Consider the following 288,358-nt stretch of genomic DNA (forward strand, 5'->3'; position numbering starts at 1 on the left):
GGAGGAGGGCGGTTGGTTACACAGGGGCTGTAGCGGCGGTCTGTGCTCCTGCTGCCTTTCCTGCAGCTCAACCATACGCTGGAGCATATTGGTTTGATCCTCCAGCAGCCTCAGCATTGAATCCTGCCTCCTCTCATCACACTGCCACCACCTTTCAGCTTCAGCCCTCTCTTCAGCCCGCCACTTACTCTCTTCAGCCCGCCACCTCTCCTCCCAGTCATTTTGTGCTTTCCTGCACTCTGACATTGTCTGCCTCCACGCATTCGTCTGTGCGCTGTCAGTGTGGGAGGACAGCATGAGCTCAGAGAACATTTCATCACGAGTGCATTTTTTTCGCCTTCTAATCTTTGCTAGCCTCTGGGAAGGAGAAGATCCTGTGATCCTTGAAACACATGCAGCTGGTGAAGAAAAAAAAGGGACAGTGGTATTTAAAAAGACACATTTTATAGAATAATGGTTACACTCTTTCACGGTAAACCTTGCTGTTAACACTACATACATAGCACATGTGCTTTCATTAAAAGGTCGCATTTTGCCTCCCCCCCAGCATGTGGCTAGCCCCTCACCCCCCCCCCGGCTAACAGCGGGGAACATTTCTGTTCAGCCACAGGCAAACAACCCAGCAGGAACAGGCATCTCTGAATGTCCCCTTAAGAAAAGCACCCTGTTTCAACCAGGTGACCATGAATGATATCACTTTCCTGAGGATAACAAAGAGAGAGAAAGAATGGATGTTTGAATGCCAGCAAACATACACTCAATGCTTTGTTCTACAATGATTCCTGAGTACGTGCTACTGGCCTGGAGTGGTAAAGTGTCCTACCATGGTGGATGGAATAAGGCTGTCCTCCCCAGAAACCTTTTGCAAAGGCTTTTGGAGTATATCTAGGAGAGCCACGAATGCCAGGACAAATTAATCATTAAACATGCTTGCTTTTAAACCATGTATAGTATTTTAAAAGGTACATTCACCAGAGGTCCCTTCTCCGCTTGGCGGGTCTGGGAGGCAGCCTTGGGTGGGTTCGGGGGGTACTGGCTCCAGGTCCAGGGTGAGAAACAGTTCCTGGCTGTCGGGAAAACCAGTTTCTCTGCTTGCTTGCTGTGAGCTATCTACAACCTCATCATCATCATCTTCCTCATCCCCAAAACCTGCTTCCGTGTTGCCTCCATCTCCATTGAAGGAGTCAAACAACACGGCTGGGGTAGTGGTGACTGAACCCCCTAAAATGGCATGCAGCTCATCATAGAAGCGGCATGTTTGGGGCTCGGACCCAGTGCGGCTGTTCACCTCTCTGGTTTTCTGGTAGGCTTGCCTCAGCTCCTTAAGTTTCACGTGGCACTGCTTCGGGTCCCTGTTATGGCCTCTGTCCTTCTTGCCCTGGGAGATTTTGACAAAGGTTTTGGCATTTCGAAAACTGGAACGAAGTTCTGATCGGACGGATTCCTCTCCCCATACAGCAATCAGATCCCGTACCTCCTGTTTGGTCCATGCTGGAGCTCTTTTGCGATTGTGGGACTCCATCATGGTCACCTGTGCTGATGAGCTCTGCATGGTCACCTGCAGCTTGCCACACTGGCCAAACAGGAAATTGAAATTCAAAAGTTTGCGCGCCTTTTCCTGTCTACCTGGCCAGTGCATCAGAGTTGAGAGTGCTGTCCAGAGCGGTCACAATGGAGCACTCTGGGATAGCTCCCGGAGGCCAATACCACCTAATTGCGTCCACAGTACCCAAAATTCAACCCAGCAAGGCTGATTTCAGCACTAATCCCCTTGTTGGGGGTGGAGTAAGGAAATCGATTTTAAGAGCCCTTTAAGTCGAAAAAAAGGGCTTCGTCGTGTGGACGGGTACAGGGTTAAATCGATTTAATGCTGCTAAATTTGACCTCAACTCCTAGTGTAGACCAGGGCTTACTTATAACATTCCTATTAGTGGAGGGGGAAATAATTTAGAAAAGCTTTGTTTTATTTTTACAACAGATTAGTATAGAATATAAATAATTTTTTTGGGGGTGGTGGTGAGGAGCAAAACATTAGGTCAAATTCTACTCTTAGTTACAGGGGTGTAAATCCAGGGTTACTATCTAAGGTCTTAAACTATCTAAGGTACTTCGATGGTCGCCATTACTACCATGTCCGAGCGCATCACAATATTCTGTGATGTAGGAAATAATGATCATCATCATTTTACAGACAGGGATCTGGGCACAGAGGCCTGGATCCACAAAGGGATTTAGACGACCTTGATAATCACTGGAATCCACAAAGACTGGGTTAGGTGCCTAAAATCCATATATAATGCATGGAGAGAGAGAGAGAGAGGGGTGCTTAAGAATGGGATCCAGCAAAAGCCTGCAAGCTGAGCAGGGAGCTGCCTAAGATAACTAATTGGAGATGCTAACACAAGGGGTAAATCCCAAATCCCAGCTCTCACAGAATTAGGGAGCCTAAATCTGAGCTGCAGGAAGCTGCCCATCTTTGCCTGTGAGCCACACCTAGGAACCCCTCTCCTGGAGTCATGGCTTAGGTACCTAAGCTATTCGTGTAAGAAAGGATGCGGGTGAGGCAATCATTCTTGTAACTTTTAGCCCAGAGGTTAGGGCACTCACCTAGGTTCAATTCCCTCCTCTGCCTGACAGAGAGAAATGATTTGAACAAGGGTCTCCCACTTCTCAGGAAAGTGCCCTGGGCTATGGAATATTTTGATGTAGGCCTTCATCAATCTCTCCTGTTGAAGTTGTTCCACTTTGGATAGATACTTAGTCCTGGGCAGAGTGAGAATGACTAACGCCTGATGGTTAGGGTACTCACTTGGGAGGGGTGGATGGTCCAGGGTCCAGTCCCCCTGCTCTAGTGCTCTTAATTATTTGCAGTGCCTAAATCTGGGACTTAAAAACTGAAACCCCTTTGGGGATCTGGGCCAGAGATACTAGGGCATAGATTCTCAAAGGTATTTAGGCACTTAACTCTCATTGATTTCAATGTCAGTTGCCTAGATATCTTTGAGGATCTGGACCTCAAGTGATGGGCCCAAGGCCACACAGAACAACTATGACAGAGCAAGGAACTAAAACCAGGTCCCTGGAGTCCCAAGGTAGTGGTCTAATAACTCAACTATCCTTCCTCTCTTAGTAGTTGGATCACTCCAGAATGACATTTGAAAGTTGTAAGACATGGTCCAATTGACTTTAGCTCAAAACCCAATGTAAATATTATTTTAGAGATGGCTGGACAAATCAACTTTTCCCCTATAGAAAATGTTTGATATTTTGATGAAAAACTGAAACCCAAAATGTTTTAGCCAGAATCCAAATTATTTTGATTCAGAAATGCTGCTGAGGTGCCTCATGATCTCCTTTTTACACTGCGCTTCCTGCTTAGACAACATCTTTTACAATGCATCATGGTGTACCCTTAAGGTGAAGAGAGGAAGTTTCATCATGAGAGCCCCTAATCATGATGCATCATGGGAGATTAAGTCTGACAGGGGAGCATGGCCCATGAGATGGGAATGGGAACATGAGGAAACTGAATTACAACTCTCGTGAAGCACCAAGTCAGGATATCCAAGTCTGAAATATTTTGGGTATTTGTTTAAATATGCATGTAGTTGAATAGTGGTTTTATTGACAACAAAATTGAAATTTATGACAGAAAGCAAATACTTTTTACAAAAAACTGTTTTGTTGAAAACCAATTTTCCATCAACATGCAGTTTGTCAACAAGCTGTATTATTTCTAATTCTGAGGTGGGAAGGAAAGTTAAGTGAATAACCGTAGTGTCCTTCATGGAAGAGAAGAGATAGGACTTAGATGTAGTGAATACAAAGGGGATTACTTATTCAATGTCCTGAATGCACACACATGCACACACAGAGACAGGACTCCTGTACTGCTCTCTTGCTCCCAGGCTAACTAAATATAGCCTCCCAAAGGCCTGGCCTGGACTCTCTGGTCTTGGAATGGATGGCTGATTACACTATAGTCATGCCAGCGAGCTTTTCATTGAATTCATAGTGGTTTGTGTCACTCAGTTATATCTAAATTACAGGAGTGATGAGAAGAAACATAGATATTCCATAAAATAATATAAAGAAAATAAAACCCAAACACCTGCGAGTGAAACCATGATTTCAGGATCACAGCCAAAATCCAAATGCTGCAGCTTGACTAAAATAATAATAAAATATCAGTCAGTAATTGAGTAATTGAGGACTGAATTCTGTTTACGTTACCTGCCCATGACTTGACTATTTCTCAGCAAATCAACTGTGATTAATTTGTACAAAGTTCAACGTTTGTCTTACCTATGATCCTGTACAATTCCACATTTTAGAAATTTAAGTTACACAAGAAGAATGATCCATGAAAAGGCTATTTGTCATACGGTAGCGAAGACTATTAGATTTAAATATGGACTGTAGCCCTTTCCTGGTTCCTACCCTTATGGCAGGTAGATGTATAGAAGCTGCAGCCCTAGAATTAAAGGGAAGAGACACTAATCACATACTTTTATATGTCTAAATTAGTGGACAGCATAATTTGTTTCATTCTGGGGTTAGAAATGCTCTTGAACATAGATAAAATCTTACTTCTACAAATGTACATTTGTAGTAGGGTTTATCTAAATAAGAAAGGTCTCACACAAAGTGCTTTTTACAACCAGTTTATGCACAATTCTGGGGTCTAGAAATTGCAGAAGTTCCGAGTTGATCAGTGGTCTTCACCCGAGAGCCCAAGTGCAGGCTGCAGGACTGTTCAGGGATCATTCACCCACCACTGAGTGCAGCCATCACTGGAGTGGAATACAGCTGTCTTCCTCAATGACGCTAAGTAACACTTTTCAGAATCAGTGTGAAGAACAACTTTCCAAACGAAACTGAAGTGGGTGTTTTAGTGAACCACGACGTAATCATGAGAAACAGTGTAAGAATTCCATAAACCTTTTAATCGTTACCCCAGCCAATTCCATTTGTCTACAGGATGAATGTGTTTTAAGGTTCAAGGTGACAAATGCAGAAGCCACCTCTGCTGCTTGGCCATAATGGATCAGACCCTGGGCTACAGTCAGGACAGCCCTTGGTGCAAAGTGGCACTCAAGCTAGTCACAGCAGAATCTCTGCAGTGTAGCGTGATCCTGGGGTGTTGTGGTGCGACCACAGGAGCTCTTAAAGCAGCCTCATACCTTCTGCCAGGGGTGGTGGTGTGGCTGGGAATTCCTATGCTATTCTCAGCTGTAGTAATGGCCTCTCCGGCTACTAAAAGAACAGGAGTACTTGTGGCACGTTACAGACTAACACATTTGCGGATACAGACTAACACGGCTGCTACTTTGAAACCTGTCTACGGCCACTGTCAGTCAGCACAAGTTGGAGCAAGCTTCAGGCTGCTCTAACTTGTATCTGGGAAGAGGCTCAGTGGAGGAATGGCCCCAGGATTGGGGGAGCATAAAGGTACTAGAATTGGAAAAGTTGCAGAGAAGGGCAACAAAAACGATTAGGGGTACAGAAGCTGTCATATGAGGAGAGATTAAAAAGACTGGGACTGTTCAGTGTAGGGATGAACTAGGGGAGGATACAATAGTGGTCTATACAATCATGACTGGTGTGGAGAAAGTGAATAAGAAAGTATTTACCCCTTCACAAAACACAAAAAGCAGGGGTCACCCGATGAAAGAAATAGGCAGCAGGTTTCAAACAAAAAAAACTAGGTACTTTGCACAATGCAGTCAGCCTTGCGAGGGGATGTTGTGAGGGCCAAAAGTATAACTGGGTTCAGGAAAGAATTAGATAAGTTCATGGAGGATTGGTCCATCAATGGCTATTAGCCAAGATGGTCACGGATGCAACCCCATGCTCTGAGTGTCCCTAAAATTCCAACAGCCAGATGCTAGAATGGGCAACCGAGGATGGATCTCACAAAATTGCCCTGTTCTCTTCATTCCCTCTGAAGCATCTGGCACTGGCCACTGTCAGAGGCAGGATATTGGGCTAGATGGACCACTGGTCTGGTCCAGTGTGGCCATTCGTATGTAGCTTAAGATCATCTTTGGATCCTCTTTGCAGCTGCACTGAGCACTTCCTGGGGGCAGTGGAGCATCTGTCCCAATATTTTACACCTTTCCAAGCTGACCCTGAAACTGCATGTTGAGACCCAGCTTAACGCCTCCTTCAGCAAATTGCAGCATGCCCATCATTAAACAGCTTTCCCATTAATTAGACCAGAAATCAGGCAACACAAAAAACAAAGGAGAATGACATTCAAAAAGAGAGAGGAGAACAAACAGGTGGTAGAAACATGACCTTTCTCCATGAGGTCAAATAGCTTTATTGTGATTAAACACTACAATACAGTATATATCCATAAAAAAACCTCTATAATGTATATAAATTATTCCTTCCATTCAGCAATTCTTTTTTTGTTTTTTTAAATTTCCATTACAGCTTTGGTACAATGTGATTTTATTATATATTTTTTTAAATACTTTTAGCTCCACAAACTCAACACAAAGTACAAAACTAATTCGAATCAGGGATATTACAATCTACACAGTGGTGTTCAGTGGTAGGAAAAAATCTTACCTCAGTGAATTCATGTCACTAGCTAAGCTATAAAGGCATACCTAGCAGACATGACAAAATATGCACCATTAACCAGCAAACATCTTTTTAATTTATTTTTTTTTTTTACAGAATTCCAGCAGCAATCGCTTGAGCACTGTCAGTACGTATGTCCCCAACTGATTATCCTGTTGTGCTCCTCTTCACTTGAAGGCCATGAGTTATTTGTCAAATAATGCACCGCTATCCTTGTATATCCACACTAAGCCGCAGTATCAGTACTTGACCTGCCACCCTGTACTGTTAATACTTGCACAGTTTGTCCTGCAGCTGGCAGCGATAACTGGAACGTTACTGGAGGGGCAGTGTGGGGCAATCAACCTTAAGTTGTTCTGTGGGGTGGGAGGTATGACATTACAGTAAACAGGCATTCCAGTGGCTGTAATTGTTCCTTGACCTGATTGATTCGGTAGCATGATTGGTTGTTGATATGATTGTTGTGGCAGTCCTTGAGAACCCTGCGTCATTGGCACCTAGAAGACAGTATATGAAAAACAAATTGGCAAATTAGATCCAAATGAATTAAAATATCCCCAGTGTATTCCGAATTGCCCGTTCCCTTTTATTTTGATTTGCATATCCAATGTATTTTACAGGGCATATCATAGCCATGGGTTGAGGAAGAAGCACTGGTCCACCAAGTTCATTTTGTACTGCTTATGCAGTATAAAATGAATGTAAAGCAGCTGGAAAATCTCTGCTGATGTAAAACTGGTGGTCCCCAGGAGTTTTACATCAGTGATGCAAGTTTGTTGCTTTAACTTATGCCAGGGCTGGCCAGCTGCAAATCACTTCTTCTTCTCCTCTGTTCCTGAGCAGAGCAGGAGAGTAGTGGAGAATCAAGCCCACAAGTCATTTTGTTTCTGTTGAGCCAAAATCTCATCTGTTGGGTTTTGTGTTTGCAAAACCAGGTGTGATTCTAAATGAACTTCTGTTCTCTTTGCACATGGACAAAAGGTTTTGGTGACATGTCTCATCCTTATATTAGGAAAAACAGGAGTATTATGAATCCTCTTTCTATTTTATCTAAGTTCAGGTGGGAGGCTAAAAGGAGGAAGGTTTTGTTCAATGAGGTTTTCACCCCTCACTTGCCCTGAATGGGTTAATGTAGACTAAGAAAGGGGCCAGTTAACCAGACAGGCCATAACTGAAGGGGATCAAGTGACTTAAGTCATCCCCTGACTGAATAATGAGGGCACCCAGCTGAGGAGGAATAAGCTGGACTGGGCTTATAAAAGCAGGAAGTTGGCTACAGAGTAGTCTGCAGTCACTTTCTGGGTGAAGTGTTTGGGGGCTACAGGGTCAAAGTAGCCTGCAGTTACTCCCTGGGAAGAGGGGGTTTGCGGGCTGGTAAACCCGGAGAAGTAGGGAAGCCAGAAGGTAAGGAAAGGCTCTGGGGAAAGGTAATAAGGACCAGAAATGAACAGACCTTGGCTGCTAATTAAAGGATCCCTGACCTGAAACCTGGAGTAGAGAGTGGGCCTGGGTTCCCCTACCAGCCACTGAAGAAGTGAATGGGAAGACTGCCTGAGCCTCTTTGTAGAGATGAGACTTTGATGCCCCAGAATGGGAGGACATATGTGACCTAAGTTCCCTCTAAGCTGCGTGGCGCAGATGCTCAGGGCTGCAGTGGGGAAGAGATGCCTCTCCCCAAACCTGGACCTGCCATGGTGCCCCTCCCCTGGCCACAACCCAACCCAGCCCTGCCGCAGCCAGGGGACAGGCACCCGTCCCCCAACCTAGCCTGGCCTGAACCTGCTGCGGCTGGGGGATGGGCATCCCTCTCCTGGCCCCTTCCTTGCCACGGCCGGGGGAAAGGCACCTGGGCCTGACCCAGCCTGGCCCTGCCATGGCTGGCGGACAGGGGCCCCTCCTCTAGCCCCAACCCAGCCTGGCCCTGCCGTGGCCAGGGAAGAGGCTCCTCTCCCCACCAGCCCAGGGGCTGCTACGGGGAGAGAGAGTTGCGGGGGTCCTCTCTTCCCATTGTAGCCCCGGGGAGCCCCACTGTACCCCAAACCCCTCATTCCCAGCTGGAGCCCTCAGTCCCCCGCACCTCAACCCTCTGCCCCAGCCCTGAGCCCCCTCCCACACTCCACATCTCGGCCACACATGGGTGGGAAAAATTAGAGGGAACATTGCATGCGACTCGGGCAGAGGGCTAAGCCATGAACACAGACCATCTTGCCTCGCTGTGAGCCAGGAAGAGAAGTCAGGGCGTGCGGTGAGAGGCAGAAAGGAGGTGTTGGACTGGGAATCACGAGGAGGAAGCGTACTAACTGTGAGCAGACCCCACGACAGGTTGATAAAAGGTTCCTATGTTAGCCCATTTCTATCACCACTGTATTGTGTAACTGTAATTTGAAGGGGTTAAAGATACTGGCTGAAATTTTCAAAGCTGCTGCACTATAACACTGAGGTTGATCAACCTACTAATATGCAGCATTGTCAGATCCTAGCTGGACCAAAATTTTTCAGGATCACTGCGTGCAAAGGATCCACTTATAGGCTACACTTATATTATCTCACACTTCTGTCTTTAACGCAAGCAAGGGGTCATTTACCCACAAACCTGGGGCTAAAGGACAGAAAAACAATTTCTACCAAACACTCATTCCGCCCCCCCCATCTCCTCCTCTCACCCGCATTTCCAGCAGACTTATCTTTACACTTTAGGCAATAGGAACAGACTATGGAAAAGACGAGAGGCCTCGCAACCACCATATATTTTAAAAGGAATTAATCTTCCTTTGGTTTTCTAGGAACTAGTGGAAAATAGAAGCATAGGCCCTCTCGTCACCACACAAGCTCTCGTGGTACTTCAAATCAATCTAGCTGAAGCTGGGAGTCAAGAAATCTGTTTAAAATCAAGTTATCGCCTTTCTTCTCAAAGTCTAACAATCATAATTCCGTATGGCTGTTCTGTCTACCAGTACACATAGCGTAAAGTCTGTTTGATTCTGGGACAGTGTCCCCTTATGATATGGCAGGAGCCTCCACAGACATAGGTGCTGGAATGAGGGGTGCTGTCGCAATCCCTGGCTTGAAGTGGATTTCATTATATACAGGGTTTACAGTTTGGTTCAGTGGTTCTCAGCACCCCTCCTATACAAAATGTTCCAGCATCCCTCTCCACAGAGGAGTAATTTAAAACTGGATTAGACAAAGGACTCATATGCATGGTAGGGAACAATCTTGCATTGGCCTAGGGACGAACAAAACAATTTCTCTCATATTCTCTCTCTCACTTTCTAATTCCAGCTCCTCAGGGAAGGAACCAAGTCTTCCTTTATATCCAATGCAGTGCTGATCAGTTCGACCATAATTAACATAATGATCACATCAACGCAGTCTAATGTAGAATGAAAACGGAAGTACAAGGAAGGTTAAAGACAGCATGTAGAGTGCACTAGATTTGAGCCAGACAAGTGCATAACGAGGCCTGAAGCCAGATAGAGGCAAAGAAATATTTTAAAAGACTAAATAAAGACAGCTCACCTCCATGACATGACACTATCATTTACTGTAAGTATATATTTTCAAAGAGAGAAATTCAGTATAGCTTGTAAGTACCTGATAAGACGACATGGCTGGATACTGAACCATCATGCCTTGCACCTGATTTCCCTGCTGATTATTCATCAGGTTCTGACTTTGGGAAGGTTGCTGCATTCCCATGAGTCCTTGGAACCCTTGTTGCTGATTAGTCAAGACAGGCTGATAACCTGGAAAAAACAATCATTTTCACTTGGCTATGAATCATTGTTCACGGAAGCAAAACTAAAGCCCTGTTTAAAAAAAACAGGTTATCCCATCACGTCCTGTGCAATCTCATCCCCTTTGAGAGAACCACTGCCAGACATAAAAATCTAAGTGAATATAACACTCAGGAACAGATGCAAATTGACAGTTCTGGAAGGTAAAGTACTGTATTTAGACATAGAACAGGGGCATCATGAGCAATGACAGTGTGAGTTTCCCTACACTGTCCAGCTAATGTTCTTCAATCCTGAGCCAGAGACATCCGTGAGGGACAGTTAGCTGAAACCACAGCATTTGACATAAGACCCTAAACAGACATAAGTTTTTAATGACTTTTGGCTACTTAGAGTTAAATCCTAGACCCACTGAATTCAATGGCAAAAATCCCGTCGACTTAAAGGGAGTCAGGATTTCATCTTTAGTATCTAATCACAAAGTCCTCGCTCAGGCAACATTTCCATTGAAGTTAATGGAAGTTTTTGCCTAAATAAGGACGGAGGTTTGTGCTCTTGTGCTGGCTCCTAAACAATGACTTACGGGTGAAAAGAAAAGGAGGATTTGTGGCACCTTAGAGACTAACAAATTTATCTGAGCATAGGCTTTCGTGAAGTGAGCTGTAGCTCACGAAAGCTTATGCTCAAATAAATTTGTTAGTCTCTAAGGTGCCACAAGTACTGCTTTTCTTTTGCAGAGACAGACTAACACGGCTGCTACTCTCAAACCTGTCATTAAAGGTGAAAGGCTCCTTGTAGTGTTATCTATTCCGTGAGCCATCAAATCTCTAACAAAGTGTGAAGATACTACCGGAAGTGAGAATGGGAAAATTTTTATCACTACACACACACACCTCTGCTTCCTTATGAGGTTTGTCATTATAAGGTTGCCTCTAATTTATGGCTAGTGCATGTTGATGCTCATATTTTGTCCTAGTGACTTATTCAGTGCCTAGGAAAGAGAATTTGCTAATAATTTCAAGCCAGGCACTATCTGGGGTTCTTCACTTTGCTCCAGTGTAAATAAAGCCAAGGTACAACTGACCAAGAACGGCAGCATAGAGAGAGAGGAAAAATGACTTCTGCTTTCAGTTACTATCAGCTTTGCATGCAAAGCTACCACAATGTGATAGGTTTGAAAATTTCGAATGGGGACTGCTCCTTTTGTAATGTGCTGTCCCTTTACGATGAAGTGCGTGGGGCTGAGGGCACTGTAGTGAGCAGCAGCTTACAGACCAGTTTGGCATGGGAAGGAGAGAAGGAAGAGAACCAGCTGTGGCGGTCTTAGGAGATAGCATGTGCCACTGTCAGTGGTTTCACTGGTACCATTTAAATAAAGGGACTGGGGAGTTTTATTGAAGACAGGGGGCCTGCCTGCAGTAAAGACAGAAATTGGAGGTGGGTGGACATGTTGCACAGAAACCAGGTGTGAAGAACATAGAAGGATTCCAGCCCTACAATATATCTTCAGCAAAGGTAAGTTGTAAATCTGAGCTTATTTTTCCTTAACAATACTTCTTCCTCTCTAGTTTTGTTGTTTAACATTCAGTTATGCATAGCACAGCACTCTCTACTTTGTGGTGGTCGTCTCTGAATAAGCATACTTCAGGCAAATAAGAGTTATTTTCATGTGACAATATAAGTGTCACATCTGCTCAATTTATATTCATGAATACAATGCATTTTTCATTATACTCCACAAATTGGAAATCATCATCTGGGCATTTCTTGATTATATAAAGAAATATAAAGTAACCAACAGCACTGTATATGCCACATCATCGTATGCTGATAGCTTTCCTCTGAAGGTTTTTATACAGGAGAAACGTATGGCACCTCTGACCAGAATTTTTGGCTTGCTGCCCAGGGAAAATGTTTTCCCAATAGATATGAGATCACCATTTCCAGTAAATCTAACTTGATGAAAAAGAATTAATTCCCTGGGTGACAAATTAATTTGGCTGGAATATAGCATCATATCTCTCTCAAATGCACTGGGATTATTAGACTCTAATTTGCTGCTTTTCCACACAAACCTGATGTCAGCATATTGCCCAGTCCTGTAAATTATCAACATCATAAATGTGAAACACTGAAACTGAGTTTGCTCAAGACATATGTGTGTGTGTTTCACATCCTCTTCTGCCCCTGCATATCCCTTATTTGGGGTGATGTCATCCATTAAAAAGCCAAGCATTACACATCTGGGATTTGAAGGACGGAGCTAAAACATGTGGAATCACTTAAAGGTGGGAGCAGAATTAATTCATTTTAATTCACCTGTTTTCCCCAAAGTACCATCATAATTCAAGTCTACTCTGCAGAGGCAGTCAACTGTGGATCATGATGACAGCTTATAGTAGGAGTAGGAAAGAGATTGCAGGAAGAGGACATCAGGTAGCAATATGACACACCTATACAGTAAGGCAACTGGTGCCTTAGATAACTGGGGTCAAACAAAGGAAAACCTTCTGTTATCCCTCAAAAATACTATGGATTACCACAGCTATATACAGCTGTAGTTACTCATGAACTATTCGTATGTGTTTTTACTTCTAGTTGTACAACTGATTTGGTCTATTTCCACTGACTGAATGAACTCAGTGGTAGGTAAGGACACTTGTTAAATCTTGACTTCAACTTACTGTGATGTGGAACCACTGTGAATCTATTCTTATGCAGAATATACGGGAATCATCCCACCGGAATTCTGTACCTCATAACCTCTGCCCTAGCAAAATCCATACATAAAATTCACCACTACATCAGCAGTAAAGTACACTTAGTAATAAGCATGGATTACCACTGCTTATGATAGGTAAGGGAATGCACAGAGGACGGTGATGGGGGGGGAGGAAGATGACGGACAGGGCAGAGATGAGATCCCCTGGATAGCACAGCTGATTCCTATTCTATACTCTGTAATTTTTACCATTATACCTACTCAATATTTAGATTAAGCAATTTCTCCTATTTAAGGGCACTTTTACATCTTCCAGCTGCCACTCTGAGTTGGGGGGCAGAGCTAAGTCATACTGCTTCACTGAGACACACAGTGGACCTGATTCTCATTTACACTAAGGTCTCTTTACACTGCTCTCATAGTGCAAAGGAGCTTCAAAGTGAGGAGGAATGTAATCTAGACAACTTTTTGGCCCCTTCTCATTCTTAGAATGGAGTACAGAAGACTTAATGTAAATGAGAATCAGGAGCAGTGTCTCCTGGAGCTTGGAGTGTGTGTACCGCTTCCTAGAATCCTTACAGAAGAACAGCACTGTCTAGCCTGCAGGCTCCTGTAGGTTATATGTAGGGGGGATGAGTCCTTCAGGATGGCTATTGCTCTCTCTTGTGGACATGCAGAGAGGCTGGCCACCATCTAACTCTAAATTAATACTGAGCTTATTGGTTGTTTTTATTAAACAGTTCATATCCTCTTGGCTATAACAATATTATGGATGGTTTCAGAGTAGCAGCTGTGTTAGTCTGTATCTGCAAAAGAAAAGGAGTACTTGTGGCACCTTAGAGACTAACACATTTATTTGAGCATAAGCTTTCGTGAGCTACAGCTCATTTCATCGAATACATCCGATGAAGTGAGCTGTGGCTCACGAAAGCTTATGCTCAAATAAATGTGTTAGTCTCTAAGGTGCCACAAGTACTCCTTTTCTTTTTGCGAATATTATAGATGTCACACAACACGCCATAATGCAGAACCCCAGTAGCTGGCGCCATTCTTTACCAAAATCAAACTCCTTATTTAGGACTCCAACTCAAAGGCATGCAATGTAACTCAATGGAAGCCGCTTGCTTTTGTCCAAGGGCAGAATTTGGCCTTTTCACATGTTAGATACATGCACAAACACAGGGAGCCCATACGTACTCAGATGTAACAAGCATAATGAAACTAGCAAAGTGAATAGTGATTGACAGCTGTACAGATGGATAAGGGACGTTAAACAAAGTAAGTTCCTTAATTCATAGCAAGATTCATGAGCAAGATGCAAACATTGTAGAAAATTAGATTTACCAGGCTAGATGGTTTGCTGCTTCAGCAAAAGAACTGGGGTTGGGGGGAGAATTTTCACACCCTTTGGCTATATATATTTTTCTACAGTAACACGTATTCAAATGACTTTTGTTTGAATGCTAGGATTTCACTGCATTATTGAATGTTTGACTAGGTACACAGAAAACGTAGCATTTTAATGGGTCTTATTCCCAGAGAAGACAACAACTAGAAGTCCAAAAATACCGCAGTTTTGGGGTAGTGCTGGTGATGAGAGGCAGTGGAAAAAAGATGCTTGCTTCACCAAGATTTATTTTGTTGCTCCTGGGATATTCTACATGGGCTTGATTTAAATCTCATTGACTTCCTTGGGAGTTGGATCAGATCCTATATCCTGCTCCCAGAATAAATGTGTATGACTGTGATCTAGCCCATTAAAAAATTTATTTGAAAAGGCTAAAGTGTGCTCTTGATATGCATGTACAACTTCCATTGATTCCAGCTGGAGCTGTTTGCATGGATTAAGGGAACAATATGGCATTTATGTGTTTTTCCTTTTGAAAACACATCTATTTTTCACTCTCTCTTGGCAGACCTTTTGTGTGTCAAGACATCAGGAACTGCTACACAGCATGAAACAAATGCAATACACCGCCATGGCAATTAGATACTCAGCTATGGATTTCAAATTTGGCAGAGAGAGATAGTATTTTTTATTACCATGAAAAAGACAATACACAAAGTCTTCATCTTAATTGAAGATGCTCAACCACAGAGATGCTTCTTCAGTATTTATACAAGCCTGGCATCAGGAAATGATTATTTTATACTATGGGGTGAAGACTTTGGACTGGGACTCAGAAGATCTGGGTTCTGGTCTCAGCCCTGTCAAAGATATCCTGTGTGACCTTGGGTAAATCATTTAATCTCACAGTGCTACAGTTCCTCATCTGTAAAATGGGAATTAAACTCTTCCCTAAATCCTAGGGGCACCGTGAGGATCCATTTACTAATGTATCTGTAGCACTCAGATACAGCATTGTGGTTATGAGCCCCACAGAAAAACCAACATATTGCAGGACAAACAATTTAATGTGGGAATCCTTAGCATCACACTCTCTCAAAATTATGGTGTTCGTGATTCTGAAATATTGGTCCCTTATCGTCTTTTTTTCTGTTTCCACTTCACACTCTCAGGCAAGGTGTCAAGGTGGGAATGCTGGGCCACCACATCACAAAGAGAATCTGCATCAAGCTTGAAAGCAACACTGCTGCTATGAAAAACCATTAAAACCTACCACTACTTTTGTGGCCTTGCGGCCTTAAAGGGCATTACACTGTACGTTGTTTTTTGTAAGTGTGGAATATGATCTTGCATTACAAGCACCAAAGAGAAAACACGGAGGATTCAAACTTAAATTGAGAATCAGATTTTCATTCTAATGGCAATAAAAATACATTTGTTCCAGGAAAACAAGATAGAAATAAAATACCTGAATTCATATGCTGACAGACAGCTAGTCTCTGTCTGACACATACAAGACATTCAGAAGTTCTGTGGAAGAGCCTAAGGGTATATATTAGTGTAACTTTGGGTCCATCAGCATGTACGTTACTCCAATCTGAGCCCCCTTCTACGCATTTACTTACATGTAAATGATACCCCCTTGCACATCACCTATGAATCTTTCCCATGTTCATCTTCAAGGAAACCATGTCCTTTGCAAAACTTACTAGGTAAGTTTCAGCTTGAATTCCCCCTCATGGATGTGTAAATGACACAAAAGTTTTGCATTTGTGGATTGGCACAACTTGCACAGCTGGGATGGTTCCCTCTCTTGTTCAGTGTTCACTGCTGTGGGTTGGTGTCTGCATCCCCTTACTGCACACTGGCCAGGTGGGCTATGGCATGAGGAAAGGGTGAAAATGGGATATTTCATTCTCTCTATAACAGAGCTTTATTTTATCACCTTCTCAGTGAGATCATGCAACTACATTATCCTAGCAAATCTTTTCTTTGGGGGGGGGGAGAACAGGGGGATGGAATATCAGAGATTACTATCCTACAGTACTATTTATTTTTGCATACAGCAGCAGTTTCAATCCTGCATTCCCTGTGGCCATGCTTTGGCGTGCGATTTATTTTTAGATGAAAATGAAAAAGACCACAGTGTTGTGAAAATGGGACCAGAAATTGACTGTACTGCCCGAAAAGTATCACATTACAGGGTAGAAGAGAGCGTATTCAAACTGGATGGGTTCCAGGAGATCAGTAAAGGACAAGAAATGGAACCATGCCTTTTGCAGCAGTAGTTTTTCTTCAGACTTGCTCTTTTGCTCATTAGCTTTCATACTACATAAAGTGTAATCCTTAAAAGCCTCTTTGCTGTCCCCTGAGAACATACATACGTGGGTTATTTTCTAATGGCAATACACATCAGATGAACCATCCCATTACAGCAAGCTCCAGGGCCTCTTTACTCCAATTATATCATCCTGCTCCATGCTATCTCTGCTACAAAGGAGGATTTTTAAAATCAGGGCAAACATGAGAGACATTGTTAAACAACCAGAGGAATGAACCGTGCATGGAATTTCAATGAATGCCTCAGAGGGAAAAGGAGCCTTGGTTTCCAGCCTAAATGGAAGAGGCTGTCATGCTGTTGAGGTAATTCTCTGAATCCTTATGGCCCATATCACCATGCTGACAGTCAGATAACGTAAACATCCCAGAGGGAGACAGACTACATGAATGTTTTAATTTCTTAATGAGGCTACAGAGCTTAAAAGATAAAATGCAGTGGTCTCACGCCTCTGCCAGCAACGTAAGCAAGTTTGGTGCTCAACTGGTCTTCGTGGACATCCTTTATGAGTAGCATGACCCTGTTTGGAAGGACTCTTTCCTTATTCCTAGATTCAGAATTCAGACAAAGGTCAGCAGGGTAGTTTTATAAGTATATCAACACACTGCTTAGGCCATGTCTACACTGCCACTTATGTGGACAAAACATATGTCACTCAGGGGTGTGAAACCGCCCCGAGCGACATAAGTTTCACCAGCAAAAGTGGTAGTGTGGACAGTGCTATGTCGGTGGGACAGATTCTTCCGCTGACATAGCTACTGCCGCTCACCGGGGATGGTTTAATTATGTTGATGGCAGAGCTTTCTCTCGTTAGCACATGGGGATCTTCATCCTAGTGGAGTTTTTGTTTTGTTTATTTTTCCTACTGAGTTCGAGAAGGGATCTGTTCATGGCCGAATGCTATTCAATATCTTTATCAATGATCTAGAAGAAAATATAAAATCATTGCTGGTAAAATTTGCAGATGATACCAAAATTGTGGAGTAGTAAATAATGACAGGTCAGTAATCCAGGCCAAGCTGGATCACTTGGGCTTGTCTGAACAACACGCATTTTAATACGACTAAATGCAAGGTCGTACCTCTAGGAACAAAGAATGTAAAGGTCACACTTACAAAAGACAGAGGACTGTATCCTGGAATACAAGGACACTGAAAAGGACGTAGGGGTCATGATAGATAACGGACAGAACATGAGCTGTCAGTGCAATGCTGTAGCTAAGAGAGCAAATGTAACCCTCGGGTGCATAAGCAGGAAAATATCAAGCTGGAGGTGGCATTACCTCTGTATATGGAATTAATAAGACCATTACTGGATTACTATGTCCAGTTCTGGTGCCCACACTTCAAAAAGGTTGTTGAAAAGCTGGAAAGGGAAAGAGCAACAAAAATGGTTTGAGGTCTGAAAAACGTGCCTTTTATACAGAGACAGACTGAAGGAGCACAAGCTACTTAGTTTATCCAAGAGAAGACTCAGATGTAGCTTGTATTAAAATGCATGTTGTTCAAATGAGCCTATTTTACCAAACATTCCAGCTTGGTCCGTATCACTCGCCTTTCTTTATCATTATGCAACTTGATTAAAGTCCATAGGTACCTACATGGGGAAGAGATTTCTGATAGTAGACAGCTCTTTAGTTTAGCAGACAAAGGTAAAAAGAGATCATCAGACTAGATGATCAGTCTCTTCAGGCCGTAAAATCTATGAAAATTGGGGTTGGCCATTTAGCACTTATTACATCCCTAAACTTCCGATGACAAGGATCATTGAGATGTGTGAGAGAGATTTCAGTGATAATAAACAACAATGCATCTACTTCCTAAATTGTCCTTCACTGGACAAAGACGAGAGGGGGAGCCACCAGGGACATTGTTGCAGCTCCCTGATCCCACACCGCCTAGCCCCACTGTAAAATGGAGCTTCTGAGGAGCACCCGATGGTGCTACAATCTTTCTTCCCTTGCTCCCTCCCTTCACCCTCTGTCACCATCATCTTGAAAATTCCCAGGTTTTGTTAGGCTGTTTTAAAAATTAAATAAAAAACAAACAACACAAAAGCTGACATGGGTAGTATCTAAGGGTAAGTGCGGCTGCAAATCTGCCCCCTAACAATGGAACCTTATAATTCTTGTACTGAGTTTGTAGTTACAGAAGGCCAAGGCCATGGCAGCACTATGACTCAATACTGCAGTCACCAACTTGAATAGAAATACAGTGTAAAGACCATCATGACACAAAACACATGACAAGACACAACAATGACTAATATACTTGTTACTATCTATCTACAGTAAACAGTTATCCCTGCGACAGGATGAAAATGCGCAAACGCATACAGAAGGGTTTGTATCCCTAAGAACTCTTCAATGCCACCTGGCAAAGGGGTCACTGTTCTGTAACGGTAGCCCTCTTACCGGCCTGACATTACACCCCACACACTGATGTCATAATACTGATCTATAAAGAATGCCATGGGAGATCTTAAATGAAAGCCAAGATCATGCTGGTCATTATTATCTCTGTGGAATGTATGTACAGATGATATTTAAAATGTTATGTCTATATACTGATAATATGTCCTTATAGTTTGTATCAAGGTGTTACCATGCAGCAGAGGTGAAAAACTAGTTTTGCCAGACAAGGGGATGTATATTCATCACCTATCTGCAGATTCAGTATTGTAAGCCAAAACAATGGAAGCCCTATTTACATACAAGTCAGCAGGGCGGATGGGAAGTCAAAAAGAAGGGAAGAACAGCAGGGGGAAAAGAGCTTTACCTAGAAGAGTTCTTCAAAGGTTTATTGGACTATAACTGGAGGATAGGGACAGCACCTTTTACCTTTCGCTGAGAGAGCAAAAAGAAGGTGCTTTTTGCAGCCATAAATGGTGGATCCCAGCCACGTGGGTTGATGATACTAGGAGATTGTTTTAGGTGAGAAACTATCTTAGACAAGGATTTTAGCTGTTAAAGTTAAGTTTAGACTCTGAGATGCACATTCTACTTTTTGTTTTATCTGTAATCATTTCTGTTTCCACTTATTAACCTTACTCACTATCACTTAAATCTTAATCTTTGATGATCAATTTAGGATTGTTTCACTATAAATATATCACATGCTGTGATGTTATAAAGGAGCTGATCCTGAGTTGCAGCAATCAAGCTGTGTGTATTCTCTTCCCTTGGTAATTTCTGTGAGTGTCCAGTGAGGGGGCTGGACACGCTACAAGGGGGCACTTTCAGAGGGGCTCATGGATAGGGGATATGCCTATTGTTAACCTGCAAAGGAAAGTGAGAGCTGGCAGAGGCCTGAGGAGCTTGGTTGGTTAGCTAACAAGCTGGTGATGTTAGGGAGCTGACAACCAATTAAGAACAAGCAAGTCTCTCTCTTGTTGAGGCAAGGGGTAGCAAGGGGTAACAGGTAATTGACAGTTCTGGGCACCCCAAGATGGCATCCCAAAGGGTAAATAAATCAGTGCACAGAAAATTCCTATTCATACTGTGTCTTCTAAGGAGATAACAGGTAGGAGAGTAAGACAGGAAGCCCTTTTCCTTCCCAGTTCTGGAGCATGGCAATTGTCAGCCTATAATAGAGATTTCCTTGATTCAGAGCTGTATTGCGTAGAGACCTGAAGAAAGAGGCAAGGTATCTAGTCCACACACAGTTCTAAAAAAGACTGATACACATGCAATTCTTACAAAGAAAAGCAATTTTCTTGTACACTGCTCCCACATATTATGTTCAGAGTGGTTTCACTCTTTCCAGAATTATGTAATAGACTTTGATGGCTTTTTGGAAACCTTTTTTCCCTTATGTAGTTGGTAATGAGCTTGGCAAGTTTCATCAAAATCTGACTGTAAAATTAAGCTAATTCTGATTTTAGACTCCCTCCAGAATGACTGTAGTTTGGAATGCTCCTACAGAAGCTGTACTAATTAATGTCTCCATGCTGATGTGGCATTTCCAGTATGTATCTGAAGCCTTAAACTACATCTTGTAGATTTGAACAGGAATTCAACAGGCCTTGTGAAAAATTTTGTAGTTTAATCTTAGATCTAAAATCCAGGGATGCCTTTCGGATTTGCTGAAAACCAGACCTGCTGCAGATGTTCAATCTGCTCCAAATGAATCTGCCTTCTCTGCCGTGTTAGACTGAATATTTGTATCCAACTGCACGGTGTCTCAGACAGTTTGTGGGTGTAAATTTTGACACTTCGTGAACTGGAAGGATAATTGTGTAGTGGTTTACTACCTTCTAAATATATTGGCATGTTGATATATATTTATTTATTTGGATTTCATATACACAATAAAAAAAGCCCATACTTGAGCCTGAGGTGTCTTGACAACAATTTTACAGATAATCCATGTAAAGATTCCACCCATCAGCATAACACACACAAAAATTAGCATATCAGTCAGCATATACAGCAGCAAAATAGATACCCAACTACTCCATCCTAAGACCCAGGCCCTCAGCCTTACCCAGAAGACCTATCAAATAGATAGCTTACAATAGTTATATTTTTTCACTAAAAGGTACCTTTTATCTTCAAAGGTGCTGCATCCCTGCAGTGAGGTTTGCAGGAGTCTGTGTGGGGATTCTGATAATTTTCTCTAACTCTGGACACTAATCATACCAGTAGTTTCAAATTGTGCAAGATAAAAACACTTTTTTAATTGATGGCCTTCTAGTTATTTTTACCAAATATACAAAATGTTGCAAATATTCCTCAAATGATCACAACAGCGGAGATTTTAACACTCCTCTGCATAGCTGGAGCTGCACAACTGCAGCTCTTTAAACTAGGACTCTGAAGATTATCATCAGTAGCATATTAGGATTCTGGTTCTTTTTAACTCCACTAAACATACCCAAGTTTCCTGAGCATGGTGTTATCCAATCAGCAACACATTTGTTTACAGACTCACAGAAAAAGGTCAGCACTCAGTTGTATTTAAGGAGCCTAGCATGTGATTGTGTGTATGTGAGTAAGAAATGTGGAAAGTAACATTTCGCATCACATGTGAAATTCATACCTTCCTTTCCACTTCCTGTGCAACCACAAAAAGAAAGACTCACTTGATTTTGTCTTTGATAAATAATCCTTTTGTCCATTCTAAATTCCAGCTGCAATAGACAAGGACTAGAAATAATTTAGGAGTTTCAAAAATGGTCACTCTCTCAGGGGAGAAAGATGTACTCTCGCTTTCTGAAGTGGTAACACGTTGTACCTTTAATAATGTACCAATCTTAAGATATTTCTCTTCACAAAGGGCACTAAACCAGTATTTAAACCCTTCTATCTCATCTGTATGGCAAACATGCAACATCCTGGGTACTAAGGAAAAGCTCTATGATTCACTGAAAGCTGCAAACAGACACATGGATTTGTCTACACCTTTGCAGAGTTGCTTTAAAACTCAGTGTCACCACTTCTAAATTACAAAAGCCAGGACAAAGCAGAGACATGATTAAGTGCTTTCATTATTTACTTAATAAAAACACATAGTAATATCTTTGAGACCAAGGTTTTAATTAAGGTAGGTTGGTATTTCAGCTTCCCCCCCCCAAGGAAACAGCAGATAAGGTCAAACAAAAAAGCATATGCGATGAAATTGCATGAAATATAGCTCTTAGGAGACCTGGCATTATTAACAAGAACACGAAGAAGGGCACAGTTGAGCAGTTTAAAGATAAATGACTGCACTCAGTTACCTTTTGCCATCAGACTGGAGAACCTCACTGAGCTGTTATTTGAAAGAATGTAAATGAATAGGCATTTAAAGGGGCTTGAATGGATGCAAATGTAAGGATTCAAGGCTGGGGAAGCATTTTTCTTCAGTTTAAAAAACGCAAGCCTATTCTTTTATTTCTATACAGAAAGGATTTTCAAATTACAGGAACAGCTTTAAGAATGACTTGCTATTAGAAAGTGGCTTGCTGCTGAAAAAATAACCTTGTTCCTCCTGCTGTGTAGTACTCTAATCGTAACTTTATCCTCCTTCAGAAAGTCTTTTATTTCATGTTTCAGGACACTTTGTTTTTGAGGGTTTTTTAAAAATTATTTATTATTTTCTCTGAAATTAAATTCTTGCTTCTAGAGAAGCACCTTTAATGGATAGAACATGTAACTCAAAGCTTCTGCATGATTCAGAAAAGAAACTTTCATTTTTAAGAACAAAACCCTTTCATCTAACTTCAGTAAAAATATATAGAGAACAGCCAGCTGCAAGCAAAAATAATTGCAACACAATAATGCAGGGTTTCATTACAGCAGTACCATTCCAGTAGAACAGCTGATCTAGGATCTTGGCACTTACCCAGAGCCCTGAGCCTGACATAAATGCATTAACCGAGATGAAGCATGTGCAGCTGTTTTCAGTAATCTGAAGCCCTTGAATTTTATTGGAGACAGACAGACAGACAGACACACGAGTCCCCAAGCCAGTGAGTGACACAGGTGATACACAGAGGGAAGAAAAGTATTTTATGCTGTTTAGCTAACTTACTCCACTGAGTCATATGGACAAGCCATGGCTTTGAGGAGTTGGACATTGGAAGAGTATGTCTTGGCTGGTGTAATGAGGTACAGGGTAAAAATTGCAAAAGATTTTTGTTTATATCAGAGTGAGGACCCTGATCCTGCAGGATATCCAGCCATGTGGCTCCCTACAGTCAAATGAACTCCACGTAGGCACAAGAGTCTGCCTGTAGGGGAAGGCCCCATCTTGTAAGGTGCTGAGCACTCTGGTCCCAGTAAAACTAATCCGTTAAACATGTGCTTAACTGTAATCATGTGCGGAGTCCTACTCGCATCAATGAGGGGCTGAAAATGTTCCAGAGAAGCAAAGTATGATCATTCTGCTCTTCATGTCCACAGGTCACTCACGGTGACAGTAATGAGAACAGCGCAGAGTCATGGAGAGCACAACACGTCCCTCTCAATTAAATTTTAATTTGCCATGGAAGAACTTTAAGCAGGGAAGCTCCGGCACACTGGAAGCAAAGCCTGGCAGCAGCCTCTCCTATTGCCCATAAGTTAAAACAGTGGCTGCAGCTTGCTGCTCTCCCTCTGGGCGGGGTCTTGATCAAGTGGATCTTCGTAATATAGCAGAAGCGCATCACCGATGATGGCCCTGATGATCCAATGCCCATTGAAGTCAACAGGACGATTCCCACCTGCTTCATTAGGCTTTGGCTCACGCCCCAAATTAAATGACATTGAAAGGTATGTATATTAGCAAGATGTTACACCTGATCTTTTGCAGTGTCCTGTTTGGAAGGGCTACAGAAAAGTAACACAAAGTGATGGAGGGTTCAGGGAAGATTTCGGATTTACAGAAAAGCAAAATATTTTTTGCAAAACCTAAGAGCTACAGTAATTGTTAAGAAACGTTACTGTGGAAAACAAATTTCACTGCTGTCATTTCATTTGTTGTCTCTCTCTCTCTCGAAAAAAATCAAACAAACCCACTTCAGTTGGCGATAAATTCATAATTTTTAATAGGAGTGCTAAAAGAGAAGGAGAATTTCTCTCTCCCCCCCCCACCTTTGGAAAACTGTTATTCACTATTGAAAACGGTGAATTTTCACCAATCACTGTGTTTGCAACTTTATCCCCTTTTACCATGTGAATACTTTTCAAGTGAAAAGGGTTTGCTGCCCTCAGCCCTGATCATCTTCAGCACTAGCACTACATAACAATATAGCGACAATTAAAAAAACCTCTTACCATAAATGGCACGTACCTGTGAAACTCTCGTGCACCATTAGTGTGTGTATATATAGATATATTCAATACAAGTATGTATTAAAACTGCCTGATGCTGTGGCTCAGGGGATAGTTTCTCTGATATCCATGTGACAGAACTTGATTCCATGGATCAGTGTTCGGCGGTCAATGGGATGCCAATGGGAATTTTACACAGGTAGGGAAAGTAGAATTGTGCCCTTAGTGACTACACAGGATAGATAACGTAATGATAGGCTTGTTGCTTTGCCCTTCTAAGTCACCTTTGCGTATGAAAGTGAAACGTGCTTTACACCCCAAGGGGGTGGGGTGGGGGGATATTTTTCTCTCTCTCCACACTATGTATAGGTCCTATATCCTGTTTTTTTCCAACCACAATTCTGCACCCACAATTATTTGTTCACACAATTAACATCACTTAGATGCCTAATCACCTGATAACTGTGTGCAATGAGCCAGTCGGACACCTAAGTGACATTAATTGTGCCACAAAATAATTGCAGCTGCAAAGCCTACAATACATACTGTATGTGCAAACAAGCTGTCAATGCATTGTTTTTATTGTTACTTACTATTTCCATTACAGTAGGCGACTTCCCTCCCCTCCCCTCCCCCGTCCCCAAGAAAGAGCAGGAAAGGTCAACAGAAAATCCATCATTTATTACATTATTTAATATTAGTATTATGATAGCATCTAGAAGCACCAAATGAGAATGGCGGCCCCACTGGGTTAGACATGGTACAAATACACAGTAAGAGACAGTGCTTACCCAAAAGACCTTAGAGTCTGAATGGACAAGACAGCCAGAGGCTGCAAGGGGGAACAGAGACTCACGAGGTGAAGTAACTTGGACAAGGTCAGACAGCAAGTCAGTGACAGAGCTGGGGATAGAATACAGATCCCTTGGATACTGGTTCAGTACTCTAGCCACTAGACCAGAGAGCAATTTTGCCTAATATAGTCTTGCTTTAAAAAACAATTATGTAGGCAGACTATCTCCTGTGGGGAGAATCACTTCAAGGCTGACAGGGGGCATCAACTCAATATGTTGCTTCCATTCTAAAAGCTATTCTGTTTCCAGAGTCCTTACTGAGTTCTCTGGACGAAGTTTTCAGCATGTTGGTAAAGTACCAGTCAGGGCAGAACTGTGTAAATCACTGCTAAGCAGTGTAAAATCTCTCCAAGGATACACACTTATAGGTTGAGCTTTGTTTCGCAGCCCAACTCTGTGGAGTTCCAAGAGACGGTTTTGTAAATGGGACACCAACTGTGCAGTAAATACCATTTGCTGCAAAGACCGTTGCTTCATGAAATTCTTTCTCCCCTGTGCTTCTGAATATATAAAGTGTGCAGGTTAAAATCCAGAGCAACAGAATAAAAAAGTGCTTTTTGAAGAAAAAGTAAGTGCACGGCAAATTATAGGCCAGATCCTTCAACTGGAGCCACACAGACATAGGGATCACATTAAAGTCAACAGGGCTCCAAATGAGCACAGGGGTCTCCCAGTGTGGATCTAATTGCAGAGTCTGGCCATTTATGTGTGTCTACACACACCCACACAAGATCTGACCCAAAGGATATTGAAGTCAGTGGGAGCCATCCTATTCACCTGCATGGGCTTTGGATCACTCTCGGAGGGCTCAAACCTGTAACATCATGATTACTCTGGCCCTGATCCAGCAAAGCACTTAAGCACATGCTCAATCCTAAGTATGTGAGTAGTTTCCTTGACTACAGTATGCTTAAATGCTCTGCATGCTTTACTGGATCTGGGCCATAATACTCAAGACTTCACTGGGTGAAGCTCTTCTAGTGCAAGATTCTGTTACTCTTCGGCATGCTAAGTAGTATCTTAGTCCATTAACCATCCCCAAGAAATCAACTGGACAACTTGCAGAGGAAGGCACTACTCAACAGAAATAAAGGTGACCCATATCAAATAGAATTATGTTCTATGAAATGTATTAATACAAATAATCTCAAGGCTTGTCTCTCACAAGTATGTTAAGCCACCTCTCATTCTCCCTTATGGAAAGCGGGTTGTGGGTGAGACAAAAAAAGGTGTCAGCCTATCACACTGAACTGTTAAAAACGTGAAATCTTCAAGACCTAGCATAAATCATTCATGAGAGGACTGTACAACTAATAAAACAATGTCCACCACAGTAGAGTCTAATCCAGGGGTGGTCAACCTGAGCCTGAGAAGGAGCCAGAATTTATCAATGTACAAGGCCAAAGAGTCACAGTAATATGTCAACAGCCCCCCATCTGCTCCCCGCTCCTAGCACCTCATGCCCACTGGCAGCCCCGCTGATCAGCACCTCCCCCTCCCTCCCCGCACCTCCTGATCAGCTGTTTCGTGGCATGCAGAAGGCTCTAAGGGGGAGGGGGAGGAGCGAGGGCACGGCAGGCTCAGGGGAGGGGGCGGGAAGGGGTGGGTGGGGGCAGGGCCTGTGGCAGAGCCAGGGGTTGAGCAGTGACACCCCCCGGCTCACTGGAAAGTTGGCGCCTGTAGCTCCAGCCCCAGAGTCGGTGCTTATACAGGAGCCGCATATTCACTTCTGAAGAGCCGCACGTGGCTCCGGAGCCACAGGTTGGCCACTCCTGGTCTAATCGTTTGGTCTTGGGTGGGGTGGGGGGAGGGGACAGAGGCTACACATGCTGCAAAGGAGCCATATGCTCATCCCTGGAGGCAAAGCTTCAATCCTCTTCCTTACTCAGCTCAGAACAGCTGATGGGGCTGCCAAAGGAACCATATTTATTTTTCACCTACAAAACCAATTGTCAGGACAGGACCCTTACCACCATATGTCCTTCAATCACGGGACAAAAGGCCTTGCAGATTTTTTTTTTTTTTGAAGCACAGAAAGTAAATTCTGTACATGAAGTCAGCTTGATATCATTGTGTATCTACAAACATATGGCCTGATGAGATTCTGCTATATTTATATTGAGTAGTATATTAAGAACATAATGGGTCACACCAATGGTTCATCTAGTCCAGTATCCTGTCTTCTGACAGTGGCCAGTGCCAGGTACCCCAGAGGGAATGAACAGAACAGGTAATCATCAAGTGATCCGTTCCATGTTGCTCATTCCCAGCTTCTGGCATTCTCAGCTTCTAGTACACACATATTCCCATTAACTTCAATGGGAGCTGCAGATATTTAGCACCTCTGAAAAACCACGGATCTAAATAAAAATGGCCTAATTATGGATTCAGGTGCTTAACTTTAGGCATACAAATTTGAGTATTTTGCCCATAGGACACGTTCCAACACCATATCGAAAACAGAACATTCTCATCTATACTTTGGCCAGACAGAATAACATAATAAAACACACGAAGGGAAAGCACAGCAATGTTCCCATTTAGTCTTTTATTTCTTCTTCAATTTTAAAATGAGTCTAGTGATGTTGGAAAAGTGATAGGATTAAGACCTGGAAACTGAAGCCCCTGTGTAGTCATAGAACAAAAGAACAAATACAGCAGTGTCAGCAGCATGCTGCAAGCTTTCCTCCAGAGCCACACAGATATGCTTGAGTCCTAAGCTAGAGAGAGACAGCCTTTAGAAGAGTGAGGATTCGGCAATCTCCATATCTGCTTATTGCTGAACCTCTCCACTGAGATTTTCAGTGGGACTGACAATGAGGACATGGGCACCTGCTGTCTCGGGAACTGGTCAGAGATCATCAACTCTCTTCATACAGGGCCTGGTCCAAACCCCAATGTAAGTCTTTTCACTGACTTCAAAAGACTTTGACTCAGGCCCATAGTCAGCAGATGTAAACATTTTCAGCCACTAACCTGGGCTAGATTTGAACTAGTCATCTCCATGTGAAAAGCTCCCTTCTTCCAGTACCAATCCCCAAGTTTCCACTGCATAATATATTAGCCATTTTGAAACTTGGTATAACAGGATCAGTTTTATGTTGCCAAAAGTAATCCTGTAACACTTGTCTTGGTGATTGTCCTGTGTACTACCATGATATGGACAAACTGTCAAATAAACTTCCTCGGACAAGCTCATGTTGTGAAATACTTAAAATCCAGGGGACCAATTCTGCCCTCTGTTGAACCTATGCAATCCCATTAAAGTCAATGGGAAATGCACAAGTGTAAATGAAGGCAGAAGTCATCCATATATGCAGAAACTAACATAAAAAATAGCATTTTAAATTGTACATACATCTTCTGAATGCTTGTGAATTTCAGTATTTGTTAAGGATTCGCTTTTCTATTGTATACCTACTGTGCATGACTGAAATCACTGGGTCTAAGTTAAAAGAAAAGGAGTACTTGTGGCACCTTAGAGACTAACCAATTTATTTGAGCATGAGCTTTCATGAGCTACAGCTCACTTCGTCGGATGCCACTCTTGGTTGCTACATACAATGTTTTGTAAAATCAGCTACATTAGCAAACAAGTAGTGGATTTTACAAGCCATGTGGCAGTTGGTATTTGCAGTATCTGGGAGCAGGATCAATGTCTGTAGCTATGAGAAATAGACAATAAGGACTAGGGCTGTATGAAATGTTCAACTCAAACAGCATAATACTCAAAATCAGTCCAGGCTTGCATTTACACTACATTTCTAAACCAGCAGTGAATTTTTTTTCCTTCTGTCCAACAAAAACTTTGGGTGAGTTTTTTCTCTGTCTGGGTATCTGCTACTCACTAGGGAATTTAGGCCTTGTCTACACCTGCAATGGAGGTGTGTTGGGTATGTATAGCTACACACTGCAGTGCAAGGCGGACTGCATACAAATTCTGGTGTGTAGCTACACGTGGCAGTGAAAGACACTGGCAGGGGAAGGCAATGGGGAAAGGCTCCAGCAGTGGGGAGGAAGCAGGACACTACTCTGCTAAAAATAGCAATGTAGATGTGGAAGGCACCGCTTGGGTGTACAGATAGCCCTGTAGGGTATACACCCTATGGTTCTTTACCCTACTCGAAGCAGTGCCTAACCATCTACATGGCTATTTATACCCACGCTAGCTGGGCATGCAGCAGCTGTACTCCACACACCCTAAGTGTAGACCTACCCTCAGAGTCTAATGTCTGGAGGATAGAGTGTTGGACTGGGACTCAGGATACATGGGTTGAATTCCCAGCTCTACTCCTGACCTGCTGTGTCACCTTGGGCATGTCACTTTAACCTCTCTGTGCCTCAGTTTCCACATTGGTAAAAGAGAGGTGATGATACTGTGCATCTTTGTACAGCACATTGAGATTGACACATGAAAAGCACTATATGGGCCTGATCCACAGTCCTGTGAAGTCAATGAAAAAACTACCACTGACTTCAGTGGGCACTGGATCAGGAACTATAAGAGTTAGGCATTGACATACACTTACTGGGTAAAGAAATATGCAGCAAGTCACATGGAATCCCCCAAGAGCGGTACAAATCCCCCTCTGGTTCTAGCAATACAGTGGATCCTATAAAAATAGGCACAGCTTGAACCTTGCCTTGCCTATGGGTGAAAAATGAGATCCAATCATAGGACCATGGTTCTTTTGAACCCAATCTTTGCACATTTCACAGCTTTCTAACAGTATATGAATCCATTTTGAAATGAACTTGGAAGCCTTTGTACAGGGTTAATAATGGTTATTGATTGCTTAAGACGTTTTCAATTAGAGATGGGCAAAATATCCACACCAGAAATATCCACACCAACACCCAAGCTACTGCCAGATCTTGGAGGAAGGAATATCAAGGAAACGGCAAAGTATAAATCCTAGTGTTTTTTTCTAGCAATGCCACCAGAATGAATGATTACCAAAGTAACTTCTCTTCACTGACTTGGGCTCCAATCCTGCTAAAAGATCTACATGTGATGCAGGCAGTCCCTTGCATCTGTGTGAAACCTCTCTACTCAAACTAAAACTGCCAAACATACCTACCCACGTGCCTCCATGTGAAATTTGCAACACACATTTCAAGAGCAAAACTGGATTTTCCTAGCCAACCTACTCAAAAGGTTTATGCGTTCAAAATTTGTGAAAAGAGAAATATAAAAACAAATATGTGGGAAAATATTAGCATAATATTTTTCAACAACTCATGCCCACCCCTAGTTTAAACATTAAAAATAAAACAATCATACAGAACAATTGTAATGCATACCTGTAAATTACTTCTAATGGCAAGGGACTCAATCTCAGATGTAAATTCTTCTTGCAGTACAGCTATTATACAATGGTGACAATTAGTGTAACTTTTTAAAATTAAGGACAGAGCAATGTGATCCACACATCTTGAAAAATATATCTGCAGCAAATAAATTATTTTCTAATTACAAAAGCTGACATTTTTATAGGCCTTGTTTTCACATTCTGGAATGAGCTATTGTGTCAATTAAAAAGAAAAGGACTTTTTTCATCATAGGAGAAGGGATGGCAAATTAAGTCACTGATATGTTAGGCAAGGCCATAAAATGGAGTCAATTTATTGGCTGCCCCATGCAGACCATATTTAGTGTTTGAACTTTCCAGAGAAAGGAGAACCCTACTTTGGGGTCCTAAATGGCCTGAGTAGAAGAAATAACATATAATGTAAATTTGCTTCTATCCTCAGCTTAGAATGACAGGACCTGCTACTTTCCTCCATCTTCTCCCCTGCTGAGAGCTTAACTCTGGTCCACGCATTCCTCTGCTGTGCAAATGTGCTCAGAGGGACACTAATGAAAGCACAGACTGTGGCAGCTCTGCAGCCAAGGAATTCAGTCACATCCATGGTCCACAGAACAGGGAGGGATGCAGAGTGGGCAAGGAGCAGGTTCAGAAGAATACTTGCTCCCCAACCCGTAGCGTGTGTCCACCTACACAGAGGGACACATCTCAATGGCTCTCCTCTCCCCACCTCTCTGCACCCTCACAGCAGGACCATTCTGCTACCGGCTCACTGCCCCAGCCTTGCATAGCAATTCTGTGGAGAAGAGTCACAACATACACAGTCCGTTACAATTCACTCCTTGCAGCTTCCCCTGTAGATTGTGCTGAAGTTTTGAGTGGGGGAGCACTTCACTGAGTACAGCTGCTCCCCAGCACCTGCTCCTATTTCATTTTGTCCATGCCATCAATCAGGCTGTATGTCTATTTTTGCAAAATGGACAAATTAGCTATGTGGAGTAGGGTGCATCCTGCATTATCCCTTTGTTCTACCCTTGCACCTTTGCTCTTCTCCTGACTGCACAGCAAAGGCCAAAAGGAAATGCACACACACCTCAGACTCTAAAGGAAAGTATTCCCAGCTGCATAAACTATTTAAGAGAATGAAAATGAACAAATTAAACCAAATTGCATGTATTTTCATAGCCAAATAATAATTTAAAAAAATTAATTACTGCTATAAAGCAACCACCATAAAAGCACCTTCTTTTCAGGACAAGGCAAAAGTTTCCACCTTAAAATTAAAATAAAAATATTATGGGCTGCCTAATTTCATTTGATAAACTAGGTTATGATGCATTACAGTTCACACAAATAAAAGTCCAGAAGAACATCAAGAATATGAAAAATGAAGATAATATATTGTTCTGGCAAATGATAAAAATGCTCACAGTGACAACTGTGATTTATTGAAGCAATTCAAATACACTTTGAAAGTATATTAGCTTCACCTCTGCCCACAAAGGGCGCATTTTAGCAGGGTAGGCCACTCCAATGATAAATTACATACCAAAACCAAGGGAAGGCAATTGGCACATCAGATATCCAAAGGCTCCAAATTACCGCAATAATGTGGTATTCATGATAATACCTCACATGCAATGGCATCCACAGCATGCAGACAAACATCAGTACCGTATTTTTGTTACTTTTTGGAAGATAATATTGTGATAGCAAGAGTGGCTGAGTCTCTGTACTTAAATTTGAAACTTACAAGGGTTTACAAATTGGCTGCGGAATGAAACTTGGCACAGAAAGTCACAGCCTAGAAGCTACATTTTTAAACCAAAGTGGGAAAAACAAGCCTGCTTGGTTTTAGATAATAAGAAGAGTAATACAGGCTATCAACTCTAGGCCAGCAGGCTTGAGTTCTCAGTTACTGTAACCGCTCATCTCCACATAAAAGTTTCAGTACTTTAACAATACGGGTATAGTAATACTGTTATAGCCCTCCCTAGTGTGGATGCTGTCATATCGGCTATATTTATAATTTTTAATTATTATAAATATAATTTTATATTTATAATATAATTTATAATTATATTTATAATTTATAATATATTTATAAGGCTATAGCTTATTTCTTTATGTGAAGGGGAATAAGATATGTCAGTAGAACAACATCCACACAAGGGGCTGTACCAGTGTAACTACATCAGTAAAAAAAAAAAAAAAAAACCCACACCCCTAACCAAAATACTTATACAAAATCTGAGTGTACACTTCTTTACACAGCTCTGGGAATAGAAAGTGGCCTTAAAATGGCCTTAGGGCTGATTTTACACTGCCAGAGCAGCAGAAGAGGGGCTTTGTGTAACTGAGAATCTGGCTCACAGTTATACTGAGATTATACATAGGTACAAATATAAACATTCACTTGGCCAAATTCTACTCCCCATTTCACTGGTATAAATCTAGAGTAATTCCACTGACTTCAGCAAAGTTAAACAGGATTTACACAGGCATAACTAAGGCCTGGTCTACATTTAAAACTTTTACTGGTATAACTATATGTCAGTTAGAGGTGTGCTTTTTTACTGAAATAATTATACAGGTAAACGTCCTAGTGTGAATGCAGTTATACTAGCATAAAGGTGATTTATATTGACATAATTATTCTTCTCATATGGAAATATCAGCATGGTATAAAATACCTTTATACTGATATCGATGCATCTACACTTGTGGGGGCGGGGGGGTTGCACTGCTTTAACTATATTGTCAAAGCAGTGCAACATTCTAGTGCTGGAACAGAATGTGTCTCTCCATCCTTAGGCCCTGATCCTACAACTGACAGCACATGGGTACAGTGCCTGTGGTGAGCCCACATTGGCTTCACCACCTGCGTGCAGCAGCCAGCCTGTGTGCTAAATATTGCCAGATTGGATCTTTACCTTACCATATCCATCTCTAGCTATTAGAGAGCCCTCCTTTCAGTGCCTTAGGAAACAGATCTGTGTTGTTAGGATACTGAAATTAAACACAGGTGGAAGAATCAATGACTCAGTCAAAGTAGTTATCTCTAGTTACAGACTGAGAGAAGTTTAGTACCCAGCACGCTGTAACCTTGTCCTCACCAAAAGATAAATCACATTTAGCAAGGAGTTCCAATATGGCAGGAATTCCCGGGCATTTGATTATTTGTGATTTTTAATTATCGCCTTACTGCAAATAGTATACTGGGAAATAGCAACTGATATCTGTCTACTTGGTTTTTACCTGATGTTCATAGAATATCTGAGGCCCTCATACCTGTGAAGAGATTTATTGAATTTGGTATTACAACTTCTAAATAAAATGATACTCTGTGAAAACTGGTAGTTTCTAGACTGCATACCAGAGGAGGACCTGTACAGTAGATACAGCCTCCTGAGGGTCCAAGTGAAAATAAACTGATAACTGGACTACTGAATTTGGGTAAAAAATCCATCAATATAAGAAATATTTAAAGTGAAACAGGGTGAAATACTTTCCCTAAAGGTGGCTGCTTAGAAAAGCTGGAAAAGTAGCAACACCTTGAACTGAAGATATGTTGAACTGAAACTCCCAGGGACAGATTCTCAGCTGGCAATAAATGGGCACAGAAAACAATCAGATCTTCTCAGTTGGTTGTTCTCTCAACGGGATGGGAGTTGCCAGCGGGTGTAGAATTGGGATAGTCATCATCCCCTGCAGCCCTGATGTAGGGAACAGGGACAACAGGGTGTCATTGCCAACTGGTGTAGAAATAGCCCTAGCATCAGTGATTTGCAACTGGCTATCATCTGGCGGCTAGGCACAGCTGACAATCTAGCCCTTTATTTCTGGTGGTATATTTTCTGATTCATGTACCTGCATTTAGTACCAGATAGCACCTTTAGTCCACATGCAAAACTCCTACTGGTGTCAATGACAGTCTTGCATCTGAGTTGCAGGCAATATGAGTCTGACTCGGCAATCCTAAAACTGAGAAGGTGGGGGAGGTAATATCTTTTATTGGACCAACTTCTGCTGGTGAGAGAGATGAGCTTTCGAGCTTACACAAAGTTCTGAAACATGAACTATTTCAGAGCTTTAATCTAGCAATTAGGGAAAAATACACCTTGCTTGAATAAAAATTCATACTTATACAGGTATTACACCACAGTGCTAACTGTCAATTGCATTTCTTTCCTGTGCCAAAGCACCATTTAGTCTTCAAAAGCACTTGCAGGAATTTAATTGATTATATGTTAAGTGTCATTCATAATAGTTTTTTCATGGCTAGCTAATGAAAATTATACAGATTCAACATTATTTTAAGCCCAATGTAGTGTAAAAGAATGTTTAACGTACTGTAATTATGATTTTTACAACATTTTACAGAACAGAGATACAAGAGTACAAGATATGAATGAAATTCTTCCAGCCAGAGAGAAGGGACCATTTGGGGTCCCTAAATGAAGGAAAATGCAGATGCACTCCTGGAGTCCAGCTGCTTGTTCTTTTCAGCCTTAGTATATGGTTTACACTGGTTTAGGATTACAAGGTCACCGTTGAGAGGAAAAGTAGTAAGAGTGTGTGACAGATATGGCAAGATCCTTGAAAGACCTTATGGTATTCAGTTTACTGTAGTATTATTGTGGTCTGGGATTGTATGTAACTTCTTTATGGGGAAGATGTGGCAAATATTGCAACCCGATGCAGTATTTTTGGGGTCCATTATTTTAAATGAATGGTTTATGTCTAACTTCGTTCTACTCCAGCAGGGAGGGTTACCACAGCTTCTTCAGGAACTAAAGACAGTGGGTAGTGATTAAGGCAAATCAACCAGGTTGTAAACTCCCCCACCCCCCTCCTCCTGGAGATACAAATCCAGGTATACAAATTCAAACTAGATTCTCCACAGACCAACACACAAAGAAAGACTTTTGGATAAATAGCCTGAGTTTAATCTGACTCAGGGCCTTCATTCGGATCCAGCAAACGCAGGGGACCTTCTATCCAAGGTGGGGGCCCCAATCCTTGAGGAAGGGTTGCAAGGACCCCCGAAAACTGATGGCTGGGTTAGCACCCATATAGGAACTTTTATGATTTTAATATGTTTTCTCTGTAATACTTTCACCTTAAGCATGTGCATGCTTGGTTAGAAAGAGCTCTATGGTAGCTTATAATGGTGAGTCACGACACTGTTCACAGCCTTTCAAGAGAAAGCAAAGTGCAAACACGGGCCTGTTCACGTGGTTTGGCTTGCTGGGAACATCACAGTTTAGGCAGGGGGCTGTGCTGCCTGGAGAAACCCTAGTCAGGAGGGAGAGCGAGCTGGATCTCCACCCAAGATAGGTGATGGCTGAAGAGTCGGGAGCTGACAATGGGTGCCCTCGAAGACAACTGAGGGGGAACACAGGTGCAGTTACCTTGAACTATGACAGCATGCTCTAGAGGATAGGACACTGGAGCAGAAGCCAGGAGAATCATAGAATATCAGGGTTGGCAGGGACCTCAGGAGGTCATCTAGTCCAACCCCCTGCTCAAAGCAGGACCAATCCCCAACTAAATCAGGACCAATCCGCAACTAAATCCTGAGTTCTATTCACATCTGTGCAAAGGCCACCTGCTGAGTGATTTAAGCACCGTGAGAAGAAGTGACTTGCCCACTGTTTCCCCTCCCACTCTGACTTTTGTGTAATCTCCTCCAGGCAGAGATTGTTTTTTGCCACGCATTTGCACAGTGCTTAACACAGTGATTCCCTAATCTTGGTTGAGGCCTGTAGACACCATGCAATACAGATAATAAATAAAATAAAAAAAAATGGACAGGTACATTAAAAAAAAAAAAAAGAAAGCTTAAGTTCTTCTTTACAGATTCAGTTCCCAAGGCCCAAAGCTACAGGCTTCCCGAAGCCTGAAGAGCAACTCTGGAAATAAAATCGACTCTCAAATTCCTGGACTGTTACACCACTTCTCCATAGTACACAATAATACCTCTTGCTTTCATATCTGTGATGTTCCTTAAATGAAAGCAAAATTCTTCCCATATTACATTATACTGACATGGCAAAAATTGAAAATGTAACGACTGTTTACAACTAGCAGACAAAAGCCTTTCCACAATCTCAGGATCAATCTCTGCACAAAGAAGGGTAATTTTGTTATCTGTTTTTTTAAAAGATTTTATAGTCCCATGTACTGACAAAAGCAAACTATCTGGGCAGGCATAACAGGGTGCAATTTTCCTCAGCTGTGCACTTTGTGAAAAATCTCAGCCAAAGTGTGCTGTGCATGCAAATCCAAATAAGTTTTCACTGGTGCACTCAACAGGCTACTCCTCAGGGAAGGACTATATCCTTATCACAGATTCTGCCTTCTACCTCCAGCTGTCTCGGCACTAAAGCTGTACTTCAACAGGTTGCAAGAATTATTTAATACATTTGGAACTGTATCCCCCTCCCCTTCTCCTTGTACTTGAAAATGGTTTATTTGTTTTCAGTCATATATTCATCTTTGGGAAGAGACAGCTCGATCCAAAGCCCATTGAAAAAAATCAATGGAAGCATACCCATTAGCTCTGGATCAGGTCCAAAGTACTCATGAAAAATTTCTATCTAGAAGGTGAAAAAAGGGATAAGCAACTTTCAGAAAAGGGATAAGCAACTGATGAAATGGGACTAGAATGGAAATGTCCTGCCACTTTACCTGCAGTAATGCTTAATGCTGCTCCTGTTATCCTGTCATCCCTGTTCAGGAAAGCATTCAGACCTGGATACAAATCCTACTGAAGATGGGCTCAATCACATACAATAACTCACATGCTTTCCTAAATAGAAATTGGCTTAAGCATGTGCTTATGTGCTTTTCTGGACCAGGGGCATAATGTACAAGACAGATGGACAGAAACTTTTTCCTGCCAAATGAAAGCACCTGAATTGAAATAATTATTTCAATAGCACTTGCCTATTTATTATCTCAGAGACTCTCTCATTGACTACCTTCCCTCCCATTCACAATCATACATCCTAACCATGGCAACTGCAACAATTGTTTCCATGGAAAAGACAAATTAGGGATGCCTGTAATGTGACTTCAACCCTGGAACTAAGGTGTTTTTAAAAGGTCACGATTCAGTGACCTATCACAGTTTTGTTCCGCTTTATCCATAGACAACGTGTTAAGTAACGTTAACACAATCCATTCTATGTAGCAAATTTGAAGGTGAGGCTGACACTCTTTCCTTAACTTATGCTTTTGTGCCTAGACAGTGCAGTACATACAGTACAGTTATCTTCTGAAGCAATTCATGTGCACCCTGATAGTGAATGTGAAATTATCCACAATTCCAGAACCACAGTCAGATCAAAGCAAATCATCTGAACATAGGGAATCAAATCATTATTAAGAATTTTATGGCTTGATTTACATCACAACCCAAATGTTAAATGTTGAATTCTCCCCTCCTGTGTGGCTCGGTGAATTTGGGAATCAAAACCTGCAGGCTGGTTCCTGGGGTTGGAAGTACAGCAACTCCTACAAATTAACATGGATCTTCACATTTAAAGGAGCTGAACATGGGTGTTCACCTGTATAAGTCAGAGCCTTTCTTATCTCTCCCAAATCTCTCTCAATCCTCAAAGCAGTCCTTTTCAACCCCAGCAAGTCCTGCAATCTCCTCCCATTCTCCCCCTTCAAGAAATCCAAGGTAAGAAAGTAGGATCCTAACACTTATTCTTTTCACAGCCCAATCGCACCCAGGACTACCAAACATTCATGAGACTGGGACAAAATTCCTGAGCAGTTCAAACCCAAGACTAAAGCCCAATGTGGCAGGATGGCTTGCACAGTGGGCTGGAGAGCCTGGGATAAGCCAACCTGATTACAGAATGGAGACCCACCTGAGGGGACTCAGGCAAATTCCCCATAAAGAGCAGAAGATGGCTACAGTAATGGGAATGAGAGTCAGGCTTAAGAGGTGAAAAAGCCCAGCTGGAGAAAGGGCTGGGTGAGACCCTGATGAAAGCAGGGAAAGCTCAGAGTAAGGAAAGCACTCCAGGCAGGGAGGACTGGGAGAGACCCTGATTAAGCAGGGAAGAGGCAAAGAGACCCCGAGGAGAACTTAAAAGGCTGTGTAGGACATGGCCAAGGTAAAGGAGCAGAACTAGCTGCTCAGTACAGAGCCCGGAGCCAGAATCCAGAGTAAAAGTTGGAACTGGGTTCCCCTACCAGCCCCAAGGAAGGGGGAATATGAGCTCATGAAAAGGGTTATTGAGCCCAACCAGGGGTTTAAAGGCTGAGCCAAAGACAGGTTGAAGAACCACCCCAGAGAGGGGGAAAGAAGTTTGTTTGTGTTCAACACATTTTGGGGACTTTCAGATTGGACAACTGTGAACCAGGAAGGGGTGGAGGGCTGAGTCACACTGGAAGAGGAACCACTGCAACACACTAGCCCAATGAGAGAGCTGCTACACCGTGCCTAGAGATGAATGATTCAGTTACACCAAGCTACACACCACAAATAAACAGTGTGTATAGTGGAAAGGCAAGCTCTCATTGCTGCGAACCTGTCACTGCTATAATAAAGAGCAAGGTCAAGTTAAAGAAAGGTCTCTTTATTTTCATTGAAAATGAAGTTGCACAAATTGCAAATACGCAAAGGTTTTGAGTTACTATGTTATATGCTATAAAACAACTGAATTATCCCTTGCTTTACCTTAGCACCTAATGATATAATTTTGGGAACAGTGTAATAGACAAGTTAATGCTGCTGTAAAGTGGATATCGGATAGAAGTTTTTATGACATCCACATGAATGCCAAGAGAGTTCAATGCCATTAGTGTTATTACAATGAATACCAAAGCACTCAGATACCACGATGAACCTGAATAGATAAGAGTTAGAATATAATGAGTAAGACCATTATTTTAAAGCATTAGCAGAGATTTGTTTTGCTCTGCCAGCCCCTTTCTGTGCCATTATCTGTCTCTCTCTTTAAACACGCCCAGTAGCTGCTCCCAAACTATCAAGATTTTAAAATCCTATGGGAAACACAAAAAGCAGAGCTTCTGCTAGATTCAGTACCACAGCAACTCAGTGCAGCCTGCTGGAAATGCTACAGAGAAATGCAACCAGTTTGCACACTTGAGAGTAAGTGCTTGTACTGCAATTTACTTAGTCTCCATCAAATGGATGGTGAGTTTGTTCCTGAACATGTACAGAGTTCTGGCTGATTAACTGCAACCTGTCTGGAAATAGCAGCATATGCCACTTGGTTAGTTAATTACAAGCAACTGTCTGAGGCAAACCATTAAACACACACACACACGTACACGTTTCCCCAATAAATCATCCTAGTCTATATTTACACAGTGGTCCATACTAAGGCATAAGTGAACTGCCTGCTGCATTTTAAACACCAAAGCACCCTTGCATTATGTATTAATCAGGACTGAGTAGAAGGAGCAGGCATGGATGATCGGACTAATTTTGTTTTCCTCGAGAGTTTAGACTGGTCAGACAACATGAGGAATAGAAAGGCTCAATCCCAGTATAGACTACTAACCTGAGTGCAAATCTGAACAAGGAATGAATGGATGAACAGAGAAGCTCTTGAGAGTCGTTTGATAAGTAAATATATTAAGTTCTATAAATAACTGAGTGCTTCTCTTTTGACTGTATTTTCTTTTTTAAAAGCAGTTGTTAGAAACATCAAGACTAAAAGAAAAAACCAGCATGCACACATTGTGCTTCCTTTATTTACTACTGTAAAGCAACTTGAATCACCTTTTGTAGCCATCTATTCCTGCAGTGGCTATTTCTAAATTACCGAAGACGACTTTGTGTGAATGAGAGACATTTATATTGCATGGGGACATTTCTACGAATTTAGTCCGTGACCCTGCAATCAGATCCACTATAGTAGATCACTGCACTCATACAGACCCCCATAGAAGTCAATGGAGGCTACAGCGCTATTTGTATTTTACAGTGCTTCATGAAGAAATTGAGTTCATAGTGTATTAAGGCTATATTTCTATACGGTACAGTGAGTGGTTCAAACAAAAACAAAACAACATTTTATTGTATTTTACTGAAGAACTTACTACTTAACGTGACCTTGACATGGAACACTCCATGAATAGTCAGCTGTGCAGTTTATGCACTTTACTGATATTCTTACTCAATAAATTTTTCCTAGAGACCGGCAGGCAGAGACACACATATCATACTTCTATTAAAGAAGCATGGTGTTGTGGTTAATGTATAGGACTGGGACTGAGAAAGTCTGGACTCTTCTCCTGACTCTGACAGAGACTATCTTTGTGATCGTGGGCAACTCACTTAATTTCTCCGTGCCTCAGTTTCCCCCATCTGTGAACGAGGGATGATAATAGGTATCCTACATTACCTCTAATGGTTTCAGAACTTTAGATGGAAAGTGCTACAGAAATGCAAAATACTAATTGTTGTTAAATCAGTGAAGATGATAGTTATTTCCACACAGAACATGTTTTATCTAAGAGGCAGTTCATAACGTCAATTCAGAAATCATATTTGGTACCCAGAAGTGAGGCTCACAGAGCAGCAATGTAATGGATGCAATATAAGCCACTCCCAACAGCATTCTCAACTGTTGCTCCACTGGTGTCTTACTGTCTGTTACTTCAGAGTTCCTGGGAGCGTGTCAGTAGGAATGAATTTACTGAGAGTTTACTGAGAATTACAATACTTACCTTTGTATCTCCAAATTCCTCTACAATTACTACCTAATTCAACACAAATTAATATAAGAATGAATGCTAAAGGGGTTATATTTCTTTTCATTAAGGACAAACACAGCAGTCCCTACTCAGGCAAAACTCTCTGCAATAAGAGCATTTTCCTCAGTAAGGATTGAAGCTAGGTTGTGCATGGTCAAGAGTTGCATGGTTCAGAACTAGAGATGATAAACTTTTTGTAAGGGCGTCTTATGCATCAATGATGAAGGGCAGACACTGATAGGAGGTGGCTTGCCCCTCCACTATTCAGGGAGGGCCAAGAGCCATTCTGGCCCTTGGCACTGTGGCTCCAATGAGCCACTGCAGTGACGCAAAATGATGGGATATAAGAACTCCTAACTCTCGCCTCCTCGGTCATCTCATGTGCACTTTCACCCCACTTGTCTACCCCTACCTTAGAACTTCCCATACCCTAGAACATCCCGTATACAAGGGGTTCCTGCACAGGTGGCACATAGGCCCTCTATGCTGGGAGTGTTTTTGGGAGATAATGAAATTACCTGCCTGTTTTAGCCAGTTAGGTTAAATTAGGCTGTGGTGCAAAAGGGTCACAGGGCAACTGTGAATCTGCATCTTACTAGGTAGCTCCCTCACCTGAGGACCACATGGACATGCCCACAGATGACACAGCAGTGAGGCACTGTGCTGATGGCGGTGGGGCGCCTCTGGATGAGGGGGCGCACGATCTGAAAGGAGTGGGAGATAGCGCAAGTGTCCTGGCCAGCATTTCCTCTATCAATAAAACAGGTTTCTTTCCTCAGAGGCTGTACATGAGTTATAGCTGAGGAAGCACAACGGCATATGCCTACGCAGTCATTGCAGTACAAGAGCAGAGCTCATTATTTTGTGATATACGACAGGCACCTTCTAAAACCCACTCCCACTCTTCACACACAACTCATATCCAAGTTCATACTTTTCCGGAACAAAGTACATCAGGCCAACTTCATTCGGCTTTCCAGTTCCCATATTACATCCTATGATTCAGCAGCACCAAATCACTCTAGTGTGCAAGGTAGCAGCGTTCATAATTATTTATGGCCCAACAAAAGGTTAAGTGAGAGAATAGTGTCACTGACATACTGTTAGACCCACATTTTTCACACTGCCTTGCTGATGAGGCTAAAGATTCAGGGTGTTTGGCTTGGTTTGGTTTGGTTTTTTAAACGAGGGATGGCACTGTACTTGATCCCTCACGGATCTATTAAAGCAGCAGCCTTTTTGGAGAGGCACATGGATTCTCACAATGTTTAACATCTCTCCCCACTTCTGCTCATGTTATGAGATGGCACCTGGCAACTTTTTCCAATTTGTTTTTATGCAGGTTCTTGTACAGGAAATTCAACAAACGTTTCCAACCTCCCAAATGCCTACAGTCCTAGTACCTGACAAAAGATAGCATTTAACAGCAAGGAAACCAAAGGTTCAACACTATTCAATGGATGCAGTTCTATTTTATCAGTGTGCCATTAACAAGCGCCCAGGGGACAGCGACGAACCATATAATCAATGGCTTTCGTAACACAGGCTGACAAAAAGAACCAAGATATATACTAAGCCTAAATATTAGCTTGTTCAGGATTGTTGGCTTTCTTTAAGTGAGGCCTCAGGCTCAGATATTTCCGAGAAACACTTTATTTTTAGGCAATTTGAGTCATTTAAAACTGGACTGGACACAGCACATATGAATGGAATATTCCTACACTGGAAGCACAAGGTGGATTTGTTTATCTAATAGGTCCTTTTTGTTACAGATCTACATGACTCAACTTTTAAAAAGGATTGTCCATATATGTGTACTGGTTGGGCTCAACCTCCTCAGCACTTTGTACGACTGAGGCTTTAGTTCACACTAAAAATTGCAACAAAATTCCAGCAATCACTCGTCCATTACCCCAATTAAAGTACATTCTTCATTATGGCTGTGGCTCACATTTGTGGTTGTAATAAAAAACAAATCTACAAATGCCAAGCAGCATGCGGTTCAAGCTATCACAAACACAGTAACCTTTCCAAAGGGGATTTTTAGGAGGGCCTGCATTGTAAGACCACAGACATGAATAATTCTGCAGGGCTCTAAGCATCCTCAACTCCCACTGAAGCCAACGGGAGATGAGGGTGCCCATTATCTTGCAGGAGGGGGCTCTAAATGGCCAAATGCAGAGATGGGAAAAGGGCAGCATGGACATTAAATGCAGATAAACCTAAGGGAAGATGAAGGATGGACTGAGGGAAATAATATCCATGGAGGAAAAACACTCTCCTTCTACCTTAAATAACTGAATATTTCATAGTATTGTTATTCACATAAGCCATAAATAACTAAGTAACACTTTTATGGGCTTCATTATTTTCTCCAATAACTTTAAAAAGTGAGGGTTACCAGATTTAAAGGGCTCCATGCCAGCTACAGTATTTATGCTATGAAATGTTAAATTTGTAAATGGTCTACTAATCCTTTGATTTTAATTACCTTGGTATTACCTAGATACCGGTAACAAATAAAAGCAGCTCGGAGTTGGTTTCCCCTAGGCCATCCTCCCCTCCTCCAGATTAAAAGCAGCAAACCAAATTGAAGTCTCCAGAAATAGACCTTGACGTTACAACTTGTTCCACATGGACAGACCTCTCTGCCTGTATGGAAGCCCACTAAACTCACTCAGTGAAGTTGTACAGGGGTGCAGGTTTCCAGCCCTGCAGGATGAGGAACAAGCTGCAGGATGAGGAACTTGCTCCCCAAGCTTAGCAGACAGGGCTCTAAGACTTTCCCTGAGAAGTTATATTTAGCCCAAGAGGTTGTTCAGGCTCAGTCTGCCTCACATTATGGGCGAGAGCCTCACTCCCATTCTTTTATGTGGGTAAAAGGGTCAGGTTGGTGTAAAGGGTCTCTAGAAGCCCCAGTTCTAGCTGGGGGAGAACTCTCCGGTGTAGGCATTGTGGAAGACAATTGCAGGTCTCTTTCAAAGGAGCCCATCGCGAGCCCTGGAGAAAGGAGTGTGTAGTGAATGGGGCTTAAGGCTAGGGATTGGAGGGACATATTGGGAGTGGGATGGCCGCACTGTGACCTACTGCAACTCCAGAGGGCTGAGGTAACTCAGACCACGCCCCAAAGAGTTGTCTAAGTTGATACAGGGGCCTCTCCAGCCCCCAGAGCAGCCAAAATTTGGGCATAAAGGGGCCTTAAAAGCAACCTTAGCCCCTTCTCCTACTGAGTTACAAATTCAGTGCTGTGTCTTTTAAAGGTGCATTACAAAATCTCACCCTATATATACTTACCAAGCCTAGCACAATAGGGACTTGATCTTGGTTGGGGCTTCTAGTCCTACAGTAATACAAATTAATAAATAATTGACTGACTTCTTCTTTCCCTTGTTGTTATTACTAAATGTTTATGTTCTGGTAGCACCCAAAGGCCCCAGTCAGAATTAGGACCCCATTGTGCTGGGCACTGCACAAAAATAGAAACGAGACATAGAAAAGAAAACCTCTGCCCTGAAAGGTTTCCGCTCTAAATCTACTCCCATATAGATCAGTTTGGGGCAGGTCATTTGGTTAGTGCAGTACCATACTAAAGATCCATTAGCCTTGGTTAGTGCAGGGCAGTGGTTCTGAACCTATTTACCATTGTGGACTGCATCTGCAGCTCTCTGTGTGTTATGTGGGCCACATCCACTATATATATACATACATATATGTATTTATATATACATACACATACACACACACACACACACACACTCACTACCTGTGTCATAAATATAAAGGGAAGGGTAAACCCCTTTAAAATGCCTCCTGGCCAGAGGAAAAATCCTCTCACCTGTAAAGAGTTAAGAAGCTAAAGGTAACCTCGCTGGCACCTGACCAAAATGACCAATGAGGAGACAAGATACTTTCAAAAGCTGGGAGGAGGGAGAGAAACAAAGGGTCTGTGTCTGTCGGTATGCTGCTTTTGCCGGGGATAGACCAAGAATGGAGTCTTAGAACTTTAGTAAGTAATCTAGTTAGGTATGTGTTAGATTATGATTTCTTTAAATGGCTGAGAAAAGAATTGTGCTGAATAGAATGACTATTTCTGTCTGTGTGTCTTTTTTGTAATTTAAGGTTTTGCCTAGAGGGATTCTCCATGTTTTGAATCTAATTACCCTGTAAGGTATCTACCATCCTGATTTTACAGAGGTGATTCCTTTACCTCTATTTACTTCTATTTCTATTAAAAGTCTTCTTGTAAGAAAACTGAATGCTTTTTCATTGTTCTCAGATCCAAGGGTTTGGGTCTGTGGTCACCTATGCGAATTGGTGAGAATTTTTACCAAACCTTTCCCAGGAAGTGGGGTGCAAGGGTTGGGAGGATTTTGGGGGGAAAGACGTGTCCAAACTACGTTTCCCAGTAAACCCAGTTAGAGTTTGGTGGTGGCAGTGGATATTCCAAGGACAAAGGATAAAATTAATTTGTACCTTGGGGAAGTTTTAACCTAAGCTGGTAAAAGTAAGCTTAGGAGGTTTTCATGCAGGTCCCCACATCTGTACCCTAGAGTTCAGAGTGGGGGAGGAACCTTGACAACCAGTATGGCCCCGAGGGTGCCACATGGGCCACAGCTGTATGCTAACTGGGCCACAAGTGGCCCACAGGCTGAGAACCACTGGTTTAGGGGATCTTCACCAGAGTCCACAGCCTGAAAATCCATTTTCCATAATTATAAATGCCACTGAAAATCCACCTGGGCTCCTACTAAATTCATACATCAGGACAATACTTGTACAGGAGAAAAGGCCACTTACATTCTTTCTTACAATCAGACAGTACTTATTCTAAACCATAAATATGAATTCACAGGTTTCAGAGTAACAGCCGTGTTAGTCTGTATTCGCAAAAAGAAAAGGAGGACTTGTGGCACCTTAGAGACTAACCAATTTATTTGAGGATAAGCTTTCACAGGAACTCTGTAGTAATAACAGGAACAATCAAGCCATTGTTAAAGATGGGCACTCAGACAGAAAATTCAACATTTACTTCTGTGGCCAGTAACAGTTGTTGCTACTAACCACTGTGAATTTCATCTAGCTCTTTTTCCAGGAATGGTATCTGCTTTAGAAAATGATGAGCAAACTGCAGAATGGAACAGACCCTGAAGAAGAGGTGAGGAACTATTTGGAGAGGTTTTCCTTCTGTTGCTAGGGAAACCATCTCCTTTGTTTGGGAATAATCAGAAAAGCTGCTTCATTCAGATACGCGTTCTCAGAATGTGTTATGTCATTTGAAACAAAGGGAAATTAAGACAATACTAAACAATATAACAGCATAATTCTAAGAAATGGCAGGTTAGCACTATGAAGATTCCCATCTCTCTCTTTTTTAGAGGAAGGCATAGTAAAAATGAAAAGATTGTTATTAGGAAATATTTCAATTGGATTTGGGATATGAAACATAGAATTCAAATTCATTTTTTAATCATTGTTACTGACAGATGGCAAATCAAAATGAAAATATCCTGGAATTTGTACAAGCAAGCACTGTTATTCTTGCATTCTGTGTAGGCAAAACTCCCACTGACTTCACTTGACTTTAGCAAAGCTTTTAACACTGTCTCCCACAGTATTCTTGTCAGCAAGTTAAGGAAGTATGGGCTGGATGAATGCACTATAAGGTGGGTAGAAAATTGGCTAGATTGTCGAGCTCAACGGGCAGTGATCAATGGCTCCATGTCCAGTTGGCAGCCAGTATCAAGTGGAGTGCCCCAAGGGTCGGTCCTGGGGCAGGTTTTGTTCAATAGCTTCATTAATGATCTGGAAGATGGTGTGGATTGCACCCTCAGCAAGTTTGCAGACGACACTAAACTGGGAGGAGTGGTAGATACGCTGGGGGGTAGGGATAGGATACAGAGGACCCTAGACAAATTGGAGGATTGGGCCAAAAGAAATCTGATGAGGTTCAACAAGGACAAGGGCAGAGTCCTGCACTTAGGGCGGAAGAATCCAATGCACCTCTACAGACTAGGGACTGAACGGCTAGGCAGCAGTTCTGCAGAAAAGGACCTAGGGGTTACAGTGAACGAGAAGCTGGATATGAGTCAACAGTGTGCCCTTGTAGCCAAGGCGGCCAATGGCATTTTGGGATGTATAAGTAGGGGCATTGCCAGCAGATCGAGGGACGTGATCGTTCCCCTCTATTCGACATTGGTGAGACCTCATCTGGAGTACTGTGTCCAGTTTTGGGCCCCACGCTACAAGAAAGATGTGGAAAAATTGGAGAGTCCAGCGGAGGGAAACAAAAATGATTAGGGGACCGAAACACATGACTTACGAGGAGAGGCTGAGGGAACTGGGATTGTTTAGTCTACAGAAGAGAAGAGTGAGGGGAGATTTGATAGCTGCTTTCAACTACCTGAAAGGTGGTTCCAAAGAGGATGGATCTAGACTATTCTCAGTGGTAGCGGATGACAGGACAAGGAGAAATGGTCTCAATTTGCAGTGGGGGAGGTTTAGGTTAGATATTAGGAAAAATTTTTTCACTAGGAGGGTGGTGAAACACTGGAATGTGTTACCTAGGGAGGTGGTGGAATCTCCTTCCTTAGAAGTTTTTAAGGTCAGGCTTGACAAAGCCCTGTCTGGGATGATTTAATTGGGGATTGGCCCTGCTTTGAGCAGGGGGTTGGACTAGATGACCTCCTGAGGTCCCTTCCAACCCTGATATTCTATGATTCACTTGAACACCATTTTCTTCTGTTGAAGTCAATGGGAGTTTTGCTTGCATCAGGATTGTGGGATTGGCCCCTGAGATATTGGCTCAATTACATAGGAGATCTCTCTTATGTGTCTGTGCTAAAATACTGAATACACGGAGGACCCTTTGGTCCAGTCACCGAGGACCCTTTGGTCCAGTCACCAGTGCACCTTCTTCTACTCAGTACCCAAATCAAAACAATTCTTCTATTTTACAATTTGCATTGATCAACATTTTAGGAGTTTAAGCAAATATCGCACATGTGAGGCAAAAGTCTCCTCTCCTATCTGCATTGCTGATCTCTATTGTACACTTAAACAAACACAAACTTGTTAAATGTGAACAATGTGTTTATTACTGTACCAGACACAAAAACCCTAACTAAACTGGCTGTTCCCCCCCCCCCTTAAAATTTCCCACCACTGGGAGTGCTAATGGAGGCAAGGCACCAGTTGTTGGCATTCCAACAAAAGCACTGTCTAGACCTGCTGTGAGCAGGATTAGAGGATGTGGTGACTGAGATGCCAACAGCCACTCTGTACGGGCACTCCCACCATTGGAGTTACACTGGTGATAGCAATGGTGGGAAGTTTTAGGGGGAAAGGCTAGTGTAGAAATAAATATGCTAACAGTCCTTGCCTCAAAGAGCTTCATATATAAACCTTTCAATTGCTCAGTGCTTAAAAATTCCATTGGCAGCAATGGGAGCATTGTGCACTGAGTGAGTTATGAATTTGCAGTAGGGATTATGTAGTGTCCCTCATGGCAGAGAGGAGACAGGATTCAAATGCAATGAAAACAAACAAGACTCTTCATGCCAGCTGTTGAATGCCATCAGGTGTCTCTCCAGATCCAGCACTCATGGAGTGGACAACACTGAAGAGCCTATCTACACTGCATGTTGTTCTTAGCTGGCTGTTCCTCCCTAGATTTGTTCATGCACAGTAACTGATACGGGATTAACACATGCATATTGATTAGAGAATCAATATATTACTGTGAAATTCCTGACATTTCATCAGAAACTTTCAGAATGACTGCCATTTTAACTACTGCTGGTAGGACTTGAAAACCCCACACAAACTGCACTTGACCTGCCTATGGCTCTTTCAGCATTCAGAGTGTAGGTGTATTCTTCCCTCGTTCCTAGCTTCCTCTTTGTGTAGAAAATGAATAATTAAGCTAGTCTGTTCAATGAGAAGCAATCATCTTTCAATAAAAATGTGGCTCTTACCCCTGAATTTTCCAAGTGAAATGTGCAGCAGCGAGTTTAGCAGCAGGACTACCTTTGATCTTAACCAAAATCACATGATTAAATCTCCGTATTATTTAACATTGAATGTGCTGAGTGCTTGTGTGGTATGACTGAGTTCTTAAACTTAGAAGGATGACATGATTTCATGAGGGATACTGGAAGCTAAGAACATCTAAATTCTAGTCCTAGCTTTCCCATTGACTTGATAAGAGGTCTTGAGAGTTCATTATTGTACTCTCTCCATCAGGGTCTCCACCTGTAAACAGGAATAACACTTACCTACTGTTCCTCACCAGAGCATTGTGAGCATTGGTCAGTAAATATTTATAAAGTGCTCTGAAGTGGTAGAGTGCTATGCCAGTGCAAGTGTAATACAGTCTTACGGCACCATATTTTAGTGTCATATAACGATGCAATTCTGATGTCCATCTTCCTTCTTTCAAGCCTTCATGAAAATAAGAAATATACCTCACAAGGCTCTCTGAGGGCTAAATTTATCAAACCCTGTTTCCCACTGACTGTTTTGATTATCAAACATAAATGGACACCAGAAGTACAATTCTGTTTCATTAGTGCAGTGAATAATTACCAGTAAGGAATTACTTTTTCTTTGGATGAGCTATTTAAAAATAAATAAAAGTTGTTTACTGCTTGTATAAGTACAAAGAACGTCCTGTAAAATACAGATGGAATAACATAAACAAATCTGTCATGGACCATGAAATCTTGCTCGTCAGGCTGCTAATGAAGGTAGAAAGCTGCAATCCTTCTTTGGAAGGTTCTGTAATGACCCTGATGGCAAACCAAACCATTTTATTTTTTAAGACTGACACTTTACAAAAAAGAAAAAGAAAAGTTTATAGTGGAAGATGTTTTAAGTAGACAATAAGGAGTAAAGGAAATCTGAAGATAAAAACCCTTCAATTATGTTGACACCTGACTGAATTTTAGCTTAGATTAAGCATTATTTCATTGACAGTTTGACTCAATTATTCTGTTTAAACACATTTATAGCTCCATTAAGGTACATCTTGTCTTGCTTAAAACCAGCTTCAGAGAAACATTAAAGAGGCAAAACCCTTTTTTTCTTACTGGAGACTGTAAATGCTAACAGAAATATTACCTCTCCTTTGAGACAAACATTTGCTGTTGACAGAATATCCATGCATACCTATCATAAAAGGAACCACTGCATCCATGTCATTTTCAAATATACATCTGCTTCCCATAATTATATTCTTTTGACAGAGCTATTGTATTCAGTCAATTGTTCTGCTTTTCAGGAAAAAGCAGTGATGATTAAAAAAAAAGAAAGATAACATGTTGGAGCAATGCAGGGAGATTTGAATAGGCGACTTTATGCAAATTGAAAGGAGTTATAATGGCAACGTTTACTGGGTCTCAAATGCCTATGAAATCCTAAAATCTGTACATTCAAACAGAATTACAGAACAAAAATCCAATTACATCCAACCCCATGTTAATTAATCTCTGTGGGCTTGCTGCATTTCTGAAAAGTTTTGGAAGCAAGGTATTCCAACCAAACACAATAGTGCTTAGGCTTTGATTTGCTCAATAGATAGTCTTCATTACTGAGCTCAAGAAGGTACTCTAGGATTTAGTTACTGTCAGTGCTTAATTTGTAATGAAAGAGGTACTGGGGATCAAGCAATTAGGTGTCAGGGCTCAAGCAAGTTTTTTACATTCATAACTGATGCAGCAAGCCTAGAAGTGCTGGGGCTATGAACTGCCAAGCAAAGAGGTGCTGGGGCTCAGCCCTGGCAAGTCCTGGGGCAAATTAAGCCCTGGTTGCTGTTTATATCAGAACTTGCCAGTGAGGAGGGCACATGATCAGTCAGACTAACTGCCATGGTTAAACTATAGCCCAGACAAAGTGATGTATATAAAGTGATCCGGCAAAGCTCCATCACACATTGCTAATGTCTAGAGCAGGTCTGATATATTACACGTATAGTGTACAGTGAGGCAGAGAAAGTAAATGGTTTGTCCACCTCAGATTCTTCTTCATCTGTGAATGGGCATAATAATACTTACCTACCTCAAAGTGGTGTTTCTGAGGCTTCATCAGCTCATATTTGTGAAGCACTTTAAAAACGAAATATACTCTCTGTGCTAAGCATTATCATTTTGAAAATAAATACACCAACACACTGATATAAATCATTCCATTGCTGATTTCATCAACTGTGGTAAAAAAACAAATGTTCATCACTGAATACATTTCCATTTTATCATTCAAGGACAAGAACGAGGCTTAAAAGCTTTCAAACTACTACTACCGAGATACCGATGTCAACGAATACAACTCTTGCTGATAATGGCTGAGATACAACACTATAATACTGCTATATGAGAATAGAGAAATATCATTTCACTCAGTCAAGAAACCAGGTGTTCCATGGTACAAAAAGAGATATATCTATTTGCTTGAAATGGCCAGTATTTTTTATATTGAAATATTAGCGAGATGAGACAAAATCAAAGAGTGGTAAATGTCCATTGACCAGAGAGAAACTAAACTCCACAGTTTAAGGAATACAGCGATATATTTGGGAAGGTCTACAAATTACAGGAATTCCTTGTCACAACACAGACCCTTACAACGTTCACTTGAGCCCAGACCTGTACAGATTTTATATCTCGATTTTCAAAGAAAAGGAAGGCAATGTTCTTTACTATAAAGCTCAAAGATGAACATATCAAGAGAGTACTCCTACATATAATTATTATTTGTTGAGTAAAGTCATTTGAAAATATTCTAATGATCCATTTAAAAATGTACCGTGCATGTACTGTGTACTAGCCAATGGCTTGACCCTGCTCTCATTAAATTAATGGCAACACTTCCATTGACTTCTAGGATCTTAGCATTTTGCAGGACTGGGCCCAAGAGCTGGTGCGGCGGGAATGCAATGAAGAAGAACAACAAATTATTTATTTACATGAAGCAAAATTAAGCATTTCAAAGGCTACACCACTGCTCTGTAGTAAGCAACAGTGTTAAGGCTGTGTCTTTGTAGTTTCATTCTGAATTTAAATTAATATACTGTAAACGACAAAAGGTTTCTTTGGAAAACCCTCTGTGAAGCTGCCTTTTGCAAGAAATGAGTCACTTATCTTCTCATACTAGGCAGCACTCTAAAATCTATCTATCCATCCATCAAGAGTTCTCACCCCTCTCGCCAAATGATTTACTGCTGTTAGATCCTAATCTAATTTCAGGTGAGCTCATCTTTTTTTCTGCCCTGGAGCATTTTAACTTCATATTGCTCTCTTTTCACACAACCATCAGTGAATACAGAGTCCCTTAACCATTAAGGATGCTGTACTGACATTTTACTTTAGCCATTTGCTGTAAAAAAGTCATTATTATTGCTCCACTCATAAAGAGACCTTTTCAAAGAAAAACAAAAACAAATTGCTGGAATTAGATCAAACCTTACCCTCTGCAGCCCAAAGTGGGAAAACAACAGACCTCAACACCTTGCTGGAGCTATGAAAGCTTCCAAAACCCTCCTGGGCAGGCAAACTTTCTTATTTTAATAAACATTCTTTGAGCTTGAGGCTCCCAACATATCCCTGGTCACATTCGTTATTCTACTGGTAGGCACACAACTCGGACTCCCATATGCCTCTCTTTATTGCAGCAGTTTTCTCTCACCAGCAGCAAATAGTGCTAAATCTTCAGGGAAGATGTTTCAGGAGTAATCTTTTCATCTGCCTCATTCATGTCTGCCTCCTTTGTTCACCCTCACACAGTCTTCTTCTGCACTCTCTGCAGCCATCATTACTATCTGTAGGTCTCTCTTAAAATTTCCATACTGAGCCATGGCTGCCTCACATTCTGCTCAAATGCTAACCTCAATCTTGGTCCTTAATTCTATATTTGAAGGTAATTTCCTGCAACACTGCATAAAGCTTGAAATATTTGCCTTTTGATTGGAACACGTACTTAGCCAACCCAAAGTAGCATAGCTCAGAAGGGTACTTGGTGTTAAGTGGTCATGTGTATGTTCCTGCAGTAGCTGAATGGACATCCAAAGGAGTTTTTTCCCCTGAGAGTTTGAATGTCTAGTGAATAGCCTGCGGTAAATTTGTAACATAAGCACTGTGCTTTATTATATTTCATGAAATATAATTTATATCCATCAATCAAACTCTGGAAGATTAGTGACTTTCCAAATGCTATGTGAAGTGAAAGAACATGAAAAAATAGAATAATCAATCCTTACCCATTTATTCACTGGCTGCAAGTATAAAGAAAATATAATCTAAATATATAGTTAATGCCCAAGAAAAGTTTCTGTCTCTCCATACTTACTTTCTCAGAGGCATTTTCAGACATTTCAAAGCATAAGTCGATAGCAAGATGGATATCCATATTGCTTCAGGTAATGGAAGAAAATGCATCACTGCAGATAATTAGATTTACCTTTATAAATACGAGTGAAAATTTGAGGGCATGAGTCAGTTCAGTTACAAAAATCAAGGAAAAAAATGATAGGACCCAAGTGTCCTCCCTGCTTCTTCAAGCAGAGAGGAAGCAGGTAAGATGGATCACCCTGGAGTTCTGGAAGGTGGGGGTAAGAGAGCACTGACTTCACAGCATCCTCCTCTCTACCTCACCCCACTGAAGTCCCTCTGTGAGCTCAGTCTCTTTAGGTTCTGGCTGCATAAGGGGCTGTAGGAGGCGCTCTCTGTGGAACTCTCTCTTACAAAGGCAGAGGAAAACCTTTTGGGTATCTGTCCTTCAGTAAATTCTTCTTCACGTAGCAGTTGTTGTGATGGCCCAGGATTCATTCCCAATAGAGCACAACTCCAACAGGAGTGATGGTGTCTCAGCAGCAGCCTGTAGGGGATGACCCTGTGCATGGGACTTTGGGTTCCCCTCCCTGTGAATCTGAAGGGTCAGCAAGATTGGGAGGTTGCCACCCATGCCTTGTTCCCTAATCACTCTCACTTAAAGAGAAGGTCTGTAGGAAACTGCAAGATTTTCTTTGTGGAGTTTCCTGGCACCCCTATTCCCCTCATGCAAATATCTCTATGAGAGGGTTCAATCTGGCCCATAGTTAGGACCCATTCAAAAGAGTTGATTATGAAGCAAGTCTTAGGACCTGGGCAATTGGTAAAAATTTAAAACAATCATTAAAGAAATACTAAACTCTCATCACAGAATGTGGACATGATATAATAATTATTTTTCCAATGAAGCTGTCAATAATTGAAAGGAGGAATTTTAAAGATATTGACAATTTTTCCAACTCAAGAGATTTTTCTTGTAATAACCAAATTCCTTGGCAGACATAGGTGAAAAATGATATGAAAAACACATGAGCAAAAATACAACTGATTTCCCTATGAAGTCTGTACCCAAACACAATGGTTACTACACTATGGTATATAATTAAACCTGGTATTCAGATAGTCTCTCTGAAGATCAGATAGTTGACTTTTCTGTGAAAAATTTGCTGAAGCATTTCAGAATGTGTCCCATGTGTACTTTAATTACCATAATTTTCACATTACTGATCTACCATTTAACTGATAGAGTAAATATGGTTTTATAACAACACAGTCAACCAAAATAGTATCATACAATTCAATCTGCATTTAGGTTCTAAAATCTACTGTATATGGATAATAAATATGGTACCATACTGTAAGATAAGATATATTAGAAGAGATAGATGGCCTTTATGGAATATTACATCTCTCTGAGAATTGTAGTCTCCCAAAGCTATGAAATCTGAAAGTAAGCACCCCACCAGTCATAATGACCAAAACCAGCACCTGTTTTATTAGAACACAGGACAGCTTTAAAAGAAGAACCATTGATCATTCAAATCAATCATAACTGTGTATTGCTATGGCTTTTTTTCTCTGAAGCCTAATAAAGTGCGAGAAACCTGTCAGCGGTCACCTTAAAGAGACTGGGAGTGGGCTGGATGACCCCATAGATCTTTCCCATCTCTCATCTCTATGCTATTGACTTTTATCTTAAAGGACTTGTGGATCAAAGCCTTGGCAGAGAAGCTGATTTTCCATTAAAAAAAACCAACAAAAAAAAACAAACCACCACAAAATTCACAGGAATTTCTATCAAACCATTTGCATTTCTGGAGCTAGAGAGTAATAGACAGACAGCAAGCTTTATCCTACATGACACAATTATGATTGTGTACCCTGTGGTGAAACAATCCCTCCGACCAAAGTTAATACTTGTCTGAGACACAGTATGGGGGAGGTTTGCACTGCAAAAACAGACAATCAATGATTTTTACAGAAGCTTTGTTTATTCATTAGGAACACAAAGAACCTTGCACCAGCACAAATAAAATCAAACAACATCAGTCTCACTCTGTCTCCCCCCATCCTTAATATGGTTTAATTAGGAGTGGCATGACACAGTAGGAAAAGAGACCGGTTCACTGTGAGACCTGCTACTCACTCTCTTACAGTGTAACGGCCCCCCTTCCAACTGCCCATCGCTGCAGGTAGCTAACATCCAAGTGGGTGCCACACAGACTCTAGAGTACCTCATTGTCTGCTGTTTTCATGAACACTAACCTCGAAAGGAGGAAAATAGTGGACTATTACCAAGCTAAAGACTGCCTTTTATCTGGCTCACTCCATATCACAGATACAGTTTCAGCTTTGCAGAGCAGAATGCCCCCTAAATGTTTCCATTACTGGTTTCTTGTTTTAAAAATGTTTAGGGGTCACATATGATTAAGGAATTAAAATGTCACTCTTGGCTTTCCAATGAAGTATGAATGATCACAGTAATTTGCTACTTGTCTTACTTCTTATCCAAAATGTAACATATTAATGCAGTAAGAACCACGCTGTGTGACGCATGGTAGATGACAGCACTGAAGTGTGCTTTCCTTTCTTGTAGGGTACGGCTTTCCAAGCAAAATTGTTTTTTGACTGTTTCAACTTACTGAAATGGCCAATTTTCAATGCTAGCTTTTCAAGCCCAAAATTAAAGTACGATCAATAGGTTCATCAGTAAATGCAACACGAACTGCTGAAGAAATGAGTAACAGATGCAAATACCTGCTTGCTGTGCAGTCTGGGGTATTTGTTGACTCCGCTGTGCATTGTACTGAACTGAGGCAATGGGTCTATACTGCTGAGTTGCTGAGGTAGGGTATTGACCAGATGGATAGTAATACACTGGCATCTGTGGAAAGCAAGAACAGACTAAGTACTTATGACAGAAACTGAAGACATACAGAAAAAAGTCACGTGAAGTAGTTTAGTTTTACAATCATCAAAAGAAAAGATTTGCATAGTACATTTTCAAGCACTGTCACTTAGTTCTAATTTTCTCTTGCAATGTGATTATCAATGTCTTAAGGACTAAAGAACATTACTGTGTAAGTTGAGAAACCCTAAATGAAGCAGGAACATGAATAAAAATGTTTTTCAAATAATGAATTACTTTGTTCTCAACTAATTTAATGTCGCAGAGAGAAGCAGAGAGAAATAGCAGCTATTTTTTAAAACTGTGTAAGCAATGTTACATATAAACAAGAGACGCCCCCCAAATCACAGAAGTACCATATTGCACAAAATTATAATGCTAATATGTATGTACTATAGACCATATGGAAAACAATTAAATAAACTTTGGGGAAAAGATTAAATGGACAATTGAGAGCAGAAGTGGCTTGGAGTCAAAATGTGCATGTTGTATAAAGGTGAGATATTTGTATGTATGAAAGAGAATCTCCATTGTTAGCTTATCCCTCTTTAATGAATAAATGCTTACCTGCATGAATCTCTCCCTTTAAAGCTTCTAGCACATTTGGCAGGAATATATTACGGATTAAAAATTATTAGCATCCCTCCTCTTGCAAAAGCTTTTAGTAGGTATTGAGTTAGCTAGTGTTGCTTGCTATTTTATGTTACAGAACAGAGTATACTAAACTGCCTCACCACACATTTGAAAATGCAAGTTGAGGTCAACTGAACACAGTGACTTTTCTTGCACACTCTTCATCATCATTGCAGAGACATCTGAACTAAACAGTTTTGCGCTGGCCCTTAGTGAGTTCAGTAGCACTCCATATTTCTCATTTTCATTTGGAACAATTCTATGATAAATAAAATAAAATATAAAGTATACAGAGGCACCCCTACAAGATCTTCATGAGAACTTTTGTTGTTCTTAGACTATTTGAAATGTATGTCTGTGCTTCTTTATAAACCAATGGAATTATATTTGTTTCCACATACAGTATTTGGCTTCTTTCAAAAAAGAGACACAAAATACTTTTTATTTTTAATACAACAGGGAATTAGTAAATGTGGGTCAGATTCTGCCACCTTTATTCATGCTGAGCAGTACCTTAGCTCAGGAGTAGTTCCACTGGAGATAACTGGACTACTCATGGAGTAAGTATTGCTCAGTGAGAGTAATGGTAAACAGAATAAGGCCATATATGACAGGTATTTAAAGAGTCAACAGAATCCCTTTAAAAATAGGCTAAAAATCTCAGCGATACAAGGCTCTTTATCACCAGAGAAAAACTACCAAGTGCAACAGAACTAAGTTACAGAAATATACAGTGCCATGGTGGCACATGGAAGTGTACTTGAAAGGGGACTAATTAAGTTTTTTACCCACTACATAATCACCTCAAGATGTGCCATTTTGGCTACTGTTTCTATAGCTCTATACGAAAACTCTCACAGAAGTTTCCCAGTGGACACTATTTTACAAAATGGTGATAACTACAGGAAAAAAGAGAACAGGAAGAACTACAAGGAGGAAAGTGAGGGGAGGACACAGTTTATGAGGGTGAACCACAGACGGGAAGTGGGGAGAGGACACAAGGAATTATAAGGAGAAGGGAGACTGAGAATCAGGGAACCTGGATTTGGGGAGGTGGCTGAAGGGAAGAGAACTCCAGGCAAATTGGCAGACTTTAGAGGACAAGATATCAAATCTTTGCCCATGTTTTTTTCTTTTGAACCCACGTAAATACTGTTGCTTTGCTTTGTGAGGTACAACCAGCCAGAATGAAACCATGAATGCTTTAATTTGAACACATTTAATCTGAACACTATTCAAGCTCTGAATAACATGGAGTAATGCTGAATTGTAGCCTGCCTTTGAACTGTGCTTTATCTTTGAATACTGCAAAACAAGTGATGGGCATAGTGTAGGAACATTTGTCCCCAGATCTAATGAAAGCTCTCTAACTGTCTGGTGTGGAAAAATCCCAGTTTTAAATGAATGATCGAATTTTACCCCAGCAGGACAAGGTTAGTAAGGCAAACTCACCACGGGTAAAAGTGGCTACACTCTTAAAACTTTTAAAAATAAATGGCCATCTGAGAACAATATGAGTTACCTCTTGCCATTAATCATTGCATGGAAAGTTCATAGGTATTAAATTAAAAATGTAGCCCAAACAATTTAGGTCGGGAACCTGCTTAGCCCATTCTAATAACTGCAATAACACTCAGTAGCACTTAACATTTTTAAAAGTACTGTACAGCCATGAACTAACTCATCTCTGTAGCTACAAGGATTTTTTTTTTAATTCACTGGAACTGAATGCATTTGTTATATACTCCATTTAGTAGCTTATCAGTACAACAATCTATCACTTTGAAAAATGTTGTTAGTGGCATGGAGCATTAGATGGAAAATCATTTAATTTGGGGTGACTAATGGTTGAATTTGATAGTAATCATGCATGGATGACTTGCTAAGAACAGATGATTTTGTTAAAAGACTAGACATGAAAAAAAAAAGGCTTGACACAGAATATAGACATAGGTTAAAGTGGATTTTAGGCTGACTATCAGTGATTTATTGATCTTGTTGGATATACTTTCATTTGTCTTCTGTACAGCTCTCCTTCAGCTTACAGACACAGTTTCCCCCCAAAAGTAATCCAAGACTGATATTTGCCCACCGTGGTATTACTTTAACGAACAGTAGAGTTCATAGAATCATAGATACCAAGGAGACCACTTAGATCATCTAGCCTGAACCTCCTGCACTTTGCAGAATTATTTGCTACCTCAATCCCACAAACATCTTCTTTTACTTGTGCTTGACTACAAATCATTACCGTCTCCCGGCTAGTCTACTGAAATGCCCAGCTTTACTTGATGTTAACAGCTTTTCCCCTAACCTAAGGCTAGGTTTCCATCATCAACTTTTGCTGGCACAGTTTATTTCAGTCAGAGAACTGGTATAAATTATATTGGCCAAAGCTTTGCCTAAACTAGGAGGGTGTGCCAGTGTAGCTATAGCTCTATAGATTTATAGCTATACAGATATAACTATAGCATCAAACCCTTTTTCTAGTGTACACTGGACCTAAATGTTTCCTTCTTCAGCTTCAACTCATTGCCTCCTAACATTGTGAAAAATCCCCTTTCTTCATTTATGTTGTTATTCTGAAGCCATGTATAGGCTACCATTTCCTTCTTGAGCTTACTTACTGAATTATTTAATAATAAATAATTATTTATAAACTACAGTATTTAAGCTTAACTCAGTCTCTCTGCGTGTTTTGTCCTCCAAGTAGGGTGACCAGATGTCCTGATTTTATAGGGACAGTCCGGCTATTTGGGGCTTTTTTAATATGGGCTCCTATTACCTCCCACCCATCCCCATTTTTCATACTTGCTACCTGGTCATCTTACTTCATACTTGCTACCTGGTCATCTTACCTCCAACCCTTATGTAATTTTTGTTCTCCAACATATTTTCTTCCTATCTATCCTAAACTGTGCCCGACTGTGCTTAATATTCCAAGGACACTCACACCAGTGCTATGTAGAATGGCATTATCATTTTGACATATTTCATGTGATCCCCTGTATAACGTACAGAGTTCTGTGAACAGCAATGGCTTTTTTTTTTGTTTTGTTCCTATTTAATTTGCTATCTATCATCACCCTCGGGTCCCTCTAAGACGGCTTTCCAGATCGGTTTTCTCTAGTTTGTTGGTGTGCTGTTTACTTTCTCACTCTAGGGGCAGGACTTTACATTTATTTGAAAATCATTTTGTTCAGCATACTGCACTCTCTTAACCTCTCCTGGTCAATTTACAGTTTGAGTCTGTCTGCATGTATGTTTTCTATTCTAAAGGTGATCAACAAATTTGGTTAGAGTTGAATTTACACCTTCCTCAAGAGATTATTAATGAAACCAGTTGTAATGCTGTTATCATATTTAATAGTTCTGCTGTGGGGGTGGAAAATATAAATTCTCTCAATAGGCATGTGTAACTCGCAACTGCACTTACATAAGAGAATTTACAGGGTCTACATTGACCTGTGGAGATTTTGGATACATAAATGCCTCCCAGTCACCTGGCTGGCTTGCCTTTGTCTTAATTTAGGGATTTATTGTCCTCTTCGCTGGCTACTCCCATGCTGAGGGCAGGAAAATAGATTTCATGATCTGTGAGTTGTTCTCTCAGGGGGACAGAGTCCCTTGTGTGGCATAATAAGGGGGTATGTCCCCCAGAACTAGTAAACATTCCCAAGCATGAGTCAAGGACCACGTGCATGGAGGCTTTTTGCCTCTTTCTGAGTAAATTTCTTGACTGCTAGTCCCACACCCTTTGATAAGCTTCCACAACACAGGCGAAGAACCAAGTGAAGTTAACACAGACTGACCACCATCAGAGAACCATGGGTGTATGGTGTCTGAAGCATTACTATCCTCCAAGCCCTATGTCCTTCTCATCTGTGATCCCATTCTCCGAAGGGTGGTTTGTTCCTGTGAGGGATGCTGCTTCTGTTACTATCCTCTCTGCTCAGCGCAATTTTTTTATCCCCTCAAGCATGCAGGCAGAAGAGACAATTTGCCCTTTGGTCAGTGCTGGTGATGTTTTCATGGAGCATGGTGATCTGGTCCTTTATTGGAGTGCTTGGGCCATGAGCATGTCAGAATGGCTGTCAGCATCAGAGGAAAACAGCCAGGATGAACGAGGTGTATTATTGTGACAGGGCTGTAACCAGGGCGGGCGAGCGGGGCAGCTGCGTAGGATGCAAAGCCGGAGGGGCGGGATGGGGTGGGAGGGGGCGAAAAATGGGGAGGAAAAATGACGAAAAAACAGTATGGGACGCAAATATGCTTGCTTGTCCCAGGCCCAGAAATGCCTAATTATGGTTATGGAAAGCAAAATAAAGGAGGAATTTGCCAGTGAAATGGAGAAAAGCAAAGCCAGATCAGATCACTGTTCTTAGTTTCCACTAGTGAACTTGTTTCTCATAGGATGATGCCAAAGCCCACACAGGAGAGGCTAGACAATAACAGATCATTATGTTTATGCTACTGAATATTGAATCTGTTAACCAGATTTAGAATATGCAGTGGGGGAGGAGGAAGCAGAAGATGACAAAGGGCTTCCCCCTACCTTAGATGTATGACTTTAATATCTGTCGGTTCCTCTTTTGATGAAGAATGGGAAAGGGAGCATTAGAACTAGTAATAGAGCCAGCATTAATTAAACTTTAATATATTAATGTAAGATCTCTTTAGGCTTGCAGGCTTGGACAATTTTCTTTCTTTCTTCTTCTTTCTGGCTGGACCTGCTCCCAAATTTTCAATGCCCTGCTGTATTCAAGTGGCATGATACCAGAGGCAAACTACTAGAAACCTCACTGCCACTATATTTACAGGAACTAATTAGCCATTTAGACTGAAGCCTCTGCTGTATTGGTATAAATTCGACAGCAACTTCTATGACTCAGAAGTGCTTTTACATTGATTGCATTACATTGATTATTGCATTATAACATTTTTTGCATGCATAAGCATCTTAACTGGTTTATTTAGTCTCTCTGCTTCTCCTCCCACAGAGAGCCACAAAAGCTTTCACCCTGGATCAGTTATTCAGATTTCAAGGTCTACTGTAAGAAACAGCTACACATCAATGACAATAGTAGCTAGGAAGATGCTGATTTTATAGGGTAGGTCTTTGTGACACAGAGTGTATGGGTCACAGTTTGTCCCATTTTGCTTCCCTACTCTATCAAAGCAACATCTTCCTAGCCATTATTGCCACTGCTATATAGCTATGTTTCGGAACAATCCACTACATCTGCAGCCTACGGACTACTCAGTCCATTCCGCATCTCCAGTTTGTTACTCACCCTGGGATGCATAAATAGGGGAATCTTGAGTGGGAGTTGAGTGGGTTATTTTACCTCTGTATTTGACACTGCCAGAATACTATGTCCAGTGCTGGTGCCCACAATCCAAGGAGGAGGTTGATAAATTGGAGAAGGTTCAGAGAAGAGCCATAAGAATGATTTAAGAATTAGAAAACATGCCTTATTGTGATGAGCTAAACAGATGGAGCTCTTTGAGTCTAATGGAGAGAAGCTTAAGGGGTAACTTGATCAGTCTATAAGTACCTTCATGGCTAACAAATATTTAACAACAGGCTCTTCAATCTAGCAGAGAAAGATATGATACAATCCAGTGGCTAGAAGTTGAAGCTAGATAAATTCACACGGGTAATAAGGTGTACATTTTTAATGGTAAGAGTAATTAATCATTGGAACAATTTACCAAGGGTTATTGTGAATTCTCCATCACTGGCAATTTTAAAATCAAGATTGGATGTTTTCCTAAAAGGTCTGTTCTAGGAATTGTTTTGGGGAAATTCTGTGGCCTGGGTTATATGGGGGGAGGGTGGTGGGGGAAGCGGGGGTCTGCCTAGATGATCACAGTGGTCCCTTCTGGCCTTGGAATCTATGAATCCAGGGGAATCCCATCCCTGCACTCTAATACAACTATCTCCATGTATATTAAAGTTTAATTACAGTAGAAGAGGGCCTTTCCATAAGAGCTCCACTCCCCACCAGCAGCTCTGTGGGTTCCAGCTCTATGTCCCTATCCTTGAAGCTCTACCCATCCTCCGAATCAGTTGGACCAATACAAAGCTTTCATACATAATGCTTAGATACCAAAGTGACAAGTGATTAAAAATGCCATGGATACAACAGTGGGTCAGAGCTGCGAAGTGCACTGAAAACAAGGACAAGTTTGAAGTTCATGCAGAGGAAAGGTAAGTCAGTAGAAGGATTCAAAAGGGCATGACATGATCAGAACAGGTGAGAAACATACATCCATTCATTAACTTTTGGTTCATACTTCGAAAGTTATCTTCAAAACGACCGCTTAGCTACACGAACACAATTAAGCAGCAACTTCAGAGCAGATGATTGAGTGGCTGCATAATATGAGAGGCCTCACATGGATATTTATATAAATTAATTGTGACACTATTTAAAATGCATTTTATGGTACATATATTTTAAATTAAAACATGGTCAGTTAGGTATAAAGATATATATGGATGACCATGTACACACCATACTGTATAACAGATGGTATGAAACATGCAATGCAATTGATATATGGAATATGTTTTCCATCTGGGTACACAGAACACTTTTTTGTTTTATTCTAATCACTAATTATAGTGTATAATAATACAGAAGAACTGTACTTCTTTACGGCTACCTTGGACCCAGATCCTATCCAACCAAGGGCCCCCAGCCCGCAAAATTACCGTTACCTACAATATCCTTTCAAAAGACAAACATGTTCAGTCTGATAATGAACATCTACTTTTGATCTGAGAATTTCCCTTACAATGAAGAAATCATGAAAAAGGACAGTACAGAAACATATGGAGTTACATTGTCCTTTGTTCCTGCAGTTCAGTGCTACTGAAGCCTTATTATTGAGAACACTTTTTCAAAAAGTCTTTAAATATTAGAGTTGAGCAAAACTGGCGTAATCTGTTTTTGTAAAAATGAACACCAAATCTGTCATTTATTATTTTCTCCACAAAATTAATTTTTTTGCATATCAGACAAATGAAAAGTCTTCACAATTAACCATGTGCAGACGCTAAAAGCCACTGTCCCACAAAAATTCACAGTTGTGAATTTTTAAGAAGTTGCTGCTGGTGGCTGGTATCTGTCCTCTCTCTCCTACCCAAATCCCATGGATTAGAGAAATTAACATAGTCCCCCCCCCCCTTTTAGTTCCCATCTTCACCACTTAACAATTGTTTGAAAATATGAATTAAAGGAGGATCCATAGTTCTGGGCCCCAGGCTGGGAGGGGGCTCACAGACCCACAATATTTGGATCCAAATGTCCAATGTCTAAAGTTCACCATGGTGACTGGAGAGCCAGATGTGACAGGCAGGAAAGCCACAGTTGAATAGGTAATTTTGCAGCAGGGTCCCTTGGTTGGATTGGATCCGGGTCCAAGGTAGTCTTAATCCATTATTGATGCTTTGCACCAATATAACATTCTACTAACATTATTTAATTGTCTCACAATGCCCCTCTGAAATAAGCATCAGTACCCCCTGCTTATAGACCTGGAAACTAAGGCTCAGAAGTTAAGTGATATGTACAACATCACATAGTAAGCCAGTGTCAGAAGCACAATTGGAACTCCGGTTTCTTGACACAAAATCCTATGGCTAATCTATTAGAACACAGTGCCTCCAACCTCACTTCCCTACCAGCCCTAGAAATGTTGGTAATGTACATGAAATCCATACATGAAATCCAAAAATATACAGGATTATAATATCCTTGCCACAGGTAGGCAGGTACCTGTAGGTAAGTATTATTATCCCCATTTTACAGATTTGAAAATTTAAGATCAGAAAGGTTAAGTGACTTGACAAGACACAGTCAGTGGTACAGAAGCATCAACATGGCCCATTGAGACAGAAGACCTTTGTTCTAATCCTGATTCTAATATTGACTCACTGTAATAGCCATGAAACATATCTCTTAGCTTCTCTAAACCTCAGTCTGTAAAACAGAGCTGGCTCATATTTATCTAGTTCACTAGGAGAAGTGTTCTGAAGTTTGATTAAATAATATTTGAAAATGTTATAGAACACACAGTATTAAGAAAAGCTAGTGACAGATGTGGGAACAGAACCCAGAGCAGCTTGTAAGATTTTAGCTTTCTGCTTATCATGTAAATAATGTAGTTTGGGTGGGGGGAAAAGGGGATATTACAACTTCTTCTGTCCCCCGCTTCCCCAAACTCACACATGTAAATTTTGGACATTTGGCAAATCGCTACACAGTGAAAAATATTTCTTGTAATATTTTATATAATAAAATGAATTCATAACACTGCCCTTTTGTGGAATTTTTGCAATTTGAAAAATAGGCAAATTCCACATGTAAAGACCAAGCTTTGCTGCTAAATATTTTAGCTCTATTAAATATTTTGCAAGCTCTTTACTCAGGAAATTACATATATGGGGCAAATAGCTGCACCATATTTGGACTTAGAAATATCATGTGCCACTGTATCTTCTGTGGCATGAACAGCCCTTACTCTTCTAATTTTCTGTACTAATAATTAGTAAAATAAGGAGACAGTAACTCCCAAGTCTGTTAAAAGTAGCTTAGTAATCCACATTCTTTGTAATTACAACAGTGCAGAGACATACCAACAACTGCAGTTGTATCATCAATAAGGAATAACTAACAGAAACAACACCATAGATTAAAATCATTTTATGCTAGAGTGTTTGGTGGGATTTTTTTTAAACAAATATTTTTCTAGAGGATAAAACAACTTCCCCACCTCCCCCCACCCCGACTAATGACATTTTAGCATTTTAAGCTGCACGTTAAATGCAGTTTTCTATAATTAAGTTGGAAATTTGACTTTTTAAAATGTATACCTTGAAAATGGGCCAGAAAATCATCCGTGCATTTTACTTCTTGACAGTAATCACTTTCTGTGTTCTGCAAGGATACCCAGGAGACATCCATGGATGTTTGGTGGCGAACAGTAAAACATAATCAGTCTTCAGGAAGACAGTAAAAATTACTGATCTGTGGTGTCTTACATGTTCAAGTCAATTAAATATGATGAATGGCTACCTCTGCTAGCATGCATGTGGCTCACAGGAGAAAAGGCACTCTGAATGTTTGTTCACCCTCCTCCTTCATATTCATGTACAGATACAGCCTGGAACACAGATGAATGCTCAGAAAATGATGGTGGGGGAGGGAGGAGTTGTTGGAATCAATGAAACAACAGAAATGATGGAAACTTCCCACTGCCAAAAAGAATCTGCTCCACAGTAGCTGTGAATTCCTTGAAAAGATATTCTCCAGTTACCCCCTCCCCCCCAGCCTATGCTGTATGTTCCATTTATGATGCTATACAGAAGTTCCAGAGTTTGGAGCTATGTGCTAAACTCACAATAAAGAGGTAAAAATTCTACTTACCTGAGCAGGTGGTGGTTGCTGTACGTAGCCCTGGGGTGGTGGGGGAGGCTGCAGTACTTGTTGCGATACGGGTGGACCTGAACCTGTAAAACTTCCTGGGGGAAGCTGCTGACTTGGGGATGCCATGACATAACCAGTCTGCTGGCCAGATGGCTGTATAATAGGTGATGGGTAGACAGGACCAGAAGGCGACTCGGGGTTCTCTCCTGATGACTGACGACTTAAGCTCATCTGGCTAAATTGTGTTGTCATGTCATCTCGCTGTGGGGCAAAAGTCAGTTGAAAATGATCAACATGATTTTTGCAGTAGACATTTGAAAAACAGAGAGCCAGGTTCTAAGAACAGCATGAGAAGCAGGTGAAAATAAATTCATGCACCACCAAACAACTCAGAGTAACCAACAAAAATAAATAGAAAATAAAAATAAAACACTGAAAACTGCTTGAAAAATGCTTCCAGACTGTAAGGTAAATTACACCACATGGAGAAACAGCAGCTCCTCATTGGTTGGAATTCTTTAATCCTACCCATATTCTAAAGACTAGTGAACTCTAATGCTTTCAAAGGGACACATTTTGAACGGAAAGGACATAAGCACTACTTTGTAATTATGGGTTCCCCTCACAAACACAGTATTCCTTAACCAAGGATACTCTAATAACTAGAGTTGGGATTTTGTGAGTATCCCAAGGGAAATTCAATGTGATTGAGGCACCCTTGATTCCTTTGAATATCCCAACCCATACAGGATAATAGAATATTAGGCAAAAATATGTAATCTGGAGACTGAGCAGTTTGCAGCTCTCAACTGCTAGTTAAAGACTTTTTATGCAGTTGGTTTTAATAAACATGTAATATAGTAGTCTTAGGACCACCATCTAGCTAGGGCAGGGACCAAGATACCAAGCAAGCATAGAAGGTGAAATCCAGGCCCCTAATTAAGTCAATGGCAATGCTTCCCTTGTGTTCAGTGGAGCCAGATTATACCCTTAATGTGTATAGTGGTGTAAAAACAGCATCAGGCCCTGACCTTATAAAACGATCCATGTGAGTGGAGCGCTGTGCCTGAGCAGACTCCTATTGCCTTCAATAGGACTCTGTGAGGGTTCAGAGTGAATTTCTAAACGGGTATTTAAATGCCTAAGCCCCAGTGAAATCAATGGGAATTTGGAGCCTAAATACCTTTAAAAATCTGGCCCTAAGGGCTTTGCCTACATAGGTCCATTTGTCTTAACATTTGCCTGCATTCTGGAGGTAAACAGCCTGAAGAAAGCTTCGTTCCATTGAGAAATAAGAAAATATTATTATTGCATTGTGCATAAACATGCAGACTGTGTTCCCCAACTGCTTGCTCAGACCCCGTTACTGAAGAGGGCAAACACCACAAAGAATTTTTTTCCCCTCAAATAGTCCTATGAATTTTTAAATGAATTTGCTTGGATTGTGTTCATACCCTTACTATGTTCACTCTCCAAAAATATTCTAGCATAATGCATTCACTGGCAGAGCTTTTGAAAAGGACGTGTGAATTTTTAAATAAATACACCAGAATATTTGCTGTAAGCCATTTTTCAAATTCACAGTCACAGGAAATGTCATTTTTTAAGGTTTACACTAATTCCATCTGGGAACAGGTATCATGGGCCATCATTCTCAAAACTGTAGGCCAGGATCTGGTCCTGTGTGCTTAAATCCAGGCTCCTGCATCCATTCTTAGGTACCTGAATTAGTTGCCTGAATATCAGAAACATGGCGCACCCACAGCTTCGATGGCAAATAGTTTTAAACAAGTGAATTTGGAAAAACAATTATGACCACTCACAAAGAGAAAAATGAGGAATTCAGCTAATAAATTAACAATTATTAATCTACCTCTACCCATTTCTATGAATGAGACACTATGAAACAGATGGTCACATACTTGTCATGGGAGCTAGCTGGGACACACATCTGCTATGCATGACAACAATTTTTCCACAGGGTTTCCAGTGTGTGTGGATGGGTAGAATAAGCCACTACTGAGCCTTTAAACATAGCGCTTTTCTCCTATGTGTTAGTAGTACTATTTGGTCCCAAAGGCATTATTCCATTTTGTTTCTACCTTTTCACATGACCAGGTGACATCAGCCACAAATAAAAATGAGAGAGAAAGACAGAGGACAAAAGAATCCTGTACCACCTACTAAAATGTCAGTTTCATTCTACAATAGTATAATTTTCACCTTGTAAGCATCAGGCCAGATTCAGACTCCAGAGGTACACTATTTTTATTCTCCATGTCCGTTAGTGCTTTGTCAAGATGCACGGTACATCACATGCCTTTAGAGCTGCAGCTCTTTCACAAATATTCTGTTATCTAAGTGCTCCAATATGATCATGGAATAAGTTCAGCCAGTGGATTTAGAGTACAATGGTTTCTACAGATTCTGAAGCATGTCACACAAGTCTTTCACCACATCCATAAGAAGTTTTCCTCCAAACTTTGTGGACATAAAATGCTAAAGTATTCCAGAAGCGTTGGATAAAAGAGAGATTTACAAAGACCTTAACACAAGTTGCCCTGCATTCCTACACATTGCTGTCAAACATACACATGCTCACCTCAGCCACCCCACATCAGCTATCACCACAAAAATAAATAAAAAAATCTGTAGTACCACAGGAAACTGCTGCGTTGGAGAGACTGGCAGGAGATGCTGGGGTGGATAAGAAACAGCTGGATATTGGACTGTCTGGGAAGATGGCTGCAAAGCCTGAACAGGCTACAAAATAAAATGAGACAATAAATACAACACTCCAAGACTTAGATAATAGCAAAACACTGTTATTTGGAACTAAAGCTCTGGTAATGCAGGTGACCTGTCTTCAGGTAAAGACAACAGATCAGTGACTGTGACTTTAAGCTTGCATTTTGGTCCCTCAATCCTGTGATTCTTTGTTATTGTTTTCTGCTGACTAACAGACTTTCAAGTTCATGAGATACACGAATAAAACCGTGGTTATTTTCTTATTATTAGTGTGCTGCCATGCTAAAGCAAGATGCTATAACTCACAGAGATCACAGGGGAAAAAGCACAGCATATGCATAGATATGAATTTTTCTGTTAATGGCTGATTTAAACTCAGAGTGTTTCATAGGTAGAAAACTAATGATTATAAAGCTGAAAAGTAACAACAAAATTGAGATTATCAAGTTACTTAGAGGAGATGTTTAGATAAATGAAAGAAAGTGTTTATACAGAACAATACGGAGGGTGTTTTACCTAGGAATAGCTTTAGCATTCCTCTCATTTTAGTCTCTCATTTACATGAATCCTACACAAGCTTGGTACTATTCTGCCTTTTCGGTTATAAATTATTGGGAAGAGCTGAATCTTTAAATTGAGGTTATATATATTAGGCCGTATTCTGTACTCAGTAAAACCAGATTAACTAAACTGGCTTCAGTGGCGTTTCTCTGGATTTACACCTGGGTGATCTGGGACCAGAATGAGTCTCCTTAGATCTACATATGGAGGAATTCTCCATGTGCAAATCCAGACTGCTCTCTGTTCATAAATAGGGCACTGCAGTACTGTCTATCTATCCCCTTCCCTTGCCCTAAAGAGAGCTCCCCAGGTAGTTCTGGGTTCATGCTAACGGAGTAGGTTGCTATTCAGCTGGACCAGCCAGGGCCCCCTCTCTGGTCTGATGTATATACAATAAGTTCATAGAACCTTAGGCTGCATTTACTGTTTTATGGATTCAACCTCTCACCTCTGTAAAAGCTGAGCCCTGAAAGTTCTCTGGCAACATGACTCCATTCACACACTACTGCGACAAATCTGGGGGACATCCAGAGGTTAGAGCCATTGGACTCTAGATAATGTTTGTGGATGGCTTTTCTTGAGAGATTTGGGGGTAAAAATCTCTCAGACCCATTAAGTGATGTGTGGGAATCTCCATGAAGAAACACTCAGTTTCTCTCATAAAAAGTCCCCTTTTATTCTGAGAGGGACTGATTTGGGACCTAGAGCTCAATATATTGGCTAGATGCCAATATATTGTTTACACTGACCACGCTGATTAAGGCTTCCAGCACTATTATTATTAGGTTCCAATATTTCCCTCAGTGAGACAGAAGTTATACCAAACTGACTGGGTCCATTATTGAGCCTTCAGAGCTTTGCTTTTGTCCCACATGCGGACCTCAACAGATTGAGAAGTAGAGAATAAAAATGTGACAACTAAACACTCAGCCGTACTATCTGCTTGTACGTATGTTCATGAACCTCCTATTAAAGTCAACGGGACATATCCATACACTATACGGGGAAAGGTGCTCAGGTGCTACATCAGAGAAGGTCATATAATATTTTAGACAATTAGAAGAATAGGGTCCCTAATGCTAAATTAGCTTTAGGGGACCAAATTTACCAATAGTATTATTATTACATCATTATAATTGAGAACATATAATGATCTCAAAGAAAACTTGAAGAGAAACTAACAATCTGAAATTAGAAACAGTTAACAATACAACTGATTTCAGAAGCTGTGAGTATTACAAGGTGTTCAGCAAAAGATCAACAGAGCTATGTATAAGTATCCCAGCCCTTTACAAAATTACATATTGCACCTCTCTATGAAAGAATAATTAGGGCTTTTAGTCACATTTTTTCAAATGGAATCTAGAGACTTTCCGCATGTACACCACCTGATTTAATAATCATTTTCAGGATGAAAATCTTTCTACCTGTTCCATCCACCCAGAAAATATTTGATCGCTTTTCTTTTGAGATTTATTTCAAAAGAAAAAAAAACAACCACCCTGACATTTTGTCTAGTTGCTTTTTTGAGATTATAGTGCTGCTCTGTGGGGAAGGTAAACACACCCAATCATCCTAGCCTTGATGAAAGCTTGGTCTCCCCTTTCAACAGTTGCCATACCTGTGTGACAAGGTGACTTGCCATTTGTTGCTGTGATTGTTGCACTTGCTGCTGCTGTTGGGACGAAGGCTGCTGCTGAGACTGTCCCACAAGCTGGCTCCTAATTGGCTGCTGGCCGCTGGGAGGGTTATATATTGCAGGTGTACCATCAGGATTTACAAACGGTTGGCCTGAAACAAAATACACTTAATTTGCTGAATACTTTTAAGAACATAACATCCACTAAAAGAAACTAGACAGGCACATATTTAGGAGGCAGCTCTCTCTTTGTACTAATTGATCTTCAACAGTAAAGTGCTCATGGCTCACAATGCTTCCAGTTAAGGCGGCAGCTATTTATATTTGCTGCTGAGCCTGGTAGCATCTGTTAGTTAATGGCACTTTAAGATGTAACTGATCATTTTTCTTCCACCAGAGAGATGTACATCGGATCCCTGAGTGGTACTTCTGACTACGTTTGTGCCTCAGTCAATACCCAAAGCCTTTTGCATGCAGCAAGAGAATGACAACCCCCAGTGGAAAGATTACGGAGGGCTCCTACTGATCTGATCACAAACACATTTCCGGTTTGTTCTCTCTAACTTCTCAGGCCACGACTGAAGATCCTTAAATGCAGGGGCATAGACAGGCATTAACGGTGAGATCAAAAACATTCCATCATCAGTTTACACCAGAGTAAAGCACAAAATGGGACTAGGCTGATAAATTATAGAGCTGCCGTGCCACACGCAATTACATGAGTGACTGAAAGCAGAGGTGTACATGCACTCTACTGTACAGCTGTGCATGACATAAATGAAACTTAAATTCGTAACTCCTTCACGTATGCCAGAACGCGCTTTTGTTACAGCACCCTGTTTTGTCCAGTGCATAAACGAGTGGAAGATTACAAGGACTGTGCCAAAGATGTCCAGATGCTATGGTTAGAAGCTGAAGGAATGAACTTCAAGGATGTACTTTAACGGCTTCATTGCTGAATTAACTTAATGCTGAAATTGCATCCTGGAACAAATATTGGAGATAGAAGATATTCATGCCCATTTCATCCCTATGTAAATGGAATGCAAACCATAAGACTATGCTTAATGCATTGTAGTTCAAATAGGGGGAAAAAAACCCCTGCTAATTGAATGTAGTTTCACATCTCAGAAACAAGGCTCTAAACTTTTGAGGACAATGTCCTAAGAGACTAGAAGAGACCGTTCTGGAAATTCACACGCAGAAGCCCTAGAAGTGTCTTTGAATGTATGGGGCAAATTCTTCCCTCCATCATACTGAAGGTAGAACTTCATCCACAGTATTCATTTTGTTTCCATTTCAGATGGAGAGGGAAATGCAGGGGAACTTGATGGCTTAGAAAGCTGATCGTGAAATAAAGAGTTTCTCACCTCAACATCACACGACTGCCACAATTCCTGACTGAAGCAAGGCTGTCTTGCATAAGATACGTTTCTCTCACTGCCCAGCCAGTCTCTCCTAATCACCCACCAGCTCCCAGTTCCTCCCACCGCCTGCTCAAGCTGTTCAATACCCATCTGTTTTTCTCACTTCTGACACACAGGATCAGATTTAGAAGTTAACCACCTTTCTGAGGAGTGTACCCTGATCTACTTAAAATGTGAATGCTCCAGGCTGCATGCTCGCCATGTGTTTCACTCAGAATGAAGAGGGATACTGACTAAACTGCCTGAAAGAGAAGAGAGGCTAGCTCTATGGAGGACAACTATGGCATGGAGAGCAGCAAGAGCATGCACTCAGCCCCAACCATGCAGTCTGATCCCCACAAAAGAACTTCAGCAGGGTCTGTGGAAGGCAGAGATGATGCTACAGAGGGGCACTTCATGCCTCCACACCGCAAGTTTGGGTCCACCTCATGGAATTGGAGGGCATGCTCTGATTCAAAGTGCTTAAAAGGAGATGGGAGACTGGGGGAGGTTGGTTAAGGATCTTCTTTTGAAACAAAAGGGCAACAGCTATGAGAATGCCAGGAACTGATGAGGCAGACAATAAAGCAACCACTGGAACAGTGAAGGAGGTAAATTGAATTAGTATCTGCACAGAAGGGACTTGTCAAGTTAAATTCAGAGATGGCCACCAGGGATAGATAGAGAAGTTCACTAAGGGTAACACCATAGTGGAGAAGTCTAGAGGGAAAGGGGTTCCAAAAAGGAACAACTGGACAGCTAGGAGTGAAACTATGCGACCAAGATGATAGACTCCAGAAGGCAATGCTAGGTTCTCAAGAACAATATCAAAGAAGACTGTTTCAAATAAACACTTCATTCAAGAAAGATGACTGGACAGGAAGAAGTAAACTTAAAAATGAGATTGGAGCATTAGCTAATGGAGTGCAAAATTTTGAAACAGGAAATGAAAAGGAGGGTCTAGTGTTTGACAGTTGCAAACACTGAGGAATTAATTATTTCTCGGACGTAGGGAGCAAGGGATGACGGAGAAGCCAAAGTGATAAGGAATAAGAATGAAACACAAAATGTTTTTAATTGTTGAAGGGATGATGTCAAAGAGTGTGTCAGGAGAGATCAGAAGGAAGATGAAAATGGACTGATGGAATGGGTGGATTGAAGAGTAGGGAAAGCAGAGATATTGCTGCACATGAAAACCTTTCACAAAAATAAATAAATAAATAAATAAATAAATAAATAAATAAATAAATAAATCAATCAGCAAACTTCTTGCAGGTGGAGTGAAGAAGAAAGAGCTGGAGGAAAGAGGGAATACTTAAAAGAGAGAATGAGGATTGCCAACATCAGAGAGGGTGTTGAGACGTATCTGGTAAGATTTACAGATCTCATGGAGAATCATCAGACTAGAGACACCATGGTGTGTCTCTGGATGCTATAAGAGGATCATGTAGTCAGAGTGACTATGCAGTGTGAAAGGAAGGACAAATCTTTAAAGGCCAAGCAGTGAGAATTAAAAAAGAGGATAGAATTGGAGGTAACCAAACTAATAGAAGAAGAAGACGACGACAGAGCTAAAAAGCGATGTTGCACTGTGAAAGAAAAATCTACTCATTATGAGAAACAAAGCTTCCTTTTTCATTTATCTTTTGTCTGTTCATAATATTTGATAATCTCTTGTAGTATCAGTGCCTCCTTCTCATGGAAACTCTTTTCTATTTTATTTTAAGAAGATGTAGAGATTTAGGTTCAAGTTATAACGAAGAATTTATAGCATGTATTTTTAAAAAAATTATCAGGCATCGCAGCAGGGTTTATTTTCAACACAAGTGACAATGTGATGTATGCTATAAATCTGAGACTAGGACCTGATTGTTTAAATTGAATTGCTTCTTCTACTTTTTAAAAATTATATTGTAATTAAAAATCAGCTACAGCAACAAACAGAGCAGTCTGTCTAGTGTTAAAGCAGCACAGATATGTGCTAATAAACAAATATAAAATCACATAAATACTATTTGAACAATGTTTTTACAGATACAGACTATCCATCCCCTCATCCCCCACTGCCCCCACACACAGTATGTCTGCATGGCAGCTGGGAGCATGCTTCCCAGCATAAGTAGACAGACACACACTAGCTCAAGCGAGCTAGCATGCTAAAAATAGCAGGGTAGCACAGGCAGCAGCTAGGGTGTGTCACCCACGTATGTGCCCAGGAGGTCCAGGTGTGTTTGTACTCAGGTGGCTAGCCAAGCTGCTGCTCGTGCTACCACTGGCTACACTGCTGTTTTTAGTGTGCTAGCTCGAGCAGAGATCACACGTGTCTGTCTACTCATGCTGGGCAGCATGCTCCTAACTGCAGTGTGGACATATCCACAGAGGGCTCAGTTATGCCTCTGAAGAGGATGAGGCATGCTAAGAAGGGAGGAGCAGACACTCTATTTATATGGTGTAACTGGGAGGTACTAGGCCTGTGAGTGACATAATGCTCCCTGGAGGCTGGGGGGCATATGCTAGGCAGTGAGACTTGCTACCTCTGTACAGCAAGTGTAAAGAGTGCTCTTCCAGAAGAACTCTACCGGCATGCAAGTGTGGTGCAGCTATGGCCCCATCCTTGCCATGCCCAGAAACATGCACACACCCTCTCAGCCGTTACTGTTCCTAGAAGCAGCAGTGGCTGCTCTCACTTGCTCTCCCCAGTCCAGGTGTGCTGAGGTATGTACGAAAGGGCTTCTTGAAAGTGGCCTGCAGAGTACATACAAATGGCTTCTTTCTTATTGCTCAAGAGATTCCAGCACAGTGGATGGAACTGTTAACTAGAAAAGTGTGAGTGAATGACTGGTTTGTTCCCTTTTTTCCTCCATTTATTGCAAGGAATACTTATTTAAAATCCTCCGACTCCCGTCTCCAATACCAGGCTCTCAAATCAAGACTGTAACAGCTTAGCTTGAAAAAAAACAAACATATGCATGTTCAATAATAAGTTGTTAAATTAATCCTACTATATAAATATAAACTTAAAATATTTTTCTGCCTTTACAAATGCTGAAGTATCTTGAAGAGCCTCAAAATGCGATTATCTTGTAAAGTGATTATGGGAAGCTTGGTTTAATATGGTTTTTCAAGCCGATGTTTTTATTCAACTCATCTCTCAGTTTTTTGTCATTATATTGATTATAAAGGTATTTCCAATGCTGATAAAAGGTTTGTGTCTTGGCACTGAACTATTTTTATTTAACATAAAGAGACAGATAACAAACATAAAATGGTGGCCCTCACTACAAATAACATTCCTGAATTAATCATGCCAAGACCTTTGAAAACAGGCTTCAGCTCCCAGCTCTGGGTATAGTGGGAAATAGTTATGCACGGCTTGGTTTTTATTACCTCCTCAAACCAACATAACTCCACTAAAGAACACAGAATGTATGCAGACCCAGAGCCAGATAATATTTCAATCATTATCACTGATATGGACCCATATCACCAAAGCGACCCTACAGTCCCCATCTCCCAAGCCTTCTTTATAATGTCTGCAAAATACCGTGGGGGAATGAAAGCAAGAAGTTGCTTAGACTTCATCTGAACTAAGGACAAGTTCAACAACTCAAATCTGAACTCAAATGTTTTTGAGGTTAACAAATGTTTAGATGAACTTTTACGCCCATTACTTCATATTTCCTTGTGTGCCTCTGCACTGCATAGTTCCAGTTAGAAGGAGAAGTGGAGATGCCACGATATGGAAGTGCCTGTTCGCACACAACTTCCAGTTTAATTATACAGACCCAAGCTGACCAAATAGCTTAGGTAAGAATACAAACTCCTGATCCTGAGAGATGCTGAGCGCTCTCCATTGCAGCCCCAGTGGGAAGCCAATGGGAACTGACAGCGTTCAGCACCCTGCAAGATCGGGGCCTTATTTTATAGCGGAATCCTATGCAATAACATTAAAATGGTTTCTTATTGTCTCCTATCAGCTATGCTGCAGCGTCTTTGCAAAGCCATCACATATTTTCTCACCACTGTAAAAACATGCAAACAAATCTGATTTCCAAACCAAAGTAGATATTTCCCCACTAATAAATCACGGCTAGCGGCTACTGCGTTTCCAGGTACTGGTAACATTCTATTTTTAAAAAGAAAAGGAGTACTTGTGGCACCTTAGCTCATGCTCAAATAAATTGGTTAGTCTCTAAGGTGCCACAAGTACTCCTTTTCTTTTTGCGAATACAGACTAACACGGCTGTTACTCTGAAACCAGTCATTCTATTTTTAACATGTGATGCTGTTGGCAGTGTTCCCTAAAAAGCAGTGCAAGATGGAAGAATATCAGACTGACCTGTGTGTGGATTGAGGAGGATACTGCCAGGTGGTATCCCTGCAGCTTCAAGTGGAAGTATGATATAGCTGGTGTTGCTTGGTGCTACCTGGCCATTCATCCCATTCTCTGTATAGGAAACATTGCCTGAAGGGCTGGCTGTCACTCCAGGGACAATGGATGCACTTTGGAGAGGCTGATGTGTTCGTGACAGTGATCCTGAGGAGCCAGCGCTGCTGGAAGACTCTGAACCTGAAAGAGATACAGAATCTCAGTTATGAAGGAAGTTCAGACCCTCCATTCAAGCTGTTACTTACACCGAATGAAACTTTTTAAAGATGTAAAGCATTTAGTAGATAATCAGCCCTCTAACCCCTCAGGGCTGATGGTTCCTTATGATAATACACTCTCCAGCAAGCTCAGTTTTAAGCAGGACTATTGTGATTTAGCCCAACCTGAAAAGTCTACCCTTCCATAAAAAAAGATAATGAACCAGTAATAGAATACATGCTATTCGATTTTCTTTACAGTCATGTTTAATCATTCATAAAAGACACGCACACTCTGCCCAAAAGGACAAAGTTTACAATTCCATACGCAAAACCACAAGACACCACCAATTGAATACACAGCTTACTAACTAGTTAGGTGTACCAGTCTTCCATATTCACTGCTAGATACAGTTATAATTTTAGCAACTTATTTGCTTTTTCAGTACCTAGCCTATTAAAAAGCTTCAAGCCAATACAAATATGGTAAAACACAGCCCAGTGAAGCTCAGATGACTAGAGTGCAGGTGGTTTAAAAATTTACAATGTTCTGAATACAACTGTCCAATCTTTTATGATTTTACTTAGACAATTTTCCAACATTTTGATACCACAAACATACACAACCTCCTTCACAAACAAATTTGGATCTGCAATTTCAACTCTACAAAGGGAACGAAGAAAAGAACTCAGGATTATGTTCCATCAGCATTTTCCTCCTATATAGCTTTTACATTTGGGATCAATCGTGTGGGCTTAGTACTAGGTTCCATAGCTTCCCTGAATCATTTTTCAGTGTTGTTCTTGCCTGGATCCATTTCTTTGTTGGTAATTAGACCAGGCCAGTTTTTCACTGAAACTGCAGCAGAGGTAGTAACAGCGTGTAATCGGTCAAATCTCCCTGCAGTAGCTTTTGTAAATATAGGGCACCTCTGTGGAGTCCCTGTTGTGTAAAATCCGAGTTACGTTTTCATCAAGGTCATCTTCATGCTCACAGCAAGTTTCAACATGCATAACTGAATGCAAAGAAAGAAACAATCTTTCTGAAGATTCCAGTGACTTTCATTGGACTGCACGAAACCCCCTCTTTTCAAATCAGTAGATCAATCAATCAACCAACTAACCAAGAGGCTAATGGAGGTTGTAGAAGAATTTCCACTATGTATTCTGAGACCGTGCCAGCTATTCATTTCCCAACAAAGGTTTATACAGTTTGTTGAGAAACTATACATCAGAAATTTTGGATGTTTACTCCTGAGAAGTTCTTTCATTTTATCATTTTGCTTGTACAAATGGCAGATATCTCCTTGGATGGGAGAATTCTTGGATGGCACATTCAGCAGCTTGAAGACAATATTCTGCTCATTTAGGTTTTTTCAGATGTAGCTTCAACAGAATTAAGCAGGAATGTATTTTTCTTTGAATAGAATATGTAGAAATTATCAGAGCTTTTCCCATATATAGCCACCTTGCATTCATTTCAGTGTTGATTCTTTCTTCTAGTTCTTGCTTTACATTTTTCTTCTCTCCCCCTCCCCTTTTAGTATCTCATAATGAATCTGTAATGTGAAAACTATTGGGAGGCCTCTATCAAAGAAAGTGAATCAAGAGATTTCTTTATTATTACTAACAAACATTTAAGTGATGCCCACAGGCCCCAATCAGGATTCTTTAAATTGCTTGTTTTGTGCTACATTGAAGGCAATATGGTTCACGTAAAAGAAGACAAACTTTTTTTATGAAGTTCAGGTCTGTGTCTTTCAGAAGTTTTTATGACATAATCACAGATTGAGCTTTACCATTTTGGGAGTGTGGAAGAATAGAGAGTTCTCCTGTATTAAGTTGATATTGAAGAACTCCTGGAACAGGCTTGAAACAAGCACTTAAGATATTGTGACTGCTACATTTCAATTAAGATGATGGTATTTAAATTGGCTCACTTGCAGGATCATCAGTGATCTGCTCTTCTACCTCAATAGTTTCATTCAGCGGCACAACCAATCTTGAACAAACAAACAAAATTTCTGAACCTTTGGAAAAGAGCATTAATCCATTCCAATATTTTTACTTACCAACTCTTGAGCATATTTACATAACACTCTCTAAGCCTTATCTATTTTCATTATTTCTTCATTACAATGAATTATTTCCTTTCATTTCATTCAACGCTAGCCATCCTGGGTCAGTTAAATTCAAACACTGATGTTTGGTAATAAATAAAAATTATTTCCCTTTTGCTGTATTGGTCAATAGCTTTCACATTTACTACAGTTAGAATGAAAAACAACCATCTAATAATTTGAACATTCTGAAGACTGGAAAAATAATACTAACTCGTCAACCTTAGATGGAATCATGTTATCAGATGACCTGACCACCATCCAGAAGTTTTGAGATTCTAGCAAACCAGACCTTACCAATCCACAAGTTCACCCCTCTCTTCAGTAACTAATGGCTGTTGATTCTATCCATTAGCCATGTACCTCTTGCCAATCATCAATGAATTCATCTTTATACAATTCCCTTTTATGCTTTTTGATAGTTCTATAAACATTTTTAAGATTTCATAATGGGCATAAAGAGAAGCTAGATGTTCCAATCACTTCCTTATTAACATATATTTGGATGAATTATGTTCTTAAATGTAGCTCACAATGATATTGAAGTTCAAAAAGTAATGGCAATGGGGAAGAAACAGGAAAAAAATCTAGTAGTTTCTGTTTTGGGGTGTGGGGAGGGGGGAGTCTGAAGAGAAAACCTGGCAGCTTTCTCCATACACCTGGTTTTAAATGACCCACACAACGAGGCTCCCCTCCAGTTTCCCTGAGTGACTATTTCACAGTTCATTTGATCTTACCATTTGAACTCCTCCCCCCCGCCAATGTTCAACTTAAATTTTCCTTTCCTTGGTTTCATCTCTGTGTTCTTAATTTCACCTCTTGGACAAGCCTAATTAATTCTTCTACCTCCTTGTTGTTTACATCCTTCAAACATATCTCTATAAACAGTGAAAAATACTCCCTTCCTTACCAGCTGGCCCATATAATTATCCACTCATAACTTGACTTAAGGGGCCAATTTCTCAGCAGGGACACATTGCTCATCATTTTTGTAAGTACCATCCTCTTAGATACATTTTCACAGTACCAGAAAAATTGATTTGCTAGTTTTAAAAATTTGTTCCACCTAATCATCATTCGTTTTTATATCACTTTTATCACTTTGGTATTTAAGTGCTGCTTGCTGTAAAAGCGATACCTGTCTGCAGCTTGCATTTCTGGAAAGAGGAATGATGCTTCAGCATGGTAGGCTTGCAGGTGCCCACACATCTTCACTCCCGAGTTTATTAGGGGAAACATTTACCACATCACCTTGACTCGAGCAAATCATAAAGAAGCAGAAATCTGGTTCCAAAACCAGGCTGCTAAATCATAACATACAGGATTCTTTATCAAAATGGTTAATGTTTTTAAATGCCTGCAGCATAGATTGTATTTGCCCTGCAGGACCTATAAAGAGCACTCAACAACCTGGATTCGATTTTTGATCCCACTTATAATAGTAGAAGTCTGGAGTAGCTCCAATGAAGTTAATTGGCACTACAAATTTACTCAAATGTGACTGTGATTGGAATACAGCCAACTGTTTGTAAATGGAGGAGGGGAAGAAATAGGTTTCAACCAGTGTTTATCCTGTACTAGTGTAAAATGGAAACTTTGCACCATAAAGAAGGAAGCTAAAGATAGATTTGGTTTATGTCTTCCTATTAATAGCCAATTCTTACTTAATTAATATGCTACATATATATAGATATAGATAGAATGCATGCTTGGTTTTCTTTTATTATGACTAAAATAAAAATGATTGTAAACAGTAAAGGAAAAGGTTGTCATCATACTAAGAGTCACATTTTGCCATCACAAGTATGGATGGGAGCTGAATTTCTAGGATAGACACATCCACATGCAAGGACATCCATTTCACCACAAATATGCATGCTTAGACAATCCTGAAAAGAAGTAATTTATAGTATGGAAGTCTAAACCAACTGAAGATGTGGATGATATCATAAATTGCAGGAATGCGGCATGAGTAATTTGTTGAATTACTAACTCCTCCTCCCTACCCCCACAGTATCGATGAATAGCTCGAATAATTTATCTCTCAATATACATTATGCTTCATAATATATAAGCAACAGGTAACATGGTATTTGCAACATACAAACTGTGCTTTTAAATTAAAATGGATTTTTTTCAGCAAGTGTCACAAGCACAGTATGCAATGAACAGTAAAAAGGGAAGTCAGCCATGTCATGGATTTAGAGCAGCTCATTTCGTTCTGAGAGTACAGCACCATCATTTCTCTGCTGATTTTTTTTTTTTTGCGCAATGGAGCACAGAGAAGGGCATGTTCTGTGTCCTATGTAAGGTGGGACCAGATGTCTGAAGCGATACAGAAAAGAGAGTAAAAGGAAGGCCAAAAGGGACCATCAGATCTTCTAGCTTGACCCCCCTGTATATTACTAAACGCCATTCAGCCAACCCCACACCAAGCCAATAACCAGAAATTAGACCAATCAGGACACTAAACTATTGTTGGCGGCTATTGTACTATTGCATATTTTCTCCAATTATCTCTGAGCACACACTAGATTTAATTAAAATCTTGATATTTTTCCAGTTGAAGTTATTTGGTTGATAACACTGTTATGGCATCAGGATGACTGTCATGCAGTCTTGCTTAATGCTCACCAGTCCTTTGACCATTTATCTTCTTTTAGTTGATGATGAACTGTGTGACCTATCATTGAATGCAAGCTGGCTTCTTGTATATTGTACATAAATGAAAATGTGCTACCTGCATCGATAGAAACACAGAATAAAGCCTTAAATGTTTGCTGAACAACAGCATTTAGCGATTATTCCTGGGGGAATTCTGTGCCACTCTGCAATGCAGAATTTCATAGAATTTCCTGTTTCCCCTGCAGAATTTCTGATCACCACTAGGGGCTTCTGGACTCTGCAGCGCCCATTCTCCCGGGGACCAGAGAGGGCCTGGGAGACCCAGCTCTGACAAAGTGGGAGGAAGGGCAGGGACGCACCACACCATGTCCCCTGAGAAGTTGGGGGGAGTAAAGGCTCTGGGGGTGCTGGTGTCTGGGTCGGGGGCTGTCCTATGGCTGGGCTCTGTGGGGAAAGGGGGGCTGTTGTCTGGGGGCACCCATCCAGCCCCCTATAGCACCCTGCAACTGGAACTGGATTGTTGTAGGGGTTTCTTTAACGCTCTACTCCTGGAGGAATCTTTTTTGCTGCTGTCTGTATTGTTGACATACTTGTTGACAGGTATTATGAAATAAATTACCAACATTGAAACTGGAGTGATTACATTATGTTATTTTGACAAATAAAGTATGCAGAATTTTAAAATATTGTGAGCAGAATTTTTAAATTTTTTTGGCACAGAATTCCCCCCAGGAGTAAGCTGTACAGCAATATTAGTAGTACTCCCAAAGATTAGATTACAGAATACTGAAAATGCCATGGCGAATATCACTACATCAAGTGGTAAAAATAAAGTTTTAATCAGCTAGTCAATAGGCCAATAGTGTATGCAGGCTCTGACAGTTGCATGAATCCACATAGTGTTGTTTGGGGGTGAGACAGCAATATACTAAGGTGAACTTTTCCATTTTTTGGAATGGTCATTCTCAGCTGCCATATTGCCATAAAATAACACTTCAACGATAACATCTGAATCTTTTTTCCCTGTAGCCTTATTTCCCCTGACTTTCCCAGGGTGACTGACAGCTTCACTTTATATCGTGGTTTTGAAAGTGAGAGTTTGTTTTGACATCCAATATTGCTCTTTCCCCCCACTTTTTTTATGTCGTTTCTTTTTCCTTTCCTGGGGCTTGACAAGCTTTCAAATTGAAACACTTAGAAATTTTTTTTTTAAAAACCTAAAAACTCCAAAGCACTTACAATACCTAATCACTCTGCAAAGAACATGGTATTTTAATACTACTGACGTGTTTTAAATGTGTTATAAGAGCTGTCATTTGAAAGTGGGGATTTAGTGAATATATGGTGCAGATATATTTAAAATTATTAGAGCTCCTCTGGGATTTTGTTTTTGTAAGTGCATCATTTGATAGGAATGATTTCACCACTAAAGGCTATTTAAACTATTAAATCTTTTGCAGTTAGCATGGGTCCAAATCCACCAAACTGGAGTGTTCAAGTGCTGTGTGTGTCTGCAGCGTACTGCTGCAGAGAAATGCAGTCAACACAGAACTGTACTACAGATTACACTGAGCAACATTAATTTATGCAGATTGGGCTCGATTCTAAAAAAGATGCAAAAATCTACTGAAGTCCTTGGATCTATCTGAGGATCAGGCTCACAATATAGTGTGTGCAGCACTGTACAATGCATTTATCATTCACACAGGCTGAGAATGTGGCAAGTATTTTCAAAGTCATTAAAGCACGACTGAAGCAATGGAGCTCCCACAGATACTAACTACATATGCATGACTATACAGGGCCAGATACTATCTAGATATGTATGACTATATTGGGCCAGATTCTGAGGTCTTTATACAGGTTATATTCAATTCATAATTCAGAGGAATTTTACCTAGAGATAAGAACAGAGAAAAACTGAACAAGAATCTCAGGATCTGGCCCATAAAAAGCACAACCTTCACCTGCCACAGGTTTTAAAAGCCACCTGAAACCAGGGGCTTATAAAAATGTATCTCAGGTTCCCAGCCAGCTTTATGACCAGCAAGTTTTAAAGGGACTGCATTCAAACTAGTGTTGCTCCTTTAAAACTGGTAGATAGGTAGACATGGCCAAAACTCTTCACTGCACTTTAGACTATGGAGATGCTAAAATGCAGACTCCTTCCACCAGTCAGATGGGCTTTCTGACAGATCTCCACTGTGCTCCTGGACATGGCACCCGAAGTGCAGAAAAGAATATAGTACAACCTCAGGGGAGATAAGTGATGTTTGGCTAACCGAGGTCTGATGAATTGGGGTTAATTAACTAAAGGTCTGTAAAGCACTTTGAAGCTGAAAAGCACTAAGTGCTAAGTATTGATTGCTATTGGGGTTGTACTGTGTTTATCACATGACCCAAACTGAGGAAGGAATCTGATGGGCTGATTATTTATATTACACATTTATACATAAATATAAAACATATAAAAGAGCTAAATGGCATGGTTTGGAGTTATGTGGACCAATGCACCATGACTCACTTTTAAGTTATATAACTGTGAAAGGTAAACAAAAGCAGGAGAACATGTTTCTCAAATTGTCATTTCATTTAATTGGAGCTACAATATAAAATGAAAACATTTCAGAATCCAAAATTTGCATTAGCTTCCATTATACTATGTGATTCAACATGAACGAGGCAGACTGGCAGCAGACTATCTGCAGAGGCTCCAGTCTGAGAAGCAGATGGCCACTTCAGAGGTCTGCGTTTCAGAAAAAGGGCTTTGGATTTTTGAGTGGGGCCAAGTTTTACAACATTCAATTCTCTGTGCAATACCCAAAAAAAGGGGGTTTTCTTTGCCAGAAAGGACTATCATCTTCTAATCCACAGCAATGGCATACAGCATGCAAAAAGAATAAACACAAGTATTGTGCCATGAAGAACAATGAATACACAAATCCACTTTGCATAGGCTTCTCACCCCAAGCTATCAGGATTTGTGATTCATATTTAAAAATTAAACACTCGAGACCCACCTACAATATACAAACATGCACACATATGCAGTACTTGCAGTAAGTACATACTCCACTTGTATACTCCACTTAATACAGAATGGCTGCAGAAAAACACAATCATACTTATTTCTCATGGCAGACACACAAACAGTATGAACCCAATACAATAGTAGCTACCTGTTTTACACAGTTTGCCGGTACTCCTGTTACTTGATGAGCTATCTCCTCTTGTCAGAACAGTTATTCCACCAAAACTTGCTGTCTTTGTTATGGCTGGCTTTAAATTGCGATTGGAGCTGTCGGAATCTGTGCTGCTCCATGGCCTCTGGTGGTCTGTCCATTTCATTTCGTTCTCTGTACTGCTTTGCCGGCTGCCAGATGCCTTCCCTGTGCTATCTCTGTTACCCCTAGAGCACCATCAGAAAAACAAAGATGCATAAAAATGACAAACGTATTGGCCAAATTCTGCTTTTGGTCACAATGGTGTAACACTGGAGTAAATCCACTGAAGTAAATGGGGTGATTCTGGATTTATGAGTCTAACGGAAAATGGAACCTGGCTCGACATATAAACACTGCCATACCTTTCTTTGTATATAACACTTATCACTTTGTATGTGTGTGTGTGTATATATATCACTTCATTAGAAACGTAGACATCAGAAGAATTACACATGCATCTGACAAATGTTTTACATAAAAAGTGCTAGCCTTCTTCATTGACTCTGAATTACAGGGAAAAAATGGAGATAATATCATATCATATTTAGAGATTCAGCAGTTGAATAAAACAATCTTCCCCTTACATCACCACATCGTGAACACACAACAAAAAAAAATATATAATGTAAATGAAAAACTGAAAAGCAAAATTACAAAAGCTGCAGTAGAATCATTTAAACAATACAATCTTTTGGATTCAAATTCTGGGCAAAACTATCTTTTCAGTTCTGCAATATTCTGCTAACTCTACATGTATAGAATTCCCATTGACAGCAACAGGATTTCCATACTCCTGTATAGACTTTAGGAATCCATCATGCAGGTCAGAGAGAATATTGCTCTGTAGCACCTGTAGGGAAAAAAATTGCAAACTGTAAACCCATTTTAAAAAACCCTGCCTGATGCTGTAAGATGCTGAATATCCTCAGCTCACAATTTCATTGGAACCAAAGACATTTGTCATGTTGCAGGTAAAACTTGGCATCTTACAGGATTGGGACTTTATTGTCTGAAAAATGACAGTTCTCAAGCTAACCTGTCCTTAAAAACAAAACAACCTGTGAGAGAAAACACAAATCTGTCCAAAATTGAGACAACTATATTGGACCATCACTACCCCAAGTGATTCTGTGAAAGTGGTGACAATACCTCTATTTTCCCTGTCACTCACACAAGACTGGACATAAGCATGATGATGTGCTGTTTTCTCAGAGCCAAGGCATAAGATGTGACCTTAAGACTGGAAAGGCTTCTAAAGTCAGCGGGCAAGGACCAGTGGTGATGGGGTACATATCAGCAATAACCACACTGCTTTACGGGATACCTCACAGATTATAGGTGACTTCGGGGATGATAACGGAGAAGAACGTTCAAGTAATCTTCCTGGAGATTCTTTGCATCCCACAAAGGAAAGAAGGCAAAAGTTCCTGTAACTGAACTCCTGGTTAGGTAAATGGTGTAAAGCAGAAAGTTTTGATTTTGTGTAACATTGGTCCACCTTCTATGTGGAGAGAGGGCAGTACAGGATGGCCTCCACCTCAGCAGAAGACGAACTTTTATATGCATAAATTCAACTCAGATTGTATTACTGAAATCTGCTGGGAAGATTTGCATGATTGGAATGTTAAAATCACTGGCTATAACCTACTTAAAAAGGATCATGTGGGCAAAAAGGGTGTGAGAATGGCACTATGTCAAAATGGCATTATTTATTTCCAAGTTACTGACAACTCAGAAACAAATATTCTTGTATACTTATAGATCTGCATTCTAACAGATAAAGAGCACTAGCTGGTGTCTGCTACACACCATCAAATCACAGTAGAGAATAGGACAACTGTCTCCTTATGCACCTATCTATAATGTGTACAAAAAAAAAAAGCTGCGTGATCATGGGGAACTTCAATTTGAGTGATATATGCTGGAGGTCTTAGGCTGCCAGCACTAAAATATCCTTGGAATTTCTAAATTGTATAAATAACAATTTCCTAACTTAGAAAGTATTGCATTTTAAATGGGGGCATTCTATATCAAGACATTATCTTGACAGATAAAGAGGAACTAATCACAAAACTTAAAATTAGTGGTAGTTTAGGTACAAGTGATCATGACTTGATCACATTTATAATGTGCAAATATAGAATATCGTCCAAACCCATAACATATTACACTTGGTGCTTTAAAAGAGTTAATTTCATAAACCTGAAAACAATTATGAACCGATCAGTTGGGAGACAGAATTTAAACAGAAATATCTGACCGATAATTGGGAACTGTTCAGAAACGTTTTACTAGATGCACAAAAAGCCATATATTGAGAAAGAAGGCTTCGCTGGTTAAAAACCAACCTGCCATAGAGGGAGAGTGAAAGCAGCTATAACATATAGAATACAGGGAAGTTGATAGCAATGAATATAAATCAAAAGCTAGGAATTGTAGAAAACTGACAAGGGAAGCAAAAGGACATAAATAGAAACGGATGGCCAGCAGAATTAAGGACACTAAGAAGTAGTTTTTTAAAGTATATTAGAAATAAAAGGAATCCCAACAATGATATTTGTCCATTACTAGATGCAATGGTAGAAGTGTTAATAATATTGCAGAAAAGGTAGATGTGCTCAATAAATATTCATGTTCTGTATCTGAGAAAAAGCAAGATGATGTGGTCTGATTCATGTTCTGTATTTGGGAAAAAGCAAGATGACGATGCAGTACTTTCCATTCAAACAGTAAATAAGGAAGATGCTACAGCAGCTACTAATGCTAGAAATTTTAAACTTGCATCTGGATAACTTGCATCCAAGAGTTTTGAAAGACCTGGCTCAAGTGTTCTCTGGACCATTAATGTTGATTTTCAATAAGTTTTGATTCTTTATTAATCATGTCCCATATCAGCTGGAACATTGTATAAGCTTCCAAAGACTAGAAAAAAGCTAATGTTGTGCCAATATTTAAAAAGAGCAAATGGGATGACCTAGTTTATTATAGGCCTGTCAGCCTGACACTGATCCCTGGAAAAATAATGGAACAGCTGATATGGGACATGATTAATAAAGAATCAAAAGAGGGTCATATAATTAATGCTATCAACGTGTGTTTTTGGAAAAAAAAATCTTATCAGACTAACCATGTCTTTTTGGATGAGAATACAAGTTTGGTTAATAAAGGTCATAGTGTTGATTTCATATATTTAGATGTCTGAAAGGAATTTGACTTGGCATCACATGACACTGATTAAGAAATTAGAAAGATACAAAATTATCATGGCACATTAACTAACAGATTAATAATTGGCTAACTGAAAGGTAAACTGGGAATCATCATCCAGTGTCTCTACTGGTGTCCTGCAGTGATTGGTTCTTAGCCCTACACTATTTAACATTTTTATCAATTATCTGGAAGAAGACAAAATTATTACTGACAAAATTACTGCAGATGACAGCAGATTGGCGGGTGGCGGGCAGGGTCGTAAACAATGAAAGGGACAGGGTCACTGATACAGTGATCTGGATTGCTTGGTAAACTGGGAACAAGCAAATAATATGCTTTTTAATATGGCCAATGTAAATTCATACATCTAGGAACAAATAATGTGGGCATTATTTACAGGATGGGAGACTGTATCCTGAGAAGTAGTGACTCTGGAAAGGGTTTGGATGTCATAATTAGGGCCCTACCAAATTCACGGTCCACTTTGGTCAATTTCACAGTCATAGGATTTTAAAAATAGTAAATTTCATTATTTCAGCTATTTAAATCTGAAATTCCACAGTGTTGTAATTGTAGGGGTCCTGACCAAAAAGACATTTTGTGGGTGTGGGTGTTGCAAGGTTATTGGGGGTGGGGAGATTGCAGTACTGCTACCCTTACTTCTGCGCTACTGCTGGCAGCGGTGCTGCCTTCAGAGCTGGGCAGCTGGAGAGTGGCAGCTGCTGACCGGGATCCCAGCTCTGAAGGCAGAGCCGCCGCCAGCAGCAGCACAGAAATAAGAATGGCATGGTGTGATATTGCCTCCCTTACTTCTGTACTGGGCCTTCAGTCAGCAGCTGCCACTCTCTGAAGGCAGCACAGAAGTAAGGGTGGCAATACCACAACCCCCCTAAAATAACCTTTTGACCCCCCCCCACACCCAACCCCCCGCAACTCCCTTTTGGGCAGGATCCCCAATTTGAGAAACGCTGGTCTCCCCCATTAAATCTGTATAGTATAGGGTAAAAGCACACAAAAGACCAGATTTCATGGTCCATGATGCATTTTTCATGGTCATGAATTTGGTAGGGCCTTATTCATAATGGATAATCAACTGTATATGATCTCTCAGTGCGACTCTGTGGTCAAAAAAGCCAATGCCATTCTTGCATGTATAAACCAGGGCACTATTGAGCAAAAACAGGGAAGTTATATTACCTCTGGTATGCATTGGTGCAAGTGCTACTGGAATACTCTGTCCAGTTTTGGTATCCACAAGTCAAGAAGGATGTTGATAAACTGAAGAGTTCAAAGAAGAGCCACAAGAATAATTAACGGATTGAAAAACATGCTAGCCATAGACTCAAGGAGCTGAGTCTGTTTAGCTTAACAAAGAGAAGATTAAGGAGTGACTTAATCACTTTCTATAAATACCTACATGAGGAGAAGTTTGATAATAGAGGGCTCTTAATTTATCAGAGAAATGTATAACAAGATCCAGTTGCTGGATGTTGAAGCTTGACGTATTTAGACTGGAAATAAGGCATACATTTTTAACAGTGAGGGTAATTAATCATGGCAATGATTTACCAAGGGCTGTGATGGGTTCTCTATCACAGGAACATTTTAAATCAAGACCGGATGTCTTTCTAAAAGACATGCTGTAGCTCAAATAGGAATTAATTCAGGGAAGTTCTGCAGCCTGTGTTATCCAGGAAGTCTGACCAAATGATCTCACTGTTCCCTTCTTGCTTTATAATCTACAGCCTGTGAATCAAAGGATTAATTTTGACTTCTTCCTTTCCCTTAGCTCACATATCCAGGCCATACCCAAATCCCACCCGTTTCCTCCTCAATATCTCCAGGATCTGTCCTTCCCCCATCATCCTCCCAACCCACATCCCCATAATTAATTTCCTTATTGAGGCATTTGTCACATCCTTCCTCTTTCAGGCCACCCAAACAAACACATTGCCTCTCTTCAGCCCATATTACACCTGTTAGCTTCCTACTTACGCACTGATTTGAACATGTCACTTCCCTCTGCAAACCCCTCCATCAGCTTCCCCTCTATTTAATCAAATTTAAACTTCCTGTCACTAACTTCAAAGGCATATATAAACTCTACCCTTCCCTATTTATCCTCCCTTGTTATTAGTGTGCACCCTGTTCCCACTCCACTGACATTCCCACTCTTGTTTCCCCAATTGTCAGCTTCTCTCACAATCACAAACAGGCCTTCCCTCCTTGAGGCCCACTATGCATGATACAACACCCAAGCATGGCTGCCACCCAAACCACATTTAAATGCCTCTTAAAGACCAACTTCTGCCATGCTGCTTACAGTGATTCACTCTAGGTTTCCTTCCCCTGTCCATCTGCCTCTCCAATCTTTGACTGTGAACATCTTGGAGGTAAGGACTGCCCATTCCTGAATGGCTGCAAAGCATCCTGTACATGGTGGTTGGAACCATAAACAAAAATAATAATTCCAAGTACACTATGAGCAGGAGCAGAAGGCTAAGAGCAGAATTTGACTTCTTATGAATAGTTTACAAACTGCCTCCAAATGAAAACCAAAATGCCTTTCACAGCTGCGTAAAAACTCAAACCAGAACTGCCCACATTTGCATTTTTATGAGTTTCTGACTAGATATTTTTAAAATGTAGTACTTCGCCATTTCACAACATTTTCCATACGTGAAAAGCAAAGGGTGCTTGCCTTGGTTGTTGTTGTTGTTTGAGTATTGGGGTGGTATTTTTTGCTTCCAGCAAAAACAGCTTCTGTTTTTCATTTAGAGAACCTGAGAGTTGTGTCACTGTGGAGGTGAAGGAACTGAAAGATCCAGACAAGTTTAGCATATCGCTCGGCCTCGATTGGAGTCTTACAAGATGCGATCAGCAGTGTTTACTGTCAATTTTTGGGAGACCAAACAACGGGAGAGCACAGCGGAAAGACCACAGATGCAATACAAGTTAAAAAGAAAAAAGGAAAGGATTTCGAAAGAAAAAATAGTTTTTAAAAAGACTATGTGGGCAAGCATTACTTGATGATTCTGTTACATTCTTCTGCTTTAAAAAACAATGGCCCTCTTGTATTTATGTTTTCGTAGAAGAGAGAGAAATGAAGTACAGCTGTATCCTGATGACCTGAAATCTCATTATCTGCAATGCTGGGTTATCCAAAATTCCTTCCTATCCCGCAATTCCAGAATTGATTTAGAAACTGACATTAATTACTATGAACCTCACTCTATCTGAAGATTGGATGCTCCCCATCCCAAGATACTCAGACAAGAAAGGTTGGCCTGCACTATGGGAAAAAGATAATTTATCTATTGCCTGAGGCAACAGACTGTGGATCTGTCTGTGATGGATCCACTGGCCACACCATCATCCCTTCATTGGCCCAACCTTATTCTACCTTCCAGCCCCGCTGTTTAGGGAGTCCCCAAAGACCTGCATGGACTTTTCAAATCCTGCACCAGAAACAGTAGGAGTATACATTCACACACAGAGAGAGAGAGAGAGAAAAGAAATAAGTCTTCTATTTTCCAAAATCTTTACTATTTTTGCATACTCAGTTTGAGACACCTACTAATAGAGGCCTGATTTTCAGAGTTGTTCAGCACATGCATTCCAAATTATTTAAACTGGAGCTGTGAGTGGTCACCACTCGTAAATATCAGTCCCTTACTAGATGTCTCAACTTGAATACTTAAGCAAGGTGGTAGGGGCTTCTATTGACCCACCATGCTGGAAGGTGTGGAAACTCTCTATGAAAATGTGAGCTGACTGCCGTTGATTCACTGTGGCATGTGAAGCCTGTTAACTCCACTATAGATATTAAAAAGAGTGGTTCTCTGGGAAAAGGGAACTAGCATCCAGAACTGAAAGAACATAAAAGAAAATCCTAAACAAAGTACAGCTTGGGGGAAAAAGCCTCACCCAAGCTTTATTAAGTGCTACTTATCTTTCAACTGGCAATAAAATAAATTACAAGAAATAGGGTGAGTTTGAGTGCCAATCCAACAGAGTGAGTGTATACGTACACTACAGTAGACTACACAGGCACCCCAAAATTGCTGCTCCCTAAATTCATGGACAATTTTGGAAATCTAGGTCTATGGTCCTGATCCAAGTCCCATTCAAATCACTGGAAAGACTCCTATTGTATTCAGACTTTTGAAGCAAGACTTTCCCAAAGGCACATAGGTGGTATGGATAAAATCAGGATTAGAACTCAGTTGTCCTGACTACCAGTCTTGTGTCCATAATTCCTCTCCATACATACACCTGTACACCCACGCCTATTAAGATACTGGTTTTCCATCTATGAGGACATGGATAAACTCAGAAGTGAAAGTTAAAGTTAGTTGGAAAAAAATCTTTAATAATACAAACCTAAATAGCTGTCTTTTCTTATGGGTGTCATTGCATATACCGTTGTCTTCCAAGAGCCTACTACAAATGAAAAGAAAAGAAGATTATGGTAATAGACCTGGGAGTTTTAATGATATATTCAACTTCATGTCTTTAGTGTTAAATCCCATTTTGCTCTTTAGCAACAACTTCTAGTTTTCTATACCCATACTTAAAGAAATGGAGCTAAAGTCACTCCTATTTTGACCTCATTGGAGTTACTCCCAGGATGATTTTTTCCCAGGACGGTCTATTATTGATGCCTAATTGTTCCATAAAACACATGCCACCAAGAGGCTGGAAATCTTTTACCACTTCCTGATGATAAACAAATTGCAACTGTGAGAAGCCAAAGAAAAACACGTTTTTTTAATTTCTTGAAGAAAATAAACACAGCTATACTGAATAAGACCTTAAAACCCCAACCCTCCTCACCCCAATAATAGCCAATTCTCGTACTTGAGATCTGTACAGAACAATCTTTGGCCAGCACTTCTCAAAAACATTCACAATGCATTTCCTAGCATCGAGGATCAGATTCTCCCCTGGAACAAATGGGAGCAGCTTCACTGATTTAAGCAGAGCTGTGCACATTTATGGCAGCTAAGAATCTAGCCCTTCACCTTTGTTATACACAGATGGCTTTTTTGTTTGTTTTTTCTTTTAGTGTCAATAGATGTGTCATCGCAAGATTGTCCACTGGAGGCCATGATAGAGTAATGTAGAATAAGAGTGGTCTCAAATAATAATAGCAACAATTATTATTTCATTATTATTACTATGTAATAATAAGGGTCCTGGTTTTCAGACGTGCAGAGGACCTACAAGTATGAGTGAAGGATATGAAGATGTTTGATACCTCTGAAAATCAGATCCAATAGCAACAACAGAAACATTCCACATTTCTATAAAACTCTACATCCAATAACTTCAACGCCTTTCACAAAGATTAACTAATTAGTTAAATGCTCTCAGAACTCCAGAGAAGTGGGTCATTGGTATTTTGCTGTTTTAACAATCACTTGTTTAACCTTAAATTCAAAAGCTTTGGAAAACAGCAAGTTAACATATGCTCTTATATCACCATATACCTGAAGACAATCTAAGTATAAATCCCACTAAAGAGGGAAAGCCCTCAAATAAGTTGGGTCACAAATGAATTCGACAATGAGTCTGAGACTAAGAGCTACAATTTTTTTTTTAAAAGCAATTTTTTTACCTGTTTTCCACAAAAAGGTTTTCCTGGGAGCAAACTGACTGAAAAATAAAAAAAAAAGATTGAACCAGACGTTCTAGATATGCTGTATTGTCCAATTTTTGCTTGATTTTAGAATTATCTTCCCCATTCAGGCTCAAGGGGATTTTAAGTCACGCATCATTTGCATTTGTAGAAGACAAGAGAAGAAAAAAAGTCAAGAATAAGGTCACACCAGTAAAATACTTCCCATGCATTACAATGTGTTACTTGCAATTCATCTCAGTTTTGAAACAAACTCAGACTTCTCAGTCTTGGGATCAGAAGAGGCTAGATGTATACAAAGTACTGACGTTTTGGAGGGAAACAGAAGCAGAAGGTTCCACTAGTCTGCCTACTAGCTAGCAATAAAGTGACACCAGAACACACAGCTGCAGGGAAGGAGGACAAATGGGAGAAAAGCATGCAAAATTAGTACAGTTCTGCAAGCGAGTGGAGATGCTGTAGTACATAATTTAATTTCACAAACAGGGAGGAAACAAATGCACCTGGTACTAAGAAAAAAAATAAACACATTTTAAAAAGTCCTCTCTAGGAGGATTTAGATTTTGGCCAAGGTGAGAGAGTAGGAAGAAATAAATCCTACTGGCAAGTATGCAGTTCTATTAACATTCCTTAATTTTTCATGTTGAGAAATGAAGCTGTGCTCAATTTCCCATGAATAATTCTCTCTCCCTTTGATTTTTTTCATTTCCTTCCTATTTCATGTTCATTACACCAAGTGCACAGTTGTTGTCATTGGATTATATCTCCATGAGGTACTGAAGAAAAAGACAGATAGTACTTCCACTGAGTTTAAACAAAAGGAAAGAGTGGAAAAAAGGGGAGATCAGGTCCATTACTTTAATAATAATGGGACTCGGTTCATGGAATAATAGCATGCCATCGTCAGGCATGTCAAATTCTAATGCCATAGGAGGTGCATTTATTTAGTATGTTCCTATTTTCAACATGATTGATTCATGACTTGCTGGCTAAAAGCTGAACAGATTTGTGTCGATTCCTGGGCTTCATCAAATATACAAAGCCAAATTCTCTGCTGGTGTAAACTGAGCTTAGCTCTATTGAAGTATTGTGCCAATTTGCATGAGCAGAGAGTTTGGCCCACAATTTAAAATAATGCAGTTATTGTAATCCTTCCATTTAGCATTGTTGTCAGAGTATATTGGGTGAGCATAGTTTGGTAGAAAATGTGTCCGATAGTTCTTATTAATTGTATAGGGTGAGTGGCATGGGCTTCCCAAGCAGGATCCCATATAGGATCCTAACTAAATGAGCAGGACTAGTGGGGTGGATTGGTGGAGAGTTCTTTTCTCTGTAAGGCAAACCCTCAGGATATCAAGGGTAAAATCCTGGCCCCACTAAAGTCAATGACAAAACTCTCATTGACTTTAACAGGGCCAGGTTTTTGCCCCAGGCTGAGGCGCCTAAGTGGAGTCGCATGCCTTTTCACTATGGAGCACTGTGTTCCTTTGTACAGTTGCTCCACTCCCTCTTCTCCCATTCTTAAGAGGCCCCTTCCCTAATATTAATAAACCTGTCAAACATGTTGCCCAAAAAGTACATTTTCTTCTCTTTCTAATGAAGATGAAAAGCAAAAGGCCTCTTATTCCAACTCTTAACACAATGGTTTTCCTGTCTGCATAGACAGGATGGACCAAATTTTCAAAGAGGCCTCACTGTCCTCCAACTGCAGACGCACGCGTTTTGTGCGCTATGAGTTTTTGCATTGTCAGTCTGCTAATGTGTGTATGAAGAGGACTACCCAAGCAAAGCTATACATGCCCATGGAGGCCATATTTTGAAAAATTTCCTCAGGAGCATTGCTGCTGTTCATGTCAGGCATAAGGATAAATAAGCACCAAGAATTTACATTTTATTAAAAACTTGAGAGATGTCTGTTACCTCTTCAGTATCTTGAAGGGTATCAGTGTAATCTGCATTACAGCCTTATGGACAGATTCAAGGAAAACTCCATTCGTCTTCCATGCTGCAGAAGCCGGCACAAGGCCATACAATTCCTGGAATATCCATTTTTCAAGGCTGATGTGGGGCTCCATGGCACAGAAGACAGACATATTTTTATTATATTATCCTTATTATTCAAAATAAGAGGGCTTAAAAGCTTTGGATAGCAATTTAGCTACTAGGAGGTCAAGATTCACTTTCCTTTTCTGCAGAATCAATAACTCTCAATTTAAAGTCCCAGGGAAAGCTTAAATAACCAAAGCACAGCTTTTAAGTCACCTTGCTGCCAGCTACAGACCTAAGGGAAGTCAAAACAAATCTAGAATGGGAAAAATGTTACACAAGATTATTTCGTCACTTCCTAAGGACCCTTGCAGTTCCTACACGCTCAAAACTTCCATTCAGGTTCTGTGTGCACTTGATTGTCCTTCCTTCTGGAACCAATATTTTATCCGTTCATTTGCAACCCCATTTTTAGCAGTCACACAACAGTTTTTCTGCAGTGGGACATATACATCACCTCCAACAGCCTACTCTTCGGTGTTGTCTTCACTAGGAAGAGAGTGAAGTTTTTCACCATGTGTTAAAACCGGGTAACTAGCAGATGGTAATATCTCAGCATGGACAAGGCAGTTTGCAGTTTTCACACGTTAAACTGTAGGCTCCCTACTATTGTTTACCTGAACCTGTTAATACCTGTGTAAACTACAGCCCCATTGTTTTCACTAGAATTGCAGGATGTGCTATGTGGTAAAACACACTTATTTTCCTAGTATGAGATACACCTTTAGTGATGAAGCTCAAAAGTTTGTCTCTTTCACCAACAGAATTGGTCCAATGAGATATTATCTCACCCATCCTTAATATCTTGGCCAATTATTTTTTTCAAAATGCTAACAGCAATTAAAACGTAATTTGGATGAAGAGACACTCATATTCAGAGCCCCATGTATTCTGCAATTCTGCTGCAGTGCAATTTGCTGTAGACCCCACCCATTGTTGCAGAACTGAAGCTAAGCTTTCATTAAAAATATGTTTCTAGTCCTCGTGGTTTAAAAAAATAGCCTTGAAAATGTGAACCTAACATAACCAAGGTAATGTTTTATTGCTGGCAGCCTGAAAGGATTTGAGAAGGTGGGAAGCTCCCCATCTCTCCCAGGGTGTGGTTGATCCTGAGAACTAATAATGGCAATTAAAGTGGCCACATTTAACAATTTTTTTACCACACATTTTAGCAGAAACATCAAATGAATGTGCTTCTCCTACAACCGCAAACTGCTTAGTGTGCTTCCCCAAATGCCAAAAGCTCCAGTTGTCTGCTACCCCGTTGCCAAAACCTCCAGCTCCCCGTAAATGCATCCCCAGTTATGCATCACCCGTACAAAAATATGCAGCGTACTGAAAATGTGGGGAAAAGCATTAATTAAAGTGACATTAATATTGAAAGAATGTCATACGGAATATTGTACAGATGGCATTACATGGTCATATTTAAAACAGTAAAACTTCCAATTTAAATTTAAAATGAAGCTGTGCATAATTTCTAGTATGATGCATGGGAGTGTTGCAGAATGAAGAGAATTTGACACAGGTTTTATGTCCAGCCTGCTGCAGAGTAAGCAGGAGCATATTCATTTATTATTTTGGAGTCTGAAAAGCAGATATAACATCTGCAACGTTTCTAGAGCTTGAAATTCATTTTTTTTTCTTTTCAATTTTGTTCAACAAAGTTTTCCCTTGGACTGAAATCTCACCCAAATGGTTTCAATCTGAAACAAATATTTACAATTTGGTGTTATAGCAATCATCTTAGGACACCATCAGCCGTCTGATCTCTGAGCTGCCTTTGGGACACCTCTTCAGACGTACTGTAATTAGAAGTGATGCATTTTAATACATTTTCTAAGGTTCACAATTAGGGTACTAACACAAATTTAACTACAGTGGTGTGAATAGCGAAAAGTAATAAAACTGTACATCAGGCATGTCACTTCTGCACCTCACTTTGTCCATCTACAATTTGGGAGACAATAATGCTTAGGTACCTACCTCACAGATGTGTTGTGAAAACTGATTAGTTAATGATTGTAGAGGGCTTTAAAAAAATAAAGTGCTATATGTAAGTGGCTATATATGGCAGGCAGTCAATTGTGGTCATTCCTAAAATTGAAAATAAAGAATATGCTACAATGCCTACCACCACATATAAATATTTTTACCATGCCAGAGAGGATCTCATCTGTGAAACATGCTCCACTCTGCAGCACAGCTAAGAAATACTTAGTTATTTGCATCATTAGTGTAGCCTGCTGAAATACAGTAATATGATATATTGAGGGCTCACTAATACCTGCAATTAGTAGAGAGAGAACGCAAATGAGTGTATATATGAGAGAGAGAGAGAGAGGGAGGGAGAGATATCTGCATTGCTAACCTTTAAAAAAAAGGCGCAGTCCTAATCCATTGATATAGCTCCTGCCACAAGCCATGCTTTTACTCATAATAAAACCCCTTCTTGGCTAACCTGACAGATCACATCAACCTTCTACTTATGGCCATTAAAATTCTCACCACTTGTATTTGTCTTTTAAACTGAAGGTAAAAGTATCGAAATATACAACAAACACAGCAGCGCATTTTGGGATGAATGCTTAATAACTCAATCTCACCACCTCTTTGACGAACACGTAGGGCCACATTCTCTGCTTCTAGCTGCCTTTATGATGTACTATCTAAGTCACTCTGGCAACACCTTTCCCTACCCCTAACTTGTTGCCATGTTCCAAATCTATCCCCTCTCTATCCCCTGCAGTTATCCGTTTTTAAGATATGCTCCTTTGTATAAAGTTAAAAACAGTAATTCACTTATAGCGGACAAACAAGAGCACAGCCAGTTCTACAATTTATATTGCAGCTGTAATGACATTAGGCTGCCATACTGAAGTGAAAATAAAAACAAAGAGCCAGCTAATACCAGGATTTTCTCAGTCACACGAACAGAGAATACTATGCTGAATATGAGTGCATAATTTTCCCCCCCAAATTGCATTTTATAATCAGTGGACTACTTGCTAAGTAGCGACATTACTTATCGTTAAGTGAAGTCGCAAGTGAGACAATACACACTCACATATTTACAGTATAGTCTGCTTAAAACAAAGACAATCAGAAGAACTCGCAAGCATCAAGCTTAAAAAAAGTCATCTAAAAGCAACACAATTCCTTCTGTGGCATGTGAACAGCTCTAATTTAAAAGGACACTGTCAAATACAATTTTGCATTGTTTGTTTGTTTGGCCAGTATGATTTATATGGGTTTTTTTTTATTCAGGGCTCTTCCCATATTCCTTGAACTGGTGAAACCTCCATTGAGATGTGACATGAAACAGGGAAAGAAGCAGACATGTTCTCTTGGAAGACACTATCCTCAGAGCACCCTGTCTGAGCAGATCCATACATCCAACTGGGAAATTATGGGGTAATATAGTGAACCCAGAAAGTAGGGCAACTGGCTGCAGACAGGACCCAATCAATGTACCGTATTTAAGGAGAATGGGGATGAAGCCATAGAAGTTTAATATTTGCGTGTCTTTATCTAGTAATTTTACTCAATTTTATTTGGTAAACTTTGATTTCTCCCCCCCAGTAAAGCTGGGATTATTTTGCCTCTTTTTGTTTTACTCCCTTTATTGTCTTCCAACATCATTGTTTTTGACAGAAGAAATAGAGTTTCTTCATTAACCTACATTCCCTTTACTACTTAGTTGGTCAGTTCAGCTAAATATTGAAAGGTCATGCATAACCAGTGGCTTTTGATTGTTTTTAATGTCTTGCTTCCAGAGTTGTTGAACTGACAAAAACCAAAACCAAATAGATTGATAGATCTGAGCAAGTTTAAGTGATGCCAAATAGGAGGCTTAAATAAGTTGAGAGTGTCCATTTAAATCACTGCTCTTCTGCTTGCAAGCATTATAATACTGAACAGAATGAACCCTACACCGTGCACACACAAACATTTCCAGAATCAGGAAAAGGCCATTTAGACCAACATGCCTGCCCTGTTTTAGCTGATCTTCCTTCTACCTTCCTCCTTTTTCACTAGAGCTCTCAATCACCTCCTGCTCCAGAAACCAATCTAGGTATCTCTCAAACTCATTTTACACTCTGGTTTAATCACCTTTCGCTACCAGCTCCAGCTACACAGTGCAGTCTGGCTGCAGTATCAATGTCAGAGGGGGAGGATACTGTCTGACTACCAATAAAAATATGGCACCAAAGAGGCAATTAAAACAACTACTCACATCTTGTGCAAATATTCTCTCCCTCACTCTCTGATACTCCTCTTCTCTCTCTTCAATTGATTTACTTCGTCTGTCATCTCTAAATGGATGAATTCTGTTTTGCTGAGCAGAAAAAAAATCAGGATGGTTATATAAGTTGAGCTGTTAAAAACTGCAGTTTAGAAACTGTCAGCGAAGAATAATAAATGTTCCCATAAAAAAAAAAGTATGAAATGGATAGCTTTCAATTCTGAGGGGGAGTGTGAACCACCGTGTTATGCTGGGTACCCTTGGCTTTCAAGCTAGACGCTGCTTGAGAGTGTTCCTAGATCAAGTGACTGAAATAAGGGTTTGTGCATGACCTTTGTGAGCCTGCAGTCCTGAATCAAGGCCTCCTCATCCTTCTTTTGCTTCTGACTGATCAGGAAAAGGCAGGGTTTTTTTTTTTATTTTCCCTATTGGCTGTGGGGAAGGAAGTGCTACAGAATACCCAACCATCCATGAAGCCAAGCAAGAGCATAGGAAAACTAAATGGTAGGAACTGATGATAAAATACTAAGAACCCTAAAAGATTACATCTACCACAATGATGATAAATTATGCTTTCCAGAATATTTTGCACAAGAGTTTTAACCCTTTCAGTACCAAGCCTAGCCCTTAATTCAACTTAGTGGGGAAAGAGAGCCATTTAATCCTTTTAATGATCAACATTTTAGACAGCAGTACATGAACACAATGGACGGGAAGACACCCTTCATGAAACACCTTGCTTGCAATTAGATTTTAATTGCAGTGCTGCTCCTTCTCCCACACTGTGTTTTGTGTATATGATCACGCTGCTTGCCTTTGGTCTGCTCCCACATCCATTACTCACTAAACCTTTCTTTCAAAGCCAACTGAGATGCAGTGTAGCTGGGAAAGCTACTACACACAGCTGAAGGTGAAAGGAAAAAGAAAAATAGTCTCTAATTAGAAGCAGGAGGCAGAAGCACTCAATGGCTTTGAGTGATTCACTGGAATCTACCACAGTAATGATAACCTGGGTGACAAAAGCATACTCTGTCTTACCTTTAGGAATTTCTTAGAAAAGCAATGCCAGTGTTACAACCCCTTTTGATATTTTGTTTTGTCATGTGTACATTTTGCACTGGATTTAAATGATTTTATGAACACAATGCTTACTTTTAGCAGGGTATTTTTTTTAAATGCTGAATTTCAGTGGTGTGCAAACACACAGCTCCCTCACACTCTCCTACACGTAATGTGTCAGACATGTCTAAGATAACAGTGCTGGGTCGCAAGCAACACACGGAAGGGAGAAGTTCTGCCACAATACATGCAAAACAAGCAAATAAGTTACATAGACAATAAAATGTGGTTTGGACCAGGGAGCGACAGGAACTAAAAGATTAAACTACTTTTTGAGGGGCAGGGAGGGTCAAAACTTATTCTAGGGTGGTTTCAAAAAATCAACCCGGCCTCACTATAACATGTTTGAAGAAATTTTCCTCCTTTATGGCTATATCCGTTATCTTTGGCTCGTACGGATATCCAGATCTGTGTGTACGTAGACATGTGTGTGCGTGTATAACTGAAGGATAAAGCTGGAGGGAGTCGAACAACCGCTAGTCACACAGGCATTTGGAAATGCGACTGACAAAGCCTTCCAACAGCTTGGAACCTTTGACATTCCAACCCCCTTTTAACATGCAGCAAGTCCTGTGCCAAGCAAACCACCCATGCAAACCCACACACTGCCACTGCTAAAGCAGCCACATGAGAGCTTGATGCTCTCCACTGTATGCCAAAGAGGAGGAGTGGGGTGGGGTGAGGGATGGGAAAAGGAAAGCGGAAGGGGGGAGCAACAACAAAAGAACAACAATAACATCAGTCAGCCCACCTTCGAAACAACAAATTTCAGCAACTCTCGAACCGAGAACCAACCTGATTGTCTTCTTTATCAATACTAGAGTTATCTCGCTTCAAGATAAATCGCTTCTGGGATTCTTCACCTTTTTCATCTTTTAAATGTTCAGAAAACCTTTGCTCTGGTCTGCCAGCAAAGTAAAACATATCAATAAAAAAAATCTGCTTCGTTGGGGTTTTTCTTGTTTGTTTTTTTTTAATTCTCGGCGCTCTTTGTTTTTCACAGAGCCACTTAGTGCAAAATTAGTTTATATTTGCTGTGGTTGGGAGATACTGACTACAGCTGTCTGATGAGGTTCTAATGCAGCTAACTGTTATTGCTATAAATATCTTTTGTTGTTGTTATGTAGGAAGGAAATATGAATGCAAAGTCTCAGTCATTAAGTCACTCCCTCTCATCAACCCCTGTGACTGAAGGGCAAGAAATCAAGTTAACATACAATATGTCACTTTGTTCCTTCAGTTGTCCTGACCTCCAGCTAAGCTGCAGCTGAGTATGGCTTACCCACATTTATAAACAAGGAAAAACTGATAGAAATATTTGTACAGAACTTCTCACTCCTAATAAATCAAACTGGTAATTGGGGAGGACCTAGTGGTATTTTGTTAAAACAAATTATTATCTAGTGGCTCATAAACAGGGGGGGAAATATTTCAGAACAATCGCATAGTATTGATTAACCAATTGATTTTAAACTCATCCAGGCTTTTTTTCTTTTTCTTTTATTTTTTTTTAAATGGGCAAATAGTGCTGGCTAAGAGCTTCACATTTCTAGGTTCAGTAGCTGGGGAAAACTGCTCTGTATTCTTCTCCACCCTGTATAAAAAGGAAAAGCTAAGAAGTGTCTCATGTCCTGGAGCTAACAGTTATCAGAATTTGTTTCTTTTAGTGACATTTCATTCTTCCTGATATACTTCATCTTGTGTCTGTTCTTAGTGTCCTGCTTTTGAGTTGTCTGCCAAGGCTTCATTATGCCATAAATTGGTTAACAAAACAGGAATACATTTTGTGATGTGACGACAGACTGCTAATTCAATAGCATCACAATTTTGGGAATACAAAACGTATCTAAAGAAAGGGGCTCATCTGCGTGTGTTAATTCTGATAGTGTTAACAGGAAATTTATGTTTGTCACTGAAGAACAGAGTGCCTAGGGATCATACACCGTACAATAATGCATCCAAACTGTGTTCACCACTCCCATTGACATTAATGGATGTACCCTGAGGAAACTGGAGACAGAATTTATCTTATCTTGTCTTTTCAAAAATAAGTACTGTAAAATAATGCCAAAAAATCCTCACAATCTTTTTTAATCCAGATATACAAAACCACCACCATTTTACTGACACACTGTTCAAACTAAAAAAATGAGGAGTACTTGTGGCACCTTAAAGACTAACAAATTTATTTGGGCACAAGCTTTTGTAGGCTAAAACTCTCCAATGAAGTGGGTTTTAGCCCACGAAAGCTTATGCCCAAATAAATTTGTTAGTCTCTAAGGTGCCACAAGTACTCCTCATTTTTTTTTTTGCTGATACAGACTAACATGGCTACCACTCTGAAGAACTTTTCAAACTAACACTCCATTGATTATAATGCACAGTGTTGGAGTTATACTAGAGTGAAACATAACACATATTTGTGCCACATTACAATTAATTACCAGATGTATAGGAAAAGCTTGTAATGAACTATGATAAATGCAAAACTCACAAGGTGGTAACTTTCCTGACGTCCTTTTATTCATGAATTTATGTGAATTTTGGAGGGCTCCGATAACTTCTGTTCACAGCCTTCATTTTGTGCAAAGACTACAATTTGGTTCAGAAACCAATGACCCGATTTCCAGAGATACTGAGCATCCAATAATTCCACATACCTCAACAGGAGATGTGGCTAATCAGCACTACTGGAAATTGGGTCCATAATATAGAAAGTTTCAGATTCTCCTGGTGTCCCACTTTGTTCTTTTCTGAAGATTTCTGGAAAGTGCAAAGGTGTGTGCTCACTTGTACAGTTTTCTAATGTAATCAATAGTACAGTGCAGTGATACTGCTTGTAAAGAGAAAGCCTGCCAATGTAAAACAGGATATTCCATGGTATATTCTGCCTCATTCACATTAATCAGTATTATACTTAAATTGTCAGGGGAAGAAGAGACCCTCAAAAATTCTGCTTTAAAATGAGCAAGTGAAAAAGTTCAAAGGTTAAAAATGTATCTTCCATAAGTGACAGCACAATTAAAGGACAAACAGATAAAACTATTGAATTAGGACTAGAGGGAGGGTCAGTGTGGAGCTTATAGTTGTAAATCTACATTTTGAGTGTTTCAGTTTGTCTGTGGTTTACTTAACAAAAGAAAGAGGGAAAAAACAAATGATCTAATTGTATCAAAGTCAAGAAAATCGACTTTTAAAATCCATTTGGTAAATTTCCTCTGTAATTACTGCTTTATACAAATGTCTTATCCATGTAGATTCATACTTAAACATCTTTTAATTCTGTATTTTTAAATAAAATACCAAAAATGAAGAGACCACCATTACGATGAATTAATCCCTTGCTAATTCCACCTCTCCACAGGTCATTTTGGGAAGCATGAGTACAAAATATGATCCCAAACCAGTAATTTCATTTATTTACATATTCATTCATTCATTCTTAAAACCACAAAGAAAATTCAAACAGATTATTTCCTAAATTAAACAAAAATACAAGGCTGACCTATTGGGCCTTGATCTTGAAAGGGGAACTGTATGGGCAGATCCCTGTGCACATGTGGCACCTGACTGACTTCAGTGGAACTTCATGCACTGCTGCAGGATCTGCCCGTATGGTTCTCCTTGCAACATCGGTTCCTTGGATGCCAGGTTTCAGCCTAGAATGAAAATGCAGAGGTAAGTTAGAAAATAAAGACCAGAACAAGAATTTCCATTAGAAATGCTGAGGGACAACCTTCATCTCCCAACGGAAACATAGCAACATGAAAAACCCTGTAAGATTATTTAAAAATGCTTCTACCAATAAAATGATATGTGCTTTGTTGATTGTATAGATAATGGGGCCAAAAGACCCTAACCTAAACCAATCTACATGTCTCAGTCTTCAATGAAAATGAACTCTTAAATAAACACTTGAGTTCAGAAAAGAACATTCACAAAAAAGGAAGTCCCTGCCCCAAAGGGCTTGCACACTAAGTGGACAATATATAGACCAAAGGCCAGCCCTGTAAGATATGGAATATGGGAATTCTAATGAAAACCAATGAGAGTCCTAAGCACATAGCTTGCAGGATAAGGCTGCCAATGATTATTTCATTTAATTTTATCTACTCAATGGAATCTGGCACATTACTTTAAGAAGTTTTGAGTTAATTCATTGCTCATGGAAGGGAGGGACAGATAACATCATTCTGAATCTGAATGTGGGTAGCCATAGCATTAGTACATTCTGCCAATGCATCTCATTTGGGACCTGAATTGTAACAAACACCTTCCCTTCTCCTTTATGCTCTTTTACACCCGAGTCATTCTGAAGCACACCCTTTAAAATGTACCAAATGGTGGGGTGGTTGTGGACACATGGGAATGAATTTTCAGTTGTGGTATAAGCCAACTGAGTTCAAAGAATGGCTTCAACTTTTGAATTCACAATTTTGCACACTCAGTTACCTGCACTTGTTCATTACTGCTTGTGAATATTTGGTGTTTTACATAGCCCCAGCATCTGGAATCAAGTGATAATGTAAGAACCTTAACTTCCATTTAAACAAAAAAAGGAAGGGTGAAACACTGACACTATTTAAATCAATGGGAGTTTTGCAGTTCGGGGCTTCAGTGGGATCAAGATTTCACCCTAAGTTTCTAGCCCTAATAGCTGCAGAGGAAAAGCTTGAAAACATGACCCAAAATACACCTTAAAGGCTTAGAAATCTGCAGACAAATAAAAAAAATCAAAATGTATTATTTAAAATAAATATATATATAATTATTTTAACCCAATCACATTTGTTTTGGGGTCTGACTCATTGCTTGGGGTTTGCAATACTGTAAAGTTGAAGAAAATAAGGAAGTGCACCTATACCTTGAACTACTCCTTGAGGAAATTTGAAAGGTTATTTCTTTTTCTGTCATTATTCTCTTCTACTGTAAGACCAAATCAGGACAAGCTGAATCTGATGTACAAACAACATACATACCATACTGACTAAAATTCTCTAACAAGTTCCCTGTAAATCTATGGAATAATTATTTATCTGTTTCATAGGAGACATTGCTTATTTTTAGCTCCTTGACCTTCAAATCCACCTATAGTTCACTATGCAAACAAAGGAATCATTTCCATTCTAAAGGATAGGAAAGTCTAACCACATGAAGGAAAAGACCAAAAAGAAAAATATCTTGATAATTTTTTTTCATGGAAGGTATGGCAGAAAGGGATAATATGTGTACATTATCTTTTGTTGTAGGTCTATTATCTATTATGAATTCAGCATATATCAATGAATTTATATAAATATACAGATATACATATACACGGCGATTTTAGTGTTTAAAGATTGACAACAGTGGAAACTGAAGTCCCCTGTTTACTCACTTTATAAATAGAGCAGGGAGAGTGGAAGCGCTAATTTACCAAAACTACTCTGTTAATGTGGCCTGTGCCTTAAAAGACCTATCTCACATTGTCAAAGGATAATTCTGGTTCCATAACCATTTTTTTTTTGGCATCTACCAAAGATATCAGTGCCAACAAGGTTGTTAATTAATGCCAGGTGCAACACTGTGCAGTCCTGTCTTTCCTATTGCTCCACAGCCTAAAGGTCCTGATCTTCCCCACTGTTACAGGATATCTTGTATTGTTGCTTGGCTTTTCCCCCTCTCTAAGCTACAAGTTAAAAACAAAACATACCTGAGCAACAGACCTACTCTTAGAACTGGAAATCAAAATCCAGTGGGTCATCAAAAACCCTCTTGACTAATCAACCATTTGTTTGATTTTTTTCAGTGACTCATTTACACCTTCAATAAATGAGGGTAGTATATTAGCTATATTTCCAATGTATAACAGTTAAAAGTAAATTCTTACAAGAGATGCAGACAAATACATGTAGATTTTGAGAGTATGAAAATGCTAGCCATTTAAGCCTTTGCACATTTTTCTAACTATCTGCATGGTTCTGCTATTTTCTCTTCAACACCTATGCCTGAAATTAATGCTGTGAAGTGCAGAATGTGAAATATTGCTAGATATGTATTATTGATTGGAAGACACCTATATGCATTTGTAAGAATTATAAAGCACACAAACTTCCAAATTGTTTTCATTATGCTAACATGTTATTTATCATGTTATTTATTCCAGTTGGAACTGGAAAAGGTTCAGAAAAGTGCAACAAAAATTATAAGGGGCATGGAGCGTCTGCTATATGAGGAGAGATTAATAAGACTGGAACTTTTCAGCTTGGAAATGAGACGACTAATGGAGATATGATAGAGGTCTGTAAAATCATGACTGGTTTGGAGAAAGTAAATAAGGAAGTGTTATTTACTCCTTCTCCTAACACAAGAACTAGGGGCAACCAAATGAAATTAATAGGCAGCAGGTTTAACAAACAAACAAACAAAAGGAAGTATTTTTTCACATAACGTACAGTCATCCTGTGGAACTCCTTGCCAGAGGATGTTGTGAAGGCCAAGACTATAACAGCATTCAAAAAAGAACTAGATAAATTCATGGCAGATAGGTCCATCAATGGTTATTAGCCAGGATGGGCAGGGATGGTGTCCCTAGCCTCTGTTTGCCAGAAGTTGGGAATGGGTGACAGAGGATGGATCACTTGATGATTACCTGTTCTCTTCATTCCCTGGGGCACCTGGCATTGGCCACTGTCAGAAGACAGGATACTGGGCTAGATGAACCATTGGTCTGACCCAGTATGGCTGTTCTTATGTCCTTATCTAATTTTAGTTCTATTCTAGTTTTAAACTTTCTGTAAGACCATTGTGAAAAATCAAATACAGCAATGAAATTATGCATTAAAAAAATTAAAAAGACTGAAATGTACTAAGCAAATGCCAATTTAAAAGGTCAAAGATACAGTATAATTTGTCTGAACTTGTCAAATTCTACACAGGCTTGCACATGTATGTACAGGGTATCCAGGAAATACATGTGGTTACATTCTTGTGTTAACATGCATATAAGGAAATCTAAAGGCTTGGTTAGGAGATAGAATGTGACAACTATGTTTTTCATCAATATGACCCAGCACAGGAGATAGTGCATCTAATTTAGCAGCTACAGGATCAGTCTATATGGGTTTACTGCCTTGTCATCTTCCTGCACATTAATTCATTTGATGTTTCCTACAAATTGTCAGGTAGATCATTAGAGGTGTATCTTTCCATACAACCTTGTACACAATCCAAGAAGTTTAGGTCTGGGCAATTATTGCAACAGTATATTAAACCTAAGCGTTTTCATTAGCCAATGGAACCTTTGATCAGGATGCTACAAATCTACTCAGAAGTGTTCATGTATGATGTGGTTTCAGTTGTTTAATGATGGAACCTTATATAAGTTATTTTTGCAGTAGACCTTCTTCCTTTAGGACCTCGGAACATGAATGCACTGTTTGTAAAGATAAATTTACTGGACTGGTTTCTCTGCTGGTGGAAATCATCAAAATCAATTTCTACCAGAAGAGGATCTGGCCCAATGCCTGTACTGTGTTTTCCTGACAGTCACTACTCTTGAAGAACCAGACCGCCCTCTCCTGTGGCAAATCTTTAGGGAAGGGACCAAGGGGCTGGCTGCACTAACACTTTATCATCACTGTGAGGTTCCCCTCACAGAAGTCCTCTAAAAGTTTCTGCCAGTGCAGCAAACCTTCCTTCTAGCAGAACGCCTCCAATCTTCACTGGTACATTTGCCCTCCCACAGCTCCCTGTCAGCACAGCTCCACGGCACTCCCGTAGCTATTGCTGCCACCAGGACACACTAACGCAAAAGGGGCCCCATGGAAAGTGTAATACAGCTTATTTTGGTACTCCAGGGCACAGCAGAACAGCATAGCATTGGGGTTACTCAGCTCCCAGTTTACCACTAGAGTGGACAGAGACAGCTACATAGTGGAAGTAGAAGTCAGATGCTTCTTTCCTGAAGATGAAAGTGGATACTGGAGAAGTGAGTAGGAATTTGTCATACCTTCCTCAGACAACATGTGACATGGCAGGAAAGAAGGGAAGGAGATAATAGGGAAGAGTAAGGTCCATGTGAGTTACTCTCCATCTCCCTTTCTGCAGATGGTCTCAGCTAAAACTTTCCCAACCTTTTTTGAAGTTAATAGATTCATAGATCAGAAGGGACCCTTGTGATCATCTTGCATTACACAGACCATAGAACCTCATTATAACTTCTGGCTGAGCAAGAGCACATGTTTGAGAAAGATATCTTGCCTTAATGTAAAAATTTCAAGTGATGGAGATCCACCTAATCTCTAGAGGTAAGTTCCAATAGTTTATTACCCTCACCGTTAAAAATATGCGTCTTATTTCTAGTCTGAATTTGTTCATCTTAAACTTGAACCATTGGATCTTATTATGCCTTTTTCAGTTGCATTAAAGAGACATCTATTCTCAGAAATCTCTTCCCCATGTAGGTACTTTTAAAACAATTGATCAAGTTCTCTCTTAACCATCTCTTGGTTAAACTAAAGAGAATCAGCTTTTTAAGTCTCAAGTGTGTTATCCAGACCTCCAGTTACTCTTGTAGGTTTTTTCTGAACCCTTTCCAATTTTTTAAAACATACTGTTTGAAGATACAGTATTCCAGTAATGGTCTCACTAAGGCTGTGTCTACACTATAGAAACTATACCAGCACAGGTATGTTTGCATAGCTATCCCAGCAGAACCCAATGGTGTATGCAGCCCACCCTGACAGAAGCATCACCTTTCCAAAGGATGGTAACTAGGTAGACAGAAGCTTTCTGCTATTGATATAGCTGTACCTATACTGTGGTTAGGTCAGCACAGCTATGCTGATCAGGGGTGTGGTTTTTTCATGCCTCTGACAAATGTAGCTCTGTTGATCTAACTTTTAATTAGACCAAGCCTAATTCTGTATACAGAAGTAGTACCAACTCCGTATACCTACTTGATGCCTTCTTTCTTATACATCCAATGATCAACTGGCAAAGCAGACAAACATTTTGGAATTCTAAAGCTTGGCTTACATTGATACAGTACATACATGTTTATTACAAGGCATAGGTTTCCAACAGTAATAGGGCACACAGCTTGTCACAAGTTGCTTTCAAGAGAGGCAACAAACCCATCTCGTGCAGAAGAGATGGTTTAGCACTACAGTGTCTTAGGTAGGCCAGAGTGCCTAACATATCACAGAAAATGCTGAAATAAGGATATGGTCAGAGAATTCATCCACAAAGATCTCTGTCATTTTTACAAGAGTTTCACATGGTGCAATAAGTTTTACATTTGAAATGAGAGGTTAAAATAAATGTATTGGATGGGCTACAACATGTTAATCCTCCTAAAGTGAATAAATCACGGAATGACAGGCAGCTAGAGCAAGAGTGGCAGGAAAGAGCACAAGGATACACCAGAGTGGATGCAGGATCAACAGTCTGCAAGCAAATGGAGCAACTGGCAACATGGTGTTACCCAAATATACCAATAGACGGGTAATAATATAAGGAGATGGGATAAGTGCTGATGCAGAGAAGAGTCAAAGGAGTTGTGTAGATTTAGGGCATTGCTATTTGGGTGTTCAAATGGTTTTACTGCATTTTTCCATTATTTGTATTTGTCTTTAATTAAACCAACTGCTCAGTCCAACATCACACTGGCCTCTATTTTGAGGCACAGTAGTTCTCCTTACTTGCACTGTGAATATCTACTGTATCTGCCAATGCTGCTTTATATTTATGCTGGAGGACACCATAAGGCTCTATAGAACAGGAGTATTAAACTCATGAAAGTTTTAGTGTCTCTGCTTTCGCCTTTGAATCAAAACTCTCTAGTATATATAGTGCAGAAACCATTTTTGCCTCCAGATCAAGATTTTGAAATATGAAGGCATGTAAATATTTTGTGAATTTCAGCATTTTGAGATGGTGGAATATTTATCAATTAAACAGGTCACAGCTGATTGATACAAGGCTAACTTCCAGTCCTAACTATAATGTAGCATCTATTGTAATGGAAGCATGCTGCTATCTAAAGGTCACAATCCTCAAAACATAGCAGCCTAAAATCAGGACCTGAAATCCATATTTAGGCACCTGGGAGCTGCAGTTAAACTGATCTTGAAAAATCAGACAGGTACCTAACTATGGAGTTAAACCTGTTTTTGAAAATCTTGGCCTTAATGTCACATGGTGACCAATGGGGGATTTCTGTCCTCCTATAATGTAATTCATTTTATTACGACTTAGAGCATTATGCAGTTATACCACCACAACTTAACATATCACAAAGCCCCTTAAAAAGGTTTTTAAAGTATCTGAAGGTCAATGTCACATTATTAGACTATTTTACAGTACGAGTCACCACATTTCTGGTATGGTGACACTTCAACAGCAAAAGTTATTAAAAAGCCTTCTTTTGCCAGACATTACCACATGGTTTCTGCTGATAGCTTCTACTCTCTAGTAAAGGGAAAGCCAATCCCAATGCTAACTTGTTAATGCTAAGGACTGTAATTTTTTTTACTTAGCATCCAACCAGAACTCCTTTCTCTTCATACATTCTTTATTTACCATAAAAGTAATTAAGATTTTAAAGCTAAAAATGTATTTCTGTATTTGGTGTTATCCCATGATAGTTTACAAGGTGAACAATGCCATCATTATTACAAATAAACATGAGTAAATTCTAATGGATGGTGTTGATTTAGCCCACACGAAAGCTAAACCTCTTCAAGGTCCTTCTTATGGAGATTTATCCACAATGGCTTCATTTGGAGGGTGGGCTATGCCCTCTCTGCACCCCAACCAGCCTGCAGAGCTGGCCCTGGACTGCTGGTATTCAGGAATTAGCAAATAGCCAGGGCCCATTCATGCAGAGGCCTTGTCCTGCCAAAGTTTTCACCCCTTCCCCCTGGCAGCATTGTTCCAGTGGATATGGTTTCATTGAGGGCAGCTGCCCCAGGGATCCTTATAAAGGTAGAGTTCCCACCATGAAAATGGCAGAAGGCCTGATTTCCACAGGGCTGATGGGGAGACAATGTGTACTCCACCCCATCCACCAACTCTTTTTCCCATCCCCATGCGCTGATCCCCTAGATCCATGACTCTGGACTCCAGGAGGGAAGGGGGATGCTGCATAGGAGGGGTATTATTTGGATCAGGGGATAAAATCAGGACATCGGTTAATTAGTGTTCACTACCTGCAACTGGCACTGATCTCACTCCCTTTTTCAAAAACAATGGCAAAACTCCTCCCGGATTCAAATGGAATCAGGATGGAGTCCATAATCCTTTCCTCAACAATGAATTTCTCGCTAATATGACGCATGGCAGACAGTCCTGTACATTTCATAGGTTTCTTTTTTTTTCTTTTTTTCTTTTTTTTTTTTTAAAGAAAAATTAATGTACCAAATTCTTTGAGTTTAAGACCACAGGAGACCATTAGTTAATCTAGTCTGATCTCCTGTATGTCACAGGCCATTACAGTTCCCCTCGTATTGAGCCCAATAACTTTTGTTTGGCTAAAGTATAATTTGTATTTGGCTAAATCATATCTCCCAGAAAGGCCTCCTCCAAATCTCAAAGACATCAAAAGATGGAGAATCCATCATTTCCCCCTGGTGAAGGGAAGTTACTCATTGAGCGTTTTGCCTGAGTAAAGACTTCAGGATTTGGCCCAGTACAGTTAGGGCAAAGCATCGACCTCTGGATTCAGTCTACCTGGGCCTCAGATACAGTGGAGCTTGTGCAGCTCTGCAAAAGGACTGCTAGATGAAATGCAGGAGATTCAGAGATTATGAGGCCAGAAGGGACCAGTACGATCAACCAGTCTGACATACTGCGCAACAAAGGCCATAGAACATCATGAATTAATTTCCGTTTGAACTACAGCATAAATTTGAGAAAACATCCTATCCTGATTTAACAATTGCTCGCAATGAGGAATCCACCACAAACCTTGATAAGTTGTTCCAATGGGTAATTACTCTCACAGTTGAAAATGTGCACCTTATTTCCTGTCCAAAATTTGTCTAGCTTCAACTTTCAGCCACTGGATCTTGTTATATCTTTCTGCGCTGGACTGAAGAGTCCATTATTTGCTCACCCAGGTAGGTGCTTACAGACTGTGATCAAGTCACCCCTGAACCTTCTCTTTGTCACGCGACCCAGATTGACCTTCTTGCGTCTGTCACTATAAGACATGTTTTCTAATCTTCTACTCATTCTCATGGCTCTTGTCTGAGCTCTCACCAAATTTATCAATGACCTTCTTAAATTGTGGGCACCAGAACTGGACACAGTATTCCATCAGCAGTCACACCAGTGGCAATATGTCTTCCATTTTCCTATTCAGTAGTGCCCTGTTTATATATTCAAGGATTGCATTCGTTCTTTTGGCCATAGTGTCACACTGGAAACTCATGTTCCACCGATTATCCACCTTGACTCTCAAAGTCTAGTTCGGAGGAGTCTAGACTCGCTATATGCCATGGAACTTAGTTCTGTGTCCCTGGCAGCACACAACAGGGAGTGGGGTTTGGGCAGGACAGGCTGAAGAGGAGCAGCAACCATAGATCTGCTGCTCCATGGAGCCACCTGCCATTGGCCTGTGAATAACAAGGTTTCAGTATAAATAGCTAGAAAGCAATTCTGCTGCCAGTCTGACCAGGCACTGGGGAAGGCAGGTAATGAATCTGCACCTGTAGAACACACCTTGCCCTCCTACCCCTCTGGATTGGATTTAGCCCTTAATATTTACAATTTCTGCCTAGGTTGAACATTTTGTGCAGCTTCAATTTAGTTCCAGCTGATGGAGGCTCACCATGTGGTAGCACAGCTTATTACAAAATACATTCATATTCAATGGTAGGTATGTATCGTACCCTATAACTGAACATTAGGATGTTGCATAACCACAAATATATACTTCAAATGACATTCCTTATCTAACTAATGAATTCAAGAATTAAACAGGAGAGAAAAAAAAACCAAAGTTCTGAAAACCACCAATAATGACAGCATACTTCACAAAAGCTGGCTGGCTAATGTGGGGACTATTAGTTCTCTAGAAATGACCTGTACCTGAAGATAAAAACAGTGTTACATAATAAATTCGTGTGCTTAGTTCCACTTCAGGCCATGAATAATTTCTCCATCATTAGACAGGCATCAGAAGCCACTTCCCAAATACCCGTTGGCTTGGATAGTGGAGCTACCTGTTAGTAATCTAGCAACTTCCCTGTGACAAACCTCCAAGTCTGCCACGTGAATACAGGAGCACCGTTCCCCTTTGCCTATCATGCAGAAGTAAGGATTGCTCAAATGAAGCATTTTTCTCATTGCTGGTGTATCACATCATAGAGATGCACCACTCATTCAGACTTCATAACTCTAGCACCAAAATAGAATGGAGGGGGATCCACCCACTGATTGAGGTACCCACTTTTGAAAATGGACTCCTGCATTGAAGGAAATTACTCCACCCATTACAGAATCAGAGCCACCTCTAAGTGGGAAATGCAGAGGCCAATTTTGACCTCCAGTTCTACAGCACAATGACATGACAGTGCAGTGGGATTTAAACTTGAAAAATGTCATTACCTGAGCTCGAATTTAGCTAACCCACTACTTTTCCAGACACAGCTAAAAATTCTACCATTACCAAGAATGCCACGATCTCTTTAATAACCACAAATACTAATCATGGCAAGTCTGAGGAGTTTGACTCATCCAAAAGACACCACTTCACAAGAAGAGCACCCCCTAACACCACACTAAGGCAGTGGTTAATTACTGATTCAAAGAAGGGAGTGTCCCTTATCTTAGTCACCAACTCCACTTTCCACAGCACTGAGTTTTCCTTGGTAGTTTCCCATCTTCCAAGTCTGATCACATATCTACGTAATTCTGAGTTTATGACAAGATTAAGCGGTGTGACTGCAAGGATTAACAACAGACTAACACTGTAGGTGTCCTTTCATTAATGTTTAACTAATACTTCATTACAATACAAAACAGCTATAAAATACATGTCCACCTCAATTACAAACAAATTAGTTTAGATAAATTATATTAGACTGAAAATTGTTAATGGAACCATTAGAAATGGTTCATTTACCCTAATGTCTCATTTACAGGCAAAGTCTGTCCTTGGATGTATGCACATAGCTCGCACTGACTGAAATAAAAATTCTACATCCTAGGGCCAAATTTAGCTCAACACACAGTTGACAAACACTTTTTCTTTCCATGCATCTGAAGAAGTGGGGTTTTTACCCGCGAAAGCTTTTGCTCCAACAAATCCGTTCATCTTTAAGGTGCCACCGGACTCCTTGTTGTTTTTGTGGATACAGACTAACATGGCTACCCCTGATACCTTTTCTTTGTTCATCTTCCTTGCAAGAATGAGTGAAAGACTGAAATAAGAGATAGAGTCCGTTGTGTAAAGCAATTCCAGTTCAGATTCATTAAGTTTAAAAAAAAAAGTCAACAGTTTCAAGAAAAATGACATAGGTAGTTTCTTCTCCTAAATTGTATTATATGAAGGATTTACATTACAGTGCACAATAGTATTCAGTCAAAAACAAGTAATGTAATAACTAAAACTAATGCCTACACTATAATACATAATGTAGTGCTGAAATCCATGACACATTTATTAGCTTAATCTGTGCATTTTTTAAGGAACTGGGCATTAGGAGTTATTTGCCTCAGTTTTCCCATTTGTTAAATAAGGATAAGAATACTGCTCCTCCTCTGTAAAGTGCTTCAGGCTTTTTGGATAAAGAGCACTAAATATTTTTATTATTGCTCAGGAGTCCTCTACTGAGACAAATTAGACTTCCAAGTCACTAATCATCATACTTTTCAGCAAGTTCCTGATGACTGTATGGAAAATGTCTACGGAATAAAATCCATTTATTGCTTCAAAGCGACAGCATGAAGAAGACTCAGTGTTGTAAACATTATATCTGTTGTCTTTATTGTTTTATGGATTTTTATCCTATTATTGTTAGGACCATAAGATGAGTGCTTTGTGTATTAATAAATATTAACAAGGACGCTATTATTTCTCAGATATGCAATTCCCTTGTACTCTAGTTGTGGATGTCTGACAGGCATAATCACTGCATACATATTTCTCAATACCAGTGTAGTTTGTGAATCCTTGAGTCCTAATTGTGCAACAATGACTGTTAGTCAGAATGCAGGGATTTGCTTTATCACAGTATAATTGTATCTCAGTAATAAAATAGCAGTCAAAATATAGCCAACACTGGAAAGAGAAATTCTTGCAATGGGAGACTTTTGTATGAACTAAAATAAATTGGTTTATAGTTCCTTGAAGCTACAAATTTTGGCCTACAGAACCTCACACACCACACAAAATAAAAGAGAGAGAGATGTTTGTATGTATATCCTCCTAGATCATGAGTCATACTACAATGAGTCTGACTTCATGAGATCACTGCCTTGATCGTGTTCTACTTACAATAGAGACAATATGATTTTTTTTAAAGAAAACGTGCAACAAAAAAGAGTTTGCAGAGTTAACTGTGCTGTGTTCCAACAAAACAATGTCCGCACCTTGTCACTGAGGTTCACTCATAACTAACAAGACATGAGCATTCGCTTACACAAATATAAGACTACAGAATATATACCTGGCTGAAAAAGAGCTGCAAACATTTTTGTTTGTGTCAACTTACTTATAACCTCCTGCCTCCCCCTTCTCCTCGGCAAATGCAATCTTAAAGAAACAAAAATCAGTCAAGGGGAAAAAAGCACATGTTGATGTGTACCCTGGAAGTCATAACTTGTGGCTACTGAGCCTATAATGTAACCAATCCCACTATTTCGGTACAAAACCAGTATCTTTTAAATCCCAATATGCTTGGCATGCCTGGATTGGGGGTCGGGGGAGAGATCTCCATTAAGAGCTAACCCCTGTTGTTGAAATTGCCTTTTTCACTGAGTGCCATTTTATAAAGATGTCTTAAAGAGTCTATACTATTTGCAAGAGCCATACCAAAAAAAAAAAAAAAAAGCTCCATGTACCTATATAGGTATAATGCTTTAGGCACTACCTACACAAAGAATGCTTTTAAATGCAAAGCATATATAAAAAAAAACCTACTGTGGGCTCTTCTATTTTTTGCGGGTGGGTTAGGAATGGGCAATGTCATGACTGTATTTGTGACTCAAGCCACTCAGACACAGAGAAAATAGATGGATAGAATATCCTACAATACTTTTTTTAGTTATGACATGGATAGTACGTATTGTACAGTATGTATAATTTTGCTGACACAGTTCTTAAAAAGAAACTCATGAAATACATACAGTAGCTGTCAATACTACTCCAAGTTTTGGATGTATCCTGAAGACACAAATAACCTTCCAATAGGGCTACTATGACATAGCATTTCTATAGCAGCAGAGTAAAATAATGTAGAGTAGAACAAAATATCAATAGGCTGTTTTACTACAAAGGTTAGAAGGTATATAACACTGAAAAAGGTTATAAAAAAATAATCCTTTCAGCTATGACTTTGTAAAGTCTTAAGGTTCACAACATATGTGCCCTTTGGTAAGCTCTCCAAATTCAGAAGACACTTACTAAACACAATTGCTGTAATTCATTCACACCGTACATCCTGAATGCTGAGTAACTCTGCTGTATGTCTGAGCAGGTATATATGCAGCTGTGTGTGTGCGCATCTGTAAAAACATATTTTGCACACACCACATGTGAGGATATCCATGTGGCAAACTGCAAAGCCAAATTAAAATCTGTATTTATCAAGCACTTTAAACACATCGCCTGCATTCTCCCCACTTATCTATCTCCACTGAGATAATCAGTCTGAATATACAGACAGAGATATGTAAAATTACTGACAACAGCTGCAAGGCTCTCTTATCTATTTCTATTTTTTTTTAAATATGGCATGTACAGAATAAAGAGGTGGCACATACAGTTTTTGTTTCCACAAAACAAAATCGCAGTTTCCACGATATGCATCTGAGGAAGTGAGCTGTAGCTCACGAAAGCTTATGCTCTAATAAATTGGTTAGTCTCTAAGGTGCCACAAGTCCTCCTTTTCTTTTTGCGAATACAGACTAACACGGCTGCTACTCTGAAAACAGTTTTTGTTGGCACTCATTTGGAATGTCCTGCATAATACATTGCCTCCATCTCAAATTTATGCTTTTATCATACTGCATTGTCATGTGTTCACATCACATTTTGGTATAGCTTTAGAGAGATGATAGACAGACACAGATGACAGACAAATATACATACAATGGAGTCACTATAGTGATATTACAGTTAAGAGAGTAAGATACTTTCCATACTAAGCAGCATTGGGACCATCTCCATCGAACGTTTGCAAAAACTTCTGTTCTGCATAATATTTCACATGTACTCCTTGTCCAGAAGGTAGTTTTTTGGAAAGTTTTTAGATTTTAATTGGACAGGCCATTTTTAGCTTTTTTTAAATCCAGTCATAATTCAAAGCATTAATATAGAGTATTAAAAGGTTTTAACCCACTACTCCTTTATATCTGAACTAGTGCACAGGACTATTTTTATCATCGAGTTTGGATGAAGAACATTTAGTTATAAGAGATGATCTCTCTATGCACATTAAAATTTCCACGAGAAATCTGGCAAATCGCCGCTTTTCTTTTTTCTTGTAGTAAGTAAATTTATGTCCTTTTGATTTACAAAGACAGCCTTCAAAATGTCAGAGGATAACTAGGGTCCAAACCTCCATTAGGGTCCACTAGCTTGGACTTCAGTGGAATGCTGCTGATGCTCAGGAATACAGAGCAGACAATTCAAATCCCAAAAGAGAATAGGATGCTAGGAATATATATTTGCCACTATTAATTTAAAAAAAAAAAAAAGCAGCGCACAGGTTGCGAAGGCAGCAGCAGAATATTCACACAAAAATTACGTTTTCTCCTGATCTCACGCTATTGCAGCTGCTTTCCTCCTCCCCCGCCCCGATAAAACTACCAGCCTCCACAGCTCCTCAAATTCTTGCCCGAGGCAGGTACGTTCACACACTCACACTCACCTTACAGTGATCCAGGTGATAACAGAAATGTATGCTTCAGAGGAAGGTAGAAAACTCCAGAGTGTACAAGTATGGAACAACCTGCCCACAGTTTCTTCTTAACCCCAAATAATTGGTGGATGGTTTATGCCCTTAAGCACAAGGGTTTCTATCCCACTAAATCTCAACTGGTGCACAAAGAGGCAGCAGAGAGAGGATGCTATCATATCACGCTATCCGAATCTTCACCCCACTGGTACATGCTGGTAGAATCCTCATTCCCCTCTTGTGGGGGCCAACCAGCCGCAGAATATTCACACAAACCTTCATTCAGCAAGATGAGTAAGCAGTAGCACCTTCGCCCACAGCAATGACTTGGCATCAAACCCAACCACTCACACTCACAAACACGTTAGGGGGCTCAAGCAAAAGATTTTTTTAAAAAGGTAGTAGAATCTGTGAATTCTGGAAGTACTTATGACAAGCTTTCTTCCCTGTTCATTGTGCCAGGCTGTGGTGCTTTGGGATTCAGAATGTGCTACCAAATGAACATCTGAAAAGAGGAAGAGGAAGCAGCATATTACTCTAGAGCTCCAGCTTCCTTTGGAGTGCATTGCTTCTGGACTGTCTGGCCTTCAGGTCAGGCCTTCTCTATTGTATATGAACTTACATATGTAATGTGGTCAATATTTATCTAGGTTTAAACTACAACTAACATAAACCACACTAAGCAATTTCTCCATCACTTTCAGAAATGCTTCTGTTCTGGATGTTTTACACTGGCTAGTTAATAGAGTCAGAAGGTTCCAAGAATTGAGTTCTGGTTCTGAGCTACGTAAAACTGTTCTCTCGGAGAACACTAGAGTCTAACATATATAACATTGGAACTTTTAAAAATCCTGGACTCTGCAGAATTATTACTATTGTGACAATTGTGGGTTATGCCAATGGAGCTTATGACTTTACTGAAACCTGGAATATGGAGTTTATGGCAACTACAAACTCTGAAGGTAATACTGGCGAAGCTTATATTTCGGGTCAATGGAAATGCTCGTGGGTTGAATGTCCAGGCATTCAGTGGGTATTACCAGCTGTAAATTCCTTCTCCTCTGTGCTGACTCTGGCCACTAAAAAGGGGAGGGACAATAAAGGCTCTATCCAGTCCTTACCATCTTCCCACCCATTTATTCTGGGAAGGGAGTAAGTGAACAGGTAGCTCTGCTTATCCCTGTACAGTCAGACCTAAGGTCTAGGTAGCCCTATGGAAGGATTCAAGGGCTGTTCTCACTCTCTTGCTTGTTGACTGTGTAGCCCATGTCACAGTATAACCCAAAGGGTTTGATCCTGCTCCCATGAAAATCCTATGAGAAACTTCCAGTTGATAATGGCTACATAGATGGCCAATAGGGATTTCCAATATCTATTTTATTAATTTATATCGTATACCTTATTAAAAGAACATTTAACTGATTCAAAACCATCTACCTGTTCACACAGCTAATCTGCGTAGCTCCTTATTTGCTATCACTGTTAGTTTGTTTTAATGTCATTCTAACTTTGCAGTTTTTCTATTTAAAATACTTGTGGGAATACTATTCCTCTAAAATAACAAAACTGATTTCAGTTTATATAAAGGTCCGCCACTTTTTCATTATTTTTTTAAATCAGACATAGTGTAATTCCTTCCTTCCTACACCACACAAACTAATAATTATGCATCCTATTTCTCCTGACAATAAAATCCCAGACTCTGTCAGAAAAAAGAAATTTTAGAGGTCTCCTGCATCTGTGAAATTTAAAAAAAAAAAAGACATTTACAAAGCCTCATTTTAGAACTGTATCTTAAAATATTATCAATAATATACTACATGCTGCATGGTAGAAGAATGTGTCTTTAGGGTTAGGCAATCCCTCCTTAAATAAACTTTAAAAGAACAAAAAACAAACAAAAAAAAACATTCAGTTTTACTTAGTGCTAATGAAAGAAACCAGACTGTGACAATGAGGAAGGCTGGAAATTTCTGTTTCTCTGTGGAACAAGTACACTATGGACAGTGCCAGGACAAATTTTCCCACATGGTTCTATCCATGTGCCTTAACTATGACCTGCAGAGAGCACCTCCAGAGTAAAAAGCGTACTTCAGTCTGCAAGACCATTCAGTTTTTGGCCTCTCCGTTGAGCCTGCCAGCAAAGGTGCCAATTAGTGCCAGTTTCGACGCTGGCTTTGTAAACAATTTAAATGATTCTCCTTGCCTCTCATACCAGCCCATGAGCCACAATATCCAATGTGAAATCACTCAGACTTTTCACCTAAGCTGTCACATAAATTTTAGACCACTGTTTGGAATTTAATTCCTGTTGAGAGTAGGTTCTGCAACGCAATGTAAAGCAGTTCTAGTGCCACTTGTCTGCAAGGTGCATGTCAAGGCAACCAACTGAGCCCAAAGCACAAAAATCACTGTCAGCGCTAGCCAGAAAGAGAACTGAGCTGTGTGCAAAATTCTACTGCTCTTGTTGCACTGCGGAGATGATGCATATGTGAGAAGAAAAGGACATATATATATAGGAATGAATAAAACCAATGAAAATGTAAGGTTTTTTAGGGGCTGCTCCAAATTTTTCTTAATTGAATGACAGTAGTGGTATGCTAGATCTCTCTCTCCTCTGACTCCCTTACACACAAACGCACACACATATGCCCCCCAACACACACACACACACACACACACACACGTACGTGTGCACACACACAAATGCAGGTAAGCTGGAAAGGGAGATCTGATATGAGAGTGAGGGCGCTAAAATCAGCCCCTGAGAGGCCTGTAGTACTTGAATAGTGCTATGAAAAAAAGTGATTATGATGAACTGCTGTCTAGCAAAGATCTTCATAAATTGTAATTTTGTTATTTCTCATTCTCTGCAGCTAAATCTGTATAAGTTTCCGCGTAGGAGCCAGAAGCAGGACATACGGCTGCTTCCATGAGCTGCTTGAGCCACCCCTCCAGCGCCCCAACCCCCTGCCCCAGCCCTGATCCCCTTCCCACCCTCCGAACCCCTCGGTCCCAGTCCAGAGCACCCTGCACCCCAAACCCCTCATCCCCAGCCCCACCCTAGAGCCTACACCTCCAGTGAAAGCCCTCAACACCCCCCGCCCCAACCCCTGCCCCTGCCCCAGCCCTGATCCCCCTCCCACCCTCCGAACCTCTCAGTCCCAGCCCAGAGCCCCCTCCTGCACCGCAATCTCCTCATCCCCAGCCCCACTCCAGAGCCCCCACCCCCAGTCAGAGCCCTCACTCCCTGCCACACACCAGCCTGGAGCCCTCTCCCGCACCCTGAACTCCTAATTTCTGGCCCCACCTGGAGCCCACACCCCCAGCCAGAGCCCTCACTCCCTCCTGTACCCCAACCCCAATTTTGTGAGCATTCATGGCCCGCCATACAATTTCCATACCCAGATGTGGCCCTCGGGCCAAAAAGTTTGCCAACCCCACTTTACCCACTGACTATTGGATATTTTTAATTTCATATGTATATGATGCAGGGACCAAACAGTTTTCACACCCCCATTACAGATTTATAATCCAGAGTGAATGAAGACAAAAAAAAAAGTTGAAAGTTAGAAGAAGGGGGAAAACTATAATCTGTGAAAAAAATAAAAGGTGGCACAGGGGAAAAATATCTGTTGCAAAACAAACAACTCAATAGGCAGGAGTGGAAACTGCAAAAAAGAAGAAATGGAAAGAGGGAACAGGATATCTTCCCAGCATCTTTGTGTTATTTAAAAGTACCTGTACTTCATAACCTGCCCAGCTCCAGGCAACATGTTAAGCAATAAATTGCTTTCTATAGCTATGGGGTGGTGTTAGAGGGTCAGCAAAACATTCCACTCCAGAGGCACTATATAAATTTCTTGACTCTAAACAACCGGATTGACTCTTTTCTACATATTTCAAATCCTCATACAATCTTCCAAGGAGAAGACATAACGACACTCTACACCAGAATGAGTGATAAATAATGCTCAGCATTACAAAAATGGAATTTTAAAATGCCATGTAGCCAGGATGCAAATTGACCCTTATGAAAGGGAAATAAGAAAAGCACAAGGCTAGTACTTACATTCTAGTATTGCTGGTCTTGTTGATAATTACAGATTTTCCAGTTTGATCTACATTGTGATCCATTCCAAAATAAGCTGCCACTCTGTGCACTAACATCCTCTGATAGGACGACATCTGAGGGAACTTTTTATAATGATTACTGAAAGAAAATATCACACTGATCAGTTACGTGATCCTCTCTAAAATATAAAATACCTTTTAAAACTTGATTAACTGTTTTTTCCTCTGTTCAATTATACAGTATACATCTATGCTGCAGGTAAGCAGTCAGTCAACTACAATGGCTGGTTTTTAAAAAGTGCTGGATATATTTATGGTCAATAATAAAACTGGTACTTTTACATGCTAAATTAAGATAATCAAATCTCATATTTTACAGCATCAGCTGACTGCTGCAGGCGTCAGGAAGGACTCACTTGCCATACACACTTTCGCCCTATGTAAATGTTGCATAAATGGCTAAGGATATCATGAAAGTTTTATGCCTTCCTCCAAAGCAGCAGATACTGGGTAATGTTTGAGACACCAAGGGGCTATTCTAGTACAACAAATCTTCTTTCTTCTATTTTAAAATGTCTATTTTTCCCCCTCAAAAGTCAGGGGACTTTTTCAATCGGTTTGTTTTTAACCAAGTTAAAATCTATAATTTTATTATAAATTGTAGAATATGTGAGAGCAGAACAGGGTTTTGTCTCCCTTCAAACAAAAGCTTAACTTTATTTTTCACCACGTTAAAAATACCTTAGTGAACAGAGCAAATTGCATGACATAATATTTGATTATATATCCCCCTCTAGAGATGCATGCTTTATGTCCTATGCAATGAAAGCTTTACAATTATTTTTGAGCATAAGTGACTGGAACCAGCTGGAAGTCATTAGAGAAATATAATAAAAATGAAAAGCCTTGCTTTTTGTTACACCTACTGCAGTGGCTCCTACTGACAGTTATTAGAGAGGAATCTAGGGGCCTGATTTTGCAAGGTACTAAACTCCAGCACAGTGTAGGATAGGCCTCTAAGTGAGCACACATCTCATAAAAATATAGCATTTACATATGCTTTATGCAAAAGATACATGTGGCATGCAAATATGATAAACTAACCAAATACTGAAATTAACTTACTTGTTGTCACTAATAAAATCTATAATTTCCTGTTCCATTTTTAAGAGTATCATTCTGTCCCTGTAAAAATAAACAGCAATTTGAAGAGTCAGCTACAAAACCATTTTTAGATACTTTTAGGATACTTCAAAAACAAATTATGGAAGTTTCCCTTTATTTAAAAATGATGTAAATATTTTAGTTAAAACGCTGACCTCCCTTGCATTGGTGAAGCTGGGGAAAGACTCTAGTTTCCCCTTCTCCCCATCCATACCAGAGCAAGGCAAGATATGGACTTAAATCTCTTCAGCATTAGGGTTCGGCCTGGTAGCACTCGCAGCCTCAAAGGACTGCATTCAGGTGGTTGAATAATGTTGGTATTTCTTTTTGGAACAAAAGTAAGCTGTAGAGATAGTTGAAAAATTTCCATCACAAATTTTTTGGATGGAAAATTGGATTTTTGACTAAATTCAATGTGTCATAGAAAGTGTGCACTTTCTGTAGCAAATTTCAACTTCTTGTCTAAAGAAATCAAACACCCCAAACTCAGAATAACCGCTTTCCCTGGTGCACCACCGTGGCTCAGCAAGAGGGGAGACCAGGATGCATCATGGGACACGTAGTCTGAACAGGGAAGCCACTGAGAACGGGGACATGAGGCACCCAACAACAGCTTCCACGAAGAACTGCTGCAGCATTGCCAAATCCAAATTTTCTCTTTTAAACTGCAAGTTTTTGATCTTTTGCTGAAAAGTTGAAATTTTCCACAAATATACCTCCCCACATGCACCATTTATTTAACAGCCCTAGTAAGACACCTTACAGAGTGCATTGCTCTCAAGCTCATTGAGCTATTACAGCTTGGACAACTCAGGGACTTTTTGCTTTGAAGGCCAGAAATGTGCCCTTTAATAAGAAATGTGAATTCATGCATTTTGAAATCCCATGGATTTTTAAGCCCCTCTGTGGATGGGGTAATGGATAATTTACCTAATTATTTCTTGATATCCATTAAGTGTAGGATGAAGCTGTGCACACTGAACAGATTCAGTTGCAAAGAGTATGTAAAAGATAATATATAAAAAATCCTGATAGAAACTTTTTATATATATTTAGGATGAAATTCTATTTTAAGATGAGTTTGCAGTTCCAAATGAAGACCATGGGTGTAGTGAGGCTAGAAGTTGGCACTCACAATATGATCTGAGTTGCAGAAACCTCCAATCACATAGGTTATAATATACTAGTGCTAAGAGTCTTTAGATGGAGCTGTGCAGCAGGGAAGATAAGCAGTGACCAAATTCCAGAAAAAGTAATTAAGCAATGGGAAACTGGAAAGCCTAGGTGTAGAAATTTATTGCTTTATGGCTTCTTGCTCAGTTGAGATGCTTCCATTATTATTTTTCCTACAGCATTCTCTAGAACTAGAATTATAAGATGCTTAATTGCTAGAATTCTAGGACTATACCAGGAGTTAACAACATGCCGGAGCTACTTACCTGGGATTATTCTTTAATGTGTTCACCAGAAATTCATGTAAATCTATGCCTGTTGAGTCGGTATATTCTTGGCTGCAATCTGAAAACAAACAAACAAACCAAAACGTTTCATTTCAGAAGTTAAGCCAATTTCTGTAAAGCAGACTTGGTTTTCCAGCCAGCAACCCAAAAAATATATTATAAAGAATAATGTACATGCAGGTTATTTATTTATGTGAACAATCTACCCCACAAAACAGCATGAGGAAGTCTGTCTTTTCTTTGCATTGTACTAATAAGTGCCACAACTGAAGCAAACAAAGTTTTGTCCTTTCTGGAATCACAGGAAATATATAATGTTACCCAAATTCCTTCCAACTTTCCCTTTCTTACTGCTGAATATCCAGTCCTGACTATAAATACATCTTTATATATTGAACATATTAAATTAGACAAAGTGATATGCCTTGCCACTGGGAATTCAAAATCTTTAACAGACTGGAATCTAGTGATGTCTAAAAGTGGGTAGATGACAATGGCATGTGACAGAGTATTTAGAATTCATTTACGGCATAGGTGATTGTGTCTTACTCAAAAGTAAGGGCAGATCCTCAGCTGGTCTGAATCACTTTACTGAATCAGCTTCAGTAAAGTCAAAGGAGCTATAACAATTCATACCAGCTGAGGATCTGCCCCTGAGTAGGCAATGCTTATCCTTAAGAGACTACAGTGTAGTTTTGTAACATGATATAATTATAGGTATAAAAATAATTATAGTTAGAGTCACTCTGTGCATACCTGCTGTAGTAAGGCATAATTATAATATGTGATAGATAATTCACTAGTGTATTACAGTACACGGACCATGAGTTAAGGTTAAGGGCTACGGGTGGATTTCCAAATAATGTTAATGGGAGATTCATCTGTGGGCCGAAAGCAATATATAAGACTAAGTGTTTTGTGTTGCTGCTAACAAGTTGTACAGTATACTATGATTAACAGAAAAAAGTTGTACTTTCATAAAATATTTTATGTAAATATTATAATCGCATACATAAATACAAACACATTACACACACATACACACACCCGACACCAAACACCTCTTACACAAAATCTCTGCTATGCTCTGTTAGGGGTTCTACTCATAATACAACTGTAATATATATAATCTATATATCTCAAAACCCATCATTTATATGAAAAACTCCCTTTTTCTTATCCATATAAATTTCACATGCCACATTCCCTCTTTTGGATAAATGCATTCCTACTGTATGTGTACTTAAAGACAGACAGATTAGATAACGAGAAAGATAGAGAGAGAGTTCACATATGCACACAGGTATAATACATATATACCCACAGGTACATACATTCCTATGCATGTCCAAGAATTTCTAGATGTGACCATAATAAATAATTGAAAAAGGATTAAAATATTTTGAAGTTCACCTTTTGATAACATTCTGATCTTGGATTTTTCACAGTTTTTATCTTTTTCTTTGTTTTTATCCTTCTCTTTTTCTTTCTCAGAGTCATCTTTACTAGATTTATCTTCTTCTTGTAGACTGGGGAAACTCGAAAGCTGTAGTTGTATTGATTCCTGTTGAAAAAAATATAATAATTTAGGGCCAGATTCAATAAAATTTACATGGATTCCAATCTGAAGAGATTTGCATTCGGGAGTGCACAGCTAGAAAAATTGAAGCCAGATATAATTTTTTCCTACTGGGTAAAATTAAATCTTATTGGGAGAATAATGCATTCTTTGGCCCAAATTCTGCCCTCAGATGTGTGTGTGTGCTGCTCCCACTGAAGTCAGAATTTCTTCCTTAATATTTGCAAACTAAGACCTCTGAGTTTACAAGTATTAAAGATACATTATTCTCCACTATCAGTAATTAAACTTTTCTCTCAATAATTATAACACTGGAAGTACATTCTTATAGGTGTTCTTCTTCCCATAAACCATTCTATATCTGAAGAGATATTGCAAGTGCTAGATAATGACCAAAATAACTTCCACAGAATTTTTTTTTGCAAATTCATATGAAGTGCTATGCACACATACAGTGTTATAAAATTTAAACTCACTTTTCAGGCCCTGAGAATTGTTTAGCTATCAGGTTTATCAAGTAAAAAACCATCTGTAAACATAGCCCTTAGCAAAAACTTAAAAAAAAAAAAAATGAGTACTGCAGTTTTCAGTACAGTGGGTGTGCTAACTGAATTTTTCCAGTGCATCAGAAATCCATGTCCTAAAGATTTTGACATTTCAAAGACTGCGAATTCCTTTGAAGCTGCACTTGTTAGAAAACTGGGAATTCATGGTGTTTGGCCTTTTTTGTTTTGCTTTTGTGAAATCATTATTTTCCACTTACACTGACACAGGATTTTTCAGACAACAGTAAAAAACGAGTTGATATTCAATGAAATGTATTGATAAACTGATAATGCTGTGACAAACTTCAAAAGAATGGAATCTGACTACAAGAAGGAAAAGAAAGTATGGCTAAGTATTCACACTGTTTTGAAGAAAAATGAACAAAATCAGATATTAAAGTTTTGTAAAAATACATTGCTTGCATCAAACTGGCAAAATCAGTAGTATTAGAAGTGCTTTTAAACACATTGGGGGCCTGCATAATCGGTAAGCTACAGCTGCATCATGATGACGTCCAAATTACCATGTATTAAAAAAAAATAGCCTGATTGCTGATGTACAGAAAAACAAATCTCACTACAATATTTTACCCTAAAGGGTATTTTTCAGAAGCAGAACATTAGTAACTCAAATGATGCCTGCAATAACTATTACAAATCTTAGAGTTATTAAAAATAACCACTATCAGACACCAAAACAAGTGTAAGACAAAAATCCTAGCAAAACTAGCTATTGGTGTCACAGTAAGACAGGAAGTCAAAACTGCCTCTGCTGAATCGGTGTCTTGATGAAGCTGAAATGTGGTACAGAAGACTTGAGATGCAAAGCACTGTAAAAATGGAAGCAAAGTCCTGTGGCAAAATATTAATTGGGGTTTATTTTCTCAATCTCTATTTTTGTTACCATAAGGCAGAAATGTTAGCAGAATGCTGCACTGAATATAGAAAGAGAATGGGAACTCTCAGCCATATGAAATAAGGACATGCAGGAGACTGTCCGCTAACTGCTAAGTTGCACTTAATGGACTGAAGTATGTTTTCCTTTCACTTGCTGAGGAAAAACTGTAAGTAAATGTTTTGTTCTGATGACAGGACTTTGTATGAATCAGTGCCACAAGATCCTTCAGAACAACTTCAGATTTCCTGCGCTATCTAATGCTGGGTGATTCTGTCATTAGTTCTTCAAAACAGACGAATTGTATGGAATTGGCATCCTCAGCACTTTAATCCTGAACTATTAAAATGGCTATTAAGATGCACCTATTTTGACGAGAAGAGAAAAATGACAGACTGTACACATAGCATAAACACACATGTAAACGTACAGTATCTATTTTGTGTTACACATATACGATTCTGCGTATAATATTTGGTTGCTCTTGAAGAAACACACAAAAGGGCTGTAGAGTCGTGAAAGCAATCTATTATTTTTTTGTTATATTTATTTTTATTGATTTTTCTCAATAGTAAAATACAACGTTAATAAGTACATTGATACAAGGTAAGTATAGTGAATAACAAAAGAAATGTTCAAGTTGCAATAATACACTGATAAGTCAATAGTATAACATTAGAGGCAACATTCCTTTTAAGTAAGGACATAGTGAATCATCAGGTAAGCGTTCAAGATCAAGTAATACAGGTAACAAGATTTTTCCTACACAGGAAAATGAAGGCAAATTTTCAAATATCAATACAAACATCAGGGTTGCAGTACAATCCATACTCTGTAGTTCTGGCAATGTACCATACATTCTCTGGTAATCAAAACCCTGTGCTTTGTAAACCGCTAAGATAAACTAATAAAAATGTAATTCAAAATAAACTCAAAATACGCTTCTTTCTCCTTTAAAGTAAAAGTAAACCATTTCAAATGGCACAACATTTCCAGTATCCTTCAGCCAGTCCAAGGAGGAGTGTGCAGGTCTAGCTTTCCATTGCAAAGCTAATCTGCATTAGTAAGCAAAAGGCCAATATAAGAGCAAAGCATAGTTTCTATCTACTCAAGTATTCAGAACCAATGGTCTTTACATGAGACAGATGTTGGGAGTCCAGGGGTACTTTAACTCCTGTGATCTTTTCCGTATAGTCAAAGAATTCTTCCCAGTAACTCGTCAGACCGGGGTAGGACCAGAGGATGTGTACAAGTGACCCCTCCTCTGTCTGGCATCAGGGTGCAGTTTGGGAGAAGTATTTTATCCCAAACCCTGCCCACCTTTATGGATTTAAACACATGTTCTCTGCAGTACATTATCAACTACCATGCGATGTTTAATACAATCTCTTATATTTATATTATTCTCCTTTTCATTCTCCATTAAACAATAGAAAACACAAATAAAATGCAGAACAAAAGCCACACATTTTTGAATAATGCAAGTTAAGCTAAAAGCATAGTATTTTTTTAAATATATACCTACAACTATAAAATAACCTGTCAATTTCCCTACTGCATAATCATCATTGTAGAGCAGTGAGAACTTGGAGAAGTTCAGCTGCTAAACAAGATCTGGTTTTTGGTCTTTCAAAAAATAAATATAAATGAATGAATGAATCAATGAATGAATAAAATAAATAAATAAATAAAAATCCTCTCCACCCTTATGAGCCTATGGGGAGAGTTCAATTTGTTGCATTTCAAGTCAATAGAGGAAAGTCAAAGAAAGTACACTTAAAAGTGATTGTTTGTTTTGTTCTGAGCTCACAAAAGTCATTTTTCTCCATCTCTTTCTCTCTATGGCTAATCTCATTTGCCAATAAAACAACTGAATCTCCAAATACCAATGCTGGAAGCTTTTAAGGTTTTTTATTATTATTATTATTTAAAAAATCTTGTTTGTCTGGTCAAGTGAAAATGATTGTGACAGTTTTTGGTGGTTTTGGTTTTGGGTTTTTTGTTTTGGTTTTTGGAGTTTGTTTTTTTTGCAAGCGAGCCTAGAAGAACTGTTTTCCAGAATCTGAATCTGTGGGATCAAATTGCCAAGATTTTTTGGTCAAAAAGTTGTTTCTTTGAAATAAATGGAATACAAAATGGAATCCTACTCAGAATAATGCACCCTCTCTTCTCTGCCAATGTATTTATAGAGAGTCAAGATCTGTGTAGTATTATGAAGCGCATACTGGGGGACCGATACATAATGGATCTCAGCTGAACTAGAAACCAGAGTGAATTTAGAACTGTATCTGGTGTAGCCTCAAAAGAGATAGCCTTAGAGAAAAGAACAATTCTATCTTTTATTTTATTTTTAATTTTAATCTGAATTCTTTTGAATTCTTTTCCATTTGTTGAAATTTTCAGGGGGTCTGGAAAAAAAAGCAAACAACACCCTGTGACATACTGTAAGACTACTTCAATATTTCAAAATAAAGTACACGCTAAGCCAGATAACTTCATAAAATCGTGTGCATTGTCAGATGTAAATTTTTTTCTGCTTTCCCCAAAAATATATTGTTAAAAGCCCAATTAAGTAACATGATCATGCAAGTGAAAGTGGAAGTCAACCATGCAGCTAACAGCCATGATTTCAGATGTACCTGATTATCATGAAGACCTTCTGCTCCCAGTCGAGGGGATGATTCTTCGCACACAGCAAGACTCCGGACCAGTTTCCCCTTAGCTCCTGACTGAATAAGATAGAAAGAAAACAAAACAAAGGAAACTACTGCTGACCCCAAATCTGCAAATGTGCCAACCATCCCAATGAATTTCAAATAATCAGGTACTTGTCCAGCAAAACTGCATTTGCTTGAGATGCAAGTGCATGTATGTGATAGACAAAAGATGAACTACAGCAGATTCTGCCCAGCCAGTCATTTGATACATGGGTTTGGGCTTTTAAATACTTTTGCTACACTTCACCTCAGCTGAAAATCATAAAAGTAAAAACAAAAAAAATCTGGTAACGTAGTCAAAGCAACAACTCTATTTTCTGTAAACAGCAATAGAGCTGAACAGTGACAAATTTTAAAAGTGGTATTGAAAATGTTGAAAATGTTATTTAAAAAAAGAACAGCGAGCGAGCTAGCAGATTTCACACTAACTAGCTGCCTTCCTCCTACTCAATCTTTTTAATCCCTACAGCTTTAGAAACTTGATTACTCCACTTAAATAAAATTCAAACAAAACACTAATTACAAAAGAAAAATTAAACGCGATTTTTCTTCCCCATTTGCACACACACACACATACACAGATCACACATACAAGTACATGGCAAGCCCAGTAACCAACGTATGACTGCTAAAGAAAGGGGAGATTGACACTTAATATCTTGTGGCACAAAAGCAGAGGAGTTTCACATGATTATGAAGAAAAACTGAAGATAAAAGCTCATTGTTGTATATGAAAACAGTCACCTGAATGGAACTTTTTATCACCTGTCAGCTCCGCATGCAATGTGAAACCTTACCTTGGATCTCTTTTTCTGCTGGTTCTGGTTTACGCCTCGTTTCTGTGCGTAACAAATAATTGTCACTTTAGTGGAAAATGCACACAATAGCAATATCAGCATACTTCATTAAATCCTTCTCAAAGCAAACCTTTATCATCATTTGCTGATTGCAAAGTAACATTCCTAAGGCAACTCCAAAGAAGTGGGAAGCCAAGAATTGCCTCTGCTGTATGCATTAATCTGATTGATATAAACAAGATGCAAACTTGATGCTTTGCTGTGGTATGCTCAAATACTTCAGTATTGTCTTTTTATCATGTTTTGTAAGCCTCTCTCCCTCTCCAAACTCCTTCCCCTTTTGAGCTTCGCAGTAATCCCATAAATTGCAGTCCCTCTTTCTTTTAATATCCTTTTAAGGTAAAAAAAATCATCTTGTAAAGACTCAAGTTTTTAATGATCTTTCTTTAGTTTTGCATAACAAGAGCGTCACTGCTTTTTTGTTGGTAATAACTGTTATTTTTAAAATTAAATTCACTGTAAAATTAAGAAATACAGCAGTCTCTATGAATTCTGTGAGTCATCAGATGAAGATAATGTCCTAAATATCCCAAGACAAATATTTTACTGTATTTATAATGGGTACCCAGTAACGGGCTCCTTCGCAATTAAAAAATACTACCAATTATATAACAAGAAAAAGAAAAGAAAAGCATGAGGAGAGAAGAATAGAAAAAATCTAGCCAAACAAAAGACAGTGGAAATAGCAATGTAACAACAACACAGTTTCATAGCCATCCAAGGTCCTTCTTCCTCTTACCTGGAGGTCCGTCTTGGCATCACTCAGCTTCTCCTCCTTTTCCTCTGCTTCCAAGCTTTCCGTTTTATTAATGATGTAGTTCTCTGGGGTCGCATCAGAGATGGTGGACTCCTGCTCTTTGGCAGCTTCCTCTGCTGTCTCCTGGTTCAATTTACCTTGCTCAGACATTCTCCCAGACAGAAATTAAAACAAGATTCGGTGACCTGGACAGTCGAGACATCCCCCCCAAAAAAGAGGGAGGGAGGTGAAATTTTTACTTTTGTTCTCAAAAAGCAAAATGATTTCATTTCCTTTGATAAACAAACCACAACAACAAACTCAGGAGTGCAGGGCAATACACTCCAGCAGAAAAACAAATATATTGAATCGACACTGGGGAAGAGTAGAGTAGAGATACGATAAATAAAACAACTTGGTTTCAAACATGCTTAGTGGTAGAGAATGTAAACCACAGTTAAGGTACGTTAAGCCCTCACCCCTTGCTCTCCTGCCACAGCCAAGGAGTTGCTGCAGAGGTGAAGACCGGGATGGAAAGGATTTTTTTTTCCCCCCTAAGGTAAGTCAAATGGATGTCCCATTTACACTTCCGGGTCATAGACATGTCAGTGCTCCCCTCCTCCAGCATCTCTCTCATAATACATACACATACAAATAAAGCACAGCCAAGAGGAGGAATACTGCAGATTTCTATCACTCAGGTATTGTCTGGCGTATAGCGAGAGAGCCAATACATTCATTACAGGCACACAGAAAATTAAATTCAGTTAAAGAGGTAATAATTCAATATAAATATGAAATCTAAATTTGGCAATAAAGCTCTTAGAGTCAACATCTCCAGACATCAAACTGACAGCTCCATTATTAAAATCATAAGCCTCTTCCCAAACCCCATGTCACGCTCCAGCACTATGGAAATCCTACTGGAAGCCCTTGGCAGGTAGCTCTAATGAAGATATCTTAACTGCACTGCATTACTCTCAGCTCACAATGAACTGTTGTACAGAAGCTCTAAAAGGCTTTTCAAAGTTAAAGCCTATTATTATTTTTCCTCTCTCTACCCACAAAACACCCTCCCGACATCTCCCCCACTGATCAATTGTCAAATGAGTCTCATGAATAATTTAGCTTCCCTCCACTCCCGCCCCCCCTTTCTTTTTTTCTTGTTTTAAGATGTGTCTGAAAGAAAAACAACTGCAGTGGAAAGGGGGAGTTATTTCAGAAACAGATTTCAGTGCAATAGCTTGCCCTTTCCCAATAGTGTAACAATGGTTATTAGACAAAACTATATTTTGCCATGTTTCTTTTACAGCTTGTAATAAACATTCAGCACTTTTTTCCTGTCTGTTTTTTTGAATGGAAATGCAAAGCATTTTAAAACATCAGTCATTTGGATTTAGAATTCTACTACTATCTGTTTTAGGCATGTTGAAGAGGTTCCTGCATAAAGATATGTTTCAGAGTAACAGCCATGTTAGTCTGTCTTCGCAAAAAGAAAAGGAGTACTTGTGGCACCTTAGAGACTAACCAATTTATTTGAGCATGAGCTTTTGTGAGCTACAGCTGTAGCTCACGAAAGCTCATACTCAAATAAATTGGTTAGTCTCTAAGGTGCCACAAGTCCTCCTTTTCTTTTTACATAAAGATATGTTACTGTTCCATCTCAATTTGCAACAGATTGGGGAGATTTAGCAAAATTAGATTTTCTGAACAACTGTGAGTTTCATACCTGTGTGTTTATGAATACTGGGATGGGGCTGTGAGTTCACCATCTATACACAGTACAATTCATAGGCAATTCAATGAATTTCTCAAAAGAAATGTATTGCTGCCCAAAGGGCCCGATTTTTTTTTTTTTACTGTAAAACATAATGTTGATGGTTAATTTTTGGCTGTTGTGCACTTACATGTGTAACTCAAATTCACTGAAATGTTCTCACACACGTCTTTAGTTGTACATTGTATGTATAGCAGATCCATACTCAGAAAATATTCACAAATACAAACAATTATAGCCAGCAGACTAACAACTATAACAAACAAGCCATGTACCTTCAAAGCAGCTTTAATTCTCGACGTCTTTCTAGCTGCTTCTGTTGCTCTTCAATGGTTAAATCCACACAAATGATCAATGACAACATGAGTCCCATGTCCCCACTAACAGTTCAGAATGCCAGTCTCCATGCTCTTCCTTTAGACAGTTTTACAGATCATCATCAACCTGGAAAAAGACAAAAAGTAAATAATCATGGTAATAATCATGGTAGGGTTAAGGATGCAATAAATAGGACCAGATTTCTAACACTAATGACCAGCTTCAAGCAAATCACTTTCACAGCTTGATCCAGCTCCACCTGTCTCAAAACTGCCTGCTTCTTCTCTAATGAAGGCTAGAGCCGGCTGTTCAAGTCATAACAGCTCCTACGCAAAGAGCTAAAATTATCAATTGCATTATGCACTGAAGATTACTCACTTCAATTTTAACCTTTTTTAGTGAATTCTAGCACTTTTCACATGAAAAATTAAGATAATCTATTTGCTTCAATGGAAATCAATATTATCTATGGGCAAAAAAGTCTTCTCTGCTTTTTAACCAAAGCCTCAGCCCCAATTAAGGATTTACACAATATTTTAAAGAGGCTTCATGACTGCTTTTAGGAAGTAATCTCGATAAGGGTACAGTTCATTTACATATTGGTTTAATGAGGCGTATCTGTCAAATAAAAGCTGAAATGATCGGGGGAGGGACCACGAAAAACCAATTCCCCCGAACAATGGAAATCGGCGCAAACTTTCCTTTAGGCAGAATGTAACAAAACAACATCTCTCTCTCTCTCTCTCTACGTTATTGCTCAGAGAACAAGACTGCGGGATCAATTACTTCAGAAATGCAATGCAAATGCCATTCATCAGGACTGTTATTGCCAGCTGAGTATGGGGTTTGACAGAAAAGGAACATTTTGAGAGGGATTTACAAACTATGGTCATGTGAAAAATTGTCATGATGCAAATAGTCTTGTTGAGATTTCCATATGTGCAGTGGCCACGGTAATTTGGGGGAAGGAGATAGAAGAAAGGCAAAAACACCCCCCAAAGGAACAGAAATACAGTTCACTTGGTGAGAAAAACAAACTGCATATTATCAAACTCTTTTACACTTTTTCTGATGTACCTGGTTTTAAACTGCAAACAATTGGAACTGCTGTACTGTGTGGTATGATGAATTGTATCTCACAACCCATTTAATTTAGCTAAACGCTACAATCAGAACTGGACTGTAACAAATTTTTAAGATCATATTCTGATCTCTCCAGAAATTCAGTGCTGTGTAGGCAAAGAATACTTAGTTACACCGCCTTTTATATTTTCCAAGAAATAAACATAAATATATATTTTAAGATTGTATCCCTCATTCCCTAAACCAGTAAATAATTTGCATACAGCAATAAAACTACTCATTGCAGGATCATTAAATTATCCTCTCAGAAAAATTTACTTTTCCGCGGTCCAACGCTAAGGTGAGGGGACAGTAAAACAACCTTAATAGAATAGAGCACAGCAATTATATTTAGGAATTCATATATAAGTGAGCCTACTAGTGGAACCGATAGAGGTAAAAAATTAATTCACTGACCCAATGAGATTGGCAGGAAGGCAAACTACTCCCAAGACCCATTTTTGCCCCTACCTCAAAATAAAAAGCTGATCTAGTATATCTCAATTCAATACAAGAGTCAAAAAAAGAAAGAAAAAGACAGAGCACTGTGAAGTCCAGAAGCTCCAAAGATATGAGGGAAATAGAGGTAGTTGTAACAAAACCTCACCAAAAATTAGCATCTAATTTCAGGATTCTACACACTTTTTGCAGCACTGCCACATATGATAAGCTAATATTCACAAAAAGGCATCTCAGATTTCCTCACATTCACCAGCTAGAGAAATCTGCCAAGTTTCCAGCAGACAACAACACTTCTGGTCCTATGCCACAGATCTCAAAATGCAAATCTTATCATACCTGTTAGGGAATATTTTTATCAATGGAGACCCACACATTGTTACGCTTAAGATATCTAATGCCAATATGAGCTAATGCCAAGACTTCGGGAACTCCGTTGAATATCAGATATTGAACAAAAGATACAGACATTTCACCAAGATTGCATAAAAGTCAGTGGGGGAAGAAGCACACACAATGCTTGAGCAGCATCTCTCAGACCTGCCATGCCAACACTTTTAAAAAGATAATAAAATTATACTCTCAGCATGCATTTCAACATTTTGTTGTAGAAAACGACCCAGGAAAAAATGGATTTTTGTGAGCTGAAATCAAACAATCTTCAACGGGTATATACTGACATATGGGCATAGGAATTTAAGCAATCATACAATTTCATGGGGACAAATATTTTTGTAACCATTTGTAATTATTCCCTGAGCCAAGAGAACAACTGAAGTGAAGAACGGGGTGGGATATCAATCACAGTTCTGCTTTTTCATCCTTCCTCCAATACAAATTTCTATTCATTTTGGAGGAAATTTGCATACAGTGGTTATCATTCATATTACAATATGTGAGATGTACTTTTAGGCTGAGATTCTCAAAGAAATCCATGCTGTACTCGCTCTCTCTGGGAGCTGGACTCCGTTAGGCAGCTCTGAAATCCCCAGTGTTATAGAATAAACTTTAAGGTATATATTAATAAGTGAAAATAGTCAGAAAAATACCTGTATAATGGAACCCTTTGACTCCAAATATGTTTCTGCTCCCTGTGCATATTCAAGATATCAGTTTATTTAATGATCAACACAAATATATTACTATTGCTAGCCCTGCAGTGTCTATACAGTTATGGAAAAAGCATGCTGGATTTTTCTTTGCATTGAACATCAACAAAAATGTTAGCTATGTTCTTACTCTCCATAGTGAAGATTTGACAGTAAGAGGCAGAATAAATGCAGTTCTTTTTTCAGTCTCTAGGCTGAGGTTGCAAAGCTTGTGACTAGAAAAAAAAAATCTAAACTTGCAAAGGGAGCAAGTTTTATAGGAATTGCTGAGATTTTTCAAGAGACAAGGCAGATAAGGTAATTTTTATTGGACCAGATTCTGTTAGTAGAAGGTATAGGCTTTTGAACTACACAAAGTTCTTCTTCAGGTCAGGGAAAGGAATCAGTGTGTCTGAGCTAAAAACAAGCGGGACAGAGTTAAGCATAAGGAGGTCACTGTGCCCAAATTGAAAAAAAACTTGAAAATCCCACACAAAAAAGTCAGAGGGAGAAAACAGGGCACCCAACAATACCATTCTTAGAGAGCCATTTCAATAAAAATAATGTAATGGGTTAATAAACCAGTTTCAAGCACCCCATGATGGGTGGATACTATGGAAATGCAGTTGTCATCTGGTAAATTTATTAATAAAAAGTAATTTATTCCATAGTAACTGGGGGCTCTCCCTACCCATGGTTTGTGCTGAGCCCAGGTGAATTGGTGAGGATGCTACGTGAATTCAAGGGAAATGAGATTGCATGAGTGTTAAACCATGTACCATAATTTATTCATAAATAGCACATACCACACTGATTGAGAAAAAAAACGGTTAAAAAAAATTTAAGTGCAAGGCTTTAAAAAAAACCTGCCTGGAAAATGAAGTGATAAAAAATGTATAATGCAACAAAGTGGTGAGTGAAAACTTTCAAGTATCAATAAATACATTTGCACAATAATCAACACAAGTTGAAACAGAAACAGTCCTCTGACACAATGTGAGAAAGCTCTCTATAAAGAAAGTTACCAACCCCTGTACCAATATTGGAGAGGTAGGTAACATCTAAAGACACTGTGTATTAAAAGCTTGAAAACAAAGTTTGGGCCTGATTCTGTGTTCCCTCAGCTCCTACTGATGTCTCCTAAGAATGCCCATTAACACATCAAAGGATCAGGCCTCACACCTGTAAGGCAATGAACACTCCTCTCTAACAGATTTGAGGGTGCTCTTCGGCGACATTCAGCACCTGCCAGGATCAGACCCCAAATCACCAATACATTCTCTAAACAGATTTGCTAAGTGAAAAGGCTGAAGAAGTGCTTGTAGGGTTAGGGTGGGCAACAAAACTGGAAAAGGGATGACACAGCCTGTGACTGGATGTTTGGTTCCCTCCCACTTCTCAACTACATTAATTTTACAGGACAGGACCCGTATCCATCCAAATACTCAAAATATGAGACCACACAATAGATTTTGACAGATGTAGTATTTCAGAGGATCCATGAAATATAGGAGCATACATTGGGGATTCTCTCTCTCCGTAAAGAAGTGTCACTCATAATTCCCAATATACATGATTCAAATATAAAAAGGCAGCCCTCACCAGTAATTAGTGCTCTCCTTGGAATCCTGGAAACCATTGGAAAATTTATTTTATTCCCCTTCTTTCCTTCCACTCCGCCCCCGCCCATGACCGAGAGGAATTAACAGTCCTCTTCATCTTGATTGGTCCATTGAAATATGTGTTAACTATTTATGTCAAACAACCTGTTCCACCTTGTATTTAGCTGAGACACTCTGAGTATATTTCCCAGAACTGAGGAAGAGCTCTGTGTAAAGTTCAAAAGTTGTCTCTCTCACTAACAGAAACTGATCCAATAAAAGATATTACCTCGCCCACCTTGTCTCTCCAATATCCTAAAACCAGCACAGCAACAACAACACTGCATACAGGAAAAGTATTACAAAAAACGGCTCTGCCCAGATTGCTCTCAGGGTTGTCAACTGTTGTGATTTCTAGCATGTTATTTGGTGTTTTGTTTAAACACAAACTCCTGGAGTCAAGTGATTATGGGAAAATTTCAATTTTAATTTAAAAACAAATAAGCTTTTTTCTAGCCCTCATGGTTGCAAGGAAAAGCTTGAAAATATGATCCTTAAAGACTCAAAAAACAGAAGGCAAATAAAAATCCATTATTTATGTTTAAAAACACAATTTTTAACCAAACGCATGATTTTTTTTAACTCTTTTGGTTGGCAATGTCATGCTCTTGCTTTTTCTCACTGCTGTCTCTATATCCGGCAGATCAGAAACACAGATATACTTGAGAGAAAAGACAAGAACAAGTTCTGGATCTTCACATACCAGGTTATGAATAATCAATCAACCCCAGACCCACTATGGAAAAACAAACGGAATGCAACTAGTTGTTCAATGACTCTTAAAAGGCTGAAGTTGAGTCCTCAAATACAAAGATTGGAAAACATTTTAAAGATGATCCTAGTGTTCTTGTAGCTTTGGTTCTCCACGCACAAAACAAATGCTGCAATGGCAGTAGCAAATCAAGTTTCTCCACACTCTCTTACTAATATCTCCCAGCCATGGTCAGGCAGGACCACATCTATGGGTCAGAGGTTACCTCAGTTTCTATGTTCATTTATTACTGGCCTCTCAACTGAGAATGTTAATTTAGGGAGCCAGTTACAGTCAACTGTTTGTGACAGGGTTTTTGATGACCTGAGGTATGTCTTCAAAGCACCCGTGACTGGCCTGTGCCAGCTGACGCAGGCTCGCGGGGTTGGGCTGGACCCTAGGCTTCTGCGAGGTAGGACAATTCCAGAGCCCGGGCTCCAGCCCGAGCCTGTAAGTCTACATAGGAATGAAACAGCCCCACAGCCTGAGTCCCACGAGCCCAAATTGGCTGGCACGGGTCAGCTGCAGGTTTTTCTTTGCTGTGTCGACACACCCTTGAAGACACCAACACATTTCATGCAGACCTCCAAATAACCATCAAATGGCAACAACTGTCAAATCCCAGACAACTAGGATAGATTGAAAGGTTCTGGATCACATTATTGACCATTTGAGATATCCAGCTGCCTTTAAAAAGAAAAAAGGACAACAAATGGTAAGATCTTTGGCTGCTGCTAGAGGAACAGAGGGAAACTCAAAATAATGTTGACTTCTCCTTTCAACTGACATATTAAATATGAAGTATCGAAAACACAACAACAAAAAAGAGCAGATACAAAAATGGAGAATACCTTATACAATTGAAACTGCAGAAGGAATTTAGGTGCACAGAATGCAGTTACTCAAATTACAATTTGGGTAGGACACTGGGATAAACACTCCTTATCTTGCCAAAAGTGCTATGGAGGTTTTAATCTCAAACAGTCAAGAGAATGGCTTCATATTTTATCAGAAAGACAGGCTTTCCACCAACACAGTGTATCCTAAAACCAGATATACAATTAGCATTGACTAAGGGTACAGCTACACTGCAGCTAGGAGTGTGTTTCTCAGCGCAAGTGGACAGACACATACTAACTGTGCTAACATTAGCAGTATAGCCGGCCATAGTATGGGCAGAGGCTTAGGCTAGCCGCCCAAATACGTACTCAGGGGCTCCAGGCAGATTTCTATTCAGGCTGCTAGACTGAGCAGCTACCTGCACTGTCCTTGGATACACTGCTATTTTTAGAGTAACAGCCGTGTTAGTCTGTATTCGCAAAAAGAAAAGGAGTACTTGTGGCACCTTAGAGACTAACCAATTTATTTGAGCATGAGCTTTCGTGAGCTACAGCTCACTTCATCGGATGCATACCGTGGAAACTGCAGCAGACTTTATATATACACAGAGAATATGAAACAATACCTCCTCCCACCCCACTGTCCTGCTGGTAATAGCTTATCTAAAGTGATCATCAGGTGGGCCATTTCCAGCACAAATCCAGGTTTTCTCACCCTCCACCCCCCCACACAAATTCACTCTCCTGCTGGTAATAGCTCATCCAAACTGACCAGTCTCCAAGTTTAAATCCAAGTTAAACCAGAACATCTGGGGGGGGGGGGGTAGGAAAAACCAAGAGGAAATAGGCTACCTTGCATAATGACTTAGCCACTCCCAGTCTCTATTTAAGCCTAAATTAATAGTATCCAATTTGCAAATGAATTCCAATTCAGCAGTTTCTCGCTGGAGTCTGGATTTGAAGTTTTTTTGTTTTAAGATAGCGACCTTCATGTCTGTGATTGCGTGACCAGAGAGATTGAAGTGTTCTCCGACTGGTTTATGAATGTTATAATTCTTGACATCTGATTTGTGTCCATTTATTCTTTTACGTAGAGACTGTCCAGTTTGACCAATGTACATGGCACAGGGGCATTGCTGGCACATGATGGCATATATCACATTGGTGGATGTGCAGGTGAACGAGCCTCTGATAGTGTGGCTGATGTTATTAGGCCCTGTGATGGTGTCCCCTGAATAGATATGTGGGCACAATTGGCAACGGGCTTTGTTGCAAGGATAAGTTCCTGGGTTAGTGGTTCTGTTGTGTGGTATGTGGTTGTTGGTGAGTATTTGCTTCAGGTTGCGGGGCTGTCTGTAGGCAAGGAAGCTAGCGCAAGCCTGTCAACTCTCACTAGGAAACATGCACCCACCTGCGATGTAGACATATTGTAAGAGAATAATCTTCTAGGATTATACTCTTGATTATATGCAATGAACTTTGCCTGCACATAGCTCGCTGTACCATCAGGGCCTAAATTACCAACACTAGCTCTTGAAGCATCCTGGGTTTTTTCCTTGGAAGACTCTCATCCAAGTACTTATCACACTCAGCCCTAACCCGCAGTATGGGAACCGACATAGTCTGAGTTGCTATTGCTACAGGTACCCACCAAGTTCTAGGAGAGAAGATACAGATTGTATGCCGTACACATCAAATGAATCAGAGAAACTAAGGGGAAAGAAAAAAATTGTAATTTGTACCTCTTAGAATCCAGATAAAATACTCTATATTTTGAGTACTTAAAATAATTTCCCATTTTCCTAATGGCAAAGGTATCCTGGCCTATTTTTTCCGTCAGTGTCTCACAGTACAGTACAGTTTTCTAAAATGTTGTTCTCCCAAAACATGAGATACTTCTACTTTGCCTCACATGTACATTAACTATATGTAAGGCTTCTCTTATTTCTTTCTTCTTTTTTTAAAGTTTGTCTGGAACACCACCAAAAGTGATTTGCCTCTGAAGAACTCAAGTCTAAACGGACTTGGAATGATGAACTGGTGCCTTCCTAAGTCATACTGAGTCTAGCTAAGTCAATCTTTGAGAAAAATGTCTTAAGAGCACAGGATGAGACAGATTAAACTAATGTAAAAATACAGTTTGTGCACAAAAATACTGTAGATCTTCTCCTTGGGGAAATTTTTCGGGCTAGTTTCTCCTGGAGCAAGTCCTTTTATAACAACTCAGGATTTGGATGAAACATGATTTCATAAGCACTGCTCTATACTTCTTGCGATACTTGTCGCTGGACTGACGCATTCCTGTAATAGACACAAGATGGATGAGGTCATGTCTTTTATTAGACTAACTTCTGTTGGTGATAGACACAAGCTTTCAAGCTACACAGAGCTCTTCTTCAGGTCTGGGAAAGGTACTCAGTGTCACAGCTAAATACAAGGCTGAACAGATAGTTAGCATAATTAGTTAGCACATATTCTAAGGGGCCATTCAAGGTGACACCCTTGTATTTATAGGACAAAAAGGGGGGTTAGAGGGTTACATTCAGTAGACAGTATTTAACAGTGACACTCTGAGTACCTTTACCAGACCTGAGGAAGAGCTCTGTGTAGCTAGAAAGCTTGTCTCTCTCACCAACAGAAGTTGGTCCAATAAAAGATATGACCTCACCCACCTTGTCTCTCCAATTACCTGGGACTGACACAGCTACAACAACGCTGCATTCCTATAATGAAAGGGTTGCAGAAATGAATTACACTCTACTCTGCCTCTCCTGCTATCCACCTGATGTTCTCCTAACTCCCAGTTTATAGCGGTTCCTGTACTCATCCTTCCATTCCTTGTCAAAATTGTATATTTTCATAAACTAGCTTAATTGGCAAATATAAAAGGAAAACAATTGCTAGCAGCAGAACACTGTTCTATAGGAACGTACATACGATGAAGTGCTAGAATTCCCTTACTGGACAAATACTGACCACAGAAGACCAGGGCCTTTTAAATCCAGGATTTAAAAGGAGAGGATCTATCCTTCCCCCCACCTTAATTAATGATTATGGTTATGCCAGCTAGTCTTAATACCATTCTCTCTCATAAAGCCAGCATGTAGTTAAAGAAAATTTTATACTTTTTTCTGAAAAGAAAAAAAAAATCTTTATCAGGTTTACAAAATACCAGAGAGATAATAGGAAAAAGGGCATTTTTCCCCATTTAACTGTATTCCTCTTCCCTACAGATACTCCACACAGAAACTGTAAGATTATTTTTCTTTTTTCTAACATACAGTTGGTATTTAACCTGTTTTAATATAGAACACACTTGTGAGCACATGTTGCAAACAATTTCTATATTCAGGGCTTAATCCTACTCCCAGAAGCCAATGAGAGAAAATAGATCCTCTGATACTTTCCACTGCAAGATTACTTTATGAGGATTAGGTTAGTTTACCTCTTCTAATTTGCCTAAATCTTGAATGTTCTAGCTTTGAAGAGACATGAGGAGATCTGATAAGCGTCTCCCAACTCTTCTTATTTGGCACACAAGAGCCATGCCTTTATCAATATTTTCTAAATTAACACTAACAGGAAGACAGGCAAATACAATTCCTGGGCAGATACACCTAAAGGTAAACATAAAGAAAGACTCTAATGTGTAAGTCAATCTGCTACTGCATTCTTAACCTTAAGAAAACTGATGCAACCATCTATTCAAATCAAAGGCCAGAAACAAGCCCATGATATGCAATATGGCACTTCTCAGCTGCCAATTCCGTTGAACAAAGTTTCGATGAATTGATATTAACACTGGTAATAATACACTATATATGGAAAAAAGAACAAATATTATTCATATTGTATGCATATCCCTGCATAGTTATAAGAGTCAGAGGATCTCAGTATGTTACACGTACATGTTAACATAGTATATCAACATTTATCTCTTTATTTGATATCTTCTCAAAGAACATAATTACCTGAATCATTCCTCTGGCTGAAATACTCATGTCAGAGATGCCAGAAGAACGTAAGTATTAGTTTAAAAAAAAAACAACCCAAAAAATAACACTATGCAAAAAGCAAAATATGAGCCTCATCCAAAACCCACTGAAGTAAATATGGTGACTTTAAGGGATTTTTGATCAGACCCTAAAACTCCATATTGCCTTTTTTTTCCTATTGGCAGGAAAACAGTCCTACATCTTGATTTTCACTGTGTTCAGAAGAGAACGAAGTTGAGGACAGGAAGACTGGATTAGAATTCCTGATCCTGAATCTCCAGAATCTGTTATTATTTGTATTGCTGTAGTGCCTAGGAGTCCTAGTACAAATACAAAGCAAAAAGAGATTCCTGGAGCCTCTTGTATGGAACAAGGAGGAGTCGTTTTGTCGAAGTTTGGAGATGGTCGTGACTAATGAGAGCAACCATTTATGCACGATCTCAGTCCCAAATGGTAGAAATCTCACGAGAACAGTGGATGGTATGACATTTGTAGCATTCCAGATAGCAGAAATCTCCCAAGGACATTTTCACAGTGTCAGAAGAGTTCATGAGATTTTTGGCAGTATTGAATGTGGGCCTCAAATCTAATCCAGATATTAACACTACCATCTCTATTTTTAATTCAGTTTTGTGAGCGTCCTGAAGATGATCACAAAATTGTTTTTTTTTTTTTGAGACTCAGACTGTATCTCTTTTCCTCATTGTCTACAGTCTTTCTGAAAATGAAAGAAACAAAGAAAGCAAGCAAATAAGGGAGGTTAAAGGGAATACACAAAAACGTTGATACAAAGATAAAGTACATATTATGGATCATACAGTAAACTACCCTTATAGCATAAACGAAAATGAAGTTTTAAAAATACCTGCCGCACACACGCACTCTTTTCACTGTTGTATTTTGGGTATCAGTTAAATGCAGCTAAGTGATGAGCGTCACTCATTACAAAGAAAAGCCTTGAATCTCCATTCTTTGCATACCCATAATGGAGAAAAAGCAAAAGCAAATATTTCTAACTATGAGTTAGAGGTTAAAATTGCTAATGAGTAAGAGCTTGATAAAAAGCTCACTGAAAACAACAGGAGATTTTGGATCAGACTCTGTACTTGCTACTGTAAGGTGCTGAACACCCACAACTTACGTTTGCTTCTAGGAAGATGCTCAGCAGCTCTGAGGATCAAGCCCTATAATAAAAATGATGATCTCAACATTTACATTTCATCTTGTTCACACCTTCCCTCAAAAACAAACAAAAAAACCCCCCAGAAAATTACCATTCTGTCTTAAAATACTGGTCATTGAATGCTCAATGTACAAGATGCATTGCTGCACACGCATTTTCTCATCAGAAATATTATACTGAACCTGTCAATGCAATAAATTCAGCAAAAATCACCTCTAAGTGATACAGCACAAAACAGAATGAAGCATAGCATTCTAGCACCTCAGAGGGAGAAAAGAGTCCTCTTCAAAGCAATTACATCAGTAAAAACGGTGAAAGGCAAAACATCAGCACCGATTCACAATGGTGGATTTGCAGCTGTGGCTTGTGAGCAACTGCTGTCAAAGTCCTGTGGTTTCTACACTTATGTTACCTTTTCCAGTGGGTAATTCTAGCCCCCAAGTGACAAATGAACAAAGTGGAAATAATATTTAAGTGTCTACTTGGTTTCTCCTCACGGACAGGAAAGAAATGCTAACAGATGGACAAGCGAGGGAGCTAACCAGTTGGGGAGGAGAGGAGTATATGAACGGCGGCCTATAATATGCCTATTCAGGCAGCTTTTTGTCACTTGAATAAATAAAAAACAATGGTGAAGCTACTGCAGATATCAAGTATTCAATTCAGTGTCTCAAAGTTCTAGGTCATTTAAAGTTTAAAAACAAACATCCAAAAGGATATATTTTTTAAAAGATAGAATTTGATTTGTTTACATATTTATTTTATGGGCTTTAAATCTTGTTACCTGGATTCAAACTTCCTAAGCTTCAAATGTGGTTTTAAAATCACTATTTTAAAAAGGCTTTTATAATACCCAAAATTGTGTTTACCCACCGTGAGGCAATCGGTCTTGCTTGTCAGTGGAACACAGTAACTGCATCAATGATCTAAAAATACTAAGATTTAAATTACAGAATGGAAATGTGGGAGAAAAGTTTGATACCCCATAACATCTTCTGTTTCCATTCCAGATATGGCCATATCATCACATAGTTTTCTTGCTGTGCTAAGTACCTCAAACTAAATATCAATCTGATTATAAAATGCACTTCTGCAAAAACCTTAGCACAGAATGCAGAGTATTTTAGCAAAGCCCATGAAAAAAAGTATAGGTGTTCACTCTTTATTGAGTGTGGTAGTCAGCGCAAAGCAGATTTATACCAAAGACAGACTTGTGCTACAGATACTTTGGGGTAAAGGCATGTTTTCAAACTTTTGCCCAATCTTGCAACAATTTATGAATGGGGGGGGAGAGGGGAGCGGGAAATCTTTCCATTGCGTCAAGATCCTTCAACTAATAACAGTCTTTGGAGAAGATCTCCTTTCAGATCAAAAAATTCCTCTCCAACATTTCTATGGGGTTTTAACTGCTGTCTAGGAGTCCATTCTTACAGTCTTTACTCAGACAAAAACTCCCAGTGACTTCAGCGTTGGGGACAAGTAGTCCAGCTTCGAAAAGTCTCAGAGTAGTTATTAATTTAATTATGTGTTTTACCCTCCACTAACAACAATTTATTATGACGGAGAAAAATAAATTTTGTAAAAATTCAGGGGTCTAGATTCTCAACTGGTGTAAATTGGCAGATTTTCACTTAAGTCAGCGGAGCCATGCCAGTTTACTTCAGCTGAGAATCTAACCCAGTATGCCTGGATTTATTGCGAGGAAGTGAAAAGTGTTCAGTTGATTCACAGGCTTCTAAGGGAGAAGCCTGTGAATCATTGATTTCCCTGGTCTTTTGCTGTGACTCTAAATGTGTTAATTTCAATATGTAACCAACAGAGCATTTCAAATACTGCTGAATGAGGGTAGTGTTGTTCATGACAGCAGAAAAGAAGAATGTATCAGTTTACAGCCTTTTGCAAGGAAAAATGAAGTTTAAAGAAATATTCCTCAAAGTAAAAAATGTATATGCCAGAAAAAAATTGACCATTTGTTAAAGTATCCATCCTAACCACCCCCAGAAAATGTCAGGTGCATCTGTATAAACATTTTAAAGCTTCATTTCTGAACAAAAGTCATTTTTCACCTATTTTAATCATATTTTGAAGCCAACCTGATCTTTCCTGACAAGAATTAAAATTATGACTTTGTATATCACACGAAATCTGTTCAGTCAATATTTCTCATTACGTAATGCAATGCCTTTGAGCCACAGGCTTTATTTTTGATACCTTCAAGATTTCCAAAAGCAGATGAAACATGATCCAACTACAAGAAAAGGCAGGCCAATAACTATCACTTGTAAGCCAAATTCTGAAGAACTATGATCTTCCCTGTAAAATAGGCTTCGTAACAAAAAGGACCTTACTCTAAAGCATGTTTTATTGTAACTCATCTAAGTGCAATGTAATGAATTTATGCCCTTGTATTTGCTTCTGACATTTTATATGTATATGCCTGAATTTTTTGCAGAACTCAATAAAATATGTGAAATTGGCTTATGGTATGTTCGGTTGTATTTATGATGCTGCCTGTAGCAAAAATTTAATTTCTCTGACCTGGAAAGTATTCTTAAAAAAAAAAAAAAAAAAAACTAAACAGAGTATCTCATATATTATTTGTAAAATCTCAAGTGGAATATGCATTGTTTGATACAGATGAATAATGCATTGGTTAAGCATTCTGAAAGCTCTGAGATTTCCTTTGATTCATACTGAAAGGCCAACCATGGAAGACAATTAAGAAATGCAGTGAACAACTATTTATAAAAAAAAAAAAAAAAAAACACCACACAGTGAAGAAGCCACTTTTCAGCATATGCTTACCATACTCAGGGAGTTGGTAATTTATGAGAAATGCTGACTGCAAGCAAGCTTCTAGCCATTCTAATTCTAGCAGATACCAGTGGGAGCAAGTGTAAATAATCAGACACTAACAACTCAGTTGGAGATTCATTGGAGTTATAATACATTACTTTGAAATGACTTCATACGAATGAAAGAAATTCTGAATCCCATCCTAGAACAAAAAATTTTAAAACTTACCTTTTTTTTTTTTATTTTCTTTGTCAATGCCATAAGTGATAGATGACAGTACAAAATTATAACTCAGGAGCATCACAAAACAAATCCATGGGAGGGAGATTCAAAGTGAATGCTATTGCAATAGAAAGATATTTGAAATTTGTTTTAAATATTTTGGAAAGGTTGCTTCTCCAAAATATTTCTGTATAAAAAGGGTTTGCATTTAACTAGAATAATCTCTCTATTCCCTGTAAAAATATAGCATTTTCTTTGTTGAACAGCATTATTATATTTGGGGTGGGGTGGGGAGTTCCATATGTCATAGATGATTTTCAAAGGCTAGTTAAGGTCCCGCGGGATTCAGCATTGCTCTTACAAAGAATAAATAGCTGGACTAGTTTTGAAAGTTCCTTTTTCCAAATGCAATAGAGAAGTTATTTATAAATCTTTGTTGCTACAGCATACAGGAAATCGAGAGTTTGCCCTCAGTCAAGAGTGGCTTCACAAGAGTGCACGGAGCTTAATACCACCTTATGCAGGCCCAGAGCTGTCAGAAGGCCCATAAGATCCTTGGCCAGCAGGTCAGCGCTGTCTTATGACTGTTGCTGAAGTTCTCCAAAGACAAATCACTCAATCTAGGCAGGTCCTGTACCAGGTCCAACAGCAACTCAACTAGCTTGACTAAGTAGCCCAATGCATTGCAGGGTACCCTGCATACCATGTTTGTTTTATCTCAGGAATTGCACTATAAAGCCCTGATCTTGCAACTGGCTCCACACACCGGAGCCCCTCTGAAGTCTGGTCCTAAGTGGATGTCTCCAAAGCACTTCATATCTGGTATAAGACACCTTTTACATCAGAGGACAGATGCAGAGTGCAGAGGTTCCTCCCACCTCCTGAGCCCCATATATCTATCTGAAAGCAGTCGTGCCAAGACAGGGCCAGTTGAATCATCCAGACAAATCTTGGCAATGAATCAGATAATTAATGTTGCTTGTTTTGTTGACAGCCAACTTTTGATTGATCTGCAAGCAAAGAGGCTTGAAGTCTTGACCCATAATTACTGTCTTGCTGTACAATTTCTGGCACCATTTTAGGTGGCTGTGGTATTATGGAGGGTTTGCAATGGAAACAGTACCCTGAGCTCAGGAAGTAAAAAGTTAAGTAAAAGCTGAAACTGCTTTTTAGAAATATTTCAAAAAGAAGGTTTTTAGGCCAAATTTTCAAAAATGGCCTTGTAATTACAACTCAAAACTGACTGCCGCCTATTTTTTAAAATGTGTATTCATCCAGCATCGTGGATCCTGAAATGAGCCTCTGGGGCTACCATAATAGACAAAATGAACAACCCCTAAATTCCATTGTCTAAACCGACATCTGATGTGAGCACATAAGATCAGAGGCTCAGATGATTTTCTTTTGAAAATCTGGTTCCTAAGTCTGTATACGGATTCTGTTAACTGATTTGGGATCTTAAACTGAGATTTCCAAAGAAGTCTAGGGGACTTAGGCATGCTTCTATTGGCTTTCAATGGGAACTGGGCACCTAATTCACTTCGGTCTCTTTGAAAATCCCAGCCTTTAGTTATTTTTTTTTTAAATCTTTACAAAGCCTCTCTAAGGTCAGCTATAAGAACAAAATTAACAAAAGCAGTCTAAGGACAATATCCTGCTGTTGATTAAACTATCCTGCTGTGGTATAGAAAATTCCTATTGATTTCAATGAGAGTCCTAAGCAGAGGATGATGGAAAGAGAGAGCATTAAGCCTTATGTTACAACAGATGCTCAGCATGGTGCTGTCTACTGCAGTAGAAGTTGAGGACACTAAAAACTTTGCAGAATTCATTTCTAATATCATACAAAACTCTCCTTTGAAGACAATTGGCTAGATTATAGAACAATAAGAACTTGATAAGTCAGCAGACTAAAAATGTTATGTATATAAGTTTTTATTTGTACATGTATACAATTAATATTTCAGTTTATTCTTATAAAATTACATATGGAAAAAAGACTCTTTGGATTATAAGCTAATGTTACAGGTTGGCCATATTGAAAAATTACTTTTTATATTTTTCATTTTATTGCACACATTCATTTGCTCTGCAATTCATTTGCAGAAAAACTGAGTAAGAAAAAGGACTGATTCATTGTAGAGTTCATTATACATGATGAACATGGCACAGATGGCATGAACGATACCATTTTTATCATCAATGTCCACAAAAAAATAAAAGGAAAATAATTACATTAATGATACAATTCAGTTGAGATTTTAAGCATCCAAAGTCATGAAATTCAAAGTTCTGGTTCCCACAGCAACCATAACATGCTATATGAGTGTTCTGTGTTACTGTATACTGTAGTGATGTTTGTATTTTAATATATATGTGCAATGTGGCTTAGTTATGATTGTTGTGGGAACCATAACCAAATTTCCTGACATTTTCATTCTCAATTGTAATGTCATATTAATAGAGTTATTTGCACCTAATCTCCCTGTTCATTTCAAAACATGGGCAGGGGGACAGGAGAAGAGACAAAGGAAATAAAATGAGAAAAAGGAACAGAAACAATTGATTTTATTTGACTGCGATCTAATGATCTAAATCCATGGAAAGCTTGATGTTTTAAAAACAAGCCAATTTTCATTCATTCAAGTACAAAAGAAAAAAGCCTCTGAACTATGTGTCAACTAGAGAAAGCATCTAGATACCTTTAAAATGGCCTAAAGCATTTTCTTCCCTTCTTAGGATATGTCTACCCTGCAACTAGGGGAGCAACTGCAGCTCATGATGGCATACCGTGCTACCTTGAATCCACTAGCCAGACTAAAAATAGCAGTGAAGACATGGTGGCACATTGCTAGCCTGAGGCAGAATCCATGCCACTCCATCCTCACTATGACTTTTAGCTGTGCTAGCTATATTAAGAGGGAGTTCTGGCATGCTTACCCAAGCTGCAGTCACATCTCTAACTACAATACAGAGAAACTCGTACATGCTAATTCTACAGTCTAGTCTGCAGTAGACAGATTACAGTGTCTCTCTTCTTTCTGTTCATAAATAGGATGCAGCCAGTCAAGAAAGAATCACAGTACTTGGTCAACTCCAATCCCGCTGTTCTCCGTTAAGTAGCCCAGGCGAGATCTTCCATAACAGAGGGAAAATTCTTTAGCCTGCGCTATGTTGCTATTCTATAGGAATAACATTAAGCCTACTGTGCTGGCTTGATCAAATGACAGAAAGTAAAAGAGCAGGTAAAAAGGAAAACAAATATGCTCTTCCATGTCCTAGTCTTCACCAGCACAGATGTGTTTTATTGAGCAGTCCACATGAAAAAACAGGGGCAGGAAAATTAATCCATAGAGTTGCCATTAACAAATAAGAGGATAGAGGGGGAAAGGGTGAAAAGTGGCAAAAAGAACTTTTGATCTAATTTTCTTGTCTCATGAGAAAGGAATTTCACTAATCTCTCAAAGACTAAAGAGTATTGGCCAATGTCATCACATTCAGATGGCAGTCCTTGGTGAAGGTGAACAGGGAGTAACAGGAAAACTCATCCACAGAGTGCTAACTTTCAACACAAGGACAGCCATGTATGTAATGGAATAAGATTTGATTATTCCCAGAAGAGAAATTTCTGCTTCTCAGTAAGTTTCCTGAATGCAGTCTCATCTACTTGTGTATCACTGTTCTTGAAAATCTGAGTCCCCATTCCAGTGCTTTGACAAGGAAGAAGGTAGCATCCAATTTCCTGAAGAACCTCCTCAGGTAGTGTTTGAGAAAGCTTCATAAGTTGAGGGTCTGCTAGATTTTTTTTTCCCCAATCTTAGCATCAGTGTTAAAATTGAGAAGGACTCTCTCTCTCTTTTTTTCCTTATGTAGAGCTCTGAAATTATTCTGGGGAGAAAACTTGGACAGGTGTGATGCACAACCTTGTCCTTGTAACAAACCATGCAAAGTCCCTGGAAAAAATGATCTGCCCTCTCGCATCCTTGTCCATTCACTGAGCCATCCTTGTCCATTCAGGGGTCATAGAAAATAACCATATTTGCCAGAGCTTGTCAAAAAACAGAAAATAATTTTCATGAAAATTTTAAACAGTGTTGCTTTCTGGGAACATTTTTGACTAGTTCTTGTAGTTGGAGTCATTCAGCTTTCCAAGGAAAATTATATGGGAGGTGCCCGTGGATGTCATAGGTATAGGCATATGTCATAGGTAAATGCCATGTATAGGCCGTGAATAAAGAGTCTTGGATAAGGCTCTTGCTTCCCTGTGGTGCATACATAACTGATGTACCTTCATGATGGTCACTGACACAAATAGATCTCAGCGGGATGATCCCCACTTATTGGTGGTCAAGCTGAAGACTTCTTGCTTTAAAAAAAAGTTACTCCCCTGGAAGGATCTTTTTCTTTCTTAACCAATTGGCTTAGAGATTGGGCTTCCCTACCACATACAGTGCTTTGATAGATTGCAGATTGACTTCTCCTTCCTGAACAGCAAACTCACTTTCCCTGGTCCTTCTTATGCAGTTGAACTGCTTCCATCACTGAATTGTCTGTTCAGATTAAAAAACACAATTTCACCTACAGAGATCCTTTAGGGTGAGGAATGCTATTTTTTCTGGACTGCTAACCAGACTAGAAGAGACTTCTCTTGTCTATTTTCTCCTACAAAAAGTGGAAGTTGTTTAGAAGCCAGGCTCTTCTGGTTCCTCCAATTCCATTTCCACAAGCAGTTGACTGATTAAATATTTCTAGTCCTGTTGGAAATTCTTTCTAGGTAGTTCCTGAGCAGTTCTCTGGTAGCTGCTGCTGAATTGAGAGAGAAAGCATGGTCAATGACCTGGGGATAAAAGCCTTAGGACCCATACATGGAGGATGGGCAGGAAGAAATATTGGGACTGGAGGAGGAATCAAAGTCCCTAAATAAATCCTTCTTTGACTTTTGCTTAAGTGGAGAGCTCTACCGATCCAATTTTCCTAAAGAGACCAGGAAAAATGTGTTTCTCTTGGCAAGTAAGTATATCTGAGGAAGAGGTGAGAGACAGGGAGCTTCCGGCTCCTTTTTAATCAACATATATCATTCTGTATTTACCTTGTCATCATCACAGTGACTAGCCTGATTAGGCAGGCTTGAGTCCTCTGGCTAGAGGCTCAGGAAGCTGGCTTCCAGGCCTAGTGAATCCCTTGTGAAAGGCCCAGTAGGGGGAGTGAGATCTCTTTATGAGCAAAACTTCAGAACATGCACTTCAGCAAGAGGCACACATTTTCGTTCTTCTTGGTTTTTGTTTGTTCCCTTTTCTTGTCATTTTCTTCTCCTTTGGCACTACCTACCACTAGACAAGATTGTGGCACTGCAGCACCAGTTGATCTGCAAGGAAGAATACTAAGTCTGCTCAATGGAAACCAGAAGAGGGCCAACCCAGAGGATAAAGCTGCTTCTCCTGAATTGCCTTGATTGTCCCTGTGAGAGAGAGAGAGAGACCCACACACCAATGTGGTCTGTGCTTGTAAAGACCAGAGTATAGAAAAGAATGTTAGCAACTTTTCCAAAAAGTTTTGGTAGGAGGTATTTCAACCAAACACAGAGTTCAGGCAGGTTACTTTTCTTGAACCTGTGGGGAGTGACTCCTACTGTGTACAACACCCAAGCCCCAAGAAGCTTCTAGAAAGGGCCTTGGATTCATAGCCCTTCAGGAGAGGGACCACAGAAAGGAAAGGGAAAAAAGGCAAATGAATTGCATGGTGTGTGACTGGAAGTTATTACTGTTCTGAACAGCATCTCTCCCTCAGACTGCAAATACTCTGAAAATGAGTTCTGAAGTTCCACTGGCAGGCAAGACATGCTGCTATAGAGGAGTGGGAGGCGCAGGTGGTTTACAGGTGCTCTAATCCCCCTAGATCCTGGGATGTCTGATTTCAGGAGCCAAACCACAGCGGGCGCCTGATGGGACAAGTCCAAGGAAAAGTCTAATAAAATATTCAAGGAGTTTTCTGCCACCCTGGAACAGATTTTGCAAACAAATGTTCAAGATACGGCAATTCAGAGTGCTGCTGCAGGCAACTCAGTGAATCAAGTCCACTTTAGCATTTTCAGATATTAAAGAATACCTGTGACCAAGTCACACCTAACTGAGCAGATTTGGGTTTGCAGACTATTTTATGAAGTGTGTTCAAACTCTATATAGTAATCATAAAGCTCAGTTGTCGTTAATGAAGACATACAACTGTGCCCATGTTATATGTGAATCCAGCAACACAAAAAACACCCCACACTAACCAGGAATTCTTCTAATACATAGACAAGAGGAACACCAAGGGCCTAGCAAGACTCCTAGAATTAAAAGGGCTTCTATCACAACTGTTAAGAGTATAAAAGATTAATTATCCTAAAAGATTTCAATGTGGGGGGGGGGGGCAATTCATCTGATAGAATAGCCCAAGTGCTCCTATTTCTCTTGACAAACATGGGCTCGCTCTGACCTCTCCTACATAGTCAGCATGCACTAGCCTTCCTTTTAGATTTAGATCGCAGAATGGTGGATAACATAACACTCTTCTGGCCAGACCATCATCTCTTCAAAACAGAGATTAAGTAATTAAAAAGTAATGACTAAATCGATCAAAATTAATTCTGTCTCAGAAATCTTGATTCTGGAAAACAGGACTTCGCAGGGGGTCCACCCACCCAAAACATCAAGGCATTGGCAAAGTAGAAAAAAAAACACTGCAGCCAAGTTCTGTTTGAAACATGGGAGGAACTGGCTCTAAAATGACAGGCTCCTAGAGGTCATAACAGTTGTCTGAACTATGGAAAATGAAACAAGCTGGCAGAAGGCTGGAGTGCCTACTGAGCAAAACCGACTTAGCAGCCACCAAAAGACACATGCTGCAGCTATAAAGGTTGCTAAAACAGCCTCTCTTAATCATGTTTGCTTCAGCCAAATAACAGCTAGTACGACACAACAACACTCCTATGCAGAAAAAACAACCTGCAGACGCACAAGTCTCACTGACTCCAAAAAGAGCTCTCTCATCCTACTTCACAGAGACAGAGGAACAATACCTATTCCCTAGTCATTGATGGATTTAGAACTATCACTGAAACAGAAGCCCCAGCAGCTCTGAGGAATGTTTGTCCCATCACTCATGAACCTAATTTAATAATGGGCTCTTCAATCTAGCAGAGAAAAATAACACGATCCAATGCCTGGAAGTTGAACCTAGACAAATTCAGACTGGAAATAAAGGTATAATTTTTTTTTAACAGTGGGAATAATTAACCATTGGAATAATTTAGCAAGGATCATGGTGGATTCTACTTCACTGACAATTTTTATATCAAGTTTGGAAAAAATGTTTATGAATTATTTTGGGGAAGCCCTATGGCCTGAGATATACATCAGAGTAGATGACAGCGGTCCTTTCTGGCCTTGGAATCTGTGAATCTATGATTGCTACATTTTGTGGCTGGTGAAGTCCAGAAAAAAAAAAAAAAGTCTGACCCCCCCACGAGGGGAGAACATTAAATGTCTCCTTCAGAGAAGGCAAACACAGTAATTTGGAAGTAACCTACAATTTACACCAATGACCTCACCAGCTACTGCCAATTTTCCTGACTCTCTTTTCATGGCAAGGCTTCAAAGCAGCTGGCATCCAAGATCTAATAGACTATCATCTACAAAATCCTGCATCCCTCAGAATCAGGTTACAGGCCAGAGCATGACCAAAAAATGGCCCTGCTGGAGTGTAAGCATTATCTTCTCATCTATGCTGATGTACCAATACTAACAGCAATTGATCCTATGGAGTCAATTGACTGCACATCAGATTTTGAAGAAGTAGATAGCTCAATGCTCTCAGATCACAACGGGCACTTCTTTGGCCCATGTTATATGGAATCCCAGTACACTTCTTGTCATGCCACCTGCTCTTCAACACCTCTATAAAACTGTACAGAGAAAATAGATGCCATGGATTTATGTGCTAATGATCTGTGGGTGACACTAAACCGTAGGTGGCCTATTCCACCGAGGTCATACAAAAATGTCCATCCCACTGGTGGGTTGGGATCACCAGACTTATAAACAGCAGTAGGCAAAAGCTCCACCCAAGAAAGACGGAAGAAAGAAATGCTTTAAGGAACTTGCAGATATTCTCAGCTCCCCAGGACTCCAGGTATCAGACAGACTGTTAGAATGATACAAAGCTTCAGTGTCATGGACTCACCAAAACACTCATACATAGATGACCACAGTGGTGACCAATGACTTCTTCCATCATGAGCTGTCTAGGAAACTGTACTCTTTTCTCTAGTCATGGCAATAGTCACTTTAGTCTCTCCAGCATAACTTGCAGCAACTTGTTCTGCTGGGGGCTGAATTCAGGAGTCACGAGAGTGAAGCCGATAAAGCATGTGGTAGCACATCTCATAATGAGCAATAAAGGCAAAATGAACACACTATTCCTGTGATTTCCAATATGCACTGGTTTCCCATTTACCTCAGAACAAATCTGAATGTTCTGTTCTTACTGTGATCTTCCAACACTACCAAAGGAACAATGCAACTTGAGAAAGTCCAGGTCTAGACTACCAGATGCTGGAGGCAGAGAGACTTCCATGATCAAACTCCTTGAGAAACAGATCAGACTGAAATCAAGCCTGACTGTGTTCAGGCTGAAGCGTAAGGCACGTCTTTTTGATAAAACCCCGTCGTTAGGCATGACACCAGGATATAAATACAATCTTTGAACACAGACTATTCACCCACATCTGAAAGCCGATGGAAATGAAGAGACGAAAGACACCTTTTCTTGTGGATGGTTTTGTTTTCTCCATAATTTTATTTGTTGCTCATATAGGTCATGGGTACCATATAAATGTGATACAATTGATTAAAATGGGGGGAAAGCCGCACAGTCTTTTCACTTCAACATGTAACTGGTGTCCCCTTTTGCGTCTATTATTGGCCCTTCTTATATCTATCCTTTATGCCGACGACATACAGTAGCTCTTTAAATTTCTGATTCCAGCACCTCATTACCAGCTACAATAGAGGCTATTACTTTGCTAAATTCTTGGGGCTGCTGATAAATAAAGACACTGACATTTCAGCACACTAAAAACAAAACTTTAATGAGCTACATCAATTTAAAACTCACGCAACTGTCTGCAAATTTTCCTCTCATATTGTGACAAGTTGCACCTAAGATTACTAAAGTTGAAAGGTTAGGAAGAAAACATTCTTTCATATTTTCCAATTTTACTCTGTGCATTTGACAGCACATAGTGTATCATCAGTTTTATATTTCCCCTTTAAAGTTAGTTTCCCTTGTTGTTTATGGAGATCTTTCACATAGCAACAGATGACAGAATATTTATTTTGTCAAGTAGGAAAATGTTACTGGTAGTGGGACTCGGAAACAAGTGTAGTACCTGAAACAACTCTTAAGTCATGATTTAAGAATGACTTCAAATGATTTCAAACTAGAGAGACACGGTGGGTGAGGTAATATCTTTTACTGGACCCAACCTCTGTTGGTGAGAGAGACAAGCTTCCAAGCCACAGCTCTATGGAATCTCTCCGGCTTGCTCGGGTGGAAATGTACTAAGTAATGTAGAGCCTGACATCTGGAGGGATAGTTTAAGTCCATTAAATGTATTTCTATTGTAAGAGACACAACATAAACTCAACTGTACAGCCCCTATTTCCGCTGCCAAATGCTTTGCTGGATGTGTTCTATACTCAACATTATGTCTTAAGAGAAAAACTCAGGTTGGATCTTTCTTCCCTTGTTTCTGGGTTGTCCCACATTGCTGATTATTGGTTCCAGACGTAAAATGGTGATGGCAACATCCCTGTAATTCCTACATAATATCTTCTGGGGGCCTTTAGTTCCTAGGTAATCTCCCACAGGAACTGGCTTGGCTTTGTCCTGTGGGGTGTCTCTTGAAAAACAACTCTCCTGAAATGGACTGGCCATGAAGATCTATCACACTAATTATGGACCTCTAATTTTCCTACAATGCTTGCCCTAGACAGTTTATATTACTTTACTTTAGAGAGAATGTATAAGGTTTATATGAAGCCTGAGACACTGTCATTGAGCATCTTAAAAGCAATAAATTAAAAAAAAAAAAAAAAAAAAAAGACACCAAGGAAGTTTACTCCTTAAGAGGAGAACAAGTAGCTGTCTCTTTGTTTAAGCAATAAGTTATCCTACAATATTAACAGTTTTGCTTGGATTATAGCACTCACATCAATTTTGTATGCCTACTTTAGTTGAATCTTGGATATGATTTTTAAGAATTCTGGTTCCTAATTAGAATAATACTTTTTTTCTTTTTATTTGTGTTTCTCTTCAATTTCTACGTTTTATTTGGCTACGTGTGTGTGTCTTTTTTCCCTAGAAAAAATGAGGAACTATGTCCATTTCCATTACTTGGTAATTACTGACACCCTTAATCATAGTTTTGCGTCTTCTGTTTCAAACTAACCCCTAGAAACTGGTAGGAAGATTGTGGTGCCAGATCATCAATTGGTGTAAACTCCATTAGCTATGTCAGTTTGCGCCAGCTGAAGATATGGGCTCTCCTGTCCATACAAAACAAATTAACATAACATTTCATCTTCTGTAATTAGGAACAGTAAAAATGAGGATTTGGTTGCAGGAGATTATGGTTGAGCCGGGTGAGGCAGATACTGCTTGGACAGAAGTAGATGACGAAAAAGGACATTATCACTGAATTGTGACAATATACGCATCGATTATAGCAAGTTACATGCTAGTTAATAAAGCTAAAATCCTGCCCTACTTGAAAGGGAAGGGGTAAAGATGCACCTTCAAGCCAACTAGGCTACTCACATGCTTAATATTAAGCACAAGTGCTTTGCTGGATCAAGCCAGAGTGCTCCCAGCATCTTGCAAGATCTAGTAGTATATCTGTGTGCCTAAACACCACAACTGCACATAGAGATTAGGTAATTACATGGGTAAATAGCTATTTTGGCTGTTTGCTTGCTGTCTGTGTAAGCAGTTGTAGCCAATCTGAGTGCACATTTTATTTTTCATACACGTGCATGGTTTTTTTGAGAAGTGCTTCTTAAAAATTTGTTATTAAATCCACACTTCATTGTAATGTGAAAACATTAGATTTTGGCTCTATTGACTGATACAGAGTGTAAAATGAGGAAATACTACACTTAAAGAACTAAAATTTATTACAATAATGTTTTCATATTCTATTGAGTTTGTGCCAACTCTTTATTCTTGTATATTGGTTTTCTTCTGTTCTTGTTTGCAAATACAAAAATAATACATTTTCAGAAATAGATGTGGGTATCCTGGTCTGGATGGTCTGGCCCTTTCAGAGGAATTGGGCTCAACCCCATCTGTGCCTAGTTATTCACCCCACAGGTGATGGATCTTTGCTTGGGCTGCTGATTAGATTAGGTTACCAGGCATCATGTGATGTTAGCCTGAGCTAAAGCTTCCTATAAGGGGGAGCTTCTGTGGCAGAGAGGAAGAATAGGAGCTAAAATAACCTAGAGAATATCTTTCTGGAGAGACTTAGCAAAGCTACTACGCTCAAAAAGATCTGGAGAGAAGATGACTGGATACAAGGGGAAATATAAGAGAGAAACCTATGAGGGATGCAGGGATATGTCAGAAGAGTCAGTGAACTAGGCTCTCCTTACCAGCCACAGGGAAAAAGCCTGTTCAGAGGGAATTAGGAGACCAACAGGGGAATAATGATGTGCCTGAAAGAGAAGGCTAGGAAATTCTGGCTTTGACTGAAACTGTTTATTTTATGTTAATAAAGCAGATCCAGAAGGGGAACACAATTCAAAAGCATAGTCAGGCTGGGCCAGGAGGGAAACTGAAGCAGAGGCAAGCTCTGACATAGGATGAGACAAGACCCTCTTTCAGATGCCTAAAACTTAATAAGCTGGGGCTCCATCTGCACCTAAAGCAGTATTGCCACTTAAGAGCATAACAACTATAGTACTGTGCACCTAAATGAGAATTATTGAGTGGGTTAATGGGAACAGAAAGAAAACATGTTTTCATCCACAGGCCATCGATCTAAGCAGCAAGAACATATACAACCCAATTACACAATTAAGAACTTAATTTGGCACCTAAATTTAAGTGATGTATCTAGGTCAAGACATTGGGTGAAATCCTGGCCCCAATCAAGACAACAGGAGTTTTACCAATGATTCCAATGGAGCCAGGATTTCACAATTTCAGCCTAAGGTTAACAGGAGTTCTACCTGAGTGTGGACTGAAGGATTTGGCTCTTTGTCCTATAGAACATTATAGCAATGATATAGATGATATTTTAAACAAAGTTCTAACATATTAAGAAGTCACACAGAAAACCCTAGTTTGAAAATACGTAACAGTAAAGAGTCTCATTCACTGGCAAATACTATTTCACATAACGAATGTACGTGGATTTTCAAATTCAGATGTCACAAAGTCCAATACATTAAATTGGAGCTACCAAATCCCACATACATAATCATTACATACATTGAAAAAGATTATAAAGGGGGGAAAAAACAACACACACACTCATTTTTTTAAAATGGGGCAATTATTTCAGAAGTATAGTTTTGTCAAGAAACTGTAATTAATAACTGTGAGACATTAAGGGGGACTTAATGTAATCAATATTTTGTCCTAAGCACCAGCAAAACAAACTTTTATTGCAATTAATTACAAAAGCCGTTATTTGTTTGAACAAAGGAAGCAATTATATAGCATCTATCCACAAAGTGCAAATAAGGACGCAAATAGAAGGGGATTCCTGTGCTAATAAGCAAGAGGGCAGTGATTGGTGTGCAACTGCATCAAAAAATTCCCTAATATTTTTGTCAATTTATTGTGCTCTGCAAAATTGAGCACCTGATTACTCAGTTAAGCACACGATGGAGTGCATAAAATCCATTACTTACACTGCACTAAACACTTAAAATTTGTACTTGTGGGAAATGTTTACATGCTTGAAAGGCATTCTTTGAAAAATGACCCTACATGGACTAAGTATAGGTACATGATGTGTGTGACTATGCACTTGAGGAGTGATCCAAAGCTGAAATAAAATCAATTGAAAGACTCCCGTGACTTCTTTGATGTTTGAGTCAAGTCCTCAAATGTCAATGAGCCCAAGACTTGTGCTTTAATGCATTTACGCACTTGATAAGTTTTAGGGTATGTTTACGCTGCAATTAAACACCTGTAGCTGGCTGCATCAACTGATTCAGGCTAATGGGGCTGGGGCTGTTAAAGTCAATGTAGATATTCAGGCTCAAGCTGGAGGCAGGTTCCGGGACCTTTGCTCCTGCCAGAGGTAGACAAACTCTTGTTCTAACCTCAAGAGCTTCTTGTTCTAATCTCTCTCCAATGGAGTTTAATTTGCCCTGTTTATAACAAGGATTTGACAACACCCATCCAGATTATACTTGCAATTATTTGGTATGTTTGATTTGAAAATTAACTGATGGTAAAAAAAAGCAGTAAAACAAATAATTTTATGCTTAGATATAAAAACATAAAATGTTTACATGAGAAAAAACAACACATATGTGGACACCAGTAGGTATAGGTAAATTGTTGCAGGGAAGATAAACAAACATTTAGTATATATGGATTTGTTGTTTGAGAACAATACAATATATTCTAAACTCTATGTCCCAAACAGCTTTAGAAACTAAGAATGGGAAAACTACCTGTTCCAGGGACAAAAAAAATCATAGATTTTTCTTCTCTTCACTATCAGTTGAATATGCAATTTTTAAAGGTGACAGGGGCACACACAATAAATATATATGTAAAATGCTGTTTACAATATAATACATTACATGTTTAATGAGATTGAAATAGAATTTAAAAGCTATTTATAACAATGCCTCACACTTGTGCTGCTGGAAGAGCTAAGTGACTTGAGAGCTAAAGAGAGAGTTCAAAGTTGCATCATAATGCTGACAGTAAAAAAAAAAAGGAAGAAAGAAAGCAGCAATATCAACATCTCTACTATAGGCATGCAAGTAGTATTTAGAGGGAATACTGCAAATATCATGGTAATGTTGCTTTAGTTATCTAAAGCAAGATCAGTATATCACTGCTCTTTATTTTTGTTTTCTTTACTCGGTGACCCTGATGTGTCATCCAAAAGTTCACTTCTCTCAAGAATTCTTTGAAGTTGCAATGTTTTAGGCTTCTGATATTAAGAGGAAAAGGAATTAGGTCCTTGCGATATATTTGGGATGCCTAATTACATCAGGAGCGTTCAGTAATAGAGTACTATATTTTGTAAAGTCTGAATGCCAGAGCATGGCAATCAGTAAATGATGAAGAATTTCACTTCAATCCTCCTTTCAATCTATTCCATTCCCAAAGCTTTTTGAAAAGTCTTTTCTGACATTTTCATCTGTGCAATTGATTTTGTCCTCATTGTCCACAAATTGCCTAGACATTATACAAACATACTTTTCTTTGATCTGGTTATAATTCAGGGGTTCTCAAACTTGGTTGCGGTGCAATGCCCTTCTAACAAAAATTACTACACTACCTCAGGAGTGGGGACCGAAGCCTGTGCCCACCCCAGGTATGGGGACCAAAGCCGAAGCTCAAGGGCTACAGACCCAGGCAGGGGGCCTGTAACCTGAGCCCCGCAGCCGAGGGCTGAAGTCCTTCAGCCCCGGGCCCCAGCAAGTCGAAGCCAGCCATGGCGACCCCATTAAAACAGGGTCCCGACCCACAGTTTGAGAACTGCTGTTATAGTCGGTTAGTTGTTCTTTTGTTTTGTTTTTTTTATCTGTGATGTGTACGTGATGCAGATGATACATTTTTGTTTGTTTTAAATCAAATCATTTAGGATTCTTCTAAATTCCCTCTGGAGAGGGACCCTCGTTCAAAGACTTGATGATGTAGAGTGGTGGGAGGAGTCCTATTCTCCTTCCCAGCGGGCATCCTGCATTCTAAAATTTTTCATGAAGAAAAGAGAATCCAGTACAGAAGGATGTTCATTGTAAAGGAAATGCAGAACAATGAGGACTCACATTGCTGGGATTTCTCCCTCTGCACTATTGTTTCATATACGGCTGTGACCCCCTCTTTGAAGGGTTTCACATTGTTCAGTACCCCTGTTTGACAGTCTTTACTTAATCACTGGGGTTGACCACTAGTGGAGACCTGGCCCTTCATTAAATAAGCATGTTTAGAGGTGTCCCTTTGAGGGTATTAGCATGGTATAGGGTTCCGTGTTTAATGCCATGACTATAGTTTGAAAGCATTCACATTGTTGCCAAGGGACTCTTTTTTGAAGATAGCCATATTGTTAAGATACTTGCATTGGAAAAAAATGTCACTGTAAAAGATATCCCTGCTGGGGAGAGGGGAGGAGACAGAGTACTCAGAACTGCCTGATTTCCGCAAGTACTTTTAATTTATTTTTCTTAGTGACCATCCACATCCCTTTTCAGTAAAAGGAAATATATTCATGAAACTCCACACAAAGTACTACAACAAAGTGTTTTTCTGAAATATTTCCAAAAGAATGCCCTTTCTCTGTATGCTACTGACCATTTCAATTTCTGACTATAAACTATAAAGTCCTTGATGTATTTTACCACTCCAAGAATATTATAAATACCACAGACAAGGAGGCAGGCAATGACATCATTAATAATAAGCCCTGCAGACAGTGATTATATTTTATTTAAGAGCAAAACAAATGGACCAAAAGTACTCAGGATCCTGAACACACAAGTCAAAACACTGAGCTAATAGATGCAGAGAGCAGCAAAGAGCACCACAGACAATTCTTGTCAAGATTATTGTCAACTAACTAGTCAGAATTTCACTTTCATGTTCTATTTACTGAGATGAGTCAAGTCACAGAAACAAACATCCTTTCTTGAATTTTCCTTATGCTTATACTCCACACCTGCACTTACTAATACAACCCTACACTGGGATTGTCTCCTTTTGGAGAGCTCATAGTTCATACTAGTGCGAATGGAAGTTAAATGTGTCCCTCTTTCAGATCTTATATCCTTTTGAATCAGGCATGCTCCTTGTTCTCTTGTATTGTAAGGGTGTACCCCTCTTCCATAATGGGACTCCCTTCCATTTAGCAACACAGGAATGCTATAGTGGGTGGAGGAGCAGGTCTCCTTGGCTCCTTTCCAGGACCAGTTTTTCATACTATTGGATGAGCCTAGGAAGGTATCAATGGAGAATGAGATTTGCAGAAGCAGCTAGTGAACTCCCACTCAATACAGCAGCGGTTTGGTCCCACGTGTTCTCCCTCCCCAGCATGCTGCTGCAGTGGCCAATGAGGGATGGGGTAGCTGCTGCAGAGACTACATGGTTCATCTCCCTTTTGCACCTAGAGAGACAGGGGGACATCAGGGCGGTGTCTAAAAAGGTAGTTCCCTTGCAGCTGCAGCCTCACTCACAGCAATATGGGTACACTCAGATAGCACTGAAAATTTTAACAGAGCCTTTTGCATTTTTGGGATGGCTGCAAAGAAGTGTTTTTCTCCCTCAAATGTAGTTTAATTTCTGTCCATGATTATCACTCCACTATGCATAGGGCTGGCATGAGGATTTGGGAAAGGCCTAGTGAGTTTATCCTTTTGGGATACACTCAAAACTTAATTTACTCATTTTATATCAAGTATGTGTGCAGAGAGTATGATCTTTAAACTATACCAGCCTCCTGTTTACAGAATTGGAGCCCTGTTGTATATTCTTTTCATTCATAGCATTTGGTTTATATCGATTAACATTTCCAAGTCTATCTTTGCAAGGTATACAGCTAGAGACTTGCATTTTTGTTAATAAGAGTGGACATTTTCCTTTATAGGGCCTGCAGGTTGCCCGAGTTTAAAAACAGCTCACACCAGCCTCTTCCAGGTCATCAGTATGACTCCGCAACATATACACACTTTCACAAGATCTGATGTCACAATTATCAGTCTAGTAAAGGACTGCACAGGATTCTTTTTAGAGTTCCATCAGTATGTTGCTCCTGCAGTCCAGATTCTGGCACCTTTACTTGTGGTGAGCAGAACCTTAATGGCAAGCGATCCCATTGAAACAAAGGGTTATTCAGTAAAGGTGGCAGAATTTAGTCCTCAGAGAGGCCTACCATTCAATGCCATATTAAAGCTAACCGAATAGATGCTGCATCACTCCCAGCCGGGTATCAGACCACAACAGAAATCATCCGTACCTCCCCTATTTCACCTCAACAGACAATTCCCCTCAACTATTTATTACTTCTTGTCACTAGTCTGTGTTATTTTCATGCCAGAATTAAACGGTATAGAGGATGCATAGCGATTTAGGCACTCTCAGTGACCAGAATACGGAAGAAGTTAATAAATTAGATTGGTGACCTGGCAGCTGAAAACAAGGAATTCTCCTGCTACATTTTAGTAAAGGAATAAAATGGGTAGGAGAAAAAAGTTAGATTTAAAGATTGAGTCTTAGGCACTATAAACAAATTCTGCTTTTTCAAAGATCAGCATACCTAGCTTGCAAATTATGGCAAATCTCTACATAAAATTTCAACTGGACACTGCTGCTCAATTTTTGTGAATTTTTGCAACGTGGTATGGCTTACCACCGCCCATTAATCTCTATTTTAACTGTTGATATCTATCATATATCTTAAAGGTTATGCAATCCTGAACAAGCTTCCTAGTCAGCTTGCCCCCCATCCCGCACAAATATAACCTAGGTCCACATAGTAACTATGATTATTAATTATTATATTATGTAAAGCATGCATAATCTTCAATTAATGGTGCAGGATCTAAGTTTATCCAACATTTATATGGTATATAATACAAAACAAATCTCCATATAATAATTTAACCCAATTCTTATTACCCAAAAGTGATAGTTAAAGTTACAAACTACACCTAGTTCAAAAATACACTGCATATGACCATTATTTTATGTTTCGTTGTAACAACTGCAGCATTTCATGGCCACACCTTAGTGAGCAGTCCACAGCCAAAGAGCTTCCATGTAAAATGCCTTTCACATTACAGAAATGCTGTAATAGCCTCTCACAATTTTGTAAAAAGAAAAGGAGGACTTGTGGCACCTTAGAGACTAACAAATTTATTTGAGCATAAGCTTTCGTGAAGTGACCTGTAGCTCATGAAAGCTTATGCTCAAAGAAATTTGTTAGTCTCTAAGGTGCCACAATTCCTCCTTTTCTTTTTGCGGATACAGACTAACATGGCTGCTTCTCTGAAACCTGTCACAATTTTGTGTCATTTCCATTCTACTTTGTTCTTTGAGCAACTGAGTAAAATGAAGGGATATGACAAACATTACTGATCAAGAATGAAAAAATAACCTATATTAATGGATAGAGGCAACAGGACACAAAATCCTCCAAGGAGCATCATAAGTCCACATGATTTCACTGACTTCCAGAATCTGGATTTAGATCTCCGCGTTAGCAGAAGGATATATAAAAATTCATGGAAGCTAAACAAATTAATTTTAGCTGCACATCTGAAGAGGCTCCAAAGCATAAATTATTCCTTAAAAATTCAATTGTAAGATCTTCCTTTTTACAGACAAACATATCCGAAATAACTTGTCTGGAGAAAATGCACATTTTTAGTTAGATCATGGTTCCTCCTAAAGATCCAACAAAACAAACATGAAGAGCTTGGGGATCTAACCTCCTCCACTCTTTGGAGCATGGTGGAATATTTTGTATAACATGCTTTAAAACAAACTGCATCCCATACTGCTTTAAAGAGTTAAATAATTTAGGACTGCCCGTTGGATTAAATTACAAAATAAGTGTAAGTTCATTGTATGTTGTATTTTATCCATTATAAGGCATGTAACTAATTTCAGAGAAAAAATTAAAAGGCATCAGCAAAAGAGGGAAAATAAATTCTGAGATATTTGGAAAGTGCTAGAGAGTTGATGAGATAAAGGAAAGCTGTTTCAAGTGGCGCAATCTGCAAAGGAAAAAGCACTTGCACGAAGGGTAGTAAGACTGCATGAAGGAACAGATTGTTAGACAAGTGGAGGGGACTGCTAGGGAAGTAGAGACACAGGTACAAGTAGGCAGAAGGACGTAGATGAAGGATTTTAATTTATGATTTTTTTTAAATGTTAAGCATGCAAGGTTCTCGGTTTTTTAAACTTACTACATTTTTGCAGCATAGATGCTGGAACTACGTATCCTGGGGGTGCTACTGCACCCCCTGGCTTGACGTTGTTTCCATCATATACAGGGTTTACAGTTTGGTTCAATGGTTCTCAGTACCCCAACTATACAAATTGTTCCAGCACCCCTGTTTTTCAGAGATCCTTAAAGGAAAAGAAGGTTTCGTGATTCAGGAACTGGAGTGAGACTCAAGAAGACCTGGGGTCAATTCCCAGCTCTGCAATATGTTTCTTATGTGACCTTGGGCAAATTACTTAGACTCCCCATGCCTTGACTCCTCATCTGTAAAATGGGGATAAAATAGTACATCCTTCCTCCCATCAATTGTCCGATTTGTCCATTTATATTGTTGTGTAGACTCTTTGGGGCAGGGACTGTGTCTTATGTGTTTCTACAGTACCTAGCACAACAGAACCCCAACCTTGGTCAGAACTTCTAGCTGCTACTAACACAAACTTCAATGGAACACAACAATCATGCTTCAAAAATATGTATTGTTACTTTTTGATTTTTCCTTGTTCTAATCTGATATGCTAATCAAATATTTAGCAGCTATACTCTCTGGCTAATAAATTCTGTACTAATACCAATTACACTTGGAAGTGCCCCATCTATTGTTCTATTTAAGGCAAGACTAAAGAATTATATGTTTGTTGTAGTTTTGTCTAGGTTCTTAGTTGATTAGAACTTGTTGAGATTTATCAAATTTTGCTTAATCTTATTTATCAGCAAAAAATAAAAACAAAAGGAGAAAAATGTGCAATGCATCTTCTGTTTTCTGATAAGTATTGATACTGTTTTATTGAATTTAGATATATAGCAGCTTGCAACATTGATAAGGACACAAGATGCCCAAAGAAAATGCATCTTGGCTTTTCATCCCCCCCGGATACTGAACATAATGACAGAGAATAAAGTTAGTAATGATTTTTTGACCATAACATTCTTGAATAAATTATATGTAAAGGAACAATCATAATTTGTGAGTCCCCCTCTGTTCTCCTTTCTGAAAAAAAAAAAAAAAGTATATACATATGCATGGGGAGTAATAAATGCATCAAAGAAACACACGGCTTTGAAAAAGGCATATGCTGCCATATTCTTCTCCTGAATTGTGGGAATGGTAGCAATGCAGTAGAGGACAAGCCAAAAGGTGAGCAGACGGAGCATCCATAAGAACCAGAGCTCAAACATGACTGCCATCCATGAGACGGAGCATCCATGAGAACCAGAGCTCAAACTTGACTGCCATCCATGCTCTCTGCACCATCCGCCCAAACACAACACACACACACACACACCTTCTCCAACAGCACAGCTAAAAGTGGCTAAAATGCTGCACTGGCTTTCGTTTCCCACAACTTGCTGTGTGCTCCCAACTCCTCCATTAGCACTGGAAAGTCATAGCGGAGAAGAGTTTATATAGACACAGTTGCCAATACATTATGCACAGACCTCATCCTGGCCTTTTAGGCAGGGGTAAGTGTCACCTCAAGTATATGGCTCCCTCAACATGAACAGAACAGATCAAGGACAGAGTATACCCCTATACTACTTCTCGTAATGCAATCCAAAGTCTTCATTGACACATCAGTGCTAATTTACTTTTTTAATATCTCTAAACATGATTCTTTAGTTCCATTTGCAGCCTACATAGTAGTCCTAGGTAATCCTTCCTGTTATTTAGTTACTATGGTATAATAATCTCACCTACATATGATAAATATATTGGGAGAACAGAGAAGGACTCACAAATATATACCTTGGTCAAATATGATAAAATTTACTAATTTATTTTGACCTATTCTTTGTCCTATGCATTACAGCAAGGAAAGATCTCCTTCCCCAGCAATAATTTTATCAGAATCAGAAATGGGTTTGCAATTGTCTACAATATTTTGGATTATATTGTGCTGGAAGCAGATAAATGAGAGCATATATTCTGATATTGTACTTTAATATGCCTTTTTTCAAGTTATTATGCTTACTTTATAGATCTATGTATTTTTTCTATCATTTGAAGTTGGTCTTTCATGCTTTCTGTATTCATTTCAGAAAAACTAAGTCAAACCTCCTTCCTTTAAAACATCATGGATTATGAAATGCATGATTTATAAGTGATAAAACTATCAGATACATTTCCAGGGTTCACATTAAAATTAGTGGCCTACTGTAAAAAGTGAACAGTTCATTTGATGGGTTTCTCTTAAAGCTTTTAGGACATTAACTTTTCTGACTCCATGACAAGTATTTTCTAACACATTAAGCAAGCTAGTTCAACATTATTCTTATTGTTATGCCTCTGCTAATAAATTTAGAAGGTGGCATTTCAACTCAGAAATGGAAGAGTATTATTTTAAACAGAAATATAATTAAATTGTGTGCTCAAATGACCACCACGCCTTTAAAGGTTGGTTTGCACCGCAACAATTCAATATTTACTTTACTGCAACTGAAAGTAAAAAGTTCAACAACATGAATGGTTGCACTGTCCAAATTCCCCATCCCCATTATTAAAACCCACATTACTATAATGTTTAATATAAGACGACAAATCAGGATGTCCTAGGTAAAATTCCCCATTGATTTCAATGGGACATTGATCAGGTAAATGCTTGCACTATCAAACCCAACACAGCAAAAGGTTCATCTGAACATGAACAATTTGAGTACTGCTTATAAAGTTGATATCATGGCTCTAACCATTGTAATTCACACACTATCGTCTCATTCATCAGAAAAAGTTCTGTCACATTCTCTTTACTTTGGGCCACATTGTGACACCTTGGCTGATTCTAAACAGGGCGTTGCATCACAAGAAGCCCCATTACAGTCAATAAGACTCACCATGAGTAAAGCTATTATTACCTGATCCTTATTCTGTAAATCAGTGGTGTTCAACCTGTGGTACATGGACGCCCAGGGGTCCGCAGGCTATGTCTAAGATTTACAAAGTAGTCTGCACCTCCATTCAAAATTTTTTAGGGGGTCCACAAATGAAAAAAAGGTTGAAAACCATTGCTGTAAATGACAGAATTTGCAGTATGTTCTAAGTATATCTACTGGGTTCAATATGACTAAGAGTTCAACTCATAATGCAACAAAAATATAAAAAACACTGCAATGCACAGGAAATTAAAATGTACAAGTGTGCTGTTGATCGCAGGATTCACATTAGATTCAGAAGCCTTATTTTCACAAATCCAGTGAAATCACTGCTTTTTGCCAATTAGGTACTGGATAAAAAGAAGCCTGCAAGCAACTGGATGTTCACATATTTGATTTGGGTATTTTAGCACAGAGTGAGAACAGGACAAAAGACAGCAAAACTTTGTGAGCCTGAAACAAAAAATTGTGCATTTAAGTGATTCTCCCCCCCGACACTCTTCTACTGTCCAGTTAAGCCTTCCTTCGATTCACAAGCTTGAGGACTTCTGGTTTAGAAAAAAGGTAGCTTTTACACATCTGGGGGACTTTTCCAAGCTCATACAGCTTTAATATTTATTAAATGTTTATACAGTACCTGTAGTTGATATACTGCCTAAAACAAAACTGGAAACATACCAACCTGCACTAAGATACTGGAGGGCTTTTTTTTGACAGTTGGGGTTTTTTAGTACCTTGCCTCCCCTCTCCCCCCTCCCCTTTAAATTGTGACTCACCACCTGGAAGGAAGATCAGAAGCAGATGTCTTATTCACTGCAAGTACAATAACAATGTGCCAGTTTCTCTGTGGGCAGCTCTTTGTGTTTCACTTACCAAAAAAAAATTACTTTTCCTCTCACACAGTTTAATATACAGTATGTGAACGATCACAAAGAAATTTTGCCATGAGAACAGTGATATACAGTTATTGGATCTAGAAACCTGTATTTTCTTACAAATTACTCAGAAATCCACTGCTTTACAACAACACTAGCGATCCAAACCATAAATGTGTTCCCAGACATTGCTGCGTGCGTGCGTGTTTCAGTTAAAATTGTGTTGTATTATATCTGTATAGAAAAAAAAAGCTTCATGGCTTCTTGAGAATGTAGTAGAAGAACATATTACAGTATCTAAGATTTTCAACCATGCTTATCACAATGGTGACTAGCCACTTAATCTTAAAATTCCCTTAACTGATGCCTATAAAGTCTAAAGTCTTATTTATTTTATTTATTCCAGCTTTCCTTTCCCATTAGGAAGAGTTAATTTAGGAGTAGAAATGCAAATAAACAATCATATGACAATTTGTTTTCAGATACTGGCTTAGTATATTATTTTGGTATCTAGATATATCTAAAGTAATTCCATTAAATATACCATTGTATGATCAAAAATAGTAAACACATTTTTAAAAGGGACAGCTTTCCAGTAATATCCTTCTCCTAGAACAAATTAAAGGATTTATTACTGAAGTATTATTGGAAAGACTGGAAACTGTGTAATAAAAAGAAAGAGCTAGGTACACAAAACTATAATATAATTAACAAAAAGCTTGTGTTAAGACAATTTTATGAGGACCCTGTGGAATTTTTTTTGCAGAAGTGTCACTCTCAGCCACAGTCTCTTTTCATTAGCTTTATGAGCAGATATGGGAAACATTAAGCATTAGTGTGGATGTTTTGTGTGTTCTTAGATTCTAAACAAAAATCAAGCTAAAAGGAAAGATATAGAAAACATTATACTTACAGAGAAACCATATGCAGGAAAATGTTACTGACAAATTTACGTAGTGTACATCCACCACTTGTTCTAATCCATGGAATCTACAATTGGAGGTATTCAAACTGGAAACCCAAGTCAAGCAAATACAAGTAGCTATATGTAAATATTATACCTAAGTATTTTGGGCCTCCATAGACATATTGGTACAAATTCCACAAGAACAGAATGTACAAGTAAGTTATCCACTGCCCCAATAAAAAACAGTACCATAATCTTCACCTGTCTTTTATTTTTCTAGAAAAGCATACACACACATACCATAATTATGGCAGCATTATAATGGTGACCTTTCCAGCTAGCAAGCAGTTAACCTTGTGGTGGAGTTTGCGGTACTGCCCTATAATAAGTATCCTACTGGAAACATTTCTTAACGTGGAATTATCAACTATCCAATTCATAACTTATAACGGGGTACCAATGGGAATATAGATGTGCTATCCATAAAAAATTAAAAGTATCAGTTATCCATACCATTGATTACTTGTGTCAAAGGTGCCTCATTTACCAGTTAGGCACAATTTAAAAAAAAAAAAAAAAAAAAGCAAAAATCATCATAAAATTGTACTACTATACACACGTGATTTTTAATGTAGTTTTATTTTCATCTATGTCTTTCTGAAAGCCATCTTGTCAGCATATCAAAAGCGGTAAACTTTGAAAAACAAACCAACGGCAATAAGACAGAAAACATGGTCTGGTAGTTAAAGCACAGGAATGGGAGTTGGGACAGGGTTCTTTTTCAGGCTGTGTCACAAACTAGCTATGTGAGTTTGGACAGGTCGCTTAATCACTTTGTGCCTCAGTTTACCCACTCTTACAATGGGGAAAGTCATACTTACCTGTGTCACAGGGATGGTGTAAGGCTTAATTAAGCAAGCTTTGGGATGGAAAGTACTACAGAAGTGCACATTACCATATGCAAAGATATGCTTGTCTGTATCTAGTATTTCTAGGACTTCTTCAGAACCGCTCTCTTTCCGCTGGAATTTACACAATCCTTCGCACTTATTCCTTTTAATTTAATATATGTTTCATTCTTCAGGATGTAAAACAATGACCCGCTTGCTTGAGTTACTACCTGCACAGAACAAAACTTCACATCTCATAAATGAATGAGCAAAGGGACAAAAAGATTTTACAAGTTGATTGGTACTGCAGTCACATTACTTTTCAACTGACCAATCTTTAATAATAAATTCATTGAAAATTCATAGCATTCCCTTTAAATGATCATTTGAGTTTCAAATTCTCTTTACATCTAAATAAAGACATTGGGCTAAAAAGACTCCCATTGTCTTCAACAAGCTTTGTACCAAGCCATTATTTTGGGAGTACTCCCTATATGCCAGGTACTGCCAACCTTGCATACGCTATATAATTCCTTACTCTGCAACTAATCCACAGAAATCCATGGTGCTACTCATGGAGTAAGCTGCTACTCAATGTGAATCTGGATAGTCGAACCTGGAACATTATAAATGGCAGGCCAGATCATCAGCTGGTGCAAATCAACACAGCTCTACTAAAGTCAATGGAGCTACACCAATTTACAGCAGCTAAAGATTCGTCCCGGTATTTGGGACACTGATGCAACCTTTGGACAAGATCCCACATTCCTTCTATGTACTGGGAGCTTTGTGTGCACAAGGAATTCAAGATTAAAAAGGAACACTAATTCTAGAATCACTTTCTCAATAAGTGTACTCATAATTCTAAGCTAAAATACTTGATTAAACCATACGACCCTTTAACTGGGTGGAAACCAAGAACATATTGTAGTTTAAAACTTCTTATATCTTTTCAGGTTTTTTTTCGCTACCCCATATTAGTGTTTTATTAGGCCAACTGCTGCTTGCCTTACTCACGCAAGTAGTCCCAGTGAGGTCTTCGGGATAACCTGAATCCTTAGAGTGAGCACAATTTGGTGTCTCAATACTCTGCATGGATCAAGTTTCAAAGACACTTTTTTATACTATATTTGAGTTATTTCCTACAATGAGGATTGTGTTAATGTTCTCATTGATTTAATTCTGTTCTTTATATTGTCTATGTCATTTAGTTTCCTAGGGTCTGATCTCACAAACCCTTGCTCAAGTGAGCATCCCTTACTTGCATTCTTAACCCCAAGGGAATCAACAGGACTACACAGATTTAAGGACAAGCTTCATGAATGTTAGCAGGATTGGACCTTTCAAAAATTACTTAGACCAATATTTTGTAATATTGTAGGGACAGTAGCAGGGGAACAAAATTATTTTGTGTGTGACATCTTTAATCAAGGACTAGCCTCTTTATACGATGCTGGATATGTGGATTGCTGCAAATAGCCAGTGAATATTTTTCTGGCTAAGATTTATGAAACACTTCCCCGTAAAAAAAAGCATTTTAAAAGAGTATCTAAAGACATTTGCATAATGATATTCACTGTAATAAGTCTATAGGTATTTTCTTTTCCTCACATATATCACTCCAGGTTTAGAGTTGTTTGCTTTCTGAAAATATTACATGCTATGCGATATTCACTGAAACAACTTTTAAGTACTGAGAGACAGAAAAACTCAGAAACTTCTGCTTCTGATTGCTATCGCCATAAAATGTACAAATTTTAAACAACAGACGTAAGCACTAAATTCACAAGAAAACAGGTACATTTAAAAATATTTCTTAAAATAATGTTATTTCATCATTAAACATTTCACATGAAATGATCTGCATCAAAATGGCATAATTTTCGTTAGATAATATATCTGTATAATGTCAGAATATACAGATTAATCAACAGTTCCGTAAAGCAACAATTTCTATCCACCATTTATGTCTTCTACAACTTTTAAGGTACTTTTTTATTTTTAAACATTCTTTTTAGACACCCCCCCCAAAAAACGTTTATTTAAAACATCGAATGAATCAGCTTTTTCTTACAATTGAATTTTCATTTATCTTAGACCAATATAAATATATTGAAAGGATCTGAATATTATTCACCATATCTCATTGTCTGCTTTTACCTTTGCAATTTTCCTTTTTCAGTATCCATAACCAACCATTGCTCTGCTCTTCCATTATGCTTCCTTCATTGCAGAGTGAAAAGCTTCTTCATTAAATAGCATTAAAAATAGAACACACCCGAACTCCCAAGCAGAGCATGCTCTAACAGTGCTAATGCCACAGTTCTCAAGGTAACCATGCTCAGTTGGGAACTGAGAGGCAAAGTCAAGGTGAGATTAGTAATTTGCAAGCCTAACTGTGCACACAAACTTGCCTCGATCCATGATGAAGACTGTTAAAACAAAAATTAGTGTGCAGTTAAATTATGTGACTGAAAAGTTGAAGGCCAGCTTAACAATTTTTCCCTCTCCCATCCCCAACAACTTACTTTAATTGTTCGTACTTGGTTAAAATTTGCAGAGTCAATTTTGGAGGATTGTAAGAGAAATACATATTGATTCATACATCTAGTGAAGCGCAGTGGTCAGAAGCATCACAGCGGCAAATCAACCCACCTACTGTGTTGATATCTACTCATTTGGTTTCATTACTCAATATGTTTACAGGACTGTCATGTTACAGTAACACTGGGATTCATTTTTTAAAAAAGGCAATGTATACACCTGAGGAGCGGGGGGACAACAGACCCACTATAGAAACATGAACCAGAAATGTAGAGATATTCCAGGTGGTTGAAACAGTAAGTAAAATAAATAACAACAACAACAACAACAACAAAGTTGCACAAGAATGGGTGCACTGAATGAGTGCATGCCTTGTTTATAGATATAAACAATGCAGTTGAAACAATACACATTCAAATATGCAAAATTTTAATAAACAGTAGCAGCACGGTAACATTCACTATTTATGAACATGGTAAACAGCTAAAATTTTTAACAATAAACATATGGTTTCCAGACTATTATTTTCTTGCATGATCACAATCTTATAAAATAATGATGCTAACAAAGCACATGGTACATGTTTTGCCAAACAAAATGACTACCCAATAGGAACACTCAAGTATTAAACCGTCCCAAATGTTTTTCTTCTAGCAAAGATAATGCAAAAATCATTCCAATTTTTTCATTAATTTTCACAAGTCAGTGGGTAAGTTTTTAAAGCTTTGATTACTAAAAGAGTTGTTAGAATTACTACGTCTTTCTGTATTTCTTATTAAAATACAGATTTTAAATTTCTCGATAAGGTTGAACTCAATTTCTGAAAAGCAGACTCAGGCTAATTATTTTAACTTACTAAAACTGGACAGAACTACTATTACCCAAACTGCCCTATCGTAAAACAATGCTCCTGGAAGCTCCTGCAGCACCTATTACCACTTTGATCATCTTTACGTTTGTATTTCCCCCCAGTTTTAATATAATCCTTAAATTATCTGCCATCTGTTATTTACTATGCAACGCAAATGAAACATTTATGGTCTGAATAATAACACTGCATATAGCATCCACTTCATATTTAGCTATCAGAAATGTGTCCGACCTCACCAGGAAAACTTTCTAAACATCTGTCCATATCTTTCCATGTGAACGCTACACAAGGTAGAAGAACACTACATACAACACCATCAATAAATAAATTAAAACAGTCTTCTTTAATAGCAAATTCATATTTTATTTTGTAAAAACCCAAATACTACAGTGCTCCTGTGCAATACTCAGCTACCAGTCTAGCAACTGCAGAACCAATTTCCCCTCTTCCACTAAAATGTGAATCTAATGCTGTTGTAAATATCACATCTTAAAGTAGGAGCCTTGAAGTCACCTTAGCTCATTGCATATTGCACGCAATAAACACAAACCTTTGTTCTATGCACAGCTCCTGTTTCTCTGCTCCTCAATCTCCAACATTTAAGCCACGCTGGCCACAAAAATTAAAAATTGGGGGGAGGGTGCGGATGATTGCAACAAAACGACAGAAAACACATGCGAGGGGTGGGGTGGGGGAGACAACATCATAACAACAAAGAACACACAGCACACGGATGGTCCACAGCTTTTTGGATTTACCTTGCCTGCAAACTGGATCTGCCCCCAGCTTCTGGGCGGTGTGGGGCTTTTTTGGCGTGTGTGTTTATGTTGCTGCAGCTGCGGTGCTGTTACAGTACAGTGGCGGTCTTCCTGAAAGACATGGTCTCTGCCTGCTGCTCCTCCTCCTCCTCCTCGCCCCCTTTGCTACTCGGGAGGAGACGCTACTTCTCTGGGCGCGTGGGTCTGTGTGACTCGCCCAGCTGGCTCCCGCTGCCTCTTGTCTCCCTCTCGCTGCTGTGCCGCTGTCTGTCCCTCCCTCTCCCTGCCCTTTATGTATCCCTCTGTCCGCCCTGCGCTAACCCCTCTCTCGCTGCCTGTCCTCTCGCTCGAGCCCCGACTCCGGCTCTGAGCGCTCGCTGGCTCGCGCGCCCGCCGTCTGCGCTGCCCGCCCGCGAGGCTCCCTCTCTTTCTCCCTCTCCCCGCCCACGCTGCGGCGCGCGGCGCCTGGGACCCGAGGCAGCGCGTTCTGCTCGCGCCGGCTCCGCTCCGCTCCCCGCGCGCTGCCCGGGCTCATGCTGCTGGCTCGAGCCCGGCCGCCGCAGCTGCCGGCGACTCCGCCGCGGCCGCTGCCATGGGGCCGGGTCGCCCCCTCCCTTCCTCACCCTCACGCAGCGGAGCGGGAGAGGCGCTGCCCGAGCTGCAGCGCGTGTAATGTGTGTGTGTGTTTCCTGCAGGTTGTGCCATCCATTCACGCTGCCCCCCCCCCCCCGCCCAGCCCCGAGCAAACAAAGCCCAGGAACACACTAATAAGGAAAAGGCTCATTAGTCTCGGGCAATTTCTTGGGCTTGGCTGACACCCCCCCCCCCACATCTCCTTTCCGCGCCCCTCCACCCCACTCCAACAAAAACAACAAAAAAAAAAGTGGCCCCTTGAGGCTGGAAGACAGTTTAGCACAGGTTTGGGGAGAGGAGGATTAATTACTAGTGGCGGTGGTGGTGCTCCGTGAAATTTGACAGCATCTGCACTGATCAGCGGAACTGGTGGAGGAAAAAGACACTGCAGCAGGTTGTTGGGTGGGAGCGGATAAGACCCCTGAAAAGGGGGCACACGAATGATCCCCTCTTTTCCTCCCTCCCCCCACTTCTGCAGGGCTGCAGCTAGTTTCTCATTTGATCATATTTCTTTCAGAGTTTTGCTGCACGCAATAAAGCAGGGAGAAACATGTCTAATAGATCACCCCTTTGACAATTGCAGCCCCGTTTGCCCAGTTGAATACATCCAGCCGATCATTCTGCTCCCCAGCAGAGGAAAGGGCATTTACCTCTTTGCTACGTGGTTATTAATATGCACCAAAATTATAGCTGCACTGTACAGTCCCAGCTGTAATGGCCATAGATCATTTAGAGCAGATCCAGCAATTCAACTGCTGGAAATGCATGTTCTGTGAATAATCGTGTATATAGTACAATGCCCCATATTACAATAACCTGAAAGGAGACAGAAGCCTCCGGTAGTAGCTGTAATTAGTAATCCTATATATGAAAAACAAACAGGAAATAAGCATACAGCATAAACAAATAAAATAGTATGAAATATGCTGTTCACTTTTGTCTAGAGCACTACAGATAATCTAACTTGCACACACAGAGATTGCTTTTCTAACAGATAGTTTTAAAATGAACTCTTAGTTCTGTACTTTAAAACAAAAACCTTTGTCACAAGATACAATTCTCCATGATCACAAATGTAAAAGAGAACTAATTAACAAGGCGAGTGAAGACAACTCCATAGGGGGGCGAAATATTTTCTTTATGAAGTATTATCCTGAAGCCCTTGAAATCTCTCTCCCTTGGAAGCTAACACCTGCTTTTAAAAGCAGACCGTACAAATATAACAAGCAATGCGCCACAACAGGGTGTACATTAGCCGACTGTTGGTGCATGCCTGAAGTGATCAGAGTCATTCAGCCAAGTGCACCAAAAGCTTATGGTACTAATGCACCTCCTGCTGTGGCTTATTCCTATTAATGTATGGCTCCTTCCACTTTAAATTTCATTATTTAACATATTCTTACACTACAAAATATAGCAAACAAAAATAGCTTAGAAAAGGTGATAAGCAATCCTTATCAGGGTGAATAGTTCTTCATGACAGTGCAAAGAAGTTTTTTCATGCTAGGGGTAGTAAGCTTTTAAGTTTTATATACAGGGCAGGTTCAGTTCTTTTGACTTTTCTTTTAATATGCTTGCTCTGCCTTACTATAGACCAAGTGTCTCTCAGAGCTAATATGACCTTGCATGTAAATATAGAGGGCCTGATTCTGCACAATGACACACCTCATGTATCCCATGGAGCAGGCCAGTTTCGCCACTTCAACTGGCCCACCTACTACTTAGCAAGCTATCCAGTGAAGCAGTGAGAACTCAAACCGCATTAGGATGTTGAAGGATCACTCATCCCCTAACCAGACACTGCAACATCTGCCTGCCTGCCTGCCTGCCAGAGAGGGTAGGGCAGGGGGAAGAAGCGAGAGAAAGCAAGCAAGCCTAGTTAGGTGGTGTTTCCAGACTCTGTTATTACATATAATGGACATGCAAAACAGCAGAAGAGCCACTTCATCTCCACAGATTATATGGGTGATTTCTGATGGGGGAGATGGAAGTCTAAGGATATTACATTTGGACTCTGTGTGTATATGGACATATAAGCTACAGACTTGGCATTCTTTGTTCCAACCAACCCTATGGGTTAATATCTGATGGTGGCAGTTTGCTGTCAGAGCTAACATACGTTGCATGTTCATTCTCTACCATTTGGTAAACATTATTTATCAAATGCTAGAGAAAAATACCAGCTCCAGCAATTTAAATAAAATACTCCAAAAAATATGAGTTGTACACAAAATCTGATATGCACATTAGCCCCTGTACTAGAAGCTCCAGACCTGGGAAAGGTGACTTGTTCCAAACACATCTGCCCCCGTCCTTAGAGGCCCCCTCAGACCTTTTTATAGTCAGGTATGTGTCTGACATTTTCAAAGACCTGAATCAATGTATCTTACTTCCCCCTTTAGGATCTTCCCCGCACATAGAAAGGAAAAATCATTAGCTATTTACTATTTCTGAGGAGTGTGACAACAGTTTGCAGCTCCCTGTGCTGACTCGTAACACACATAGGACACGTTTTCTCACATACGTCAGGAGTTGTGTCTGTAACCAGGGCAGAATTTGGCATGTAGTACTCAAGACAAACTTTTCAGAACTCTATCGTGCCCATTGCTATCTTTTGCATAATCTGGGTTCAGGAGTATTTAAAAAATGATATCTAGGCATAAAATCTCCACTAGAACCTTAAGATTTAGCACGTCAGTTGGCCTGTAGTGCACACTTGAGGCTCTAACCCTGCAAACTGCTCTGTGCAGGCCAACTAGCTTGGAGGATTGGGGTCTAAATAGGCCAGATGGTGCAGTTCCTACACACACACACACACACACACTCCCCCCACCCCCACCTCCCAGTGGAAGTTTTGGCTTGAGTAAGAACTATACATAGTATTTGGCCTGATATTTTCACACTGAGTGAGCAAGTCACTGTGCTTGTGCTCTGTGTGCAGTATAGATTGATGTTTATAAATCTAGAAAAAGGTGTTTGGTTTCCAAAGCATAAATGAGTTTATAAGTTTGTTATGTCTGTGTATGCACAGAGATTCACACCTGTACTCCCTGAACCACTGTGCTATTATATCATAGTCATTTTTAATATAATATTATGAGCTTGTATTACTGGTTGCGCATTTCCTCAGGCTTTAATCATTTTGCAGTGAAAGCTAGGTAATATGCAAACTACACATTGCAAATGGTGGTTTGGAGATCTGGGATGATTTGGATTAAGTTACTATAATGTAGATAAGTGGATCATTTTAAGATTAGATTCTGAAAAGGGGTTAGTTTTTATTTTGAAAAATAAAATGTTTTTCAGTTTTGATGTCTTAAGCACTGTACCAAATTTACCTTATGCAGATGGGGGGTAGAAATGTTATAGTCCTATTTAAAATGAAAATTTGAAGCACAAAGATAGTCAAATACTGTTCTGCTTTTAAATACATTGCTGGTAGAACTGAAATATTTATTCTAGGTTCAGTCAATAGCACCCCATGCCTAATGTAAAATTAGCAAAGTCATTCAAGCTCAGACACATATGAGAATGTAAAGGAAAACTAAATTCTGATCCGATCCTCATTGAAGTCAATCAGAGTTTTGCTATGGACTTCATTAGGAGTAGGATCAGACCCCTGCTCTGTTGACTAGTTCTCCTGAGAGGAACATCAATGAACTACCTTTTAAAAAAAAAATCTGTTACTAACAGTGCTCAGGAAGATTTTTTTTTCCCACTAAAAGCAAAGCATCATTTTTTTGTGTTTGACATTCAAAATCCCCTTTAAGTTTCTCTCTGAGATCCCAAATGGTTGATGTACCAAATCTATGTCTCCCAAAAACATGTTTTTTATGAAGTCCAGAGAGTAATGCCTATCTTTTTAAGCATGCCCCAACACCCCACAGGATATTGCCTTCCGAGCCATCTCAGAGCCAGGAACTGCAGTCCCCGTTCATCTATAGCTCTCAAGGGAGTCAGTAGGAATTTGAGTTTTAGCATTAAAATGTTCAAAAGCTGGCACAGGTGTAAATGACCAATCGCATGCTGCAAAAGGGGGCTCACTGTATTATTTTGGGGGCACAGGATATTTTCAGAGCAGATCAGCAGTTTGCACTCAAGTTACCTGAGCATTCTAGGGGTTGAGTTGGATAGATGTGGGACTAGCTACTCAATTGGGATTCTCAAAAGTGCTCAGAAGCCCCACAAAGTGCTCAAACACCTGCTTTCAGACTTTTAGTTACATTAGAGACAGAACTAATCAGCAGGTGCAGATTAAGCAATTCAGGCACCAGTCCCTGATTGGTTGCTCTGGACTCTGCACACACCTGGAAATCCCACTTCAACTGATTTTATAAAAACAAACATGCAGGAGGGCATGAACACAAAAGGCAGAGAAATTCCAATCCTCAGTGAGGCAGGCTGGCTAGCTAGCTAGCTAGAGGAGGGACGGAAGTGGGTGAGAGGAAAAGTGACTACTGAATTGAGGGTGGTGATGGTGGTTTTTTTGGGATGTGCATTTCAGTGTGGGGACTGCACAACACCTGACCATGTTACAGTGGTCTCTATTCAAGCCAAAAAAGGGGGTGAAGGCTTGCTCTTTCTCAGAGGCTGAGGAGATGCCAATACCTTTCATTAGGATCTATGACCTAAGGAGGCTTCATGGAGGCCCAATTAACCCAGCAGCACAGACTCACCATGGAAGCCATCATGCCCCTAGATTGTGAGTTCAAGGGAGACATATGGGAAGCCACACCCACTCCATTCCTATTAGGGTTACCAAAGTCCTTAGCATACTTGACACTAGTCCTGCCATAGGACCACAAGCAACATCATTGGCACTCACCTCTTGACTTGCCCTGGGGAGCAGCAAGGGAAGACTGTACTGCAGCAGTGAGTTCAGAGTGGAGTTTAAAAGAAGAAGCCTCGTCCAGATTAGGGAATGGGTGTCTGATCCATCGGGGAAACTGAACATAGGACTAGTTTTAGTGGTGCCCCGTTTGCAAAGATCGTGCTTCGGAGTCATGTGAAGTGAGCTACTGGAAGCAGCTGGTGGATGTGCTGTAAGCATGACTATATTCTCCTACTCTCTAGATACCTGAGCTGCACAAGCAGAAAAGAGCCTTGACTAGAGGATTCTAGTGGCTGAGTTTCCCTTCTAGGGGAGCAGGTGGATCAGCACAGGTGTATCTGTTAAATCATGATAGAGAAGCATGTCTAAAGAAAGGAATCCTTATTAATCCTCTACAAATAGCCCAGTGAGGGCAGTAATAGCAGAACTACACCATAAAGGACAACATTTGTGGAATGAAAACTAAAAGGTTATTTGGTGAAAAATAGTGTAACATTACATCATGACCATGATACACTTCGATGGAAGCAAGGGGCCCTTACTGAGACACTGTGGCATGTGGGTGGGTGTATACAGGGGACTATCACTATGAGAGGAAGAGATATTCTCTTGCTCCATGGCTTTCCACCGATAAGCTGTTCGGTTGCCCATTGCCCACGGTGATATGAATGGGGTTGCCCTGTACTTTATTATATGCTACACGAGGTTCAGATACATTTCTGCTTGTACATACTCAGTCTGTATCTGTCAAGGCAGATGTGTGTAGTCCAGTACATTGTCTATAACTATGTTATGGGTGAGCCTGAGCTTCTCTGCTTTTCATTGAAATGACACCAGATATACTAAGCACAATAGGTTAAGATTAGAGGTCCGTAATACCCATACTAATAGGCTGTCCATGTCAATTAAATTTGCATATTGCAACTGAGAGAGCCCTGTTATCCCCTTCCTTCACCCACTGGTTGCATAGGGACACATCTGCCTGCCCTTTCTCCTTTTTAATGGCAACACACACACAAGCACACAGCAGTTTCTAAATAAAATCCACTTTTCCTGACCATTGCTTTAACTGTGCTTTTTCTGACTAGCCCTTATAAATGGGTAAATGTCACCATACCCCTCCCATCCTGTGCTGCTTCCTGCCATCAGCTACTACGCATGGCTGTGTAGTGTTACTTGTAAGGAGGGAGCTGCACAACAACTGCTGAAGTTCTCAAAACTCTCTGTCTCCTTGGTGCCTTTATTAAAGCCCTGCTGCTCACATAAGCACATTTCTGGTGCAGCATTTTAAGTGCACTAGGAAGACCCCATCCCCTCCCTTTCCTGGCAGAAGCCTGCACTCCATTTACATCCTGCCATCGGGTGGACTGGCACCATCCTTTCGAACGAATGAAAAGTTAGCTGGTGACTTGCACACAGTGGTTAGTAGATTTCTAATGGGTAGAGGAATGCTGAGTAAAAGTCTTTGCAGGTGACTTCTCTACTTATTCTTCCTGTCTTTTGTGGCCCAACTTTGGCACTGTCTACCTTATCCCCAACCCCAAAGCATTCAAGAGTACTCACTGCTGCACATCCAAATCACCCCTTTGAAACTTCCCCTGCATGTGTGTCATCCTCCTAGCTCATACCAACAGAAACATTTGATTTGCTCTAAAATGGCTGCTTAGGATTTTCACAGGCTTAGACTGCTCCCGTTGATTTCAGGGGGTGCAGGATCAGGCCTATAATTTACAAATACATTTTTATTCTTTTAATGCCTGAGCCTAGCATTGGGGGGGTGGGTCTGTACCTGATGCCAATAGGAGTTGGGTGTTGTAGTTCTTACAAGGCAAATATCTATAAATAGTTATTTCATCCAAATGCGCAAGGGGAATTCCCCATATTTTTTCAGTGAAGATGTCAAATTACTTGTTATTGCAGAGCCCCTATGTGTAAGAGCTGGAGAACGGACATGCCGCTGCTTCCGGGAGCTGCTTGAGGTAAGCGCCACTTGGAGCCTGCACCCTTAACCCCCTCGCACCCCAACCCCCTGCCCTGATCCCCCTCCCGCCCTCCAAACCCCTCGGTCTCAGAGCCCCCTCCTACACCTCAAATCCCTTATCCCCAGACCTCCACCAGAGCCCGCACCCCTAGCCAGAGCCCTCACCCCCCCGCATCCCAACCCAGTGAGCCAGCCCACTGAAAATGAGTGAGGGTGGGGAGAGCGAGCAATGGGGGGGGGTAAGTGAGGGGGGTTGGGGCCTTGGAGAAGGGGCGGGACTTTGGAGGAGGGGTGGGGCAGGGGGTGGGGAAAGGGTGTTTGGTTTTGTGCAAGTAGAAAGTTGGCAACCCTAGTGAGGCTTGCGGGATAGCCTTGGGATAGGTTTATCAAAAAGTGTGCCTCCTTGATGACTGGGGACATATTTCCTTAATGAGGTTCTCAGAAAACTCCTCTTGTTGAGGCCCCACTTCTTGGGGGTTTACATGAGGAAGTAGGCAATTGGAACCTCCATTTTATTGTGTCATCACTTAGGTACCCCTTCTATTGAAGTCAAAATGGGAATTTTGCCTGAGCAAAGGACAGAAGTACAAACTGAGAAAGGGCTTCAAGATGGGCCTGTAATATTTGTGGGTGCTGAATCCCAGCTAGTCAAATACTATTGCTGCAGCAATAATAGACTAACCGGAGTTTTAAAAATCATTAAAAATATGTTTCAGCCAAACAAGGATGATGCAAAATAAGGGAGAGGCTGCTATAGAACCTCCACATGAGCCAATATAAAAATCCATGGCCCTTGTGACGAGAGAACTGCATCCAAGTTAAAATAATGAAGTTTCTACCTCTGTAAAATAAATAAATAAATAAATAAAACAACCACCCCCATTAACCTAGTCAGTGTGAGGAGCAGCAGGTAACACATAGGCAAGTTCAAATGTAGGTCAGGAACTCTGCGCATGGAGGGAGTAGAGAACCTAATGCACTTTTCTGACCTATCATTTTCCTGCATACTCAATGTGAGATGAATTGTTTGCCCCCTCAGGACCACATCATACTTTATGAACAAAACAGCACAGAAATGTGGCAAAAGATATGAAGCAACCAGGAATTAAGAACTGTGCCACATCATGCCTTCCAATACCAGCACTTTAGAAGCTGCTAGAGGGAGCAGGTATCCGACAGCCCTTTCTTTACTGTTTCTTCTGTTTCTCCTCACTAGATGACTGACTAAAACAGGCAGATAGACCCATACTGCAGTATAGTCAGTATATTACTCCTGCATAGGACTGTCATGTCACATGCACAACCCCAAAGCGTAGCAGCAAGCTCCAGAGCCAGTGGAAACATTCCCCACTGTGTAACTGTGTAGAACTCTTTTTAACCCATATAAAAAATGGTGTGATGCACGAGCGTGCTGGTAAACTTATAAAACTGTATCAAACAGTTTCTGTCATGTAACAGGGGAATAGTTTGGTCTCCATAGGAGATGTGGTTAGTGACAACTGTTACAACCATGGTCCAATTCACGTGACATGGGCCAGGAAATAAATATCAGTCTATTACCAGTGCATACTAGTGTCAGTCACAGTAACCCTCCCATGGCCAGCATCCCGGAGATCCTCCCTGATTGGCCTCACTCAAAAAGGACCGTGTCTCAGGCCAAAAGGGTCTAATACAAAACGTGATTGATTGGTATCAGTCCAGTAATTCACACTGTTTCTCTTCCATTTGGAAGGGACTTTCATGTCTGTTACTCTATTGCAGGGGAGTTACTACAAAGAATGAACAATTGCTGATCTAAAAATTGGATCTGTTCAACACCAAATGGCACTGTACCTTAAACAAAACACAGAAAGAACTCCTTAGTTTCCAGTACTGTCAGACCCTCAGACTTCATTCCCAAGCACAGTTATTTATCATTCCCTGCCCTTAAAATAATACATTTTCTTATCCCTAATACCCCCAAATTTTCTCCAGCTGCCTTCTTTTTGTTTCGCTTTGCCTTAACCAATAGACATATTTAAATTTTTCTTTGTTTTGTAATCTACATTTTTTCATATCCTAAAATTACAGCCTTTGCAATGCACAATACTGTAGAAAGTCCCTCCTTTGAAACCGCAGAACACGGTACAATTTTAGCATCATATAATTTCCCTCATAATTGTTAAATCATTTTCTTCCTTTTCTCCCTCCCCCTTTTTTAAAGAAAGAAACATTCAAACTGCATATCTAGAAAGACAGGAAACTTAACAACCTCGTAACATCATGCTGCATTGTGCCTCACAGTTATCACAACATCAAAAGCAAAATCTCTAAGCAGTGCGAGAACTTTTCCTATCTATTGTTTCAGTCAGTCAGTAGTAAACTCTGTATTCTGCAAGGCCCTACAGGTTCACAAAATGCAAAACCTCCTTGTGTGTTTGTGACGTATTCCCAAATATCATATAATGAAAATATTAAAATATCACTGTTCATAACGTGTTCCTGTACACCATCTGGGCCTCCCCCAGGAAGCTGGCATAATCTGTCAAACTAAAGATAACCGCATTTTCACTCTTTTTGTCGTGTTGATGTTTGTCATCACGGATTTCACTTTACTGCTCCAATTACATTTATGACATCCTTACATACTGAATGGCACTAATGACTTTCATTATTATTTACACACTTGCACTCCTTCACAACATGTAGTCTCTCAGCAGTCACTCTGACATAAAGCTAATGAATTTTAGCTTCCCATTACATAAAAGCTTATGAGTAATGATCCAGCTTCACCACCTCTTTTTAATGCCCACAATTTTAGGCTCCTGTTGTAATAAAGGGGGGACATGATACATTTATTTTTTCCCCTCAGCAAAAGCAAATATAGGGATAAAATCAAGTTTAAAGCAACATATGCAAATTTAATTGAAAACAAATATACATCAAGCAGTTCCCCAGGAGAAATCGAAATCTCCCTAAATTAGCGGCATGTAGCAAACAGGATAATAATGTCTATTATTATCATCATCTTTAATTTTTCATGTCAACTTTTTTTTTTTAAATCTCATTCAAGCCCATTAGACAGCAGAGGTAAAAACACATGGGTTTTACATAAGAGGTTTCAGTGTTATGTGCTGCATCACCAAGATCAACTATTCATCTGGTTTAATTATTCAAAATCCTGGACTTCTCCTCAGCTAAAAGAAAAAGAAAACAAAGTTGCTACCAGCCAAATGAAGAGTAGTCATGACAAATATAAATTACTGCCCGTCAGAATAACAAAGATAATACCAAAAAACAGAGCCCAGAAGACTTCGAAAGACATTTTGGAGCACAGAACAGTGCTGGAAAGCAATTTAGGACTCTGTGTTTTTGCAATGATTTGAGCTGCAACCTGCAAAAGCTGTATATGTCTCATTGCCTGCACTGCCATTGGGAATCTGATTCCACCAGCCAAATTTAAATTTGCTGGCAATCACAGGAAAGGCTGATTAATTGATACTATGGTTACTCCAGTCCCATTTGCCAAATGGAACTCGAAACTGATATCAGAGGAGCCCCCATAGAGCATGTGCAAAGAAGTCTTTGATGCCATTCCACAGTAAGCTTGCCTGGCAGACCTCAGCCAACAGCCCTGCTACTCTGGGAGCCATGATCTATAAGCAATATTATATAATGTGGTCTAAATGGGACAAAAGGCCCATCCTGCCATGGCAGCATAATTCAATGCATAACCATGGATGAACTTTGAAAAATTCAGCTGAAATGAGGATTGTGATGTACTGGAGGGAGGGGCGGATATTTGCTTGAACCTGCTGGCTCTGTATTAATCTCCAAGATTGATGCTGCATACGTGGAATCTGGGTTTGTTCAGATAAAGAGCTTTGTAGGTCACCTGCTCTCCCACATTGTGCCCTTTGATATGATTGCATAACTCCCATATGCTCCAAGTGCTGAATCAAATATGCTGGGCAAATATGGAGCCAGTTTCTGCAGAACCCACACCCATGAAAACTATTCTATTTCATGTGATCCGGGGTTCCCTGAAAGCCAATAGATACTGTACACACCCCAAATCCTGTATGAAACCACTCTGCTTTAGCCTGGAACAGCCAGTTGAGCGTGGGAAGTCTGTAACCATGCCCTGTAGTGTGAAGTTTATGAAATATTCCCTAGAGGGCTGATCCAAAGCCCACTGAAGTCAATGGAAAGACTCCCATTGACTTTACTGGGCATTAGTTCAAGCCCTAAAATGATGAAGGCTGATCTCACTCCAGGCCTGGTTCTGATCTCAATTATTCTGATATAATTTAAGAGACTCCACTGAAGTCTACGGAGTTACAGCAGTTTTTAAAACACCGGAAGGATCAGAATCAGGCCCTCAATTCTCTCCGATGTTACTTTACATTTTGCCTACCTTGTCATGTGCTATTGAAAACATATTATGAACCAAGAGGTATACAGATATTTGTGCTATTTATTTAAAGCTACAGCTAGAAGCAAGGCACCAGAGGCTGAGGATGGCTCTAGGCAGAAGATCTAGAGTGAAGCAGAGAGGGAGAGACAGTAGCTTCAGGGATGATACTGCTTTCCTTATTCTACGAACGGTCCTTTAAGTGTTGGAAGAAGGTGGCTTTTTGTACTATACTAATAGTGATGATAAACCATGGGTCGATAACCTTCAGCATGCGGCCCATCAGGGTAATCCGCTGGCGGGTTGCAAGACATTTTGTTTACATTGGCCATCCTCAGGTACAGCCCCCCACAGCTCAAGGTGTCACGGTTCACTGTTCCCAGCCAATGGGAGCTGCAGAAGCGGGGGCCAACACGTCCTTGCAGACTGCACCACTTCGCTACGGGGGACCGTGCCTGCAGACAGTCAATGTAAACAAAATGTCTCATGGCCCGCCAGCAGATTATCCTGATGGGCCGCGTGCCAAAGGCTGCTGACCCCTGAGCTAAACCTATGTTATGTGATAGAGAATTAGCATTTAGCCTTGGAGATGCTGTCCCAAGTGAACAGTTAAATACAGTGCTCCTTTGAATTGGTTTCCCAAGCGCCATCTGCTCTCTGTGCATCTTGCAGTTGTTCTCCATCTACTTGCATCTCCTTCTACTGTGGGTTATAGGGGCACTGATATTTGAAATATCCTATTTGCATGACATCTCTGTTTACATTCTTAAACAACCATCATATAATGGGCACATATTGTGTGGGAGGCTTGCATTTAGGGTCAGATCTGGCTTTACATGCACACTCAAAACTCCCATCAAAGAGTTTTAGGAGCCTGAACCTGTTCACATTTAAGTGAATGAAAAAAATCCGCTTAATGTTAGTGGTGCAGGATCAAGTCAAAGGTGCTCAAGGATGACTGGATCATGACTCTAACTTCTGTGTTGCTTGCAGATGCTTGATGTTGAGGGTAAACTTTTCTATAACATTTCTTTTAATAGCTGCCAGTCTCGAAGGGTATTGAAATGCTGCAACTGTTGTACATGCAGTTAAATAGGACCTGAACTACCTATATATTTTGAGATATCATCCAGAGAAAGTTTCACACATAATATTCTAACGAAAACGGTAGAGTCCTGAACATTTTTAATCTACTTGACCACTATTAATAGCACTTACACAAAGGGCAAGAGGCTGATCAAAGGATAGGACACAAAATTCATAATAAAATAACATTTCAACCAATCTTTATAACCTCCCTATACAAAGAAATTAAAACAACTAGAGATTATTATTTATAGCAATGTCACGTGAAGGAAAATGAATCATAGTTTAGCAGGTGGTGTGATAGTTTTGCATCTACAATTTTAAGAGCCATTCCTAAGGAAGGCCAAACTCCTGATTAAGTCAACAGTCTGCAGGATCAGTGTACTAATAATATAATCTATAGAAAAATGATTTTTAAAAGTTTACATTATGTTTAAAATATTGCATTATATTTATACTATTTAACCTTAAAAACCTTTTGGTTTTTTGCTTTATTTACATTTTTGTTATGAAATTCTCCTTGTTTGAAGCAACAAAATATGGTAGGGATTTTTTTGTCCTGAGATATTGCCTTATTCCTATTATCTGTGGGCCCTGTGAGAATATTTATGAGAAAGAAAAGATGTATTAAATAATTAAAAAGTGAGTGAGGCACTCTATTCTTTAGAGACATGAAGGAGGCTTACATGGCAGCCTGGTCCCCATTTTGTACCCATGTGTGGAAATGACAAGGAAATCACATGAGAACTTCTTTCCACATAAAGTTCTCTGTCAATGCCAAAACTACTGTATGTCTCACAAATGTTTATGACAAACATAGCAATTGGTTTATAACTTTAGGGATGGGGTAGGAGGAAGGTGGAATGTTACAGTGCAAAGTAATTGGTGCTGATGGGGAATCATAAGGGGAAGCATGTTCATGCAATTGATACTGCTGTTATACTGTGACATTTTCCTCAGTAAACTCCTCAGGATTTTGCCAGTTCAAACCTGGCCTTGCAGGCAGCAATCACTGAATCCCAATTCCTGAGCTCTCCAGAGACATTTCCCTGGAGCATTCAGTCCCTCTCACTGGACACTCATAAAAGATAAGTTCACTGCATTCAGAGAAGCACTGGACACACCAGCCTGTTAAGTTAGCTGAGGACTCACCCTCCACCGTTAAAACACACTACTGAGATGGTTTTGCAATAAAAGAAGAATAAATATATTAATAAAGAACACATATCTAAGTGATACTAAGCAGGAATCAATGAGACAAGTATGGTTATGTAAGCAGAGTCAGGATGAGGTCCACCCTGACATCTGGTGGTGAGGTATGGCAAGTTGTGGAAAAGAACTTCAGGGGCTGATCTCATTTGCATAGGCACACCCACCCTGTCTAGAATGAGGCCATAGCTGCCCAAATGGTCACTTTGGCTGCTGTGGGATCCCCAGTGTCTCTGTTACTGGGGCAGGAAGAATAAATTGTTATTACCCTGATTATGGGAATCAAGGACAGTGGAACTGCACTTGGCCTTTTGTTATGATGGAGGGACTCGCCCTCAACTAAGTAGCACTCGCTAAGCAAGGGACATGGGTTCCAAAACTCTGTGAATTGAGAGAGGCTGGGGACAAGTATTAATACTTGGTGGCATGGGCCTCCTGGTGAGGGCCTTACATACTAATTGTACTTCTTCCTCTCTCCACTGTGGAATATCAGAGCTAATTTTAATTCCATTAGGAGTCTAGTTACAGGCTGCTGAGCTGAATTCACTTTGGGCTAACGGTGCACCAGCACTGAGGCTCCCCTACTACAAGCTGAAATCACAAAAGAGCTAAAATTACTAAGAGCTGAAATCACTGAGTGTTGTGTTAAGTAGTGGGGGAGCCTGAAAATATATGGTGGAGCAGTTTGCGGGACGGCGAGCAGAGCAGCTGGTGGAGCAGAGCAGTTTGCGGGACGGGGAGTGGAGCGGAGCGGACCTGTGTGGTGCGGTGTGGAGCGGAGCGAAGCCATTCGTGAGACAGTGGAGCAGAGCGGAGGCATTCGTGAGATGGTGAGCAGAGCCCTGTGGAGCTGTGGGGCAGTCAGCTTAAGGTCACGTAAGGTGCCCCTTACCTCTTCCCCCCCGCCAGCACATTTTTACCCAGACTGGGGAGTAAAACTCTGCAGATAAACTTTTGGACTCTGGGGCTGCCCTGACCAGGGACAGAGACTTTTGGGTCATTGGACTTTTGGGACTTTGGGTGATTTTGGGTTGCTGGACTCAAGAACTAAAGGGAAAGGACATGCCCCAATTTGCTTGGGGTGGGTTTTTTGCTCATGGGTTGTGTTATGAATCCTGTTCATGGTGTTTCCCCAACATAATGCCACATTGTTTCTCTCTGTTATTAAAAGGCTTTTTGTTAGACTCAGACTATGTGCTTGCGAGAGGGGAAGTATTGCCTCTTGGAGCCGCCCAGCGGGGCTGGTATATATTTGTCCCAGGTCACTGAGTGGGGGCTCGAGCCAGTTTTGCATTATGTTATTGGAATGGAACCCCTAGATACTGAACCCGGCCCTTGTTGCTGCCAACTCTGACAGGCAGAAGGGTTACATTTTTGGGGGCTCGTCTGGGATCCCTGGGTCAGTACCCCTCGCAAGCATCTGTTGAGTGATCCACTACATTGGAAAACAATTTATATTTTGTTTGTTTGTGCTTATATTTTGAGGAAATTACTGTTTGTATAATGGCTAATAGGTCAGGTTTGTTGGGCCCCGGCTCAGCAGCTTCTAGCTCAGAGGCTGCAGCCTCAGCCAATGATTGGACAAAAGCTCTGGGGCAAACACTGGAAAAGGTTGTGCTGTCCCATGCTGCATCAAACTCTTGTCGTAAGTTAAGGCTATTTGCGGGGGAGGAGGAGTTTGAACCCTGGTTGGAGCATACCACTGAAATGCTGCAAGAGTGGGCCATACCAGATGCAGAAAAGCGAAGATGCCTCATAGAGAGCCTTGGTGGCCCAGCATTAGATGTGATTGGCACCCAGAAGCTCATTGACCCTGGGGTCAGTGTGAAGGAGTGCCTAGAGGCCCTTGAACGCACCTTTGGGAGCGTAGAGGGCCCTGAAAACAGCTACTGTAAGTTCCTTAATTCCCTACAGCAAAAGGGCGAGAAGGCTTCAGCCTACATACAGAGACTGGAGAGACTGCTTCAGAGGGCTGTCATGAGGGGAGCAGTGACTGCTGAGCAGATGGATCAGACCAGACTGGCTCAAATTGTAAGAGGAATTCAGTATCAGAACCCGATTCTACTTCATCTCCAGCTAAGAGAATGACAGGAACATCCCCCAAGTTACTCCCAGCTGATAAAAGAGATCAGAGAGGAGGAAGAAAGGCAGGCTGCCAGTGAGTTTTGGGAAGCCCAAACATCGGAGCCAGCCAGCACAACACCACTGCAAACGGCCGGTGTACTGATGGTGAGCACCAGAGAGGAACTTGCCCAACAAATGCAGGTCCTGATGGAACGGATAGCTGAGCTGCAAAGCACCATTGACCGAGTTAAGACTTCCAGGAATAAGGAGCCTCAAACTTTGGCAATTGAGAAGCCCGCACTTAGAGCCACCATCCCACCCAGCTGAAGGGGGAAAGGTCAATTCTTCTGCTACCAATGTGGTCAGGATGGACACAGTGCTGCCAAGTGCCGTAATGAAGAAAACCCCTCCTTAGTATATGGAAAGTATATAGTATCTCTCCCAACTGATCCAGTAGCTGCCAGAGGGTCTGGGGACGGGGACCCCCCAAGCCTGCAGGATTTGAAGATTCCCCCAGAAAAGACTGTCCAGCTGGGATCCCCGCAGGACTGATAGGGCCTCGAGCAGAGGTCACGGTGAGGATTGAAGGGGTGGAGTATAAAGCAGTGCTTGACACTGGATCTCAAGTGACTATTATATTTCAGTCATTCTACCAACAGATGCTTAGGCACCTGCCTGTACAGCCACTGACTGGCCTTGGCCTGTGTGGCCTCAGCATGGATGAATACCCCTACCAAGGGATGTCATAGTGCACCTGGAATTCCCAGAGGAGGTTGCTGGGGTAAGAGAAGAGGTAGACACAGCTGCCTTAATATGCCCTGACCCTAAAGGGACTTCTGATGTGTCTGTGCTGATAGGGACCAACTCCAGTCTCTTCAAGGTACTCGCAGATTACTGCAGAAGGCGGGCTGGAGACCAATACCTGAATACCCTGATGATCCATACGCTTTGTGCTGAAGCCTATAGGAAAATTGAGAGTGCTAAAAGGGACACATCTGAGCTACCACTTGGGGCACTGAAGTACGCGGGCACGATCCCCTTAGTAGTGCCTGCAAGGATGGAGCAAGAAGTGCTTGTCATGAGTACCTGGCTGAAAGGCAGTAAAGGGACATTAGCAATGATAGAGCAACCGATGGGAGGAGAGCTCAATGAAGGAGTGCTGATCCCCAGTGGAGTCATAACCCTACCTGCTGAAGCCCAGGAAAGCGTGACTATACTGATTGCTAATGAAACGAGTCGTGATGTTGTTGTGAAGCAAGGACAAAAGATAGCAGACCTCTTTAAGCCTGAGTCGTTGTAAAACCCCAGAGTGAAACTCAAGTTCCGACAATAGACCCAGCAAAGTTTGACTTTGGAGATTCACCAGTGTCCGAGGAGTGGAAAGATGGCCTGAGGAAGAAACTTTGTGAAAGATCCAAGGTGTTCTCACTGCACGAGTGGGATGTGCAAAAGGAGTAGAACACAATATCAGACTACATGACTCTCGACCTTTCAGGGAGAGATCTAGGAAGATTGCTCTCTCTGAGATGGAAGATGTGCGACATCATCTTCAGGAGCTGGCTGCGAATGGCATCATTACAGAGTCCCGCAGCCCATACGCCTCACCCATTGTGGTAGTCTGTAAAAAGAACGGGAAAATCTGGATGTGTATTGACTACCGCACCCTAAACAGCCGTACTGTGGTTGACCAGTACACTATGCCTCGAGTCCAAGATGCCCTAGACTGTTTACTGGGAAGCCAGTGGTTCTCTGTGTTGGATCTTCAAGGTGGATACTACCAGATCCCTCTGGGAGAAGAAGATAAGGAGAAGACAGCCTTCATCTGCCCATTAGGATTTTATCAGTTCGAATGCATGCCCCGAGGGATTTCTGGAGCACCTGCCACCTTTCAACGTCTCATGGAGAAAGTTGTGGGAGACATGAATTTAATGCAAGTGTTAGTTTATTGGATGACCTGATTGAGTTTGGAAGAACCTTAGAGGAGCATGAAGAAAGACTTCTTAAAGTGCTTGATAGGTTGGAGGATTATGGTCTGACGCTTTCAATTGACAAATGCCAGTTCTGCAGAACCTCAGTGAAGTATGTGGGTCACATCGTGTCCCAAGAGGGTGTGAGTACTGATCCCGATAAAATAGAAGCACTCACTACATGGCCATGTCCAGGTACCTACAGAAAACTCAAGACCTTTCTTGGATTTAGTGGCTACTATCGCAGATTTGTGAAAAACTATGCTACGATTGTAAAGCCTCTGAATGATCTGACCAGGGGACACCAGTCCAGCAAGAACAAATCTAAGACCAAGAATAAGGGGAGGTCCCCAAAGCCTCCTGTGCAGAGACAGTACGCCCCCTTCAAACCATTTGGGCCACAGTGGGATGAGAGATGTGAAAGGGCTTTTCAAGAAATCATTACTTGCCTAACTCATGCTCCAGTCCTAGTTTTTGCTGACCCAAGCAAACCATTTATCCTGCATACTGATGCCAATTTGGAGGGTCTGGGAGCAGTCCTGTACCAGGAAGTGGAAGGCAAACGTAAACCTGTAGCCTTTACCAGCCAAGGATTGTCTGATACTGAAACTCGCTATCCCACCCACAAGCTAGAATGCTTGGCCTTGAAATGGGCCATCACTGAGAAATTTCGAGACTACTTGTATCGTTCTCAGTTCCAGGTGTGGACAGAAAACAATCCACTGACTTATGTGTTAACAAGTGCTAAGCTGGATGCCACAGGGCAGAGATGGGTGGCCGCCTTGGCTAGCTATGAGTTCAGCATTCAATACCGATCAGGGAGAAGCAATGTAGATGCAGATGCCTTGTCCAGGCGTCCACAGGCACCAGAAGTTGCTGTGATACCCACGGATGGAGAGAGAGCTATTTGCAGTGTGAGTTGCCGAGAGCCAGAGGCCCGTGAGAGCCTTCAGGGATGTGTTGCAGAAGCTTTGGGCCTGCCCCCTGAATGCATGCCTTCTGCTTCAGTGAACTATATTGCATTAGACCAATCTCCCTTGCCCATGCTCAATGCAGCTGACTGGCAAGAAGCCCAGCGGCAAGATATTGACATTCGTGATACACTATTTGCCAAAAGGGAGGGGCGAAGTCCAGTTGCCGTTGTCCCACCTAACCTGGAGGGTAAACTACTATTGAGAGAATGGACCAAACTAAAACTGATTCAGGGAGTGCTACACCGAATGACCACCGACCCTTTACAAAAGCAACGAGCACAACTAGTGCTGCCAAAAGAGTACAGAGCCCTGGCCATGAGGGCCCTGCATGATGACTTTGGACATTTAGGGATGGGAGGACCCTGGAACTTATTCGTAGTAGGTTCTATTGGCCCCGAATGGCTGAAGATGTTCGCAGGAAATGTAAGATTTGCGCTCGATGTGTTCAAAGGAAAACTCTGCCCACGAGGGCTGCATATCTCAAGAACATCACCAGCACCAAACCTTTGGAATTGGTATGCATTGATTTCTTGTCTGTAGAGGAGGACAAGAGGAATGTTGGGAACATTCTAGTAGTGACTGACCATTTTACACGGTATGCACAGGCATATCCCACACGTGATCAGAGGGCCACCACCATCGCTCGAGTATTGTGGGACAAATATTTCTCAGTCTATGGATTCCCAGCTCGGATACACTCTGATCAGGGGCGGGATTTTGAGAGTCACCTTCTGAAGGAGGTGCTGAAGATAGCAGGAATTAAAAAGTCTAGGACAACACCTTATCACCCCCAAGGTGATCCTCGGCCAGAGAGGTTCAACCGAACCCTACTAGATATGTTGGGAACTTTGCGACCAGAGCAGAAGGCAACCTGGAGCCATCATGTCACATTTCTGGTGCATGCCTACAATGCCACAAAGAACGATGCTACGGAGTCACCCCATATCTCTTGATGTTTGGGCGAGAACCAAGATTACCCATACCCATAGATTACCCACCATTGTGCTTTGGTGTCTCAGAGGATGGAGATAGCTATGAAACTCATCAGCAATATGTATCCCAACTAAGAGAAAAGCTGCGGGATGCTTATCACTTAGCTACCGCTGCGGCTTGGAAGAACGCAGACCGCAACAAACGTTGATTTGATACTAGAGTGCATTCGCAGGAGCTCCAGCCAGGGGACAGAGTCCTGCTGCGAAATTTGGGTATTGCTGGCAAACACAAGATAGCTGACAGATGGAAGGCAATACCTTACTTGGTGATGGAAAAGCTGGGAGACCTGCCGGTCTACAAGATCAAACCTGAAGAGCGTCCAGGGCAAATAAAGACAGTGCATAGAAACCTTTTGCTCCCTGTGGGGGATTTAGTAAGTACCCCTTATGAAATGGGCTATAACAGGGCAACTGGGCCGGATAAAGGTGCTAAACCAAAGCCACCATCCAACATGGACAGCCGGCCCCCCTGCAGCTAACCTACCCCCATGCAGCACATCTGAGAGTGAGTCTGAGGAGGAAGACACAACCCCGGTATATCCTGGAATGGAGACAAGATTTCAGTCTCGATCAGCTGAACCAAACGAGAGTTCCCCCTCTTCCGCCCTAAACCCCATAGTGGAATTATTTAGGCCCATTTCTGACACCCCTGTGCTGCTGATGGGACCCCCGTGTGATGACACACACAGGTTATTGGACAGTGGAGACACACAGGTAGAGGATGTCCTAGGCACCTTGGACCCTCCAGTGTTAGAACTAGAAGTGCAGGGGCCTACGCCAGTAGCCGAAAGACCCTCGAAGGAAACCTCTCTGTCTGTCACTCAAGAGGATGTCCCCCCCTACCATGGCAACAGAGATTCTCAATAGACGAGACAGGGTGATAAGACCAGTAAAACGGTTAACTTATGATGCACCTGGGGTGACTAGTGAGGAGCCAATACATTTAGCACACAGGCTTGTGGAAGCTAAAGTGGGCTTCCTGAGGTCTTTTGGAGGAAACCAATGAATTGGTATAAAGGGAGTGTGATTTGTCAGGACGACAAATTCTCGGCTGGGGGTAGGATGTATGCAGAGTCAGGATGAGCTCCACCCTGACATCTGGTGGTGAGGTGTGGCAAGTTGTGGAAAAGAACTTCAGGGGCTGATCTCATTTGCATAGGCACACCCACCCTGCCTAGAATGAGGCCATAGCTGCCCAAATGGTCACTTTGTCTGCTGTGGGATCCCCAGTGTCTCTGTTATTGGGGCAGGAAGAATACATTGTTATTACCCTGATTATGGGAATCAAGGACAGTGGAACTGCACTTGGCCTTTTGTTATGGTGGAGGGACTCGCCCTCAACTAAGTAGCACTCGCTAGGCAAGGGACATGGGTTCCAAAACTCTGTGAATTGAGAGAGGCTGGGGATAAGTATTAATACTTGGTGGCATGGGCCCCCTGGAGAGGGCCTTACATGCTAATTGTACTTCCTCCTCTCTCCATGTGGAATATCAGAGCTAATTTTGATTCCATTAGGAGTCTAGTTACAGGCTGCTGAGCTGAATTCACTTTGGGCTAACGGTGCACCAGCACTGAGGCTCCCCTACTACAAGCTGAAATCACAAAAGAGCTAAACTTACTAAGAGCTGAAATCACTGAGTGTTGTGTTAAGTAGTGGGGGAGCCTGAAAATATATGGTGGAGCAGTTTGCGGGACGGCGAGCAGAGTGGCTGGTGGAGAAGAGCAGTTTGCGGGACGGGGAGCGGAGCGGAGCCGTTCGTGAGAGAGCGGAGCAGAGCGGAGGCATTCGTGAGATGGTGAGCGGAGCAGAACCCTGTGGAGCTGTGGGGCAGTCAGTTTCAGGTCACGTAAGGTGTCCCTTACCTCTTCCCCCGCACTCCCCCAGGCACATTTTTACCCAGACTGGGGAGTAAAACTCTGCAGATAAACTTTTGGACTCTGGGGCTGCCCTGACCAGGGACAGAGACTTTTGGGTCATTGGACTTTTGGGACTTTGGGTGATTTTGGGTTGCTGGACTCAAGAACTAAAGGGAAAGGACATGCCCCAATTTGCTTGGGGTGGGTTTTTTGCTCATGGGTTGTGTTATGAATCCTGTTCGTGGTGTTTCCCCAACATAATGCCATATTGTTTCTCTCTGTTATTAAAAGGCTTTTTGTTAGACTCAGACTATGTGCTTGCGAGAGGGGAAGTATTGCCTCTTGGAGGCACCCAGTGGGGGTGGTATATATTTGTCCCAGGTCACTGGGTGGGGGTTGAGCCGGTTTTGGATTGTATTATTGGAATGGAACCCCTAGATACTGAACCCAGCCCTTGTTGCTGCCAACTCTGACAGGCAGAAGGGTTACAGTTACAAACAAAACAATTCAAAACATGCTTTCAAGTGACTAGAATTTAATTTCAGCAAATTACAATGTTTGTCTAAGCAGGTTTCTTGCATCAAGTTTCCTGCAGCTCAAAGCCTTTCATGCCAAGAGGATCTAGCATTCATAGGCTCAAAGGATGCTATCCCCTTAAGTCCCCTAAGTGATGGATAACTAAAATGTCTTTTTTTCTCCTCTAATATTATTCTAAGTCCATTGTCTTCCTGGGGAACAGATTCTGTCCCCCAGCATGATTGTTAAACAGTCTTCTCCCACACTTGTTTAGCTTTATGGCTGTGTTTACCTTATATGTAAATATACTTTCATTGTTCTCTGCTTGTAACCAAGCTGGGCAGAAGGTAAATATACATTCCTTTCTCTAGGGCAGGCTGGTTTTATGCTCTGCCCCCCAAACACATTTTAAGAACATGTTTTCAGCGTACATCTATAACTCATTGTGCACAACCCATACACACATCACACAATGATTTTTGGGACCACTGTGTCACTAGTTTACATATGATCCTTCCATGACACTTTGGGGAGATGTCATTTTTATATATTGTGACAGGGTCAGGCCAGATGGCTACAGGAGAGTGATCAAAGGGAGATATATTAGTCCCAGATTAAGCATGTCCCTTTCCCCTGGGTAAGGAAACAGGGGCAGTTCCAGAACAATCAGGAACTTGCGGGAACCAATTAAGGCAAGCAGGCTAATTAGGACACCTGGAGCCAATTAAGAAGCTGCTAGAATCGATTAAGACAGGCAGGCTAATCAGGGCACCTGGGCTAGGACCTGGAGTAGACGGCGGGTCTGGATTTCCCTTCCTGCCATTGGATACAAGAGTAGTTGACCTGGACTGTGACCTGGACTGTCCTTGGCCTGTCCCCCAACCCACTAGGTGGATCAGCAGAGACTGCGGGGATTGTTCTCCTTCCTTTTCCCCATGCTGGCCAGTGATGAGATTAGCTGAGTAAATAGTAGGTTTGAGACACAAGCAAAAGTGACCAAACTGAGGGCTGCCATGAATCTCTGAGGTGAGCAAATCCGCCAGTAAGTGCAGGACCCACCAAAGCAGAGGAGGAACTTTGTCAGAACTGGTGTCAAGAGTGGGATTTGGTGTTCACAGAGCGGCGGAAGAAGGAGGGTATTGTTATTTAAAAAAAAAAAAGGAAAGGGTTTAATTTTTTTCACAAGAATGGATGACATAGTGCAAGCACTGATACAAGCCATGGCTGCCCAGCAGGAGGCTACCTATGTCCAGGCAGCCGCCCAACAGGAGGTAGTGCGGCTGTAGTAGGAGACTAATTGCCTGTTGATGGACCAGGCCGCTCAAGACCATGCTGTGTTGCAGGAACTGGTAGACCAGGTAAAGGCCCTTACAGAGCTGAACCAGAGCCATGATGGGACATGGATCATATGGGCAAGCAATTGCCTGCAGAAAATGATGCGGGAGGATGATGTAGAGGCATACCTCCTGGCCTTTGAGAGGACAGCCCAATGGAAGGCTTGGCCTCAAGATCAGTGGTCTGGCATCTTTGCCCCATTCCTGTGTGGGGAGTCCCAGACGGTCTACTATGGTCTGTCTGAAGAGGCTATGGCAGACTACCCCACCTGAAAGCAGAGATCCCGGCCAGATCTGGGGTAACAACCGCAGTGCGGGCTCAGCGATATCATGAGTGGAGGTACCAGGAAAACAAACCCCCGTGGTCCCAATTATATGACCTCATCCATCTCGCACAAAAGTGATTACGAACTGAGTCCTGGAGTCCAGAAGAGATACTAGAGGTTCTGGTCATCAGCCAATACATGAGGGGACTACCACCAGACCTTCATGCCTGGGTAAGCCAAAACAAACCCTCCACCTACGACAAGGTTGTCGCTCTGGTAGAAAGGCGAAGGACGGCGAGGGAACTGACCTGACCACTTAAGGAAGAGGCACCCCGGGTTAAACTAGCAGCACCAAGCCCCAGAGCTTGGGCGACTGGGGCCCAAGAGGGTCCAGGTGGAAAAAGAGGGAGGCTGAAGGCCCATCAGAGGCCACAAAGAGTTGGAGCACTGAGGGGGAAGAGGATAGTGTCATTAGACTGCCCAAACCAAGAGACTGGGGAACGCCTAGGGCCCCATGCAGATGTTACACCTGCGGGGAGTGGGGACGCATAGCTGCACAGTGTCCCAATGCCAAGGAGCCTATGCAATGTAACCTGGGGAACTGGGTAGACCCATGCTCCCTAATTCACCTGGTGGGCGTCGCACTAACCCCGCATATGTACACCAGACTAGTAAAACGAAATGGGGCACAAACCACGGGACTGGTTGATGCGGGGAATGCTATCATGCTTATTTCAGGGAAGCTTGTGAAGCATAGTCAGCAGCTCCAGGCAAAGCGCACAGGGGTGACATGCGTCCATGGGACAGTTAGTTACTATCCCACCATCCTGGTAAAAATTGAAATCCAGGAGAACACTACTGAGGTAGCAGCAGTGGTAGTCCCTAAACTCCCATACCCAGTGCTCACAGGGAGGGACTTTTCAGGGTTTGGAGACTTACTCCTGGTCGGAGGATTGGAGAAAGGGGGAAACTCTGAAGTTAGTGAGACATCCACAGTAGATTGTCAACCCCCAAGTCGTCTCTGAAATATCCCCAGATTTGTTCTCCACTCCCAGCCAGGGTAGAAAGACAAAAAGGGAAAGAAGAGCAGCTAAGGCCTTGGGAACCCAAATACTGACCCAAAGCCAGAGGTTCACTCTCGTAGGTAGGTGGATCCGAGCAGCTGAAAAGGAGGCTGCCCAGGAGGGAGAAGCACCCGAGTCTGACCCCCACCCTAATGCCTCTGAACCAGTAGAGACGACAGAGACTGGTCCCCTGGATCTCAGGCAGATTAGCCCCGGGAGAGAAAATTTTGGATGGGACTAGGCTAAAGACTCAAGGTACAACAATGTTAGAAAGGAGGTGACCGAAATAGATGGGGTCCCCATGGAAGGGAAAACCCAGGGACCAAGACCCTACTTCATGATGAAGAAGGATCTCTTATACCGGGTTGCACCAGTACAGGGGCAGAAGGTACAGCAGAAACTAGTATCTCAAAAACACCAGAACGTTGTGTTAAGTCTTGCCCATAGTCATCTTTTTGGGAGGCATTTGGGGGTAGAGAAGACCCTGGCACGGGTCCTGTGACGGTTCTTCTGGCCCGGAGTACATGAAGAAATGCGGAGGTACTGTGCATCCTGCCCAGAGTGTCAGCTGCACAGTCCCTGTCCCCACTTGAGGGCACCTTTAGTACCCCTTCCCATCCTAGAGATCCCCTTCGAGCGAATAGCAATGGATCTTGTGGGACCCCTGGAGAAGACAGTCTGGGGCCACCAATATATATCTGTCATTCTGGATTATGCTACTCGCTACCCAGAAGCCGTCCGCCTGTGGAACACGGCCTCTAAAACGACAGCCAAAGAGCTGGTGGGGATCTTTGCCCAAGTGGGGCTACCAAAGGAGATATTAACAGACCAAGAAACTCTATTTATGTCAAAACTAATGAAGGACCTCTGTACGCTGCTCCATACACATACCCTGAGAACTTCAGTCAATCATCTGCAGACTGATGGGTCAGAAAGGTTTAACTGAACCCTCAAGGCTATGATAAGGAAGGTGGTAAGTCGGGACAGGAAGGATTGGGACACCCTACTACCTTATCTTACGTTTGCCATCTGGGAGGTACCTCAGGACTCAACTGGCTTTTCCCCCTTTGAGTTATTATAAGGGCGCCACCCCCGTGGCATACTAGATATCACCAAAGAGATCTGGGAAAAGGAACCCAATGAGGGGAGAAATATAATTGAACATGTATTGCAGATGCGAGACCGGATAGCCCGGGTCACCCCTATTGTACGGGAACATTTGGAAAAGATGCAGGAGGCCCAGCGAGCCCATTACAATCGCCAGGCCAAAGTCCGACAGTTCCAACCAGGGGGATAGGGTGATGATGTTGATACCCGCAGCAGAAAGCAAACTTTTGGCCTAATGGCAGGGGTCCTATAAGGTGGCTGAACCTATGGGGGAAGCAACCTACAAGGTGTGGCAGCCAGGACGCCGGAAACAAGAACAGATTTATCACATTAACCTCTTGAAACCTTGGCACCAGCGAGAGGCATGTGTAGCAGCCCAAGAGGCACCGATCCAGGGAAATAACGTACATGAGCAGATCAAGATATCTGTAGGGATTGTTCTCCTTCCTTTTCGCCATGCTGGCCAATGATGAGGTTAGCTGAGTGAACGGCAGGTTTAAGCCACAAGTGAGGTGACCAGATGTCCCGATATTTGGGGCTTTTTCTTATAAAGGCTCCTATTACCCCCCACCCCGTCCCGATTTTTCACACTTGCTGTCTGGTCACCCTAGCCACAAGCAAAAGTGACCAAACTGAGGGCTGCCGAGAATCTTTGAGGCGAGCAAATCTGCCAATAAGCACAGGACCCACCAAAGCAGAGGAAGAACTTTGTCACAAGAGACAGGAAATCTGTATTACTTCCCAAGAAAGGACAGCTACCTGCAAAGCCCCATGGTCTAGTGGACAGGGCACAGGATTGGAACTCCGGACTTCTTAGTTCTATTCCCAGCTGCGATACTGTGTGACTTTAGGTCACCTCAGTCACGCCACCTCTGTTTTCCTTTCCATAATTTATTGGTCTTTTCTGTTTAGACTAAAAGCTCTTTGGGGCAGGGACTGTCACTCACTGTATGGTGCCTCACTGCAATGGGGCCTCCAACTCAGTACAGGTCTCTAGGTATTACTATTATATAAAGCACCTTGCTGTACATAGCATTCTGCTAAAGAACATTAGCCCAAACATGCTCATTGAAGACAACGGCAATTTGCCATTGACTTCAGTTGGAATATGATTGGTCTCCCAAGTTAGAAAAGAACAGTAATATATTTGCATGTATTCTTTTGCATGTATTCTTTTGCAATGCTTGGTATTGAGTGATACAGTTTTTAAGAAGCACACAACAGTGCATTATTTATTTTGGTTTATAAAATAAAAGTAGCAAGTGTCTGTACCAGGCCCTGGGTGCCCCTCATAATCAGGAAACTCTACTAAATCAAATAGAAAAATGGACCAAAAATAAACTAGATCAGTCTCTCCTTGTATTATAACTGCAACTGGTTATGAACAAACATAACCATAAAAATCTATTAACCCAGCCTGCAGCCTCTTCCCTAAAATACCTGAGAAAAAGAGCTGGGCCTAACAGACTAAGAAAGGCAGTGAACTTCCGAACCTAGGGGCCTTTCTGGGGAATTTCCTACCACTAGCTCCCCTACATTAAAGACACAAAACAGACACTCCTAAAACACTACCAGGTTGCTCGAATAGGTTGGGGGCATATTTTCTGGTGTAAATCTACAAATCTCATCTTACATGAATAGAGCTATGCTGATTTACACCTGGGGAGGACATGGCCCTATTGAATTTGAGACAGATAATGACAACAGTATGCTCAGGCATAAAACCATTGGTTATACTGCATTTTGATGGTGTCATATCATTGTAGCTTGCTATGGAGAAAGAGATACAACAGTTCACTTTATGGAGATAAACTTCACCAGATAAGTGGGTTTTTGTAATGCATATCACTCTTACTATTTGTATCACACTTATTGCATATTTCTCCTCCCCAAATAAAGGGTTAGATCGGGGTGGCCAACCTGTGGCTCCAGAGCCGCATGCGGCTCTTCAGAGGTTAATAAGCAGCTCCTTGCATAGGCGCTGACGCCGGGGCTGGAGCTACAGACATTAACTTTCCAATATGCCAGGGAGCGCTCACTGCTTAACTCCCTGCTCTGCCCCCTGCCCCGCCCCCCCTCCACCCTTTCCCTCAAGGCCCCTGCCCCTTCCCCCGAGCATGCCATGTGCTCACTGCTCCACCTGTCCCCCACCCCGCAAGCCTCCTGCACATGCGAAACAGCTGATTGCAGCAGGTGGGAGGCGCAGACTGGCAGGGCTGCTGGCGGGTGGGAGGCACTGGGGGCTGGAGTGGGCGGGAGCTGATGGGGGGCTGCTGATGTATTACTGTGGCTCTTTGGCAATGTACATTGGTAAATTCTGGCTCCTTCTCAGGCTCAGGTTGGCCACTCCTGGGTTAGATTTGGGCTGCTTTTGAGCCTCAGCACAACGGGTGGACAGGGCACAGGGAGCCTTTGTGCTGCCTGGTACACCTAACCAGCAAGTGACCAGAATCTTTGTGCTTGTTTCCCAGAATGCAAGCTGCAGGGGAGTCATAGCACCGCCCCCAGCAGTAGCATCAGGGACTCCACAGCATCACGGACCCCCAAAACAGTAGGATTTGGCTTGGTGCTGCCACTGCTACCCAGCACTGAGGACCAGACATTTTTAAAAAGCTGTAGAAGTTGCTGCTTCTGCTCGCACATGCTGTTCCTGCATTTCTGGAGGCCTTCTGCCAGCTTCTCTTCCCTGTAGAGAGATTGCCTCCAGGAACTGTCACTGGTTAATGCCCCTTGGCACTACCCCCTAGTGTGGCAGTAGCTGGTAAAGTCACAATTGAACAATAATTTAATAAAATGGATAGCATTAAAAGAGAGAAGGAGAGAGAGAGACCAAAACATCTGCCAAGTTTCCTCCACAACTGCTACCAGCTGTAAGGAAGGCAACCAGTGGCAACACATGTCGTGACAAAGCCAGTCTACTATGAGTATGAGGGGGCCAGCTCAGAGACTTCAGGCTGAGGACAGCTTATCTTGCAGGTCCTCAGTTTGAAGGCACATGCCCCTTGCTTCCTTCATGGCCCCCTACCTCCCTCCCATCTAATGAGGGCATACAAAGAAAACTGCAAGATTCAGTTTGCAGAGACTTTCTATGGCTTACTGTTGCCTTCCCATGTCATCCCGCTCCCAATCGCACACACACACTGGAAGGTATAATATGGCTCTTGATGAGGAGGTTCACTAATAAGAAGTCTGACTCATTGCATTATGGCAGAATATTACCATGGCTAATTCGCTAATATGACTGCAGGATTTGCAAATGCCATTTTATTAGATCTTACAAGATTGGTTAATAAGCAGTTTTTAGCCTTACCGTGATTACGTAGCTAACAAAACAATCGAGGAATGATTTACCATGACAATGAGGTTTTTATAGCATCTGATTAAATATGAATGTAGTTATAAACTATCCACCTTCCTTGCTTTCCCTTTTAGGACAAAAGTATTTTAAATGTTTCATTTTCAGTAATACTCCATTTCAGAACAGCTTGTCCCATGATACACACCATGTTCATTTGCTCACTGACTGACAACATAAATAAATTCAATTAAATACGGTATGAAAGCTTCCTTATCCTGGAGGGATGACTAGTAACATTTGCACTATTTACAATTTAAGAGAATAAACTTGGGAAATTGTAAAGGCAAATAAAAAAAGTCTATTACATACATTTAAGTTGTTGATTTCTATCAGTGCAAACCTCGCCTTTCCCCCCCCCCATGTTATAATTATCTAATGAGACAGAGGTACTACAGTAACTCCTCTCTTCAGTCCTTATATCCTGGCGGTTCATACAATACTATGAAAAGATAATATGAGCCCACTCAAGTGAAAAGCTGTGACGGGAAACTAATATATTACATCGTACAAGCTGGGTTTTAGTCTGCATTGGTCTGCAAGTATGATATAGCTATTTTGAAAACATGAAATAATTTCATTTGTAAAGAGTAAAAAAGGATGTTCATATATATATGATTTTATACATTAAGGATTTACGTTCATGTATGAAGTAGATTTTGCTCTAATTTTACTGATAATATCTAAACATGTCCAATATTATCCAAAGACTTATGTATATGGCCTTTTTTTTGCAATTTGGCATTAATTCGTTCAGCACAGAATTTTAGATGTTGTGCCTCTTTATCCTTTCCAATGCCTGTACCGGCATTAACACACAACTTTCTAATCAGTTACTTAAGATACTTGCTTTAGGCAATGAAATATTACTTGCCTGGAATTTGACCATTCCTGAAAATGCATATATTCTATAGGTTGTGTTGAAACATGTCTTGAAACATTCATTGCAAGCATTATGAATTCTTTGTGCTTTAAATTAAAAAAAAAAAAATCCAGCAACGCTAGTGTCCTAAGAATGCTTCACTGATCAACTCATCTGGTCACCCAGCGGTTAAAGATAAAACAGCAGCCATATGAACTTACTGTCCTCATGACTATTGTGAGAAGAGTAAAATGCTGGGGAGCATTTGTTTTTACTGCTAAGTGTTAGTGAAACGAGAGACTTTATCTCAGATATAAAACAACAGAGCCTGCAGCTAGAGAAAGAGACACAATAACAAATTGGGACATGTACTGTAAAGATTAGTGTGTTAGAAAATTAATGAATAACGTACTTAAGGCCTCAAACTGGTTTATCTCATATAGACTGTCAGATCATCACATTGCCTATTTGAGAACTCATCTGCCATTACATCTACTAAGTGTGAGGTGTCAAACCCAATTATAATTTCTCCTGATGAGTTTTCGTTCATTACAGCAGGAAGTCCACTTGGATGAAATTTAATAGTGTTGGGTCCCCTCTCCCCCCTTAAAACAGCTTTCCGTAGGCAATAGGTTGTGCATAATACATGCATTTAAAATTATACAGCAAGATCAGGTACAGTAACCGTCACAGCCTCATTCTTTCCCCATAGGGGAGTGGAAACCCTGCAGGTTTTAGCTTGTAGTGTTTCCTGCACATTCTTCTGTCACACTCTAGCCCCGAGCATAGAAAAGGCTAGGAGGTCCACCATGTAAACCTGCAAATCCCACAGAGACGAGGAACTTCCACATCTCTATTAACTTGCTGTCAGTCCTCATCTCAACCAAAAGGGGTCATGGCCTCCCTGCATCCCCCCATCACCTAACTTTTCTTCTGGTTTCTTCACAAGTTTAATGTGACGCACAAGAGGACACTTCTTACTCCACGGCACTAAGGTTTCCATTGTTATAGAATATATTACTGTGACTGGGTTTTAAAAATATAAATATCCCAAATATTGCTAAAAAAACAAAATACTGTTGGAAGAGGGTGGGACTTTTGCCAGCTGGGGTGAATTTCTGGCTCCATTGAACTCAATGCCACCCACCCACCACAGTGAGAGGGAAACCTCCTGGAATTGGCAACAATTGGTACAGCCTCAGTAAAAGGGGGAAGGATAGGACACACTGTGGGGAAGCCAGGGTGGCCCCTCCCCTTTTAAACGCTCCATCCTCCCATTGGCCAGCCAGAGGAATAGGGGAAACGATTGGTCTCTCACTCGCCCATTTCATTAATTTAAACCCTAGCCAGGGCCAGCAACCCCACCCCCTCCCATTAACTGTAGTAACAAAGCTGTGTTTTGCAGATACTGTGCATCTGACCTATCAGCTGTTTTGGGGGTCAAGAAGGAATTTCTTCTTTCCATTGTGGCCAAATTGGCATATGCCAGGTGAGTTTTTTTCCACCTTCCTCACAGCATCCTAGAGACACAGTTAGGTTAAATAGGAATGGGATTTAGTAATAAGTAGTAGTACTTGGAAGGAATGTTAGTTTTGTCGCAACTTGTGGCCAGTTTCCAGTGCAGTTAAAAGGGAGGGTTCCCACAAATAAAAGACCTGGGATTTTGCTGATGGGCCTTGTGCCTATGGGTCAGGGGAGACCCTATGGCCTTTGCACGCCAAAGTCCTCCCCCGTACTTTTATACCTCTCCCCCACCGGCCCCCGGCCACTCACAGAAGGTGAGGAATGGGAAAGGATTCAGAAGAGCAAGCTGAGTCATAGGGTAGACTGAGGAGAGTCTACCCTGAGTTATAGGGTAGGAGCCCTGTAATCCTCACACTGGAAACACGTAAAATGCCTGGTAGGTGACAGGGTGGATAGTGTGCCGCCCCTATGTTATGTTGAACAAAGTTGTAGCCTGTCGCTTAAAATTCTTCTCTGTGTCGGTCCTCATTTGTCACTGTGTCCAGATCAATGGGAGTTTTGCCATTGATTTCAATGGAACCAGGATTTTACCCCTGATCTTTGTAATCATGTTACACTTTAAGAACTGGTCACATTTTAAAAATTACCAATTTTGTGTAAGATAACTAAAAAAATTTTATCTTAACGTTTGCAGTGCTCCTAATACATTGGTACAGAAAATATCCTGAATGCTGCAAACATTAAGGCTATTTCATTGTCTCAGTCAATTTGCAAGTTTAAGGGTAACCAATTTTTAACTTGAATGCAAAACTTTTCATAAGCTCATGTTATAGTGATATTACCAATGTTCCTGAAACGTCATGAGAAGAGCTTTGGAATTTTAAGTAATGACAATCAATAAGGGTTGGGGAATATAATATTAAAATCTCAAGACCATGGTTCTGAGAGACCTAACAATTTTTATGTATATTCATTCATCATACCTACAATATGAAAGCGGTGCTGTTCTTGGTTTGACTGTAGACTATCCAAGTATACTATTAGACTCTCACTTAATAAGCTAAGTAGTTACTAATGGGATTTAAAAAACTCTAGGTGCAATGCAGTCTACATCAAACACTAGAGTAAATCTCTCACAGTAAAATTCATATCTGCCATTACTGTTTTTACAGAGCTCATGAAAGTGAAGATTTTACAAGTGAGGACAAAATTTACATAAGCTTGGGGGAGGCTAACAAACCCTACTTTCTTCAGATAAACAAGAATTAGATTACATTTAGTCCTGGTTTTTAGCAGTCAGATAATCTAAATGCTTGGTTTCAGCTATACATCTGTTATACAACTGCTTCTATATTTTGAATCATTTGGGAATATCTAAAAATAATTCACTCTTCTTGAATTAGCAGTACAATGTTATAGATCATGTAGACAGAAAAGCCTATCTCCTTGCTATTGAGTAGCCAATATGCTACAGGACTTCAGTCTCAGAAGAATTGTTGTATTGTATCTTAACACTAACAGATGTTACTGCTGGCCCGTTAGAGCTGGGGGGGCGGGGGAAGAGAGAAAAGCAAAGGATTACGGTCCAAGAAAACATGCACAATTCCCACTGTAAAAATGTTGCATCCATGCAGAGGTGTGGGATGGGAGAGGGGGGTAAAGACATGTTTGTAGCTGATCACTTCTTGGACACTGTAACAGGGGGGCATTCATCTCCTGAGCCCCTTCTAGCACCCCCAGTGAAAAAGAAGTGCTTTTGGTATTACAATCTTTTCCCCACTTCTAGCACCCCCAGTAGGTTGCTGACCTCACTAGTCAGGTCTTCAGTGACTCAGCTCTCCAGCCAAGTCATGCCATCAAAATGATCCCCTTCCGGGCTAGCAAAGAGTTCACCAAACTATCTGCCCTCATCAGGGTCTTCAGCCCCACCTCTGGGTCCTTTAAATCCAGCCCTTCTCTCAGGCTTCTAACAGAGCCTTGTCCCTTCTCGGGGCTTAGGCTATTTTACCTGTGGAGAAGGGGAATCCAAGTCTTCCCACTACTCTGGGTTCCAATCCAGGTACCCCACAAACAACAGCCATGTACTGTTTCCTTTAGTTTGCTGATGCTGCATTCCCTGGGCCTCTTCCCACCTAGACCCTTTATCTTCACCCACTAACTTAGGGTTTGAGTTCTCAAGTCATCTCACTCCCAGTTTTAGCAAATGCAGCCACTTAAGCTCCTGTGGCCAGAGCAACACACCCTTCTTCATCCCTCTGGTCTCAGCCAGGAACTGCCCTGCTAAGGCCCTGTCGGTCCTTTTATCTATGTTTGCTCAGCTCTGATTGGCTGCTTCCACGAGGCCTCTCTAAACAGGCCTGAAGGACCCACCTCGTTGCTCTTTCCTGAGGTGGGATGTAGTAGGACCTGAGGGCCTCCAGAATGGAGCCACGAAGAGCCAAGTACACCACATCACAGGCACAGAAAGTAATTTCTCAACCATAACTTAACTGTTCCTTAGTCCACTTGCAATAGAGCGAAACGTTACTACAGTTGATGGACAATCCATCCCATTTATCTTTACAGTTTCCAATATAAACTTCCTTTTGGACCAACTTCCTTTTCCAAAGGTTGATCTCCCAGTGATGTGTTACAGTGGGAATAGAAAAATAAAATAATTAGTGGTTCTGGAGCAGAATCAAACTAATCACTGAGAGATTGGAATGGGTGTTGTCATAAATATAAAGGGAAGGGTAACAACCTTTATGTATGCAGTAACATCAAATCCCTCCTGGCCAGAGATACAGAATCACTTAGCTGTAAGGGGTTAATCAGTTCAAGTAACCTAGTTGGCACCTGATCAGAAGGACCAATGGGGAAAGAAGATACTTTCAAACCTGGGTGGAGAGAGCGGGGAGGTTTTGTTTGTGTTTTTTGGTTGTTGTTGTTCCCTCTCGGGACAAAGAGAGAGACCAAGCAGGTATCCCAGCTCCTAAAAAGATCCTGAACTGATACATCTAAAATTACAGAAATTGTAAGTAACAGCAAGGAAATGTGTTAGATTATCTTTTGTTTTAGCTTGTGAATTTTCCCAATGCTAAGAGGTAATTTAATTTCTGTTTTGTAATTGGGAAGCAGAGTCAGAGGGGAATCCTTTGTGTTTTAAATCTTTTTATTTACCCTGTAAATTTATCTTCCATCCTGATTTTGAAGGTGTCATTCTTTTACATTTTTAAAATAAAATTTTTCTTTTAAGAACCTGATTGATTTTCAGTGTCCTAAAGAACAGAGATTTGGTCTGTGCTCACTTTGTTAACCTATTGGTGGGTATATTATTCTCAAGCCTCTCCAGGAAAGGGGGTGAAGGAGGTTGGGGGGATAGGGCTGCAAGTGGCCCTTCCTGAATATTTGTTTAAATCACTTGGTGGTGGCAGCAATACCATCCAAGGACAAGGAAAGGAATTTGTGCCTTGGGGAAGTTTTTAACCTAAGATAATGGAATATAAGCTTAGGGGGTCTTTCATGCAGGTCCCCACATCTGTACCCCAGAGTTCAGAGTGGGGAGGGAACCCTGACATGGTAGTAGCAGTGGGATCATTTTGAACCAGAAACACAGACCTTAGGATTTTAAAAGGACACATTTCCTTTTGGCTGCTTGAAAAACAGGGAGGTTTTTTTGGTTTGTTTTTGTTTTTGTTTTTTTTAAGCTAAGAGCAGCTGGAGTTTTTGTTTCTTTGCCTGTAGGCAGAGGAGTTAAGCTACAACAAGAAAATTCACAAGCTAAAACAAAAGATAATCTAACGCATTTCCTTGCTATTACTTAGCCTAGCTGGGTGCGGGTGGGAGGGGAGAGGAAAAAAAACTGGAAAAGTTACAAAATAGTCCAGGTGAAGAAATATTTTGTAAAATAATAATAATTTAATCAAAGCCAGACAGGATCAATCATAATGTTGGAAAGGATTTTCAGATGAATGGGAAGCCACTAATAACTATCCAGGCTTTACTGAGTAAACAAACCAATCCATCTGAGACTTCAAGAATAAGATCCTGGAATTTCAAGCATACAAATAAAAGAAAAGAAACTATACAATCATTGCACCAGAGAAATGTTAAAAACAAATATCAATTTGTTTTAAGCTGGGGAAAATCCAGTGTCAAAGGTGATTTACACTATATTGTCAGAAAAGAGGGGAAGTTTATATATAATTTCCATTTCAAATTAGCTGTTCATATTACCCACTGTGAGTAACCTATCCAATATATTTGATTCCTTTCCATTCCTTTTGTAATTTATCCATCAAAAAATCATGAATTTTGTTCATTTGTTGCAATTTAGGTTTTTGCAAGCAAATTTTAGCAAGTGGTTTGTTGGCAAAATGGTTGCTAGGAATAATTACCATTCATTCTTTACCATTTGCAGCGTATGCAGGGGTTATAAAATAAGGAGAAGCAGTTTTCCCTCTCCACAGCTAAAAGTGGGAGAGTGGGAAATATGAACTTGGAGGGAGGAGCACAGGTTGCAGGCGGAAAGAGTTTGGAGGAGGCACCAAGAAATCAGTCTGTGTGCACATGGCTGGAATGCTAACTACAGTTGCAGCACCTCTGTAAATAGCTCTCTTAAAGAGCAATTTACTTTTAAAAACATGGAGTCCTCTCATACAGGGGCATGCACAAGGAGGGGGCAAACAGGGGCACAGGCCATCCCAAAAATTGGTGGGGACACAGAACTCCGCTGGCCCTGGGGCTGCGCGGAGGAGGGGGAGTGAGCTCCTCTGGCCCCAGGGCCATGGCAGTAGCTGATAGCTCCACCAGCTATCTTAATTTATTCACTAGCCTCTTCTGATGGAGCTTATAAAATTATTTTAGAATGTGTAAACCGTAATATGTCAACCAGTTCTCCTTTATCCACTACTTTACTAAGAGGGTGAAATAATTCGAATAGATTAGTGAAGCACAGTTTTCCTTTGCAACAACTGAGCTGATTAGGCTCTATCATCTAGCAGGACCTCCTAGTGTTTTATTATTCAGTTTTTAATTATTGTTTCATTCCATGTAAGTGTTAGATGCAAGTCTGCACACATATATAATTATGATATACCTATATTGAATATGGGGAGTTGGTAACAGAATACTGTTTGGGTTTTTATAGTCACTTTTAAACAAAGCCTGATTTTAAAATAAAATAATCAAATTTGCATAATATTAAACAGCTTACTTTGGACAATTAGAAAATAGGGAGTTTTGTTAACAATATATTGCTAATGTAGCCTCCTCGTGTGTGTGAAATGTTTTTTGGTTTTGTAACCTTTTCATATTACATCTTTCTGAGTTTTCTAATTTTTGATTTCATTCAATGAAGCAAAAGCTGAAAGGAAAATGAACTCACAATAAAGACAGAACTCTTGTAAAAGCAGTTGACTGTCTCTGGAGAGAGTTATTGAGAAAACTCTACAAGCTTTAAATTGACTCATGAAAATGAATTATTGCTAAATGACATTTTAAAACTGTGTGTGTGTGTAATCAGAGTTACACAATGAATTGTATATTATGTAACCTTCATTTTTAAGACTGGAAGAACATATGAAAAAGCCTAGGAAAAAAATCTACATAAATTCTGAAGTAATGCTCCCTAGTACTGGAGTAATGCTATCAAATGGATTGTTTAGGAACACATCTGTAGAACAGTCTTTAAAAAATTTAAAAATGAAGAGTTAGGACCACTGCTTTTCTTTGATTTTGTTGTTGCTGGGGCCTGCGTGACAGCCCTTTGTGAAGCTGTGGCACAGCGCAGACAATGATGCACATTGTCGATGAATGCCCGCTGACGAGGTTCAGTGGTGGCCTAGAAGCGCTGCATCACGCCCCTGACGGTGCCATCGCTTGGCTAGATGACCATGCACACGCTAAATAAATTTATTTGGATAGAGTGAATGCTGCTATCCCCATGTGTTCAAAAATCAAGAGTCAGCATTCAAAAAAAAAATCACCTTTTTAAAATAACAAAATGGATTCTTTTTATTTGCCTTCTGGCCCTTCAACTTTTTGACTGCACTCACGGCACATTTTCCAGCTTTTGTCCATACCCAGGAAGACTAGAAACTTATTTTTTTTCCAAAGGAAAGCAGATATTCTCAGATAATTCCAGGGACTAAGGCTTCAAGAAAAATCACAAAAAAGTTGCAAACACACACAGCAGAGTGCACACTGCATTAGCATTTCCATTCAGAAACAACCCTACATTTTGTGGATTGCTATGCAAAAATAGTCTACACAGACTTCATTAACTCACACAACATAACTAAGGGGAAATCTGGGCAAATTCTAGCAGAAACTACTAAGATATCTGAATTCCAATGCAAGGAGCCTGAGTAACAAAATGGAGAAATTAGAATTACTGGTGCAGGAAGTGAAATCAGATATAAGAATAACAGAGACATGGTGGAATAGTAGTCATGATTGGAGTACAGGTATTGAAGGGTATGTGCTATTCAGGGAAGACAGAAGTAAAGGTGGTGGGTAGCTCTGTATATAAGGAGGAGGTGGACTATAAAGGAATGACAAGTGATGGAATGGATAAAATGCAATCCGTTTGGTCAACATCACTTTGAGGAGGAAAGCTAACAGAGGCTCCACTGGGATAGTGCTTGGGGCTATGTTACAGACCCCCAGGATCTGATTTGGAAATGGAGAGAGACCTCTTTAATATTTGTAATGAAATCAATACTATTGGGAATTTTGTGTTCTTATGGGAGACTTTAATTTCCTGAAATAGATTGGGGGACACGTGCTACTAATAATGGGCTTAGATATTCCTGGCTGTGATAGCTGACACATTTACGAACCATCAGTCACCGAACCAACAAGTGGTGATGCCATTTTAGATTTAGTTTTGGTAAGTAGCAAGGATCTCTCATAGAAGAGCTGGTTGTAGAGGACAGCCTTGGTTTGAGTGCTCCTGAGCTAATTCAGCTTAAACTAAATAGAAGGATAAAGAAAAATACGACTGCAACTAGGGTCCTTGATTTCAAAAGGGCAAACTTTAAAGAAATAAGGGAAATAGTTAGGGAGATGGACTAGACTGAAGAACAAGGGTCTGAATGGGGAGGAGGCTTGGAATTATTTTAAGCCAAAAACGCAGAAACTATCTGAAGCCTGCTTTCCAAGCAAGGAGAAAAAAATCGTAGGGTAGGGTTGCAGACCAAACTAGATGAACAAGCATCTCAATCAGTATATTAAGAGAAAGCAGAAAGCCTACAAGGAATGGAAGATAGCTTTCCTTGCTGATCCATCCTACCTCTTGGAAGTCAGAAAGTGTAGGGGAAAAGCGAGAAAAGCAAAAGGCAAGCAGAGTTGGACCTTGCAAAGGAAATTAAAACCAGTAGTAAAAGGTTCTTTAACCATATAAATAAAAAGAAAACAAGGAATGAAGAAGTGGGACAACTAAGCACTGAGAATGGGGTGGAGATAAAAGATAAACTAGATATCGCCCAACATCTAAATTAATACTTGGCCTCAGTTTTTAATAAAGGTAATGAGGAGCTTAGAGGTAGTGGCATGGTGGCTAATGGAAATGAGGATGTGAAAGTAGAAATTATCACATCTGAGGAGGAAGTCAAATTCAAGCATCTTAATGGGAGCAAATCAGGGGACATGGATAATCTCCATCCAAGAATATTAAAGGAACTAGCACAAGAAATTGAAAGCCCAATATCAAGGATTTTTAATTAATTCTTAAACTCAGACGTCATACCCTGATTGCAAAATTGCTAATATAGTACCTATTTTTAAGAAAGGGAAAAAAAGTCATCCAGGAAACTACAGGCCCATTAGCTTGACCTCAATTATATTCAAGGTCTTGGAACAAATTTTGTAAGAGAAAGTAGTTAAGGACATAGAAATAAACAATAATTGGGATAAATACAAATACATGGTTTTACAGAAGGTAGATCTTGCCAGACTATCCTGATCTCTTTCTAATCTACCTGGATTGCAATAAGGCATTTGATACTGTTCCATATGGGATATTATTAGTTAAATTGGGGAAGATGGGGATTAATACAAGAATTGAAAGTGGCTAAGACTACAATGGGTCATACTGAAAGGTGAACTGTCAGGCTGGAGGGAGGTTGAAAACTGAACTAAATGAAATGAGATTAAATTTATAGTGCAAAGTACAAGGTCATGCACTTATGGACTAACAAAAAGAATTTTTGCTGTAAGATGGGGACATATTAATTGGAGACAACAGAGGAGGAGAAAGACCTGGGTGTATTGGTCGATCACAGGATGACTATGAGCTGCCAATGTGATGAACTCATGAAAAAGGCTAAGGCAATCCTAGGATTCATCAGGTGAGGTATTTACAGTAGAGATGGGGAAGTGTTATTACTGGTGAGATCTTATCTGGAATAGTGTGTGCAATTCTGATCTGCCAGGTTTAAGAAAGATGAAGTCAAACTGGAACAGGGGCAGAGAAGGGCTACTAGGACGATCATAGGAATGGAAAACCTATCCTATGGGAGGAGACTTAAAGAGCTTGGCTTGCTTAGCACAACCAAACAAAGGCTGAGGGGAGATATGATTGCTCTCTATAAATACATCAGAGGGATAAACACAGAGAAGGAGAGGAGTTATTTAAGTTAAGTGCCAATGTGGACACAAGAACAAAGAGATATAAATTGGCAATCAACAAGTTTTGGCTTGATATTAAACAAAGCTTTCTACCCATCAAAAGAGTGAAGTTCTAGAACTGGCTCCCAGGGGGAGCAGTGGGGTAAAAAAAACTAACTGATTTTGAGACAGACCTGGGTATGTTTATGGAGGAGATGATATGATTAGACTGCCTATAATGGCATTTGGCCCATCTGTAACTGCTAGCAGCAAATATCTACAGTGGCCAGAGATGGGACATTAGATGGGAGGGCTCTGAGATACTACACTGAATTTTTTTCCCAGGTATCTGGCTAGTGGGTCTTGCCCACATGCTCAGGGTCTGCCATATCTGATGTTGGGAGGAATTTTTGCCCAGGTTAAATGGGGGGGGGTGCCTTTCTTTGCAGCATGGGGCACAGGTCACTTGCTGGTTTGAACTAGAGTAAATGATGGATTTTCTGTAACTTGGAGTCTTTAAACCATGATTTGAGGATTTCAGAGGTTATGCATCTATTACAGGAGTGGGTGGGCGAGGTTCTGTGGCCTGCAATGTGCAGGAGGTCAGACCAGATGATCATGATGGTCCCTTCAGGTCTTAAAGTCTACGAGTAAGGGACACTAAGCATAAAATTGGGGCACTTGTCATGGGAGGTCTGAGGATATTTATTTGTGTGACTATAGGGAGGTTGGGGTACCATCTCCTGTTTCAAGGTAGAAGATCACAGTTGGGACAGGAAGTTGTAGGTGGCTAATGGGAGGAACTATTGACATTACAGGAAACTAAAAGTGTGGGGTGGGGGGGGCTCATGGGTGCAATTAGGGACGTAACACTGGCCCTATTTTAATACATGGTGTGATTCACCTATTAATGAAGACAGGCAACAAATTGGTTTGTGGGTTTTTCTACTACTGAACTTTCTACGAAACTTCAGCAGAATGCTTCCTGTGAAACCCACAGATGGTATCTGGAATTGTGGATCTAGATTTTTTTTTCTCTTCTCATCATGTGTTGAAGAAGGCTGTTGCCTTATTTCATTACCAGTTAACTTCTATAACCAGTTACCTTATACAACATACAGTTTCAGCATTCTGGTTTGCAGTAGTCAGAATCGAGGATGCTTGAAAGACTCATGCAAATATGTCCAATGATGTATTAAAATGACTGACTGACTGACCATATATTTAACAAAATTGTAGACAGAAATATACAGAGATTGGCCACTTCAATAAAAGCTGCTGCTATGCTTTGTTCTTCTCTTTTTGTTATCAGCTTGTACTATGTATCAGTTTTTAAATAAATATCAACTAATAGGTTAATTGTAAATAAATTATATAACTGGACACCAGATAATCATCCAAATTAGTTTACATACACATATTAAAATGAATAATTACTGCTGATATTGGGATCACTTTACAATCATTTTATTTTTCACTTAGTATGTCCGCCATTAAGTTTTATTACCCATCTAAATCTCCTTGGAACATGATCTGTACATTTTTTGCAAACAACAGAAACTTTCCAGGTGTTACAATAAATTGCTTCAATTGCTCTTTGTTGTTCAGGCTGTTTTAGCTACAGCTTTGTTAAGCTGACTTTACATTATTTCTGCTAGTTTTAGATCGTATAACTGCTATGATCACAGTGCTAAAGTATTTCATCAAAATGTTTGTAGGAGTTTTGATATTACATATGCATTAGACTGTTGTCTCATGCATAGTGAATTGCAAGACGAGGGCCCAAGAGCCTAAGAAACCAAGAAAGGATAGGTGATAGAGGCACAATATATAAATACAACAGTCAAGATGGTAAATGACTACCTCTTAATAAATTATTGGCATTTTTCCTCCACAAAATATATAAATTGTTCTAAAGTACCTACAAACTTGCCATTAACAGACAATTGGTCTCTTAGACGTATTAGTAGAAATAGGACTTCAAGGAGGATATGAACGAAGAGAGGGTAGTGACTTTGTAGACCTCAGAAGAAAGGGCAACCCATGTGTAGGGGATGGCGTTGAAGAAGATATGGGCAGGTTTGTAGAATAGGTGGACAACTAGGGCATCAGGATTGGCTTCATTAGCAGAGTGGAGGGAATGGGAGGAAGCAAGCAACATGTAAAAGAGACAAAGGGAAGATAGGTAGGAGTGGCAGAATTATGCAAGCTCTTGATAGTGGCTGAGAAACTTGAATTTGATATAGTGAAGGAAAAAGACCCAGTGGAGAGATCCAGCACATGTGTACATGGGGAAAGGAAAGGTGATATGGTCACGTCAATAGGCAAGGGAATTAATTTTGGCAGCTTCATTCTGTAGCAACTGAAGGGGGAGCAACATGGTCAGAGAAAATAAGATTATATCAACAACAGGAGATAAAGATCTGAACTCCTTATGTTTTTTCATTCACCTGTTTTAGAATCACTTTCTTCCCCCCTCCTCCCCCCACTATCGTTTACCACAGATCAGCAACCCCTTCTTTGATATTATTTATAAACTGCCCGCTTTCCATTTTATTGTACACCATGGCGTAAAATTGCAGGCACTTTCAGTTTTCAGAAGTTGACTCTACCTTTTCCCCCCAAAATATGTTTTTCATGACACAAAACCTTGCTCAAAATCCCTTCTATTTAAATACAGCATGCTCTGAAGTGTTAATGCTAGACATCTGTTTTGACTCAACGAACAGCTGAAAAGTATCTTAAACTGTGATCCACTTTTTGATCTCTTATTTTTATTTTTCAGCACATCTCTATATATTTGTGGCTAACTAACGTCTGGCACTCTATTACACAATTACCTTTCAGCTCCAATTAAACTGTTAACCGATGTAAGTGTCCTTTAATGCATAACCCATAGTACAAGTAAATATGGAGAGAACATAGTGAACAACAATAACACAACAGTATTTTATTTCCAGATCATTTTCTAAGCACGGATAACTGTTACGTGGATAACTGTTAACCTTTGGGTCTTCCCACCATGGCCTCTTGACTTCTAATGGGCTGATTTATTTACTGATTACTACTGAATACTGTACTGTAGCATGTATAACCATGACAGCTAAGTCCTGCATTGTGTCCTGAAATCCAAATTATATATGCCATTTGCAATACTTAAATGAAAACAAAAACCGTGAACAAATAAATGCGTCTTACACCATGACTACTTGATTTAACTCACCAGTCTGTCAACTGGGGTGAATTTCAAAGACAAGGTGATCCTTAACAGAGATCACTGGTAAAGGTCATCGTGTGTCCAGCGTTAGAAATACTATCCCAGTTTATCTTTACTACAGTGACAAGGTGAAGGATGAAAGATGGTCTCTCAAGTAACAGCCTCAGACAATTAGGAGAATTAACAAATACCACCAACACCTTAAATTACACCTGGAACCACGTACAAAGCCAGTGCAGAAATTTGATTTCAAGTGTTATATGCTCACCATGTCCTGCACTGCACAGGAGGCAGGGAGTTGTGATCTGCACCCTCTAGAGTTATGAGTAGAATCCATTGATAGTTCTAAATACTGAATGGTACGCTTGTCAGCCATTGATAATTATATCTACAACCGTGAGGCCATAAGCAGCAATGTATCCAATAGGATCCTGAAGCTGCAAGTCATTTAGTTAAAAGCTCATCTCTGAAAAGATTGAGCAGACACCACTTATTTCCATTCTGCTAAACGCTCGCCCATGCTAACTAACATTAACTTCCATTATATCTGGGTTCACCTGATGATATCAATAGTTCATATTCAAATAGATCTTATCTAAGAAATAATTGACAATACCTCCCATGAGAAACACAGGATTCTGTTACTGTATTGTGGCAATCCAGACTAAAACAACCAAGATCTACATGTCTAGATTTTACAGATGCTTTGGCTAAAACACAAACCCACCTCCTCTTCACTTCAGCCACCACCATGGCATCAGAATACAAAAATTCTGTTGTGTGAAATAGATAGGACTCAGAGTGAATCTTCTGTCTTACTTTCTTTCCCGCCTTTTGCTTCTGTTCTTCATCAGTCTGAGGTCATCTGTATATCATGACTTTTTCTTTTTTTTCTAAAACAAAGGGTTTTTTTGTGAAACCATTCTGGTTCCTCCACAGTTTTTAGTTTGTCCAATTTTTTCACTGAAAAGATTTAGTCCATCAGATATTCTTCAACATGGCGGGTCAATCATTTTTCACATGGCCCTGAAGGACTGTGTGCATCAGGAGGTCTGATTTTAGATGATCATTTTGGGGGTTTTGCATTGCCAGTTTTGCTTGGTCAGCTTAATCACATGATGGGACTTTTTTTTTAAATCAACAATTAGTTCTCGAAAATGTTCTACTTGATATAGAAAAAAATCATTTCCAAAAATTACCAATTTCAAAATGAATGCTACAGAAAATTTTGAAAACTAAAAGCTGATTATTTTTTGTTGGTTTGCTTTTTCTTTTTAGCAGCTCTAGTGACACTGTACAAGTGCCATCCTATGGCATCTTTTAGCGGCATGGCTGCAGTGGCACAGCTGTGTTGCTAAAAGGTGTGTAGTGTAGATATAGCCTTGGTTTGCAATGTTGTTAGAGCCCCCCAATCTCATCATCAGAAGCAAGGTCCCCGTAGACCAGGATACACCAACTCAAAGCTAACCCTGAATGGCCCACTTTAAGTCCCCGATGCATAAAAATCTAACCCTTATTGCCCAATCCATTTCATACATTACCCACTCTTCCAACGTCTATTAACCCTTATGCTTAACAACCTGTCCCAACTTATATTTAGCTCAGACACTCATTTCCTTTCCCGCCCCAGACCTGAGGAAGAACTCTGTGTAGCTGAAAATCTTGTACCCTCCACCAACACAAGCTGCTCTAATAAAAGATATTACCTCACCCATGTTGATGTTTCCATGACAAACCAACTTGGAAAGTAAAGCAAACTCAACACACTTGTTCTGTAGAATTAGACACTGTAATCTGTAGTATCAGATTTAGTTGCTTAGTAAAAGTAGTAGCCCTGATTATTGAAACAGACTAGACAAGGCTTTTTGAACCTATACTGCTAGGCAGCTTAATGTACATGTCATAACTTCACAACATCTGTGTCTGTTGTCCTTAGCCCAATAATTGACAGTAGGAATATTCAGATGCTGTCTCCCTAATTCTGACCTTTATTTTTCTTGACTAATACAGAACATCCAATTGTTTCGACACATCTGCTCCTTGTTATTTTATTTATAAGAAAACGTTTGAAACCAACCACCCACCCACCCACCCACCCAAAACAACCACCCTCCTGCCCAAACAAAGTAAATGCCTTGCCAACAAATTCAGCTCTGATATCCCCAGGAGCTAGAATGACAAGTTTAAACCATTGTTTAAACCAATTCACTATTTCTAGCCATTAGCACCGGCTGCTCAGCATATTTAAGGAACAAAACTCAAACACATGGTGTTTGCGAAAAGGGAAATATAGAGAGTTAAAGACAGACAGAAACAGAGGTGTTGCTGATCCCAGGCATAGTTTGAGACACAGTCTGACTCAGAATCCTTCCTCACTGTTGTTGTTGGCATTGCTTTCAATAAAACTGTTTACTATAAAAGAGCACATACCAGACTTGCAACAGGGGCCAGCACGCATGCTTAGAATAACGTAATGCGGGGATTCTGCTTTCTAAAAAGACCTGAGAACAACTAATTTCCAGTAAAAACAACTTACAGATAAGTGATGACAAAGAGAACCCAAAGATGCCTTTATATAAAAAGCAAGAAGAGTTACAATTAGTAGAAGTTAATAATGTGTTTGTGTTTATATAAGTTAATAATGTGTTGAAATGTGTTTATTAACACATTAATAATTCACAGATTGGAAGAGGATGATGATGAATTAGAAAGCATCTACAAGTCTTAAATATAATACTTTGAGAGACAAGATGGGTGAGCACTGTGCAAGCTCAAAAGCGTGTCTCTCTCACCAACAGAAGCTGATCCAATAAAAGATATTACCTCAACTACCTTGTCTCTCTAATATCCTGGAAACAACACAGCTACAACAACACTGCAAATACCATACTTTGATAGTCTGGAAGGACAATCTCTTCCCTCACCACCTCTTCCTTCTTTTCTCTACACTTCTTAAAAGAGTCAAGCAGTTTTATGATTAAATTTTTCTATAATTCTAGATATTCAGCATATATGCAGTAGGGACAGCCATGTGGAGATTAGGAGAAACATGTTATAAATAGCATTTCCAACTAACCATTTCACTTCTTCACCTGCATTTTGTCCATTAGTCCATCCCCACGACTACTTTAAACCTTCCAATCCCCTGAGCAGCTTCTAACAGCCAGTGCAACCTTAATTTGGCCCCTTGTGTGCATGCATTACGTTAATGTCTTTAATTATATGATCACATGCTATTTTTTCTGCAGGAGCCCTGCCTCATTCAGTGCTTAGAATGGATGGTACTCACTTAATTAGTAGCTACTCTATATTTTATTTACTCCTCATTGAACTATGTGCGGCCTTAGGCATTATTTACTGCACCCTACACTGACGCTGCTCTGAAGACAGAATTATAAATGTCCTCATGGGCTTTTGTATGGCACTCATCACTATAGTTTTTGAGAGCCTCATAAGCATTAATTTTCACAACATTCCTCTAGGATGACTAGGACCTGAGTTTTCAGGGTCCTTAGTATTATATAGCACTTGGTATAGTCAAAGCTCAGCTCCCATGGACTGGAGTTGCTGCTGTGAGTGCTCAGCATTTCTGTAGATCGGGCCCCAGGGTCTCAAGTCAGGCATCACCTACAAAAAGTCTGGTTTAAGTGACTTGTCTAACATCACATAGGAATCTGTGGCAGAGGCAGGGAGAGAATCCAGTTCTCCAGGGCAGCATTCCACTGCTTCAGCCCTGAGATTGTCCTTTCTCATTCTGAAATCCCCTCTTCTCCTCCACCACCCACCTTATGCAACAAATGAAGCCGGGGTGGGGGGGGGGTCTACAGACAAGTCAATGTCTCCTTCACTACAAAACCCATACCAGGTGCCCTTGTGGGTAGAGCACTGGACTGGATTTAGGAGACCTGGCACTGCCATGGCCTGCTGGGTGACTTGGGCAAGACACTCCTCCTTTTCATGGCACAGTTTCCCTATATGTAAAATGGGGATGATGATACTGACCTTCTTTGTAAAGCACTGAGATCTACTGATAAGTGCTACATAAAAGCTAGATATTATTATTATTCCTAGAGGACCATCCATGCTGTGCACTGCATGAGACAGCAATCCTTTGGAACAAGTAGTATATGATCATTTTCATTAAAGACTGAATAATGCATATGTACCAGGAGGCTGAATTAAGGCTGCACAGGCAACCTTAATTCTGGCATCTCCTAACTCTGACTGCTTGATTTTGCAACCTTAATGTTCTTTTAACAGTTTTGTTGCATGTGTAGGTAATTTCCTACTTTTTTAAAAAAGCAAACTAAAAAAACAAACATACATCCCATCATATGGCATCATGTTGACACTCACATGATTCAACAGCAGGGTTGGAACCTTTACGTTGACCACGCAGACCTCAGCCACTTGAGCTAATGGAGTAACTGACAGCAGTAATAGGTTGTCAACCTTTATGTGGACCAACACCAAAGAACAATGGGACACTTTGCCAGGGAATTTCACCGATATTTGCTGACAGCAGAGGAAAGTGGTAAGACTTAAGGATCTTGGGTTCCATTCTAGGCTATACAGGATAGTCTTCTCTAGTGAGCACAGACTCTTCAGCCAGTCCCAGTCTCCCCACAACTCCCAGTCCTGGTTTCCCTTCCCCATCCCACCATCCATCAGCCTCCAGTCCTAGTCTCTCCTCCCTAACCTCCCTCCAAGCTCCTTGTCCTAATCTACTCCTCTCCCTTCCCAAGTCCCCTTGCGCTTTTGAATCAGGCAGCTTGCTTCTCCATGCTGCCTGGGCTCAGCAGGGGAAGTGTTGGAGGTGGGGCACTGAGAGCACAGTACAAACGTTTCCCTGCTCTCAGTTTACCTTCCTGGATCTGGGCCTGGCACAGCTCATACAGTCCAGACCCACAACTGCAGGGAAAGTCCCGCTCAGCTCCAGGCTGGAGCACAACATGTTTGGATGGAATCTTCAGGGAATTTACCTGGTAAAAATCTAAGAAGTCACTATGAGCATGTGTGAACTCAGATTTTCCAAAGGCTTCTAGGTTGGCCAAATTTGGGCAGTTTTTCAATAAAACAATGGAGGGTTCATCCCTGACACAATGCCAACCCCCTGCCAAATTTTAAAGCTGTGCTCCTAAGGATGGGAGTGCTAGGACTTTTCAAATAAAACATTGCCAGAACTTTTAAAAACAATATGTTTTCCCCAGTCTCATTCTCAGAAACAGCTGAAAAATTCTGGCTGAAGTTTAAAAGAACATTGAGTGCCACACTGATGTTCCAATAGCCTTTCTCACACAGCAATCTAAAGTCAGACTAACTAGGGCAAAAATGCTACATAGGCATTATGCTGACCCTGTGCTTAGTGGTGAACTTCACCAAGAAATAATTGTTTCTCTATTTAAGTTATATATAATATTTTTAAATGTATCTGTGAACTTTAATATCTAATAGAACCAATAAAAACTTGGCCTGATGGATGAAAAGGAAATTACTGCATTACTTTTAATTAGGACTGTCAAACGATTAAAAACAATAATCGCAATTCATCACAAGATTAAAAAATAGAATCATAGAATCATAGAAATGGAAGGGACCTCAAGAGGCCATCTAGTCGAGTCCCCTGCACTCCTGGCAGGACTAATTATCTAGATCATTCCTGACACGTATTTGACACCTTTGACACCTGCTCTTGAAAATCTACAATGATGGAGATTCCACAATCTCCCTAGGCAATTTATTCCAGTGCTTAACCACCCTGAGAGTTAAGCAGTTTTTCCTAATGTCCAACCTAAACCTCCCTTGCTGTAATTTAAGCCCATTGCTTCTTGTCCTACCCTCAGAGGTTAAGAAAAACATTTTTTCTCCCTCCTCCTTCTAACAACCTTTTACATACTTGAAAACTGTTATGTCCTCTCCCAGTCTTCTCTTTTCCAGATTAAACAAACCCAATTTTTTCAATTTTCCCTCATAGGTCATGTTTTCTAGACCTTCAATCATTTTTGTTGCTCTTCTCTGGACTTTCTCCAAATTTGTTCACATCCTTCCTGAAATGTGGCGCCCAGAAGTGGATACAATATTCCAGTTGAGGCCTAATCAGAGCGGAGTACAGCAGAAGAATGACTTCTCATGTCTTGCTTACAACACTCCTGGTAATACATCCCAGAATGATGTTTGATTTTTTTGCAACAGCATTACACTGTTGACTCATATTTAGCTTGTGGTTCACTATGACCCCCAGATCTCTTTCTGCAGTACTCCTTCCTAGGCAGTCATTTCCCATTTTGTGTGTGTGCAACTGATCGTTTAGGAAGAAACAGAGTACTTAGCATTTGACCTTTTTGAATTTCATCCTATTTACTTCAGACCATTTCTCCAGTTTGTCCAGATCATTTTGAATTTTAATCCTATCCTCCAAAGCATTTGCAACCCATCCCAGCTTGGTATTGTCTGCATACTTTCTAAGTGTACTCTCTATGCCATTATCTAAATCATTGATGAAAATACTGAACAGAATCGGACCCAGAACTGATCCCTGTGGGACCCCACTCATTATGCCCTTCCAGCATGACTGTGAACCACTGAAAACTACTTTCTGGGAATGGTTTTCCCACCAGTTTTGCACTTACAGTAGCTCCATCTAGGTTGCATTTCTCTAGTTTGTTTATGAGAAGGTCATGTGAGACCATAAAAAAACTTTACTAAAGTCAAGATATACCACGTCTACTGCTTCCCCCCTGTCCACAAGGCTCGTTACCCTGTCAAATAAAGCTATCAGGTTAGTCTGACATGATTTGTTTTTGACAAATCCATGCCGACTGTTACTTATCGCCTTATTATCTTCTAGATGTTTGCAAATTGATTGCTTAATTATTTGCTCCATTATCTTTCCGGGTACAGAAGTTAAGCTGACTGGTCTGTAATTTCCCGGGTTGTCCTTATTTCCTTTTTTATAGATGGGCACTATATTTCTCTCCCATCTTCCATGACTTCTCAAAGATAATCGCTAATGGCTCAAATATCTCCTCAGTCAACCCCTTGAGTATTCTAGGATGCATTTCATCAGGCCCTGGTGACTTGAAGACATCTAATTTGTCCAAGTAATTTTTAACTTGTTCTTTCCCTATTTTAGCCTCTTCTGTTCCTCCCTCATTTTCACTGGCATTCACTATGTTAGACGTCCAATCACCACCAACCTTCTTGGTGAAAACCGAAACAAAGAAGTCATTAAGCACCTCTGCCATTTCCACATTTTGTTACTATTTTCCACCCCTCATTAATGGGTCTACCCTGTTCTTGGTCTTCCTCTTGCTTCTAATGTATTTGTAGAATGTTTTCTTGTTACCCTTTATGTCTCTGGCTAGTTTGATCTCATTTTGTGCCTTGGCCTTTCTAATTTTGTCCCTACGTACTTGTGTTGTTTGTTTATAGTCATCTTTTGTAATTTGACCTAGTTTCCACTTTTTGGAGGAGTTGTTTTTGATTTTTAGATCATTAAAGATCTCCTGGTTAAGCCAGGGTGGTCTCTTGTCATACTTCCAATCTTTCCTACGCAGTGGGAGAGTTTGTTCTTGTGCCCTTAATACTACTTTGAAAAACTGTCAACTGTCTTCTATTGTTTTTCTCTTAAGACTTGCTTCCCTTGGGATCTAACCTAGCAATTCCCTGAGTTTGCTAAAGTCTGCCCTCTTGAAATCCACTGTCTTTATTTTGCTGTTCTCCCTCCTAGCATTCCTTAGAATCATGAACTCTACCATTTTATGATCACTTTCACCCAAGCTGCCTTCCACTTTCAAATTCTCAACCAGTTCCTCCCTGTTTGTCAAAATCAAATCTAGAGCAGCGTCTCCCCTGGTAGCTGTCTCCACCTTCTGAGATATAAAATTGTCTCCAATACATTCCAAGAACTTACTGGATAATCTGTGCCCTGCTGCGTTATTTTCTCAACTAATGTCTGGGTAGTTGAAGTCTCCCATCACCACCAAGACTTGTGCTTTGGATGATTCTGTTACCTGTTTAAAAAAAGCCTCATCCACCTCTTCTTCCTAGTTAGGTGGTCTGTAGTAGACCCTACCATGACATCACCCTTGTTTTTTACCCCCTTTTATCCTTACCCAGAGACCTTCAACAAGTCTGTCTCCTATTTCCATCTCAATCTCAGCCCAAGTATATATATTTTTAATATATAAGATGTACCCTTCTATACCAATATTCCAGTCATGTGTATTATCCCACCAGGTCTCTGTGATGCTAACTATGTCATAGTTGTGTTTATTTACTAGCATTTCGAGTTCTTCCTGCTTATTCCCCATACTTCTTGCATTGATATACAGACATATAAGATACTGATTTGATTCCCCCCACCCCAGTTCTGTCTTGTCTCTCCTTTATCCCTGCTATAACAGCCCATGCTCCCCACAAATTCCAAACCTTGTCCCAGGTCTCCATGTTCTTGACTTACCTGTAGGCTTTGGTCACCTGCCCCCTTCGAACCTAGTTGAAAGCCCTCCTCACTAGTTTAGCCAGTCTGTATCCAAATATGCTCTTCCCCTTCCTCGATAGGTGGACCCCATCTCTGCTTAGCAATCCTTCTTCCTGGAACAGCATCCCGTGTTCAAGGAAGCTGAAGCCCTCCTGGTGACACCATCTTTTCAGCCAGGCATTCACCTCCAGGATGCACCTGTCTCTGCCTGGGCCCCTACCCTTGACTGGAAGGACTGAAGAGAACACCACCTGTGCTCTCAACTCCTTCACCCTTATTCCCAGAGTCCCGTAGTCATTTCTGATCTGCTGAGGGTCATACCTTGCAGTATCATTAGTGCCCACATGGATGAGTAGCATGGAGTAGTAGTCCGAGGGCCTGATGATCCTCAATAATGTCCATAATGTCTTGGATATGGGTCCCTGGCAGGCAGCATACCTCCAGGGATGCTGTGTCAGGGCAACAAATGGGTGCCTCCATCCCCCTCAGAAGAGAGTCACCAACCACCAATACCCTATGTTTCCTCCTGGGAGTGGTGGCTGTGATCCTCCCAGCCTTGAGGGTACATGGCTTCTCCTCCTCCTCTGGGGGTGATTCCTCATCGCTCAGTGCCAGGGCAGCATATCGGTTTTCCATCACCATGGTGGGTGGGTTGGCAATAGGGGTGGAACATTGCCTGCTGCCAGAAGTAACCAGCTGCCCATGTCCTCCCTGTGACAGAGCCATATCCTCCTGCCCCGGTGGTGTGACGGCAATCCTCTGTAGCTGGATAGCGTTCTCAGTCTTGGATGTCTCCATGTGAATACTCTTGAGGAATTCCTCATGGGCACAGATGCTCCTCAGCCTAGCCACCTCCTCCTGTAGCTCTCCCACCTGATTCCTGAGAGATTGCACGAGCAGGCACCTTTCATGCTGGATGGTCCCCCCAGCCTGTCTTCCTGAGAGTGGGAAATGCAGGCCACAGTCTCTGCAAATCCACACCAAGATCTGGTAGAGGCAGCCATGGTTAGGTTGTCTGTCTGGATACAGGTGCAAGTGGAGGAGATAGGAGCAGCGTTGGCACAGGCGATGCAGCCCTTCCTAAGCATAATGACTATATTACAACTCCTTCTCAAACTTCCCTGGTCGCTTAGCCTCTGGCTTTTAAGGCCTTCTCTCCTAGGTCAGCCCTACCCCCTCGTTAATCACACAGGGGGAGGGTGATCACAAAGCTGATTGAAGCTGATCAAAGATGATCAAGGATGTACCAATAGTCACAATTCATATCAATTTAAATTTATAAATATTTGTGGATGTTTTTCTATATTTTCAAATATATTGATTTCAATTACAACACAGAATACAAAATGTACAGTGGTCACTTTATTATTTTTATTATAAATATTTGCACTGTAAAAAAGATAAATAAAACAAATAGTATTTTTCAGTTCACCTCATACAAGTACTGTAGTGCATTCTCGATCATAAAAACCCAACTTACAAATGTAGAATAATTTTTTTACATAGCTGCACTCAGAAACAAAACAATGTAAAACTTTAAAGCCTACAAGTCCACTCAGTCCTACTTTTTCTTCAGCCAATTACTCAGACAAACAAGTTTGTTTACATTTACAGGAGATAATGCTGCCCACTTATTATTTACAACGTCACCTGTAAGTGAGAAAGGGTGTTCACACAGAACTGTTGTAGCCAGCATTGCAAGGTAGTTATGTGCCAGATATACCTTGCAACTTTTAATCAATTATGAATCAGGAAAAAAATTCAGAAATTAATGAAAAAATGACTACAAATACTGTACATGATTATCAACCTAGATGTACAGTAACTCCTCACTTAAAGTTGTCCCAGTTAACATTGTTTCGTTATTAGGTTGCTGATCTATATTAGAGAACATACTCGTTTAAAGTCATGCAACGTTCTGTTATAAGGTTGTTTGGCCCCATACCCCGACCCTGCTCCACCCGCCCGCCCAGCACTCCTGCCGGGGAGCAGGGTCGGGGTACGGGGGCTTGCCCATTCCATCTTCCTGGTGCTCCTGCCAGGGAACGGGGTCAGGGAGTGGGAGCTTGCCCTGTTCCGCCCACCCGGCATTCCAGCTGGGGATCAGGCAAGCCCCCAACCCCACTCCCTGGCAGGAGCGCCAGCTAGGCAGAGTGGGGCAAGCCCCCGCGCCCTGACCCCACTACGCCCCACCTCATCCAAGCTTCACAATCATCACTGGTGAGTACATTATTAAATAGTTTGTTTAAAATGATTTAAAACTTACACTGTATATGTATATAATGTCTTTTGTCTGGAAAAAAAGATTTCCCTGGAACCTAACCCCTCCATTGACATTAATTCTTATTGGGAAATTGGATTTGCTTAACATCATTTCACTTAAAGCAGCATTTTTCAGAAACATAACTACAACATTAAGCGAGGAGTTACTGTATTATGGAAGTGCCATTTGTAGTTCCTTAGCTAAGTTTAGACTGAGTTTTGCATTTAAAGCAGGATTTAACCACTTTGTAATGTATGAGGAATACAAAACAATCTCCCCAAAATTAAAGCACTTCCTCTTTCAGTACAGAATCAATTTTCTATGAATTTACAAATAAACTGGTTAAGTAGTTTGTGAATTTAAAAAACAGGCCCTTCAGCAAATGTAGCATGATGTGATAGATGGTTTCTTTGTCCCAAATGATCACAGCATAACGCAAACTCTTCGAACTCGCCTTATGGTTAGAACACAGTGAAATCTTATGCATAGGCTACATTTGACAACATTTTTTTTGGACTCATGGTCATTTTCCTGCCACTATTCTTAAGAACTGAAAGTGTATTCTTGGTGAGGGGCTACAGAAAGAATTTCACATACAGGTCCCCTCTTTCAAACAAAGGTAGCTGCCAACTTCACTCTCACAGGACAAAACTGGGGGGGGGCAGTGGCCATTCTGAAAGATGGAACCTTAACGCAGCAGTTCTCAACCTGGAGGCCGGGGAGGCTGTGTGCAGGCTTTAAGGGGTCTGCCAAGTAGGGCTGGCGTTAGACTCGCTGGGGCCCAGGGCAGAAACCCAAAGGCTTGTCACGCGGGGCTGAAGCCCAGGGCTCTGAGTCCCACCACCTGGGGCTGAAGCCAAAGTCGGAACAACTTAGCTTTGCGGGGCCTCCTGTGGCGTGGGCCCCTGCGCAATTGCTTGCTACCTTCCAACGCCAGCCCTGGCTTTTATATGCAGGTGGACCGTGGAGTTTTTGTAGCATGTTGGGGGGAGGGGAGGCTCAGAAAGAAGAAATGTTGGGAACCTCTGTCTTAACAGACATCTGCTATGGCCTCCCTCATCCCATGAAAACAAGGGGAGATGGCAACTACTGTGAAACATGGCAATTTCTCTTTCATGTATCTGAAGGAGAAGATGCATTGCATCAGTCACTGTTGAAATATACCATTTGGTTATGAAATAGAACAACGAAAATGACCATTAATTCTAAATATTTGCCATAACAGTGATATTGTGGCCACAAGGTCCACTGGAGACAACAACAACAACAGACTATTGCATTTTACCGAAATCTAGTCTCCAGAATCATAAGGAACTGAAATTCAGCAACAAAATCTCTCCTTTCCAGTACACCGTGAACTGTATGTGTCCTTTACAAAACGCACAGATGCTGCAATAAAGTTTTAATTAAAGTTCTGGTTTGATGCAATTAATTAGTTCCAAATTTAAAACCTATAGTGGAGCACCAATGGCTTAAAGTCCATAAACCCCCTTCTAATACTTCCTAGGTCAGCAGGCTTTGCAAGCTGCACAAATGTGGGCTCTCAGTAGACCAGCGGTGTGATTTCAAATGTGTTGAGGACTCAGCCAAATGGTCTTTTCCTGCAGGTAGCATCTAAACACACAGCATTTCAGGGCAAATTCACTGCACCTGAATGGGTTGATACTGAAACAGAGATATTTGGTGACAATGAATGCCATACAATGCAGAATGGCAACAAACAGCTTCACAACAGTTGTCCATAGTCTTTATTTCTGTTACCTGGGAAGTGTGTTATTTCATTCCCTATACATCTCGTTATGTACACATCCTCACATTTCCTTCACCATGAAGCTACACACTGACAAGTGATGGAAGCATAGAAAGCAGTTGTTATTTAGCAAGTGAATGGGGAAAATGATAAGGAGTTTACACAGCAGATCGTGAACTTATTTCTCCAGGATTCTCAAAAAGAGACGTGGTTTACTAAGTACTGTTAAAATGAGTACTTGTGGCACCTTAGAGACTAACAAATTTATTTGAGCATAAGCTTTCATGAGCATCCGATGAAGTGAGCTGTAGCTCACGAAAGGTTATGCTCAAATAAATTTGTTAGTCTCTAAAGTACCACAAGTCCTCCTTTTCTTTTTGCGAATACAGACTAACATGGCTGCTAATCTGAAACCTGTTAAAATGAGGAAATTCAAGCCTATTCCAGTGATTATCTTCTCCTCCCTCTGAAGAAAAATTAAATCCAAAGCTCACCATTCACAAGGGGAAGAAGGAGAGGGAAGGAAATAGAGTTACAAGCTTAAATGAACAGTTAGAACTTTCAGGCTTTCCAGCTGACATGTAATCCACCTAAATACCCCACGTAGATCATTTCGGGCTTTGGAGAAGCCAGGTTTGAGCTAAGGGCTCACAACATTTAAGCCACAAAGCTTCTGCCAGGACCACTTGACTCTCTCCAGGGTACTGGAAACTTCATTTGATAGAATTTTCAGCTAGAAATTGTTGGGTCAGGTTCAGACAATTCAAAAAGGCCAAGTTCATCACATGGAGGCTGCTCTTTGTAAAAATAATCCCTCCAAACCAATCTGAGCTCATTTTCAATTTCATGGATCCAACTGGCTCATGCAGTTGAGCTTTGGGAAAGTCTGTGAAGTTGAAAATTGCCATTCTGCTGAATGCCTGCAAGTATAATGATATATGTATATTTCCATCGTCTTGTGGAAAAATGTTACTCACACACTTTCTCTGCACATTGACCAACTGGTAAACCATAAACAATGAATGCTTTGTGGCTATGGATTTCAATCTCACTATTTTTATATAGATTGTATTTAAATAACCACTGTGCTGATCTTTGTGTCTGATATATATTGTAAGTATTCAATAAAAATGTACCCCAACATAAGCTTAATAGAAAATAGTATTTCTCATTTTATTTATTGTTTGCTCACATTCTCTCTCATCTCTGTTACCATACCTGATAACTTTTCTGTATTGGTCCAAAAGGACTGAAACATACATTGCCCCTACATAAACCCATATACTACCATAGATATTTTCCCCTGTTTGACATTTAGAGAAAGCTATCAGTATCCCATTATGTTCAATGATAATATTTTAAAAGTAATTTCTTTTAAAACTGAGAGCCAAATTCATCTCTTGGTAGAATTCCTTTAAAATCAGATGAATTTGGCCCCAGGTTTCTATTTCCAAAACACCTAAGTTCCCTTTCTGAGGCAGATATTAGGTTTAACTTGAAAGAGTCTGGTCTGTCTAACTAAAGCCCAAATTGACCAAAGACTAATTACATGTGCTTTGCAGAATTAGAACTCCCTTTTATTTTTCAGACAGTCACAGACAATATTAAAAAGCATCAATCTTTGTAAAAACAATGCATCAAAATAAACAAAACAAATAAATGAGAATATTTACAACTAAACTCATTTTAATAAGCCACTTGAATTTCTAAGTGGGGGCTTTTACGAGGTCAAATCAGAAATAAAAAAAGAGAACACCACCACAATATATATTTGTCAGTATTCCTGGTGCAGCTTTCATTATTCCAGACATGCTATATATATTTGATTAAGGGATCTTTTGCCTACAGAGCCAAGCTCCCCTTTCCACCTGATGCTGCAGTAAAATCATTATTTCCTCAGTTTATGACATCACAGTCTGTTACCATGGAAATATTTGTGATGTCTCAATGTCAGCTTTATGACTTTAACTACAGAATAACCACATAAGAGAAATATTAACAGTGAGGGAGGACTCTTAGTTCAGATACAGAAGGCTCTGTCCTAGTCACTGTAAAAAGCCTGAATCAATGGACATTGTCATGGGGACCTTCCTGGGGCCAGTAAGAAACCCTCCCAACAGGGCTCCAAAGAACCACTACAGCTGCTTTGTAACTTTGATGAGCTCATTGTAGGGATTCCTGACGTGGGCAGTGGAGCCGATGGGAGTTGAGAATACTCAGCGCTTTACTAGATAATGCTCTTAGGACCTGATCCAACTCCAGTGGGAGTTAGATTGAGCAGTTAGTGAACTGCCCAAGGTTACAGTCAGTCAGAATTAGAACCCAGAATTTTCTGTATTCCCTTATTTACATTCTTGGACGGTTGCTGTTGGCTCATTTTAGCTCCATTCCAGAAATATTTTATCCTAGAGTCACTGATGATTCCCTTCTCATTTTTGTTGTAAACTAGGCATGGCTCATTGCTCCTAATGTGGTGCTTATGGTAGGAAGTCAAGTTGTTTAACACCATAAACCACCAAATAACAGACACCAGTTAGCAAATAACCAGGTCTCCCTTTCCTCTCCTCCACCTTAAATCCTACAGTTTGATTTTATTACATGCTGTAAACATGCCCATTTTTCATTTTCTCCAAGTAGTTAGTGTACTGCAGCATTTCACCATTTTTTTCCTCCAAAAAAGGATGCAGTGTAGTGCAGTTTGATTTAAATTATTACCCTGCTGCACTGTTTCTTTGAGATGGTATTTTCCCTGCCTGTTCTGACTGCTGAGCACAATTGCTACAGCTCAATTATTAAAGAGATTCTAAAAATAGTGCAGTGCAAGGTTGTCTACAAAGAAAAATCATTCAAACAGAGCAAGAGACAGAGCCTGGGCAGCAACTCTCACTGTTATTAGCTTCTTAATTATCTTTTCCTTTTCTTTTAAAATGGTTTCTTTCAGTTATAATAATGTAATAGGCACCTTAAAATATCTTCTTTCTTTGTACCCATGGGAATGTGCATTAGCTTATAGACATTGTAACACTAAGTATTTCCTTACCGAAAAAAATACACCCTTGCCATGTTAACCTATGCCTGAGATGCTTGTGAACCTACATGTGGAGTAATGTAGCCAAATATATAGTGTGTGTGGAGAGAGAGAGAGAGAGAGAACGAAAATTTGCATTCTAGCTGTGAATCTTTTCATGCGGTCTCCAGAAATGCTCAAAGCAAGGGTATGGCTAATCATCTGGAAGCTTCAAGACCAGTACTTCCCTTCCAAGTACTTCTTTAAGGCCCAGATTTATTTAAACATAGCTATTTAGGAAAGCACCATTATATCCCAAGTTAAGCACATGTAAGGGCTTTCCTGAACCAAGGCCTAAGTTCTTGCGCCCCTGTAACCAGTTGAGAAAGGTAATCAGGACATCTGAGAAAGTTCATCCAATGGCCAAACACATATCTCTATACTCGATCACTCTCCAAAATGAAAGCATCTTTAAAAGACATCTGCCTTAATTTCCCTTACATTTGCAAGTGGGCATTTTACTGCAGAACAGTTTGCATGAAATTTAACCTGGCTGATTAAATACATGCCCATCGCAAACAAATCTGCCAACAAATCTACAAACTACAGCCCTTTCATCTGTCAAGAATGCACTTGGAGGAAGTGATCTGCCACAATGGAAACAAGGATTTCAAATGCAGCAAAGGATTTAACCATAAAAATAAAGTCCTGGGTGCCCGTAAGTGCCTCAGCAGCTTAGGGATTCCAGTGAACGTGCAGGTGTAAGAACAGGATTTTATAATTGTACTGTAAAAATTGATGTAAACTTTGTATTAATTCTGCCAGCCACCCTTTTTGAATAACAGAAAGGAATAACTGTCTGAGACTGGAATGCATCCAATGAAGTGAGCTGTAGCTCACGAAAGCTTATGCTCAAATCAATTTGTTAGTCTCTAAGGTGCCACAAGTACTCCTGTTCTTTTTGCACATACAGACTAACATGGCTGCTACTCTGAAACCCGTCTGAGACTGGGATTTTGTTTCCTATATGCATTATAAACTTCCCTCTAGTCATTTCTTTGGTTTAAGGTTTAGTGAGTAAAAGACAGGATCTTGTATTGTGTCTATGTTAATTAGATTAAAGGAATGTTAAAGGCCTCTGCCACAATGTAAACTGTTTTGACCACAAGATTTAGTGAAGTTTCATTTACAATGTATTCTGCTGAATATAAAATACTGCTGTCTTCTTTGTGAGAGATTGTGTGAATGAGGAATGCATGCATCAGGAAAAGATAAGGTGTGAAAGCCATCACAAATGTCCAGATGGTCAAGAAAAAGTGAAAGACTTGGAAACACCAGGAGACAATCAGAAAACATCCATTGTATCCAATGCTAAACATGTTAGCAGCATTGACAGCCTCAGAGGTGAGGCAACCACCCCCGAAAGCAAGACAACAAATAGGAGATAACGATGGGAAGCCCGACAATAACCATCAAATGATAACAGCGGAAAACCCCAAGATTATAACTACTTAAGGATTAATGATTACAGGATGACATTGCAAAATGCATGGACTCAAATGGGAATTTATAAGTATAAAGCTGGGGTGTTTTGCCATGAAACTCTGGGTTCAGTCCTGCAAAGCCTTGGAGCATCGGATCACGACCAACAGAGCCCAGCTCCTTACTCGTGCTCAGTCTAACTGGCCATTGGATTGACTTGAGCTACGACAGACTGGTAACTATAAAGACCATCTGCAGGACTTGTGTGTGTGTGAAGTGAGCTGTAGCTCACGAAAGCTTATGCTCAAATAAATTTGTTAGTCTCTAAGGTGCCACAAGTCCTCCTTTTCTTTTTGCAGATACAGACTAACACGGCTGCTACTCTGAAACCTGTGTATGTTGTGTGATTGAAAAGCATATGCTAACTGTTGTATTTTCAATAAATATGGTGTATTTGCCTTCTCTCTTACAAAAGATCCCATGTGCTTTGTTTTGCATAACACAGGGCATAACAGCTTGAAATGAATACAAGCCTTGTAAGGCCAACAGCTCTGAAGCCATTTTACTCTGTTGTTCACAATATGCCCCTTTCATCTGCTCTGCCAAATAAAAGAAGGGGTGTTAACTGCTAATATCACAGGTGGGAAGCTATTCAGAAATTTCTCTGACAGCAAAAATGGCAAAACAACCTTTTCAGGACGGTGCAATCTTGGAGAATGACTTTCTAAATCCCCTTCTCTTGAGATCAACTAAAATAGTACAGACGTTTATAATGGATCACTCCTGGATTTACAATTCATTTCCATGATCCCATTGAGCTACAATTTGGCAATTTGATTAATAACCAGCCACTGAGTACAGAAAATAGTGGTTAATCTGAAAACTGACCAGACAGGTTATCCCAAGAGACCACCAGTAGTTTTAAAATCAAATTTCAACTCTCCAAGTGCCCTTAAACACGTATCGAGGTAGTCATTTTCCAGAAAAATAGATATATTTCTTTCTTAAGCTGGCCATTTTGAGTGAGAAGTTTCCAATATAGTGAAATAATAAATGGCCTCCAAGTTCCCCAGTTTTATTCATCAGATTTTAGCTAAGAAAATTACCAGTAATTTTTTTTAAATCAGAAAGTTGAGTAAGGGAGGGGTACGGTGTCACAGGTTGAAAAGGGACAACGTGTATTTTTTGTGGGTATGTATGTGATTGGTGTTTTGGACAACAAGTTGATTATTAGAATGATAGTAATAAAATACCTCAGTTAAAAAGCCCAGCACCTACATGATGGGAGGAAGGAAACGAAAAATAAGATCTATAAACAAATTTTTTAAAAAGTTAGGCTTATGAGAGGTGCATACACCATAGGGAAGAGCACAGCATAAAAACTTAGAGAACGGTATCTTGTCCCACAGAATATAATGTAGTACTTCCATAATGTGTAATAAACAAGCACATAGGTTCTGATGATATTAATAGAACTGCTCTACCAGTTTCACAGGGTTTTAAGATATGGTGAAATTACTTCATTCTGTTTATTCCACCATGTATGGAAAAAACTGCAAACACTTATTACAAGAAGACTGAGATCCTGAATGTTTATGAAGTAAGTGATCAATGATTAAGGTAAGAAACACGAGTAAGATAGAGCAGCCCTATATTGATTATAGACTGCTCTCTTTGATTAAAATATCTTAACTAAATAATGGTGCAGCCTTTGAAAGATGGAGCTTGCCAAAAGCCAGTCCGCGCACTATGATAATAAATAATACTTTACTCTCACATTGACGTTTTCATCTATAAAGCTCAAAGCACTGTTCAGAAGGAGGGAAAGTACCATTATCCCCATTTTACAGATGGGGAAACAATCTCAGAGACATGAAGTGATTTACCCAAGGTCACAGAACAAGTCAGTAGCCGACCCAGCAACAGAACACAGGAGATCAGACTCAGTCCAGTGTCCTTCCTCTTAACCAGGCAAAGGGTGGATGGCTGCAAAACAGAACTTTAGCTGTAGCTCATGAAAGCTTATGCTCAAATAAATTTGTTAGTCTCTAAGATGTGACAAGTACTCCTTTTCTTTTTGCAAATACAGACTAACACGGCTGCTACTCTGAAACCTACTTTAGACCAGTCACTAATTAACTTTGTGACAAGACTTTTATGAGCCATTTTATGAACTCACAGCACTTGGCCCCCAGCCTCCCAGCAGACATTTAAAGGGGCAGTACACAGGCAAAACAATCTGATTCATACCACCTCACCTCTATTTAGGGCCCTACCAAATTCAGGATCTATTTTGGTCAATTTCAGGGTCATGGGATTGTAAAAATTGTAAACTTCATTATTTCAAATATTTAAATCTGAAATGTCACAGTGTTGTAATTGTAGGGGTTCTGACCTAAAAAGGAGCTGTGAGGGGGGTCGCAAAGTTATTGTAGGGGAGGTTACCCTTACTTCTGCACTGCCGCTGGTGGCGGAGCTGCCTTCAGAGCTGGACAGCTGGAGAGCGGTTCCAAAGGCAGAGCCACTGCCAACAGCAGTGCAGAAGGAAGGATGGCATGGCATGGCATGGTATTGCCACCCTTACTTCTGCGCTGCTGTCTGTAGAGCTAGGCCCTCAGTCAACAGCCTCCACTCTCCGACCGCCCAGCTCTGAAGGCAGCAGCAGAGAAATAAGGGTGGCATGGTACGGTATTGTCATCCTTACATCTGCGCTACTGCTGGCAGGTTGCTGCTTTCAGAGCTCGGCATCCAGCCAACAGATGCCACTCTCTGGCTGTCCAGCTCTGAAGGCAGTGCAGAAGTAAGGGTGGCAATACCGCAACCCCCCCCCCAAGATAACCTTGCGACCCCCCTGCAACTCTCTTTTGGGTCAGGACCCCCAATTTGTGAAAATGCTATTCTGTCTCATGAAATCTGTATAGTATAGGGTAAAAGCACACAAAAGATCAGATTTCAGGGGGGTGACCAGGTTTCATGGTCTGTGACGCATTTTTCATGGCTATGAATTTGGTAGGGCCTTACCTGTATTTACATAGCTGCATGCAATTTTGAATACTACCACCTTCTTTGTTCTCTTGACCTGCCATTGAAAACTGACCATTAAGCACTGAATGAACTAGGGGTAGCTAATCTGAAATACTTTTCACATCCTATAATTTAGTTTGATTTATTGAAAATGGCCTTTTTTGACAACCTCATTTGCAGTGGAGATGTAATGCCTTTCAAATTCATAATGTGAGCAATGTACCTGTGTACTAGCATCAGAACTTGGCGATTTGATTATTCTGTTGCTGAAAGAATACAGACATACCTTTCAGGCTTATGAAACTTCTAATGTTCTTGTCAAATTATAGATGAAAGACCTAAAACAGCAACTTTCCAGCTGGATGTTTTAATATGACCTATTCCAACTTTTATATTTCTATTGGAATAGGCAAATAAGATAAAGTCAGGAAGTACTCTAAGGGCAAAAAGAAAAGGAGTACTTGTGGCACCTTAGAGACTAACAAATTTAATTGAGCATAAGCTTTAGTGAACTACAGCTCACTTCATCGGATGCATGCAGTGGAAAATACAGTAACGGCTGTTACTCTGAAACCTGTCTTAGGGCAAAGTTGTCCTGTCAGATCCATAGAGAAGATCTTGACTCCATATATTTTTCCTCCCCTCGCACATGCCAAATTTTCACGGATGTTTTTTCTACCATCACTGATCCCAATGGAAATTAAGCTCTTGCACATGGCCGGCAAGATTTTTTATCATTATTACCGCAGGCTGGTCTCAGGAATATGGAGGATTCCCAAGTTTGACTCTTACACCTGCAAACTGTTTAACTGGAATGAACAAGATTCACTTTTGAGACCAAGAAGGATTGCAAGTTGAATACGCCTGCACCAAAATGCCAGGGGGAGTTTGAAGTGATGGCTACATTGAGGGACTAGTGCACATTGAAAAAGCAGAATATTGGCATCAACATTTGTTATGCAGAACTGACAGGAGAATTCTGCCTTCACTAGTTAAGCAATTCACAGGTGTGAAAGCCAAGATCAGGAACCCTACTAATTCTCTTGTATTTTCTTATGCATTTCTCAATTTACAGCCTCTTCCCTCCCATCCCCCAATCCAAGGCATACCATTTTTTGTGGCCGAGTATAATTTTTTTTAAACATTTCCTTATTAAATTGTATATACGTGGCACATCAGAGATTCCTACTACTTTTAATAGGACTTCTATTTTACAAAGAAGTAAATCCTGCAACGTGGTATGGGCTGGAAGACCTCTGTGACCACACCCTTTACACTGCAGAGCCAAAGATACCGGGAGTAAACAGAAAGAAAGTTTAGAAATAGGAGAGGTAATCTGTTCTCCCAGCTACAGCACTGGACTGGGACTCAGGAGAACTGTGTTCCTTTCTCAGCTCTCCCACTTGGCAGCTGGGTGTCCTTGGACAAGGCACATCCCCTCTGTGCCTCCGTTGCCCCAACTGCAAAATACAGATAATGATACTGACCTCCTTTGTAAAGAGGGTTGAGATCTATGGCTGAAAAGTACCATGTAAGGATGGTGGAATTATTTTGTACCATTTTAGCTAGCTAAGAATTCAAATTTTTTTAAGTCCTATTTTTCATCATATAAACTAAATTCTTTCATTCAGAGAGATCTGAATACACCACCCTTAACTAATGGGATATGAGATATTTTATGCCGAATGAACAATATTTGTTGCTCATGCTTATAATACTACTGAAAATACTTAAAAGTAACATCTCTGAAGGCACCTTATGTAAAAGTTACCACAGTCTGTGATGCTTGGCAGATATAATACATTTAGGCTATTTGCCATACCCGTCAACCTGGAGATTTAAAGGATCGTTTATGGATCTGGGACCAAATTCATCCATGCTGTAACATCAGGGATGAATTACGTTTGAATTTTGTAAATGTTTGGGAAGCTGGCAAAACAAGGCCCCCTGCTAGTTGGAAATAGAATCTGAATGCTTTTAATTTACGAGGGCTTTTTATTTTAAAATTAAAAATAAATGTTCAAAGCATTCAGGTACCTCATAGTGTGAGTCTTTAAAAACACCACCTATTTAAAAATATCCAGCTCAGTATGGTGATTAGCTATCATGATCCATAATTGGCTCAGACTGGCACTTTTGCCAGTCTATTTATTCCCTTTTGCATTTAAATCCTTGGAATTAAAGTAAAGGGCAATGAGCCTTCAAGATGGCTGGTTAGTGGCTGGGAAAAATGGGTGCGAGACGTCTACTTTCTCAGCATCTCTTCCCTATAAGCGGTTTGCTACAGTAGTAGAGAAATGGATGAGTGAAACAGAAGAAAATACATTTTGACCTGTCTTGTATCAAATAATTCTGAGAAGAATCAAATTAAACTGTATTGCTTCGGGTAAGTATTTCTTTCTCCTATATGCAAATGCCAGGGATATTTAAGGTAGAAAAAGTAACCCCGAGATTAGCATTTATCATGTTACCGAGAAAGGCTCATTTCCCAAATGGATTTTGCTGCAAAATTCAAGGTAGAGAGAACACGACAGTTGCATCATAGCATCGCCAAAATGGGGTTTTCAGTTGTTGCTGGTTCATTTCACTATAGCATTGCTCATACCAACTATTTCATGTACTGCATGCTGGGAAAGAACATGAAAGGACTCCGTATTTCTAAAACGGAACTGGCTCTGTTAAGAGAACTATTTCCAGAGGAGCTGCTGTTGGTGTTCCAGCCGTGTACATACAGACTGACTTCCTGGTGCCTCCTCCAAATGCCTTCCCCCCTGAAACATGTGCTCCTCCCTCCGAGTTCCATGCAGGTTGTTACTGTCGGGTTTTATTTTTTTATTTCTCAGGCTCTTAGTGCATGTCCCTTATGCTTTCCATCATGATACTTTTCAATGCTCATAAGCAAAAGCAAGACAGACATCAGGTTTACACAGCCACAAAAGAGGCAGCGTGGGTTAGTGCTACATACATGTGTAAGCAGGGGAATAGTCCCGCTATTGTGGGGAACTTTCCTGGCTTCTGCACTACCCTGGTGGAGTGGGCTAGTGAAAGGATCTGAGTCCTCGCTCCCACTTCCTTTACCCAGTGGCCTCCCTGCCCTTGAGGGCTCCCCTTCCACTCTCCTGTCTGGCAGAGTCCTCGTAACCCCAACGAGGCTGGGCCCAGGATTCCTGGGGGGCTCGACCCCCAACCCTGCTGTGGTCACCTACGACAGGGGCCAGAGTGTCCCTACTCCAGGGTACTCTCTCTGCACTGGGCACTTCTCTGACCCACTGACCATTACATACAAGTTAAAGTTATTTAATCAACAATTAATTTTAAAAAAGAATAAGGAAAAATGGGAAAGGTTAAAGGAAACACATCAACCCGCTCTGTGGCAGGGAACATCACAAACAGTGTCTCTGGAATGTCAGGGCAGTTCACAGTCTGTTCCTTGTAAGTCCCCGGCCTTCTTCTCAGGCCCTGGCTTTGCTGCAGGGATGCTGTGGGTTGGACACTCGCTCTGGTGGTGGCCACACGCTCTCAGGCTCTAGGTGATAGGACCCTTCTTCCCAGTGTCGCCCCCGCCCTGTCGGGGTTATGATCCAAGCCTGGCCTGCAGAGCCTCTTGGCTGACTCGTCTCCCTGTGCTGGGCCTGCTGCCCAGGGTCCCCCTCGCTCTCCCCAGCTGCTCACCGCACTCAGCTCCGGACTGCTCCAGTCACAGCTGCACCACTCTGTCTCTGCACTGCTGCTGCTCTGCCTCCAGCTCCCTGGGCTGCTTCTTTGGCCCCTCTGGCTGTGGTTGCTGCCGCTCTGCTCCCAGAACAGGTCTGCTCTGCAAGCTGCTTCTGTGACTCTGCTCCCAGCACTGACCTGCTTCCTGGGCTGCTTTTCTGGCCCCTCTGGCTCTGGTTGCTGCAGCTCTGCTCCCAGGGCAAGTCTGCTCTCTCTGGGCTGTGCCTCTGGCCTTGGGGCTGCAGCTCTGCTCCCAGGACAGGGTCTGCTCTCTCTGAGCTGCTTTTCTGCTCCCTCTGGATCTGGCACAGCTCTGCTCCCCAGCTTAGCTTGGGCCCCTGCTTTCTCCTTAGCTCGGCCCCACTCTGTCTGACCCAGGCAATTCCTGCTCACACGGAGGACGGGACCTCCCTGGCCTTCTGGGTCCCTGATTAGCCTGCCCGCCCTGTCATTCAGGCTGACCTGAAGCATTGGCCTCTCCCCATTGCTCCTGGGGGGCTGTCAGTCTCAGGGTCCTGATTCCCCATCGACCCTTCCCCCTTTTTAGTACTGGGAGCTAGCAACTAAAACACCCCCACTGAATGTTAGTAAGGGGGCAATAGTCCCCTTACACATGGGACTCAAAATCAGGTGGTAAAATACTGGTTTTCATCCTAACATGCTTTGTCTTTAAACTAGGGAAAATACTTCACAAGGATACAGTAAGGATTTATTCAAAATAACTGCTACGTTGCTTATATCAGTAGCACATACCAATTAAATGTGGCTAAGATGTCACTGTGCTCATAAGTAAGATAGCAGTAAGATGAATCCTCCAGTATTATCTGAAGGGAAACTACAACCCTATGATAAAAAACATGCACAGCTAGCTCAAATTCTGAATCTTACACTGAACTCTTGCATTCACATGATGGAATGCTATGCATGGAACTGCAGGTAGTAAGGGGGGGGGCGGTATAAAAACAAAGTAAACTGCTAAGGAGAAGGAAAGAAAAAACACCTACATAACAGACGTGCTAAACCCATGAAAAAAAAAGCAGAAATTGGGCTTGTTTTTGGCTTAATTGGTTTGTGAGTTTCTTGTTGGCTAGTTTTTGGCTTGTTGATCGTTTGGCTTGTTGTTTCTTTTTTTTTTATCAGCTCCCGGCAAGCAGGGGCAAGTCAGGGAGAGAGTGAGGGGTGCACAGCGGGCCCACCACAGTCCCAGACTGCATGCCAGGGGGATCTAGTCACAGAGTGTGTTAGGGTTCTTAGGGATTGGCTTGTTTATGCCCAGTTTTGAAATGGGATTAGCTTGATTTTTGACTTATTGTGAAAGTCAGGGTGCTTATTTACCGCATGAAAGTTGGCAACAGTGCTACATAGTGGCTTTGAGTCCTGTTATAGTACAAAGGCATTAAAATGGCTATCAGCAGCTCACCCAGCAGAACCCTGCACCTATTACAGCATAGCAAATTTCCAGTGATGAGCTCCTTTCATTTAGATCTGCAGCTGCTTCTGACATCTCCCAGCTGAAAAGGGTCGAACATTCTAGCAATATTAAAAACTCATCCTATCTTCCTCTAGAAGCTGTAGAGAAAGAGCAATAAAAATAAAAACTCTGCTGTGTCCTATCTGTTTACCGTCAGGCACAGAAAACTTGATCACAGTAAAAACACAAGCCAAGAGATTTGTTTCTAGAATGCATGCTCTAACTGCATGCATAAGCCTTATACAATGAATATGCGACTCTGATCTTTATGGTAATGATGTGAGTCAGCAGTTAACGGTCAGTCTCCCACGTTTGAAGCTTTTTATGCATCAAGACTAATTATAAATAAAATTCTTTTAGCAAAAGAATTTGAATTCCCATTACTTGCCACAGATGCTTCAAAAGCTACGGCTTACATAACTAATGATGCTGTTGGCCAAACTGAAAAAGCAATTTATCTATAATGTAATCATACTGTCGATATGGGCGACAACTTTTGGCAGTATGCTGAGGCTTGTGTAATGGAACACCACTTAAAAAGGCTAGTCTTTCATAGTTACAGGTCATGACTGGCATGAGCAGTCCATCTGTCACACAGCCAGCTGATAGAGGAGACTGCACAGCACAACATCCTACACACACACACACACACACACACACACACACACATACACACACTCTGCATGTTCATGTCTCAAAAGATGGCTCTCATTTCTTCACCCCGCATCTCAGTTTTCACTGTGCTAGGTTTGCTGCTCAGTTTCGCAACCACCTCATTCATCTACTTGTGATGCAATGGAAATGTTAATGCCATGGGAAGATAAAACAAAAAACAACAGTTTATCACATCAAAACACTAATGTCTTTTGGCTGAAAACAAATTACCCAAGAGGTCTTTCTGAAGCCCTCAAGCAGAGGAGCATTTGGCGTGCTTTGAGTGAAACTAGCCAAGGCATGTGTCTAAAGTAATGTTTGATGCTGGATTATAAAGTATAACAGAATACTTCAAAGCTAACTAAACCAAAGGTTCTGCTTTACTTATTTATTTTTCTAAACACAGTAGGTAGAATCTAGACAACTACCCAAAGGAAGGATCAGTATGAGTTTACCATGACGGCACAATTCTTTTAATATATTTCACAAATATTTTAAAATTATTATTAGCATTATCTATTATGTGTAAGGTGGAAGCACCTAGGAGACCTCCTTGTGGACCAGGACGCCACTGAACTAAGCCTTGTCCAAACATAAAATAAAAATGACAGTCCCCGCCCCAAAGAGCTTAGGGTCAGATCCTGTTTGTTTTCAAGTAAATGATAGTTTTGTGATAAATGTCAATTGGAGCAGGATAAGACCCTTGATTTCCAGCAGTCCAAGCTTCACAAGCAACCGAATAGCACTAATGAACCAGCATGGAATGTAAACTTAAGGGAGAGCATATTTAATATCACAACAACTTTCAGTTTCAAACTTTTGAGGGGATCTGAACAATTATGTTGCTTTTCCTCCAAACCCTACTTAAAAGATAAAACAATGTACATGCTACTTGAACAGGTAAAGATATGCTTGGGTGTGAGGATAGATTTTAAAATGTTTTGGAACATATGCTGTCACTTTCCTATTACAGTTGCTTCAGCAGAAGTGGAACGGCTCAGGCGATTAATAGGGAGATATAGTGCCTGTCACCTTAGACTAGATAGTTGAATCTAGCCACACATCATCAGTACAGACAAAAAGTCTCTGCCATCTGAAAGCTTAGTCAGTGGACTGCCACCACAAAACCACTCCCACAACTGGCACTAAATGACTTCCTCAGTAGAGGGGACAGGTACTGAATGCACCCAAAGACTAAATCACCATCTCACCTGCAGCTAAGGGCTGCTGCAGGGCACTGTGGGAAAGCCTGCATCAGTACTGCTGTGCTACACCTGTTCTGTGAATAGAGAAAATACCAGTGTCCAGACCGGCACCTTAGTCGGAATTCCTCCTTACAGAGGTGGAGGGGTAGGGGATTTGGGGGAATGCACACTGCAGCAGTCCACCACCCTTTGCAGGAATGCAATACTCATTCCCTCCCACAGCCAGCTGGCATTGCCCCATTCCTGCCACTTTTCTTAGGTAACTAGGGCTCTGTGAGCAAGGACACAGTGGGAGCTAACGTTTCTTGTGTGCTTATTCCCCTCACTTGAGTACAGTGGCAGGCAGACTACAATTTAGGCATAGGAATTTAACCGCCTGTAAAATCACCCCTCAAACAACACGCTCCAGGTACAGATGCTCACTGCCACCTTGGGATGAATGTTGTGAACACAAAACTGTCGTCACACCTCTCTCACAAACACATTTTCATGTGTTCAGGTGGTGTGCATATTGTATTTATCTTGTGAGCGGGATTCTGGTGGAAGAATCCCAATCATCTCATCCCCATGATTTGAGACTGCCCTCTTTGATTATTGCTAACTTGACAGGAAAATCCCATCTACTCTCCCTTTCAATGCTCTAATGCAAAAACGCTTTGACAGGTAGCTGAGGGAAGCTCTGACAGCTTCATCTTAAAAGTTGGCCCCCTTTTTCTGGGCCCAAGTGCAAACGTGTTTGCATACACATAGAAGGGCTAGGACTAGACATCTGTCATGGAGTCACCAGGGTAGTTAGACATTCTGCAACTACCCTGTGTGGTGGTGGTGTTATAGAAAGGGATGTGGGGCAATCACAGCAGGTTTAAAAAGACATATTTCAAAGTTACTGCTCCTGCTATCTTTGTAGATGCTAATTCCTTTGCAGGTAAACAGCAGTGGATGGTTATCTGCTGGCCAGCTTTTTAGGCCTGGTGGAACTTTTTTGATTAAAAGCTGTTTTGTTTTCTTTTTTAGAAATGCTTACTCATCTCTTCCACCAATCCCTCTCCTCTCCTCTTTTTTTCCCAGTGGGAAAAAAGTAAGAGGGAGAGAAATAGAAAACCCCTAACATTCAAAACAACTTTTTAAAAAAGGAAGTGGAATGTGTGTTTGATTTTGAAAAAAATTGTTTAGAATTTTTTCCTGTGAAAAACTGGAGAGGGAAGAAAATCCAAATTTTGAATGAAACTTCAAGTATTTTCTTGCAAAAAATACCAAAACTTTAACCAGCTTTACTGCTGCTACAGGTCTGAACTGGGACCGAGAGACAGTGGTACTAATTGGTTTTTTTTTAAATATTCATAACCAGTCCACATGATTTAACCCTTTAAAACAGTTTTTCTTATTATAAATCAGAAAATTATAAATTACAAAACTTGACATCAAATCATGTCAACAATGGTTTGGGGGATTTTTTTTTACTTAAATACATTTGACTGACTATTCCCCCCCACAACCAAACTGTGACATTTCATATACTGTACTGTGTCAAGCCACTGAAAACTTATTTATTGCCTGACTCACATGACACCTTGCAGCTTTAATAGTAGAACTTTCACGGTCACAATTGGCATATAGGTGTGAGTAGACCTGATCTGGAATTTTTTGATGAAACTGTTTTGGTGAGAAGGGGCCAATTTGTCAAAGCTGTTGTCAGGAAAATTTTGATTTCAACATATTACCTGTTAAGAAACATTTTGAACAAAAAAGTTTCAAAATTGACATGATGTCCCATTTGACATTTTTGAAATGAAAAAGTTCTGGTCAAAAGATTTTTTGTTTAGAAATTTAATTTATAGTAAAAACAAAAAGTTCTTGCTGGAAACATGTTGGTTGCAGACTGGGATAAAGCAGATTGTGTCTTTGTTCTACTCTTAGAAGCTTTAATAGACATTTCCTCTCTGCAGACAGATTTCCATTGCTCTAATAATCAACACACCTTTCAAGATCCCTGCATCCAATGTATGACTATCATAACATGAGGTACACCTCATCCTAAATACCCCAAAAACAATCATCTGGTTGAAACCAGACAATCACTAAGCCCACAAATGGAAAATGATCAAAAACAAAAACACCACATCGCCTCTGGGTGAACGCTTTTCACAAAGCGGTCACTCTGTGTTGACCTATCAGCCCTGGTCCTCAAAGGAAGCCTGCACAACACTTTCAAAAGACAAGCCTGGGAGCTTAAATTCATAACTCTGCTAGACACTAAAATTCATGGACTGAACAGAGACACTGAATCGATGGCTTATTACAGCAATGTGTAACACACTAACCCTCTCTTTTGTGTCCTATGACTGCAGAGCTATTAATGGGCCATTCTACCTTGTATGGTCCCTTGCAACATGTACAAACTACTTATGCTAAACAATCTGTTCCACCTTAGCTGTGATGCTAGCAGACCTGACGAACAGTTCTGTGTGGCTTGAAAGCTTGTCTCTCACCAATAGAAGTTGGTCCAATAAAAGCTATTATCTCACCCACCTTGTCTCTCTAATTTCCTCTCTGTAGCAGTTGTGTGCTTAATATAACAGTTATTTCACTAGCATACATGTAACTTAATGCCATCTTTTAATAGGATAAATATAAAGCAAAAGCAAAAAAAGAATTAAGGGTGCTCTCTCTCCATTGTTATAGATTAGTCATTTTTATGTAGTCTCACCTGTCAGAAATGTGTCGCTGGAGTGATTTTGTTTGTTTCTTGATTTCTAATGATATATTTTGAATTTGTCACTTTTATTCTGCCACTGGGCAGACAGACCTCATGAGCAAATTTAACCTCACAGTGGAATCATTTCCCACCTCAGAAAATTTATGGTTGGACTTAGCATCCGTGCAACCAATACACCTTCAGAAGAAGAGACTTGAACCAGGTCCCTCATGGTGGGTCACTGGGCACAGCTGCAAGTAGCTGAACTAACAAAAAGGAAGTGTTATGTTTCAGGCAGAGCTAGGCACATACTACAAAAACAACATTAGCAAATATTTGTGCCAGTTGCAAATATCTCTTAGTTCAACCAAGTTCATGGTCCCTTCTGTGAACATTTATGCAAATCAAGATTTACTTGAGGACTCTCTGTCCTTCATGCAAGAGTGTGTGTGTGTGTGTGTGTGTGTGTGTGTGACAGAGAAAACAGGGTATTCATCAGCTGCAAATACAGACTTGCACTGTTTCCTCTGGAAGTGCTCACTCCCTGTTCATAGAGTTTCAGTCATCAATTACAGAGCATAAACAATATCATTTGTAGAGTCCCTTGAAATCCTTTTTATTTCTTATAACATTTTATTTTTGTTTTTTGGAATTTCATGTTATTTCATTTTTCCTGCCCTGGAGAGTAGGAGGCCCTAGAGAGGTGTAAAGTCCTGCCCCTGGGAAGTGGGATGCTCAGAGAGTGGTGGTTGCAAAGCAAGCCCACCCCTCATTCACCACATGATGACAGCTTCTGTCCCATGAGGCTGGGCTTGGCTTCCCTCTCCAGAGGATGTGATCATGCACCGCTACAGACTAGGGACCGAATGGCTTGGCAGCAGTTCTGCAGAAAAGGACCTAGAGGTTACAGTGGATGAGAAGCTGGATATGAGTCAACAGTGTGCCCTTGCTGCCAAGAAGACCAATGGCATTTTGGGATGTACATGTAGGGGCATTGCCAGCAGATCGAGGGACGTGATCGTTCCCCGCTATTCGACATTGGTGAGGCCTCATCTGGACTACAGTGTCCAGTTTTGGGCCCCACACTACAAGAAGGATGTGGAAAAATTGGAAAACGTCCAGTGGAAGGCAACAAAAATGATTAGGGGACTGGAACACATGACTTATGAAGAGAGGCTGAGGGAACTGGGATTATTTAGTCTGTGGAAGAGAAGAATGAGGGGGGATTTGATAGCTGCTTTCAACTACCTGAAAGGGGGTTCCCAAGAAGATGGATCTAGACTGTTCTCAGTGGTAGCAGATGACAGAATGAGGAGTAATGGTCTCAAGTTGCAGTGGGGGAGGTTTAGGCTGGATATTAGGAAAAACTTTTTGACTAGGAGGGTGGTGAAACACTGGAATGCGTTAACTAGGGAGGTGGTGGAATCTCCTTTCTTAGATATTTTTAAGGTCACGCTTGACAAAGCCCTGGCTGGGATGATTTAGTTGGGGATTGGTCCTGCTTTGAGCAGGGGGTTGGACTAGATGACCTCCGGAGGTCCCTTCCAACCCTGACATTCTATGATTCTATGATCAGGCATGCAGGGTCACAGTGCTCCTCAGGTTTTGCCCAGTTGCCCCTCCAATTTGGCCTGACCGCCTCTCCATCATGCAATCCCCGTGCACTAGGTTGCAACACCACTCATTCAAATTTGGCATGGCTGACCCTGGTCATGACAGAGAGGCAGCTGGGCCAAACCTGAGCAGCACTCAGCCCAGCCCAACAGGTCAGGAGCCACAGGATCTGCTGCTGTGGGATGAGGTTTTTGTTTTGTGTAGTTTCATGTGTTCTTTTTCATTTTGCGTTATTTCACATTTGCAAAAAAATCTTGTGAATTAGACAACCAAACACACACTGTGAACAAATAATTAACAGCAGTCCGAGATCAATCCATACATGGAAATGCTGGAGCCAAAATTAGGAAAAACAAATACAATATAAATCAAAGTCTGTTCTCTGAATACATTGTGAATGGAAAATAAAGGGCTAAAATCGCTACATAAAGTTGTTTGAATAGCTCTCCAAGCTCCAGTTGCCAGGAGCTCTTTGGAGGAAAAATATCAAGACTATGTTTTGAGGTATGTACTTATCAGCTTTATTGATCACGACTGCATTACTCAATTATCCACCCAGGACTGACTTAACTTAGTGTATTGACTTCAGTGAATCATAGAATATCAGGGTTGGAAGGGTCCTCAGGAGGTCATCTAGTCCAACCCCCTGCTCAAAGCACTGCCAATCCCCAATTTTTGCCCCAGATCCCTTAATGGCCCCCTGAAGGATTGAACTCATAACCCTGGGTTTAGCAGGCCAATGCTCAAACCACTGAGCTATCCCTCCTCCCCCCCAATGGAGCTATACTGATTTACACCATAGGAAGAGCTAGCCCACTAAGCATGCACTTATAATCTATCATTGTAAAAACATAAGTACGTTTTCTAGGGACAGTCTCTTGGTCATTGCAAAATCCTGGTCAAGGATCTAGAAGTGATCTTCCTAGGTCATTATGAAAAGCAATCTCTTACTAGCTGAGGTAGTAAAAAAATTGTTAAAAACTTTTCTCAGCCAAGAGTCACTTCAGAATAACTAGTTTAGGAAGAAATTCAATTTTGCAGCACATTCTTGGCAGCCCTGATAAATTGCATCTACTCTATATGAGTTACAACTGGATGGACTAAAGCAGCCCACGGCTTAGTGTTAAATGTCCCCTGGGCCTTGAAATTCACTCAGCAGTGCTGCAAAGACAGAAAACATTATGTAACTAGTCTCCAAAACCCAAGCAGGCATTCAGGACAAGAGAAAAAGTTAGTCAGCTCAACACCACTTTCTACAAGCCATTACCCTCTGATCCCACTGAGGGTTACCAAAAGAACTACACCATTTGCTCAAGAAACTCCCTGAAAAAGCACAAGAACAAATCCGCACAGACACGCCCCTGGAACCCCGACCAGGGGTATTCTATCTGCTACCCAAGATCCATAAACCTGGAAATCCTGGATGCCCCATCATCTCAGGCATTGGCACCCTGACAGCAGGATTGTCTGGGTATGTAGACTCCCTCCTCAGGCCCTACACTACCAGCACTCCCAGCTATCTTCAAGACACCACTGACTTCCTGAGGAAACTACAATCCATCAGTGATCTTCCTGAGAACACCATCCTGGCCGCTATGGATGTAGAAGCCCTCTACACCAACATTCCACACAAAGATGGACTACAAGCTGTCAGGAACAGTATCCCCGATAATGTCCCGGCAAACCTGGTGGCTGAACTTTGTGACTTTGTCCTCACCCATAACTATTTCACATTTGGGGATAATGTATACCTTCAAATCAGCGGCACTGCTATGGGTACCCGCATGGCCCGACAGTATGCCAACATTTTTATGGCCGACTTAGAACAATGCTTCCTCAGCTCTCGTCCCCTAATGCCCCTACTCTACTTGTGCTATATTGATGACATCTTCACAATCTGGACCCATGGAAAAGAAGCCCTTGAGGAATTCCACCATGATTTCAACAATTTCCATCCCACCATCAACCTCAGCCTGGTCCAGTCCACACAAGAGATCCACTTCCTGGACACTACGGTGCTAATAAGCGATGGTCACATAAACACCACCCTATACCAGAAACCTACTGACGGCTATTCCTACCTACATGCCTCCAGCTTTCATCCAGACCACACCACACGATCCATCGTCTACAGCCAAGCTCTACGATACAACCGCATTTGCTCCAACCCCTCAGACAGAGACAATCGCCTACAAGATCTCTATCAAGCATTCTTACAACTACAATACATACCCACCTGCTGAAGTGAAGAAACAAATTGACAGAGCCAGAAGAGTACCCTGTAGTAGGTGACTTCTGGACAGGCCCAACAAAGAAAATAACAGAACGCCACTAGCCCTCACCTTCAGCCCCCAACTAAAACCTCTCCAACGCACCATCAAGGATCTACAACCTATCCTGAAGGACGACCCATCACTCTCACAGATCTTGGGAGACAAGGCCAGTCCTTGCCTACAGACAGCCCCGCAACCTGAAGCAAATACTCACCAGCAACCACACACCACAACCACTAACCCAGGAACCTGTCCTTGCAACAAAGCCCGTTGCCAACTGTGTCCACATATGTATCCAGGGGACACCATCATAGGGCCTAATCATATCAGCCACACTATCAGAGGCTCGTTCACCTGCACATCTACCAATGTGATATATGCCATCATGTGCCAGCAATGCCCCTCTGCCATGTACATTGGTCAAACTGGAAAGTCTCTATGTAAAAGAATAAATGGACACAAATCAGATGTCAAGAATTATAACATTCAAAAACCAGTTGGAGAACACTTCAATCTCTCTGGTCACTCGATTACAGACTTAAAAGTCGCAATATTACAACAAAGAGACTTCAAAAACAGACTCCAACAAGAGACTGCTGAATTGGAATTAATTTGCAAACTGGATACAATTAACTTAGGCCTGAATAGAGACTGGGAGTGGATGGATCATTACACAAAATAAAACTATTTCCCCATGTTTATTCCCCCACCCCCACCGTTTCTGAGATGTTCTTGTTAACTTTTGGAAATGGCCCACCTTGATTATCACTACAAAAGGTTTCCCCCCCCTCCTCCTGCCACTCTCCTGCTGGTAATAGCTCATCTTAAGTGATCACTCTCCTTACAGTGTGTATGATAACACCGATTTTTTCATGTTCTGTGTGTATATAAATCCCCTCACTGTATTTTCCACTGAATGCATCCGATGAAGTGAGCTGTAGCTCACGAAAGCTTATGCTCAAATAAATTGGTTAGTCTCTAAAGGAGTGCCACAAGTACTCCTTTTATTTTTGTTTCTTCTGTTGACACTGCTGCTTGGAAGTTTCCGGGTGGGAATGTTGCTTGTCTCGGGGCTTGTCTCCACATACAGCAGTGCAGCTGCATCCCTGCAGCGCGTCCGGTGAAGACACACTGAGCTGACAGGAGAGAGCTCTCCCCTTGGCAAACTAAAACCACCTATGCGGGAGATGGTAGCTACGTTGGCAGGCGCTCTTCCACTGACACTGTGCTGTACATACCAGTGCTTATGTCGGTGTAACTTATGTTGCTCAGGGGAGTGGTTTATTCACACCTCTGAGTGACATAAGTTATGCCAACATATGCTGTGATGTAGACATAGCTGTAGTCTCACTGGACAAGAAAAAAAGAACAGGTTGTGTCATGATAAAGTGTTGGGGCTTGTCTGGGAAAATGTCCTTGTCTGATGCTGGAGCACTGAAGTGGGTTTCCTGTTGAAACAAACAGCATGATACAACCTACCCCCCAAAGTGGAAATACAGATATATTGGACGTCAGTATATACACAATGTGCAAATCTAATACAGCAGGCTACAGATACTTTTTAATACATTAATCCAGAAGGAGCTGACTTCATGATAGAGTTGAGTATATTTAAATGCATATGAAGTGAAACCAGACTGACCTTTTCTTCCAGTGTGGCAAAATGATTAAAATAAATAAAAAAGAAAAGTTGCTTTCCATTAACTACCATGTCACATCCTTAACATATAGTGGGTGGCTGTCACTTAGCACCATTAAAATCAGTGGTCCGAGGGCAGGAAGGAAAAAGGGAGGGAGCAAATTCTGATGGATACAGCTGGATTCTGTCAACGTAAATTCAGCTCATTTCCCACTGCACCTGGTATTCTTTCTTCTCCTTGTCCTAAAGTGTTACTTAGTGTTGCTGTTAAATAGCAGTGAGTGAAGAGGATCCTGTGGTATTAAAGCGCAGGCTGAGATAGAGAAGAGGCTGACATACAACCTAGAAACCTTTCAAAGATATGCTACAGGTTTGCCCTGAGGTGCTGATAGTGCTTTCTTTGGAGACTGCTAGGCAGGAGCCACTGCCTCTTCCAGGCCCTATACAGGTCTTTGGGGAGTGGGGTGTACAGAATGTACCTGTTGCATATGACACCAGGGGATGAGAAACCATAAGTGTTTCTTGATGACAGCCAGATCTCTACCATCTTGAATGCTGTAGCCAGGTGAAGGGAAGGGAAGGGAAGGGGCACTTGCAAGCACATACTGTGGAAGAGATGCTCCAGAAACCTAGAGTGCAGTTGCTAGGGAACCCCTGGAGGATTCCCTAACAGACATGCTCAGGATTATGAGATGAACTCCACTGGCTCAATACAGAGCAGGTTGGCAGTGGAAACATTTTCCTGCTCATCCAGTTTGGGAATCGGCACTTCCCAGCCCTAGAAGAACATCGTGTGGTAAGAAAAGGCATAAATCCTTAGATGCCAGCATTCCCCCCATGAAAGCTGCTGGGGGAAATGGTTACTCAGCGCTTCCTGAAGAACTGGGCAGTTGGCCCCTGAAGCTTGGTGGTCAGGTCTACTGTTAAGCCCTAAAAGGCATAACTGCAATCAGGAACTGGCTGGGAAGGGAGAGGGAGAAGACTGATGGTGTTTGTGAACCAGAACTTGCAGGGTTTAGTTCTCAGGCAAACCTTGTGAATGCATTTCAAGAGTGAAAAGTGTTACCTACTAGTACAGGAATGATGCTGTAACACACCACCAAAACAAAGAGGTGAAGGCGGCTTTGATCTTACAGAGCTACTGTATTTGCATTCCTGAGGTCTGATGCAGTTAGTATTAACCAGATGCCATTGGGCTGCTAAAGATAGCATTTCCCCATTATCAAATGCAAGAGTGCTTTCTTCCTGAACATTCTCCAACAGATTTTTAAAGCCTTGATATCCTTCCTTTCTTTCTCCGTATACACTATGATTATATTGTATCTGCATAGTCAATCTTTACAATTCGTGTCTAGCATCTTTCTCCTTTAGTGGTGGCTACTCTCTGTTCCAGGGAATTTCAAGTCTAGTCTTAACTGTCCTTTTTTATATTGCTCCTGTAACAGTTTCCCTCAGCAGAGTAGCTACTTACATCCACAGTGGTTGGAGAAGAGCAATGAAAACTAGCAAAGGATTTCTAAGATCAGCAAAACATCTAGTTGGCCCCCTTTTTGCTAACTTACAAAGCTGTATGCTACCATTAGAGTCTCTTGAGCAAGTAAAAACCACAGAGCATTTCAATTAAGTGAAATTTCCTGCTCCACTTTATGTTCTAACTTGTAGCACCTCATTCATCCCCAATAGGGGCCAAAAGATGTATTGCTGTTCACTTCCATATTCATTTCTGTTGTAACAGGTCGGGCGTGACCAGGAAATTTAGATTGTCTGTGCAAGAGGCACAGAGAAAAATAGAACAACATGATACAGTATTTCATAGAACCATACTCCCCTTCAATCTCATTCAGGATATGTCAGACAGGTTCCTATGCAACAGCCATTTCAGAGATGAATGTTGCAGCAATAGTGAAGTACTGTACAGTCAGTCAATCTCATGGAGGAGTGAATTCTTATAAAACTTAGGAAAGTTTTTGACAGGTCTTTGGAAATACCAGGCAAGAAAAGACATACTAACATTTACAGGTGGGGAATAGGGCAAACAATTTGCCCAAGGTCACACAGAAAGTCTGTAGTTGAGTCAGGAATTGAACCGAGAGCTCCCATGGCCTAGTGCAGTGCCCTCTCCATTAGGCCATTCTTCCTATCCCTCCATCACTTGAGCAAGCATTTGATCTAAAAGAAAAAGGCACTGCAGTTCAAATCATCCCAACAGTCCTCTCTCCCTCCCTCCCTCTTCCTTCTGTTACCCACCACTCACACTACAAGTGCAAATAGATCATGGGTTTCCATGGCTGCCGTAAAATCAAACAGTCTGGGTCAGGCTATTTATGTAGATTTCTTAGTTGTTCCTATGTCAGGTGGCACCACACTGATATTTCCTAAATATCCTTGTAATAATATTGCCTGTAGGGAGGTTGTCAGTTGGTGTTTGTCCCTGGGTCCTATCTCCCTTGACAAAAAAATGTTAATTCCCCAGGTAGCTTCATAAGCAGCATCCCTTGTATGGTTGCACTGATGAAAGCTACATTTCCCATACCTAGCAAATGCCAAGTACCAGTTCCAATGCAACACTGAAGCTGCTCCATTTGGTAGAAAAGGATACATAGATGTCGACTGTGAAAATTCTGGGTCTGCTCCTCACAAGGTCATCATGTTTTACTGATGACCTACAATAGGTGACCTGAATGGAAGGACACTTAGAGTGCCAGTGGCATGAATTCTGTGCCGGATTTGAACAACCCCACCGTATAGACTTTCCAAAGTCTCAGGCTGTGGCTGTGCAGGATGCAAAGATTACTTTCTTTGACTCCACCCAGGCATCAGTAATGCCATGAACAATGGATCTTTTGCAGGCAGTGGGTAGTCTGGTTAATCTGTCCTATCTTTAATAAGTGAAAAACATCAAGTCTTGTTCCTTGCTGTGAGGAACTCTTTTCTTATCTTGTGGATAGAACTGTTCAGATCAGACCTAACGGTCTGCCTCCATCTCTAGGGGAAAGTTGCAAGTGTGTGTGTACAGGGAAATTCTCTGTTTGATTTCTGGTCAGTGTCACACATGAAGGCTCTGGCAGTGCAGCAGGAACTTTGTTCCAAAAAAACCTTAGAATTCATCTCCATCTCCTTCCTGGCTGGTGAATGCCGGTGGGGAAGAAGAGGATTCACTGTTAGAATTGTTAATGCCCCCTCAATAGCTGGCAAGGTTCTAGTTGCCCTTACTATAAACATGGCTGAGTCCTGTGCTCCAGGAACCAGCTCTTGGTGTTGAAAATCTGTCCAGATATTGACCTGCTCTGCATCCCCTCTATTTGGGAAAAAGCTTGTCAGGGAGATTGCGATGAGACAAGTCCTCAGATTTCCTAACTGGTCTGGTTTCAGACCCACATGCAGCACTTAGTTGTGTGCATGGATGATCTTTGCCTGACATTGAATGAAGATCAGGCGTCCATGTCGATTCTTATAGATCAGTCAGTGTCTGTGAATTTTGTTCATCGTGAAGTTTGGCTGACTTATTTGCTGTACCACAGTCCCCACTCCTTTGTGCTACTCTAAAGGACCTTTCCTTCTTCTCTGGTGCTAAAGCACCATACTGCCATTGGCTGATTGCCTGAACCATCATTCCTCTTCCTCCAAAACTAATTAGAATAAGGTCCTGATTCAGTAACATACTTACACATGTGCCTTACTTTTGGCATATTAACTTCCATGGAACTACTCATTTGCTTAAATACCTAGCTGAATTGGAGCTTAAGTGTTGAAACTCTCAGCATTATCTCCACCAGACATAACAAGATCTTCTCAGGGAATGATGCAATGCAAAGTGACTATTCCTGCTCAAATATTTCCAGCTCTCCTCTTCCCTAACAATCAATGAAGCCCTTATGCAGCAGCAGCGAACAGCAGAGAGGCTAACAGAGGGAGTTTGCCTGGGATCTATCTGAGAGGAGGTACACTAAGGGCTGCATTAGGGAGGCTGTGTTGGTGAGTATCTGAGGATCTGTTGTGGGGACAGTTTGACCGTGTGCTTGATTGGTGGTTTGTTTGAAAAGTGTGAATTGGGAGTGCTTTGTTCCAAGTGAGCCTTGAGTGGGCCTGATTGTTATAAAAAGCCAGTCAGCTGTGAACCAGCAGAGAGGCTAACAGAGGGAGTGTTAAGGTTCCTTCCCCACTCTAACTCTAGGGTACAGATGTGGGGACCTGCATGAAAAACCCCCTAAGCTTATTTTTACCAGCTTAGGTTAAAACTTCGCCAAGGTACAAACTATTTTACCTTTTGCCCCTGGACTTTATTGCTGCCACCACCAAGTGTCTAACAAATATATAACAGGGAAAGAGCCCGCTTGGAAACGTCTTTCCCCCCAAAATCCTCCCAAACCCTATACCCCCTTTCCTGGGGAAGGCTTCATAAAAATCCTCATCAATTTGCATAGGTGAACACAGACCCAAACCCTTGGATCTTAAGAACAATGAAAAAGCAATCAGGTTCTTAAAAGAAGAATTTTAATGGAAGAAAAAGTAAAAGAATCACCTCTGTAAAATCAGGATGGTAAATACCTTAGAGGGTAATCAGATTCAAAACATAGAGAATCCCTCTTGGACTTCAGAAAAGAGACTTTGACAACCTCAGGGATCTGATGGGCGGGATCCCCTGGGAGAATAACATGAGGGGGAAAGGAGTCCAGGAGAGCTGGCTGTATTTTAAAGAATCCTTATTGAGGTTACAGGGACAAACCATCCCGACGTATAGAAAGAATAGTAAATATGGCAGGCGACCAGCTTGGCTTAACAGTGAAATCCTTGCTGATCTTAAACACAAAAAGGAAGCTTACAAGAAGTGGAAGATTGGACAAATGAGCAGGGAAGAGTATAAAAATATTGCTCAGGCATGCAGGAGTGAAATCAGGAAGGCCAAATCACACTTGGAGTTGCAGCTAGCAAGAGAGGTTAAGAGTAACAAGAATGGGTTCTTCAGGTATGTTAGCAACAAGAAGAAAGTCAAGGAAAGTGTAGGCCCCTTACTGAATGAGGGAGGCAACCTAGTGACAGAGGATGTGGAAAAAGCTAATGTACTCAATGCTTTTTTTTGCCTCTGTCTTCACGAACAAGGTCAGCTCCCAGACTGCTGCACTGGGCAGCACAGCAGGGAGAGGAAGTGACCAGCCCTCTGTGAAGAAAGAAGTGGTTCAGGACTATTTAGAAAAACAGGACGAGCACAAGTCCATGGGACCGGATACACTGCATCCGAGCGTGCTAAAGGAGTTGGCGGATGTGATTGCAGAGCCATTGGCCATTATCTTTGAAAACTCATGGCGATCGGGGGAGGTCCCGGACGACTAGAAAAAGGCTAATGTAGTGCCCATCTTTAAAAAAGGGAAGGAGGAGGATCCTGGGAACTACAGGCCAGTTAGCCTCACCTCAGTCCCTGGAAAAATCATGGAGCAGGTCCTCAAGGAATCAATTCTGAAGCACTTAGAGGAGAGGAAAGTGATCAGGAACAGTCAGCATGGATTCACCAAGGGCAAGTCATGCCTGACTAATCTAATTGCCTTCTAGGATGAGATAACTGGCTCTGTGGATGAGGGGAAAGCAGTGGATGTGTTGTTCCTTGACTTTAGCAAAGCTTTTGACACGGTCTCCCACAGTATTCTTGCTAGCAAGTTAAAGAAGTATGGGCTGGATGAATGGCCGATAAGGCAGATAGAAAGCTGGCTAGATTGTCGGGCTCAATGAGTAGTGATCAATGGCTCCATGTCTAGTTGGCAGCCGGTATCAAGTGGAGCCCCAAGGGTTGGTCCTCGGACCGGTTTTGTTCAATATCTTCATTAATGATCTGGAGGATGGTGTGGATTGCACCCTCAGCAAGTTTGCAGATGGCACTAAACTGGGAGGAGAGGTAGTTACGCTGGAGGGTAGGGATGTGATACAGAGGGCCCTGGACAAATTAAAGGATTGGGCCAAAAGAAATCTGATGAGGTTCAACAAGGACAAGTGCAGAGTCCTTGCACTCAGGACGGAAGAATCCCATGCGCCGCTACAGACTAGGGACCAACTGACTAGGCAGCAGTTCTGCAGAAAAGGACCTAAGGGTTACAGTGGATGAGAAGCTGGATATGAGTCAACAGTGTGCCCTTGTTGCCAAGAAGACCAATGGCATTTTGGGATGTATACATAGGGGCATTGCCAGCAGATCGAGGGATGTGATCGTTCCTCTCTATTCGACATTGGTGAGGCCTCATCTGGAGTACTGTGTCCAGTTTTGGGCCCCACACTACAAGAAGGATGTGGAAAAATTGGAAAATGTCCAGCGGAGGGCAACAAAAATGATTAGGGGACTGGAACACATGACTTATGAGGAGAGGCTGAGGGAACTGGGATTGTTTAGTCTGCGGAAGAGAAGAATGAGGGGGGATTTGATAGCTGCTTTCAACTACCTGAAAGGGGGTTCCCAAGAGGATGGATCTAGACTGTTCTCAGTGGTAGCAGATGACAGAATGAGGAGTAATGGTCTCAAGTTGCAGTGGGGGAGGTTTAGGTTGGATATTAGGAAAAACTTTTTCACTAGGAGGGTGGTGAAACACTGGAATGAGTTACCTAGGGAGGTGGTGGAATCTCCTTCCTTAGAAGTTTTTAAGGTCAGGCTTGACAAAGCCCTGGCTGGGATGGGTTAGTTGGGGATTGGTCCTGCTTTGCGCAGGGGGTTGGACTAGATGACCTCCTGAGGTCCCTTCCAACCCTGATATTCTATGATTCTATGTTTGAAAACAGGCTCATCCAGTGACTGGAAGAACAAGAAGGAAAGTTCAAATCTGCATGTCTCTCTCTGTCCTAAATTTATTGGCTTGATCTGATGCTATTTTTATTCCCTGCCTTGAAGTTTGAGGATGGAACAGCCCCATGCAGTTATTCTTTGTAACAGAAAATAATACCCAGACCTTAACTGTGAAGGAATATCTTTATTTGGGGGTCGGGGTGGAGAGATACTTGTATTTACTCTCCATTCCCTTTGCCAGACTGCTAAGAAAATTCCTTACAAAGTTTATATATTTTTCCATTTTGGAAATATTGATTTTTCTCCTGTATATTTTTTGAAGGGAAACTAGGATCAGCAGAGATTTTCTTGTTTAACAACAACCACTTCAATGTAATATACAAGTAGCACCTTGTCATGACAAATAACCTTTACTTATTCATCGACACCAACAATGTCTGGGCAGCTCAGTGAATAGTGTGTTGTTTTTGTTTGCTACTACAGTGTCAGCAAAACAAAGCGTCAAGGCTGAAATCTTGCTCTCAGATATTCATGTACAGCTCTGAGGGCAAAATCTGGGACTGTTTTCTGTTAGGTCATTCAACAAGATGACTATTTTTAAAAGTATTTAATGGCAATTGATGGGAAGCTGTAAAAAGCCTAAATATGGAGAGAGGTAGTTGATAGACCAGCAATGGGAGTCTGAAGAGCTAGTTTGGATCCTCTCTCTGACCTCATTTGTGACTTTGAGCAAGTCACTTTACTTCTCTGTGCCTCAGGTTTTCCCCATCTGTAAAATGGAAATAATGATACGTATTTGCCCTTTGTAAAGTGTAAAGATCTATAACTAAGAAACACTTTTAAGAGCTAAGTATTTCCTTTGTTATCTAGAGTTTAGAGAACTGTTTTCACTTCTCCATCAGATTGTAAAGAATTTTGAAATAAAATTTTGGACCCATTATATTCCAAATATAATTATCTCCCACATACACCATTCTCTCTCTTATATAAAACTGCATAACCTTGATTACCAGCTACATTTGCCAACATTAGAATTAGCTGTATTAGAACAATTATATGATCATTAAAATATAGGGCTCCAAAGACGAAGGATTTAATGAGTGTGGAATGTAATGAAACACTATGAAAACTGCATTACAGGATTTAATACTGTATACTTTAGTGGTCTGAAAGTCCTGCAATATAACCGTAGGATGCCAATATGAGACTGAAGAGTGAATAATCCTAAAATAGAGTTAGTATTGGCTTATTAGTTATATCTCGGAATAAAATAAGTAGAGTCTATCCAACCACTGTGAGCCACCAGATTGGTGGTGTTTATACAAGGAAACAAAAATGGTCGTGTGTTGCAGGAGAAAGAGACAGCATTTAAAGTGCAAGATGTTGGCTTGTCCAAGCAGCAACTATTAGACTATACCCTAATATCATGAGTCAATCATGTTGCAGTACGTCCATCACAAAAAATTCCAAACAAACCCCCACGGTTTACAGTCAAATAGATAATATGTAGGAACCAAGAAGGCACACAAAAAGCCTTTGAAATGATGTTGCTCTGTTTCTTAACATGTAAAAACACTCTCTTGCACATACAAGCTCACATGGTTCAATAGTTACTTAGCTCCTGATTGTGCATACCCTTACTCACATGAGCAGTTCTAGTAGTCCCATTGCAGTCCTCTGGACCGTTACCTCATTCACTACATGCCATCCATCCTGGCCACCGAGGGCCCAACTGAACTGTCAGTTACAACTGTCTTGTTGTAATTTCAGAGCTACTCTGGATCTAAACCATAACTGTAAACAGAACTGGTCTCAATATAAGGCCTAGTTCTGCAGGATCCGTCTCATTCATTACATGTCCCTGTCTCGCTAACTGTGCACCATTCTAGTGGTTCTCAAACTGATTTGATCGCACCAGACTTCTTTGTGTCTGTAGTCATTTATGTTGCCCCCCTTCCCCCCGCTCCCACCACCACAAGTACATAAACAGCTGCCCAGCTCTGAAGGCAGAGCAGAAGCTGCTGGCCGAGCGCCCAGATCTGAAGGCAGCGCCGCCACCAGGAGCAGCGTAGAAGTAAAGATGGCGATACCATACCATGCCACCCTTACTTCTGCGCTCCTGCTGGCGGTGGTGCTACCTTCAGAGCTGGGCACCCGGCCAACAGCCACCGCTCTCTTCTCATGTCCCCCCAGAATACATTCTCCACCCCCCTAGGTGGGCACAGCCCCAGCTTGAGAACCTCTGCACTATCCTACCCGATTACTGAATGAAGGCCTAGAAGAAACTAAAAAGTATGTGATCAGATAATTAGGGTATTATAATGCATTCATACAAGAGGGTAAACTACACAGACCACCTTAACTTTGGCATTTCCTGGCTGCTTTGATTTTAACCTTAAGGTTTCACTTAAAGTATTTTTAGTATGGAATGTTTAGATTTTTAAGACAAGTTGAGAAAAAGACATTCTGCCATTGATTTCAATGGACTGTGGATCAGGCCTTAGGAACTATATTAAAAATAGTCAACAAATGTATCCCAGGTTATTCTGAATATTTTTCAAAAATTAAATACACATTTGCCAAGTTATAAAACTGAAATGATAAAAATGACTAGATTTTCAAATACTATATTTGATTAATTTCACAATGCCTGTATTCAACTAATATTAAAAAATTACTTGCCCAGTAATAGTGAATCTAATGAACTACAGAATCTTGATCCTTGTAGAAGTAGGCGTCCATTGTACTTACTTTCAGACAGAGATTGAGCACTAAAAAACTCACCCGAAAACATGAAAGCTCCGAAAGTGAAGAGTGTATGAAAACAGGGAGGTATAACACAATGGAGACCCACGCTCTAGTCTAGACAATACTGTAATACCAATAACAACAACAACAACAGAAACTATTTTGCAACCCTCTGATGACTGTGCTCTAATACTTGGTGCAGGTACAGGCTAATCTTGATATAGACTATATGCAGCGAACACAACTTTATCAGTGCATTGTTTTTACAAACAAAAGTTCCTGCCTCTCTACAGCATTCTCTTAGAGAAGGCAGATCAAGAAGTATTTTAAATGCCATGCTGCCTAGAGGATCTATGGCAATATGAATATATTCATTTCCCTTCACTTCTATCCAAACGTTGTCTACTGTGTCAGACAAACTGAAATATAATTTTTTCTCTGCAGTCATCCATCACTGGTCGTCACCTCGCCTCCCACTTAAGGCCTTTAAGCTACACTGGAAACTGCTAGCAAGGACCCTCATGTCCGGATTTGACCTGCTTTCCATCATGTCGCTTTCCCACCATCAGTGTCTCTTCCCACACCTGGTAATATACAGAATTAGATCTATGAAAAACCCACCCGAAAAATGTCTCCACTCTCGACAAGTGACATCACAGAGAATCTATGCTGATTTTCCTTTTCCAGCATCTCCCTTGCGCTGATCTGTCTGCAGGCAGTGGCTATAGGGAAGAGGGAAGAATTGTCAGTGGAATTCCTGCTGCAGAGAGGAAATGAGGTGTCCTCGTAAAAACAGATTGGGATTTACCGAGACCTTTTTTTACCTGGCTTTTCAAGAACTTAGTTTGAATCCAGACTCCATTATTCAGGTATTTTTATTTGGCATACAGCAACACTACACTTAGTTGATTAGACTTAAACATAGGGGGTAGATGCAGGGTACATCACAGATCTAAAATTACACAGAAACCCTTTCCCCTAATAGACATTCACATATTCTATTGCAATGTGTATAATAAATACATTACTCATTCAATGATCTGTGTATGACTGGGAGGAAGTAGTTTGCTTGTTCGTTTGGTTACCTCCTGAAACCCCCATCATTTGATTAGTTTAACTATGTCCCTGTAAAATAATAGGATTGATTTTTGGAAATACAGGTCTGTTTTAGTAATTTTAGATACACACACACACAAAGTTAGCTCCTATATTTGTATAGCAGATGCTCACAATAGTTTTTCTCCTCATAGACCTCCTTGGGCTTTATCTTCTCAGACTACCTCCTACAATGTTTATCAATGGACACATTACCTGGAGATTTACATTGTTCACACTGGGGTACATTCTTCTTTCCTTATCACCAAATTAAAATAACTCTGGCCAGGTAGTGTGTTTACAGTAGCAAAGTGTTCTCACAAAGTGTTGCAGCATTATTACAAGCTAAATACGAAATCATTAGAATATGATGGCAGGGTAAGTTATGAGTGTAATGTACTGTATAACGTAATACAATATCCTAGAAAATCATACGGTCAACTTTCTATGAAACTGATACATAATTTTAATAAAAAATAAAATTAAGACGACACAGCAGTGACTCCATAGTTGTGTGCCGGTTTGAGAGGTTAATTTTAAAATTTATTTTGACATGTCTTCTAACTTTTGATCTGAGTACACAACTGGCTTGAAAATTTCTGTGTGTAAAGTAGGTGAGAAGATTTTTCATCTGAAAATTTCATAACTGGAAAATTTCACACAACAGTTACACAAAAATTAGCACTTTTTAATCTCATTGCTACATTGTCTCAAGATTTCTCCACTTTGTTGTTTTTGTAGCACAAGATATACTTCTAAACCCTCAAAGCAACACATGTATAGTTTGCACTGTACACTTGAGCATAAGATACTTTGTAAAGCCATTGTCCCAGATCCTGAACTGGTGTAGTGAAAATGAAGTCCAGTAATCAGAGATTAAATGTATGATTACTAAGTCAATTTACAACAGCTAAGTCACTAAGTTTTAAAAAGAGACATAACAAAAATTGCGAACAGTCTTTATCCGAATTGACTTGATCTCCATAAAGTCACTTACAGTGAGATTTTCTAAGGCTAGATCTAAACTACAGACCTATATTGGTCTAGCTACGTCACTCAGGGATGTGAAAAATCCACACCCCTGAGTAACGTAGTTATAGCGACCTAACCCCTGCATAGACAGTGCTATGTCAATGGAAGAGCTTCTCCTATTGACATAGCTACCACCTCTCAGTGAGGTGGATTAACTCTGCTGACAGGAGAAGCTCTCCCATCAGTGTAGAAGGGTCTTCACTGAAGTGCCAGAGAGGCACAACTGTGCCGCTGTAGCACTGTCCGTGAAGACAAGCCCTAAATCACACATGACTTTGAGGGGGAGCTGAGCACCAAATTCCACGTGCGCATTTGAAAATCTCCCTCTTAGTGATTATGGGTGGGATTTTCAGAAGCACTCAGCACTGGCTCAACTCTGCTCCCATTGAAGTAATTGGCTCCCATTGATTTCAAAGGGAGTAGAGTTAAACCACTGTTGAGCATTTATGAAAATGGCATCCTAAAGGTGCAGTTGCCAGTGATTACATTATTCACTGCTAAACAATTAACTCTGAAAGTGCTCAGTGCCTACCTGTATTCCAGAACTATCAACAGGTGTGGGGGACAGGTTGAACTGTGTGGATTTTGCCCCTCATATGAAAGCAGGGGAATTGAACCCAGGTTGACAGGGTGGCGGGGGGTATACAAGGAACCAGAGTAAAGTCTGGCCTGGAGAACTTTAGCCAGGATGAACTGATCATAGTCTTCATTGTGTCCATATCACCAATCCCCAGCACAACATTGCGAGTGTAGTGTCGGCACAGGAGAAGCTGTAGGGATAGTAGTTAGTACTCCAGTAACACAAAGTGACCCCAGTCAGGGGGCCTCACTATGCTAAGTGCCGCACAAAACACACACAAAGACATGGTCCCTGTTGCAAAGAGCTTGCAGTCTGATTGAAAGCATGATGCCGTAAGGCAAGGCGGTAGTACTGCGGAACAGGGTCTGAGGCTTATAGCGAACCACAAATTGAATCTGAACAAACAATGTGATGCAGTTGTGAAAAAGGCTAATACAGTTTTGGGATGTATTAACTAGCGCTGTATGTAAGACATGGCTGTCCCACTCTACTTGGCACGGGGGAGACCTCAGCTGAAGTTCCGTGTCCAGTTCTGAGTAGCACACTTTAGGAAAGACGTGCACAAATTGCGGAGAGTCCAGAGGAGAGCAACAAATGCAATAAAAGGTTTAGGAAACCTGACCTCTGAGTAAAAGTTAAAAAAAAAAACTGGCCATGTTTATTCTTGAGGAAAGAATTCTGAGGGTCTTCAAATATGTTAAGGGCTGTTATAAAAGAGGACTGGAGAACAATTGTTCTCCACGTCTACTGAAAGACAGACGAGAAGTAATGGGCTTAATTTGCAGCAAGGTAGACGTGTGTTATATATTAGGAAAAACTGTTTAATTGTAACGGTATTTAAGCTCCAGAATAGACTTCCAAGGGAGGTTGTGGAATCCCCATCATTGAAGGTTCTTAAGAACAGGTGAGACAAACACCTGTGAGAGTTGGTCTAGGTTTACTTGGTCATGCCTGAGTACAGGGGGCTGAACTGGACTTCTTGAGGTCCCTTCTAGCCCTACATTTCTATGATTCTATGCAACAATCGAGTCTGACAAGTAACATGAAGGGAAGACGGAGGAAGGATGAAGGCAACAATGAGATCTCACAGTTGCATAGGTTAATAATTTTTGAAGTAAACATGTAGACAGCTGGCAGAGCTGCTGGGGAAAGCTTAAACAGCCTACCAGTGACAGGTTTAAATCAAGTTAGTACCTCACTTTCATGAATAATAAATTCAAATATTACCAAAAAAAAAAAACACACAAAAGCTGGATTATGCATTCAGGAGCATTTGAGTTCAGTCTCACGTGACATTTCATGTCTGCTTTGCATTGCACTTATTTGGCCCAAATGCTTTTCCACAGCTTCCTTAGGTGAAAATCATCAAAGTGCCTGATCCAAATCCCAGTGATGTACACAGAAAGACTCTGATTGATTTCAGGCCCCAAATCTCTTGGAAGATGGCAAGGCCTGGTTTTCTGTCTGTCTTTGTAAGGTATTATTCAAAGCAGCAAATTCTGCACCATTTTCCACTGACCATTCAGGCTTCTTTTTTCTAGTTTAGAAGTAACACGTGCAGCTGACTTCAAAAAACTAACTGCAAACAGCAACCCTATCACATACTGCAAAAAGAGCCTGCTAAACCCAGTCAGTAGATTTGCTACCTCTAGAAGTTGATGCACACGTACAGATGGTCTGCACATACAATTTTATTCAACCAACATGCATACTGTGGCATAACAATTTCTTCTGATCTGCTTAATGAATATCCTCTGCTCTCAGAACTGGTAAATAGCTGTTCGATAAACACTGCATGACAGAAAAATATAAATGATATTGTAAAGCATGAGGGGTCTTCCAGCTCTCTCTCTTCCCTTTAGCCTTTATTCTAACTAAACATCACCTCGACATTTTGTAGTTTTATCAGAAGAAGCTATCAAGTTTTTCAAGAATCATTGTCACATGAAAGAAGGCGGAATACTTTACGATATTACCACTGAGCTTTTCAAGCAGAGCAACATTGCTTCTCCTGCACTTCAGTGCAGTCAACATGTTTGATTTGTTTTTATATATTTCACCTGGTTATTATTAAACAAATCATCTCTACTTAATCACCATTGGAATCAAAAGTGACTCTGCATTGGAGCATTCTAAAATTAGACAACACTGATTAAAATTAATGCAAATACATAGTACTCTGTTTTGCTGTACTGTAATTTACAAAACAAGCCACCGCAAATATACTAATAAAGAGGAATCCTTATCTGCTACATTTCTGCACCACTGATATTTGATATTTTTCCTGCCGCTCACTCCTTTGAGAGTTGCTCCATAAAACAGCAAACTCAGAGCTCCATTAAAGTCTTCCCCTTACCCTTTCCACAAAGCAGCAATAGTTCCATTAAGGAGTCTCACTGATTTCTGATTCTTGCAAGTCACTGCTCTCCTTTTTCCGCTCACCGTCTCTCAGCGCTCACCACTGCTTTACATGTCCCTTGGGCAGCTGAGACAGGCGTGTGCGGATGGGACACCACAGCAAAGTTGCTAGGCCCTTCCTGATATAATAGCAAGCCCTTTGCCAAAGAGGCGACATCAGGCCATGCCGGATTCCAAGCCCTGTGTTGATCTAGCACCTGTTGTCAGCCATAAACTTTTGACAGTCAGCTGTTCAGCTAATATTAACCAATGAAATTGATGGTCAGAGTAAAATGTAATGGGGGAAATCAATGAATAAAATGATTAACTGAAAATAAGATGACCTGTTTTTGCTTTTTTAATTAAAAACACTTTTGCTTGAACTCCCCCTCCAACCAGTTATTATACATAGTAACCACAGCTCTCACTATACCGGATCCTTCAGCGATAGGAAGAGAAACATGAGAGTTGCTGTGAAGTACAGCACTACTCCACATGGCGAGAGGATAAAATAAGTTGCCATTTATAAAAAGTCACTTGTAAAAACAAAACAAAGCAAAAAACCTACTCATCTCACAATGTTAACACAGCATGTCAACGTCCTGCTTAAAATAACAGCCATCCACAGGCTGGAGGAGGTGGTGGGGGGTGGGGGGTGGAGTTAAGTGAATTTTGAAACTTTGGATTTTGTCTGTTCTCTTGGTATTCTAGGAGGGTAAGTAACACCTGTGCTTCTGTACTAATAGGCACCAGAGGGCAGCCTGAATAAGCAACAAGAACTCCAACTCAGTTTCTTTTGATCAGTTTCTGGTAACCTTTCCACAATTCTAAATGCAGAGCTCTTTTGATGCACCAATTTCCTTTGACAAACCATCATGTTTTAAAATGAGAAGAAGAGGTGCATGGCCCATATTTTTGCCTGGGCATCTGAAAAAGGAAGAGCCTGATGGGAGCAAATGTTTATGGAAGAACAGATTTTAGGCGGGGAAAATCTTTCCTATGGACAGGCACTGAGAGTGTGTGTGTTTGGCAGGGGGAGAGGGGGATTCCACAGGAGGTCACAGACCCGGGGGGGGGGGGATTCCACAGGAGGTCACAGACCCCGCCCCCGTTCCAGCCCCAGTGCCTCCCACCCGCCAGCAGCCCTGCCAGTCAGTGCCTCCCGCCTGCTGCAATCATGCAGTCAACTGTTTCGCATGCAGGAGGCTTGGGGGAGGGCGGAGCAGTGAGTACACGACAGGCTCGGGGGAAGGGGCCTTGGGGGAAGGGGCGGAGTGGGGGCAGGGCCTGGGGCGGAGCAGGGGGTTGAGCAGTGAGCACTCGTATTGGAAAGTTAATGTCTGAAGCTCAAGCTCTGGAGTCAGCACCTACGCAAGAAGCCGCATATTAACCTCTGAAGAGCTGCATGCGGCTCTGGAGCCACAGGTTGGCCACCCCTGTTTTAAACCATGTCAAAAACACTCACCAGGTGGTGCATTTTTAGTAAAAGGTCATAAATTGAAATAAATAACCATTCTAAGAGTATCTGAGGAGGTGTATAAGAATTAAAAGGGACACATGATCACCTGCAAAGGGAATGCGTGTGTAGACCTAGATGTAGAAGGTTTATCTACACTGCAATGTAAACCCAGGGTCAGTAGAACTTGAGTAAGCAGACCCTGGGTTTATTAACCGAGGTCTTGAGCGTCTACATTAATTTGTAACCCCTGGTTAGGAACTATTAAACTCTGGGTCCCAACTTGGGGCTCCAGCATCTACACTGAATTATGCTGGGCAGAGCCCAACCACCCATATCCCAGACTTCCTAGCACCCTCCCAAAATGTGGCTGCTCTAGCCCTTTGTTCAAGGTGCAGTGTACGGAAAACCTGACTGTCCACCAAACTTGACTGTCCAGAAGACAAAGCAAATCAGCCCATGGAACTGTGGGCTAGTTTTGGTGGACTCTCAGGGCACAAGTCTAGTGGGATGGTGCCTACACTGCAAAGCAATAGGGCTAGAACCCTGGGTTCCAGCTTGATTCAGGCTTGGACCTTTCACTCCCATGTGGTCCTGGGACCGTGGGTCTGACCCCTGGGTTAATGTGAATTGTGTGTAGATGGAAGGAGGGTTAGGTTTGAGCCTGAGTTGAAACCGTGGGCTTACATTGCAATAATGACATACCCAGAGAAGCAGAAAGCCACCCAAACCTGAGGAGAGAAAACCCACTGCACTCTTCTCCCTCACTCTATGGAAGATGGGAGGAGTGCTGAATAGCTCTGCCACAAAATGTACAGCTTCAGCCACATCTGATTGGTGGTGGTGAACAGTGCGGGATGCTAAAATGAGGGGACCAGGCATCTGGGCAGGAGCTGAGGTACATGCAGTCTGACATGAGAGGAAGGAAAGGGAGGTGCTGAATTAGAAGGTGGCCAAAATGATTCTGAGGTTGCAAGTGTGGAGTGGGATTACATCCAGTTGATAGGGGAGAGTCAATGGAAGGGTCTGGAAGTCAAAGCAAGAGATGGGGGAGACTGTATTCATAGGAAGTGAGGCTTGACTGGTTGAGGAACTAAGAGGCTGGGATGGGAGTGAAGAATTGGGCCCTGCGGAGACCGATAAAGCATTTGGTACAAACAAGTCCCTATATTCCCTTTGCTTCTGGTGAACAAGTTCCTTTATCTCTAGGAAAAAAGAATTTGATTCATATTCATAGCTCAAGTTCTCTTGTCTTGTGATAGCAGTGAGTAGGTAGGGGGAGGATTCAAGCTGGTCATCTTACTTTCCCTATTGACCATGACCTTTTTTTGCCAGCTTGAAGCAAGCTGATCTGCACTATCCACACACTTTCAGTACAGCTGCTCTGTGCTGTCAATTCTGGATTTTGAGAACTCTTAATATTAGCTGAACCCAGTACATATCTTTAGGTAGACCGTGGAAGACTTTAAAATAGCTATGCAGCTTGTTTTGAAAAGCTCCTGGGTATCACTGGGCCATTGCAGGAAAGTGTTGTTTCCTTAATTTTCCATTTACTGTGCTCAGTTTCACGTCAAGTGAACTAACAGCTACATGGAGAACAAAGTCACAGTGCTCTTGAGGAGAACTGTATCTGTAAATCAATTTAATGAAGGATATTTGCTGCTTGGGCACAGAGTGCAAAGCACATTTTTTGGAGGCCTCTGGCTGGATCCTTAGACAGACTTCATATCACAAGGAACCCCACATCAAATAGAGATGGGCTCTAACTGCAAAGTTCAGATACAGAAATGTTTATTTCTCAGGCCTGAAGTTGTTTGGATCCAGTATTCTGGTTTGGGCCCCTTTGATACATCAGCTAGTACAATACGGCTACTTGTAATGTACACCATATGCCTTTAGATGGTAAACTTTGGGGCAGGGATTTAATGTACAAAGTCATGTACTCAGAGAGCTAATAATAAATAAGGAGATCCAATGACCGTTCATTTCATTTCTCTATCTCAGTTCACAACCATCTGCTGTACTTCAACACAGAACCAAGCTAACAATTTCAGTAGTAATGACGTGACCCTTTAATGCCACTTTAATGTCCGGCAGCAAACGACGAACCCTAGCACAGCTAGGGTATGTCTACCCTGCAAAGTTGCCAACAAAACTTTTGTCTTTCACGGGTACTTAAAGCACCCCCACGAAAGACAAAAGTTTTGCCGATGCAAGTGGCAGTGCTAAACGCGGCTTTGTCGGCAGCAGCACGCTCCTGCCAACAAAGCTAACGCCGCTCGCGGGGCTGGAAGTATTTTAAAGTACCGACAAAGAGTGTTTACACATGCTGACTTTTAGCGACAAGCCTGTGCCGACACAGCCTTGTCGCTAAAAGCTGCGTGGTGTAGACAAGCCCTTAGTATAATCACTATCATAGAAGAAATTGCAATGTGAAGCAAGCTGTCCAAACTCTGTCAGGAAACTGGTGTTGGGCCTGTTTCTTTGTACGTGGCTGGGTTTACTTCCCACAAGAGCTTATACCCCACCATTGAGCTCTCACACATATCTGATTGTTTCTTTTACATTTTCACACCTTTTCTGTGCACTCTCTGTGATGTAATCTACCTAATAATCATGATCTTTGGTGGCTCTTAAAATACCTCCCTTAGAACTGCTTAGCCCCAAGTTGATTCTGCTCTTTCCATATTCAGGTCCCTCCCCGTGGTACAGTGACTTTACTAAGAGCATGAATCAATAAGCATCTCCCCAGGGTTTCAACACGGTCTGTTAAGAAAAGAACCCAGTCACCCTATTACAAAAACCTTCCACTGGAGGATCTCAAATCAATCAATAAAGTAAAAACAAATTAAAGCCTCACCCCAAACCTGTGAAGTAGCAGAGTAAGCCACTTCACCCATTCTACAGACGGGAAAATGGAGGCACACTGAGCAACTGACACAGTGTCAGAGCCTGGAATAAAACCCAAACTTCTTGATTCCCAAGGGCAGTTTCTCTCATACTGCTGTTTTGCAGCATTTTTGTCTCCAGTCCCAGAGAAAGAAGGCCATATCAAATAATTATTAAAAATTGATACTCTGACAAGTTGAGTTTTGGCCTTGAGTAAAGCATTGGGTGAGGTGAGTGGAGCTTTATCTGAATTGATTCACCTTGGGGGATGCACAGTATGTTCATATGCTAGACTAAGATCTTTGCTGCAGAAACAGCCTTAGTATATGTTTTCAGCACAATAAGGCCCTAATCCCTCATTGAGGCTGCTAGTCACTAGAGATAAAAAAGTTTCTCTAACAATTAATGGAACCATTCATACAGAAGCATGAGGAAGTAAAATCTCATGTGCAGAGAAAGGGACCAAATTGATTATAGTGACCCAAAATTTGGGGGAAGGAGCAAAGGGAAACACTAGGGGTGGAAACTGTAATTGCAGATTAACGTTGTTTCAAAGTTGTCATTCAGTAGCCAGATTGGAAGAAGAAGTGATTGCATGAGCCAACATTTTTGCTTTTCCAGTCAATACGGCATCACCAATTCCATTTCCAGCACTAGGGACTCTGGGAACTTCCACTCTCCGATTCAAAGGAATCTAGCTGTTGCCGACTAGCTGACAAACTCAAAATCCCCCTCCTGCTGTGTGCCAGATTGCTATTTGTGTATCTGGGCACCACTTAGGATCCATCTTCAGTACTTGCAGCATTTCAGGGCTTTTTTTCCCTCCCCTCCCCTTTCCATTAGAGAGAAACAGAACACAGTGTGTTGCGCACTTAGCAAGACACTTTTTGTTTTTAGAGATACTAAACTATGCTTTATCAATGCCTGGTTTAACTCCAAACAGAACAAACTGCTCCCTACCAAGGAAAAATGTCATTATTTAAAAAAAACCTAATTGGACTGCAATTCAGAGGCAGGCAGGAAAGTAGTGATACATAAGCTATCAGTGGATCACTTATAATAGTTTAACTGAAGTAAGTAGGAGGAGGAGGAAGTTCTAGGGAGCATGATTAACGGTATACACACCACCACACACTGCCACAGATGGTAAAGTGGTCAATTACACATTCATCAGTCAAACCATAATGAGAACTCATCTAGTCTGGCTGCAGTGCACTGGTGAATTTACAACAGTATCCCCAGGAGACATAAAGGAAAGTGCTGCAAAAGTTTTGAGAAACACTACTTGGGTTAACCTACTGCAGAGGCTGCAACACTATTCTAGACAACTTATTTACCACCTCCAGTTTTCTGAGGCTTGGATTGACTGAATGAGATAATTCAGAGACTCCTTAGCATGATAGCCAGTTTGTAGGATTATTATAGAATCATAGGACTAGAAGAGACCTCAAGAGGTCATTATGCAACCCAACTGACCAAAAGAATGCCAGCTGTAGGTGTCCTGCACAAGGAGTATGTACCCCATAGGTGGCACAGAGACCTGCTATATGTATTCTCTGGCACAGAGTAGGCTTAACAACAGGCAGAACCGTAACTAGGCATTTTAGCACCCGGGGCGAGCACGCATATTTGCACCCTGTACCGTTTTTAGTCATTTTTCCATCCCTGTGGCTTTGCGCCCTGGGTAGCTGCCCTGCCCTGCCCTGGTTACGGCCCTGACAGCTGGTGTCCTCAGCACTCAAACAGTTCAACCAGCATGTAAATCCACAAGGCCGGAAAAAGAGGCATGGATGGCTTGAGGGACAGCTTGACCCCATCTTGCAATCCTCTGTCTCATGAATGGGTTGAGCATTTGCAGGAAGACAGACTGGATTGACTTTAAAATGGGACTTGTGCGTCTATATCCTTCAGGAACTTATGATATTATCTCCCTCAAAGTCCAGTTTATTCTTAGTTCTAAATTTAAAACTTCTACAGGCTAAGTATGCACAAAACCAGGCAATCATGAAACAGGGCTGCAACCACGGGGTAAGGAATACCCCTCTGATCAGCTGTGTGTCCATCTGAGAAGTGATTCCAGAATGAGTACATGAGAGAAGATCCACAGAGCAGTACCTCAGTTGTCCAGAGCCCACTATACATCACAGGTCCAATGCTATACAATCTTAATATTTGAGAAAATGTCCAGTTTCTCATCCTGTTATATCTTTCAAAGCATATCCTATGCGGGCAATGAAAATTCATCTGAAACAACCAGGAGCAAACATTGCCATGCAACATAATCCCGTCTGAAATGGAACCAAAGTTTTTCACATCAGCAAAGAATTTACCCAAAGGATACTTTAAAACAACTATATTTCCAGTACCATGATTGTTAGGGGCTCAATTTTAACTGAGATGTAAATGGTTGAGCAGGGTTCTACCCCATATCACGAGTCCAGGCACATGGAGAAGACCAGGCTCCACAAGATTCCTTTTCCGCCTGTGAACAAGTGGGTGAGGATTGGGCAGAGGGCACTGACAAATGGACTTGTTTTGACTCTAGTAATCCCTCCGTGCCCCAGCCAGCAGAACTGAATTAGTGCAACGTGGGAAGCAAACTGCACCTTTTAAAGTGTTGCAATAAGGTATTTCCACCCATGAGAAGGGAAGAGCACCCAGTTTTCGTTCTTTGACAAGGTTACTGGTCTAGTGGATAGGGGAAGCAACAGAGGTGATATGTCTTGATTTTAATAAGGTTTTTGATAAGGTCCCACATGACATTCTCATAAGCAAACTAGGGAAACGTGGTCTGATGAAATTACTATAAAGTGAATAGAAAAGGAGTACTTTTGGCACCTTAGAGATTAACACATTTATGCATCCGATGAAGTGAGCTGTAGCTCACGAAAGCTTATGCTCAAATAAATGCGTTAGTCTCTAAGGTGCCACAAGAACTCCTTTTCTTTTTGTGAATACAGACTAACACGGCTGCTACTCTGAAACCTATAAAGTGGATGCACAACTAGTTGAAAGAGCATAATCAAAGAGTAGTTATCAATGGTTCACTGTCAGACTTGGAGGACATATCCAGTGGGATCCCACAGTGCTCGGTCCTTCATCTGGTACTATTCAATATTTTTATTAATGACTTGGATAATGTAGTGGAGGGTATGCTTATAAAATTTGAGGATGACACAAAGCTAGGAGGGGTTGCAAGCATTTGAAGATCAGGATTAGAATTCACAAAACCTTGACAAGTTAAAGAATTGTCCTGAAATCAACAAGATGAAATTCCATAAAGACAAGTGCAAAGTGCTTCACTGAGGAAGGAAAAATGAAACGCACAACTACAAAATGGGGAAAAATTGGCTGGGTGGTAGTACTGCTAAAAAGGATCTGGAGGTTATAGTCAATCGCAAATTGAATGAGAGCTAACAACATGATAAAGTCACAAAAAATCTAATTTAATTCTAGGGTGTATTAACGGGAGTGGCATATGCAAGACATGGGAGGTAATTGTCCAGCTCTCTTTGGCACTGGTGAGGCCTCAGCTGGAGTACTGTGTCCAATTCTGGGCACCACACTTTAAGAAAGATGTGGAAAAACTGGAAAAAGCCCAGAGGAGAGCAACAAAAATGACTAAAAGTTTAGAAAACCTGACCTATGAGGAAAGGTTAAAAAAAACTGGGTATGTTTAGTCTTGAGAAAAGACAACTGTGCGGGGATCTGAGAACAGTTTTCAAATATGTGAAGGCCTGTTGTAAAGATGTCAGTGATCAACTGAGCTCCATATTCACAGGACAAGATGTAAGGGGTTTAATCTTTAGTAAGGGAGATTTAGGATAGATATTAAGAAAAGCTTTCTGACTAGCTGGTGGAGCTTTGTAGCAATTCAGATGTTTGCAAAATACTGCTTCTAGTCTTCTTGTTTATTGTGAAGGTTTTTCAAAACTGAAGTTCCCTGGGGCATTGAAGAGTGGCATACCAATGAGCTCTTGCAACTTTGCTGCTTTTGGCACTAGTTTACTTCTGACACTAAGTCATACTCCTGTACCAGATACGGACTGGCTACAGCGCTTCCTTCTGAGGGAGATATGCACCAGATATGTTCAGTATGTGATCCTTTAACGTTCCACCCCTATGGCTGAGGCTAGCTCAAATAAGGTATGATACGCACTGCACCATATAGTGGCAGAACGGTATATAATACAGTTTAGCATTCCATTACACTAGATGCACCCTCCCAGTGTGACAGAAAACACTGATGATTACTCCGAGTCTGTTCTTTCAACCAGTTATGTGCTCACTTTATAGTAAACTGCATCTAGGCCACATTTCCCTAATTTCCTTATGAGAATGTCATGTGGGACTGTGTAAAAAAAACAAAACAAAACACAACTTACTAAAATCAAGATCCATTATGTCTACTGTTTCCCCCTTCCACTAGACCAGTATCCCTGTCAATGAAAGAAATTAAGTTGGTTTGGCATGATTTGTTCTTGACAAATCCATGCTGGCTATTCCTTATAACCCTGTTATCCTTTAGATGCTTACAAACTGATTGTTTAATAATTTGTTCCAGTATCTTTCCCGGTATTGAAGTTAGGCTGACTTGTCTATAATTGGTTCCCCTTTTTAAAGATAGGTACTATATTTGCCCTTCTCTACTCCTCTGGGACCTCACCCATCCTCCATGAGTTCTTGAACTTAGTTGCTAACGGCTTCCAACATTGCTTCAGCTCGTTCACCCAAGGATGAATTTCTTCAGACTCTGCTGACTTGAATACATCTAACTTATTTAAGTATGCTTTAACCTGTTCTTTCCCTATTTTTGCTTGCGTTTTTTCCCCCTTGTAGTGACTTATCCCTTCCCTTTCTAGTTTGGAAAGTCAGGACCTTAAGAACCATGATGGATAAATGCTCAGAGGATTTCTTTTGACTTTGTATCCTTTCATCATGAACTGATGTAACCTCTCAATCCATCACTGTCAGAAGCTATTAGCGGTCTGCAATATCTTCCAGATGAAGAGCCTTTATATTTTACCTTTAGAAATGCCAGTGGTTTCATATATTCTTAACGTTCACATTTGCTTGTTGGTTAGAAACAGCATTCCCAGCTGCACTGAAAATGCCTTCAAAACATTGGGAGGACAACTTAAAGAGAACACTTATCAAGGCAAGCCATAATTATTTCACTAAAGAATGGGAGGAGATCTTCTCATTCTGCTGCCAGGGCCAGCCTTAGCACTTCTTACCCGGGCCACAAAACATTTTACTATCCCCATCAAAATCATTACTGACGCCTGGCCCACTTTCTCAAAAAAAGCCAACCCTGAAATGTGATCACACCCCACTCCACAATAATGTGAATCAGTCCCAGGTTTCATACATAAATAGTGTAAATGGGTCTGTGAAAACTTTGCTGTTTCCACGGCCTGTGTCTCTTAGGTTTTTATAGACAATATGGGAGGAGAAGGGAGACACGTTTTGTAAATCCCAGAAGACTGGCTATCTAGATTTGTCACCAGCCAGCTCCGCTGGTGAAGCTGATACCAGGCTCGGCAAATACATATGTACCTCATGATCATTCCTTAGCCTGCTATTCTGTATTGGTGCCATGCTGCTGTCCACGAACCCTCTCACTGAACCTACTGTTCTTTACCTGAGGGCATGTCTACACTGCAGAGAGAGGTGTAGTTTCCAGCTTGAGTAGCCCTCTGAGCGCTAGTTTGAGGAGCTAGATTAAGAATTGCAGTGTAGCCGCAGCGGTGGGAGCAGCAGTAGGGCCAACTGACTGACTACAAACCTAGGGTACTGGACAGAAGTCTACTCAGGACGGCTAGGCATTCCAGCTCCCATGCCAGCACGGCTGCACTCTTACATTTAGTGTGCTAGCTCAATCAAAGCTAGCATGCATAGGCTATCCAAGATAGAAATTACACCCCCAGCTCCAGTGTAGACATATCCTCAGAGCCACTGCCTCTGTGGGTATGTCTACACTGGAAGTAAAAGTGCGACGGTAGCACAGGTAGTCAGACCCATGCTAGCTTTAATCTAGCTAGCCAGGCGAGGATAGCAGTGTAGACATAGCAGCACAGATTTCAGCACAGCTAGCTGCCTGACTACAAGCCTGAGGACCCTGGGTATGCATTCCGAAGACTAGGCCAAGCCACCGTGTCTACACTACTATTATACCCATGCTATCTAAAGTAGAGTTAGCACAGGTACGCTTACCAATACTACGACGACACCGTCACTTGCAGTGTAGACATACCCAAAGTGTCTATTTAAATCCCCTCTGGAAGATGACAGCATAGATACAACCTAGTGACAGTGGTGACAGTTCTGTGTATCTCCTTTCTAAAAGTCCTGTTTTAAGTACTGAAGTCATAGGAAAATCAAGAGATACAAGAAGAGGGATGCTCCAGTCCACCTGATCATTCTCTTTCTAGGACTGTGTTGGTCTCTGGGGCATTAATCTTCAGCTTTCTTTATCACCATCTCTTTAGATTTCACCAGATCGGCAGCGCTATTATGTGAGGTACTCTGAAAGTTTGGCTCGAGTAAAATAGATTAGGTACCCAAGGCAGATTCTTCCATTCTCACATTTGTTCCGTGAAATATTTATACACAAAATGCATACTTGCAAAAACACGGTCAAAGATTTTTAGAAGACTGATGAGGGGAAGGGAGTTGACCGATACCAGCCTGATACTGGTTTTCAATTGACATCATACCTACCGTCCATCCGAGGGTTGCAAAAGTCAGAAAACAAGCTTTGCATTAAGTTTGCTGTCAAAAGTACAGGTCCATCTAGCTAGCCAGGTCTGGTTTGTTACAACAAACCGGTGGGTCATACTGCATCATCTCTCCCCCATATTAATTTCATTGGGGATGGGAGGGTGGTTCTGCTTAAAAACTGATGGCCAGGCCGGGGAACCATCTGACCAGGATGTGGCTGGGCTCTATTTGAAAAGCAGTGGCCACATGGCAAGCAGGGAGCTGGAGAGAAGATGAATTCAGAGACGATGAATTCAGAGCAGATGCCCCAGGAACCATATACAGAGCTGCGTGAGGAACAGCTGGACATTACTGCTGGATGCAGGTCTGTGCTGGGACTTATGGGGAGGAGTAGCAGCGGATGAGCAGGGACTCAGTGCCTGGAAACCTGCAAGTGCCAATTTGCTTGAATAGAGACAGAAGTGGAGAGGGCACCCCAGGCACTAGGCCTGAAGAGCCCTGATTCTCAATTGGACTGCACCAGGGACCAATCATTTACCTATATTGCTCACTTTAAACTGTAACTGCTAAAAAGCCTCTTTACCTAGCTTATTTGCAATCTTTACCTTCCCAGCTAGGCCTCATAAAATACCCCTTCACTTAGCCTTGTGTCTAGTTATTGGGACCCACCTGGGCTAGCATCTACAAAGCCCAGCTGCTGAAGCACTTATAGTGTGTACCTCCGAGTTGCGGTACGCCAGGCATGCCAATGGTACCTTAGAGGGTTTAGTGTACTCCAGCAGTGAGCAATCCCCAATGATTACACCAGACTCACTACTGGCAAAACGCTAGTCATACGCTGACCAACTGGTTTGACAAAGAATTTATTGCAAGGACAAACTTTGTAGTCATAAGAATAGAGTAGTATTCCTTTAAGTAGTTCAGAGTATGGGAATACCCCACGTTCTGTTTTTAGAAGCGGTCAGAATCTAGCCAGAGCGGCAATATGAAGGGAGGTAGGCTGTCCATGTAGTGTATATTTAGTAAATATGGTCAGTGGGGACCAACTGTGTCTGTGCACATCAGAACAACAGGAAGAAATCACAAAGAGCAAGAGACAAACTTACTAATAAGAAACAGGAGTGGGAACAAGGGAAGGTAAATTGCAAATAATTTTAGGTGAAACACTGAAAGTTAGACAATCTGCATATGAACTAAACATATAAACATATAAACATGCTTTTATTCAAGTGATTCAACATCATGCAGCAGACAAGCTCGGGTGTTTTGCTGAACAGAGACGGACTTACGTACATGCTTAAGGAATTTGCTGAATTAGGGGCCTAAGGGTAGGTATTCACCCCTTTGCTATGGCTTTTTTACACTACTCTGGCAGGAAAAAGCCATCAGAGCTGTGGATCTAGCCGGGCAGAATTCATCTTTCTCAGATGTAGTGGGTCCTCACAGGACAATGTAAACTGCTTTAAACAACCACAGAAGCCCTGGGGAGGTGGGTGGGTGGGGCTACCAGCTGTGGACATTTTAGGCAGAATTCAGGCAACCTCCCTAGGCCTTGTCTTCACTGCAAACTTAACGTAGGCTCGTCTGTAGATTTTCCCCTAATGGGCTCCACATTCATCAGTACCAAATGACAAGGCAGCCTCTACTCTCTGAGCTTTAGGGCAGACCCCAAGGCAGCTGTTATCAGTACCCCCAGATAAATGCACTCAAAATGTGTAGCCAGGGGCAATCACAACAACTGAGGTGTGATGCTCCTCCAATCCTTTCCCATAAGCCCCCTGAGCACCCACTCCTATCTTGCCATGTACTCTGATAGCTGATCAGAAGTGGACTATATCATTCTACCTCTGCTCAGCATCTTACTTGCAGTTACTCCAGCTTCACCCCTCTCTGGTGGTTGGTACAGCAGAACAAAACCCTGTGAATGCAGCATAGAGTGACAGTGAGTTGTGGTACTCTGAATCTTGGGATACACCCAGTAGTTCGCTGGAACCAGTTGTTAAATTTAGAAGCCCTTTTAGAACTGGTTGTCCTGCGAGGGACAACCGATTCTAAAACAGCTTCTAAATTTAACAGCCGGCCAAAAGTGGCGCCTTTGGCACCGACTCTGTGGGTGCTCCGGGGCTGGAGCACCCACGGGGAAAATTTGGTGGGTGCAGAGCACCCACCAGAGCTCCCCGCCCAGCCCTGCGCCCAGCCCCAGCTCACCTCCACCTCCTCCCCTGGGAGGGCTAAGAAGCAAGTGGCAGCTTCACGCTCAGGCCCAGGGAGGCGGAGGCAGAGTGGAGCTTAGCTGGGGAAGGGTGGGGCGTGAGGAGGGCCGCCCGGTAAGCAGGTAACACAGGGGAATCACTCCCTGCCCCAGCTCACCTCCACCTCCCTGGGCCTGAGCGCCAAGCCGCCGCTTGCTTCTCAGCCCTCCCCAGGGAACATCTGATTTGCGGGAAGCTGGGGGCGGAGAAGCAGAGCGGGGCGGCGCATTTAGGGGAGGCGGCGGCGCGGAGGTGAGCTGGGGCCGGGCGCAGAGCTGCTGGTGGGTGCACCACTTAGGATGTGATCAGTGGAGGGGAGCGGCCGCTCCCCCACTAGCAACGCTCCCCCACCCCTAGGAGCCAGGGGACTTGCCGGATGCTTCTTGGGAACTGCCCCAGGTAAGCAACTTTGGGACTCCCCACCTCACGCCCCAGCAGGTCCCTCTGGCTCTTAGGGGCGGGGTGGGTACCCACTACGGTGGCCCACAAGACCCTCCTGCCCGGTTCTGGGGGCAGTCAGGGGACGGGGAGAGGGATGGATGGGGCAGGGGTGGGGGCACGCCTCAAGGAACGTGGGGGGTTGGATGGGGCAGGAGTCCCGGGGAGCGGGGGTGGACCATGACCCCCTCGTGGGGTGAGGAGGGAACCGGCTGTTAAGATTTTGGCAGCTCATCACTGGATACACCCCCAGATAGCTGTATTGCTTGTCACGGCCAAATACAGTGCTAGCACAGACCCAGGGGATGACAGCAGAGGACATGCAGTCTTACTCTCAGGTTAGGCTACCAGGGATTGACTAACTTGTGACTGGTTACATTGTGGTTCACCTGCAGTTAAGACAAGGCCTAAGGTACACTAAGGACCTACCAACTGCTGTAGAAGTGCAGCGTCAGGCTGACGCAGAGGTAAGAAACTCACAATTGACGTAACTTGACATAACTTTGCAAGTTACAATGGAGGTTGATGAGCTTGACTAATCCACAAGCCTGACCCTTCACCGCAGCCAGGGTGTTTGTTCAGCAGCTTGTAGTGGCAATGAAGAATGGAGCGCGTATTTCCCCAGCAGTGCTACAAAGGCAAAGTAATAGGTGAATGGCAACTGAGGTTTTTAAAAGGACTATGATGGGTACTGTTCCAAAATGAAAACCAACCACCATGACAGCAGTGAAGTTGTGTGCTAAAAAAATAAATTATAATGCGGAAGAAGTTACACACATAATAGTGTTCCTGGAAAAATAACCATACACGGGTGTGGTAGGATAGCCTGAAACAGCCTGAAACGCAGCAGTTGGGAATGCAGAGAAAGTAGAATCCAAAACCAAGGCAGAGTAGATCAAGGCCCAGCACTTACTGCATAATAAACATCATTTTGAGACAAGCGTTTAGAAAAGTAAGATGCTTAGAACTCATTAGTATTCTTTTCTGTGACTGTTTAGTGGAGTTGGTGTAAAATCATGGGAGAGGGGACAACATATTGGCTTGGTAGAAGTAAGTGGTAAGCTCGTTATTCGTACCTTTTGTACACGGGAAACAGACTCATCTTTTTAGACTAGATACTAGGATATAAAAGTTATTCTTCACCCCCTTTGGTTTTCTAATTGGCAGTAAGAGAATGCTACTATCCAGCTAGCAGCGACTGTATGATATAATTCTTCAGTTGCGGAGAATTCTCAGTATGTTGATTTGTATCCTTTAACACTTTTTAAATACAATGCTACCAATTTATTTGGCACCATCCCATGGCATAACCACAAATTGAGGGACCATTAATTTAAAATGGATGAGAATGGAGGAAGAGAACAGAATGCTGAACATGAGGCAATTGTGTAGCTTGACAATTTATAACACTCCCTGCCTTCTGTTGCCAGGTTATTTATGGCTGGGTGAGGAGACACGAGGACAAAGGATGGCTGCACTATGGACAGCTTAATTTAAAACATTGTCACTTGCTTTCACTGAAGTCAAGAGTCAGGTCCTCAATCTATGTAATGAATGCAGGTGCTGTAGCTAGGAGCAGATACTTGTAATTTTATTTCATTATTTGTGTGAGCTCTTTTCTAAAATAAAAATGAATAAAGAGAAAGAAAAAATATTGAGACTGATGTTCCAGGGCTAGCCATGGGATTTCGGTGTGGTGCAGGTTGCCATCTAGATGGAAGTTAAAAGAACTTATGGAACTAGAAGTTTGGAATAAAAGGAAAGAGTAGAGAATAAATCTGACCCCCAACAATAAAACCATTATTT

The 288,358-nt window shown here is 40.9% G+C and overlaps 1 protein-coding gene across 8 annotated transcripts; it reads right to left on the minus strand.

The window, feature by feature from the left end:
• Positions 1-6,392: 6,392 nt before the first annotated feature.
• ARPP21 (cAMP regulated phosphoprotein 21) lies at positions 6,393-179,781 on the minus strand. Of its 8 annotated transcripts, none has more exons than XM_084618483.1 (21): positions 179,146-179,766; positions 136,037-136,205; positions 133,988-134,190; positions 133,189-133,230; positions 132,314-132,403; positions 128,069-128,219; positions 126,635-126,713; positions 125,157-125,216; positions 124,030-124,170; positions 102,646-102,754; positions 100,723-100,824; positions 94,419-94,456; positions 93,182-93,241; positions 85,544-85,773; positions 77,372-77,602; positions 71,609-71,778; positions 69,337-69,441; positions 66,679-66,939; positions 56,458-56,584; positions 10,189-10,340; positions 6,394-7,091 (listed from the first exon to the last, which is right to left on the minus strand). In XM_084618483.1, the coding sequence occupies exons 3-21, from the start codon at positions 134,153-134,155 to the stop codon at positions 6,834-6,836; spliced, it is 2,574 nt and encodes an 857-aa protein (XP_084474609.1). In that variant the 5' UTR covers positions 134,156-134,190; positions 136,037-136,205; positions 179,146-179,766; the 3' UTR covers positions 6,394-6,833. The 8 variants fall into 8 exon arrangements, 7 of the variants coding, with proteins under 7 accessions (XP_084474613.1, XP_084474609.1, XP_084474611.1 ...); XM_084618485.1 differs by lacking the exon at positions 179,146-179,766 and adding an exon at positions 178,938-179,032; XM_084618484.1 differs by lacking the exon at positions 179,146-179,766 and adding an exon at positions 177,133-177,228.
• Positions 179,782-288,358: the final 108,577 nt, after the last annotated feature.

The sequence above is a fragment of the Lepidochelys olivacea genome (assembly GCF_965140295.1).
Source record: "Lepidochelys olivacea isolate rLepOli2 genome assembly, chromosome: 2".
Classification (NCBI taxonomy): Eukaryota; Metazoa; Chordata; order Testudines; family Cheloniidae; genus Lepidochelys; species Lepidochelys olivacea.

Coding starts and splice junctions, on each gene's coding strand:
- ARPP21 (XM_084618487.1), bottom strand. CDS start 134,155: ATGTCTGAGCAAGGTAAATTGAACCAGGAGACAGCAGAGGAAGCTGCC. Junction 126,714..128,068: donor GATCAGAATGTTATCAAAAG/GTGAACTTCAAA, acceptor GTTTGTTTTCAG/ATTGCAGCCAAGAATATACC. Junction 100,825..102,645: donor TTGATAAAGAAGACAATCAG/GTTGGTTCTCGG, acceptor TTTTCTGCTCAG/CAAAACAGAATTCATCCATT.